The sequence below is a fragment of the Lygodium microphyllum genome, chromosome 19, assembly GCF_053477565.2.
Source record: "Lygodium microphyllum isolate KBCC chromosome 19, Lygodium_microphyllum_v1.1.10, whole genome shotgun sequence".
Classification (NCBI taxonomy): domain Eukaryota; kingdom Viridiplantae; phylum Streptophyta; class Polypodiopsida; order Schizaeales; family Lygodiaceae; genus Lygodium; species Lygodium microphyllum.
Window position 1 is genome coordinate 75,886,942 of NC_141153.1, and position 285,783 is coordinate 76,172,724.

Consider the following 285,783-nt stretch of genomic DNA (forward strand, 5'->3'; position numbering starts at 1 on the left):
GATATGGGGGTCAATGAATTTCATTCAAAACAAAAGATCAGAATGGAATGGTAACACACAATCTCTTTTCATAAAACATAAATCCATCATTATATGACAATGAATCAACATGAATGAAATTATTTTGAACTAATTTATTCCAATCAGAATGAAAAGTAATATCCTAGTGATATGTATCTTTCATAGCAATCAAAGAATCAAAAGATATGACAGAAATATTATGAATGGCAGGTCTTCTACTCAATGCATCAGCCACTACATTTTCTTTTCCAGGTTGGTATTGAATGATAGGATGAAAACTTTGAATAAAGGAAGCCCATTTGATATGTCAGTCAGAGATTTGGGGTTGGCTAAGTAAATGTCTAATACTTTGCTGATCGGTCTTTATCATAAATTCTGAACCCATTAAGTAGTGTTTCCACTGTCTTAATGCTTGTACAACTGCTAATAGTTCTTTATCATATGTGGAATATTTCAGCTCAGAGGGTTTCAGCTTACAACTAGAATATGCTATAGGATGGTTGTCTTGCATAAGTACGGCTCCTATTCCTGATCCACTAGCATCGGTCACTACTAGAAAGAATGGTCTATTAAAGTCAGGCAACTGTAGAACAGGGGCATTGGTTAATGCATGTTTCAGTAAGTCAAAGGATTTCTGTTGATTTTCGATCCATTGATAAACAATTCCTTTCTTCAGAAGTTTGGTTAATGGTAAAGCAAGTAATGAAAAATTACGTACAAACTTCCTACAGAAACTAGCAAGACCAAGGAATGAGCGTAACTCATGCACGTTTTTAGGAACATGCCAATTCAATATTGCATCAATTTTCTTAGGATCAACTTTAATTCCATCAGATGATACAATATGACCTAAATACTCAATTTCTGTCTTAAAGAATTCACTCTTTTCAGGATTTGCATACAGTTGATTTTCTTTCAATAATTGAAAAACCAATGACAAATGCTCATAATGTTCTTTCTCATTTTGACTAAACACCAAAATATCATCAAAGAAAACAATTACACAGTACTGATATTTCAAAAAGATACGGTTCATCATTCTACTAAAGGTAGCAGGTGCATTAGTCAATCCGAATGGCATGACTAAAAATTCGTAATGACCAAACTGTGTTCTGAATGCAGTCTTGAATATGTCAGATTTATCTAGTCTCACCTGATGATAACCAGACTTAAGGTCAATTTTACTAAATATAGAAGATCCTTGCAGTTTGTCCATAAGGTCATCAACTCTAGGAATAGGATACCTATTCTTTACAGTGATCTTATTTAAAGCTCGGTAGTCAATACACATACGATAAGTATTATTCTTTTTCTTGACTAACAATACAGGTGCACCGAATGGAGAACTGCTAGGTCGAATCAAACCTCTATTTAGTAATTCCTCAACTTGACTCTGGATTTCTTTTTGCTCTATCTGGTTGTGCCTATATGGTGCTTTGCAAGGTGGTTGTGTGCCAGGGATCAAATCTATCTTATGGTCTTCTGGACGTGAAGAAGGTAAACCTGGTGGTAGGTCTTCTGCAAAACAGTCCTTAAAATATGCAAGAAATTCCTTATGCCTAGGGTGCATATGATTTTCCTTTACTTGCAATTCATTCACCCAAATGAGATAGGATTTACTACTCTTGCATAATGCACGTTTAGCTTGAGTATGCGAAAGCAGTGGAAAAACATTAGATGCATGCATACCATATAATGTAATAGATTTTCCTTGAAAATTAATATTGATTGTGTGTGTGGAATAATCTATATCTAGATTATGCTGGTGTCGCCAAGGCATTCCTAAAATAATGTCACTCGACTGTAATGGAACAACTAAGAAATTTCTTCGTTCAGTGTATGAACCAATTTGAATCTCTAAGTCTTGCACTTCTTGTGTACCATTATACCTAGTGCCTAAAAATGCAGCTTTTATGCGATAATGCGTAGGTACAGTCTGTAATTTCAATTCCTTTACCAATTTTGCTGAAATAAAATCATGAGTACTACCGTCATCATGCAAAATAGTCTTTTCCTTTCCATGCACCAAACATTTCATAGTCAATAATGAATGTGGAGTAGGCATACCTGGTAAAGTATCGGAAGTAGTAGTAGTGTCGTCCTCATCTTCAGTGAAATCAGGCATATCCTCATGTTCGTCTTCGTCCATGGCTCCAAGATAGTTGATATGAGCTAGTGGCTTCTTTGAATGACAATTTGCTGCGAGATATCCAGAGTGGTGGCATTTATAGCATACTATTGGCTTGGCTTTGGTTACATTATTTGCAATGGCGGGAAGTCTAGGTACATTAGGATTTGGCTGTGGAATAGGCTTAGGATTTGGATTGACATTGGATGGTAATGCAGGTGGTTTAGCCAATTTCTTGCAGAAAGATGATGAAGAGAAACGACCTGGATTAAATCTTCTAAAATTGGAATTGAATTGTTTAGATCCATAATTACCATTGGCTTGGAATTGCTGTGGTCGTCTGTCTCTACCGCGTAGCTTATCTTCAGTGTCGTGAGCTAGTGAAATGGCATCTTCAAGAGTAGCAGGCTTGAACATGTTAACTTCAGCATAGTAATGTCCAAGAAGTCCAGACATATACTTCCGCTTATGTGTCGTCTCTGGTATGTCTTCAAGCATACGTAGCTGGAGGAGTGCATTCCAAAAACGCTCTGTATACTGAGGAATAGGCTCACGATCCCGTTGTTGAAGTAGATCCCATTGCTTGATAGCTTTCTCATGAAATTGCGGTGGAAGGAAATTCTGCATGAACTTCTTCTTGAAATCTTCCCAAGTAGCAGGACATTCTATGCTCTTGCATACTACAGTCCACCAAAGTGATGCTCTGTCTACCAAATGATTAGTAACACACTTGATTTTATCTTTTTCTAGATAAGTTTCCTCATGGAAATAGTCATCAAATTGACTAATGAATGCTAGAACAGTCTTTCCTTCTCGTATGCCATTGAAAGTACGAAATTTGAAACTTCGTTTACTTATCTTTGATTCCTTGCAAATGGTTTGAGCTTCAAGGGTGGCGTCGATGGTACGTCGAATCAAATCTTCAGCTTGAGGTTCTTCTTTGTCGGTAGACGCTCTTTGTAATTTTGCCAATTGCGCTTGCAATGCTTGCCTAGCCCTTCGTTCTTCTTCCAATTGCATCATGATTAAGTCCAGCTTTTGCTCCATTGTAGGCTCAGGTAGGTCGTCTTCAGCCATAAGATCATCAATATGTGGTTCCGTCATCCTGTAAAACTCAAAAGACCTTTCTCACTCAAAATCAGGTTAGCGGGATGAGTGTAGCTCAAATTCGGGGTTACAAGGCTTATGTGTTTTTGGGTATTTCTTTCTCAATCTTTAGAAAAACTGCGATTTTTCCTTCTTCGTATGCTGAAAATGCTTCAGCAAACCTGCGTATAGGTAGAATACCTTCCAACGAACAACTTTGCAGTTCAGAGTTTCTGCACAGGAACAGCCCTTCTAGGAGTTTTGAGCACAAGTCAGTTCTGACTCCAGTTGACTAGTCTGACTTGCAGAGTTGCAGACTTATGTGACTTGCAGAGTTGCAGACTTGCACAACTTAGCCGACTTAGTGCACTTGCAGAACTTGATCACAGATGATTTACAGAACTTGATTTCTGAGGCGCGGGACCTGGAGTTGTTGACTTGCAGAGTTGGAAGATAACTTGTTTGACTTGATTTGAGTAAGCTTAATGAATTAAGCTTAGTGGGGGGGGGGAACTTAATGAAGAAAACGGCGCAGTCGTGGGGGGGGGGCGTTTTTCCCAGGCGGCGAAAAACGCAGACAGCCCCTCTGATACCTCGATTTAAAAATTGAAGCTTTAAGCTTCAATACACTAAGCTTTGAAGCTTATTTAATTCTTGAAAGATATGAAGTTGAGACTTATCTCTCTGGTAAACCACGACTTGATGATGGAGATGAGGGAGTGGTCCTCCGCCTGTATTGCCTGGTCCTTCGCGATCTAATGATAGAAACAGGGGTTCTTGATCGCCAGAAGTCTGCCTGTATCGACGGTTCGCGACGAGATTGACTGTAGAGCCCGATCGTTCTAGGAGCTCGGCCTTCGCACGAGATGGATAGCGATTGGAAGCTCTTGATCTCAGCTCCGCTATGATACTACTGGTGCGCAGATCGGTCGCAGTATGCTCACGTAGTGAATCCCGGAAGGTCCCCAAGAACAATGAACTCTACCTTTTTGCACAAATTACAATGTAAAAAGCATGAACGACAAGAGCAAGAGACCAATTGGGTTCAATCTCCCCCCATGCCTTGTGTGAGCGCTTCACAAAGCATGTATTTTATGTATATTTCCATATTCATGCTCAATAATAGCCCAATTTACAAAAATATGACAAGCTTTTAGCTTTTGAGTTTGCTTTTACAAAAATAGGAGATAAAGCTAATGGACGGTGCCCATAGAGTCTGGCACGCCCAACACAATGTCCAAATAGAAATAACATATCCGTGCACATAGGCGCATACAAAATAATGATAAATAATCGATGCCTCAATAGACATAACAAAATATAGGCGTGGCGCCTATCAAAATATAATCCATAGGTCGAATACTCGCTAGACTCCAATGCTTTCCTCCGCCACTGCTGCTATCTCTACACATCAACTGAAGCATTCACAATCGTTAGTAAAATAATACAATTAAACCGACAAAAGTGAATACCTAGCAGTCTTCAGCTACATAAATAAATCAACTGGTTAGAAATAAATCCTAACCTTAATTTATTACGAGTGCGCACTCTAAACTCATAAATGTTTATTAATTTAATATGTATTTTGCGGAATCACCCGCTATGGAATCACCCATGTACACACTAAATTAATGAAACGCCCGAAAAGGACAGGCGTCCCCATCAACTTCTCGCACAAAGAATCCACTTTGTGTATGAGCCCCGGTCATCAAAGTTTACGGAATCCATCGTAAAACCTCACGGAATCCACCGTGGCACGGAATCCACCGTGAAATATACCTCCTGGCATCAAAAGCGCTAGTGCTTATTTTTATGGAAAATCAAACGGTGGTGGATGGCCGAGCTAGAAATTTTATAGAAGCAAAACGACGTCAGGAATCCAATGCAAGTCTCGGATCTCCATTCCGAGGTCGTTGGATCCCCCATTTAATCCCCACAAGGTTCGGGGTTGAAAAGCTGCTACTAGACCGGGAAGCTAGAAAGAGTGTAACGAGGCCCAACTTTGTAGATTTCAACGTCATGGAACCACCCGTCCACACGGATCTCAATTCTGACATCGTTTATCCCCTCAAAACTGAAAAAATCACTTTTGCCGAAAGTGTAAAACCAACAAGCCATGAACTAGATATTTGGTTTAAAGCTTGAAAGCTCTTAACAAAGAGCTTAATGCCAAGAAATGTAACGCCATTGGGGGGGGGGGAGGGGCGCTTTTTTTTTTGCGCCTCCCATCTTCTTGGCAATGATTGGCCATTTTCTGATCTACAGAGAGAGAGAGAATCCTCTTGGGCCTGAGATGCCTCTATTCTTTGCCCTCCATTGCCAGAATCTGATCAAGAATTGATGCACTAAGCAAAGAGATAAAAAAACCAGTATTTTTCTCTCATTCCTCTCTCTCCTACATAGAGGCACTTCATGTGGCAAGAATCAAGAAGAGAATCGGGAGATGGATGCTTGTCCGGGAGGCACCGGATTGTTCCAAGAGGCTAAGGGGGCTGAAGGCTGAAGATCTATACTAAAATCCATGGTTGGTTGGTCGATACAAAATCCCAATTAATTATTCAAGAAACCCGAAACACATAGAAAGGTGGTATGCTCTATTTTATGAAAGAATTTTGCTTGTTTTTTATCGTTTATGGTCTAAATGGTATGCATATGGGCTAAAATTTTATTTAAATATTTCTTGCATTATGTTTGAGGGCTACAATCACTGTTATGTAGAACCTGTATTGATTTACAATAATTATAAATTTTCAAAACTCGAAAAATCACTAATTTTGATGGAAATTGATAGTTTTCTTGATTTGGAGTGAAAAAAAATGAGTGGATATGTGATAAATGAGAGAAAATGTTGAGTTTTAGTTCAAATGATCAGTCATTAAAAAAAACCAAAAATACATATTTTCTATTAAAATAAATAGAAAAAATAGAGAAATAAAAAAATGAATTTTTTGTATTGAAAATAAATGCAAAAATAAGATTTATATATGTGAATGTTTGACGGGGCTGAAACACGAGGTTAAGCCTTAGTTTGGCCCTTGTCCTTGGTGTTAAAGTGCGTATTTATTGCTTTTACATACAAAAAATGACATAAAAGAACCTCTATACCTATGCACCGTAGTAAAATTTAAATGGTAAGGGGGAGGATGATGTTATATAATAATTTAAGCACTGAAATAATAAAAAGTTCGATTGTTCTCTTTATGCATAACATTTAGGATGCAGTTTATTTGAAAATAATGGATCTAGCAGTACAAGGTTTGCCTTGGTGCTAGGTTCCTACAACGAAGCATTGTATATTAGCAAAAATTCATTAAAAAGGCTGTTTTTGCACGACACATAGGCTGATTTCAAACCATAATTATTTGTGCACAGAATAAATCATACACTATTACATGAATCATACACATGATATCTATTCCTAGCATGCATAGCAACTGCTTGAAGTATAAACGACCCACGCTGGAGAGAGTAAGGCACCCAAGCTGTAGGTCTAGACAGTGGATCCAAGGGGACAAGTAAGCAAGGACTAGTACATTCCTAGAACGATATAATATTGGTACCAAGAGTGGAGCCTGTTTCGTATGTGTTATATGTGTTAGTGACGCATTGAGGGGCCAATCCCCAAGGTGTAGGAGAGTCGCATTGGGGCCGCGACAATCAATCAAGGGGTGTCTCCTATGTTATTCTACGTGGTGAATTACACCAAAATGTGTAGAGTCTCCCTCTGAGGAGTCTGAGAAGGTTAAGGGGTGGACTACAAAGCACGATACAAACACAAAATGTACGTATGATGGCAGGGCAATGTGTTGTGTAGACGCTTCTGACTGTGAGGTCGTGGGGTTGTCTTGTACATGTTAGAGGTCCGGCTAGTGCTATAGCCAGTGGCGGCCCATTTTAGGTCCCATTAGACTATTGGATCTCCTTATAAAAAGAAGACTATAACTATTGCTAAATACAAGCAGTCAGTCATTGATATCTCAATGGAGCTTTGAATATCCTTATACAAGAAAGGAATGACATCTCCTACTATCACATAATGTAAAGAAGGAATTAATATTTCTATATTACCATCTCTGTGTGTCCTAAACAAATTTGTAGATGTATGGCACATAAAAATAACACTTCCTAACATAGCAGGGACTAAAAGTGGAGGAACTATAACTAGAACACTTTCCACCATATACTTTAAGCGCTTCTCTAAAGAAGGAGGAGAATCATTATCTTTAAGAATGGGTTCAAGATCTTTTGTAGGAGGAGGAGGAATCATTGGAAGGTTTTTAAAAGATCATGGAATTTCCTTGGCACGGACAGAGTACGTTAAAAAAGCATACAAGTTGGACACATAGGTAACATTAGTCACAATACCCCTAGTAACCTTTATAAAATGTTAATCCATTTTTATATAAATGTACAAGCTCTAGTCAGTGTGACCACACCTTTAAGCACCATTTTAGAGACAACGAACAACTCCTTGGACATGTAATTAGAGGGAGTCTTGGAAGGCATAAACTTGTCACGAAGAAATTGACACAAGAGCTTCCAAAATTGATCAAAGATCATTACTACCAAGACACTTGAGGTGGTAATAACTTTCTTAAGATTCACGATGATACGAGTTTGTTTCTACAACACCTTGATAATGTTCTCATTAGCTAAGAGTTGATTAGCTGTTGGAAAAACTTCTTCACGATAAGGAAGAGACAAAGCCTTTCCCAAGCCTCTAAGCGTCATTGTAATAGTGGCATTTTAGATAAAACTACCCCTCTTGCTATAATAGAATAGGAACGTAATACATAAAGAGCAGGATCATCTAGAATTAGTAGCAATGAAAGAGCCACAAAGTTGGAAAGGCCGACCGTAATAATAAGGTCCAATTTTAACAATGGAGAATAGTCTCTACAGATCGGAGAAACATATTGGACAGATTAAGGTGCCATGTAAATGATAACAAAACTCACATCACACAAATAGAAAGAATGCCTACAAAATAGTGTAACAAAAATAGATAAGAGATTGAAAAAAGTATCAACTTGTACACAGGACCATTGACCATCCCAAACAAACCACATCATATATAAATTTATTACATGTGATTGAAAGCTTCATGATATGCAATATATATGCACCTTGATCCTTGTATCATCATGCAATAAAAAACAAAACACACATTGCATCCTTGACTACAATATCGTGACAAAAAAAATACTAAATAAAAACTAGACAAACCACAACACATGGATACCACTAAACCAACTGATCGTGTCAACAATTACGTTCGAGTAGACTATGGTACCCACACTCCCACATAGCGCGTTCATTAAATTAGATGATAGGTGTGCAGTGTGGATTGATTAAGATTTAATGTCAAGTGGATTCTAAGAATTATTAGAAATGGATGAAAATTTTTAAATTAGGTGATCAACCTTAGAAAAGAAAATTACAGTTCCTTAATTACCCATTATAACATTTATTAAATTGATCAATGCATTAAGCGTAACCCATGACTGTGATCCTGATTTTATAGGGTCTCTAAATGCAAATTCATTCTTAAAAATTATTGTATGTGGAGCACCTTTTGGCCAAGCTATGCCTGAGTGACAATTGGTTCAAATTAGAGAGTGTGTGTTTGACACATGAAGCGAGTGCCATGTAAATGGTGGATCTATTTTATTTTATTTTAATGGTGTGTTGGACATGAATGCACGTGAAAAAAGTAGTCAGCTTAGTTTATTTTAAGAACTGAATGTGATTTTTTGTACATGAAAAGAAACAAAAAGATTGATACCTACAGGGTGTGTGTACACACCCTAATCTAAATGCGCACTTTAAAAACTAATAGCCACAATCATGAAGAAAATCAAAATACAATCCAGCTAGTCTGAAAGCAAACAACATGAGGAAGAAGGAAAAAATACGGTATATATATTTCTTCGTAATTTATTTTTGCATTTTTATGAATTTTTAAAAATTTTGTTTTTGATTTTTTGGTTTGTTTATTGGGTTAAACCAAAACAATTGAAGAATCAATCAATAACAAAAGGTTTTGAATTTTTTGTGGAACTTTATGGATTTTTATAGATATTTTTCATTTATTTTGCTATTTTAATCATGTTTTCTAAATTTCATGGATTTTCAATGTAATTTACAAGTTTTAATTGGTTTTTTCAAAAAAATTAAAAAATAATCAAATTTTAACTTCTATTTTATGTTTCAAAATGGTAATAATTTATTTCTTTTTATTTTCTATTTTTATAATTTTTATAATTATTTTTTGTAATTTTGGTTTGTCGTTGTTGTATTCTTTAAAGGTTTGGAGAAATTTAAAGTGGCATGAAGGAGTGTAAAAAGGTCCACTACGCTACACTACATGGTACGCGAAAGTAGCTCAATGGTATGGACAAAACCCCATGCATGTCCTCACACATGAATAAGAATTAGAAAATTCCACACGCACATATGTAAAGTTTCGCATTCAACCCACAGTGGATAAAGGACACACATGAAATTATTTGCAATCCTATGGGTGAATAGCCCACAATCACGTAGAAAGAAGGTGGAGCAAGCACGGGCTTGTGTGGGAACGAGAGTAGTGGGGTGGGCAGATTTATTTTGTGGGTTTTGTTGTTGTTTGGGTATCAATCTTTTGGTGTGTTTTCGATGATGAGTCCACGAGGGGTGGGACAAGGGTTAAGGAGGGGGTAACGAGGATGAGTCCACGTTGGGGGAGGAGGAGTTTCTAGTGGGGAAGGTAATGGATGGTAGGGAGCATGGGGCATGGTGGGGACACGAAAATGCAAGACCATAGGTGAGGATGGTGGCTGGGGTCTAAAATGTTGGACTATAAACCCCCCCTTTTAAAAAATAATTTAATTGAATTTTTTAAAAATGTTATCTTCCCCCCAGTTTCTGCCGAACAAGTGGTGAGGGGAGAGAAGACAATGATGACACAAAGTGGAGGCGAGACAACGTCGAGAGGAAGAAAATGGCAGCGAGACGGAGAAGATGAAGTTGATGAAGACCACGTGGGTGAGTACCCCCTTGGGCATATCACCCTCGCCCAGTCCCTGCCGCCATGTGATGATGAGTGGTGGGAGGGGGAGACACCCCCACTCTACCTCCATGTCATAGTTCCCCCCCCCCCCCCCCCTCCAAATTGAAAGGAGAGGGACACATTACCTCTTGCCACTGTTGTTGTTGTGAGAGGGAGAGAGAGCCCTTTTTCTACCATGGGTTAGAGAGAGAGACGCCCCCTTGCTACTGGCCTGAGGCAAGAAGAAGAGAAGAGGAAGAAGAAGAAGAAGAGGGAGAGAGGAGGAGAAGAAGAAGTGAAGAGGAAGAGTAAGAGAGGAGGAGAAGAAGAGAAGGAGAAGAAGAAGAAGAGAGAGGGAGAGGAAGAGAGAGAGAGAGGAGAAGAAGAAGAGAAGAATAAGAAGAAGAGGCAGAGGGAGAGAGAGAGAGAGAGGAGAAGAATAAGAAGAAGAGGGAGAGAGAGAGAGGAGAAGAAGAGGAGGAGGAGAAGAGAAGAAGAAGAAGAGAGAGAGGAGAAGAAGAGAAGAAGAAGAAGAAGAGAGAGAGATAGGGAGAGGAAGAGAGAGGGAAAAGAAAGCTCCTCTTCTGGAAGGCTATTGTCCACTTTGAGATGCCTTTTCGTACCATGTACATAATAAAAGTCAACTACTTTTCCCCTTCTACCTCTCTGATGAATGTGCCTTGTACTACTTCTAGATACAAGTCAAACTCCTTCAAGGGAGTAACTTCTTCCTTTGATGCTTCACTAGAGTCATGTTTCTCTACTTTTAGCTGCAACTTTGTAGTAGATACTTCTATCTCTAATGGGAGTTGTGGAATGTTAGATATGATCAATGCCCCACCCTCATTAGGTTCCACCAATGATCCATGGTGCTCAAAGTTGTAAGGCCCCCATTATGAGGAGAAGCCAAATGTGAGCACGGACATTGGTTGAGTCTTGACTTGTATATTAGATGAGGTCTATGTGACCGGATGGCAAAAAGGTGACCATTGTGGGTCTAATCTTTGGGTTAGACGAAGTGGTTAAGCTGGTAGCAACTTGAGGCGCATTGCACCGAGTTGCGGGGTAAGGGAGTTAAAAGCGGCCCCTATTTTGGTTGACTAGTGGAGGCTCATATGGTAGGTCGGTCAGGCCGACCTAACGGCCTTCGCGAGCTATAAAAGCTAAACCCCTTCACAGCCATCTATCATTCATCTTTCACCCAGTCAGAGTTGTTGTTCCAGCTAGCCTTAAGCTCTTCACCTATCTTCTGTCTAGATTGCCATCTAAACTTCACACAGTGGAAGCACACGGGTGAACATAGCCATCTTTGTATCAGTTGTTTGGAGCTAAAGAATTTACCGATTCTCCTCTTATCTGTTGTGTACTCTCTATCTCTTTCTCAGATTCTGTTCACTGCGCCCTGTAATTTTTTACATGGTATCAGAGCCCAGGGGGCTCTAGAAATCGGAGAGTGTGCAAGAGGCAAAGGCTTCAACAGCAAAGAGAAACTATATTGACTTCTAGAAGCGGTTCTGGCGCATCAGGAAGCGGTACAGGAGGTGGTGGTGCTGTACCGGCTATTCAAACACTAAGGATTCATTCACCAACCTTCAGCGAAGGCAAGTTAGATGGTACAAACTACACCTTGTGGAAGTTCAAAATTACAATTATCCTTGATTCTTATGAGCTTCTAGAGACTGTACTGGGAGCTGACGCAGAACCACAGCCTACTCCCGACCCATCAAATTCTAGTGTGATGATTCCTCCGAATGCAGTTCTTCTATGAGCTTGGAAACGAAGGAATGTAGATGCATTGTGTGCCTTAGTTACAAGTTGTTCTGACAGTGTTCTGACTTTGACTCAGCATACAACCAAAGCGTCAGAGGCTTAGAATGTACTAAGGAGTCAGTATGAAACATGAAACCAAACAAGGATTCAAAACTTGGAGAATCAACTAGCAGTAGAGAAGTTTGCTGAAGGAGAGACGGTTGAAGCATTTATCACTCGGATTAAGAATTTGCGAGACCAAATGGCTGGCGCTGGGATACAAAAGACTAGCAAAGAGCTAGCTCGGAGGTGTCTTCGGATTTGTCCACAAAATTTTGATGGACTAGTAATTGCCCTTAATACTCAAGTGATACCTCAAGCTTTGACTTTTGTGGAGTTTTGTACATTATTGATGGAGGAGGACTTGAGACTGAAAGCCCGAGAAGGAAGCAACAATGGAGATGCTGCATTCTCTGCCAATGCAAAAGGCAAAGGTGGTTCCTCCACCAAAAATGATGGTGACAAAAAGAAGAAGGGTGGCAAGAAGAAGTTTCAAGGAGAGTGCTTCTACTGCAAGAAGAAATGACATGCAATTGCAGATTGTCATGTCAAGAAGGCAGATGAAAAGAATGGTACCCTTAAAAGTAAAGGGAAAGAGATAGCCAATACAGCTGTTGGAATTATTCATGGCGACCATTGAGGAAGTGTGCTCCTCGGCGCAAGAAGAATCTACCATTGACTCATGGGTGTTGGATAGTGGGGCCTCCCATCATATGATCAACAAGAAAGGTCTATACAGTTCTATGCAGCCTCTACAAGAATCCATCACTGTGACAGTTGGAAATGATGCTAAATGCCCTACTGCGGGCACAGGTACTATTTCTTTTGTTGTTGCAAATGGTAAAGTAAAAAAGATTTCAAATGTGTTGTATGTTCTCGAAATCAGGAGAAATTTGTTATCAATTGCTGCCATAACTGATCTTGGTCATGAAGTGAGGTTCAAGAAGACATGTGCAGAAATTCTTGATAGTGCTGGCACAATTGTTGGCAAAGGAGAAAGAAGGAACAACCTGTATGAGCTAAGTGCTCTTACAGCCACCGCTGGAGTGGGCACAAGTAAGCTTTGGCATGAAAGGTTTGGACACATCGGATTTGCAGTGTTGAAGGAGATGCAAAAGCAAGGTATGGTTGCTCACCTACCTACAATAACTGAATTGAAGGAACCATGTGAAGCTTGTATGATGGGCAAGCAACAAAGAAAGGCATTTCCACAACAAGAAAGCAAGAATAGAGCACAGGTTCCTCTAGAGTTGGTGCATGCTGACTTGTGTGGTAAGATGCCTACACAGGCCTTGCGGGGATCTTCTTATTTTATGTTGATTGTCGACGACTACAGTACGAAGATGTGGGTGTACTTCCTTCGTGATAAGGCTCAAGATTTTGGTAAGTTTAAAGAATGGCTAAAACTTGTTGAGAATGAAACATGGAAAAGTGTGAAGAAATTCAGAACAGATGGTGGTGGTGAGTTCAACTCAAAGGAGTTTGAAGACTTTTGCAAGAGCAAAGGGATCAAGCGTCAATTGACAACACCTCACACACCTCAGCAAAACGGTGTTGTGGAATGCAGGAATCACATCATTGTGGAGATGGCAAGATGCATGCTAAAGGGCAAGGGATCGCCTAACCATTTTTGGGCTGAAGCTGTTAATACTAAAGTCTACATTCTAAAACGGAGCTACACAAAGGCTCTCAAGGGAAAAACACCTCATGAGGCTTACACTGGTAAGAAACCATCTGTCTCACATTTCAAAATTTTTGGATGTAAATGTTATGCACATGTTCTAGATGAGAAGAGAAACAAGTTAAAACCACAAAGCAGAAAATGTATATTCTTGGGTTATAGTGATGAGCAGAATGCTTACAAATTATATGACCAAGAGGCAAAGAAGATCATCGCGAGCCATGATGTGGTGTTCAAGGAGGAGCTGCATACAGTGGAGGAGGAGAAGGCAAGTTCTTCCACTTTATCATCAAGCGAAGAAGTAGTCCACTATGAACCTGTCCCGAGAGCTATCCCTATCCTTAAGGAGGAGGAAGCATCATCTTCAGATGATGAGGAAAAAGTTCACCAACCTGACATTACCCCATCGGAAAAGCAATTGCCACACTGGGTGAAGCAGCTCTATGACCACAATAATCCTATGCCTGCATCTGTTGAGGAGAAGGCAGACGGACCAAGGAGGTCTCAAAGAATAGAGGAGCAAAGGAGGGCTTCTACTCACATAGTCAATATGGCCTTGATGGTTGAGATTATGAGAGAAGTAAAGGAGCCAATTGACTTAGAAGAAGCACTTGCAGATCCATCATGGAAGGCTGCTATCCAAGCGGAGTATGACAGCATAATGAAGAATGACACTTGGAAGCTAGTGGATCGACTAGCAAAGCGGAAGGTTATTGGCACCAAGTGGATCTAGAATGTAAAGTACAAGGCTGATGGTACCTTAGAAAAGTACAAAGCTAGACTGGTCGCCCAAGGATTTTCACAAGTTGAAGGGTTTGATTTTCAAGAGTCATTTGCCCCAACTGCCAGAATGACCACTATTCACACAGTACTTGTAGTGGATGCCCACAAGAAGTGGCCAGTGTACCAAATGGATGTTAAGTCAGCATTCTTAAATGGTGACCTCAAGGAGCAGGTGTACGTGGCTCAACCACCAAGAAGTGGCCAGTGTACCAAATGGATGTTAAGTCAACGTTCTTAAATGGTGTACGTGGCTCAGTGCACAAGAAGTGGCCAGTGTACCAAATGGATATTAAGTCAGCGTTCTTAAATGATGACCTCAAGGAGGAGGTGTACGTGGCTCAGCCACCAGGGTTTGAGCCCCCCCATTCTGAGAACAAAGTGTGTAAGCTAAAGAAGGCATTGTATGGGCTGAAACAAGCCCCCAGAGAATGGTACTAGTGGATAGATAAGTTCTTTTTAAACCTAAACTTCAAAAGATGTACCTCAGATGCTAACTTGTATGTTTACAGGGATGGTAAAAAGTCTGTAGTGATTATCCTATATGTGGACGACCTTCTTATTACAGGTGACTATGAAGATACGATCAACCAAACTCGAAAGGCTTTGAGTTCTGAGTTTGAAATGGCATACTTGGGCTTGCTGCACTATTGTTTGGGGATTGAAGTCTGGCAAGAGCCAAGAAATATCTTCATCTCTCAGAAGAAGTATATATGGGAGATCTTGAAGGCATTTGGCATGACCGAGTGCAAGGAGATAGCTACACCTATGGAGGTGAATGCAAAGTTATCCTCGAGGATACATCAACACTAGCAGACATTGGGAGGTATAGGAGGTTGGTCGGTAGTCTGATCTACTTGTGTAACACTAGACCAGATATCAGTTTTGTTGTTGGTGTTTTGAGCAAGTTCTCAAACAAACCTCATGAGAGTCATTGGAAGGCTGGGATGTGGGTGCTCAAATACTTGAAGGAAACTCTTGACTATGGTATCACATACAGTTTCAGAACTTCTCTTGTGGGGAACTATGACTCATATTGGGCAGGAGACAGTGATTCCAGGAAGTTAGTTTCTGGTTATTGTTTCTCTTTGGGTTTAGGAATTTTCTCTTGGATTAGTAAGAAGCAGCCAATAGTGGCATTGTCTTCTACCGAAGAAGAGTACAATGCAGCTTGTTTTGCTGCATGTGAAGCAGTATGGTTGAGAAGGATTCTATGGCATATGGGAGTGCAGAATGAAGAACCAAGTGTGCTGAGATGTGACAATCAGAGTTGCATCGCCATTGCCAAAAATCCAGTGTTTCATGCACGCACCAAACATATAGAGATCCATTATCACTATGTGCGTGATTTGATGGAGGATGGGATAGTGGAATTGTGGTCTATTGTCCAACAGAGGAGAATGGAGCATTGGGCCGAGGAGATAGTTCACCTATGGGTGGACATTGAGGGGGGGTGTTAGATATGATCAATGCCCCACCCTCATTAGGTGCCACCAATGATCCATGGTGCTCAAAGTTGTAAGGTCCCCATTATGAGGAGAAGCCAAATGTGAGCTCGGACATTGGTTGAGTCCTAACTTGTATATCAGATGAGGTCTATGTGATCGGATGGCAAAAAGGTGACCGTTGTGGGTCTAATCTTTGGTTTAGACGGAGTGGTTAAGCTAGTAGCAACTCGAGGCACATTGCATCGAGTTGCGGGCCCGATGGTAAAGGGAATATTCCCTGGTCGACTAGTGGAGACTCATATGGTAGGTCGGTCAGGCCAACCTAACGGCCTTCGCGGGCTATAAAAGCTAAATCCCTAGCCATCTATCATTCATCTTTCACCCAGTCAGAGTTGTTGTTCCAGCTAGCCTTAAGCTCTTCACCTATCTTCTGTCCAGATCGCCATCTAAGCTTCACACAGTGGAAGCGTACGGGTGGACAGAGCCATCTTTGTATCAGTTGTTTGGAGCTAAAGAATTTACTGATTCTCCTCTTATCTGTTGTGTACTCTCTATCTCTTTCTCAGATTCTGTTCGCTGCACCGTGTAAATTTTTACATGGAATACTCACTTCTTGACTTGAAGATTCATCTTCTGAGGATGCGTCTAAGAATATAATGTGATAGGAACCTTCTAAGGTTCTCGTATTCTATGGGGCTAGTATTCTTTGTCTCTTCCACTTTGTGTATATTCTCGATATACATTGTGGACCATCAACAAGCCCGAAAGGGACCACAGTCATTCCATCCAAGAGTAAGGAATCTTCATCCTTAGAAGCCTTGGTTATGTCCTCATGGACATACTCTTCGAATGGAAGGGATTCTTACTCTTCCTTGCTTTCATTAACTTCATCTTCAAATTCATTATTTTCCTCCTCAGGCTCTATCTTTGCTTCTTTTGTAGAGGCTCTGTAAGAGAAGAACACGCTCTCTATTTTTTCTTTTGCTTCTATCTCTGACTCTATTGTGGACATGTAATAGGGAGAGCAATACATCCATGTCTCTATCTCATTATAGTCATTCCTGGCTCCGACAAGAGGTATTCACCCATTGACAATGACGTGCCATCTTTCGAGAGATGACTTTCAATGCCCACTATTAGGGACTATGCTTCAAGTTTCTTTGGAAAATTTTTATTGATAGCATCTTCTTCAGTTGATATTCCATCTGCTCCTTTGTTGGAAGAGTCAAATGAGACTTTTATGGAGGTGGACCCATTTTCTTTTTGCAAACCATAGAGCTTCTACACCACTTTGTTGGATCCTCTACCTAGGATTAGGATTCCTTTAAACCAATCCATCGCTTCAAATAGCCATGGTCTTCCTAGAAATGGAGGGTAAGATGTTCCATAAGAGTTGGGCTTTACCACTAGGTATATCATCCAGTAGTGTCTTCTGGCAACAATGGTCTTGATGTAAGGAAGTATGCCTAAAGGCTTGATTTTACTCTGATCAGCGAGTCTCATGAGCCATTAATTAGGTTGCATGCCTTGCAAGCCTAGATCTTTCATTGTTACATCAGTCATGATTTTTAGTAAAGAGTATCCATCTATCAATGCACTTGTAATAAAATAGCCTTCTATCTAGACGCCAGTCCCTAGAGTGCCTAGATCATTTGCCACGTCTACTTCTTTCATAGGCTCTGGGACTTATTGTTTTTTGTAATAGTTGCAAGGTTGGCAATCCTAAGACCATGTCTTTTCATGAGAATGCTTTTGAATCTCTTTCTGCAACTAGGCAAGAGCATCAATGGCTTTCAAAATGTCAAATTAGGGCGGAAGGTATCCAAATTCTTTACCAAATCATACTCTTTTATGGGATCCATGAGCTTCTCTAAATGGCTAGGGAATGGGGTGATATTTACTTTCATTTTTCCTCTTTCTTAAAGCAAGAAATACATCACCACTTTGTCTATTATTAGAGGTACGTCCATCTCTTCTATCTCCTAGACCTTTGGTTTTGCATCCTAGACTATCTATGTATCCTTTTGTGGCATTGGACTATTCTACAATGTATTATATTGTATTGCACTTCTCTATGGCTCTATTGGGAGTTTGAACTTGACAGCTTTTGTAGGTGGAACATTCTCTTTTTGAATTGTTGGTTTTATTTTTTGGGCACACATAACTACAACTACTTCCAATTCTACTAGATTGGAGGCAAGCTTCTAATTCTTATGTTGGTTTTCTATGCCATTAGCCGTGACAAGGGCTAGGATCGGACAACCTTTAGCAGTATGGCTGTCTCCTTTGCATCAGCTATAGAGGGGCTTCTAATCCATGGATCTTTAAGGGTTTGGGCAATGTAGAAAGATGTGACCCTTTTCTCTACATCTATAGCATTCCACTTCTGATCTTTGTTCACCACTAAGTTGTCTTCCTTTGTAACTTTGGGCAAGGAACCTCCTTGGGCCAAAATTAAGACCAAAATCTCTGGGCTTTGGGATGATAGCTTGGGTTGCCATCTTACATTCTAGCATATTGAACCTTGCTTCCTCATCTCTCTTCCTTCTATCATGCATCTTCTTTAGAAAGTAGATGTCCTCTATATGGTTCTTTCTTAGGCAATAAGAACAAAAGGCTCCATGGATAATTGGCCTTTGGGTACATTTAGTGGCTAAATGTCTCGCTTGATGGAACTTTCCACACCAAGTATTTGGTAGCATCACATCTCTTCCTACTGTTGCAGTATTGGATATGCTAGCAGTATTTACTTTTAGTGTAGGCAATTATTCTATGATCACATCCATCAACTCTTTCTTGATGTTTGCAACTAAGTTGGATAGGTAATCCTTCAAATTTTCTCCTCTTGGAATACTTGAAGAAGGATTTTGGAGCATATCTGTAATCATCACATAGATTGGTTGGGTTGGATTTTGGCTATCCCTCATACTCTATCTCTCTCGCACATACTCTCTCTCTTATTGGAATTACAATGAATTACTCTCAATAACCCTCTCTTGGTCATGGATGCCTTTCCCAAGAGGTATGCCTCTAATATGAAGAGTCACCAAAACCACTACAGTGTGCCTTGTTGAGAGCTCGCTACTATCACTATCGCTGTAGTATTCACTTCAAGTCTTCTTCATGTATTTCTTTTGCTTCTTTGAGCTATTTCAAGCTTATATTATTTCTCTTCCAAGATTACAAAACATTCCCTAAGCTAAATATCCATCCATCTGTTGGGGGTAAAGGCGCCTCTACCTAGTCGCATGTGTATTACTACACTAACAGTATCTGCACTTGCATACTATTGCAAGAGGCACACGCCCATCACTGTCACTTAATTCTTTATTCTTTCAGTGACATTTGAATAAAGGGAAGTCTGGTCACACATTGTGACTGTTGGAGTTCCCACATTTGGAGTCTCTCTCTTTCTTGCTCCATCCACCATAGTTTTCACCTCCATGCTCTCTTGCTTGATCCTTCTCTCCTTTCAACTAGTATCAGAGCTTGGCTCTTCAAGGTCTTGAACATGCTGGGCACTCCTTGAGCATTCATTTGAATACCTACACTCTTTTCTTCACTCTTGGCAGCCATACCCACACCTTTTGAGCTTTCGGTCTGTCTCATCCTTCTTGCGCAAGCATTGGACCTTCTTGGGAAACCTCAAGGCATTCATCTATAGGTAATGGAGCTCTCATTCCACTCTTTATTTCAGTCCACAGGGTTTGAAGAACAAGGGAGCCATGGCTCAGTCCATGAATGTTTGCAACTGAGCTCTCTCTTTTCTATGCCTATTGAGACCTCTTGGGAAGCTTGTTTGGGAGGCATAGAAGCCTAACCATCAAGTAGTACCCATCTTCCTCAGCAACATCAAAAATGTGATTTTAGTAGGTTGCCCCATTTTCTCAGCTTGTGAAAAACATGGCCTTCATCTCTAGCACCTCTTCAGGCCATTGGCACTACACAAAGGTCTCACTTGAGGCATAGGAGCATGCTTCAACCATGGCATTGACATTTGGGTTTGATATGCTTCAGTCCAAGATTTTCATAATAGTCCATAGGCAGCCCCAAACATTGATACATTAGCATTTGATGTTTATGCTTGCTTGGTACTGGCTATTGATGTCATTTGGTACCCAAATCATGCCCAGATGTTATGGGAAGCCATGCATATGATATGCCATTGATTTGGTGCTGATTTTGGCCATGTTTATGCTAAGTTTGATAGTGAATTTATTGCTGTAATAGAGCAAGGCTAAAGCTATTTAACTCGGATTATGTTATGCCTATTGATCTCGGGTGCTTCCTAGGTACTTGTTATGACTATTTGGATGCAAATGGAGGTTGGCAAATTTTTTGGATTGTTTTGTATTTTGAGCCTCGTTTGAGCTCCGTATTGGTTGGCACTTACTTGACATTGGTATACACTTGCATGCTTTGTGATAGAGGTTATATCTATGGTCTATACATGACCCGTTGGTACATGCTTTGAAGCATATGTTAGTGATGCATGCTACCTACATTGTTTGAGCTTCTTTGCCACTTAGAGCTTCAGTTGGGCTCTTTTGGATGTTTCTTGGCTTGTCAAAGATTGACTTGGTTTCGTACATGATGTACTTGGATGCTATCAGATGCTTGACCGCTTATATGCTCTTGGTGCTCTCATGATGTACGGTCTTGGCTATAAAATGTCTTATGCATTTACATGCTATTTATGGGATTAGTTGCTCATTTTCCATCAAATTTTGTGCAAGTGGGAGCTTTATGCTTATGGTCTTGGATTTACCCAAAGCTTGCGGGTTATGCATTTGAGCTATTAGTTGAGATTTGAGATTGGGGTCTCTTACACATCCTTGACCATGATATTTGCTTGGTAGATGCTTCCACGTCCGCTCTTGGATGCTAATGAGTTAGTTTGATCCATCTTCATTGAGCATACATCTACCTTTGTCAGGTCTTGCCAGTGGTATGTACATCTTACTTATTACTCAGGGGTTGTATCGGTTGTATTAATGGACTCTCTTGACACATTTGGGTGTTTGGCTCATGTTCATTGGTTGTCATAGTGCCTCTATTATGCTCGCTTGGACTTGGCAGCACTGTTGTCATTGGATCTCTATTAGCTCATTGTTTGCTCTCATTTAATCACTGCTGACATTTATTATAGTAAGCTGTTTTATGCAAACTGTGATGTATTTGTGGAGCTTAATAATGTCATTTTGATGTACTTTTGGTACTATTTGGTAGACAACTGGTCATTCTAGCAGTTTCTCTTATTTTCAGCTTGTTTTGGTAGTGGTTTTGGTCTATTTATTGCTAATTACAACAAACTATTTTCTGCATAGTCTGCCTCATTTGACTCATTATGACTTGTCATCTCAAAGATACGGCTTTGTTTAGCATTGCCAAGTTGGATGGCACCAACTATGGCTATTGGAAATCTCAAATATTGTACGTTTTGGTGCGAAAATTGTAGATTAAGTCACTAAGAAACAAAGGTATTAAACCCGAGAATATGGATGATGATGTCTGGGCTGATTTAGATGCACTATCCAAGTCCACTATCATTTTATCACTCTATGAAGAGGTCCATAATAATGTTGTTGAAGATGAAGATCAGAGTGCATGGAATCTATGGGAAAAATTTTAGAAAGTTTATGCAAAGCAGAGCCCTACTTCATAGATGTATTGGCTTAAATAGTTGATGGGCCAATTTCATTCTATCATGAAGAATCTGCTTCAACAGGGTATTGAGTTTTAGGATAATCCGCATCCTTTGTTTTTGCTTGGCACTTTACCTAAGTCTTGGGATGTATTTCACACTATGATCTGTACCAACAAACTTGATGGGCTAAAATTGCAAGATGTAGAGAGTGCGCTTTTGACTGAAGAAATTAATAGGAAAAACAATGATGCTTCCCACAGTTCACATGCTTTATCAGTTAGAGGTGGAAAAAGTAGCAAGAAAGATAATGATCATCATGGGAAGAACTCTCAGAAGTCCCAATCTAAGTCATGTGGATGCAGCAAGTCCCGTGGACATAAGTCTAATCTTACATGAGCTTGGAGGATCAATTGAGTGGTATTGACTTCTTGATGCTGTCCCAGATGTCAGTTTCCCTTCAATGGCACCAATGGAATGAAAAGTGATGGTGCCTTCCATCTCCATTTCTCCTTCAAAGGTGTTGCCTTGAGGAGAACAACGCCTTCCATCTCTATCTCTCTCTTTCACAAATTTTGTACAATTCAATGTACAACTCACACTTTCTTTTCATCACTTGCTGAGACTGTTTTGATTTCGCTGTCGTTGAATCACATGTTGGAGTTTGGGAAACAATGCCTCTCTCTCTCTCTCTATTCCAGACATTTCGCCCATTTGATGGTGCCTTCATGGTTCTTCTCGTGCATCCTTATTTGCCCCAGCTGCTATTGGAGGTGCCATGTCCTCCTCCTCTCTACGCATGTCCTCAATAGGCTTCCCACAATCTATGGTGAAGGTAGGGAAAGAAAAAGTGCAAGAGAAATCCAATGATCACAGCATTATACTTGCAAAGTCTAACATAAAGATTGAGGAGATAAATGTCATGCAGCTTGAGGAGTCCGATAGTGACTACATCTTAGCAACCTCTTCATGTGATGCCTCTCAATTGACCAAGGCTTAGTCTATTCATGCACAGTATTGGATCTTGGATTTGGGTACGTCTTTTCATGTGACCCCCTACCATAAGTGGTTTCATACCTATCGCAGTGTATCTGGTATTGTGCACTTAGGTGATGATCGGTCTCTTGATATTGTTGGCATTGGTGATGTCACTCTACAGTTTCCCTCTAGTAGCACTTTTATTCTACATAATGTACATCATGTACCCACACTAACTAAAAGCCTTATGTCTATTGGGTAGCTTGATGATGGAGGTTATTATATATGCTTTGGTGATTCTGTATGGAAGATAACTCGTGGTAGGCTTGTTCTTGCAAGAGGTGCTAAGTTTGGCAGCCTCTATCCCTTGGTTGTATCTTGTACTATTGACCATGTTTTGTTAGTGGCTTCTATCCCACATGTATCTCTTTGGCATGCTCATCTCGGGTATATGTCACTTAAGGGAATGAAAATGCTTAGTGCTTTGCAGTATCTTCATTCTTTTGACTACTAACATTTTGACTTGTGTGATCATTGTTTATATGACATGCAAACTAGGAATTAGCATAAAAAGTATGGTATTCCACACATGGGTGAGCCTTTGGCTCTTGTGCATTCAGATGCATATGGACCCATGCCCTGTCAGTCATTAGGGGGTGTGAAGTGCTTTGTCACATTTATTAACGATTATTCACGTAAGGTTTGGGCTTATCCCATAAAGCAGAAATCTTATGTCTTGGTCGTCTTTTAACATTAGCTTACTTTAGCAAAGAATCAGTCTAGGAATAGGGAAATTCCCAAGGATTGATAATGGGGGTGAGTATATCTCACGTACCTTTGAGCAGTTTTGTTACGAGGGAGGTATTAAGCGTCAGTTGATCGCTCCTTACACTCCTCCCTAGAATGGTATGGCTGAGCATATGAATAGGACTATCCAGGAGAGGGTCTGCAGTATGCTTAGCCAAGTAGGCTTACCACAACATTTTTGGGGCTGAGGTAGTCTTTACTACCATGCATCTCATTAACACATCACCTTGTAGTGGTATTGACTTCGAGGTTGCAGAGGAGGTATGGATAGGAAAGCCTCCCTCATATTCCCATTTGTGTGTCTTTGGATGTGAGGCCTTTTTCCATGTGCCAAAGGATAAGCATAATAAGCTAGATCCTAAAAGTGTGAAATGTATTTTCTTGGCTATGGAGATGTAGGTGAGATGGGATATCATCTTTGGGATTTGCGGGTGCAAAAAGTGATCCACAGCCCCATGATGTTGTGTTCCATGAGGACAAAATGCATATGTATCCTGAGAAAGTTGTTGAGATATGTAGGGTTATCTTTCAGGAGGAGCTGCGTACTCTTGTACAACCAGCTGGACAGCCTGCAGCAAAAGTTGGTACTTATGGCTAGACATTAGACATGATGTTGGACAGGCAACACCGCCTGTAGTGAGGCGTTCTACTAGAGATAGACGCCCGCATGACTGCTTTGAGCCCTCTATGCACTATGTCTTGTTTACAGAAGTAGGAGAGCCTCTCACTTATGATGAGGCTATGCGCAAGGGTGACAACCACTCCTGGGAGAGGGCTATGTAGTCTGAGATAGACTCATTACATAAGAACCATACTTGGGATTCAGTTTCCTTGCCTAGTAGCAAGAAGGCTCTGCCATGTAAGTGGTGTACAAGTTGAAAAGTACCCCTGGATATCCCAAGCCAGCATACACCAAGGCCAGATTGATAGCAAAGGGTTTTAAGCAAGAGCATGGTGTTGACTATAATGAGGTCTTGTCTCCTATGGTTAAGATAATCACCATACGCTTAGTCTTGGCTTTAGCTACACAGCTTGAATTGGACTTGTATCAGTTGGATATCAAGACAACTTTCTTACATGGGGACTTGCGTGATGAGATTTACATGGAGTAGCCTAAGGGTTTTGCAAAGCTTGGCAGGGAACACCTGTGTGGATTGAGAAAAAGTCTTTATGGCTTGAAGTGGGCACCTAGGGAACGCTATCATAAGTTTGATGCATTTATGTAGTCACAGGGCTGCTACAGCCGTGGTGCTATGGATCTGTGCTTGTACACGAAGAAAGTGTGTGATGGATCTTTATTGATTTTGGTACTCTATGTGGATGACATGCTTTTGGTAGGGAAAGCTCATGATGAGATAGATGCTCTTAAGGCTCAACTCAACAAGAGTTTTGAGATGAAAGATCTGGGACAAGCCTCTCATATTCTTACTATGTGCATTATGTGTGATAGGCATCAAGGACTACTCTATCTATCTGAGAGAGAGTACATTAATAAAGTCCTTGAGCGCTTTCATATGCAGGATGTAAAACCCATTGGCTATCCATTGCCTTCTCATGTGAAGGTATAATAGGCCAATTGTCTACAGATAGATGAGTAGAGGGACGAGATGGCCAAGATTCCCTATGCATCCACAATGGGTAGCCTTATGTATGTCATGATAGCCATCTATCTAGATATTGCTTTTGCAGTTGATGTTGTGGCACGTTATATGGCTACACCTGGCAAGAGGCATTGGGATGTCATGAAGGGTATCATGAGGTACTTGAAGGGCACTACTAATATGTGCATATATTATGGCAGCCAGGATATAGGAGTCGTGGGATACATTGACTCTGACTATGCAGGACATGTAGATAGTAGAAAGTCCACCTCTGGCTATGTGTTCACTTTTGTTGGAGGTGCTATTTCATGGATGTCCAAGGTGCAAAAATACATGAACTTTCTAATTATAGAGATTAAGTATGTTGCAGCCACATTGAGGCTTGCAAGGAGGCCATTTGGTTGGTTCATTTGGTTGTTGACCTTGGTATTGTAGATGATATCCCTACACTGCATTTAGATTATATGAGTGCTATACAATTCGCCAAGAATCCAGACTTCCATGTGAGGACAAAATACATTGAGGTGAGATATCACTTCATTCGTGGGATCATTGATGAGGAAAAGTCTGTTGACCTTATCAAGATCTAAACTAATCAAAATCATACAGACTTGCTCACGAAAAGCCTCTTTATAGAGTGCTTTGCCTTCCTTAGGAAGTTGATGGGCGTTGGATGAGATTACGTCTTTCCTCATCCTCTTGTATCTATGTACATGTTGTACAGTCTTTTTTTGTTTTTTTTTTCTCACTTCTCACTGAGGAGAATTTACCTTTAAGTGGGATATTGTTGGAGGTAAAGGCACCTCCACCTAGCCACCCATGTATAACTACAAATAGTACCCACACCTACACATAGAATCCAAATGCAGTGTATAGCACACATAGAATCCAAATTCCAATTTGGTTGTTGACCTAGCCACCCGTGTATAACTACAAATAGTACCCAGTTCATTCTTTATTCTTTCAGTGACATTTGAATAAAGGAAAGGCCGGTCACATATTATGACTATTGGAGTTCCCACATTTGGAGTCCCTCTCTTTCTTGCTCTTGCTCCATCCACAATAGCTCTCACATCCATGCTCTCTTGCTCTATCCTTCTCTCCTTTTACTATCAAAATAGATACATAAGCAAACATAAGCTTGTAAAACAAATACAAAGGCTCTATAGAACACTATAGAGGGTCAATAAAAAGAATAAAAACCATATAGCTCAAACCAAAACTGCTTCAAACCATATAACACACTCTCAATCATTCCTCAAAATACTTATTCACAATCCCAACCTTACAAAAAAAAAGAAATTAGATCAAAATAGAACATATTAGAACTAATTAGACACATTACAGAACCTATCAAAACATCATATCTCAACCAAAAAACCATCATGAGCTTCTTAAACATACTCAATCCATCCCAACACATTCCAAAACACTTCCAAATAAACAAAAAGCAATCAATAAACCCTCAAAATTACCATTCAGCTCACAAAAATAACAAAAATTAGCCCAAAAACAAATCAATCTAGCTCTCAATATATTCCCATACTTAATCAGGGAGCATCCTCTCGACGCGACCTTGAAAAAGAAAGAATACTAAGCCCAAAAACTAGCTCAACATTGCTTAATCAAACATCGACTAATTAGCATCCCCACAAACAAAACTCAACCCCATCAATTGCCAAAATAACATGGATCTATAAAATAGATTCACAAAGGAAAACACCTTAAAATATAACCAATTCTTAGTTTTTCAAACTGTAACCAAACAAATTAGTAAAGGATATAAGAGGTTCTTCCAGTTCTTCACAAGTCTTCAAAACTTTAGCCAACTGCATAAATTAGCATCTTCAAATATTTTTCTTGCTTTCTCGAACCAAATCTCCAAATAGATACAAATCAAACACACCCACACACTAACACACAACACAAAAAAATCTGAATAACACCCCAACAAAGGAGAATTAAAAAAGAGAGAGTGCATTAAACACTCAATCCACCAATTACATCTAGAGAAAAATCATCAATGAAGATGTTCCCTTTTAAAGGCCTGATGATTTTGGAACTTATCCATATGAAGAGATCATCTACAAATCTCTTGGGAGGATTTTGGAAAAATTGCAAACAACATATCCTCTCCACAAGGACAAGATATCTCCTCGGAAGAAAAAGGGCATGAAAGTACAAGCTATCTGATTGACAAGATTAATATCCACATTGGCATTCAAGAATAACTTTGGGACCTACTTCTAATAATTATGAGAGTGTCAATGCATGTATGCTAAGTACCAAGCAAAATGAGTAGTCAATCTAATTGAAGGATCATTAGATTGATTATGAATCTAAGAAAGCTGTAAATAATTATGATAAGCTTGGATATGAGTTTGTCAATCCCCTGGAATTACATGCCAATTAATCTAAGATCCTATCAATGAAGTAGTTTGGCTTGAGCTTCTTTGTCTTTGTATCTTTGCATATAAAAAACAGAGTGGCTACTAACCAACTAAGAGGGGCTAGAAATGAAAGAAGTAGATGGAGAAAGTGAAACAAGTACCAAGGGGTTAAGTGATGGATAGGAAAAGTCATAAAAAAAAGAAAGAGTTAAAGATGGAGATTTTGGTAATTTTACTAAATCATATAAGAAAGGGGTAAGGAAATATGTTGGAAAACTGGAAAGGAGTGTGATAAATAGTGTAGGACAAGGAAGAATATGAGAGAAAACATGATCGACAATAAAGGGGAAAGGACTAAAAATAGGAATTTGAGGAGTATCTTGTGGTTGGAAAAGAAGAGGGGAAATAACATGAGGAGTTGTTTTAAGGATGGATAGATCGAAATCTAATCCGTGGGCCATCTATTGATAATAAGTAAGAGAAGACACTGATGGACCTAGAACAAAGCGATGATTATAGGTTTCAGAGAAAGAGGTATCAAAAGGAAATTGAGTAGAAATATGGGCTAAGAGATCCTACCCCAATTGGTTAGTAGTTTGTATTCATGCATGCTTTTAATTACCTCAAATTCAGTACCACAGACTCAATCATGGAATGCCAAGACACCTTAGGACATGTATTCACTTTGGAAGGATAGGCTTGAAAATTTTCATCCATCTATAACTCCAAATGTTTGACATAAAGAACAACTTGCAATATCACATCCCCCACATACCAAGACATATCCTCATCATTAGGAATCATGAGATCACCTCTAAGATACATATAAAATATCAACATTGTGTTTGGTGTATGACGACTAAATCCACAAAAATCATTCTTGCAACTTTTGCTAAAAGATTTGAAGACAAAAGCACTACCCCATCCATCCTTTGGAGGAAGCAAATCCATGGTGGATAGCTTCATGTAAAAAGCCAACTTCTATTACTCTAATAGTGTACACAGAAGGAATCATTTGGTGACATGTATTCTAGAAATTGCACAAAATAAGACCACAAAAGATCCATTCTAGACTAAGGTCTTTCCACTTTAGCTTGGAACACCAAACATAAAGTAGCTTAACATTGAAGGGAAGCCAAGGTCGTAGCTAACAAAGATGGCACTGATGGTATACTAGGACTTAGAGGAATGGAGCATAGCTGAGCCAACTATTCTTTTAATTCCTCAATCTTGGTGTTCTAGTGCTCAACAATACAATTGGATGATTGTATCTCCACTATTTGGGTAGCAATCAAAGCTTTAAGATCTTGGGTATCCTAAAAAAGATGGTACTTATCCTCATTGGCAGTAACTACTTGAGTTTTTGCTTTAGTCAATTGAGCTTGCAAAGAGGAGATTTTCTAGGATTTTATCAACTTAGTCTCGGACTCCATCTCAGCTGCTCAAAAGCTCATTCTCAGCACTTGTAATGATTTAAGCTCTATTGATCAAATCCATTTGTAAGTCTCAATTTCTTTGTAAAAGGATAGACACGGCCCGGGTGTTCTTGTGGTAAGGCCTCCTTCTAACATGACTAAACTGGAGTAGATAGCAAAGTTTAATGGTGAAGGCTTTTACGCTTCGGAGGAGAAAACCATGTACCATCTCATGAGGAAATACCTCTAGGATCTCTTTGAGGAAGATGATGCAGATAACAAGAAAGAAGACTCTAAAGAGGAAGATGCTGCAGAAAACCAGCCTAAAACAAAAACATGGAAGAAGATGAACAACAAATCTTTAGGTACTATTGTTTGGGGCCTATCAAATGATGTATTACACCACATCTTTGACATCAAGGATGCAAATAAGGCATGGGAAGAACTTGACAGGATCTTTGGTACACAAGCAAAGAACTCAAATGTAAAATTACTCATACAATTTTATAAGTTGGATGTAAAAGACAGTTCATCTATGACTGTACACATCAATAAGTTCAAGAGTCTTATAACTCAGCTAGCAACTCTTAAAAAGAATATTGATGAGAATAAGGCAATAGCAGTGCTACTTGCTAGTGTTAATCATCAACCATATGAGAACCTTGTTTCAACACTAAGTAATGTTCCTAATCTCTCACTCAAAGACATTGAGCACTCACTTCTTGATGGAGAAAGAAAATTTAAAAGCAAGGATGTAAAAGAAACCAGCTCAAGGGATAACCTCCTGTACACCAAGGATACTTATGCAACAAAAGGACGTGGTCGAGGGCAAGACTGGCCATGTAGACAATGAATGTTTCCACAATAAGAGAGCACAATAGGTGTAAGATGATCACCATCAAGGTCAGTTTATGAATGAAGGAGAAGAAGAAGAAGAAGAAGAAGATGCTTCTACCACCATCAAAAACTCTGATAGATTATTCTAAAGAAATTTTCATTGTATCTTTTCCATAGTGGATGTTTTCTTTCTCTTAATGGATTAGTATTGAAAAAACCCTTGCCAAAAAGGTAAAATTTCAAGCTTGACTTGATTAGGCTGTCCAAGAGCTAGTCTCCTAGGCTATGTTATCATGTGGGGGGGCAAAAGCTAGCAAGTGTAAGAATTCATCATTTAAGGGAGGTGTTGAAAAATAGGTCAAATGATGTATGCTGCATGATGAGAAGATTTGTATCCCACAAGCAAAGTGAGGAGAGTGGAGAAGTTGAAAAGCTGTAAAAGCATGTACTTGGTTCATCTTTCAATGCAATGCTATTGTACTTTGTACTTAGAGTCTTTGTTCCTATCCACTCAAGATTGTGTTTATGAGTCCAAGCTAATCTATCTTGAAACCTAATTCACTTGAGTGAAAGTTTATGTTGTCTAGTCATTAGTCTTCATGTCTCTTGCTTATGAGTTCAAGTCTCCATAGCTAAAATGTGTTCAAGATCCATGTTTCTCAACATGCATGAGCAGCACAGATATAAGAATCTTGAAAATCTTCTATAGCCTCCTAAATACAGTTGAGAGCTGGCCTAATCCATTGAAACTATCAAGACTATGCTTATTACAAATTTCTCTGACAAGCCTCTGAAAAGACAGCTTTGGAATTGCATTATTCAGAGCTTTCATTGCACTTTTAATCTCCTTTAGGCACCTAACATTTTGTGAGAACCTTCTTATTGACTTTGATTTCCTTGTAAGTTTGGAAGGCTTGGAGGACTGATGGATCTTTGAAGCAAGACCTTTAGGATCAACTTTCTGCTTCCTTGCAGTGGCCTTAGTTCTAGCCATCTGAAATATCCAAAAAAACAAATAATACAACCAAATTGGGAAAGATCTTCAAATCTCTCATATCATTTTATCTACAATCACTAAGTAGTAAACAAACACTAATTACATAGTCTAAATCCAATTTGAATAAAACAATGTAGGCACAAGACATATGAAATGCAAGGAGGCCTTTTGGACAAGAGAACCTAACACCCTCTCATGTTTCATATGTCACAAGAGAAACAATGTAGGCCTAAGTCATATATGAAACGTGAGGAGGCCTCACATGGACAAGAGAAACCAACACAAACTCATGTTTCTTATATATTCGATCAAAGAGAAACTTTCTCTCCAAGCAACATATGAAACACAAAATAGCTCTTGTCGATATGAAGAGCCATGACTAATCGCATTTCAAACATTCGGTATTTTTTGGGATCATTTGGTAAGAATTGTCAAGTGATTTAGAGCTCACTCATATTTGCCAAAAAGCTTACATTTCCGAGGATTTGGTGCGTATGCTGATGGGTGATGAAGCCTTCTTTAGTTGCCTTGCGTTGAAGAATAATTTTACATGTGATCAAGTTAGCGTTGTGTTGGTGTGGTTGAGTATAGAAAGAGCTTCATCTTTGAAAAAAATCTTTTTCCATTTAGAAATTGGGTTTATAAGGATGTCAGTTTACACGTGTGGATACTATAATGCATAGTTAATTTCACACGTGCGACGGGTAGATCATTTTTGCCTAAGAAGTTATGCAACATGTCACTTATTTTTTTGACATAATAGCACTTTTATGGCTCCACTTTTTAAAGGCTAAAGGTAGTTCTTAGCTTTTTTTTTCATTTTAAGTGCACCTCCTCCAAATTAGTACAATGTACTTTTTGAAAAAATGTGTGGTAACCATTGGTATATATATATGAACACTCAAGGTCGGGTTTTTGTTACCGTTTCTTTCACATATCTTGTCTTGTCTTTGATAAGCTATGTATCTTGTAAGCATCACAAGCCAAACCGGGTGTATTCTTACAAAAAACCATTTATTCTCGGTAGAGCAGGGACTACAAATATTAGGTATCACACTTTCCTTAATATTTTTTCTCTACAATCTTGAATTTTGAGACATTGAAGATGTTAGTTGGTTTAAGAGAAGAAAGATACATCAAGAACTTAAAAATTATATAAGGATTTTACTTTGTTTTTCTATCAATATTGGTCTTGTATACATGTTAAACGATGGGGTTCTGATGTTCTTGATGCATTGTTTTGTTTAAATTTTGTAGATGTATAAAACACAAATTCATCAAGTTTGTGTGAAACATGATTTTATGAACTGTGAAGTGGTCTAGATCATTGTTTTCGTATTTCATGAGTCGTGAATATACAACAAAGTTTGATCAATGAGACTTGGAATTTCATGCTTTCTCTGCTGAGTAAAAGGCAAATCCACTTCATTTATCTTGTATTTCTAAATATCTTACATAACAAACACATTAAATGTGTCAAAACACAAAAGCAGTACCTTGCAAGTTTTGACTAATTTTTTTTAGCAATCTTTCTTTAGTCTCCTAGATATGCGCAAATGTGGATTTGTATATTATGCCCCTTTTATTTTTCTAGATTTGGTTTTGTGAGTAATCAAGATGACTAAAAGGAAGTTGTTTTTAGAGGGAATGGAGGAGGAGGATCTAGAGAATACATGTGATGAAAAGTTGTTTGATTTTCTTCATGCAATTGGAAATTCATCTAGATTTATTTACATCAGAGATATGCTCAATGTTCTATTTGATTTCAAGAGCTCTTGAAGGATCTTGAAGATAAACTGAAGGATTTTAGGGGGTTTTATGATAGACATGTGGAAGGCCTAGAGATTGAGGGATTTGTCCATTATAGTGATGTAATGGAAGCTTTCAATGTTGCTAGAACAACTTTGCAAACAAGGTTTAGCCTTATTGATGAGGAATTCATGAAGTGGAAAGAAAATTGCAATTTTCATCAGAATCAATATCAATGTCTTCTTGAATAGAAGGATGTTGGATTTCTTGTATATCTTCAATATATGGATAGTTGTTCTACAAGAGAAGAAGATGAATGATATTGCATGCAAAGACAAAGAAGTTAAAGAGAACGGAAAAATGTTTCAAGAGAATATTGAGAACCAATTACTGCAAGGATTTGATAATGCTTTGTTTAAAAGTGAGAATATTACAAAAGTGGAAGAAAAGGAGATCGAGTTGAGTGTAGAGATTGAAACATGCCCTCTTGAATGTGTCCCAACATTTCCCAGTTATCTCATCAACAAAAAGAGATATGTATTTCTAAATGATATTCAATACCTTTTTTATCTTAGAGAAGATTATTGCTTGGCAATCCTTGCAACATGGGGTCAAAATGATAAGAATTTTATAGGTTATAAAGAGGAATTGCTAGCAACTCTTGATGTTGACGGAGAGAATTTTCAAGACATCTCTGTAGCCTTGCATTCTTGTATTAATTAGATCGTGGAATATGAAAAGGAGGGGATACCTATAAAGGAAGAGTACTTACAAATTCAGCAAAGACTTGGTATTGATAATATGGGGTATGAAGAGAAATTGAAGTCTCCATTAGAGGAGAAGCCAAAAATTTTGATAAATCTATATGATGATAGTCTTCTTGAAGAAGATGAGAATCCTAAGGTATGAAAAATAATTCTAAGATATCCATTGTGATTTATATTAGAGTATGTTATACATTATAAACAAATATTATTGGATATTTATCTACTGGCATCTTATACTATTGTGGCTTATTGTGGAGATAGAAATTGAAGATGAAGACAAATTTCTTGGAAAAGCCAAGGGCTCAAGGCCATTGAAGCTTGGCAAAAGTCAAGGCCTTGGTCATTATATTGGAAGCTTAAATAATCAAACAGATGCAATTTATCATAGCAGGTTTTCAAGCTCTCCAAGATTACATAATGGCTTTGAAAGCTATCTCCAAGATGATTGGATTCCAAGCTTTCAATAGAGGTTTAGACAAGATAATTTTGGTGGAGAAGGAAGAAGCTATAAGAGTTTTTGTCTTCATGTCTGCTAGTGGATACAGTGGATCTAGGGCAGGATACTTTGGAGTTCTTACCTCTTATTTGCTCTCACATGTAGGAGATGCCAAGAATTTGAAGCTCCTTCCAGGCTATAGAAAACAAGAGTTTCTGAAATGTAGAGGTCTCATCAAGTGGGATGAAACAAAAGATTCCTTTAGAGGACCTAGTGAATTCCCTGAAACTAAATCCTCTTCTATAATATGAAAGAAAAGTAGAACCCAGGAGAAAGAAGCTTGGCGGTGAGAGTTATGGCAGATAGAGAGCAAGAGAAAGAGAGAGAGAGAAACTCAAAGTGGGAACTCCAACAACCACAATGTGTGGCCGGGCCTTCCTTTATTCAAACTGTCACTAAAAGAATAAAGAATAAGTGACTATGATGGGCACCCACCACCTGCAATGTGTAGTAGCAACATGTATTGTCAGTGTAGTAAAGTTTAGTAATACACAGGCGGCTAGGCGAAGGCGCCTTTACCCCCAACAACCTCCCGCTTAAAGGCGAATCTGCCCCAGTGAGAGAGAAAAGAAAAAAAAAGACAGTACAACATATACACATGTACACCAGGATGAGAAAAAAGACGTCATCTCATCCAACGCCCATCAATCTCCTAAGGAAGGCAAAGCGCTATGTACTAAGACTCTTTGTGAGCAAGTGTACAGGATTATGCTCAGCCAGAATCTTGACAAGGTCAACAGACCTGTCCTCAACGACGTCGTGAATAAAGTGATACCTCATCTCAATATGTTTCGTCTTCATATGGAAGACCGGATTCTTGGTCAAGTGAATGGCACTCATAGATTCCAAATGTAGTGTAGGCAAAGCATTTGTCATACCAAGGTCTACAATCAAACAACCTAACCAGATAGCCTCCTTGCAAGCCTCTGTGGCTGCAATATACTCGGCCTCTGTAGTAGAAAGAGTCGTACACTTCTGCGCACTGGACATCCAAGGCTGGACATCCAAGAGATATCCCTTTCAGCATAAGTGAACACATAGCAAAAAATGGACTTCCTACTATCTACATATCCTACATAATCAGAGTCAGTGTACCCCACAATTCCTATATCCTGGCTACCATAACAAATACACATATATGTTGTGCCCTTCAGGTACCTCATGATACCCTTTACGACATCTCAATGTTTCTTGCCAGGTGTAGCCATATAACGTACCACAATCCCAACTACAAAAGCAATATCTCGACAGGTGGCTATCATGGCATACATAAGACTGCCCACGGTTGATGCATAGGGAATCTTGGCCATCTCGGCCCTCTGCTCATTCATCTATGGACAATCGGCCTGTAAAACCTTCACATCCTAGCAATAGGCTTAACATCCTGTATACGGAAGCGCTCAAGGACTTTATGAATGTACTTTCTCTATGATAAATAGAGTAGTCCCTGAGATCTGTCGCACGTAATACGCATACCAAGTATATGAGAGACATGTCCCAGATCTTTCATCTCAAATCTCTTCTTGAGCTGAGCCTTAAGAGCATCTAGCTCCTCATGAGCTGTCCCTACTAAAAGCATGTCATCCACATAGAGTACCAGAATCAGTAAAGAACCGTCACGGGCTTTCTTTGTGTACAAGCACAAATCCATAGTACTGCGGCTGTAGCCCTATGACTGTATGAATGCATCAAACTTATGGTACCGTTCCCTAGGTGCCTGGTTCAAGCCATATAGACTCTTCTTTAACTTGTACACTAGGTGTTTCCTACCAGGGTCTACAAAGCCCTTAGGTTGCTCCATGTAAATCTTATAATGCAAGTCTCCATGTAAAAAAGCTGTCTTGATATCCATCTTATACAAGTCCAGGTCAGGCTGTGCAACCAAAGCCAAGACTAAGTGTAGGATGGCCATCTTGACCACAGGAGAAAAGACTTCATCAAAGTCAACACCATGCTCCTGCTTAAAGCCCTTAGCAACCAATTGAGCCTTGTATGCCAGCTTGGGGTGTCCAGGGGTACTTTTCAGCTTGTACATCCACTTGCATGGCAAAGCCTTCTTACCCTTAGGCAAGGAAACCAAATTCCAAGTCTGATTCTTATGCAATGAGTCAAGCTCAGACTGAATAGCCCTCTCCCAAGAGTGACAATCGCCCCTATGCATAGCCTCATCATAAGTGAGAGACTCTCCTGCATCTGTAACCAGTACATAATCCATAGAGGGCGCATAACAGTCAGGATGTCATCTATCTCTAGTAGAACGCCTCAACCTAGGCTTTGCCTGACCAACATCCTGTCTAACATCATCATGTCTAACATTTGGGCCGTGGAGCGGGCTGTACGGGAGCAAGTGGCTCCTCCTGAAAGATAACTATGCATACCTCAACCACTTTCTCATGTTGCATATGCATTTTGCAGGTCTAGGAAAGATCGATCAAACATCTGCAAGGAAATCGTGATAGAGGTTGATGGGTCGTCTGATCCCTTATTTAGAACACCCATATTTGGAACAGAGATATCATCAGGGAAAGCTCATTTGGTGGAGCAAAGGATACAAGGTGATTGAGCAAGAAGGCGGGACATTCATTTGGAAAATCAAGGTCTTCTGCCATCACTGCCTACAAATTTTGACGAGCATCCCTGTCGAATTCAATGATGATGGAGGGATGGAGCCTACAGTCCACCCGTTGAATATGCTGAATTTCAATTACCATAATTACGAGTAGAGTTCAGGATGGCAGAATATGTAAACCCTTTATGGACGTACACCTTGTACTTTGATGGGGCGTCCAGGGGTCCATGCAAAAAAGGAAGCGTAGGAGTTGTCATCCGAGACCCCCGACGACGCATTGTCATGAAGTTAGCTGCTTATCTCGGGGCGAATTTTACTAATAATATGGCCGAATACAAAGCCCTGATCATGGGTTTGAATATTGCAAAAAAAGGGGGGTATCCGCCAGTTGTTGGTGAAAGGGGACTCTCAGTTGGTTTTAAATCAACTCAATGGGACGTACATGGTGCGGAACCCGATCCTTTGTATGTACCATCACACTGCCATAGCCCTGCTAGACGAATTCGATAGAGTGTCTTTTCAGCTGATTCCACGGAATTGGAATCAGTTTGCCGATTCATTGGCTAATCTTGCATATGAAGAGGACCTCTTCTTTAATTGTGGCCCTTGTCACGATATATCTATTGATGGTGATACAGGACCTGGTCGTTTGTGGGGTATGCTTTCTGAACATGCCCTCTTTGGCAGACGATGGTTGATTTGGGTGATGCAAAGGGTAAGCGAGACGCATCTACCTTTATTATCGGGGACCCATAGACTGATTAGACGACATGTGATGCGAACACCTCTTGCGATATACGCAGGGGGGATAGGTCATAATTTAATGCACCTAGTTTAGGGCTACGAGCCTTTGTTCCCCTGGGAATGGTATGCTTTGATGTCTATCATGGTTGTTTCCAGGTGGATGTTCTGCATAGTATTGGTTTATTTCATTAGGCCAAGAGGGCCGATTCAGTTTTGTAGCAAAGTCATGTCTGATTTCATTAGGCCAAGAGGGCCATTTTCCTGTCTAGTGCGGGTGCGTTTAATTGGGTTTTGTTGAGTGTTGTGCTGGACAGGTTTCGTGGTTCGTGGAATTTGGTGGAGCCTGGAGGAGCCTTTGCTGCGATGGAAGCTTCTTGTGGCCACTCCAGGTGATATTTCTCCTTTACGAGTACCTTTCTTTCCTGTTATATGTGTATTTGTACTTGTCGAGGGGATCTATTTTTTTTGGGGACCGGCAACCAAGGCATGAAGTCCCAGGTTTAGGCTAAGTATGTTTGAGGGAGGTCGGAGTAGTCATTGCCTCCTGTAAAGACATTGTTAGACATTGAAAGACCTGTTTTAGAAGGAAGCCCTAGTGGCTCTGTTCTGCTAGCCTGCTAGGCAGCCGTTCTAGGAGTTCCTGTTAGTAGTGAGGCAGTTAGAGAAGCCTGCTAGACGATAATAATAATGATGCCAAGAAATCCTGAATATCCCAAAAGATGAATATAAATGCAAAGGTGTGTAAAAAGGGGTTCTAACCCCTATCAAAGAAAAGAAATGAAATAAAAAAAATATAAGTAGTTGATCATTGCCTTGCGAAGGCCTGGTAGGTTCCTGGGGACGAGTCAGACCCGGGGCCGATACCTTGTCTTCCTAGGGGTGGCTTCTTGCTGGAAAAATAATATCAAAACAAGGAAGGTTGGAGCGAAAATAAAAGTGAGCGTTAGAAAAGGATTAAGTGTCGCCTTGCGAGGGCTTGGTAGGTCCTTGGGTGCCGAGACAGGTACCGAGACCGATGCCCTGTTCTCCTTGGGTCACTACGCTCAGCTCCCTCCTTTTTGCATGCCCAAGTATGTTCATCCAATACAAGCCCTAAAAGAAGACATGTACTGAAAGAAAATACTCTTTGATCAGGCTATAGGAGTCCTCGCCTTGTAGGAGCTCCTAGTTGTGTTGTCTTTAGTTGGTCAGTAGTTCAGACTACCACTTAGGGCAACCTCTTTGATAGGTTTTTTTAGTTTGGCCGTGTTGGAGCAGCTGGTTAGTGATTCACTTCGGATCTTCTGTTAAATGATGCTAGGCCTACTCCTTGTGGATGTCATGCCTTGGTTCTGTCTAGGGGTAGGGGGAGCATTGTGCTGAGTTTTATGATGATAATTGTTTTGTGTCAGTTTGATGCTTCTTTGGTTGTTTATGCGCAGATATGTTCATGGGTTCGACGGACTGAGTCGTCCTATCCCGTGGTCGCCAATGAAGGATGGATTTTAGGGCCCGGAACATGCCTAAAAATAGGAGAAAAATATGGAAATGCGGGGGAAAATGCTCAACCACGAAGGCGGCAGCTCGAGCGAGCACGATTTTAAGCGTCAAGTACTTGACGGGCGCCCGAACGACACTCCGAGAATTTTCATAATTTTTTCGTGCGCCCATGCCAGTCAGTGAAGCTGCAGGCCTGTCCGGAATGTTGAGACGAGCTCACAGAAATTTTCAGAACGCAGTTCGGAGTTCGCACGCGAGAGTTGGCCCGAAACCGGCCGGGGTGCCCAAGAGGGGGCCCAAAATTGAAATTTCAAAAGGTGCAAGAGGGGGGGGGTAACCTTTGGCACCCCCCCACAAAAAAAAATCGTGGATATGGAGGGGGGGCGGCGGCTGAAAACAGCCGCCGAAAAAAACGCGACCCCCCCCCCCCCAATCGATTGCAGGGCTTACACATAAGCCATAGCTACGAGCCTCCAGGCCGGATCAAGACATCATGCCGATCAAATCGCCGGTCTCCGCTCCCGCAATGGTGGACTGGTTGAAGAGAGAGAAAATCAGTCTTTCTCTCTCCTCTCTCTCTCTCCTCTTAGCCCCCGTTCGTGCTTGAAGGGATAGGATGGAGATGGACGGCCGGATGGATGCCGATTCTTGACGGGATGGAAGAGCAATGCAAAATCATTGTAGATTGCTGATTCCAAGCAGAATTCATGGCTGGAAATCAATCGTGGGACGTGCCAAATTTAATGGAAAAACCCGCAAGACACGGTAATAATTGTTTTTACAAAGAAAATGGTCTTTTGATGCAAATTTGGTTGATAAAAATGTGTTCATATGGATTGAGTTTTGAGTATGTCGTGCTTTGAGTTGGTTTCTAGCTGTTCATCATTTAAAAATCTGGAAAACATGTGTGGGATAGCAGAAAATAGGGAACCGAGACACGAAAAACCATAAAAATGAAGGAAAACAAGGGTTTTGGGCATATAAATGGGGAAAACCGTCGATACACATCAACTAATCTTTCAATTTTGTTGCAAATAAACTAAGGGCCACAGCCCACAAACTGGTTTTCATTTTCAGCAATTTAAAAAAATACAAGGAAATGAAGAAAATGGGGAAAAATGATAAAAACACCATGAAAAATAGGGGAAAAATACATTTGGGGCTACGAAAAATATAGAAAAATAGGATTTATGTTTGTTGATGTATAGCAAGGCTGGGGCATGAAGTTATGCTTCAGTTCAGCCTTGTTTATATGTTGTAGTGTGTGTTTCCTTCCTTTCTCCACATAAAATGATAAGGAAACCCTAAAAGAAATGAATATAATGATGCACTATCAACGGGGAAGGGTAGAGTTGTGGAAAAAATGGTTAAATGACGCTGAGCATGAGGAATAATTTGCTGATTTTATATGCATTGCATCTAGGACGGAATAATAATGATAAGAATTAAAACCTAGTAGCACGAAGATCACTTCGGTGCTAGGTGTTGCAGCGAAGCACAAAGCGGTTAGAAAGAAAAGCATGAAAGAGATGATTTGCACTTGCACGCTGCTGGTTTTTAAAATGTTTGAGCATTAGGCATCCACCTCTTTGCATGGTCATTTTTGAGGAAATTAAAAGTATCAGAGTTAGCTCCTGGATATGCATAGCAATTGTTTTCAGCAGGCCTGTGACCCACCGTTGAGAGTGTGAGGTTCCTATGCTGTAGGCCAGTCGTGGGATCATAAATGGGAAGTCAAGTAAGGACAATGGTACATTCCTGGATACGTTTATTTGGTACCTTGAGTGACGTTTGTGCGAAATGTCTAAATGTTGAGCGGCGCATCGAGGGGCCAATCCCCGAGGTGTAGGAGAGTCGCAGAGGGTTGACGGCATTCAGCCGTAGGAGGAACCCCATGTGCATGTGATTCGAGCCTTTTGGCTATGTGAAAGGGACTCTCTCTGAGGAGTAATATTGGGTTAGGATTAGTTGGACTACAACGTATTACAAACGCAATGTTTAGGAAGGCAGAGATTTTGATAGACGCTCCTGGCCGCGAGGCCGAGGGGTTGTCTTGCGCATAGTGACGAGGTCCGGCTAGTGCATGAGCCAGTGCCGGCCCGTTTTTAGGTCCAGCAGTGGTGCGTCTGCCGGGAGCTGCTTAAAAGTGGCGGTTCTCGAATCCTGGTTGTTTAAGGACCAACTAGCAGTTTATGCCAAAGGATACTGAGCTTGATCCGTTATTTATTGATAAGCATCGTCTAGCAGAAATCCAAAAGCAAGAAAGAGACGAAAGAGCTAGGCGACGTGCTGAAATTTTTAGGAGATATTCCCCTAAGCGTAGCGGTGCTGAACCCTTACGAGGGAGTGGATCTAGTGGTCTTAGGACCACAAGCAGTAAGTTAGGAGAAGGTGGAAGCTCTAGTGCTCCCCTTTCTTCTATAAGTCAGTCCACGTCAAGCGTAACCCCACCGTCCCCTATTCCTAGTACAAATCCAATCCGCGTCATGGCGCAGCCTATTGCAATTCCAGCAGGAACGACGGATTTGCCGGCTCTAGGTTACCCGCTACCCATTTTTAATGGGCTAGTTGAGGAAGATGCGGAACTCCACATTAGGGAGTTTCAAAAGCTGATGTTTAACTGTCGCATTCAAGAGGAAGGACATTTGATGATGTTCTTCAATATGACTCTCAAAGGAAGAGCCGCTATATGGTATCATGGTTTAGAAGCCGGAACCATATTGAACATTGATGCATTTTATGGAGCTTTTCGAAGGGAGTTTGCCCCTGAAAGGGGTGGGCAATATTGGTTGCGTGTACTCAACGTGACCCGCCAAGATCCACATGAGGATATTCGTGCTTATGCGAAGAAGATAAAAGAGGTCTTCCGTAAGTTGGACACCTCTATTCCTATCCCCGCAGCTGCCCAATTGCAATATTTTCTACATGGGTTGGACTTCAATATCCAATTGCAGTTGAGTAGTGTCCCCTTGGGGGATATAGACACTGCCATTACACGAGCACAAGAGGTGGAATCCCGACTACAAGCAGCTTATGCTTCTCGAGGCAATTCGAATATGGGTTTAGTATTGGGAAACAATATGGCGATAGCCAATGGCAGTAGTGGCCAAGGGATAGCGATGGCTAACCCTAATGGGAGAGGGAACATGATACAGAATGTCCCTCTATTACCAGCTCCCCCTAGCATGTCGATGCCGACGGGCAGCCAAATGGCTCCAAATGGTGGAGGCCAGGCGATCAATCCTAATACCATGCCTGTGACTCAACAACCTGTGCCTAATCGAATTGTTAGGCCGATGGAGCGACACGGTAATGACCAAGGCTATGAGTCGAGTTCTTCCAATGTTCTTGGCGAGGTTAAGGACATGATGAAGCATTATACCGACATGATTACGGAGCAGTATCGACAAATAGCTGTTGATGTCAACTTCCTTAAAAAACAACAAAATTTGATAGGAAGTAGATACCCGGAGGAGGGTGCACCGTCGAGGTTTAGTTGCAAATGGTGTGGCGGGCAGCACTATCCAAGAAATTGCCCAAATGTTAAGTGCGACATTTGTGGAAAATCCGGCCATTTAACAGCTACTTGCTGGAGTAAGATCAGTTCTCTCCAGCGTGGAAGTCGGCAACCAGGGCCTGTTAATCATCGTGCCCAAGGAAATGACCCCCAGCCAGAAAATGGGCCTAAACAAATACTTCAACGACCAAAGACTACAGTGGAAGAGCTACCAAGTGGTAGTGGGGTTAGTTTGATTGAGGATGTACGCGTTAATGATGCTGAAACCTCTAATCTACGAGCTGTCCTTACAAGAGGTAAAAAGGGTAGAGAAGCCGACATGGATAAGCCTGTCGACGGAAACCCTAAACAAGGCGACAAAGGAACGCAAGTTTTGGATCCTGCTCTAGAAGGGGGACATTTGAAGCCCGTAGAGAGTAAAGCCGATAAGGAAGCACCAAAGAAGAAGGTGAAAGTTAAGAAAGAGGCAATAAAGCCAGTTCAGCGACCTAAAGAGCGGATGATTTGGCGTGAAAAGCGAGCTCTATCGAACTATCATGAATTCGATTTGGCGGGCTCTCTTTGCGAAGTCAAGCCGGATGTGAACCTTTTGCAGCTTATTAAGCTTTCCCCAGGAGTACGCAAGGAATTTAGAAAGATCCTACGTACCGGGTATATCGTAGAACCTTTGGGTATTGCGCGAGTTGGTGATGACTGGTTTGAGCATGCTGAGAAGCATTGCCCAAGAGTTGCAGCCTATGTCGATGGGATATTAGTAGATTATGCCATTGTCGACACGGGATCATCTGTTAACATTATGAGTTCTGAACTGATGGAAAGGTTAGGTCTTGCGATTCAGAAAGATACCTCCACAATTCTCAGAATGGCAGATGATAGTTTGAGACAGCCGGAAGGCTGCATTACTAAGGTCCATGTCACTGTTGCAAATGTAGAATGCATGTTGGACTTTAGGGTGATTCGTTTTGCAGGGCGGCCAAGTTACCAAGTATTACTTGGACGACCTTGGATCTTGCAAGCGGATTGCCAAGTGGATATACCCGCCGGTCGATTGTTATTCGGCAGAGGTGCTCAGCGTGTGGTGGTTGATGCTTATCCTGAGTCCCCGCAGAGTGAGAGGGCTCCTCTATCTTCTACAGAATTGGAGACATTAGAAGATTCATCTGTTAGTGAGGCATCATCGAGTGATGAGTCCAAAGAGGGATCCACCACAGAGGACATCTATCAGATCACTTTGAACGAGCCGATAGAGGCCCAAGATCGTATAAGAGATGCAGATGTTATCGAGCTAGACCTTGGTACGCTTGATGATTCGCGGCCAATCAAATTAGGCTCTATGCTCAGCTCAGCAGAAAGGGAGGACTATGTGGCCTTGATCCAGGAATTCCGTGATATCTTTGCCTGGAGTTATGATGAGTTGAGAGGCATTCCTCCTAGTCTTGCTGTTCATACAATTCCGTTGAAAGAGGGCAGTCGTCCTGTACGGCAGAAAGTAAGGCGTATGCCTTTCGAATTGAGGGACGGGCTGTTTGAGGAGTTACAGAAGCTTCGAAGAGCGGGTTTGATTTTTCCTGTGCAACACACGGAATGGTGTTCGCCAGTTGTGATTAGAAAGAAGAAGAATAATCAGATCCGTTTATGTGTAGACTTTAGGGAGCTGAATAAGCAGACAGTTAAGGACTACTACCCATTGCCATTTATTGACCAGATTTTGGATCAATTAGCGGGTAGGGAGATATATTCGTTTATGGATTGCTTTGCAGGATACAACCAAATGGCAATTGCAGAAGAGGACAAGTTGAAAACAACTTTTATCACTGTATTTGGCACTTTTGCTTACCACGTGATGGCTTTTGGTTTATGCAATGCGCCTGGTTCGTGGCAACGAACAGCTGATAAGACATTCGGTGACATATCCCCTGAAGAGTTGAGGGTGTTTATTGATGACTTAGGGGCGGCCACCGTGAGAGAAAGGCAGTTGATCATTTTGAGAAAATGCTTTGAGCGCTGTAGACAATTTTGCATCGCCCTAAACCCACGGAAGTGTGCTTTTGGAGTACCTTATGGGCTATTGCTGGGTCATGTGGTCAGTTCGGTAGGAATTGCGACAGACCCTGAGAAGGTCAAGGTTATAGTTGCCATGGGTCCACCACGCACTCCGAAGGAGGTTCATAGCTTTCTGTCTTCGGTTGGTTACTACCGTAGATTCATTAACGCCTTAGCAGAAAGAACGTTGCCACTTACAAATTTATTGTCCTTTAGCTGTTCGTTTGTGTGGGGTGATCCTTGCAAGGTAGCATTCGAGGACGTGAAACAAGAGCTAGCAAGAGCGCCCGTTTTAAAAGCACCTAAAAGAGGTGAGGTGTTCTATATATTTTCAGCAGCCACCATGTATAGTATCAGCTGCTGTTTAGCCCAAATTTGGGAAGAGAAGTGGTACCACCCGATTGCTTTTGCTAGTCGGAAGCTGGGGGTATCCGAAATCAATTACACCTACATGGAGAAGCTGTGTCTAGCGATGGTCTTTGGGACCAAGAAATTCAGGCATTACATTCTCTATGAGAAAGTCGTACTTTATACGAAGGCGGAGGGACTTCGACTATTGATGAATAAGTTACAGCCGCCTGATCGTTTAGCGAAGTGGTTGATCACTTTGCAGGAATTTGATTATGAAATCAAGAGTAAGCCACCAAGGTTGCAAGGCATCGTGGAATGTCTAGTGGACTTTGGGGAGCCGAAAGAATCTGTGGCTGAAGGTAGTGACATGGAGATGATATTTAAAATAGATACGGCATCTATTCCCTCCTGGTATGCTGCAATAACGCATTATTTATCAACAGGAGAGGCGGGATCCGAACTATCTAAGGCTGAGAAAAGGAAAATTAAGCAGCAAGCGTTAAAGTTTGCCTTGATCGCAGGTACATTATATCGGCAAGGGGTTGATGATATCTATCGCCGATGTGTGACGCCTGATGAGGTGCCATTCATTTTGGAAGAGTGCCATGATTCTGCTTGCGGTGGCCATTTTGCTGGACGGCTTACAGCACAAAAGGCTTTAAGAGCAGGTTATTGGTGGCCTGCCATCTTCCAGGATGCGTTTGCGTATGTTAAGCGATGCGATATTTGCCAACGACATGATAGTCGAGAGAATAGGAAACGACCACTCAACCCTATTATGGCGATACTTCCATTTGAGAAGTGGGGAATAGATTTTGTGGGTCCTATTACTCCGTCGTCGACTACACAAAAGAGGTACATCATTGTAGCAACTGACTACTTCACAAAGTGGTCAGAAGCACGGGCAACAAGGAAAGATGATGCTAAAGAAACTGCTAGTTTCCTTTTAGAGCAGATAATATGCCGGTTTGGTCCACCGAAAGAATTAGTGTCGGACCGCGGAACTCATTTCCTGAATAAGGTGATTAAAGGTTTGACAGAGTTGTGGAACATCAAGCATAACAAGACAACCCCCTATAATCCGCAAGCCAATGGGCAAGTCGAAAGTACCAATAAGCAGCTTGTGGGCATCCTGTCCAAAACTGTGTCGGAAAAGAAACGGGATTGGGATAAAAAGTTATACGTGGCAGTGTGGGCCTATAATACGACTTTCAAACGAGCCACTGGCCATACCCCGTTCAAGTTAGTATATGGGGAGGAGTGTGTCTTGCCTTTAGAGATTGAGCTGCCGACTATTCGGTTTGCCATCAATCATTCTTTGAGCGATGAAGACGCTCTTTTTGAGCGTTTGACGACACTGGCACATTTAGATGAGCTTAAGTTGCAGAGCTTATTGCACCAAGAAGTGGCGAAGCGCCGAATGAAGAAGCTACACGACCTCAAAGCCAAGAAATACACCTTCAAGAAAGGACAGCTTGTTCTGTATTATGACGCACGACGTGAATTATTCCCAGGCAAGCTAGAACCCAAATGGGATGGGCCTTATAAGATCGTTAGGATAGGAAAGAATAAATCTACAGTGTTGTTAGCTGACCTTGAGGGGATAGAATTTAAAAATAAGGTTAATCTTAATAAGATTAAACCTTATTACGTCTGATTGCACTAATGCTATGACTGCCTTGCAGGTCTAGGAAAGATCGATCAAACATCTGCAAGGAAATCGTGATAGAGGTTGATGGGTCGTCTGATCCCTTATTTAGAACACCCATATTTGGAACAGAGATATCATCAGGGAAAGCTCATTTGGTGGAGCAAAGGATACAAGGTGATTGAGCAAGAAGGCGGGACATTCATTTGGAAAATCAAGGTCTTCTGCCATCACTGCCTACAAATTTTGACGAGCATCCCTGTCGAATTCAATGATGATGGAGGGATGGAGCCTACAGTCCACCCGTTGAATATGCTGAATTTCGATTACCATAATTACGAGTAGAGTTCAGGATGGCAGAATATGTAAACCCTTTATGGACGTACACCTTGTACTTTGATGGGGCGTCCAGGGGTCCATGCAAAAAAGGAAGCGTAGGAGTTGTCATCCGAGACCCCCGACGACGCATTGTCATGAAGTTAGCTGCTTATCTCGGGGCGAATTTTACTAATAATATGGCCGAATACAAAGCCCTGATCATGGGTTTGAATATTGCAAAAAAAGGGGGGTATCCGCCAGTTGTTGGTGAAAGGGGACTCTCAGTTGGTTTTAAATCAACTCAATGGGACGTACATGGTGCGGAACCCGATCCTTTGTATGTACCATCACACTGCCATAGCCCTGCTAGACGAATTCGATAGAGTGTCTTTTCAGCTGATTCCACGGAATTGGAATCAGTTTGCCGATTCATTGGCTAATCTTGCGTATGAAGAGGACCTCTTCTTTAATTGTGGCCCTTGTCACGATATATCTATTGATGGTGATACAAGACCTGGTCGTTTGTGGGGTATGCTTTCTGAACATGCCCTCTTTGGCAGACGATGGTTGATTTGGGTGATGCAAAGGGTAAGCGAGACGCATCTACCTTTATTATCGGGGACCCACAGACTGATTAGACGACATGTGATGCGAACACCTCTTGCGATATACGCAGGGGGGATAGGTCATAATTTAATGCACCTAGTTTAGGGCTACGAGCCTTTGTTCCCCTGGGAATGGTATGCTTTGATGTCTATCATGGTTGTTTCCAGGTGGATGTTCTGCATAGTATTGGTTTATTTCATTAGGCCAAGAGGGCCGATTCAGTTTTGTAGCAAAGTCATGTCTGATTTCATTAGGCCAAGAGGGCCATTTTCCTGTCTAGTGCGGGTGCGTTTAATTGGGTTTTGTTGAGTGTTGTGCTGGACAGGTTTCGTGGTTCGTGGAATTTGGTGGAGCCTGGAGGAGCCTTTGCTGCGATGGAAGCTTCTTGTGGCCACTCCAGGTGATATTTCTCCTTTACGAGTACCTTTCTTTCCTGTTATATGTGTATTTGTACTTGTCGAGGGGATCTATTTTTTTTGGGGACCGGCAACCAAGGCATGAAGTCCCAGGTTTAGGCTAAGTATGTTTGAGGGAGGTCGGAGTAGTCATTGCCTCCTGTAAAGACATTGTTAGACATTGAAAGACCTGTTTTAGAAGGAAGCCCTAGTGGCTCTGTTCTGCTAGCCTGCTAGGCAGCCGTTCTAGGAGTTCCTGTTAGTAGTGAGGCAGTTAGAGAAGCCTGCTAGACGATAATAATAATGATGCCAAGAAATCCTGAATATCCCAAAAGATGAATATAAATGCAAAGGTGTGTAAAAAGGGGTTCTAACCCCTATCAAAGAAAAGAAATGAAATAAAAAAAATATAAGTAGTTGATCATTGCCTTGCGAAGGCCTGGTAGGTTCCTGGGGACGAGTCAGACCCGGGGCCGATACCTTGTCTTCCTAGGGGTGGCTTCTTGCTGGAAAAATAATATCAAAACAAGGAAGGTTGGAGCGAAAATAAAAGTGAGCGTTAGAAAAGGATTAAGTGTCGCCTTGCGAGGGCTTGGTAGGTCCTTGGGTGCCGAGACAGGTACCGAGACCGATGCCCTGTTCTCCTTGGGTCACTACGCTCAGCTCCCTCCTTTTTGCATGCCCAAGTATGTTCATCCAATACAAGCCCTAAAAGAAGACATGTACTGAAAGAAAATACTCTTTGATCAGGCTATAGGAGTCCTCGCCTTGTAGGAGCTCCTAGTTGTGTTGTCTTTAGTTGGTCAGTAGTTCAGACTACCACTTAGGGCAACCTCTTTGATAGGTTTTTTTAGTTTGGCCGTGTTGGAGCAGCTGGTTAGTGATTCACTTCGGATCTTCTGTTAAATGATGCTAGGCCTACTCCTTGTGGATGTCATGCCTTGGTTCTGTCTAGGGGTAGGGGGAGCATTGTGCTGAGTTTTATGATGATAATTGTTTTGTGTCAGTTTGATGCTTCTTTGGTTGTTTATGCGCAGATATGTTCGTGGGTTCGACGGACTGAGTCGTCCTATCCCGTGGTCGCCAATGAAGGATGGATTTTAGGGCCCGGAACATGCCTAAAAATAGGAGAAAAATATGGAAATGCGGGGGAAAATGCTCAACCACGAAGGCGGCAGCTCGAGCGAGCACGATTTTAAGCGTCAAGTACTTGACGGGCGCCCGAACGACACTCCGAGAATTTTCATAATTTTTTCGTGCGCCCATGCCAGTCAGTGAAGCTGCAGGCCTGTCCGGAATGTTGAGACGAGCTCACAGAAATTTTCAGAACGCAGTTCGGAGTTCGCACGCGAGAGTTGGCCAGAAACCGGCCGGGGTGCCCAAGAGGGGGCCCAAAATTGAAATTTCAAAAGGTGCAAGGGGGGGGGGGGTGACCTTTGGCACCCCCCCACAAAAAAAAATCGTGGATATGGAGGGGGGGCGGCGGCTGAAAACAGCCGCCGAAAAAAACGCGACCCCCCCCCCCCCCCCAATCGATTGCAGGGCTTACACATAAGCCATAGCTACGAGCCTCCAGGCCGGATCAAGACATCATGCCGATCAAATCGCCGGTCTCCGCTCCCGCAATGGTGGACTGGTTGAAGAGAGAGAAAATCAGTCTTTCTCTCTCCTCTCTCTCTCTCCTCTTAGCCCCCGTTCGTGCTTGAAGGGATAGGATGGAGATGGACGGCCGGATGGATGCCGATTCTTGACGGGATGGAAGAGCAATGCAAAATCATTGTAGATTGCTGATTCCAAGCAGAATTCATGGCTGGAAATCAATCGTGGGACGTGCCAAATTTAATGGAAAAACCCGCAAGACACGGTAATAATTGTTTTTACAAAGAAAATGGTCTTTTGATGCAAATTTGGTTGATAAAAATGTGTTCATATGGATTGAGTTTTGAGTATGTCGTGCTTTGAGTTGGTTTCTAGCTGTTCATCATTTAAAAATCTGGAAAACATGTGTGGGATAGCAGAAAATAGGGAACCGAGACACGAAAAACCATAAAAATGAAGGAAAACAAGGGTTTTGGGCATATAAATGGGGAAAACCGTCGATACACATCAACTAATCTTTCAATTTTGTTGCAAATAAACTAAGGGCCACAGCCCACAAACTGGTTTTCATTTTCAGCAATTTAAAAAAATACAAGGAAATGAAGAAAATGGGGAAAAATGATAAAAACACCATGAAAAATAGGGGAAAAATACATTTGGGGCTACGAAAAATATAGAAAAATAGGATTTATGTTTGTTGATGTATAGCAAGGCTGGGGCATGAAGTTATGCTTCAGTTCAGCCTTGTTTATATGTTGTAGTGTGTGTTTCCTTCCTTTCTCCACATAAAATGATAAGGAAACCCTAAAAGAAATGAATATAATGATGCACTATCAACGGGGAAGGGTAGAGTTGTGGAAAAAATGGTTAAATGACGCTGAGCATGAGGAATAATTTGCTGATTTTATATGCATTGCATCTAGGACGGAATAATAATGATAAGAATTAAAACCTAGTAGCACGAAGATCACTTCGGTGCTAGGTGTTGCAGCGAAGCACAAAGCGGTTAGAAAGAAAAGCATGAAAGAGATGATTTGCACTTGCACGCTGCTGGTTTTTAAAATGTTTGAGCATTAGGCATCCACCTCTTTGCATGATCATTTTTGAGGAAATTAAAAGTATCAGAGTTAGCTCCTGGATATGCATAGCAATTGTTTTCAGCAGGCCTGTGACCCACCGTTGAGAGTGTGAGGTTCCTATGCTGTAGGCCAGTCGTGGGATCATAAATGGGAAGTCAAGTAAGGACAATGGTACATTCCTGGATACGTTTATTTGGTACCTTGAGTGACGTTTGTGCGAAATGTCTAAATGTTGAGCGGCGCATCGAGGGGCCAATCCCCGAGGTGTAGGAGAGTCGCAGAGGGTTGACGGCATTCAGCCGTAGGAGGAACCCCATGTGCATGTGATTCGAGCCTTTTGGCTATGTGAAAGGGACTCCCTCTGAGGAGTAATATTGGGTTAGGATTAGTTGGACTACAACGTATTACAAACGCAATGTTTAGGAAGGCAGAGATTTTGATAGACGCTCCTGGCCGCGAGGCCGAGGGGTTGTCTTGCGCATAGTGACGAGGTCCGGCTAGTGCATGAGCCAGTGCCGGCCCGTTTTTAGGTCCATCATACATACTCACCCCCATTATCTGACCTTAGGCATTTCAGCCTATTCCCATATTGGGTCTCTGCTAATGTAAGCCAACGTTGAAATGTGTCTAAGACATCGGATTTTCTCTTTATGGGATAACCCCAAGCCTTACGTGAGTAATCATCTATGAAAGTAACAAAATACTTTTTCCCACCTAGTGACTGATAGGGCATGGGCCCACATACATTTGAGTGCACAAGAGCCAAGGGCTTACCCATGCATTTCTTACCAGACTTTTTATATGTATTCCTAGTCTGCCAACCATACAAACAATGATCACAAGAATCAAAATGTGAAGAGTCAAAAGACAAAGCACGGAGCATTTTCATTCCTTTAAGGAACATATGTCTCAAACGAGCATGCGAAAGGGATACATGGGGGATAGAACCTACATACAAAACATGATTCAAGGTAGCTCCAAATACAAGTAAGGGATAGAGGCTGCCAGACTTGGCACCTCTTGCAAGCACAAGCCTGCCACGAGTAATCTTCCATGCAGAGTCTTCAAAAGACACAAAATACCCTACATCATCAAGCTGTCCAGCTAACATAAGGCTACGAGTTAACACAGGTACATGGAGTACATCATGCAAAACAAAAGAACTGCCAAAAGGAAACTGCAGCCTAACATCTCCAATGCCCATAATGTCAAGAGACTTGTTATCACCAAGACGCACAGAACTAGAGATGGTACGATAGGTATGAAACCAATCTCTACAGGGTGTCACATGAAATAACGCACCCGAATCCAAAATCCAGCACTACACATACATAGAATGTGTCTTAGAATCCTGTAAGGCATCACATGAAGAAGCTGCAAGTATGTAATCCTTATCTAAATCAGTGGCCTGCATGACATTAACCTCTTTTATCTTTTCACTGGACTTTGTAGGTACAATACTGCGCTCAGAAGACTTTTCCTACACTTTTTCTTTTCCCTTTTCCTTACGCTTATCATCGCGCATCTTATGACACTACGGCCTAATATGTCATGCTTTTTCACAATAATGATATGTAAGATCAAACTTCCATCCACGGGACTTACTGCGGCCACGTGACTTTGACCTAGACTTCTAAGAGTCCTTGCCCTTATGATCATTATCATGCATGCCATGTCTGCCACCTCTAATGGTCAATGCATATAAAGAGCGGGAAGCATCATTATTTTTCATGTTGATTTCTTCAATCAATAAAGCACTCTCAATATCTTTGATTTTCAGCCCATCAAGCTTGTTCTTGCATATGGCAGTATGGAAGACATCCCATGATTTAGGCAAGGTGCCAAGCAGAAACAACGAGTGCAAGTTTTCTTTGAACTCAATATCCTATGACAACAGATTCTTCATGATAGCATGAAATTGGCTCAAATGAGATGATAGGGATGTCCCCTCCTTCATGCGAAGGTCCATTAACTACTTCAGCTAATACATATGTGATGCAAGACTTTGTTGCGCATAAAGCTCTTGAATCTTCACCCATAAGTCCCATGCACTCTGATTCTCATCTTCAATAATATTATAATGGACCTCTTCTGAGAGTGACAAGATAATCGTAGACTTGCATAGCTCATTAACTTCCATCCAAACATCAATATCCATATCCTCGGATTTAGCACCCTTGAAATGCAATGGTTTAATTTGCAACTTCTACAACAAAACCTACAATATCTGGGACTTCCAATACCCATAGTTGGTACCATCCAACTTGGCAATGTTAAAGATAGCTATGCCTTTCAAATGACCAGCCATAGTATCCCAAATCAAAGCAAAAAATGCAAAATTGTAGGTTGCAGTAATTAGCAAAAAATGCACTAAAACCACTGTTAAAATTGGCTAAAAGAGTGGATATCACCAAGAAAACCACCTACCCACCAAAGATGACCAAGATAACATCAAACAGTAAGCATTATCCTCATACAAGTGCTCAAAATCTGTAGATTTTAGCTTGCTGGAATAAATGACAGCAGTATGTAAAACTGTCCAAAAGTGAAGCAATCACTGATACATATGTCACTGCAATTGCCAGGTAGCAAGATACATCCAACAATGAGTGCAAAAGGTACCAAGAATTGTCAAACCAATAACCTGTCATGCAAGATACATCTCATAGGTCTAGAAGTCATGCATGTAATAGGTCTTGAGGTAAGAGAAGAGACCAAGCACAAGCACAACTGATAGAGCAAGACGCTCAATGCATAACCATCTAAGATTTATACAAAACTGACAAACCTATGACAGAGATAGATGCCAGCCCCAATAGGCATATCAAATCAACCCACTACAGTCTAACTGTAGACATAAAGCTCTCAAGAGAGCAAATGCATGTAACTGTCCCACAAGCTCAAGCTCAAGTGTAAGTAAAACTCTGTGTACATCCAAATATGCCAAGAGGCTCCCACTGGAAGTAAAGTCAGATGCAAATAGAGCAAGAAACACTCAAATACATCGAGTACATAGCATCAAACATTCCAAATCCCAGTAGGGTATATTCGGAGCATAAATCCCAAGCTATCTCAAACCCATAAAGCATAAGCCTGAAAGCATTCAAATAGCATGTAGCTCACAATCAAATGTAATTTCTAGTAGGTCCAAAATGCTCAAATACATCCAAAAACAAAGCTCCAAGTGGCCGTCATGCATGGGCAAATCAAGTGGCAGCCATATTTGACCAAAGCATAAATGCAAGAGGCCTAAATGTCAAGTAGTGACAATAGACATAAACCGGTCCAAAGCATGCCAACTGAATTCAAATGCCAGTGAATGACAACCAAGGCGGAGCCTAATCCAAGATCAAAAGCATTCCGGAACAAAAAAAAAGGATCTGATAATCTCCAAATACATCGATATGATCATTCAAATCGTCGATAAGCACCCCGTATCAACCAATGCATACACCAAGTAAATGAGCTCCAGTCCACTGTATTACAACATCATATTCACTGTCAAATGAAGCTCAATCGGTGCCCAAATCTGCTCCAAATCAGTCCCAAAGCATAGACATTGCATCCCATAACATCCGGGCATCAATCGGCATCAAACGGGCAATGCCAAGAAACATCAAACATCAAATGTCAAGTATTGCCATGTTTTTGACAATCTTGGGACTGTGTATATAGTAATGGCTGAAGGTGGAAGCACTTGTATTGATCACCGAGAGCCAAGAACCAATGTCGGGGAGTCCAAAGATGATTGAGAAGCTTGCAAACAATGACGAGAAGCCGGGAAAAGAGCTGGAAATGCCAGAAATGGATCAGCCCACAACCCCCTAAAAATGCTCTACATTTTGTGCTTGCTGCTTCTGGGGGTTGGGGAGTTTTTAACAGTGCTATTGAGCACTTGGCAATGATCAAGGGTCTCCAATACAGCCCTGCAAGGTGCCGAATGAAGACTGAGAAGATCGGGGAGGAGGCGGGAGATCAAAACATACCTGCAAATGAAGATGCTATGGTTGCCATTAAAGCTTGAGTTGAAGCTCTTCAAATATGGGCTAAAGAGAATGTCAGGCAAGCTCCAATGTGTTTGCTCTGATACCAGTTGAAAGGGAAGTAGAACCCAGGAGGAAGAAGCTTGGTGGTGAGAGCTATGGCAGATGGAGAGCAAGAGTAAGAGAGAAAGAAACTCAAAGTGGGAACTCCAACAACCACAATGTGTGGCTGGGCCTTCCTTTATTCAAACTATTACCAAAAGAATAAAGAGTAAATGACTGTGACATACGCCCGCCACCTACAGTGTGCAATGGCAGGTACTGTCAGTGTAGTAAAGTGTAGTAAACATGGACGGCTAGGCGGAGGTACCTTTACCCCCAACACAATAGAGTTAGAGACTAAAACATGTTAACGATTTCTTGAAACCCATCTTTTTTCATCTTTGTCTAGTTTGTAACCATTTTCAATGTCCTTGATTTTGCACAAGAGTTTAAATATCCCTCTTTTCTTCTTTGGATAATAGTGGATATAGTCCTTGCCAAAGATGATGTATTACATGATGTGATTGTGTCTTTGAGCTTGAATTTGTGCCAAATTTATCTATAGAACCATTGAAAGACACTACAAGGATTTGAGCTGGTAGCGACGGCGATTAGCGACGGCAAGTATCGGCATCGCTATTCACATCGGTATTTGCATTGGTATTTTGTCGCTATTTGTGTCGCAAATACCGACGCAAATAGTGACGGTCCACAGGGAAAAAAGCGGACCAAAACCGAGCGCGGCTTTATTTCGCGTTTTCACGTTTTGTGTTTTGAGAGCGAGAGCGAGGGAGAGAGCGACCGTCGTGAGAGAAGGAGAGGAAAAAGACTTGTCATCGCCGCCGTTGTTCGCGAAGGAGAGGAAGAGCCTTCATCGCAAAGAGGAGCCGCCCCACACTCGCCATATCTCATCGCGGTCAGTCTCCCTCTCTCTTTATTTTGCTTGTTTAAGGTTTAAATCACTTTCTCTTTTGCTTGTTTAAGAGAGGAAATGAGAGAGAAAGAGAAAGAGAGGGAGAGGGAGAGGGAGAGGGAGAGAGAGGGAGAGAAAGAGAAAGAGAGGGAGAGGGAGAGGGAGAGGAAGGGGGAGGAAATGAGAGAGGGAGAGAAAAAGAAAGAGAGGGAGAGGGAGAGGGAGGGGAGAGGGAGAGGGAGAGGGAGAGGGAGAGGGAGAGGGAGAGGGAGGGAAAGTGCATTCTCTCTCTCCCTCGCCCTTTTGCTTGTTTAAGGCTTAAATCACTTTCTCTTTTGCTTGTTTAGGAGATGAAATAAGAGAGAAAGAGGGAGAGAGAGAGAGAGAGAGAGGGAGGGAGAGTGCATTCTCTCTCCCTCTCCCTTTTTCTTGTTTAAGGTTTAAATCACTTTCTTTTTTGCTTGTTTAGGAGAGGAAATGAGAGAGAGGGAGAGGGAGAGGGAGAGGGAGAGGGAGAGAGAGGGAGAGAAAGAGAGGGAGAGAGGGAGAGGGAGAGGGAGGGGGAGGAAATGAGAGAGGGAGAGAAAGAGAAAGAGAGGGAGAGGGAGAGAGAGGGAGAGTGTATTCTCTCTCCCTCTCCCTTTTACTTGTTTAATATTTAAATCACTTTCTTTTTTGCTTGTTTAGAAGAGGAAATGAGAGAGAAAGAGAGAGGGAGAGGGAGAGGGAGAGGGAGAGGGAGAGGGAGACAAAGAGAAAGAGAGGGAGAGGGAGAGGGAGGGGGAGGAAATGAGAGAGGGAGAGAAAGAGAAAGAGAAAGAGAAAGAGAAAGAGAGGGAGAGGGAGAGGGAGAGGGAGAGGGAGGGAGAGTGCATTCTCTCTCTCCCTCTCCCTTTTGCTTGTTTAAGGTTTAAATCACTTTCTTTTTTGCTTGTTTAGGAGAGGAAATGATAGAGAAAGAGAGAAAGAGAGGGAGAGGGAGAGGGAGAGGGAGAGAGAGGAAGAGAAAGAGAAAGAGAAAGAGAGGGAGAGGGAGAGGGAGAGGGAGAGGGAGGGGGAGGAAATGAGAGAGGGAGAGAAAGAGAAAGAGAAAGAGAGGGAGAGGGAGGGAGAGTGCATACACTTTATAAAGTCATACACTTTATAAAGTCTAATTAGGAGATTTAAGATGCACGATAATAGACTTATCGATAATGGTATGCATTGTCCTTTGCCATGGGCTACGTACATTGGTGACTCTTTAAGATGGCTTAAAATTTGTCATATCCTTCATAATGTCCAAGTAGGGGATCTAATTGTGATATGCATAATTCATTGTTTTTGTATTAACTTTATAGGCATAACAAATTAGAAATCATGCCAACTAGTCAACGGAAGGACTAAAAGAAAATGATACCCTAGCTAATGGTCATTATGGTACTTCATCAAAATGAACCTAAAAGTATTGCTATAGAAGAAGAATCCCTTAAATTGAGCATAGGATATTTTCTTCAAATGTTATGACTATGAGTAGAATTGATTGAAACAAATTTTATTACTATAGTTAATAAATTTCATAGATGGCATTAATTTTAATACATGGACCTAGGACAAAAAAACCACATTTCTAAGATGCTTTTTGTTGAGACTGATTTATTATTAGACTAAGAGATCCTCAATTATGCTCATAAATGGATTACTTATACTCAAAGCCCTCTAGTGCAGTTGTATAAGTAATCCTAGTAGAACCCCTCTAAGATACTCAAAGTACATAACCTAGAGACTGTAGCTAGGTATATAAGGTATAATGGTTGTACAAGAAGACACCTCAATAATTGACTTATCACCATTAAATCCCAAAGAAGAATCGTGTTCACGTCCCCTTCAACTCTATATTCACCTCGTGAAGAACTTCATTAATCATAGCATCCTTGTCACTAATCTTTTTGTTGCAATGATGAAGTAACATATTCATCACTTTTCCTTTTAGCATCTAAGGCATTATCCAATCTTTTAGTCGAGTCCAAACATTTAGTCTTCGACTCATGAACTTTATGAACCAATGCTTTTCTTTTTTTTACAATAACAAATAATTATCTACCGGAACAAACAAATCCTTGAGCATGGTATATGGCCGAGATATAACATCAATAATATTAATCATGCATTGTACTCGCAAGCTAATTGAAAACCATACACAATAAGATTGGATCTTGTTGGCAAATTTTCTATCCAGGGAGGTGATGTCTCATCCCAAGGGGGAGTGCACCCTTTGCGGCCAATTAGAAGAGTTCATGGGCGTGCAATGGATGGAGTGCAGGAGCCAATCCACCACTCGCAAGGCCAATCTATACCGTCAATGCCAGAGGAGACAGACAACCTTCCAGACCTACCTACAATCTTGGAGCCTGAGATGGAGGCAATGATCGATACATTGATTCCCATGGATGTCGAGACATCTGATCCGCTTAGAGAGGAAGCATCCATACCATTATATGATGGGTGCCGAGTATCTCGGTTGAAGTCATTGCTTGCACTCTTAAGTGTGCAAGAAAAATACGGGTAGAGCGATACGAGTGTGACCGAGTTATTCACGTACCTTGCACATAGGCTTCATGGAAAAAAAAAATTTGACACTATTATTACAAACATCTGTGCTTTTTCAAGGTGTTTTATGATTTTTTTCAGGTTATTGAAATATCATATATTACCACTTGCAAATACCATGCCTGAGTCTCGTGATGATGCATGACATGTTTTACGGAAGCTTGGCATGGACTACAATAACATCCATGCATGTATCAACGATTGCATACTGTTTCGAGAAGAATACGAGACTATGGAGACATGTCCAAAGTGTAGTGCTCACAGGTATCGACAGGACTTGCAAGGGAAAACCATCCCTCAAAAAGTTCTCAAACACTTTCCGCTCATCCCCCGCATAAACCACATGTTTCGTACGTCCAACATGGCAAGCTTGATAACGTGGCATGTGCAGAATAGATCCACGGATGGAGTTCAACGAATATCAGTGGATTCGCGCGCATGGAGCCACATTGACGCTACCTTCCCAGGCTTTGCGCGAGAGCCAAGGAATCTTCGGCTCGGTCTCGCAATGGATGGTGTGAATCCATTCGGTCTGCGCTCAACTTCTTACAGTGTGTGGCCTATAGTCCATGTCAATTACAACATCCCTCCATGGCTTTCTACGAAGAAAGAACATCTCATCCTTAGCTTGCTCGTCCTAGGCCGCTGCAAAGTAAAAAATATGGACGTGTATCTTCGTCCATTAGTCGATGAGCTTAAGATTTTGTGGGAGGAGGGGGTCACTGTGCAAGATATGAGCAAGCGCGATGGTCGGCGGTCAGCCAACATTTGAGCCATTCTCATGTGGACGATGCATGACTTTCCGGGATTGGGAGAGTGCTCAGGTGAGTAGGCCTCCGTTCTCGCTGGTAATATCTATATTTTATCTCATTCAATCACGTATTCACTAGGTCGTGGTGTCCTTACAGGCCTGGTTACCTCAGGTTATCATGCATGTCCATTGTGTGGGCCACAGTTAGACTCCCGAAGGTCACGAACCATGAAGAAGATGGTATATCAAGGACATGCCGCTTTCTTGCTGGAGGATCATGAACTCAGGGAAGGTTTCCTTGGACGACCTCCAACACGTATGAATGCCGCAAGCTGGTACGAGCTGAAAATGGTCAACCCGGAATCACATCCAAATGGAATGCGATGGTTCTCAATTTTCTACGAGTTGCCATATTGGATCCACTTACAGGTCAACCACTTGTTGGATCCCATGCATATTTTCAAGAATGTGGGTAGATTGCTATGGGACCACATCACAGGAAAGAGAAACACTATAGGGGCACGAATGGATTTGAAGGAGGTAGGTAAGATGGAGACGCTTGCGAGTGCTGATGGTCACGTGCAGCTTCCTCGTGCTCCTTGGGTTTTGTCCACTAAAGAAGAGCGTATTGTGAAGCAAGTAATCAAGTCTATCCGCACTCCGACGGGTATGATGCGTTCTCTCAGGTCCGCATTTTCTAAAGATGACCAATTGTCAGGGCTAAAATCCCATGATTTGCATAAGATATGTCAGGTTTATGCTACGAATGGATTATAATTAGCGTGGGCATTTTGCAATTTGAAAAGTGTCCATTATTCATAATGCTTTCTCATTTGTGGCAGTTTGTCCTACCGATCGCAATCGCAGGATGCCTTACTCCAGAAATTCATGGGGACATTTACAAGTTGTCGACTTTGGTGCAATGGATCTCACAGAAAGAGATTAAGACGTCCTCTATTGAATCCGTGAGGCGGGGAGCAGTGGAGACGGTCTGTCTCTTTGAGAAATACCTGCCCACTAGCATACTCACGATACAAATCCACCTTCTTGTGCACCTTGTGGACGAAGTGGAGATTGTTGGACCTGTCCATACGCGATGGATGTTCTTCCTGGAGTGCTTCATGAAAACCCTGAAAGGCTTTGTGCGACAACGAGCTCGGCCAGAAAGTAGCATGGCCGAAGGTTGGTTGGTGTCAGAGGCGTTAGTGCATATTTCACAATGGCTACCAATGGTGGAACCAGACAATGAAATGCTATGGACACTGAAGGACGATGATAGACTGACTGGAGATGTGGTGGTTGGAAATGGGGTAGAAAAAAGAATGGATGCCTCAATGGAAGAGAAGGTGAATCGCTTTTGTATGTTGCACCATGCCTCCATGGAGACATGGCTCGCCAAGTACCAGATTGCAAGGCAAGATCGAGAGGAAGCGCAAGCTGAATTCCGACATAGTACACGTCATCGACCGATTCGATATCCCAAAGGCATGGAGGAGATGCCACGGTTTATGTCAACATGATGGTTGCATGGAGCTTTGATCCCAACATCCAATGAAGGGACAGAGGTCTCAATGGAGGAGTGGGAATTCTTGAGGGGATGTAATCCAAAGGTGATGAGGGGTTTAAAATCTGTCGTATCTAAATTTTATATGCGACATCTAATTTGAGTGTTTCAATGTACATTACAAAATATATAGTGTAGCGTGGTCGCGCGGACGACATTTTCGCGTGGAACGTATTGACAAAATGCGATCCACAATGGACTGTGGTATCATGGCATTGTTCGAGCAAGAGAGCCGACGATGAGCAACGGATCCGAACATGGTTGTGGATGAGATGGAGTATTTTGGGAACTTGCAAAGTATTATTACGATGGATTACCGTAGCTTCTCCATGATACTATTCGATGTGCAATGGTTCAAAGTGGTACTTAGAGGAGTTGGAGCAACAGTTGACGAGGTCCATCGGGATTTCTCGAAATAGATTCCGGAAAAAATGGATGGATTTGCGCGACACCTTTGTGTTGCCAGCCCATTGTGAACAGGTGCATGGAGTCATTTGCTTGCTAATTGTAATATGACATGGTTTATGTCACAATGGTTTGAACTCGCTTTGTACGTGTTTGTGAACAGGTAATCTTCTATCCAAACCCCTGACAACCTCGATGGTGGTATGTTATACATTCAACTCCCCGAAGTGCGAGAGTATATAATCAAAGCGATGTTCCGAGCATAGATGAAGATAATATGCAAATAGAGAGGTCGATATTACAAGGGGTGGAGACCGTCAAAAGCTTGGAGCCAGCATCGGCTAACAATGATGGAAATACAGGAGTCTAAGATTTTTTTGAGAATGAGGCGGACTCATTCTTTTGTGGTGACATGTCTATCGACCTTCCAGTGTATGCGGAGTTGTGTCAAGAGATTAACATGGGACCATAGGATACTTCATACTTGGAGCATCCACTTACTCAATTCGTTGACCAATCTCTTATAAAGGTACATAAGATACGTATTTTAAGAGGGATTTTTTTAAAATGATTTATATTACTGTGCTTTGTATAATTTAAATTGATTATTCTAACACCATTTTTTATATGTGCAGGTGACATTTTCAGGATGAGTCGAGGGATGAGCGATGAGGAGTTGCAGAACATCTTCGCACGCATGTCTCCAGACCAACTCGCGAGATTCAGAGAGATGACAGACCAGGAGCTGTCTTGTTCTTCGTTAGGGCACTCTGCGGGATTTGCTTCAGCGCGATCGAATGCTTCGGCTTCAAGCAGACGATCTCGATGCTCACGACTTGGGCCAGAGAAAGGGACTGCATCGGGATCAGGGGGATGCTACTGTGGAGACACGGATGTGGTGTCTCTGTCTCATCGTTCAGCTGGAGCTGCGTCACCTCCAGGATTTCTCACACCTGTGGGGACGTCTACTCCAGTTACTTCAACTTTTGCGCAGTCGTCAGCAAAAGTGGCACCCCTTTGGGTGCCACTTTGAGAGAGGTTACCCCCATCGGTACACCGGATGTAGAGGGGTCTCTTGGATATGCCCAGGAGCATGGACGTAGATGGGAGAGGACCCATCTTAGGTAGACTCCTAGGGGTTATGGATATCTGGTCGATAGTAGGTCAGGAGCCATCATCATGAATGATGAGGGGAGGAGGATGATGGCTCGCATGAGAGAGTTGTGCCAACAAGTTTTTCGGCACGTCCTAGATCATTGGAAGAACATACCGGAGGGGAGCAAGGACTACATAGTAGCATCCTTGCACGAGGAGTTTTCGGTGCCAACCATAGTAGATAGATTCTCTACGGGCTGGATGATGGATTGCATGCATGCATACATGTCACATAGACGATCCGACGCACGCAAGGCAATCAAGAGTGGGGCTGCAAAGCCCGAGTGATTAGATGCAGACGACTGGCGCCGACTGAGGGAGGAGGCTACAGATTCTCCAGGACGTTGGAGTCAGCAGCGCGAGGCGGCGAGGGTACTACTCGAGGCCGGAGTGGTCCATCATCTTGGGAGTGACGGCCACATGACATATTTAGAGAACTTTGTAAGTTTTTCTTTTGTTTTGCTTGTTTGTTTTTTTGAAATATTCTTTGTACTGACAATCATATTTCTAACAGTTAGCATTTTGTTTTCTTTGCAGCACTCCATTACAAATCGCGATCCGCAAGGCCTTGAGACTCGATATACAGAGAGGCACGGTCTCAATGCATTGATCGACCGATTGTATAGACACGGTGGCCCTGAAAGTCAATCATCTTTCTTGTCTGTAGTTACCATGAGATATTTGAATGCATTATTGTATGGTGGATTGATGTGTTGTTTCTTTTTCTGCAGAATTCGTTCGATGCTCCTTTGTGGCGGGACGAGCTTTCGGAGGACGAGGATTTGTAGCTCGCCCTTGGATCCTTGGAGCTCACACACCTTTATTTTTTAGTCGCCTGATCTATGTAGACATTTTCTATGTATTAGTGATATCCTGTCATGATTGTACCAATCGCTTTTTATGCGATCATGTATTTATTTCATGTATCAGTTTCATGATTTCAGTATACATTCTTTTTGTTTGCAAGCGCTTTGTATACAATAGTGCAGAAACTATTTTGTATGGCTCTCATACAGCACAAGCTGCCCTGCCACAAAAAAAATTTTATCCCTGTTACCGTCGCTATTAGCGTCACAAATTTACTGCTCGCGTCGCTATTGCCGTCGCTATGCGCATCGCAAACTTACTGATTGCGTCGCTATTGGCGTCGCATTTGCGACGCTAATAGCGACACCAATTGCGACGTTTCTATGGCGTCATTAATAACGACGCTTTTTGTGACCACGGGGGTAAATTTTGTTGTTTGTATTTTCGTCGCTTTAAACGTCGGTATAAGGTCTATATCTTGTAGTGAGACCTCTAATAAATTGTTTTCTTTGTATCTTCCACCTATATGTCTTGTGTGTCTAAGGTATTTTGTTCTTGCTTGATAATGTGATTTTTCCATATCTTGGGTTGACCAAATAGATGGAGATCCATATTTCTTGATAAAATATGGAGCATGGTTATATAAAATATGTTGCATAGTTAACAAATTAAAAAAATCAATTAGAAAACCCTATATGAGTCATACATATTATATATGCAAACTTCTTACCATATAGTGAGTGAAGTATTGATTATCCTAAGCTTTTATCATTGCCTTTTTTAAAAGGTTCAATTGGTTTTTGAAGTCTTTGAGATCATCATCATTCCACTCCGTTTTATCTCAATAAAAGAATAATTTGTCTAGTGTTTTCAAAACATTGGCTTTTCTATTCCGAGCTTGTCCATTATCAGCATGATCCTTAATTGCATTATGTAGGCACTTCCACTAATTGTATCTAATAGTTGAGCCACCATTCCTAGAGTTTATCTTACCAAGTCTCCCATGAAAGTCTAGGAACCTTCTAGCCTTCACTCCACCAATAGATGACTTTTTGGAGACACAACTGCCATCCTTAAACTTTTAAAGATCTAGTTCAATAACAACAATACCACCATACAAACTAATTACAGATAAGACTTTTTCAATCGTTGTTATAGTATCTTTTCTAGCTAATAATGGTTTCAGCTTCCATGCAAATCCTATATTAATATGAACAAACTTTTCAATTATCCTACAAAGCACATGAAGTGTACAAATATGGGCATTCACTAAAGGAATATCTAGAATTGGCTTAAACTGTGGATCCTTGTTGTGTCTAGAGGGAGCTCTATTCCAATTACTTGAGTTCAACTCTATGGTTGGGAACATGTAATGTAGGCAAGGAGATCTAGAGTTGGCTCCCTTTGATACATTATACATACATTTAAGTGACTTTAAGTCACCATCTATGTGCCACTCAATCTTATAGTTTCCAAATCCTTCAACAAATAGCTCTTCTCCTGCTTGTTGTCTTTTAATAACATTAGCTATTGGTTTTTTATGAAAAACCCAATACAATATATCGAAATCCTCTGTATCTACTTCGAATGCTCCTAGCCACTAGATGTGTTTCGATTGAGTACTAAATGACATTGAGGGATTGTTATTATTTATTGCAAAGTGAAGGAAGTGGAAAACAAGGCATCAAGAGAAAAAGCGCAAGGCGAAAAAAAGAAAAAGGTGCCCTACAAGAGAGTGGGCCCGAAAGAAATCTAAAAGCATGGGAATAACCACCAAGAGTACAAGACACAACCATGGAAGCTACAAGAAGCCAACAACAAGAAGCCGCACCTTTAAATATAAAGGCGCAACTAAAACCTCTCTAAAAGAGTGCCACGCTCCCTCCTGTGCAATTTGTAACCATGAACAGGCGGTAGAACTAAGCTAGGAAGAGAGGAGGACAATGGAAAAAAAGGCCTAGGCCACGACTGGCCATGTAAAAAAAGGGGGATAAGGGGATGACTACCCAAAAGGGATTTAGGATTTTGTATATAAAGTTAAAAAAGTGAATGAGAGCTCATTCTTTGGGTGTGGCAAAGTAGACTCTTCTTCTTCTCTTATTCTCCTCTTTCTTACTTGTGAGTGCTTGAGAGAGGGAGTATGAGTGGATGAGGGAGTGAGTGTGTGAGGGTAAGGGATCTTGGAGGTGAAGGCCTCCACCATCTCCTCTCTTCTTCTTCTTCTTCTTCTTCTTCTTCTTCTTCTTCTTCTTCTTCTTCTTCTTCTTCTTCTCTCATCTCGCATGTGGCTATGAAGGATGGAGCTTGAAGGAAGAGGCTTGAGGATGCTTGAGCACGCACCACGAATCGTGGAGCTATTGGAGTGCTTGAGAGAGGAAGTAACTGAATCAAACATTAAGGTAAGCTCACTACACTTGTAGAGAGGGATAGCACATCAACTATGTGAGAGACAACCATTAGTGCTCGCTTGAAATGCTTGAATAATAAGTGGTACGTGGGTCTTGGCGGTTGAGCTCGAGCTTGCCTCTACATTTTGGTTCCATTGCAGGGACAAACGGATTCAAGTTTGAGCGCTTGCGTGCTTCAAATGGAGCATGGAAGTAAGGGTTTTATCCTTGAGCTAGAGGTTGAGATAGATAGGAGGTTTTGGGTCTTTAATACATACTACAAGTAAGTATTTTTTGTTTTTGATGATTAGTTAAGTAGGAGAAATCAATTTAGTACTTTGCTTTTTTTAAAAAAAATTGCAATTAGAATAGGATAGGAGGGAAAAATCAGAGTGGGAAGCTTAAGGTTCACTGCTGTAAAATAGTCCTGAACAGGGAAATAACAGGGAAAATATGGAAAAAAAAAGAGTGCTCAGATGTCTCGGAGTTGCAAGTGGGGTGATCGGGAAGGCTAAGGTGCTATCTAGCAAGGACAGCTAGAAACCGAACACACAACTCTATCTAGCGACCCATGGACAAAAGCGCTAGAGCTGCGTACACTTTGTTTTCTCACTTACTCTGATTTCCATCACCCGAAACACATTTAAGGAAAGTGAAGAGCATGGTTACGCATAGTGAACATAAAAGAATACACCCACACACACATGCAAAGAGTGAGGGGCAGTTGAGAATTAGTTGCAACTAACAAGGAATTTACTCTGATATAAAACCTTGAAGGTACCTACCAGTAGGAGGAGACTCAAGAACATAGAAGGGTGATTGAATCCTCAAAAGTAGGACCAAGCAAGAAATAGAGCTGAAAAGCCGGATGCAACAAGGACTGACACTATTGTGGAAGTGGATCTACCTAGCCTTATCAACTTGATTAACAACTTGGCAGAACAGGAAGCCTTGGACATGGAAGAGGCCAGCTCATGCCATAGAAGCAATGAATAACTTGACCTAGGGATTTTTTCTAAGGCCATCCAGTAGTTAGTGAAAAAATATGATGCTCAAACCTGGCTAGAACACCATAGTAGACAAGTAGAGGACATTATAGCAGACCTTGAGGAGAAGAGAAAGTTGGCATGCAAGGATCTGCAAGGCCTACTAGCCACATACAACCAGGATCAAAAACTAGGAGCTTACACTAGAGCATGGAAATGCGAGAGATCCTGAGAGCAAGCAAAAATCAGTCGAAGAGCAAGAGAGCGCTAAAAGAAGACCTCACACTGAGCGAGCTTTTGATGCAAAGCGGCTGCTAGATAACATGGAAGCAGAGCAAAGCGTTGTAGCATTAGCAACATCGCTACTAGTGGGATTAGGGGTTAACCAAGGCTCTAAGAGCCAATCAAAAATTCCTCTGGTGGCAAAACAGCTAGATAAATACCAAGCAAACAACAACCCGTGCAGCTTTGTCGAACAATTCGAGCAAGTCTGCGAGGCCAACAACCTCACTAATTCTATTTAATGCTCCCAAGATTTCAAATTGTACTTAGGCGACAAGGGTCGGACGTGGTATACAAGTTTGGATGCTGGAGAGCGTGCCAATTTCAATGGTTTGAAAAATCTATTCATTAAGAGATTTTTCAAACCTGGGTACTCCGATAAGCTACTAGTGTGACTCATGAACGTCAATTAGAGAGAGAAAGAGGATATGTAACCCATGAAGCCTCTTCAAGAGAATCCCTATGGGCGAGTGACAACTAAAAGAGTGGCATCCACGGTATTCATTAACGGAATACGAAGTGAAGAACTCTACATAGCCTTGGCCAGCAACTTGAGCTTATAGCGAGACGTACTAGCAAGGGTCTTTGAAGAAGCTAGTAGAGTGGACAACCAGCTCAAGCAAAGAGGCTCGGATCAAGAAGAATCCAGTGCCAGGAGTTTCGAGAGAGTCTCAATGTCGAGTGAGAGAGCAGACCCAGGTGCGCAGGACAAAGGGAAGGACATTGATCTGAGACAACAGCTAGCAGAGATTAGGATGGACATAGCCAAAACTGTAGGAGATGATGAGACAGCCGCACCCATACATTCAATGTGTGCATTGTGGCGGAAACCATTTGCCAACTGAGTGTCAGGACCCTAGGTCACGACCTTGTGCTAATTGTGGTAGGTTCGACCATGACACCATACCTCGGAGGCTCCCATACTCGCAACCTTACGGTCAACCCTACGTTGCGAACAAGCCACCGATATTCTTTGGAAGGGGAGCCCCATTGGCTCTCCCGGGACCTAACGATGCCAAGCCGTCCATTCGAAGGATGGAAATAAACCTTGCAGGTATTCCTAGACCACCTAACCCTACATGACGCTCTAGTCCACTATGTGGACGAGCCTAGCAGCGATGAGCCTTATGTAAACCCATACATATCATACGATGAGGAAGAAAACACAATACTTATGGACTATCGACCAATACTAGTGATTGTGTTAGGAAGATGGAGAGGCAGAGGCCTAGGAGCATAGACCTAAGAGCCAATCATGTGTTGGACTTGCGGTCACCCAGGACACATTTCTTCGCGCTGCCGCGAGAGGGAGCAAGCAAATAGAGATAAGGCTAACCTGAGATGTGCTGAGTATGGAATCACTCATCTCTTTGTTGATTGCCCTAGGTAGAGGCCATCATCCAGTTTGAAAAATGAGCCATCGGTTCCATTGGGGTTGTTCAGCGTCGAGACACTCGATGGGGAGGCCACACCTATCCCATTGCATGTCATGACCCATGCGCAGACAAAGCATGTCCGCATATCATTGCCAGGGCCTAGCAACCTTGATGCAACCTCAGTTGAAAAGAAGAGTCGATAATGAAAGAAGAAAAGACCAGACACTAAGGTCACCCTCAAAACCAAAAGTACCACAACACTACCTGCTAGAAGGAAATTCATTGACGTAGAGGAAGAAACGTTGGCTCCACGGATGGCTAAAAAGGAAAGTGCAAAGGTCCAGGGAGTATCCCAACTTGAAGTGCCAATTCAAAGCCATCAAGAAGGTGAAAGAATCGGTGAAGGAGGCCTAGGAGCAACTATAAGATGCTGAACCCATACTAGAAGACGAGATCAATGATCTCTCAAGCATAAGAATGCCAATCTCTCTCCCACAACCAAAATCAAGAAAGGTGAGGGCACCACAAGCAGGGCCGTCTCTAAACAAAGTCTAAATGCTCTGGGCCAGCAAACCAATCAGAGCCATTTGCCAAGAACCGCAGAATTAGGAGAGAGGCAAGCAGCTAGCAGCTTCCTCAATACACTGATGACCACCCCTATAACTCTAAGCTTAGGAGACCTGCTTAGGCAACATCCAATGCTATGGCTAGAGCTGAAACAATGGGTTGAAGAACCAAATGAGCCAATTACCACAGACTTGCCTGAGCACGATACAAAAACTCAAATACCAAGTCTGACGCTACATTCCATGCCTAAATCCTTGCACGTCAATGCCTTTTGGGAAGGCATAGAAATGCATACAGTCCTACCACAGTCTTAGCCCTGAGGGACATCACTAGAAAGGGGATTGAGAACATGAAGGCAGGAGTGAGTGTGCGAAGCCATACAATGATCCAAACTTGGGGTAATTCGTCGGTCGAAGCTACTAGATTCAACGTCACACTAGCTAACTGAATGAAGGTGAGACCATTTGGCGTGTTGAAAAATTGGTCACTAAGGATTGTAGGAATCCAATTCTCTGTCGACTTTATAGTCATGAAGGGAGTGGACTACGATATCCTGCTAGGCCGACCCTAGATGCACAATGCGAGTCGTAGAGGACTCGGGCAATGGTCTTATCTTCCTAGGAAATCAAACGAAGGCCATAAGAGTGGAGATGGACACATGGAAGACTACGCATGTCCACCTGAATTCCATATCCACCATGCTAAAGGGTGATGAACAAACTAGGGGATCCTATGGGGCCCTTACCAAGTATATCACGTGCCCTGAGAACGAGCAAGATTGGATGCATGTTCTTGCTACTATCGACCTACTGTTCTTAGATAGTGAGGAGTACGAGCAAGCCATCAAGGCAACTGGAAAACTCAAGGACATATCCTCAATGCTAGTCTACATGAGGACCGAAAACCTACGCAGAAGCCAAATCTCGTCATGTTCCAATATTGAATGTTGAAATGACTAGATTTTTTTGTTGATTTTTGTTGATTTTTAGGCCTGAATCGTTAAATTTTTATGGATTTTGAGTGATGATTGGTTTTTTTGGAAGTGTTTGAGAGTGTTTTAGATGATATTGATTATGTTCTAAAATCTCATTATGATTCTTAGTAGAAATATGAGGTTCTGTGATATTCTGATAAGTTTTGTTGAGGTTCTGATACCTTCTGTTTGGCTTATGTTTTGTTCTTATTTTCTTATATATAAAGCATGGATTGATGATTGATGAAGGTTGAGATATTTTGAAATCTTATTGAATAGTTTTTGATAGTTTGGAATTGTTTTAGTATGAGTTATGAGGTTCTGATGTTCTCTGATGACCTTTTGTTAACCCTCTGTAGACCTTTTGTAGAGCCTATGTTTCTGTTATGTTCTATTCTATAGATCTTCTGTATGTGTTCTATGATATGAGGATGTACTTTGGGAAAGTTTTCTAACTTTTGAAAATGATGAATCTAAGTTTAAAAGAGCTCAAGGAAGTAAAAGAAGTAGTTACTGAAGACTGAATAGAGGACTAAAGTGAAGTGATAGTAGTGAGTTATGAAGAGACACTGTAGTGGCTCTGGTGCCCTTTCATATCAGACATCCCTCTTAGGAGGTGCATCCACGACCTAAGAAGGATTATTGAGAGTGATTATTTAGTATTGTAGTGAGGAGATGATGTACTATTGATTGATTGAGAGAGAGAGAGAGAGAGAGAGAGAGAGAGAGAGAGAGAGTTAGAGATTGTCAATTCTATCAAAACAATGTATCTATCTATGAGAGATGAAGAGAAAACTATGAAAACAATGAAGATGAATACTATGTAATTATTTCCATTCAAAAATGGTGTATTCTTTTTTGTTTCTTATTCTATTTATGGATTCTATGAAGATGTTGAATATTATGGTTGATTCTATCAAATCCGTAGGAGATATCTACTATGATGTTGCAAGAAGATTTGTTCTTTTCCTTGTTGTGGTTCTCTAAAGAATGAAACGAAAGCTTATTGATGTTACAAGATAGATTTTCTTGCAGTAGAAACCCCTTTTCCTTGGTGTTCCTCTTGGGACTCCATGTTTTTTGTGCGCAGCTGGGGAAACTTGCCATCAACAAGCATCAGAAGAGGTTGAAAATAAAGAAAATGGCATTGCCAAGAAGAGGAGAATTCAATGGATGCTTGCAAAGTTCCTTCTTCCACTGAAGAGTTGGAGATTCTTATTGCCAACGCTACTTTCTACAAGAAGTTCATCCCACAATGGCGGAAACATATTACCATCATGATGCAAGCTCTGTGTGATGGACTATTTCCTCTTTCAGTTGAAGCAATGGAAACGTATATCTTGGTGGCAAATTGTTTGGGAACAAACTGAAGAGTAGAAATAGAGAGAATGACCATCCATGGAAGATTTAACATTCATTGAGAAGTTTCCAGACATCATCAAGTGGGAGATCATGAAGAAGCTTCAGGAGTCGTAGTCAGTGGAGATTCACAAAGAAAAGAAAGAAAAGATGTGAAATTTATTTATGGATGCTCAACAGCAAGACACGTGGAATGCTTGGTGTTTTGATAATCTTCTATTTGTCCAATTAGCAACCCATTGGAAGTTTGTAGACAGAGTGTTCTTTATAACATACACTATTGAAACCATCAGAAGCTGGGATTATTATGATGATGGTACAACAAGGATCCTAAGAAGAATGAGTTTTGATACTTTCAGAATGGAATATCTCCCCCTCTATAGTGGTTTGAAAGTTGAATTCAAAGATGTTGGCCAGAAGAAACCTCCAGAGACTGAAGTCCCCCTCTGATTCTCTTCTGATGAGTACAGACCAATTGGTTGGAGCCAACCCCCTGATGAATGACGTAATCAAGAGGCAAGTGCTAGAACAAGTCCAGAGATACGTGAGAAGAGAGAATGCAAGAATCAAGGTTGAGAAAGAGCTTGCACCAGAAGCCTCCTTTGATGCCTTAAAAGCACTCTTTACAGAAGTCCCCATGGCGACTCAAGGTCCCCTTTCTAGTCAGATCTCGCAATCACAAGCCTGCCATAAGTGATCTTCCATGTAGAGTCTCCAAAAGATACATGATAACCTGCATCATCAAGCTGTCCAGCTGACAGAAGAATGCGTGTCAAAGCAGGTACATGACATACATCCTGCATAACAAAACTGCCGTCAGAAGGAAACTGCAGTCTGTCACACCACCAATGCCCACAATATCAAGAGAGCTGTTATCACCCAAGCGCACAGAACCTGAAACAGTATGATATGAATGAAACCACTCTCCGCAAGGTGTCACATGAAAGGACGCACCTGTGTCCAAGAGCCAACACTGCATACATAGAGTGTATCTCTGTCATCTGCAAAGCACTAGAAGAAGCTGCAAGGATATAACTATCATCATCAACATCCTCAGGCTGCATAACATTGATCTCTTCAATTTTAACACTGGACTTTAAATGCACTATGCTGTGATCAAAAGACTTATCCTGCAATTTGTCTTTTCCCTTATCTTTGCGCCTTTCATTGCGTAGTTCGTGGCATTCTGGCCTAATATGGCCCTTTTTTCCACAATGGTGATAAGTAACATCTGTATTCCTGCCACAGGATTTGCTACGTAACTTCCCACAAGACTTGGACCGAGATTTCTGAGAATCCCGTCCACGGCCACTGCCACTACCATGCTTTCCATACCCATCATTCCTGCCTCTAACTGTCATAGCGTGCAACACACGAGAGGCATCCAAATTCTTACGATTAACCTCTTCCTACAGAAGAGCACTCTCAACATCAAATAATTTCAAGGTAGCAGTAGAGGCACATAATGCAGTGCGCAATACATCCCATGACTCATTAAGCGTACCAAGCAAGAAAAGAGGAGTGGCATCCTCTACAAAAGTGATGTCCTGCAAAGTCAAGTTCTTGAGTATAGCAAGGAACTGGCTTAAGTGAGCAGACATAGTCACATTCTCCTTCATGCGCAGATCCATAAGCTGTTTCAATCAATACATCTGACTCGCTGGACTTTTCTTATCATAGAGATTCTTGATTTTATCCCATAACTGCCATGCACTCTATTCTTCCTCAAATACATTGTAATGAACCTGTTCTGTGAGAGATAATACAACAGTGAACTTGCATAACTCATCAAGCTCAATCCATTCCTCATCTGGCATAGTTGCAGGCGGATGCCCACTCAACCTCAATGGTTTGATCTGTGATTTCTGCACCAACATCTCCCAAATCTGGCTCTTCCAATAAGAGTAATTCGTACCATCAAGCTTAGTAATGTTGAAAATAGCATGATCAGTTGACGAACTCGCCATAATGCAGGTTGGAAGACTATAGACAGTTCAAAACTGCTTGTTTACTGTAGAAAATGACCAAAAAATCACCAAAATCAAGAGAAAATGACGAGTAAAGTGTAACCAAAGCTATTGTCCACCAAGTAATAGTGAAAGTACATCATTTCAGAGTATTTGAGCATGAAAAATCCATGTCGGTCTAGAGCTATATGCTTGCTGTAATAAATTACAGCTAGGTACTGTGAGAGGCAATTGCTGACCAAATCACTGTACCAAGTCAATCAATGACAACCAAGACATGACCAGCCATAAACGGGCATAAATTAGTACCAAACAGTCATCAAGATCCTGAGCAAACACCCAAATATGTCACCAAAGCATCCGTCAGTGAGTAGGCATACCCCCTAGATAATAGGGCAAAGTATACATAACACTGGCAAGACTTGACACCAGTAGGTGTATGCTCACTAGAGTACAAAGCCCAAGCTCAAGTCAAAAGCAATTCCAAGATATCAGCGCATGAATCATGCAACATGTAAGTGTAAGAGATCCCAAAGTCTCAAGTATCTGCAAAATGCTCAAATAGCATAAACCTCTTGCTCAATATCGGTCAAGCATACAAGATGCTCCCACTGGCTCAAAAGGTGGATAAATGAGCTCAACAACTCAAGCAAACCAAGTCAAAGTACCAAAGACATGTAACCAAGACAATGCCTCAATAGCATCCAAGGTCGTAATGGAAAAGGCCAAGTCATAACGAAAAAATCCAAATCAATGTCCAACTGCTCAAGGGAATACTCAAATGAATGTCGAGACAAGCTCAAACAACTGCCATCCACAGCCAAAGCATAAAGCATTCACCAAGACATCATAACCCGTATTGGATAGCCTAGGCATAAATCATGTCATACATGAAATGCCAGTTGTAAAGAAGTGACAGTCAAACCTAAATCGAGCTCTAATCTCAGCTCAAAAGTATTTCGGAGCATAAACAAGACATGTGGCATAGTCTAAATACATCATGCCATCATACCGAGTAGCCGGGAGCACCCCGTGAACAATAGGCATAACCCAACTGTAGCATAAATAGCTTCAATCCTGAAGTTTTCAGCAGCATATAACCTCTGTAAACCAAGCAAATCAGTGCTCAATCCAAGCTCAAATCCATAGGCAAACCATAGGCATGCATTCCCGTATATGTAGGCACCAATAGGGCATAATTGGGCATCAAATGTCAAGACCTGTAAGCATAAAATTGAAGTAACAGATTGCTACCCTATTTTGGACACATTTGGGATTGTTCAAAACAGTCAATAGCTGAGCTAAATCAGCTCCAAATGCGTCTCACATAAAAGGCATAACATCCTGATCTGGTATCAATAGATATCAATAGAAGCATCACATAAGCCATAGGCATACAAATACATACTGTCTCAGACTTGAAATCTGTTGAAAAATATTCTGTTATCAGAATTTGGCAAATCAGACATCACCATTGCATCCGGAGCATGCCAAAACCCCAACTTAGACTCTTACCTTGCCTGAATTGGGTTCCGAATGCTCGAGATATGACAAAAAGAGTGATTTTTTGCCAGATTTTGAAACATACTCAAAAAAAACGTGAGCTGGCTGGGGGGGTCTACTGTCCCACATGTCAACAATGGGGGGCACAAATGGGGGCCAAAGAAGGCCTAAACCAAGCCTCAGCAAGCCTTGATAGGCTGAAAGCAAAATCCAGGTGAAGGAAGCTCCAAGAGGTGTGAGCTATGGCTGCCCACAACCTGTGAAAACCCTGTTTACCTAGACCTATGGATTGAGATAAATCTCTGAAATAATGAAGCAATACCTCAATATCAATGCCCTAATGGTACCTCAATAGGCCGGAAAGAAGCTCGAGAAGCCAGGGAGTGATGGGAGCTCAAGAGAATGAGCCATGGTTGCCGGGAAGAAGACCCAATGCGAGTAGGGAGTCAATGGGAAGCTGAGAATGCCACAAGCCAAGCTCAAGAGTTGGGAAGCAAAGCTCTGATACCAGTTGAAAGGTGAGAAGGATTGAAGCTTGCACTCGAGAGCTATGGCGGGAGAGCAAGAGCAAAAAAGAGAGAGACAAGAAATGGAAACTCCAACAGTCACAATGTGTGACCGGGCCTTCCTTTATTCAAACTGTCACTAAATGAATAAAGAATAAAGTGATGGTGATGGACGCTCACCACCTGCAGTGTGCAGTGGCGGTGACTGTCAGTGTAGTAATACACGGGCGGCTAGGCGGAGGCCCCTTTACCCTCAACAAAGGCTAAGAAGATAAGGAAGAAAATCGCGCTAAGAAAGTAGGAAGAGGAGAGGATAAAAAAAGAGAAGACAAACTTGCAAAAGGCTTGTAGGGAGTCCAAAAAGACCGAGAAGGAAAGAAGGAGAAAGCAAGAAAAGAAGGAAGAGGAGTTGAGAAAAAAGAAGGAGGAAGACATGGCCCTCGCCATGCGCAGGTCCATTGAGGAGCAGTCCATGCACAACGAGCCGGAACCTGCAAGCCCAATCAGAGACGAAGGGCTGAGCTCGAGCACCCATGCGCCAGAGTTCGTGCCACATGCAATGCAAGAAGACAAGGACAAGGCTTCAATCACCCCCATTCTCACTCTCCTAATGTCGGCCACTACCACCGCCATTTTCACTCCCAGTTCTACGACCTAGGTGGATGCCAACAACTTAATGGCTTAGGTCAAGTACTTCGTGAATAAAGAAATGGGCCAAGGAGTAGGAGAAGGAACCCCCACGATAGCAACCAAAAGGCTGGGTGCAACAGACACCGAGTTAAGGCAAGACCCTAAGAGGCAAAAGGTGGTAGGCTCCACAGCCTCAGTCCCCACAACAGAGAGGCCATCCAAAGAATACGACGAGTATATCAAGGAGCTCCTCTCTCAATTAGAGAAAGCCAAGGAGGAGAAACAAATCCCATTAGCAGAGCTCGAAGCCGAAAAAGGGGCCATGGCTGCATCCCAATTGGAGAAAGCATGCCAAATAGCCATGGCCCAAAGGGAAGTTCACGAGCTGAAGTAACATCTACAAGCTAAGGAAGAGATAGAAGTGAAATGGTAGGCGCGATTGAATGAAGAAACTGAGCCCATATGATGCCTACGATGGCACAATGAAGAGATTGTGGCATGCTACGAATATCTGCAAGCTGAAATTGAGAAAATCACTAAAGCCACAAAAGACCTGGAGGAGTTGAGGGAGGAAAGAGCTCGCATGTATGAAAAAGAGGTGGAGAAACTAATCCAAGAGGCTGCATAAGCACATGAAGAGCAGCAAAAGCTAAGGACAGAAATAGAAGATTAAGAACGAAAGTTGACAGTGCTAGCTCAGAGGCAGGGGAAAGCCTTGAAGTTATGAATAAGAGGGTAGAGGAATGGCCTAACCAGAATGAAAAAAGAGTGAAAGCCTTGGCACGTTGTCTCGCTCAAGTCGAAAAAGAAAAAATACTTGTTGAAAGCAAAGCGAAAGCTGCCCAAGTGAGCTTCCAAACCCAACAACGTGCCAACCTAGATACCCTATTAGACATCGCCCAGGCAGAGGAGAGAGAGTCCATAGAGGCAATGAAAAAGAAACTAGGAATGGCTCATAGAGCACTGAAAGCATGACTAAAGATACCGTCACAATCAAGTGGAGTTGGCCTAAGCCTAGAAGAGCAAAGCCATTATCTCCTATTGGCAAGACTAACCTCGTAGAAAGTGGACGCGAGAAAAGCCCTAGCCCAATTCACTAACGAATTCTCTTCATGCCTTGACCCCGCCTTTATTACTACTTGTAATTACCTTAGATTGCTTAGGATACTCCTTAGGCAAGACCCCATCCCGCAGGAGCGCAGCCTTCCAGTACTCCATTTTTATCCTAACGATATAGATAGTTGTGCGATGACTCAACTAAAGATGCGGGCTGCTCTATTACCTTCATTTTTCTTAGCTCTTCTAGAGGACATGAATTATAGCCGCTTCACCCACTGAAATCATCAATTCCTCTCCACCACCACCTCTAGGTCCGCCTAAGTCTCAAGGGGTATCTCCAAAGCTGCCAGTTTCTTAGCAAATCTATTAAGCCCCCTTCTCCACCTCACTGCGATGACAAAGACTAACTTTTGTCACAACTATGTAACTTGGACTATGTATGTATATATATATATATATATATATATATATATATATATATATATATATATATATATATATATATATATATATATATATATACATCACACATAAACATTGCAAGCCGCATATTGATCACAGTCATTGCACCTAGGGGTTCTCAAGCTGGGTGTGTCCGGTGGCCTCAATTGACCGGCTTCGTGCTTAACCCCCTAGCCCTTTGGATTCCCCACAACACTTGCTTAGGGCACATCAAGAGCAAGACATACCTAGGAAGGTAATTCTTTCCTAGGTTTAGATCCGTCACCCTAAGCCCCCTGCACCGCACCTCCCTTATGCACAAATTGGGTCCTCAAGTGTAGGACACCACCGAGAGCTTGCCCAAGGTTAGAGCCATCTCCCAGTTCCACTAGCACGGGCACCACACACTCCACGATAAGGCAAAAACACCCCCATGTAGTACACCTTTCTTTCCTTTCTAGGTACAAACAAAGGCCTGAACCACCATCTCCAGAGACCCCATCATCCATGCAATGCACTCCCCATCTTATGTGACATGTCACCATGCAGGCACAACAAAGCAAGGAGCGGACACAACAACCCCAGTCAAAAAGTGAATGAAGAAGCTCATTTGGAACAGCGCAAAAGAAGGTAGCCATGGAGGGCCAACCGACGGATTTGTCCAACTATATCTTCAATTTCAAAGGCATGAATCCCTCCAACACACCTTCCACTAGAGCTCATATAAGGGCCATTCAGAACCATAAATCCCTCCAACACCAAGGCTCATGTCCAACTCAAGGGCCTTTCAAAACCATAAATCCCTCCAACACTAGGGCTCATATCCAACTCAAGGGCCTTCTAGGACCATAAATCCCTCCAACAAACCTTTCAATAGGGCTCATATACAAACTCAAAAAGCTACATTGCTACCCCAACAACACTGTTCGACACACCACCCAACAGTGACATGGGACTAACACTCAACTAGGAGGGGGTTAATGTTCACTGCAAAGCAAAAGAAGCAAAAAATGAGGCATCAAGAGGAAAAGCACAAGGAAAAAATAAGGAAAATGTGCCCTAAAAAGGAGTGGGGCCCGGAAGAAATCTAAAAGCATGGGAACAACCACCAAGAGTACAAGGAGACACAACCATGGAAGTCCCAAGAAGCCAAACGCAAAAAAGCACACCTTTAAATATGAAGACATAACCAAAACCTATGTAAAAGAGCGGCAGGCTCCATCCTGTGCACATTGTAACCATGAACGGGCGATAGAACTAAGCTAGGAAGAGAGGAGAACAATGGGAAAAAGTGCCTAGAGACCATGACTGGCCATGTAAAACAAAGGGGAATAAGGGAATGACCACCCAAAAGAGATTTAGGGTTTTGTATATAAAGTTCAAAAAGTGAATGAGAGCTCATTCTTTGGGTGTGGCAAAGTGGAATCTTCTTCTTCTCTTATTCTCTTCTCTTGCTTACTTGTGAGTGCGGAAAGCAAGAAATTAGACCGTGCAAAATAGAATTATTTTGTTTATGAGAGGGAGCTATATGCAATAGTACATGCAATGAAGAAATGGAGGCACTATCTGTACGATGCCAAACTTTTGATTTTATTGGATCATGAAAGCATTAAGTGGCTTAATGATCAACCGGATTTACACCGGCGTAAAGCCAGATGGGCCGAACTCCTCCAAGAGTTCGACTATGAGATAAGATATAGAAAAGGAAAGTATAATATAGTAGCTGATGCACTCAGCAGAATGCCCATCATTAATTAATTGAGTTTTACTCAGTTCACTTCCAACTTGCTTGAATCTTTAAAAGGGAAATGCCGAGTTGATCCGGCATATTCCAACATATGGGAAGCAATAAAAAATAGGGATCCAAATGAAAGTGCTTCTACTGAGGAAGGAATATCTGAGGATGTTCAACAAGGAAATGGAGCATTAGGGGTTGCTCAAACCGGATTCAAGTGGAAGAATTTTACCATTGATAATGGTTATTTACTCTACAAGGGTAGGGTATGTGTCCCGAAAGATACAGAAATAAGGCGCCAGATACTCTTTGAGTGTCATGATACCCCTAGCGCGGGACATCCATGAGTTAATAAGACTTATAGTCTTATTAAAAGGCAGTTCTATTGGCCTGGAATGAATAAGGACATCCTTGACTATGTGGTCAAATGTAATAAATGCCAGGTTAATAAAGCTGAAAGATTGAAAATGGGAGGACTTCTCCATCCACTAGAGATTCCTTCGGGAAAATGGGAGAGCATCTCCATGGATTTTATTGTTGCTTTACCCAGAACACAGAGGGGGCACGACTCTATGTGGGTGATTGTGGATAGGTTAACCAAAATGGCTAGGTTCATTCCAACTTTAACTGATGTTAAAACACCAGAATTTGCTAGATTGTTCGTAGAGAACATATACCGATTGTATGGCCTTCCGGCAAATATAGTTTCTGATCGGGATAGGAAATTTGATAGTCAATTTTGGCGTGCGGTATTTAGGAAGTTGGATACTAAACTTAGCACGAGTACGGCGGATCATCCACAAACAGATGGGCAAACTGAAAGAGTTAACCAAATCCTTGAAGATATGCTTAGGGCATATGTAAGTAAAAGGCAAACTAATTGGAAAGAGTATTTACCGATAGCAGAGTTTGCATATAATAGTGCCAAGCACTCTTCCATTGGATATAGTCCATTTATGTTAATGTATGGATTTCAGCCCAGAGCTCCTTATGCAGTAGGACTGCATAAGGAAAAGGTTCAGGCAGCTAAAGATTTTTGGAGGATATGAATAGTATGTTAAAATTTTCTCAAGAAAATATTTAAAAAGCTCAAAATCAAGCTAGAGCATATGCAGATCCTCACCGAAGAGACATCTCCTTTGAAGAAGGAGAATTGGTCTATCTTAAAGTGCCTGAACAAACTAAAACTATGAAAAAGGGACAATGTCCAAAGCTTTCACCGAGGTATTGTGGTCCTTTCATAATACTTAAAAAGGTGGGAGAATTGGCTCACAAGCTCCAACTACGTGCTGGTAGTAAAATACATCCAGTTTTTCATGTAAGTAAATTAAGGAAGAAGCTGGGTGATTTGGATAATCTAATCTTAAATGATGACATTGAGGAGCTATTAAATGACCAATCTAATCCACATGAACCAGAAAGAATATTAAATGTTCATAATAGACAAACAAGGAATACTATTTATCAAGAATGTTTGGTTAAGTGAAAAGATTGTTCAGAAGAAAGCTCAACATGGGAGCGAGTAAGTACTTTAAAGAAAAGGTTTTCCAATTTACAGTTAGACCTTCCAAGTATCGTTTTCGAGGACGAAATCGATTCTTAAGGGGAAGGAAATGTTACATTATAAGGTAAATTAAGGGAAACATGCATGAGGATGACCGTCCGGGGTCTTGGGCGCCCGAATGGGGTTTAGGGGAGCCTAGAACCAAAGAGAGTCCAAGAATAGTAGGACTCACCAAGGTTTGACGGCTGGCAATCGGATCACGATGAGTCTGGCCAGCAATTAACTAGGTAAGGCTAGGAGGTGAAACGATCGCTCGTGCTCATTGGTATCGAATGACTTTTTCTCTGTTCTAGATTGTCTTCTCCAGAGCCTCCTGTCAAGGTCGTCGCCTGACACCCGATGTGAAGAAATTGTGCATCATCTCTAAACTAGTCATATTGAAGTGGTAAGCTCCCTACTATTGCGTTGATGCTTGCCATTGCGCCCCTGTAGAGACGATCAACCACTGAGACCCACGGACCGTTTATTGTTTTAAGCGTTCCAACCCAAGCACTAATGGCCATCTCTCACATAGCCGACGCGCCATCCATCTCTACAGGTATAGTGAGCTTACCTCCATGCCCGATCGAGTTACCTCCTCTCCCGAGCACTCCGCTAGCTCCACGATCCAAGTGCAAGCTTCAAGTGAGCTCCATCCTTAAGCTCCCCGCTACAAGCTCCATTGCCGCGAGCAAGACAAGAGAAGAGAAGAGAAGAGAAGAAGAGAGGAGAAGATGGAGAGCTTCTCCTCCCCGATCCCTCACCCTCACAAACTCACTCCCTCACACTCCCTCTCTCAAGCATAAGCTCAAGCAAACAAGAAGAAGAAGAAGAAGAAGAAGAAGAAGAAGAAGAAGAAGAATAGGAGAGCCACTTTTGGCCACACACAAGAATGAGCTTCTCATTCACTTTTCAACTTAATATACAAAGCCCTAAATCCCTTTTGGGCGGTCATCCCCTTATCCCTTTTTTACATGGCCGGCATCCTTTTTCCCATTGTCCTCCTAACTTCCTAGCTTCCTTCCTACCGCCCATCTACCTTTACAAATTGCACGGGTGAGAGCCCGGCACTCTTAAAACAAATCATGGTGCGCCCTGCGCCTTTTTATAAAAGTATTGACTTGCACTTTTTCTCGTGCGCATTTCTCCTTGATTTAGGACTTTTCTGCACTTTTTATGTTTCCAAATTCTTCTTAGCACGCCTTCATCTTCTATTTCACTTTTGCCTTGGCCTAATCTTCTGCTTTAGATTTTCTGGTTTTTTCACCTTGTTCGTTTGAGAATTAACATTGCCCCCTCCTAGATGAGTGCCAGTCCCATGGCACTCATCGTCGTAGGTAGCAGGCTTTCGCATGCACCAAAGACATGGGCGAAAGGGACATCTATGGTTTGCCTTGGAAGAGTTTTGGTGGTGGTGCGGATGAAGGTCGTTGGAGACACGTTATTGGCCTAGTTGGCTAGCAGTAGGGTTGTCGGAGTTGGTGATAGGGTTGTTCTTTGTTGGGAATTGCACTGAGGGCTAGCACATGTGTTGTTTTTTGGGGATTCTACATGTGACGATTCGTTGGTGGGCATGCATGATGATGATGAATAATAATTGAGAGTTGAGTGTTGATGAAGATCTTGACGACACTTTCGTTGGATTTTTCAATACTTGCAATTAAAAACCTCTCATATGTGGTCTCTCCTTGGGGGTAGTGCTAGTCTTCTTATCATACACAAGACGTAGTTTGATTAGTTTGGGAGACAGGTTGCAAGCTGAGAGTATTTTCCTGCACTTGAAGACCCAAACTGTGTATATATTGCGGTGCAAATATTATATGAGTGTACGTACATACTTAGATATTACGTAGTTAGAAGGCCGCTGGTCTGGTTCCTCGTAGCAATGGGTGGATGAAGCAAGGGTTCGATGGGGTGGGAAAATTGTCGCTGTTGAGGAGAAGTACACTTGAAGGCTTCTTGAGACATCATTTGTGATTTTGACAACACGATGTAGTATAATTGAGCTAATTGATGCCTTAGCTTTGGTAGTTGGTGGCTACTTGTAGTAGTTGAAGAGTACAATGTACTTTCCATATCCTTAGGCTGAGAGCTAAGGGTGGTGTCATGTCCCGCATTTTGGGCATTTGGAAGCTTAGATGAAGATAGAGATTGGGATTGAGCAACTGCACTTAACAACTGATGTTGTGGTTCTTGTGTCCATTTAGAGAAAGAGGGTGTAGGAGACTTGGGACTCCTAAGTGGCTTTGACACTGGCTAGACGATTTGCTCGTTGCTGTTAGATGATTCTACCATTTGCTTTGTTAAGCAATTAGCCTTACCATAAGCAATGTTGTGCCTATGATGCTCGTTATCCTCTTGGAAAATCAAAGGCTCCTTGGGCACTAATGGCTTTTGTGCACACTCGATGGATACATATGATATTCGCTTGTTAAGCACGCTAGGCTGAGAATCTACCCGTCGAATAGTCCCGTTTGATTTCTTGATTTTCGTGAGGGGCTCAATTACTCCAACCTTGTTGAGTAAAGACTTGGATTTTCGTCTAGATTTTCTCCTTCGCTTCTTTGCTTTTAACACAATCTGGCCTTCACCTAATAGAGATGATTTACCAAGAGACTTTGGTACCCAAATCCATCAATTACCTATGTAATACCCTTGAGCACGTAGCAATGCTTTGGATATCCATCGCGGCATTGTGCTTGCTCTCCATCGATGCCTTCGTCTGTGAGGCTTGGGTTTCTTTTGTGGTCTTCTACGATATTTATAAGTCCAAAGCTTGTCCTTGGCATTGTCTCCTGACCTTCTTGTTTCAAGCATGGCCTCTCTCACTGGTTCTCTCTGTTTGACATGCGCTTGTATCAACTCTTTCAACAAGTCCTTGCTCTCATTAGTAGGCTTGCTTGTTATATCAGCACCTTCCTTGCCTTTCCCTTGAGGTTCGATGAGGTCACCCTTGCTAAAGGTTGTGACTATCCTCACACCCGGTAGTGTCAAGTGTATCATCAGTGCTACATAATCAGTCTCACACTTGGTCGCCCTTTTGAAGGATCTTCCTAGGAGGGTTTCTTTTCCACAATTAGCACTATTTGGAGGAACATGGAAAAGGATCGGCAAGCTTTCCGTTTCAATAGTTACAAGGATTTTGCACTTCCCTATAAGTGCTTATGAGTGTCCTTCATAAGGACTAAGAGTTGCATTAGTCAGTGTGAGCTCTGGTTGGCCTAGTAGGGTCCATGCGTCATAGGTAAAGACATTAAAATCAGCTTCTTCATCAATGAGAGCATCGATAGTGTGCTATCTTTTTGCGGTGAGTTTGACCCTAAGATAAGCAAGCGGTACTATGTCTTCATCTTCTAGGTCTTGACTTATAATTTTAAGCCTTCTGACAAATGCCCTTGAGTCCCCAACTCCACGACCAGAAGTGGATTCTCCACTGATGTCTTGGATCATCTGTGCAGTGCTATTCAAGGTGCATCTATCGTCAAGACTGTCATATCTAGTCATCCTCGTTGTTGTAGCTTAATGTTGTTGCTTTTCACTTTGACTAGATGCAGTCCGAATGCAACACATACGTGTTTTTGCAGTGCAGCCTTTTTGCCCTTATTGGCTAGATTGGCCCATTGAGGTTCTAGGGTCTGTGTTTGTCTTTGTTTGAGTATGGGCTTTTGGTTGCTCTTTTGCAAATGAGAATCCATACTCATATAGAGCCATTACTACACTAGGATCTAATTCGGAGGACCTATCATGGCACGCCTTTTCTCTCCAACTTACTTGGGGGAGGTGCGAAGAGGATAGAGCCCCCTCTACGAGGGTCCGGGGGGAGCAGTCCCCCCCGGCCTGCAGGGCCGTTAATACCATATGCAATTTGAAGGACCGTTCGTAGCCAAATTTTGAGCTACTTGCTCTAGATTTCGGCCCAATGATAGATCTATGATGTGCTTTCGGCTTTATGTGGTCTCTAGATCAATTTCAAGGTCTACAAGTTAAAAATTTGACAAAATCCAAATTTGACCCAGCAGGTCCAAATTGCAGGGGCCAATGCCCGATTCGGCCCGCCCGAGGCCAAGGACCGAGTTAGGTGGACCGAATGCAAGCAGTTCGAAGGGTGAATTCGGTCAGTCTGAGGGCCAAGTGGACCCAAGGCCGAATACAAGACGACAGGCCGAGGGCCGATTCTGGGACTCGACCCAGAATCGCCGTCACTCGAACGGGCCGAGCGCGATGCTTTTTTCGTCGAACTCCACAGAATTCGTCACGCTGAGCGATCAAGGCCTTCCTACTGGTCGAGCACCTCCGAATCCAAGCTACTCATGCAGGGGAAGGTATGGAATTACTTGTGGTGGGCAAAGAACTCCTCAATGGCAGGTCCACACAATGAAGCTCTCTCTTCCTCTCTCTAGCTCTCTTAAAACCCTGCAATGCAAAATGTGGTCTTCCTTGCCACTCCTGGCCTCTTATCACCCCACCCAGGCCTATACTCACCTCAATCTTGCTCCCCTCACCAATATTTAACCCAAATTTTTATTTTTTCCCCTTCTTTTCCCTGTTTCACGTTGTTATACAGCAACAGAAAACCCTACTGCGAGCTTCAATGTTTTGCTCCTATCCTTCCTAAATGCAAGAAAAAATCTCAAGGGAAATATCTACACTACTCCAACATGCTTTTCCGAGTCCAAAAACCAAAAACCTACTTGCTAAGGAGATCGAATACCTCTTCAAACTCCCTCACTACCTATCTACTTCAAGCACCGGTTCGGAGAAAACCCTACTTTGACGCTCGATTCGAAGCACTCAAGGCTTGAATCCGTGTGTCCGACAATGGAACCAAAATGTAGAGGCGATCAACCGCCAAGACCCACTGACCGCTTATTGTTTCAAGTGTTCCAATCCAAGCACTAATAGCCACACCTCACATAGCCAACACGCCATCCATCTCTATGGGTGTAGTGAGTTTACCTCCATGCCCGATTGAGTTACCTCCTCTCCTGAGCACTCCAGTAGCTCCACGATCTAAGTGCAAGCTTCAAGCGAGCTCCATCCTCAAGCTCCCCGCTTCAAGCTCCATTGCCACGAGCAAGACAAGAGAAGAAAATAGAAGAGAAAAAGAGAGGAGAAGATGGAGAGCTTCTTCTCCCCGGTCCCTCACCCTCACACACTCACTCCCTCACACTCTCACACTCCCTCTCTCAAGCACAAGCTCAAGCAGGCAAGAACAAGAAGAATAATAATAATAGGAGAGCCACTTTTGGCCACACACAAGAATGAGCTTCTCATTCACTTTTCAACTTTATATACAAAGCCCTAAATCCCTTTTGGGTGGTCATCCCTTATCCCCTTTTTTACATGGTCAGCACCCTTTTTCCCATTGTCCTATTATCTTCCTAGCTTCCTTCCTACCGTCCATCTACCTTTACAAATTGCACCCAGCACTCCTAAAACAAATCATGGTGCGCCCTGTACTTTTTTTACAAAAGTATTGACTTGCACTTTTTCTCGTGTACCTTCCTACCGCCCATCTACCTTTACAAATTGGACCCGACACTTAAAACAAATCATGATGCGCCCTGTGCTTTTTTTACAAAAGTATTGACTTGCATTTTTTCTCGTGTGCCTTTCTATTTGATTTAGGACTTTTTTGCACTTCTTATATTTCCAAATTCTTCTTAGCGCGCCTTCGTCTTCTGTTTCACTTTTGCCTTGGCCTTGTCTTCTACTTTAGATTTTCCCATTTTTCCACCTTGTTCATTTGAGGGTTAACAGCCCCCACGTCTTGTCGCACCATCCCGCCTCCCCCCCCCCCCTTGGTCGCCATCGCATCTCCCTCCTCTTGCCCACCATCGCACCTCCCTCCTCCAACCTGCCCATCATCGCACCTTCCCCCCCTCCCTCCATCACGCTGTGCTCCATCTCCCTCCTAACGCGCTCCCCCCCCCTTCCCGCCAACTTCTTCTCTTCACGCTCCCCTTCCCCCCCCCCTCGAACTTGCTTGCTGCCAAACAACCTCCTCCCATCCAGGCAACCTCATTCTCACGCCTTCCCCTCTCCCACACTAGCCTCACCTCCCTTGTCTTGCGGCCCCATCCAGCAAGTCCCTCCACCCGCATGTTCCCGTAGGGAGCCAGCTATCCGTGGAGTCCAGCACCTTCCCCACAGCCAAAAAACAGCAAAACCCCCTGTTTCCTCCACTTGCAGCAACACTCCCCCCTCTGGCATCATAGCAAAGTGATTGGTAGATTCTCAGTAGGGACGCACAATGGAAACCTCTGGTCAGACGCTGATGCATTCTGCAAGTGCCCCCCAGTCAAACACCTTGAGTGTCATCCTCTGAGGAACACCTCTTAGCCGTCCGTGCCACAGAGCTAGAGCTAAAAGAAACATCGATCTTTGGTCAAGTCGTAGGACACTCCCTATCCAGGGCTAGCTTCGGGATTGGCTTCACTCCACACTACGCATCGGCACAGTGCAGATCATGGAGGCGATTCTCACGGGTCAAGAAATCTTCATGGTACAACTCACCTCAATAAACGCAACACGTGAGCTACTGGCTAGCTCACCTTATGCTTCCACAAAGGGGGTCATCTACATGGTTTTCTAGTACAGTGGCTTCACAATGGAGGCATTCATGCTCCACAACATATTTCTTAGACATCCAGTCACCCTACTCTTCCCCCGACTGATGAGAGAGTATCGCCAGTTAGTGGAGGACTTTGGATGGCTCTTTGGCACTATCCTTCCCGCCTCTTTCGCAGACGTAGTGACAGCCGCACAAGTCCCAAAGGTACGGATGGCAGTAAAAGAGACAAAGAATATACCACAGTTTCTAGAGATTAAGACAGGCGGACACTCTTTTAAGCAACACGTTATTGTGACTAGGCAGCCAGGGCAGTGCCTGCGTTGCCATGACTTTGAGCATCAAACAACAGATTACACACACTTCGGAGCCAAGGTGGCTTCGCCGGTAGGTCCACAGGTGGACACGGACAGCTTTACACGGGTCCAAAGACGACAGAGAGGGAGACTACAAGGAGAGCCGCAGTCAACCCCTCAGACGCAGCCATGACAGCAAGGAGCAAGAGGGCGAGTGTCGCCCCCGCGGCAAAGCACCACGCAGCGCACCCCTCCTCGTCTCAACCGACAAGACCACATGCCTCCACATCCACCTCCCACGGAGGCGTCACAGACCACCTCACTCGAGGGCCCACATCCCCCATACCCTCCCCCTCCCCCTCCCCACCACCCCCTGCTAATAATCGCCACCCAGTACAGGTGAACCCCCTCCCCACAGGAGGTGAGGAGCCACATACGCTAACATCCTCCACGCACCAAGCAATCTAGTCCCACCCCTCCCCACACAGCCACCACCTCATTCGTCCATACTGCTCATCACACTTTCTTGAGAGAGGCGCAGCTACTACCACAGGAGTTTTTTCACAGTGGTTTGTGGTCTTACCTGAGATTTGCGGAGCGCGAAAAGACATTAATTGGTGGGCTAAGGCCGAGGTCCCACATCTAAGCATTATCTTTCGAGCCCTTCCACAGTGAAGAGCTCCGATGGATGTGATCGAGTGGCCCCTAGCACAAGTGGCCCATTTCTACCAGTGTACAGAGTCACACCTCTCACCTAATAGATGCCCTGGTGGTACCATCAAGCACATCCATCACCCCCATGGTCCGCGCGAGGGCTACCATGGGGAAATGGAGTTCACCGTCCAGGCCTACAGCAGAGCATATCCGCATGACCCATGGCTCTTCTTCTTCATCAGCAGCTTCCATACCGAACATATGCCTATTCGGTCAGTCACAGGTTTCCCTATGAATATACATCTTGCATCCTAGAATGTGAATAGCCTCCACTATAGTGGAGCGCGTGGTTCTAGGAAGTTGATTGTTCGACAAGAGCTACAACCTGCCCTTGCTGGACGGATTGACATCTTACTTTTGCAAGAGCACAAGCTCACTCCCGCCCAAGCCCAACAGGTAGGAAAGGTACTCCCACGCAGTTCACATACTTACTAAGAGCACACCATCGGTGCCCACGGCAAGAGTGGAGACGTATGCACCTCTATTGGCCCAAGCCTCACCGCCCATGTACAAGACCATGGGACGATTGTGGCAGGGAAGGTTTTATGGATCAAATTGGATATTGAGGACTCGTGCCTTGGAGTCCTCAATGACTATGCCCCTACTGATGTTAGGGCACGCAACAGGTTCTAGATGGAGATTGCAGCAGGACTCCCAGAGGTGGACTCCTAGATTGTTGGAGGAGACTTCAACAACCTGGAGGCTTTAGAGGACCAACAAGGATGAGGCAAAAACTACCAGAGCATGGATAGGGAGGAGTAGGAGGCATGGGAGATCTTCCTACTGGCAGTAGGAGCACGCATTGCTTGGAGAGACCCAACTTTCCATAGGAGGGAGAGGTCACTGGACTTCTCTTGGGGATACAGACGGCTAGGCGCAGTTTTGTTGCAGCAGCTGGACAGGTTTTATGTGGGAGAGTGAGAATGTTGTCGCTAAGGCCAGGTAGGGTAGTTGGTTGGTACCACTTTGTCTGATCACTGCCCGGTTCTCCTGACACTTGATACCCCAGCCTCTGCCCTAGACACATGATCCAAATCCCTGACTCGATCTACAGAAAGAGAAGGTGAAGAGACAAATTGACCAAATTTGGACTAGGGAGTGGAGCAAGAGGGACTGGATCGTAGAGGAGGTTACGGAGGTCCTAACCGAGTCGAGCAGTATCTACCAGGAGGCAGCCCTATAGGGCAGGCAGCAAAGCTGAGAGGAGGAGAGAGCACTCCGACGGGACCTAGCAGCCACGCAAAGACTACTACAAGAGGCACCAAGGGATCCCATCCTTCACGCACAGGAGGTGCGCTCACGAGAAGCCCTCGTTGGCCTAGAGGACAAGCGCTCGGAGTTCTCATTCCGCACCTCAATAGCCTTTTGGGCGTGGAAGGGGGACACGATGTGCAAGGAGTTTTTCCAAGCACATCATCCCCGTACCTTAGGAGAGCAAATACGTAACCTTTGGGATTAGTATGGGAGGATTCGCTCTAGCCCAGATGAGGTGATGGAGATTGCCACCGACTACTAGAGACGCCTTTTTTAGTAGGAGACAACCTCAGCCACAGGACAATGATGTAGACAACAGGTCTAGGATCACATCCCGTCCCTCCTCAACACAGAGGAGATGGGACGCTCCCTCCTAGACCCCTTCACAGAGAAGGAATTGGAGGCGGCTTTCCATACACAGGACGGGCAGAAATGCCCAGGAGAGGATGGCCTTTCTAAGGCCTTCTTCACTACCTACTCGGAGGTGATGAAGAACTCCTTACTGTTGGCCATCCAGGAGATTTTCAGCTCAGGATGGATGCCAAGGAGTCTATCGCCATGTCTTATCAGTATCCTCCCCAAAGGGGAAGATCGGTTGGAGCTATCCCAGTGGAGACCAATCACCCTCTTGTCAGTGGCCTTAAGGACACTGGCAAAGATTATTGGTAGACTACTCCCCCTTGTGCTTCCAGACATCATTCAGGACACACATACAGGCTTTGTCCAGAATAGGAGCATTCTAGACAGTCTTCACCTTCTTTGAGGCGACAGAGTAGGCCCAGCACAGTGGTCAAGGATTGGCGGTACTACTCCTGGATTTCGAGAAAGCCTATGATAAGGTTGACTGGGACTTCTTAGAGGGCACCATTCTGAGGTTGAGCTTCCCCCAAGCATGGATCCGCGGAGTCTTTGCACTTTACAGATCAGCTACCAACAAGGTTCTCATAGGTGACAAGCGAGGGAAGGAGTTTTGGCTGGAGAGATCGGTCCAAGGCAGGGCTGCCCTCTAGCCCCGTATCTGTTCCTACTCTTTGCAGAGGCGATGTGTCACTTCCTCAGGTCACATGTGAGCAGGTTACGTAGCCTCCGACTTCCAATGAGAGAGGAGATGGAGCTGTTAGACTCGGAGTATACAGATGATACACCACTCTACATAGAGGATGATGAGTTGATGTTGGAGAGAGTGAGACTAGCTCTCGAGGTATTTTACACTACAACGGAAGTGAAAATCAACTGGCGAAAGTCGCTTGGTTTCCTTACGGACCCGAACTCTAGCACAGAGTGCTGCGTCTACTTGGGATTTAGATGGGTGTGCAGAGGGCAAACCATCCGTTACCTAGGGCTCCAAGTGGGACTCGACATCACTCCTGCCCAACAATTTCTTTCAATCCTCGACTCTATTTAGAGGAAGTTGACCTACTGGAGCAGGCCAAGCCCTAGTGGTTAACCAAGTCTTCCTAGCGACGTCTTGCTACATCGCCTCGTGTTGGTGCTTCTCCTCGTCCTGTGTAGTTCACCTTCACTGCCTAGTATGGAATTTCCTCTGGGCTGAATCTTACGATTCCAGAGACTCCCAGGCCAAGGTGGCGAGGGCAACCATCATCCAACAGAGAGAGGGCTTGGGATAATAGACCCAGAGTATCATAGTCTGGCCCTTTTGGGCAAGCTAGTAGTCTGCGGTCTCACACCAGGAGGGTCTCCAGGAGTGTAGACCGAGACTTGGCGGTGATTGGAGGCTGTCCTTGAGATGGATCTTTACGACGGCCCACATCATGTCCCCATCCTCCTTCCTACGCAGCCTACTTTGTGTTCCTACGCAGCCTACTTTGTGTGTGGTAGGGCCTCCGTAAGGCCCTAATTTAGAGTCCCCCCAAGATACTAGGAGGAGATAGACCGCCAGCCAGTGATCTAGAACCCCGAGGTCAAAGATCGGGATGGGTTACAGATTGGCGAGCGCCCCCAAATCCAATGGGCTGGTCTGGGCTGGCTCATGCCATCAGGACATGGCGAGAGATGTACAAGATGGTGGACCAGGAGGTGTTGCAGCAGGCATCAGGTTGCCAAAGAGGAGTTGAGTTGAGGAGAAGGGAGATTGACGCAACAATACCTAAAGAGTGGCTTGACCCCCCGATACGAGAGCTGATAGAGCCCGATGAGGTATGGATTGCTAGGTTTTTACCAACACGTATTCCCCTACAAGTGGCAGGTAGAGTGGGCGGTGCAAGGGGGGGGCGTTTGGTCCTTGACAGAGGGCAATAAGATGAGGAGATAGTTGTCCTTCCATGGAGGAGAATTTGGGTGGTTGGCCTTCAAGGGAAGACATGGCGGCTGGACCCTTACATGTATTCCCCTACAAGTGGCAGGTAGAGTGGGCAGTGCAAGAGGGGGGGCGTTTGGTCCTTGACAGAGGGCAACAAGATGAGGAGATAGTTGTCCTTCCATGGAGGAGAATTTGGGTGGTTGGCCTTCAAGGAAAGACATGGCAGTTGGACCCTTACATGTTCTGGGAGGAGTTCCGGGAGTGGCGCCTTTGGATATGGGAGGACAGGCCACTTAATGAGCTGGAGTGGGACCCGAGAGAGTGGCTATGGCTGGCCATTGCAGTCACCAAGCCACCAAGGTTCCTGGAGTATACAACCAAGATTGGCAGACATGTACTAATGCAGGAGGACATGGACTCGACGTTGTCGCGTAGCAGGTACTAGCCGCGGAGCACAACATCACGGATGCTTTCCGGTGGACTTTCTAGCGCCGCCTATGAGACAACTGGAGGCTGAGAAGGGTATCGTATTTCTTATGGTTGTTGGCACATGGAGGCCTGGCGGTGGGGAGTTGGTTAGCCCAGATGCAGAAGGATGGAGATTGTAAACGTTGCATACAACTGTTTTTGGAAACTCCAAAGCATTGCCTTTGGTCGTGTGAGGTGGCGCAGCTTGTGTGGAGAGGAGCATCCTCCATTCTTCGTTGTATAGCACCCAACCTTGGATGTATCTCATGGGGAGCTTTCTACTGACAGGCAGTTAGCCAAGGCCATCACCTTCTATATGAGGCTGGGATGCAAGACACAATCTTCATTATTAAGGTTGGGTCATGCATAGTGGTCCGCTTGGAGGCTCAATCCATCTGCAAGGTACTAGAGCCCACAGCAGACCGCTCTAAGGTATAGAAGATCGTAGGGAGTCTTACTGGATGGCACATCTGGAAAGCGCGGTGTCATGAAGTTTTTGGCGGGGAGAGACTTTCAGTACATGCGACTTTGACAAAGCTCTGGACCTCCATCATCCACTCCCTCCGCGGCCGATGGAACCAGGTGCACGGCAAGTCTCGTGCTCGTCAAGAGCTCCGTTTTCATTTCATGCACACTTGGGGTGGCCACGATCTGTTCTTCATGACGCAGGCAAGCAGCCCCAAATGGCAATACACCCCCCCTCCATAGCTTATTGTCCCCATCCCGCCTAGACCGCCCTGAGAGACTTGTATACTTAATATATCTGTGACTGCATCAGTTGCAGCTAGTCTGTTGAGCATGAGCACTTCTTTGTATTCAGGTCTTTTCTGAAGTAATATAACTAGCCACACTTTACTTGCAAAAAAAAGTCATATTGAAGTAGTAAGCAATAGAAAAGAATGGACGCCTTGCTATGAATTGTGGCAACACAATCAAATCACACCTAATGTCACTTCACACTACAGCCCTAATCTTTCAACCACTCATTATGCAAAAGAAAATAATGCTGCACAAACAAAAGTCATGGGTCTTATCGTCTAAAATAGAGAAATGAGTCATCTTCCAAATGTCAATATGAGAAAGTACTATAGTGACTATAAAGTACTTTTAAGTACTTTTACAAAAGGCTTACTCAATATGAGAAAATACTGCAGTGACTATAAAGTACTTTTACAAAAACCACTTGTGGCAAGCAGAATAAAAGTACTTTCTACAATACATTTGTTATTCTCATATATCTATGATTGCTTATAATAGTCCATTGTTGTTATAGACTTATCTTGTGTCAAAGCTTGCTCCCCCATCACATGGTATCAAAGCATATCATTTCTTGACATGATGTCAGAGCTCCTAGGTTGAAAGGGCCTAGTTTGAGCAAACTTGAGTGAGAGATACATTCTCCATTTATCACAATATCACTTATTTGTAGCTGAAAATGGCACCAAGCCCACACAATCTTCACTCAGAGGGACCTGAAAAGCTCAATGGCGCTAATTATGCAACATGTAAGGTGAAGATGGAGTCCCTACTATCCTTCCAAGAATGTTGATAGATGGTTTCCATGGAGAGACCAAGTGCAAAAAGTGATACTCAAGAGGAATCGGACAAATGGGACAAGAAGGCCATGTTTGCAATCCACATGATGAAGCTAAGTGTAAAGGATAATATGCTTAGCCATCTAATGGATGTTAAGACTCCCAAGAAACGATAAGGATGCTTGGAAATTGGTAATAGATTTCTTTGAAAGTGGTGACAAATTCCTTAGAAAGTGGTTCTGCAGACTACTTGAAACCTCTTTCAAGTGTTCTCAAATCCACTTGAAAGTGCTTCAAAGTGCTTTGCTAAGTACTTTAAGGTGATACAAAAGGCTTGTTCAATATGAGAAATTACTTTACAATACCTGTATAGTACTCTTACAAAAACCACTTGAACCACTTGGCAAGTAAAATAAAAGTACTTTCTACAATACATTTGTTATTCTCATATATTTGTGATTGCTCATTTTAGTCGATTGTTGTTAAACTCTTGTCTTGTGTCAAAGCTTGCTCTCCCATCCCATGGTATCAAAGCATACCATCAACTTTCACATTGTATCAAAGCATACCATTTCTTGGCATGATATTGGAGCTCCTAGGTTGAAAGTGTCTATTTTGAGATCTTGAGTGAGAGATATAATCTCCATTTATCACAATATCAGTTGTTTGCAGCTAAAAATTGCATCAAGTCTACACAAACTTAGCTTGGAGGGAGCTGAAAAGCTGAATAGCACTAATTATGCAACATGAAAAGTGAAGATGGAGTCCCTACTATTCTTCCAAGAATGTTGGGAGATGGTTTCCATGGAGAGACCAACTGCAAAAAGTCATACTCGAGAAGTTGGACAAATGGGACAAGAAGGCCATATTTGCAATCCACATGATGAAGCTAAGTGTAAAGGATAACATACTTAGCATCTAATGGATGTGAAGAACCCCGAGAAATAATGGGACATATTGAAGAACATATGTGACTCTAAGAGCACCTCAAGGCAAGTGGCTTTGAGAGCTGAACTAAGCAACACTAGGAGGAACCAAGGAGAGGATGCTACAAGCTTCATCAAGAGGGTGAAGGATCTACATCAACAACCAGTGGCTGTTGGAGACAAAATCATAAACAATGACCTCTCTATAAACATCATTAATGAATTGAGAGATGGATATGAGGGCTTGCTCCAAGGCCTCATTATTTGGAGGGAGAAGCCATCCCTTGATGATATAGAACAAATCTTTAGAGATGAAGATCGAAGGAAAGCAGCCATGAGGACCATACATGATGTAGGAAGAGGAGCACCTCCAAACAACAATGACAGAGCTCTCTTTACATCAAGAAGAAGAGGAAGAGCCAACAAACAAAGAGGATGAAGTGAGTGATGCGCTGCGGAGATGCAATGTCCGGCGATGAAATGTCAGGTAAAGAGCAAACACGTGAGCAACAGCAGCGAGTGAGAGCGAGAGATGCAAGATGTTCTTGGGTACAATTGGAGTGTACACCACTTTAGGTTTTTAGATAGATATATATGAAAGTACAAGTGTGCTAAGGGTGCGTTCACACCCGTGCACATATAAAAGGCACGATGGCCCTTTATTCCCAACAACCTCCCACCTAAAGGCAATGTGCCTTAAGAGGAGAAAAGAATCAGCTAAGTCTAAGTATGTACAAAGCTGAAATACATATATCTATCCAACTCCCATCATCTGTCGGCAATGAGCAAACCGCTCTGCTGGAAGACCCTTCGTGAGAAGATCTGCAGGATTATCATCTGTATGCACTTTGACAAGCTCAATGCTCTTACTGTCAAGTACATCTCTGATGAAGTGATACTTCACCTGTATGTGCTTCGTCTTTGCATGAAAGACGGGATTCCGTGCTAGCATGATAGCACTCTGACTATCACAATGAAGAACGGGTAACTCTGTAATGCCAAGATCTCCCACCAGACGTGAAAGCCATAAAGCCTCCTTGCATGCCTCAGTAGCAGCCACATACTCTGCCTCTGTAGTAGACAATGCAACACACTTCTGTAGCCTGGAGATCCAAGAGACTGCTCCTCCTGTGAAGGTAAACACATACCCAGAAGTGGACTTTCTACAGTCCGCATGACCAGTATAGTCTGCATCCGTAAAGCCAACGACAGATGCCTTCTGCTTTCCAAAGCAGATGCACAAATCACTTGTGCCTTTGAGGTATCTCATAATACCGTTCACTGCTTTCCAATGCTTTTTGCCAGGGTTTGCCATATATCTGCTAACCACTCCCACTGCAAAGGCAATGTCAGGACGTGTAGCAACCATAGCATACATCAAGCTGCCAACAGCTGAAGCATATGGAATCTTGGCCATTTCAGCCTTCTCATCATCAGATGTAGGGCTGTCCTCTGCACTGAGTTTCACATATGGAGGCAATGGAACACCAATTGGTTTCCCCCCCTCCATATTGAAACGCTGCAAAACCTTAGAGACATACTCCTGTTGAGATAGAAAGAGTAATCCTTTGGACCTATCTCTGAGTATTCGCATGCCAAGAATGTGATTTGCATCACCAAGATCCTTCATGTCAAAGCTGTCATGAAGACTTTGCTTCAACGAATCCAAGGCATGAGTATCCCTGCCAGCAATCAGCATGTCATCAACATACAGAACCAAGATAATCAGGCTGCCATCTGCGGCCTTCTTGGTGTACAAGCAGTGATCCACTTGACTTCTTTGAAAACCTTGAGACTGCATAAATGTATCAAACTTATGATACCATTCTCTTGATGCTTGCTTCAGCCCATACAAACTCCGTTTGAGCTTACATACCATCTTCTCTTTGCCTTTAGCCACAAACCCTTCAGGCTGCTGCATATATATGTCTTCATGCAGATCACCATGTAAAAATGCAGTCTTTACATCCATCTGTATGAGCTCCATATCTTCAGCTGCAACCAAGCCCAAAATGGTTCTCAATGTAGTCATTTTGACTACATGAGAGAAGATCTCATCAAAATCAACTCCATGTTCCTGCTTGTACCCCTTAGCAACCAATCTGGCTTTGTACTTTGGCGAGGAACCAGAAGTGACCTTCATCTTATAAACCCATTTGCATGGAAGCGTTTTCTGCCCTTTAGGCAACTGCACCAAGTCCCAAGTGCCGTTTTTCTCAAGAGTTTCCATCTCTGACATCATGGCTTTATACCATTTCTTGCTGTCCTGCCTGTCCATTGCTTCCTTGAAGCATGACGGCTCACCACAGCCAGTGATCATGACATAATCAGCCACATTATTTGCACCAGGAACGAATCTGTCGGGCTGTCTAGTAGCCCTAGACGATCTCCTAACCCAATGATCATTGTTTGCTGGCTGTTCAGCCTGCATATTATCATTTATAGCTTGCTGTCCTGGCATTTCAGCCTGCAAATCAACATTAACAGCTTGCTGTCCTGGCTGTTCCTGCACATTTAGTGGCTCATCATTATGGGCAATGGCTGGTTGATCATTTCCAGCATCATTTTCTGCATTCGCAGGTTCATTTACAGCAGGTATTTGCTGCTGTACAGCGGGCACATTTTGCTGTCCAAAAGGTACTTCTTCCCGGAATACAACCCTACGAACCTCCTCAGTCTTTTCGGGCTGTTTATGCATGCGACCTTCCCGGAAGATAACATCATTGCTGCGCACTGATTTCCTTTTCACGGGATCCCACAATCTATACCCCATTTCACCCTCGTCACCATATCCTAGGAATATGCATTTACAGGACTTTGGCTCAAGTTTGCTGCGGTCTTCCTTACGAATGTGCACAAAAGCCTCGCAGCCAAACACTCGTAAATGAGCATAAGAAGGTGGCTTGCCCGACCACGCTTCCTGAGGGACTCCCCCCCCCCAAAGACATGTTTGGTGACCGATTGATCAAGTGAACGGCTGTCATAACAGCCTCTGCCCAAAAACCATGGGGTAATGCAGCATGAGACAGCATAGTACGGACTTTATCCTGTATAGTCCTGTTCATACGCTCTGCAACTCCATTCTGGGGTGGATTATGAGGGGCAGTGAGCTCCCTTTTTATCCCTTTGCTGTCACAAAATGCCTGAAAGGCCTTGGACACATATTCCCCACCATTGTCAGAGCGAAGACACTTAAGTGTCTTATCAGTCTGATTTTCAACCAATGCCAAGAAGTTTTTAAACTTGTCAAGTACTTCATCCTTGCTACGAATGGGGTAAACCCATACCTTCCGTGTAGCATCATCGACAAAGGTGACAAAGTACTTCTTCCCCCCCAAAGACAATCCTGGCATCTGACATACATCTGAATGTACTAACTCTAGAGGTGAAGATTTCAAAGAAAGAGATTTCTTATGAGATGTCTGCGCATGCTTACCATAGACACAATGATCACAATGCTCAAAATCAGCATAACGGAGACAAGGCAAGTACCCCAAACGAGAAAGAACTTTCACTCCTGTTTGACTCATGTGTCCTAACCGGCCATGCCACAAAGAAACACTTGGCTGCTCGGTTACTGCGACAACATGGTCACGCACACTAGATACATGAAGAGGATACAGAGTATCACTCTTTGAACCCCTGGCAATGACTCTAGATCCTGTACTGATCTTCCATTTTCCATTGCCAAATGTGGTATGATAACCATCATCATCTAGCTGCCCAGTACTGATTAAGCTCTTCTTGAGCTCAGGTACATGACGAACATTCTGAAGAGTAAAGACAGAACCATGCTGAAACTGAAGCTGCACACTGCCAATGCCTGCAATATCACATGCTGAGTTGTCCCCGAGATGAACAACACCATGTCGACCGCCTGTATAATCGGAAAACCAATCTCTGTAAGGGGTGACATGAAAGGAGGCACCCGAATCTAAAATCCAGGTATGCATGTCATCAGCCGAATCGGCAACCAATGCATGGGCATCAAAACATGAAGACACGAAGAGTACATCGTTCCCACTGTCACTGTCCTGAGTGACTACATTCACCTCTTCGATCTTGACGCTGCTCTTCTTGGGCTGGCTCTCTTTCTTCTCTTCCTTGCTGTCCTCTGTCTTCTTGCCTTTCCCTTTCTCTTTCTTCCACTTGTAACAGTCACGTTTAAAGTGACCCTTCTTGCCACAGTGGTGGCATTCCACATTCTTGCCGCAAGACATGCTGCGACCCTTGCCATCAGATTTTCCCTTCTGCTGTGATCTGGATCTGCCCCTGGTATGCAAGGCACTAGACGACTTACTTGATGCATTATTTTGCCTATTTATCTCTTCCATAAGCAAAGAGCTTTCCACGTCAGAATACATAAGCATAGCATTCGAGTTACTCAAGGCAGTCCTGAATGTATCCCAACTCTCTGGTAGAGTGCAAAGCAGAAAGGTAGCTTTAAACTCGTCATCAATGACAAACTTCAAAGCAACCAGCTGGCTGAAAATTGAGTTGAATTCACTCAGATGATTTGACATAGCAGTTCCTTCTTTCATCCGCAAATCCATAAGCTTTTTTAGCCAATACACCTTACTAGCTGCACTCTTCTGAGCATACAATTCCTCCAGTCTAGTCCAAATGGCATAGGCAGTGTCCAAACCCTCTATGTTAAACAGCAGAGCATCAGAGACAGATAGCTCAATGGTCGAGCGTGCAAGCTCGTTCAACTCATCCCAGTCATCTTGTTCCACATCTGCGGGCTTTACCCCTTTGGCCTTGATCGGCTTAGCCTGCTTCTTCTGCAACAGGATATTGTAGCATTGCTTTTGCCACACTGCAAAATTATGTGCACCCTCAAGTTTCTTGATGTGCATAAGATGGCTGCTATCGCTGCTGCCAGCCATGATTTTCAGTCCAAAATATGACCACAAATTCAGCAAATGCAGGCCCAAACTGTCAAACAAGTGACCAAGGTACAAACAAGTACCAACCAGCAATAATTACCAGTTAAAAGCAGAAATTTCAGATCTGCAAATCAATTTTCAGAAGCACCAAATGTTGTGCTACAGCACTCCACAACTGATGACAGCTGTTCCAAGGACAAATACATCACATTACATGAGAAGTCCCAAATTTTAGCTGCAATTTCTGCTGTACATGCACCCACGGGCATAAAATTTGACCCGCACGGTCAAAAGCCCCAAAGTTTTGTGCTCAAAACATCAACCATACATCTGCACTGTCTCTGACATGCATAGAGTAGACCAATTTTGCCAAAATGAAGCAATTTCAGCAAAACCCCCAAATTTTTCAAGTGTCGGGCGTCCAAATTGCATGAAATTAAACCCGCATGTACATAAAATGACCAATTTGCGCACAAATTTTGCTCAAACAGCAAAAGCCCCAAATTGCACGGGGTCCAATGTGCATCAATGTCAAGAAATTGGGTCAATTTCAGCCCAATTTTAACATGTACATGAAAAGCTCCAAATTTCGGAGGCAAAATGTCACAAATTCCTGCAATTTCTGAGACAGAATCTCACTGTGTGTCTTGCTCGTGTCAAATCCGGACAAATCCCCAAATTTGTGGCTCAAATCTGCCCAAAACACAGAACTGTGCTTACACGCGCGAACTCCCGTCAGTGGGCAAAGGGGGCAGCTTGCAGTAAACCTTTGAAAATTAAAAAAATTTTGCAAGAGAAATTTGACGAAAACTGTCCCGTAACGTGACGACTGCTGCGTTTTGACCTGCCGCCAGCGTTTTGACCTGCCGCCAGCTGCACGTGGCCTGGAAAGTCACGAACTGACCTGGCGTGACCTGCGTGACCAGCGCCTGTGCAAAACACGTCACTTCTGACCTGCGCCTGAGCTGCATGCTGCCTGGAACTGCACGCCTGACTGCACACTGTCCAAGAACAGTGACGAGCTGACCAGAAAATGACTGACTGACCTGCACGCAACCTGGGAAATGTCGCCTGGCTGAAAAACGTGACCTGTGGACTGCGAGAAGCATGAACACCTTAACCGAAGCTCTGCACGGACTGCGAGAAGCGCGAACACCTTAGTCGAAGCTCTGATACCAGTTTGAAGTGAGTGATGCGCTGCGGAGATGCAATGTCCGGCGATGAAATGTCAGGTAAAGAGCAAACACGTGAGCAACAGCAGCGAGTGAGAGCGAGAGATGCAAGATGTTCTTGGGTACAATTGGAGTGTGTACCACTTTAGGTTTTTAGATAGATATATATGAAAGTACAAGTGTGCTAAGGGTGCGTTCACACCCGTGCACATATAAAAGGCACGATGGCCCTTTATTCCCAACAGAGGAAGAGGAAGACATCAGCCCAACAACAATCAAGGTCAGCAACCTTATGAAAGTAATCCATCATTTTATGGTAGAGAAAGTCCTTCCTCAAGAGGTAGAGGAAGAGGAAGAGGTAGAAGCAACTTTTATTCCATGCAATGTTTTAAATGCTCAAGGTATGGGCATCTTGTTAAGGAATGCAGGAGCAACGAAGCTGATTGGAAAGGAAAATCAGCCAACTACATGTATGGAGAAGATGGAGAAGGAAGCTCGCAATGCTTCCAAGATAATACTTCGTTGTTATCTCCCAACATTCTTGGAACAATAGTAGGGACTCCATCTTCACCTTTCATGTTGCATAATTAGTGCTATTTAGCTTTTCAGCTCTCTCGAAGTGAAATTTGTGTAGGCTTGGTGCTATTTTCAGCTGCAATAATGTGATATTGTGATAAATGAAAATTGTATTTGTCACTCAAGATCCCAAAACTAGGCACTGTCAACCTACGAGCTCTGATATCATGTCAAGAAATGGTATGCTCTGGTACCATGTGAAAATTGTTGGTATGCTTTGATACTATGTGATGGGGGAGCAAGCTTTGACACAAAACATGTAATATTTCCACGCAATAAAAATTAGTTGGTTAGTTCGAAAGTTAGTCAGTCAATTAACAAGTTAGTAAGTTTACCAACTAAAGACTAACTAATGTTAATAATTAATGATTTTATTTAAAATATATACATATTTTTTTAAAAACGAGTCATAAATCCGATAATTTTCTCGGATTGACAAGGACCGTAGCCACCCTTCACGGAAGTTACAATGTGAACGAGACTTATGAGCCATATTAATCACTAGTATTAATGTGTATAGTTTGGATGGTCCAAAAATATTAGATTTTTGGATTAAAAACTAGTATATTTTAGATATTATCCTAAAAAGATAGAACTAGATGTCATTTAAAAGAAAAGACAAGTGATATTTTAGTCAGTTTTGGAGATTTTATAAAAAGAAAAATGATAAAGAGAGATTGACAAAATCTCGTGCGCCATTATCGCAATCTACAAGCAGTAGACAACACTTTGAACAGGGAGAGAAAGAATGAGTGATCTGAAAGCTTTTTAACCAAGTGTCTCGGCATTTTATCCCCCTTTTGGAGCCAATGGAACCATCAGATTTATGAGTTAAGCATCAGATCACTGAGTTTTCCAAGAGTCCCTCCACCAAGAACTCTTGTTCTCAGCTACATCCCCTCCTCTCTAATTCATTATAAATATGAGGCATGGGGAGGCACAAGAGAGCATAAGGAGTCCTCGAGAGGCTGCAAGAGAGAGGTAGAGAGAAGGATAGAGAGAAGGATACCCCTCCAAGGGATTGTGAGAGAGCTTGAGAGAGAGAGAGAGAGAGAGAGAGAGAGAGAGAAGAGTTACCTCAAGAGGCTGCACAATTCTCTCTATCTAGATCCTCAACTTAACCATCTTCTCTTACGCTCTCCCATCTCGAATCTATTCCGCCTTCTTAATCTCTTGAGTCTACTTGCGGACGAGAGCCTCCAAGCGAAGAATGTCGCATACGGATGGCAATCCTACAACCAGCAACGAAGCTTCGGGCGAAGACATCACTGTCAATCTAACAACAGTTCCGATCGTAAGTAATGTATTTCTAAATTGATAGATGCTTGCTTTGATTCTCGCATGAGATACATTAGGCTCCATACTATGATATACGAGAATAGGTCATGGGAAGGGATATGCCTCTTCTCACATATTCGAAAGATGGAGTTTGCAAAATGCATGTATCAAGGAAAGTTAATTACACTTAGTTGCGTATAGCTTATTCGTTGATAGAGCAATCGATCAGGGATTATGAATAGCATAATCGTAAAAAGAATAACATTAGAAATTGTACATACAAGTATTAAGTAAATTTTGCTTGGAATCACTCTTTGATCCCAAGGGGGAGAGTGAATATGAGATGAAATTATTATCGCGTTTATTCTTGTATTGTTTGGGAAAAATGCAATTAGTTTTATTGGTTGACTGAACAACATCCTAAATGTTTTTTTTACAATCAACTGATCCTTGTATTGTGATTTGGATAAATATTCCAAGTCCTTGTGTTCGATGGTAAATGCATGGCACTACGTCTGTAATGACAAGTTTCCATGGAAAATAAAGGAATCTTTTCTAAAAGATGATATTACGACTGATTGCCTTAATTATGCTTGATTGTTAATTGGATTAATTAAGCAATGATATTTTGCACGAGTAAATCATCTCCAAGATCGCACCGTGGATTACCCTGAGAGGACACTGCTCGATTCATGGACCGAAGGTCGAGTGGTGAAAAGGCCAACCACGGAAGTTGCGTCTCTCTCCTAGGTTGCTTGGGGTCAATGGAGCTTTGGATACCCCTTGCCTAGACCAAAACGGAATTGTAGACTGCGTGAGCCCAACGTCTGGCGGCGTTGGAAGATTCTATTCTAGATAAAGGATGGAAATTTTGGTGCCATGTGATTTGGACCGGGTACTTCTATTGGACAGAAGGGATACATAATTCTCCTGTATGGACAGAAGACAGATTAACTTGAAGATAAGTTAAGGAACTTGTTTCTCAAAAGGACTACTTATTTTGTTTTTGTGTCTGTGCTGCAAATCACGCGAACGAACCTTGTGCCCTAAAAGACTTAATTAATGAAGTTGATTTTAAATGTCGCGCATAAATGTAGTAGGACCTAATTAGAAAACTAAAGCTATCAAGGGAAGCGGATGGACGAAATCCCCAACAGGTCCATCCTACAAGACAGGATGGTCCCAGAGAACTGAGAGGCTTCTCACAAGGATTTATCGCCATTCGACTTAAGGTATTCTTAAGTTAGAACCCGATTCATGCCGTTTTAGGGAACCGGAATGGGACTGTACCCTTCGGACAGAGAGGTTGAGCGCGCATCCCTCTCGTTTCCCATTCTCTTTGAACCAAGTGCGGTATGGATTTGCTTCGGATTGGGTATCTCTACATAAAGTAGAATGTCCAAAACCCAACGCTAGAATGCTGTTAGGAGACCTTGGCCCTAGGAACCCAGATTTCAGGGCGATCCTAGTGGGTTCGGCCGCGGACAATCTGTTGCGAGGCGGACTCGAGAAAACCCAGGCAACAAACCCCGTGCTATTCCATGGGAGTGTTAGGCGGCGTCGCTTAGACTCGTCTTCCGATGGACCACTAAAAGCGTGCTGTGACAGCCGATAGGTGGGCACATTACAAAACAAGAGTATAACAACAATGGACTAATACGAGCAATCACAGACATATGAGAACAACAAATGTATGGTAGAAAATACTTTTATTCCCCTTGAAAATTGGTTACAAATTTCTTGAAAAGTGGTTCAGATTGCTTAGAAAGTGGTTTCTACACACCACTTGGTAGATAACCAGATCCACTTGAAAGTGGATTGGAGTGCTTTGCTAAGTACTCTAAGGTGATACAAAAGGCTTGCTCAATATGAGAAAGTACTACAGTGACTGTAAAATACTTTTAAGTACTTTTACAAAAACCACTTGGCAAGCAAAATAAAAGTACTTTCTACAATACATTTTTTAATTCTCATATGTCTATGATTGCTCATATTAGTCCCTTGTTATACTCTTGTCTTGTATTGAAGCTTGCTCCCCCATCAAATGGTATCAAAGCATACCATCAATTTTCAAAAAGACACCCCACTCAAATATTGAAACAGGCTACTATCACGGCATGCCTCAATGGCGCTTGTGGGGTTGACAATCAATTGAGGAGTAGAAATGTTGCCAAGGCTTTGGGGCTACACTGATGGAATGTCATTGCCACCAATTCCCAGCTTCATCATGATGGCAAAAATGGTTTATTTCCCTTGGAGGTCTGTCACCGTCAAGTGCATCAAATAAGCAGCATCACAAGCAAAATCAAGGAAATTGTATTTGAGTTTTGGTCAGTCAGACCAAAAGATGTAGTGAGAAAAAGGATAGACATGAGTGCCCATGTCATGCAACGATTGCATCTACTGGATTTCCCTCAGGTATGACATCTCAATGAAGCACATGCTTTTCTATATGAACTACTGCTTTCATCTAGGCTGCTAGTGCTGAAGTGAATTTCAAAGTGCATTACAACGCCTCAACATGCTTGATTAGTGCTGTCAAGTGCATGTCAGTCATTCACAATGCATCAAAGTGCTTCTAACTGCTTGGCAATGCTTGGAAGTGATTGGTAGTGCTTATAAAAGCTAGGAAGTGCTTGGTAATCCTTGGAAGTGATTGGGCGTACTTGACAATCCTCCCTAGAGCTTGGAAGTGCTTGACAACATGCCGAAACTGCTTAACTGAGCTTGATAGTGCTTGCAATGTGGTAGAAAAGGTGCTTGGATGTACTAGAACGTGCTTGAAATTTGTTATTGATGACAAAATTGCTGTAATTGAAGTGCTTGGCAGTGCCTGACACTACTTGCTTGGTAGCACTTCCAAGTAATTAGCAGTGCTTGGTGTTGCTTGGCAGTGCTTCATAGTGCTTGGTAGTGCCTCAGACTGCTTGGCAGTGCTTCCAAGTGATTAGAAGTGCCTGGTAGTGCTTGCAGTTCCTCCTAGTGCTTGGCAATGCTTGGAAATGCTGTTAATGACGTTCTCTGAAGTGCATTTAGTATGTACATGTGAAGAGGTTGTACCGATTCTAAATGCATTGTTTTGTGTCTCAGAGGGACTTTTAAATGCAGTTCCAGGCACCACATCCTAATATAAAGATCAGCCTCAGATGCTTTGAGAGTCTGAAGCCATACTTTGTGCCAAAGCTGAGGGACCACAATACTTGCCTCAGACTGCTTGGTAATGCACAGTGCTTCCAAGTGCTTGGCAATGCTTGGCAGTGCTTCACTGTGCTTTCAAGTGCTTGGCAATGCTTGGCGGTGCTTCCAAGTGTTTGGCATGGCTTGGCAGTGCTTAATGTTGCTTGAAAGTGCTTGGAAGAGCTTGGACGAGACTCTTCATCAGATGCATTAGGCCTAAACATATTCTTGAACTTAAATGAAGAAGGCAGTTGCACCTTCTTTCAAGCCATCTACATTAAATAACATAATTCGATATTAGAATACTAATCGTTATAGAAACTCCTCTTTTTTTTTTGAAAAGTACACTCCATTCAGATAAAAGATAACCCCAAAGCAAGACATTAAAGTAACATCTATGTAGTACCATTCTTGAGTAAAAGCTTCATTTACATTAATTAACTCTACCAAGAAAGAGAGACAACCTTTGCATTGAAATAAGAATCTGTGAGGTTTAACTTTCATGAATATCTCAAGGGGCTACATGTTAGTGATTTGGTCATCCCCTGGAAAGGCATTCATCAGAGATGGGTTGTGTACATGCATTTCCTATCAGACACACGTTTGAGAGCAGTTTTGTCAGAGTTGTGTGTCGTCATCAGGCTGGTTGTGCCACGTGGCAGTGTTTACAGCCATCACATTTATGGCAGGAGTGCCACATGGCAGCACTGGGCAGATTCACTTGTGCTGGAGCAGTCGGTGCATTTATTGCACATGCCACATGTCATTTTCAGGCAGTCGGCCTGATTTCTGCCCAGTCAGCCATCATTTATGGGCCGATCTGATGCTGATTTATGGGCTATATATTCCAGCCCACCACACATACTTTGACACAGATCTGATTGCAGATTTCAGGGTTGAGATCATGCAGATTGCAGCAGACTTCAAGGTGAACAGCAGGGTGACATCATCAAGGTGGAGATACACAAAAATATGCATTGCGCCCATGTACATATCTGCATTCTTTATTCAGCATTCATCATTTGCAGATCTTCAGTGTTCTCTTTTTTTTCATGAAGATAATTGAATTAAGTAGTAAATATTTACATCAGACCATCAGGTCAGCATTCTCTCTGTATCTCATACTTTCTCTTATTTTCTGTTACATCAGACCATCAGGTTATCAGAGAAACTCTCTCTCTCTCTCTCTCTCTCTCTCTCTCTCTCTCTCTCTCTGTGTTTACATTCTGTTGCATCAAACCATCAGGTCCTCAAAGAAAGTGACGAAAGACTATTAGGACTATGTCACAAAGAGAAAATCACACTGCTGGTGTCGAGCAAACAATGGCCAGCCAGTGGGCAGCAATGTCAGGAAGAACCAGGTCAGCTGATATCATAGAAGAAATCTGCCATGGCACTAAACCTCAAATACAAGCCACATGACCATGGATGCCCGAGACCAAATCAAAAAGAAAGGTATTCCGAGTTCGCCAAATATGCCACAAGGCAGTCCATCTAAGGAACTGGAACACACAGGAATAATCAAAATGTAAAGAAGGCACGGAGGGCAGCTTTCCCATAATCCATGACCGGGCTGTTATCCAGAGCCGAGTCGCCGAGAGTCAAACGCGAGAAATAAAACACCAGATCTATCGCGCTACTGGACAAGAGGCAAAAAGACAAAGCAATGTTTCATCACATGTAATGCAAAATATACAACGACCAGCAGAGATCTTTCGGGCACGCAGCACCTCTCTAGTTGGAAGACCACCAATCAGCAGTCTCCACAAGAAGATTTTCCCCTGATAGGAAACCTTAGACTTCCAAAGCTGAAGGAATCTTTCCTACCACTTCTTTTTGCCGTCCCTAATATGCCATAATTTATTCACCTTTGTAGTGACCCATCTCTTGGCCTCCACCGTCTGATGGTATATCTAGTTAGCAGACCTCTTCTCAAAATCATCCAGAATCACAAACTTCCAGTCACACCATGGATACAATGGCTGCAACACTGGTAAAGGAGAGAACCTCTGAAGTGTGATCTATATGGATGACCAGATATCACAATATCCACGGGGTACCCGAAAGTGTTGATGAATACGCCAAAAAGAGTAAAGACGGGACTGCCCAGGAATAACACCATCAAAAAATGTCTGCAACCCCAAACGAGCCATCCGATCAAACTTGAGTCTATGCAAATCTTTGTCCGGCCAATCCAACAACCTGGAGGAGGCTAAGACCTCTCCTTGCAATGAATTCGCCTCCTTGTGAATCTCAAGAGGGCGCCAAACTGAAAAACGTAAGATCTCCTGCCAAGATGCAATCTAATGAGAAAGAAGAAAAGACTAGGTGGTCTTAATTGGCCTCGAGGAGTTGAGCACATACCACTAGGAGGCACAAATAACCGTATTACCATGAGAGATGCCAATCTTTTCAATGAAAAATTTTGCAATGTTCGACCAAGGATGGCTCTGTACACATAATGCCTGCAAAAGGGCCAACCTTAAGGCTTTCATATGCAAATTAACATCCAATAGGGCTGCTCCTTCCATTCGTTTAGGCATAGTCACATGCTACCACGAAATCCAAACCTGACCCAACCAATTCCCCTTCTATTTCCACAATGTAAACCTAATAGGCTGAACAAGTTCCAAAAGGGACTTCTTAGTCTAGGGAAGGAGTGGCAAAAAGAACGATATCGTACTGATCATAATACTTTGAGCAACTTTCAGTCTGACATGTAAAGGCTAGCCTTGAGATTTCCAGTACATGAACCTTTCATGAATCCAAGAGGCCATCCAATCCAGTAAGGCCCGGGGTGCTACCTCCAACCCAATAGGATATCCCAAGTGTCTCGTTATATTTCCCTTTGGGATCACAATTCCATGCCAGCCCAAGGCCTGCAGATCAGACTTCATCCAAGAGAGAAGTATAGATTTCTGTGTATTAATATGAAGACCAGATGCCAAAGCAAAAAGATTCCATGCCACCATTGCCCAATTAACATTAGTGCGATCAGCCTTAAGGAACATAAAAGAATCGTCTACCAAAGATCGACCCACAAGTTGAGTACCACTGGGAAGAGTCAAGCCAACTATCTCACCTTGATCAGCCAACTTGTCCAACAATGAGAGCATCGGGTGAGTGACCAAAGCAAACAGCAAAGGGCTGACAAGGTAGCCTTGCCTAAGAGATCGAGATAAGGCAATTTCTCCTCCATTAAGAGCAAACGAGCTACAGCTCCCTGACCAATAGTGTCAACAAGAGAAACCATGCGAGGGCCAAATCCCATTGTAGACAATAATTGCCGCAAAAAAGGCCAGCTAACATGATCAAATGCCTTCTCAATATCAAGCTAAAGCATTACTACTTGTTGTCCTGAAGCTTTAGCATAGTCAATTTCTAGTTGAACATTCAAGATGTTATGCATGATATTCCGTACCTTTAATGAAACCATATTGACGTGGATGAACCAGGTGCGGAAAAACTTTCTGCAATCTGTTCACAATGATTTTGGAGAAGATTTTATATAACGAACCCATAACGGAAATAGGTATCCATTGTTTCAAAGAGGTGGGGAAGGGAACCTTGGGCAACAACTGAATGACAGCAATCTTCGAGTCGAATGGCATGGTACCAAAGTTCCACACTTGCTGGCACACGCGAGTCAATGGGTCTTTAAGCTAGTGCACATTAGCTAAAAACAGCTCATTAGGAAGCCCATCCCAGCCAAGGCTTTTCCTTCGAGGTAGATGGGATAGCACTTCTTCCACTTCATCTTCTGAAATATCTACCTCCATTAAGTCCACCCATTCTGGTTTGACCTGGTTGCTTACCAACTCGCAAATATAGCGGCGAGCAGAGAGGACAACATCAGAAGAATTCTCTTGCGGACCCAACAAGGACTTATAAAAGTCGACACACATACGAATGATGGAGGCCGGATCCGTCACCATAACACCATGTTTATCCATTAAGCGCATAATATTGTCCCTAGCATATTTTTGGTGCAGGCGAGCAAAGAATTGATGGGATTGGCAGTTATTATCGTATAAAGCTTCTGCTTTGGCCAACAATTTGTATTTTGCATATTCCTGTTCTTGAAGAGAATGAGCCCTGCCTTTCAACCATTCAATGCATGTGATCAATTCATCATTAGAATCCCCTAATTGACTTAAAGACAAGGAGTGGACTAATAAAGATTGGGCATTTTGCAATTCAGCTCGTAAAGAGGAAGCCTGCTAAATACCATACTGATTGGATAATTGTCGAGCATTGTCCCTAAAAACAGCCCATGCATCCCTCCCTCCAGATAGGACCTTCAAGCTAAAGGAAGCGATCAGTTGCTGAACATATTCCAAAAACCGATTCTGCTGCAGAAAAGATTGATTAAAACGGAGTGGCAACCCGAGTAAGAAGAGCCTTAAATACACGAACAGATCTATGGGTCATTTCCAAGACCAAAGGGTAGTGATCTGATAAGACATGCTGTCGTTCCACCCACATGTCAATAACTGCAGGAAGAAAGGAATCACTCTGACAAATATATATCCGATCCAGTCTGGCCCAGGTGTTAGTATGTTGCAAAGATCGATAGGTATAACCAAATTGTGATGGATACATCCAAGACCACATGTCTTACTTCAAAGATCCAACTGCAAGGGCATCCCAAGCCTGTCGCTCAAGACCATCCATAACTGAGTGCAGAGAAGTAGCCTAATCCTCAAATAGACATGAATTAAAGTTGCCCATAACAAAACCTTGGCGAGCCATGGAAAGGCAGTGCAGGTCATCATAAAGTTAACGACGCTCGCCCACCAACCACAAAACCTCTCCCTCATAAAGTATCTCCAAAATTACAAATCGACCTCGAGGGTCTTGAGAAACCAACGATGGCTGCTGCAAACAAGATTTGACAGCCAACATAACTCCAGATTTATATGGAGCTCAACCACTGAAAAAAACAACATAATCCTTATAAACATAGGAGGATCCAGCCAAAGCATGCTGTTTATGATCCACCGCACAAAATACATCCCACTTTCCAGCAAACACAACTTTCCATAACCAATACTGCTTGCTATGCGAAGAGATACCTTTCACATTCCACAAAGCAATTCTCATAATAAATCGGAAATGAGAAAACTATCAAACCACTGCTTTTCCTTTTCCTTTTACATCTACAACTTTGGCTGCCTGGAATCTTTCCATCTCGCTTCAGATTACATCTATAAGGTCTGCCCTTTGCAAACCAGCAATCGGAGCACGAGAAGAAAACTCTTGTTGTTGTGAACGAAAAACATCCCTAGGCACAAGCCTCCCCTGCATATCAAAGCGCAAAGCAGAATTGGAATTCCTTTTATCATCCCTGATCGGAGCACGTGAAGATTAAGGGTTCACGTAAAACCCCCTACCTCTACGTTGAAAGGTCTGAGTGATAGGGTGTGGCAATGGGTGGGCAAGAGCCGAACGAGAAGCTTGTCATACATTACGTCTAACCACTGATACCCAAGAATCTTCCCAAGAAGACACATTCCGATCAACCGGAAGGGAATTATGCTCAAGGCCCACTTGAGGAACCTCCTTTTTACTCTCTCTCTCTCTCTGTGTGTTCACTCTATCTCTCAATTTTGGTCATACGCTTCTACACCGCTACAATCTGACATGGTATCAAAGCAGCAAAGGACTATGACTAAGTGAGAACCTAGCTGAAGATGGGATTTCGTCGTGACACAAGGCTGTGTTTCAACATTCAAGGGTGAGCGGGAGGGCTACGCATTGGAACAAGGCTGAGGTGAGCGTGAGTGTGAGGGAAAAAACAAAGTCAGCTGCTGATTTTTGTTGTTCAAGGAGGAAGGCTGCATTTTGAGCCTTCAATTGCAAAATTTACATTTTCGTCACGTTCAGCAAGTGAAGGAGTAGAACAAGCAGAGAAGAGCCCTAGCACGTTGCATTTTCACAGTTAGAGGGGGCTGCTTTTGTGTTTCTGCAAGCATTTAAGGAGAAGATGTCTTCTAAGGACGATATGGAGTTTCAAGCAATTATGGATCGGAAGGTGCCCATCCTATAGGCTCTTCCATCAGATCAAAATCTTGATGGTAAAAACTACCACATCTAGCATGTTATGATGCTTAGAGACAAGTGTGAAGTGGCTTCAAAGAAACAGGTATTTTTGGGCTATAGCTTGAAATCCCAAGGCTACGTTAAGTGGGATGTCTATACGATTCGAGACGTTCTGTTCATGGAGGTTCTAGCTTCAGAGGGGGGTAAGGAGTATCCTATACTTGGAGATCCCAAAGATAGTTGGACACCAGAGACTGTTCCCTTGGAGCCAATGCCTCTTGGAGATGCTTCTTCTTCGGATGAGGATCCTACTTCACTGCCTACTACTCCGCTTAAGCCACCACCGATGGATGTACTAGAGACTTCGGTAAATGGAGCATGACGTAGAGTGATCTGGCCTCCTTCTCACTAGGCACGCGATACACTCCGCAATGCAAGGATTGAGGGGGTCCTTGAGAAGTGGTAGCCACGTTCTCAGAGGAACTAGGGACATTCCACCGAGCTTGTTTGTTCTAACTATTATCTGATGACCCATCTTATGCAAGATAGAGAGCCCACCTCCGTGCAGGAGGCTTCGCAGTCTAATCATTGGCCGAAAGCGATAGAGCACGAGTTGGAGGATATTGAGAGGAATGACACTTGGTACCTTGTGCCCCGTCCCCCTCATAAGAAGGTTATTGGCATCAAATGGGTCTTCAAGACCAAGTACCACAGTGATGGCACTCTAGAGCAGTAAGAAGCAGCCCACAGTTGCCCTCTCTTTGACTGAGGCCAAGTATCGGGCCGCGTCTTCTACCACATGCGAGACAATGTGGTTTCAGAGGTTGTTGGAGGAGCTTGGCTATCCTGAGACAAGTCTTGCTACTCTTCAATGTGGCAATGAGAGTTGCATTGCCTTGGCACAGAACCCCATGTTCCATGCTACAACGAAGCATATAGAAATACAGTACCATTTCATTCAGGAGAAGCTTCTGGATGAGACCATTGATATGGTGTATTACAAGAGGCAAGATAATCTTGCAGACTTGTTTAACGAAGGTGCTTCCTCACACTTTACTTCAATAGCATTCCAAATCCCTCATCCTCATGCCGCATCCAGGACCTAAGTGGGGGTGTTAGCGATTTGGTCATCTTCTGGACAGGCCATCAAAGATGGGCTATGTACATGCATTTCCTGTCAGACAATCATTCGAGGGCAGTTTTGTCAGAGTTGTGTGTCCTGATTAGGCTTGTTGTGCCACACGGCAGTGTTTACAACCATCACATTTATGGCAGGAGTGCCATGTGGCAGGCTGCAGCACTGGGCAGATTCGCTTGTGGTGGAGCAGTCGTTGCATTTATTGCACATGCCATGTGTCATTTTCAGGCAGACGGCCTGATTTCTACCCAATCAGCCATCATTTATGGGCCGACCTAACACTGATTTATGGGCTATATATTCCAGCCCACCACACACACTTTGACACAAATCTGATCGCAGATTTCAGGGTTGAGATTGTGCAGATTGCAGCAGACTTGAAGGTGTACAGCAGGGGAACATCATCGAGGTGGAGATATACAGACATACGCATTGCACCCGTGTACATATCTGCATTCTTTATTCAGCATTCATCATTTGCAGATCTTTTGTGTTCTTCTGTCTCTTTCTTTCTCTCTCTTCTCTCTATCTTGACTCTATCTCTCAATTTTGGTCATATGCTTCTGCACTGCTGCACTCTGACCCTACATTCTTTTCCATCAAAACATCCTAGAGCTCAACCATTTACCCCTTTGAACAAACACGAACAAACAACCAAGAACATGTACTCTCAAGTGAAAATCGTCTTCCAAAATACTAACAGCATGTACTTTCAAGTGAAAACTCAGAACATATAAACCTGAACTGGCATCAGTAAATTTGGACTGACAGTAGCTCCTTTCTACTATCAGTTCAGTGCAAATCTGACAGAAGCAAATCTGCTTTAAATTAGTGGCCTCCCCCATTTATGTTTACTAACTCCTTTCTTAAGGATTAGACATTTAGTCAGAGGTTGAAAGAAAAGTGGATTGAAAGTACTACTGGCATAGCAGATACCTTTGGGAGAATAAAGGCACATATTGCAGTAATCACTGAAAACCCCAAGCAACATGGTCATGCTTGAGCTAAAGCTAGGAGAAGAGATTTTGATTTGGCCAAATGTTAAGCATCCATGTTGGCTATCCTTACTTGCTACCCTCATGATAAGCATATGGTCAGGGTGCTGCAAGGAATTGAGGATTTCATTAAGGAGGAGGAGGAGAGGAGAATTACTGCTGTACAGACACAATTAAAAGGGGGATATTATCTAGAGAGCGATACCCTGTTGCCAAGCTTCTTCGAAGTCACTAGCCACGAACACTAGAGAGAGAGAGGGGAGACCATTTACCTATGGACTATTTTGTATTTGAGAGTTCACATATGCCCCATGGAGGATCCTGCATTCCAGCTGCCATTTTGTCACATAGTCCTCTTGCTGCTCGCATTCTTGAGATTTGGTCTCCTCCAAGCAGGCATGAAATGACTAAACAAAGCACCTGCAGTATAATTTATTTTTCATTTGAACTGACAATAGATCCTACAGGCTACCATGATAATAGACTAGCAGTATAATAAACGTGGAATAATGTAATGAACCTGGAATGGACTGACAGTATGTCATCTGAACTGATAGGAGCAGATCCTAATGTAATGATAAATCGACAGTATAATGAGCTTGGAACTACCAGTATATACTATCTCCTGCATGTACATTCACAGTCATGTACCAGGGGTACACTCATTTTCTGGAGTGAGAAACTACACCAAGGGTCAACCATCTACTCTGTTTGCCTCTTTCTGCCAATCAAAACCTCCAGTGATGCCTACAGTGATCTAATTGAATCTTATCACATACAATCTAGTAGAATCATCAGCACAAACTACTTCATTGTGATCTCCAGCTTCAACAAGATTACCTTACTCTGCAGTAGGTCCAGCTTCAACAAGATGCCCATAATGTACCCAAAGACCAACGAAGGATTTAAACAATCTAACAAGCTGATGGCAAACAGATCTGCACAAGTATTAAATACAGCAACATCCAAAGAAAACAATGCATCCCAAATATGGTAGGAAGCATTGAGAAGCAGTGAAATCATGAGATATCTTAAGGGCACAAAGGATTTGTGCATCTGTTTTGCAACTATCGTTGACTTTGCAAATGCAGACTATGTTGGTCATGCTGACTGCAGGAAGTCTGTATGTATCCACCTTCACAAGGGGAGCAATTTCTTGGATCTCCAAAGTACAGAAGTGAGTTGCATTGTCGACTACAAAGACAGAGTATGTGATTGCCACTGAGGCATGTAAGGAGACTTTATGGCTTTCACGTCTGGTAGGGAGACACTTGTCCTCCATTGCGATAGCCTGAGTGCTATCATGCTAGCACGGAATTATGTCTTTCATGCAAAGACGAAGCACATCCAAGTGAAGTATTACTTTATCGAGGATGTACTCGACAACAAAATCATTAAGCTTATCAAGGTATATGCAGATAATAATCTTACAAATCTTCTCATGAAGGGTCTTCCAACAGAGCAGCTTACTCATTGCCAACATATGATGGGAGTTAGATAGTATATGTACTTCAGCTTTGTACATACTTTTACTTAGCTGATTCTTTTCTCAACCTTAAGACACACTACCTTTAGGTGGGGAGGCTGTTGGGAATAAAGGGCCACCGTACCTTTTATGTCTGCTCAGGTATAAACACACCCTTAGCACTTGTACTTTACATATAAATATCACAAAAACCTAAAAGGGGTACAACTCATTGTACCCACACATCATGCATCTCATTCTCTCTCTCTCTCTACTGCTACTCACTCTTTCTCTCTTTCTCTTTGCCATTGCTATTGCTGGATATCAAACCTTCACTATGCATCGGCCACCACACCTCATCAAGTATGATCACAAAATAAGCTGAAAGATTTTCATCAACAAGTGCCTCTCTCAAGAGCATACCATCTACAGACTACCATCTACTTTATTACTACCTCAGGTATTGTACAATGCTCAAACCTAATGGCATATCCTACCTCCTCCCCTAGTCTGCAACCAAACTCTTCTCCTTTCATGCGTCTCATCAAGCATGATCACAAAATAAGCTGAAAGATTTTCATCAACAAGTGCCTCTCTCAAGAGAATACCATCTGCCATGTACTTTATTCCTGTCTCAAGTCCTGTACAATCCTCAAACCTGATGGCATATCCTACCTCCTCCCCTATTTTGCAACCAAACTCTTCAGCTACTTTCTTGGCAACAGACATTGCTGCAACTCTTTGAGGTTGGGTGCAGCCAAATTTTCCTCTGGTGGTGTACCCTGCTTCCACAAGGTACTGTGTGACCTATGTTGTCTTAGCTGAACCTGTCTCCCCAATCACCACTAGCATCTGATTGTCCTGAACTGCTTTGATCAGTTCATCCTTTAACTTATATATGGGGAGATTCTGTCTTTGTTTCTAAATTCAAAGCTTTGATCTCTGACCAAAAGTGGGTGCCTTTCCAAACACATCCTTCTTCCACTCAAGCATATCATAAGCAGAAAGGCCAACACCACAAAGCTCCTATGCCAAATGCCTCTCTCCTATCTCTGGCATTGGATCCTCCCAAGGTCAATTCAAATCTTCAGGGATGGATCACCATCTGGGTCATAGTTGGGATGATCCCTCACATCCAAAACCCCAAATACGATGAGCTGTGTAGCCTCCCATCTCTCTAGAGGGCTCATCCTTTTTAATGGGCATCAAGAAGAATAGTTATCATCTTCTTCCTGTTTTCATTATACCTGAGAGGCCCTTCCTAGTAGAAGGAAGCTGATTGGAACTAGAAGAATTTGCCTCTTCATCCAAACTGCTCCCAAAAAGCTAAGTTTCTTCCCAGTCATAGAATCAACCTTTACCCAAACTTCTTGATCTCTTCTGACCACATCTCTTGCATCAGCCTCTTGGTTTTCACAGTATGCCTTTACCATTGCAGCCCAAGATATCGAATCACAAGAATGTATCTTGTCCCTCACTTCCCATCCTTCCTTCAAAGAGAAATTCAATGTTTCAGCATTGGCAGACACTCCCTGCCCTTGCATCTGTTCAAAGCATTTATCAGCTCGTTATGCACTCCAGAAAAGTCAGAAGCATACATTGCCAGCAACATAAAAAGCAGGGTATGCAATCCACACAAGCATGTAGCCTCTGCTTGCTTCAGGACAGTGGACCTCTCCAAATGCAGCTTGGCCAATTCTTTGGAGAATGGATGGCTCTTTAAACAGCCATTTACATGCTGCCTGAGCCTATCCTGCCTACTTTGTTGTGGAAGAGATTCTATGCGGACAATTTGGTGCTTATGGTTGCTGCACATTGCAGCCTCCAGTGTTTGCGATGAACAAAGGGGCTATTCCCGTGAGATCAAAATCAATGGCCAATGGTATTCATAAGCAACAGGCATACAGATTAGGCTGAGGTTCTCATACCTTCCTTTTACATTGGCATTCCATGACTTGGCAAACACCTCTTTTGCCCCACAAAATGGTGAGAGGTCATAACGGCCAATACATTTTGGGCATGCTTTCCTTTGACCCAACACATTGCTCTAAGCAGGGTGTCAAAAAATGCCATGTCTATCAGGCACTGATCGCTAAGGAGCATAGACTTGAAAGAAGGCAGAAATTCAAGTATTTCCCCTTCAACAGTAAAGAAACGCATCTCTGTTTTCTTCTTTTTCCTTCTTGAGTGTGTTTTCTTACCTGGCTCAGGTTGCTTGAGAATGGTGATGGTCACGTCAGATATGCATAAAGTCCTCTTTTGAAGTAGGACAAGTTTCAGGCCAGTATGCACACCCTCGCTTGCAAGCATTCACATCTGCTCTATAGTCAATTCAGGCTCTAAGAGCACTTTAGCAAGCATTGATTCTTGTGTTGAAGTAATCACCCCAAGTACACAATGTGGTTTTGGTATCTGTGTTAATGCATACTCATTATGATCATCAGCATTTGCTCTTTTGTGTTCCTCTCATCAACATGATCATCAGAATTTTGCACTTTATTGTTCCCTTGTTCATCTGCCTGCTCATCAGCACTGTGCTTTTCATCAGCCTGTTCATCGGCCTGCTCCACCTGTTCATTGGCCTGCTCCATTTGTTCATCAACTTGGTCATGGGCCTACTCCACCTGTTTATCAACCTGTTCATTGGCCTGCTCTCATCAGCCTGTTCATCAACCTGCTCCACCTGATCATAAGCATGTTCATCAGTCTGCTCATTGGCCTGCACAACATGATCATGGCCATCTTTTTTAGCAATTTCATATTTCTGCTCATTCATCTGCTCGGGTGATTTGTTCACATGCTTGTTGAGCTAGCATAAGCATTACATGCTAATTTAGCCACTTAAATAGCTCCAAAAATGCTTAATTAATGAAAACCCTAAATTCGTGTGCACTTGGAGAGAGTTTTAAAATAGTGCACAATACAAGGTCCTAAAACTTTCTATAAATAGGCATGCTGCCCTCCATTTAGTTTCAATCTCGTTTTTACAAGTTTCAAGCCCTCTAGCTTCGCTGTCCACAAGCCATTTGCAGAGGGCATCTCATCCAAAGCTGCCCATTGCCATCTACATCGGTCTAGCGTCTATTTCCAGCCTCCACCCTACTATTCTCTTACTTTCCAGACATTGCCTTGTTGATCCAGCCACATAGTTGCTGCATTTGCCAACTGGCAACCCAACCCCTCTTCACATTTGGTGACTACTTTTGGACTATTTTTTGCTGGCTAGTGACTATCGCCCTGCTGTTTTTGTTGTCGCCTGGCTCGGAGGACCACATCAACATTTGCATTTTCAGTTTTCTATTGTCACCTAGTTTTTCTCTCCTCAAGTACTTGCATTTCCGATCTTTCTCTCTCCTCACTGTGGGTCTACATACATCAAATCCAGCTTCCATAGCTACATTTGCTGGTGTTCAAATCTCGAAGGCTGCATTTGCTACGTTTCGGGATCCATCAAGAGTACGACACACTCTCCCGCTTAGCACCTCTCCCTGAGTCCTCAAGACGTAAGAATTTGGGGTACAATTTTCATTCTTGCATGGTTTGTTTGCCACATGAGCATTGTATATTCAGTATTTAGTCTTTCATTCATGTTCCACTATGTTCATTGTCTCTGAGTTACCCTAATCCTAACTATGTTCTATTGAGTTTATGCTTTGTTGTACACTTTCATTCATATTTCTGCGATAGGGTATTTCTTCACATGGTATCAAAGCAAGGTTCTCCCCCACGAAACCTTAGCCTTTGATCTGAAAGCCCTTTGTAAGAAGCAAAAACAACAAGGGGGCAAGGTGACTTCAAACACATCTTCACCGCATCATCATGATGCTCCTAGGCCTAGCACATCGAGACACGCAACGAAGTGGCCTTCACAGAGCTTGCCCCTCCATCCAACATGGCCGGAGAGACTTGAGACTACGATTGGAGTCCACAATAAAGGTCTGCCATCAGCAAGTACATAGCAGCATCCTCTGCATTCACCTGCATAATTTGCTAAAAGCATCTTTGACCCAATTCTATATCACCATGGGTTTCACAAGCACCAAGCACAGCCCTCAAAATCTCTTATGATGGGTAGCTCAGCATACCTTCAACTAATTTTTCTACCTCATGCACATATCCTGATCTTCCAAGAAGATCAACCATACGGTCATCTACCAAGGGATGGGCAGGATTGTTTGGAGACATATTGCCTGATTATCTCAAAGTAATTTTAAGTGTAGGAATTGTATTCATGACCCATGAGTTTATGAGGAGTAGCAAACTCATACTAAGAATGAAACCTCCCCCCACAACATATAATATGTCATACTAAGGATGAAATCTCCCCCTACAATGAACTCATAAACCCCATTATGGACCCCTTTCTTGTGTCTTACACCCCTCTTCCCAAACATTTGCATCAGCATAGATAATGGACATGACCTACATTAGATTCCAATTGCAAGACTTGATTGAAGCGGCATCTTCCCAGCTCCAAATTGCTATACTCTCATGCAACCAAAAAGCAATGATGTCCATCTAAGCCTCATGAGGTAATAGACATGAACCTGATAGAAGATTGGACGCAGCAGAGAAAAGAAAATCGCAAATCTGAACTGACATCATTCAATTTGGACTCACAGCAGATCCTTTCTACTGTCAGTTCAGTTCAAATCTGAGGAGCAAATCTGAACTATAGACACTCATAGATTCAATCTGAACTGCAGACACTTATACCAAGCATACACTTATATAGGTTCATTTCACATAGAGATCCAATCAATGTGATTTGCTTATGGCTATTTGGTTCAACCCCTCCAATTACATCCTCTCAAAGAGTCAAATGGAGTTGCATCCATCTGCTGCATATGCTCCTGGACTAACAGTAGAAATGAAGTGACTATAGCAAAACCTCAATCTTGGAGTTATAGCAAGTCCTGAACTGACAACAAATCTTTATATTGCTGATCTATGACCTCAACCTCACCATCACTTACAACCATGGTGTGTTGAACTAAAAAATGCACTACATGCTGATTAGCCACTTAAAAGCCCTAAAACATACTTATTTTATGTGAAACCCCTAAAATGGGGTGTTGTTTGAGAGAGTTAAGTGGGAGAGAATCGAGAACCCAAAGTTTCTATAAATAGGCAGCCTACCCTCCACTCTCTCAATCTCATTTTTGCAGTTTGTTGGTGCTACACCTTTGTTGCCCGCACCCCATTCACGTGGACATCTCAAACGAAACTACCCCAACCTTGTGCCCACCATCCACTAGCACCCATTTTACTGCCTCCACCTTGTTGTGCAGTCACCAACTGATCCAATCTATCTCCAAGGCTGCATTTGCTGATTGGCAACATCATCCTCAGCTTGGCGACACCATCCTCAGCTTGGCAACCTCTCTCTGCTTGGCAACCTTCTCTCTCTGCTTGGCGACATCCTTGTGGCTGCATTTGACATCCTAGAGGCTCTCCTTGATTTAGGTGACACTATTCCCAGCTACGTTTGCACTCTCTTCTACCACATGTCTTCCCATTGACAACTGAAGCTTGTGTTTGCATCCTTCTGCTGCCGCCCAGGCTGATCTCCATCTCCAAGTACTTGCATTTGCTGCATATTCTCTCTCCTCACTACCTAGTTGCATCAAATCCAGCTTCCATAGCTGTGTTTGTTCAGAGCCTGTTTTGTTGTGTTTTGGGATCTGTTCGGAGTACGACACACTCTCCACCTCATTATCTTTGCCTCAATCTTTGATACACGATAGCTCAAGGTTTGATATTGATTCCATACACAATTTGTTTGTTGCATGAGCATCGCATATTCAGCAGTCATTCACATTAGTATTCATTGTGTTCATTGTATCTGAGTTACCCTAACCCTATCTATGTTGTATGTTGGAGAGGCCTAGGACTTTGATCAAAAAGCTCATCACAAAAGTAGGAACAATAGAAGGGCAAATGACTTTGAACACTTCATCATTCCTTCACTCTCTTGAGCCAAATCCATTCACAAACGAATAGAAGTGGACCTCACAGCTTGCTCCAAACGCTTCCAACATGGCCGGCAAAACATTGGACCCCCATGGAGTCTGAAACCGGTCTATGACTCACATAAAGCAGTAGTTCCTTCAATTAACACCTGTCTTTACACACACACACATAAGCAGAGACCTCACTCCCTCGCTCAACACCAGATTGGCCCCGAAGACCGGCGCCCCTCTCGATATTTCTTTATCAATTAAAAGATGGAAAATGACAAACATGATAATGTTCCAAAATACATAACTTGTGAACAGTTGGTTTTCATCTCTTCTAAGTAAATCCCAGCTGCATACGAACAGTACAGCATGTCCAGATCAACATTCCTTTTAGGAAAGCATTTTCTGTGACCAAAACTCAATGATTCCTATGTAGGATTGCAGTCTGCAGATCTCTGAATTCACTATTCTTATTGTCCAGCATGTCCAAAGTCCACTATTCTTACTGTCCAACACATTGTTCTTACTGTCCTTACTGTTCTTACTGTTCAGCATGTGCAGAATTCACTGTTCTTACTGTTCAGCATGTGACCAAAACTCAATGTCTTGCACCATCTCCAATGGCTAAGCACACAGTCCCAAACCATTGGCATTCTATTCTTCAGTGCCCATTCAATATGGAACTGGTCCTAAGGCTCAGACAAACCATTAGTCCAATTTGTCCCAATAGCTGACTCTTCTGGCCATGCAAAGATCCCAGCTTATTCCAAGAGAACTCCGGGGATAAGAAGCAACAAAAACAAAAGAATATATATATATATATATATATATATATATATATATATATATATATATATATATATATATATATATATATATATATATATATATATATATATATATATAAGTAAATAAGAAAAGCAACTGTAAAAAGTATCACCACCTGGTGACAGAGTCCATAGACTATACAAGATTACACGAGCCGAATATAATCTCATCCTTATGCATCAAGCTCAACAACGGCTTGAAGGTAAGAATGAGTCTTTCCCTTTAGCTTCGATGCACCGAACTAGTGATTTTGCAAGAAGGACGGAAGATCCACGAGGGACTCGCCATCCTATTATGGAGCCAAGCATGGAGTACAAACCATTCATTACATCTACACACACCATACACTTCGCTACCCCTTTTACCTATGCCATACACATCATCATCATTTACTCCTACGCCAAGTATGTAGTTTGAAACTTCAATCTTTTGCTTCTACTTTCTCTTTTCTGCAACATATTTAAGATTCTCATGATGATGAAGGAAACATTCAAAGAAACTTTTGGTTTATGAGTAATGAAGAAGATAGATATTACTTCATAAACTCTAAGAGTGGTGAGAATTACAGAAGATCACTTCCACCCTCTATAAGTTTTTCCCCTTCTTTCATTCCTTCAATTTCTTACATCTCAAGGTCATTTTGAAGTAGGTGAATCATCTCATTCTTTTCGATTTAATACATTTAGTGGACAAAAGGAACGCATATCATTTCCCATTACCACACCTATCACAAATCCTTTTGGGCTCCCACACATATCCCACCCTCATATTCCGTTGCACCATCCTTTCTACTTGCATTAAGTGCACCACATGTTCCATCCCACACCACACTAGGGGATTCCTCACATTTAGGCACAACCTTTAGAACCTCTCCTTACACCTTTCCAAGTAGTATACCCATGATGGAGGCTAGACCTCACACACACACACACACACTTTCAGGCTATCCCTTTAGGAGTACATCCCAAGCATACCCAAGTGTAGCCCCGTTGTTACCGCAATTTGTCTCCATGGCATTAGCTAATGGACGAACTGATCATTCTTCTTTTTCCCAGCCAACATTAAGACAAGGCTTACGTATCACGGTGCCTCCATCGCCATCGATACCCTATGGAACCTTTCATATTCTAGTGCCTTCGCATCAATCAGGACCCACTGGACACCTATAGTCTACTTCTACCTACCCACCTCCTCATCCGCCTTCTTATTTTCCACTACCACCTCCATCTTATCCACCTTCCTATCCCCCTCCAACTATCCATTTATCCTCGTCAGCCAAGCATGCGTTTACTAACAAAACTCGTTTTAACAAGTCAAATTTGATGAGGCAGATATTGGATTTCCGAGGTTTGTGGGAACCAGTTCTCAAACAAAAACCCCCGCCTCTAACCCCCACTGGTTTTCTTATAAGGTTATTTGCTCTTGGAAGAGCCAAAATGACATAGCCATAGTCGAGTTGATACAAGGACTCCTTCCTGACTTCCATTCTCAACTCCAACACTTTGACCTTGCCTCTAAGCATTGGGCTCACTTATTGACCGCTATGCAGCGTGGGATCGGACCCATCGCATCAACTTAGACCATGAGTTGCAAAACTTCAAAATTTTTAACTAGAATGACCTTATGGTCAAGTTGGCTGAACATTGGCGCCTTCTCGCCAAGTTCTCCCCACCATTGTAGTTCCTAAGTCCCCTACTGATTACCAAGTCACTTTCTTCTTAAACAAGCTACCAAGGAGATACTTAAACTTGTGCAGCAAGTGATCTTACAACCAAACATGTCCACGTTCTATGAACTTAATTGTTAGCTATTGCATTACACTTAGTTGTTCGATCAGTTTCATGGAGCATCTCTTGACCCCCCTCCACAATCGAGACAACAAGGTAGACCCATTGCTTACATGGTAGTTAACTCCTTTGCTTCCTCTACACCTGAGAAGTTGTCAAAAGTAAATGCTCATCCTATTGTTTTGGACTTCAATTATCCATATGCACTTGTTGCCTCCCTTGAGCACAAACTTGACAAGTCTCCTTCTCTTTCTGAGTTACCCTCTCCTTCAAGTATGCAACTAGAAGCACTTGAGTTTACTTTCTCTAGAGACCCTCCGCTCTAGTAGATTGTGGAGCCTTCCTCGAATTCAATCTTCAATGTTATTGACCATGATCCATGTACCCCTCTCACCTACACATTAGTCGATCCTTGTAGGGCACGCTCTAGTTTGTTTTCTCTCTTCTATTGCACATTTCTCCTCTTACTTTCTTACATTCTTGGTGTGTCTATCTTTTAGTAATGGGAGTCCTATCACATTTATACATTGCATCCCCTTGCACTTTGCATTGAAGTTGAGATTGGCATTTACTTCTACGGAATCTACTGCTTTGTAGGGGACAAAGACTTGGATCATTCAGTGCTCTTTTTTATGGTTGCACCTTTTGATGGATCATCTTCCCCAAGACCAATCATTGCCTTTCCCAAGGCAACCTTGGAGGCTATTCATTTCACAATTTTTCAGCTGGACATGTACTCACTCTTCTTCTTTGGGTACTTCTCCTTTCCCCCACATCGACATCGACATCTTGGGAAGAGAGGGGATGCTTACTTCTCCTTTCACCGTCCCACCCCAAAAGCAACCAAGGCATCAGACAAAAGGTATACGTCGGTTGCCTAGTGGCCTATCAAGACTACAAAGGCAATGGTTATCTTACCAAGGCAATTCAAGTGATCATTGCAAAGAGGCCATGGCATCGGAAAGGGTTCACGTCGGCTGCCCAGTGGCCTACCAAGTCCTGCAAAGATAGATAGAACCACAAAGAACCTTCTTTTTTAAGATAATGAATAAATATTATATATGGGCAGCGGCTGATTAAGTATCAGATGCCTAAAAGATAAAGAGAGTTTTTTCATGAAATAAGCAAAACTATCCGTTATACTACTAGGCAAGAAGGATCATCTAAGTATGTGAAGCAATATATGGTGGGTATGTGGAGAACGCAAAAAAGATACGGTAAGCTAGAAAAATAAGCAAAGTAAGCAAGCAAGGATAGAGAACTGCCTTTGGAGATTGCCATGGGAATGCCATAAATATGATGGATCCAAAGTCGACCACTCCAAGTGACCAAAAAGAGATAAATGCGCACAATTGAATGATTGTATAAACAGAATCCAAGCCCTATTTTGAATCTGAGAGAAGGTATTGAGCTAAAAAATGCATTACATGTTGATTAGCCACTTAAAGAGCCCCAAAACATGCTTATTTTTCTAAAACACTATTCGAGAGAGTTAAGTGGCAAAGAATCGAGAACCCAAACTTTCTATAAATAGGTAGCTTTCCCTCCACTCTCTCAATCTCGTTTTTTGCAATTTGTTGGTGCTAGAGCTTTACTGCCCACACCCTGTTTGTGAGGACGTCTCAAATGAAGCTGCCCCACATTGTGCCTATCTACTAGTGCATGTTTTTCTTCCCCCATCTTGTTGTGCAGTCACTAACTGATCCAATCCATCACTAAGGCTGCATTTGCTGATTGGCGACATCATACTCAGCCTGGCGACCTCTCTTTGCCTAGCGATATCCTTGTGGCTGCATTTGACATCTTGGAGGCTCTCACTGATCTAGGCAACACTGTTCCCCATTGCATTTGCACTCTCTTCTGCTACCTATCTTCCCACTTACACCTAGAGCTTGTATTTGCATCCTTGTGCTCCCACTGAGGCTGATCTTCACCTCCAGGTACTTGCATTTTCTGCATACTCTCTCTCCTCACTACCAGGCTACATCAAATCCAGCTTCCATAGTTGCATTTGCTGGTGTTCGAACCTCGGAGGCTGCCTTGCTACATTTTGGAACCCATTCAAAGTATGATACACTCCTTATTATCTTTGCCTCAGTCTTTGAGACAAGAGAGTTCGAGATTCAATATTCATTTCATGCATAGTTTGTTTGCTATATGAGCATCGATTATTCAACAATCATTCACCTCAATATTCATCACTATGTTCATTGTCTCTGAGTTACCCTAAACCTATTTGTGTTCTATATTGTTAGTTTATGCTTTGTCATACACTTGGTTTTGTGCTTTCTATATTTAGAGCATTTCTTCACACAGTGTGCTTATTTGAAGTGAAGGAGACTGGAGAGGATCTCTAAGTACCTATGGTACCCTCACTATAAATGTAGTAGGGCACCACATCCTGGACCTCTAGTATGCTATCATTAAGCAACTAGCTATTATCAACTGCAAGGGGTACCATCTTCTTAGTAGCCACGGCATCCTTTACTATCAATATTAGATATCAGGGAATCATGGACTTCTAGTATGCCATCATCAAGCAACTATATCAATGTTGTATCCTAACTCATGAAAGCAAACATTTCTACTACATTGATGAAGGATTTGTTTACATCTCTACTTTCTATTGTACCTTGTAATACAATAGACCTTTCTACTATTAGTGGAGGTCCTTTCTTATATCAATGCTATTGTCTAGTTAAACAAAACATTAAATCTACTATAGCAATATAAGAAAGGATCTACTGTAATCCTAGATAGTATACCCCTGGTAATCTTGGGCATTGAGTAGCCCCTTGGCCTTGAAGATTAGTATTATACAAATGCATGCCTATGATCCAAGGCTTGCCATTCCAAAAGTGCAACTAGTATTACATTCTCATTCAAAATCAAACAAGCTCATCTAAAACAAACCTACTAGTCATAAAGCCTATGTAATCATTTGAATGATACATGGCATTCATCTTCTTAAGCTACTTGCAACAACCCCAGATGCTACTTGGGTCTTGTAGTCGTCCCAAACGCTAACTTTAAGGTTCTAAATATTTGCAATGATCCCAAATGCTGCCTACAATCATCCAATACATTGACTTCAATTCTAAGTATCTAGAGTGATCCTAGATGCTGCCTTAAGTGAACCAAGATATTGCAGCTTACGTGTGGTGATTCTAGATGCTGAAGCTTGACTTTAATACTAGATGCCAAACTTTGAACAAGAGAGCTGACAAATACAATGGATTCTCCTACCAAATTTGCTGTTGAGTATACTAGGAGAAAGTTCGATATTGAGTATACTAAGATCTTATAATGATAATACATGTGTTGATCTTCATCGTGTGTGCATGATAGAAGCATCAGATAGCACAATAATAATGATCCTCATCTTGAGGTCTTAAATTTTAAGTTAACTAGCTACTTCAATCTAGAAAAGATCAATAATATGTAAGCTATGTAACAAGCATTCTTATTCTTCATGTACCCTGCACTTAGTGTGCTGCAAAAAACTATATCTTTGTTGAACATCATGTTAAGGATTCAATGAACTTCTCCTAGGTTCTCACATCTTATAAACATGTCAATCAGAGAATGAGTCATTAAAGCATGTACATGCAATCCAATTTAGACACATTGAATTAAATTGTTGCTCAAAAAAGTTCCACTAGAAATACCTCTAAGTAATTAGCTGAAGTTTGTGAACTGAACAATGAAATGAAGTTTGAAATTGAAATCACTCCAATCCCAATCTTGAAGGATGGTTCAAGAAGTTGAATTCTTTTGCAAGATGTTTCCAAACTATTGTTGCAAGTTGCTCACCCTAAATGTAAATATATTTCTTATAATCCCAATCTAAAAGGACAGATGAAAAAGGTGAGTTTTTTTTTTAGTTTTTTTTTTTTTTTTACAAAACCTTTTCAAACTATTTAGCAAAGACTAGTATACCCCACTAAAATGTATTTAAAAATGTATTTGCAATCCTAATCTTGAAGTACATGTGAAGAAGGTTAATATTTTCTATAAAACGTTTTAAAGATAGAAGATATACTCCCCTCTCAAAAATGTATCTGACAAATATATTTCCAATCCTAATCTTGAAGTACAAGTGAAAGAGGTTAATATTTTTTATAAGACGTTTTGAAAATAGGAGATATACTCCCCTCTCAAAAAAAAAAAAAAATCACCACACATGTGTTTCATGATTAATGTTTGCCATGGACTATGGTCCATATGCTATACCACTACACTTGAGACCTGCATCCTTCCCTTGTATGACACGGTGCTTCAATGCCCCATCCCTTGGTCCCTCTTCCTTCCGTCCCACCACCATTCTCCAAGGCTCCCATCCCTCCCTCAATTTGGCAAATAATTTGCTAAGACGTAACGATAGTGGTCATTAGTGTTGGAGATAATTACCCTTTCTTTCTCTACTAATTTTGCCCAAATTTTAATTTTTGAAGTCATATTTTCGCATAAATGCAAAATTTCACCAAAAAACATTTTGATAAGGAGAGAACACCATCCAACATTCAGTAATACAAAGTGGCAAGCTATTGCCTATCATCATTGACACCACAAATTTACTAGCATATAATTTATCAATGTTAGAAGACAAGTGTCATGGTCTCCTCACACTTGTTATTTATGTCACATCCAACTTAGTATGTGGATAGTAAAGTAAAGAAAAACTGTGTAGATACACATAATTCAAGTCTACTAAGTACTACTCAATGCAAACAAGATTATATAACAACAGTGTATTTATACGCTCAAGGCTATCAACCATACGACTATACAATTTACCTATAAAGCTCCTCGTGCATAGTTGAACGAAAACATACAAAAGCATAGCAAAAAATTGCAACACACGGAAGTCAACAACAAGACTATACAATCAAAGTGCAATTGAAATATCATGATTGTCCCATCATCATACATAGTTCAAACAAAAACATACATAAGCATAGGTGATAATTGTAGTTACAACAGTATAAACAAGAAAGACAGGCTATTTGCATCAACACAAGGAAATCTCAAATAAGACCATTTTTACTATATCAATCTATATCCCACTTTCAATATTTCTGCTTAGCCATAGAAAAAAAATCAAATTATCGTATTTATAAACCAGAATTTTCCATTGATTTGAATAACCTATCTTGGCTTGCGGCTTGTCCAAGTAAACTTCTTGTTCGATCGTGATGATTCTAGACCTAGCTAGTGGTTTTCAAAAACCCACAGTCGAATCAAGATTTTAAACACAACACCTACAAGACATAGATCCTACAAAAACTAGCATGCTCATACCAATTCTTATCAACAAGAAGAGTGTTGTAAAGCATATACATAGTAAAGAATTATGCTATTGAAAAGGTAAGACATTTTAACAAGGGGGGCATACAAGCTATGTTGCACCAAGATGATCTGTACATGTAGAATGGTATGAAGATCGTACCAATTTGTATTAACCTCAAAAGATTATAACAACAAGTATCAACATAGGATAAATCATAGTAACAACCAAGCTATGTTATTACTTTCAATTACTTCTTATTATATTGATCAATCAAAACTAACAATTCCCAAGATATAAGAATTCTACTAAGGTACTTCAAAGATTCACAAGCTGTCTTCATAATTTTACCTAGCAGTAGAAAAATTTATGTTAACTAGTCCTATCTCCATAATCTAGGCAATTATGGTAAGCAATTGCTATTCTTCAACATATTCATGATTATCACATGTCAAAATACAACACCAAGGCCTAATACAAATATAGAAATAATTGTTTTGATTTCTGTTAACCCCGGTGCAAAGACTACGCAAAGAAAGTAAAGAAAATTAAAAAGACGTAGGAAAAGCAGAAAAAGGCGGCCTAATGGAAAAACATGAGGAAAAAAGCCAAAAGTACAAAAAGTAAACTCAAAAGTCCAAGGCAAACGCAAAAGGGAAAAGGTGCATTTTAAATATAAAAGCGTACCCTAAATCCTTGTAAAAGAGTGTCAGGCTCCCTCCTATACAATCTGTAAATATAGGTGGACATGGATGAAGGAACAATGTAAATAGAAAGGGAATAGGAAAAGAGGATCTAGGCTAAAATGGCCGATCACGTAAAAAAGGGATGGGCACCCAAGAGAAGTAGGACATGTATAAAAAGGCAAAAAGTGAATGAAGAAGATTATTCTTGTGTGTGGCCAAAAACTAGCTCTACTCTTCTTCTTTTTGCTTATGCTTGTGCTTGAGAGAGAGTATGAGGGAGTGAGAAAGTAAGTGTATAAGGGTGAGAAACAGTGGTGGAGAAACTCTGTATCTCTTCTCTCTTCTTATTTTCTTCTTTTCTCTTCTCTTATCTCCCGCGCGGCAATGGAGCTTGGAGCTTAAGAATCGAACCTTGCTGAAGCTTGCACCTTGGATCGTGGAGCTACCGGAGAGCTTGAGGAAGGAGATAACTCAATTGGGCATAAAGGTAAGCTCACTAGACTCGTAGGTGTGAGAGCTTGAGGAAGAAGGTAACTCAATTGGGCATAAAGGTAAGCTCATTAGACTCGTAGGTGTGAGAGTACGCACAGCTATATGAGAGATAGCCATTGCACTAGGCTTGAAACGCTCAAAACAATAGCTGGTCCATGGGTCTTGGCGGTTGAGCGAGAACTACCACATTTTGGTTCCGTTGCCGAGACCAACGGATTCAAGCTTTGAATGCTTGCACACTCCAAATTGAGCATTGGTGTAGAGTTTGCCCTGAACCGGTGCTTGAGATAGGTAGGAAGTGAGTCTGAAGGCATTCGATCTCTTTCATAAGTACGTTTTCTGGTTTTTTTAGGTTTAGGCAAGTAGGTTGAATCAACTTAAGTGATTCGTTGTAATTTGGATACATATAGGTAGGGAAAACACAGGAAAAACAGAGAAACAAATAGTAGGGTTACTACTGTAAACAGGGTGAAACATGAAGAAAAAGGGGTTTCAATACATTGAGAGAGGAAAGAGAGAAGAAGAGGAATGGAAGACTGAAGAACAAAGGGTTAAGAGACAAAGAGAGCAAAGGGGAGCTCATTTCTGCATTCAAAGTTTGAGAGAGAGAGAGAAAGAGAGAGAGAGAACTGGACAGATTGTTGCAGGGCAATAGGGAGGCAAGGATCGATTCGTCCAACCGAACGCATTTGCGGGCTATAAGTGAGTTGGTTTGATTGTTAACTCTTTATTCTTTGATCGTGGAGCTTGCAAGAGGCTGCGAGGAAGCATAGTGAGCATTGCGCCGAATTTTCACCAGGTTAGCGACCGTTTTCGCCGCCAAGTTCGCGACCACGCAATTAGATCGTCCGATCAAACAAACCTTGACCAATCCAAAATTAGACGGCCTTGACCGTCCGATTTGGACGAATTGGACTCAAACAAACCAAAATCGAACACCAAATTCTAGAAATCAAACCAAAACCCTGCAAATCGGACAAGATAACCGAACATCAATTTCTGGAAAATTCTAGACTTTCCAGACCTTATAAGAGCCAAGCCCTAGCTGCAGGACACCCCAATAGATCCCCAAGTGAGTGAAAAGGACAATAGAGTCGATTGGACTCAAGACTTGAGACCCGAGAGTCCAAGAGCGACTTTGGTCACTAACCATATCACAATAGAGGCCCAAACTAACAACCTGAACCCGCTATCTTTCAGACCATGCATCAATCATGTAGCAGGGACCTAGAATGGACCACTACGAGTGGCTACCACTTGTAAGAGAGAGCTAGCATTAGCTGAAATTAATCGAAGGGACTGTGATCTGCATTGATTAAACTCACACACTTCATCACATAACCACTGGAAGTGTAGAAGGAAATATAGAACACCTAATTTGGCACAAGTCCACTCCACTACTCATATGTCCAGTTCATTAACATTGCAAGCTGGTTTGTATAACAAGGAACACACTAATGGAGCCTAAGTAAGAAACGAACCCACTAATATGAGCAAACCTCGAGAAGTTGGATATACTCCAACAACCAAACCCTGAAGCGTACAATTGCAAATCGACACGATTCAAGACACAGCTTTACCCAATCTTATCAATCTGATCAACACCTTAGTTGCTCCAGAAACTGTCGACATGTTGGGATCTAATATCACCCCTGTAGACGACAAGCCTAACTTGGAAGAATTCCCAATTGACATTCAGCAAATAGTAAACCAATACGACCTGCAAACCAAAATGGTGTATCATGGTAAACTAGTCGAGGAGATCATAGCCGATCTCGGGGAACAGAGAAGGTTAGCAAGAAAAGTGCTACAAAGCATAGCCGCCTACAACCAAGAGCAGCGAGCTCAAAAATTGAGACAAGACAGAAATGCGCAAGGTCCTGCACGTCTTAGCTTTCGCCAATAGAACCAAGACAGGACCAAATGCTAAGAGGGAGAGAGTGCTAGAGGTTGATCTTATGCTAAGCGAGCTTCTCATGAAGCGACTCTTAGACAATATAGCTGTGGAGCAGAGCCGAGCAACCCTAGCAACTACATTGGTAGCAAGACTAGAAATCACACCAAACTCTTAGAGCCAAAATAAAATACCTACGGTTGCTAAGAAACTCGACAAGTATCAACCTGGCAATGACCCCTACAGCTTCATGGAGTAGTTCGAGTAAGTATGCGAGGCAAGCTGTCTCAAGGACCTTGCTCAACGAGCACAAGCTTTCGGACTTTGCCTAGGAGACAAAGAGCGGACATGGTTTACTGGCCTAGACAATGCCAAACGGAAAGAGTCTCTTCATCAAGAGGTTCTCCAAAATAGGATACTCCAACAACCTCATCATCACATTGATGAATGTCAGCCAAAAGGATTGGATGAGCCGAAGCCCCACACCATTTCAACTACTTTTGAAGAGTATAATCCCACCATCAATACCACTCTGCATGATGGCTAGCAGTCGACCAACACCTATCCCCTTCCATGTCCAATCTAAGAAACTTAACCTCCAAGGGATTCTTAAATACTTGACTAGAGAGCTAGCTAGTAACCTAGCTATCAATCTCAAACCTCTCAAGAACCTCATAGATGAGCCGAAGTGGCAATGGATCAAAGTGCATGACTTGAACCTATTGTACAAATTGGGCACTAATCATGGATGAGAAGAACGTTGAGAGCAAAAGCCTAAGAGATGAGAAGCAGTCAGAGTACGATGATTAGGATGACGAGTACGAAGACTTCTATTCTATGAATAAGGAAAGTGAGGAAGAGGCCAATACAATAGAATACGATACAAATGGCCGAGTGATCGAACAAATACGAGTAGACTGCAAGTCATGGAAAGCCAACATCTTTAGGATTAAAAGAGGAGTCATTGGGACAGAACACGACCGTACTTGGTTGGACCACCTAGACGTAATGGACTATGAGCAAGCTAGATTAGTTCGACCGAGTACCACACCACTCTTTAGAACTGAATCGGTCTCAAAGTTGCAACCATCGGAGGAAACTCCTTCTAGCAAGGGTTGTGAGTTTAACTCTGAATTGGAAGTGAGCTCCAAGAACGATCCAAAGATACCCCGATCTCAAAGGGGTCACAAGCCGAAGAGCAAAGGAAACCCCGAGATCTACCAAAACGCTTCACGAAGTTCAAAAAGGGTAACAGAGTGGTGATTTTGATGGAAGCTAAGAGGCAAGGACAAGCAAGCGAACCAATAGAGGGGCTCGTTAAGATCAAGGAAGCCAACTTAGCACGGAAAGGCCCGTATTCATAGCCGAGAACCTAACTGAAAAAGAGAAGGCTAATATTGTCGCTCTCCTATGAGAGTATATAGATGTGTTTGCTTGGAACTAAAAGAAGTAGATCCGAGGGTCATGACTCATAACATCCCCATGACTCCTGATGCAACGCCAATTAAGCAACGACCATACCCAATGAATTAGAAGCATACACACACAGTTAAGGAGGATATAGATAAGCTATTAAAGGCCGGATTTATCTATGAGATTAAGCACACGCACTGGATGTACTTATAATGATTGTCCTAAAGAAAAATAGGAAGATTCGAGTGTATATAAATTATTAAAATGTCAATGCTACAACGAAGAGGGACAACCATCCATTACCCTACACGAAGCACGTGCTCAAAAGAGTAGCGAGAAAGGAAGTCTATAGTTTCCGGAACAGATTCTCAAGCTACAACCAGGTGCAAGTACACCCTGATGACAGATATAAGATAGCATTTGTGACCAAATGGGGCCAATTCGCCTACATAGTCATGCCATTTGGGCTAACAAACACACCAGCTACCTTTCAGCGGCTCATGTGCACCATCTTCAAAGACATGTTTAGACGAGAATTGGAGGTATTTGTTGAAGATCTATGTGTCCACTCCAGTTGGAGGGAACACCTAGATAAACTTCACGCAATCTTTGAGCGGTATAGGCTATATAACCTTTTCTTGAATCCCCTAAAGTGCCAGTTCTGGGTAAAACATGGATGTATCCTAGGACACATGGTGTCTAAGAACGGCATTGCCACTGACTTCTCCAAAGTCAAGGTCGTTGTCGATTTACCACCACCCACGAACTATAAGGGAGTTCAATGCTTCCTGGGACACACAAGGTACTATCAGCAAGTCGTCCTAAATATGCATTGATTGCTAGACCCCTTCACAAATTGCTATAATATTTGAGTGAACCAAGGAATGCCAACGTGCTTACAAGGAATTGAAGAAGGCTCTTACGATCGCACCGATCCTACGAGCCCCAGATTGAAGCATAAAATTCCACGTGCACATTGATCTATCAAAGATTGTCATGGAAGTTGTTTTGTGCCAACCTGATGAGTATAACCTTGATTATCTTGTGAGCTTTGCTAGCAGACAACTCACAGATACGGAGATGAATTACTCCTGAATTACTCTACGACAGAGAGGGAAGGCCTAGCTATGGTGTTCGCTATGAAGAAGTTCCGTCATTGTCTTTTAGCTACGCCCTTTACCTTCTTCGTTGACCATCAGGTTTTACTTTATTTGGTCAACAAACCTTGCACTACAAGACGCATAGCTAGATGGTTACTTCTGCTACTAGAGTTTGACTTCTCCGAAGTTGTATGCAGGGGTAAATAGTACTACATGGCAGACCATATGTCCCGCATACCCACAAGAGAAGCTACTGACCAGGGCATTATAGACGACCTACCAGATGCACACCTTTTTAGCATGTCCAATGAGAGAGACTTGTTCAATGCCAATTTAGCACCATACTGAGCCGATGACACGGTCCAAATCCTAGAGTATGGATTGCCTAAGAGACCCATAGAGAAGGCTAGGCTAAAGCGCCTTATCCTCAAGGGCTAACCCTATTTGTTAATAGCCGGTCAGCTTTATAGACTAAAACAGGATGGATTATTACGAAGATGCGTGTGTGAGCATGAGATGCACGATGTACTTGTTGAAGTGCATAGTGAAATTGTTGGAGGACACTTCAATGGAGAGACTATAACATGCAAGGTGCTGCAATCTCAACTATGGTGGCCTATCCTATTCCGCAATGTAGCTAAGTTCGTGAAGCATTGCAACAAGTGCCAGAGAACCAAAGTCCCCATCCGGATGGACAAGATGGAGTTAACCTCGATAATAGCACGTCAACCCTTTGAAATGTGGAGAATTGACTTCATTGGGCTGATTAGTCTTGCAGCGCAGTACTCACAGGCGAAGTATATGATTATGGCTACAGATTATCTCACAAAATGGACTGAAGCTCAAGCCACTAGAAAGAATGATGCTAGAACTACGGCTAAGTTTCTTTGGGAGTATGTGATCTCGTGATTTGGCTACCCCATCGAACTAATTAGTGACCAAGGCACACACTTTATTAATGAAGTGATTGCCCATTTGCTATCCATCTTCTTGATCATCCATAGGAAATCCTCACCATATTACCCTCAAGCTAACTGTTAAGAAAAATCCACGAATAAGATCCTAGTAAATGTCCTAACTAAGATAGTCTCCACCTTGTGCAGTGACTGGGACAATAAGCTCATGGAGGCAGTACTATGGGCCTAAAAGACAGCTTACAAGACGGCCGTAGGGCAGATACCATTCAAGCTAACCTATGGAACTGAAGCGATCCTACCAATGGAGCTCTTCATTCCAAGCTTACGAATGGCAATACAAAAGAGATGGGATGGCAAGGAAGTATGGGCGAAACGTCTGGTGAAGTTAGAATGCCTCTCTGAAACCCGACTCGTGAAAACTCGTGCTAATTTGCAAAAAGGCAAGATGCAAGAGCTAGTTTGACAAAGCATGTCAAACAATGGGACTTTCAGCAGGGTGACCTAGTGCTTCTGTACTCCATGAAGGGCCATAAGTAAAAGATGAAGTTCAAGGGATTGGGACCTTTCAAGGTCCGCAACATTAGTCGAACCAGCAATGTAGAGCTCAAGACTCTAGAGGGGGAGAGCATAGGCTTCTTTAATGGCAATCGCCTCAAGAAGCATGTCAAACAATGGGACTTTCAGCAGGGTGACCTAGTGCTTCTGTACTCCATGAAGGGCCATAAGTAAAAGATGAAGTTCAAAGGATTGGGACCTTTCAAGGTCCGCAACATTAGTCGAACCAGCAATGTAGAGCTCAAGACTCTAGAGGGGGAGAGCATAGGCTTCTTTAATGGCAATCGCCTCAAGAAGTACTACCCTCCACCCCACCCATTGCACCAGCCTCCAATGCTAGACCCACCTGTGAATGTAAGAGTAGCCACCATCACTGAGATAGAGGACGAGGACGAGGAAGCAGTGGCATCTACATACTTGTGCATAACAGGGCCACAAGACATATACCTTTGATGCACTCATTGACGAGGGAGCTAACTTTAATATCCTTATGCACGTAGCACGATCATTCAACCCTCATTGGTCAACCCCAATTGCAACCTACTGCCGCAAAACTTAGCCCATTTGGGAGGCAATCTTATTCACTACTAGAAAAATGCAAGGTAGCAGTCTCTATCGAGACTGAAAGCCTAACAATGATCTTCTACGTGGTACCTAACACCAAAGCCACTGGTAAGGAATTACTGCTAGGACATGCATTCAAGAAACAAACACACTACAATATTGACTACAACTCACAGCACATTTACCTTACCATTGGCAATGTTCAGATAATGACGGCTTTTAGCAAGGGCAGCATGGCTCCATCTAAGACTACAGCACCACCAATAGAGCAACTTACTGCCAAGCCTAACCAGCAAACGTACTCAAAGCCACTCAAATGGGTGCCCAAATGACAATCGTAGTCGCCTAGAAGCCAATCCACACAAACTCATGATCCCAAAAGCCCTAGGTCTAGGAGACAAAGCTGGTGCTATAGGAGCCAACAAACGATCAACAAGCCACAATGGGTGCCTAAAGCCCTATTACACGCTCAAGGCTACTACGAAGACAACACTTGGATTTGGTTGCCGAAGTCCACGAGTGGCATGCATATCCCTCAGCCACCACCTTCCAACCCACCTCCACGAGACTGTGAGCCAGCTAGGTATGAGAAACGAACTGACCCAAAAGGAACAAAACCCAACAAGTCTCAACAAATCTATCTACCAAAACCGTGGTCCACTATATCCGAACCGACTCAACATAACACTTCTACTGTTCCAACGACTCCACAAGCAAAGAGCAGATCAACTAAGCTGTAAGACCAATCCATCGCACAAGTGGCCAACAGACACTCCACAGAATAGTCCATGAGACAGGCATCAGTAGTTAATTTATCCAACCCAACCAAACCCCAACCTCTCACACGACTTAGACCCTCTTATAAGCAAAGATCCATCCTACCTTTACCATGTTTGCTAAAAGCTACAAACAGTTGGATTTAGGCCTCCTCAACGAGCCATTAGCAACCAAAGTACACTCCTCGCCATGCACTTGGAAGGAATATGAGTTCATGTTTCTCAAGATTCCCAAGGTGGCCAAGGACTTGATTGCCAATGAGATTTCTCAAGAGCAAGCTCTCAAACAGTGGTTGCTCACCTCCTATAGATTCCCAAGGTGACCGAGGACTTGATTGCCAACGAGATTTCTCGAGAGAAAGCTCTCAAACAACGGTTGCTCACCTCCTATAGCAAGCGCAAATGTCAAAGTCTCTACAACAACCCAAGAACTAGAAGAGTTGAAACGGTTAGCTGACTCTAACTCTTCCTTTCTGCGAAAATGATATACTCTTCGTCTCCAATGGGAACAAGAGGACTGCCAAATTATGACCAATGTTGAGCAAAGACACGCAATCAAAACCTCTAAGTACGATCCGACCTACATGGCTCCTACCTCGTTTAGAGTATTAGCCATCATGTGCAATCAACCTTACATGTTATGGCCCATCCCTATTTGGATTGACTCCTCACTTAGAAGGAACTATATGTCACTAGCAAGATGCACTCTGGCAACTTTCTAACCAGACTTTCTAACCGATGTCTTGACCTATATTACACACATAGGCGTTAGGCCTCAAAGCATGAACCATCATGTCCAATTAGAGTATAACTCACAGTTCTATGCTTGGCTCATGAAGAAATAAACCACACCAAGCAGGTGCTTCACGCCCTTAACCCTTCACCCTCCAATCCTAGGAAGGATTTTCATCATTCCTGGAGGGGGTAAGGTAGAAAAAAAAACACGACTTGAACTTTTGAACTTCAAACCAAACTTCAAAAGCAAAAAAGAACAAATAAAGGAAACTTATACTTGAAGAAAATATTTTCTAAAATTCGTACTTGGAATGTGTGGATTGCTTGAAGTACAAAATGTTTCTATTCCTTACTGGAACATCGCACCATTCCATAGTGTTTATTCTTAAACTTTTTCCTTTTTTGCAAAAGGCACTCTCAAATGAGCTAATTGTAAGCTGTTGTGCCATAACAAGAACTCAAGATGGCAGGACAACTTCTGTTCTCAGAGGAAGAGCACAACAAGTACCAATTGGCCACTAAAACACAAGTCTACAATAACCAACTAAAGTACCATAACATCAGCCATTTGGGGGAGCTAGTGAACAAGGAAGACGGGTAAGACAAATATTCAAAAGTGCAATCTCCATAGATACGTAGAGAACGTTGGCCAGAAGATTGACCATGGCAGGTGCACATAGTTCCTAAGAACTTTTAACACAAGAAAGAACAATGGGACACTAACCATTAGGAAGGAATGCTCACCCAAAAGGATAGAAGTCGTGCTTAGCCCTGAAATAGTGAAAAAGGCTGTAGGGTTGGCAAACACATAGGGAAAGAGACCGAAGAGAGACATTTATGGCATGTTGAAGATGCTAAAGACAAAGGTGTACACCAATGATGGGATCAGTCTAGCAAACATCCCTGTCCCCGTCATACAATCGCAGGCCAAGATGGTGCATGCCATGTTCTCTAGTCATCGATACAACACCCTCATGGCTCGGATCCCAGTGCCGATGCTTGAAAGTATTGTAGTAGGGGCCCTAGATGAAATAAATCTGAATGCCTACGTCCACAAGACGATTGAATCATCAACTAAGGCATTTTGCTCAAGCCAACGACCTGCAGGAGGTGAGTCATTGACCACCACAACTGAGTTGGACCGAAAAATGCCCGCATCGAAAGGGTCCATGATAGGGTTTGAAGAAATGCTGATGGCCATTATCCAAGAAGCCATGGGAGAGATGGAAAGGGAAGTAGGGAAAACTCCAGAGAGATTTCCTATTCAAGAGCAGCACCTCTCTCTAATCCCAAAAAGCCCATCAACATCTCCAAAAGCAAGAAAGGTGGGAGACGAAGAAGCATGCAAGCCACAAAAAGAGAAGGCAGAGCAAGTTGCAAGAAAAAAGGGAGCTCAACTCCAAGCACAACAGCAATAAGAGAAGTCCAATGAAAGGACCATTAGTGAGCAAGGCGAGGAGGGTTCAGTCCCATTGAGCCAGGGGGAGCATAAGAAAGTCATGCTGAAAATCCCGAGCAAGAATAGGAAAATCATACTAGGAGAGGACAAAGCCCTAGCAACCATGCAAAAGAAGCAGGAAGAAGAGAAGGAATGCCTGCGGAAGACAAAAGAAGAAACCCAAAGGACGGAGAAAGAACGAAGAAAGAAGCGACAAGAGGAGGAGGAAAGACTAAGGAGAGAAGAGAATGAGCAGATGGCTCTCGCCATCAGACTGTCAGTCTAGCAACCCTCCTACGCAGAAGATCTGGCCACGAGGAGTCTAGATGACACACTTGGAACCAACTCCACAACGGCAGAAGCGGCTAGAGGACCCATAGAGTAAGGAAGGCCCCATCGGAACAGCCCCCGCCCGCCATAGTTGCTACCACCACCCAAAAAACCACGGATGCAATAGTAAACCAAAGCAACGTGATGGCTTGGGTACAATACCTAGTCAACACGGTGTAGCAGTTTGGTCCAGTACCCAATGGAGGAGCCCCAATACCATGAACGAAGAGGCCTGCCCTGCTGTGGACGCTGAATCCAGAAAAGATCCAAAGAAGGCCAGAGTGAAAGCCTCAACTATGTCCATATCCTCAGCCATGTCAAGATCAGCGTAGTATGCTAAGTATGTCCAAGCACTACTAGGCAAGCTCAAAAGAGTAAAAAAAGAGAGGAAGGCAGTAGTAGCAGAGTTGGAAATTGAAAGAGAAACATTCTCAGCCTACCAACTCAAAAAAACACGCCAAATAGCCACCCAACAAAGGCAAATAAGCGACTTGAGAAAGGAGTTGGAAGCCAAACAGGTACTAGAAGGGAAAACGAAGGAGAAGGTTGCAAAAGAGCCCCATGAAGAGGAAAGATGAAAGTAGGAAACGCTGGAGGAGGACTTTTCGGTCCTCTTCAGCAGAATGAGCAAATGCAAGAATACCTCGACCAACTGAAGAAGATCGGAGACGAGCTCACTGAGGAGCTTGAAAGGGTTAGGACCCGGGCCTACGCAGAGTATAGAAGGGAAAAACAACAAAAGAAATAACTGCTTAAGAAACTACATGAGGCTAAGGCACAAAGAGGTGAAGTGTCACCCAAAAAGCTGCCAGAGGTGAAAACCCAACTTTAAAAGGCCCTCTTAGAGCGAGAACAACTGGCAGAGCAACTGAACCGCCTCAAACAATAGAAAGAGAAAATGCTCGAAATTTGAAAGAGCAAGAACAGATGGTCATGATGTTGCTCAATGCCAAAATCAGGGCATAGAGAGGATGAGCAAAAAGGCTAAGGCTAGGGAGGAAAAGACCGCTAGAAGGCTTAGAGACCTTGCTGAACGCCTTGCCTTGGCAAAAAACGACCAAATCATGGCGTTGGTAAGGGCGGAAACGATGGAGACAAGTCTTGAGGTCCAACAGCAAGCCTTCCTAAACACGGTCTTGCATGTGACCCGAGCCAAGGGCGAGGATACGATAGAAGGGATGCAGAGGAATCTAGAACTTACAAGACAAGCCCTAGGATACGGCCTCCATGAAAGAGTACCAAAAGAGAGCACTAGCCTAAGCACGGACCAACAACGATAATACCTGAGGCAAGCTGGGTTCTCGACGAAGGAGCTGGAAGAATCAGGGTTTGGAGAGCCAAAACAACAAGCTCAACTATCCATTGTAGTTCCAACTGAACCGCTAAGAGAAGAGGGGCTAGACTTCGAACAAGGCCAAGACGAAGAAGCAGCTATCAATTCCTGCATTTAGATTAAAAAAGATGGCCGCACTCTTGCCTTCTTTTTGCATGGCCATCCTAGAATATATGAATGATAGCCACTTCACCAGGTGCAGCCACCCTTTCCTATCAATGATACCTCTGAATGTACATGTTAACATAAGGGCTACTTGCAAAGTAGACCCTTCCTTACCAAGTCCCTTAAGCCCCCTCATAGTGTAGCTCTTGAAGAGCATAGGGATGATGTCTAGCGTGCTCTCTCCCCATGTATTAAGTGTAAAAAAAAAGGGGGGGGGGGGGGGGGGGGGGGTTGTTGGGGGGGAAAAGAAAAGAAAAAAGGTAAAGAAAAGACAAAGACGAAGCACAAGAAAAGAAAGTAATGGGATTCTCATATGCCATTAGAGTGTCACAGATACTACACCTAGGGACAATTATATCCCTAGCCCCTTCCCCCACTTCACATACTTAAGGCATATCAAGAGCAGGATACACCTAGGGAGCTCCCACACACCTAGAGTTAGACCTGTCTATCTAAGTCGCGCCCACAACACCTCCCCCTGTACACGAACTGGGTCCTCAAGTGTGGGACAACACCACGGGCTTGCCTAACTCCCAATTTCATTGGCATGGACATCATGCACTACACGGTGAGATAGACACACCCCCAAGTAATGCACTTTCTTTTCCTCTTTCAAATACACTCAACAACCCGCGATCAACCACTGATATCGGAGGCTCCCATTACCCACCCAATTTATCCTCGGTCTCTGACAACCTCTCATCTGTTTTGTTATGCTTCTTCTCCGCAATCAATCTCCCTAAAGCCCCATCATCGATCCACATGGAAAACCTTCAATCACCCGAACCCACACCAACAAGTGCCATGGGATTGACACTCCTCTAGGAGGGGGATAATGTTAACCCCGGTGCAAAGAAAGTGCAAAGAAAGTAAAGAAAATTAAAAAGTCATAGGACAAAGTGGAAAAATGCAAGCCAACGGAAAAATAGGAGAAAAAGAGCCAAAAGTGCAAGAAGCAAACTCAAAATTCCAAGGCAAGCGCAAAAGGAAAAAGGCACATTTTAAATATAAAAGCGCACCCTAAATCTTTGTAAAAGAGCGCTAGGCTCCCTCCTATGCAATTTCTTGTTGGGAATAAAGGCCTCGTGCCTTTAAATGTGCTCAGGTGTGAATACACCCTTAGCACTTGTACTTGTTAGTGATATCACATCCCTGACCGTACAGTACGGCAAACTGGTCGGACTGACCAGTCGGACTGCCACGTGGCAGTCCGACCTATACTGGTCAGTCGGCTGCATTTAATGCAGCCGACCTGTCTATTCTGGGTGATTTCATGCTGGCTATTTATAGCCGACATTCTGCAATCTTCCACACTTCTGATCGCAGGTTTCAAGCTGGAGATTCGTGCAGATTACAGTTCTGTTCGCAGGTTACAGGCTGGAGATCGTGCAGACTGCAGCGGACTTCGAGGTGAACAGCAGGTTGCATCGTCGAGGTGGAGACACACAATCCCGCGCACTGCGCCCGTATACATATCTACATATCTTTGTATACAGCACACTTTATACAGCAGATCTTCATCTTCCACTGTCTCTTTCTCTCTCTCTTCTCTCTGCGTTCTCTCTCTCTCAGTCTTGGTCCCACGCTTCCGCATCGCTGCACTCTGACATGGTATCAGAGCAGTGAAGAAGGGCTGACTGAGTGAAGAACCTACTTGAAGAGGAGATTCCATCGCAACACAAGGCTGCGTTTCCAGCGTTCGAGGGCAAGCGGGAGGGTTGCGCATCGGAACAAGGCTGAAGCGAGCGTGGGCGCGCGGGGAAGGAGTCCAGTTGGTGGATTTGCTGCTGTTTACTGCTGTTTGAAGAGGAGGAAGGCTGAGTTTTCAGCTTTCAAGTGCAGGTTTTGCTTTTTCATCGCCTCCGGCGGGTGAAGAAGGTTCGGGACGCGAAAGAAAGAGCCCTAGCAGGCTGCGTTTTCACAGTCAGAGGGGGCTGCTTTTGCGTTTGTGAAGGCATTACAAGTGAAGATGTCTACAGAGATTGACTTGGAGTTCCAGACGATCATGGATCGGAAGGTGCCTGTCTTACCAGCTCTTTCCGCAGATCAAAAGCTCGATGGCGACAATTACTGCATCTTGCGCAGGATGATGTTGGCCATCCTTGAGTCTTACGATTTGGCGGAGCTTGTACAGGAGGAGATCGACCGGCCCTCGGTGAGAGATAAGTCCAAACTCTCTTCCGATGCTCGTGCGGAGTTGGCCAAGGCACAGTCTCACTGGGACAAACTGAATGCCCGGATTCGTTCTTTTCTTTTTCTGTCTTGTACTACAGCCGTGATAGCCCATATCGAGCACTTGATGGTGGCTCGGGAGATATGGCTGGAGCTTGACTAGATGTATAACCGGATGACCCTTATGAAGTGGGTTTCTTTGGAGGTGCAGATGCGGACCTTGTCCGTGAACAAGTCTTCTTCGTTGCGGGAGCACATCAACAAGCTTAGACAGCTTCAGATGTAGGTTCAGAATGCGGGGAAGCCGATTTCCTCCGAAGACATTGCGATCACACTTTTGTCCCAGTTGCCGCCACGATTCGGTGCTTTCTACTCCGCCCTTATTGCTTCGGGGCGAGAGTCTACTCTTCGGTGGGAAGAGCTGGTTCCTATGGTCTTGGACCAAGAGAAACAACTGAAGGGATAGCATGCTTCCAAGTCGGAAGCCTTGACAGGTCAAGCCTCTCAGAAGAAGGGGAAGGACCAAAAGAAGAAGAAGAAGGACAACAAGTCAAAGAATGACAAGGAAAAAGAATCCACATGCCATATTTGTGGTAAGACCGGCCATTGGAAGAAGGATTGCCTCGACAAAGACAAGAAGGACACCAACAAGAAGGACTCGAAGGATTCTAGAGCGGTAGCTGCACCCTCATCAGCTGCGTTTCTTCATCTAGCAGTCATTGAGGACTCTACACCGAAGGCTTCTGATGCTACAATGACAGCTCCCCAAGCTCGAGAGTGGATCGTTGACAGTGGTGCCTCCCGACACATGACTCCTTCATCCGTTGGTGTTGCCCAGTTGCGACCTTCGCGTGGGCAGATTCTCATCGGAGATAGCTCTTCGGTGTCTATTACAGGACGGGGTGAAATGCAGCTTATTCCAGATGGACGTGGTGGTACCCATACCTCAGAGGTCTTGCATGTGCTAGGTTTAGGGTATCATCTACTTTCGGTTCATAAGATTTGTTCACTTGGACTTTTGGAGTTTGACAGTGATTCGATGCGAGTCCTTGATCGTGGGTCAAGAAAGGTTCTCTCATCAGGATATGAGGAGAATGGCATCTACAAATTGACGTCTTCTACCGCTCTTCCTACTCTTCTTCTTACCTCTCAGACACAGTCAGAGCTATGGCATGCTCGGTTTGGTCACCTCAACTATGATTATCTTCGGAGGGCGTCACGTGGACAGCTTGTTCGAGGGTTTCCGAACATAGTGGTGAGCTAGCAGCCATGCGTCTCTTGCATTCGTGGGAAGCAGCATAGGGATGCGATTCCCAACAAAGCTTCGCGGCGGTCTACTTCACCGATGGAGCTTGTATCTACGGATCTGTGTGGCCCTATGAGGAATGAGTCCTTGAAAGGGAGCTCGTACTTCATGTTGATCGTAGATGACTACAGCAGGATGACTTGGACCTATTTCTTGGAGTTGAAGTCGGAGGCTTTCTCCCACTTCAAGGATTGGCTTCTCTTTGAGGAGAACCGATCAGGCCGGCAATTGAAGACCTTGCGATCCGACAAGGGTGGTGAATTTGTTTCTAATGAGTTTGCTCGTTTTTGTGCAGATAAAGGCATTCACCAGGAGTTTGCTAACACCAACACTCCTCAAGAAAATGGCATTCTTGAAAGGAAGAACCGAAGTGTGATCGAGATGGCGCACACCATGATGGAGCACCGACAGACACCTCAGTTTCTGTGGACCGAGGCTGTGGCTACTGCAGTCCACATCCTTAACGGATTCCCACTTCGGCCGTTGATGGGATGACACCTTTTGAGGCTTACTTTGGGACTAAGCCCGATGTTTCTTGTTTTAGGGTTTTTGGGTGTGATGCCTATGTTCACATTCCCAAGACTCATCGTGATAAATTTGAAGCGGCTTCCCGAAGACAGGTGTTTGTTGGCTACAGCTCTCAGTCCCAAGGCTTTCGCTTGTATGATCCCGTAAAGCGGGATGTGTACACCAGTGTGCGGTTCGTGGAGGTTCTGGCCATAGCAACGGGTGAGGAGCATCCCATTCTTGGAGATCCAGGGGAGAGTTGGGCTCCCGAGACAGTTCCTTTGGAGCCAGCACCTTTTGATTCCGATTCTGTTTCCGATACAGAGTCTACTGTTCCACCGGTCACCCCCGAGGAGTTACCACCGGTGGATCTCCCAGAGTCTTCAGCTGATGGAGAGAGACGAGGAGCGGTCCGGCCTCCTCCTCATTGGGCCCGTGACACACTCCAAGATTTAGGGATCGAGGGGGTCCCTGAGGAGTGGGGACTGCAGGATGGTCCGCCGTGGTCACAGAGGCACCAGGCACATTCTATGGAGCTTGTTTGCTCTAACTATTGTTTGATGACCCGTGTTATGCAGGATCGAGAGCCCACCTCCGTGAAGGAGGCTTTACAATCCGCACCATGGAAGAAAGTTATGGAAGCCGAGTTGGAGGCTATTGAGAGGAATGGCACTCGGTATCTCGTGCCTTGTCCCTCGAATAAGAAGGTGATTGGCGTCAAATGGGTCTTCAAGACCAAGTACTTTAGCGATGGTTCTTTGGACAAGCACAAGGCTTGCCTTGTTGCTAAAGGTTTTGCACAGCGCCCCGGATTGATTGTCATGATACTTTTGCCCCCACTGCTCGTATGGCGACTATTCGAGCTGTTCTTGCCTTGGCTGGCCATAGGCGATGGCCTGTCTACCAATTAGATATGAAGTCGGCCTTCCTTAATGGTGATTTGAAGGAGGAGATCTATGTAGAGCAGCCTCCTGGCTTTGGATCTTCAGATGGGCAAGTCTACAGGTTAAAGAAGGCCTTGTATAGCCTCAAGCAGGCTCCGCATGCATGGAACGAGAAGATTGATTCGTTCCTTCAGTCACAGTTGGGCTATCGGCGTTCCAAGGCCGATCCGCAACTTTATGTACACACTTCCAAGGCTGGTTGTGTGCTTTTTGTGTTGTATGTTGACGATTCGATTGTCACAGGTGATCATGCACAGTAGGTCAAAGAGACGAAGGCAGCTTTACATTAGGCGTTCGAGATGACGGACTTGGGTCTACTCCACTTCTTTTTGGGCCATGAGATTTATCAATCCCAGAGGAGAATTTTCATCTCTCAGCAGAGATATGTACAGGAGCTCTTGGTTTCTTTTGCGATGGAGGATTATCGGACCATTTCTACTCCTATGGATCCGAATTGGAAGGCCACTTCACATTCAGATTCTCCCTTGGCAGATGCTTCCCGCCACCGTCAGTTGATTGGATCATTGATTTGGCTCCTCAACACTCGTGTTGATCTTTGTTTTGTTGTTGGTCTCTTGGCGGGGTTCATGAGTGAACCTCAAACGGTACATTGGCAGGCTGCCCAGAGGATACTTCGGTATTTGAGGGGGACATCTGACTTAGGGATTCATTATCCAGCAGGCACAGGTGGTTCAGATCTTGTACTTGCAGGTTGGAGCGACTCGGATTGGGCTGGTGATGTGGACCACAGGCGGTCTACTACAGGCTACTGTTTTACCTTGGGTGCAGGTGTTATCTCATGGAGTAGCAAGAAGCAGCCCATGGTAGCCCTTTCGTCTACTGAGGCGGAGTATCGGGCCGCGTCTTCCACCACATGTGAGGCTGTGTGGCTTCGGAGATTGTTGGAGGAGCTTGGCTGCCCCCAGACTCGTCCTACTTTGCTGCAATGCGACAATGAGAGTTGCCTTGCCTTGGCACGGAATCCTATTTTCCATGCCCAGACGAAGCACATAGAGATCCAGTACCACTTCATCCGAGAGAAGCTTCTGGATGAGACCATAGCTGTGGAGTACTGCAAGACGGAGGACAATCTTGCAGATTTGTTTACGAAGGCGCTTCCCCAGGCCCTACTTCGGAGACATGCCAGATCCCTCAGGCTTCTGCCCCGTCCAAGCTCTGAGAGGGGGTGTTAGCGATATCAGATCCCTGGCCGTACAGTACGGCAGACTGGTTGGACTGACCAGTCGGACTACCACGTGGCAGTCCGACCTGTACTGGTCAGTCGGCTACTGCATTTAATGCAGCCGACCTATCTATTCTGGGCGATTTCATGCTGGCTATTTATAGCCGACATTCTGCAGTCTTCCACACTTCTGATCGCAGGTTTCAGGCTGGAGATTCGTGCAGATTACAGTTCTGTTCGCAGGTTACAGGCTGGAGATCGTGCAGACTGCAGCGGACTTCGAGGTGAACAGCAGGTTGCATCGTCGAGGTGGAGACACGCAGTCCCGTGCACTGCGCCCGTGTACATATCTACATATCTTTGTATACAACACACTTTATACAGCAGATCTTCATCTTCCACTGTCTCTTTCTCTCTCTCTCCTCTCTGCGTTCTCTCTCTCTCAGTCTTGGTCCCACGCTTCCGCATCACTGCACTCTAACAGTACTTACACATATATATCTATCTAAAAACCTAAAGGTACACACTCGTCATTATACCTAAAAACATGTTCACTCTCTACTCTGCTCTATCTTACTCTCTGTCTCTCACTGCGCGTAACGACTAACTGTCTCGATCTTCGTGCCTAACCCGTCACTACAAACCGGTATCAAAGCTAGCAAGAGACAGTTCAAGTGTTACAGGAGTCCCGGGTGGACTCAACGAGTAGCAGTTGATAGTCGATAGGTGCATGGGAGTCACAGGCAGGCTCTTGTGCAGGAGAGGCAGTCGACAAGAGTAAAGGGCAGTCGACTAGTTCGGGTTGCCGACTAGCGACGTTAGCGGACAAGAGCCACGCGACTAACGGGAGACTTCATGACTGCGCTGACAACTATCATGGCGACGACCAGTGGTGCGCTAGCCAACGTCTGCATTACACGCGACTAACGGGCGCTTGTTTTGCGCGACGGGATTGCAACGACGTGTTGACCGACGGGACCTGCGTGGCGCAAACAGGCAGTGTTAGCCTTGGCGGGTCAACGGGCCTGTCATCCAACCTTTTTTCCCTTCAAATTCTTTTTTGAAATTCCTCTTGGCCTAGAAATTTACGGCTTTTCCCAGATTTGGGGAATGTGATGCAGGACAAGCAAATTTGTCTCACAAATTGCAAGAATTTGTGAAATCTTGCATCCGACATTTGGGGCTTTTCATGTACATGCACAAATTGGGCTGAAATTTACCCAATTTCTTGACATTGATGCACATTGGACCCAGTGCAATTTGGGGCTTCTACTATTTGGGCAAAATCTATGCAGCATTTGGTCATTTTATGTACATGTAGGTTGAATTCCACCCAATTTGGACATCAACACTTCGTAAAATTTGGGGGTTTTGCTGAAATTGCTCTATTTTGGCAAAATTGGCCTATCCTATGCATGATAGAAAAAATGCAGATGTGTGGTTGATGCTTTGAGCACAAAATTTTGGGGCTTTTGACCGTTCCTGTCAAATTTTGTGCCCATGGGTACATGTACAACAGAAATTGCAGCTAATATCTAGGATTTCTCATGTAAGGTGATGCATATGCCCTTGGAACAACTGTAATCAATTGTGGAATGCTGTAGCACATGGTTTGGTGCTTTTGAAATTTTAATTACAGGTCTAAAATCTGTGCTTCAATGTGGTTATTTATTGCTGGTTGGTACTTCTTTGTAACTTGGTCACTTGGGTGATAGTTTTGAGCCTGCATTTGCTGTTTTTTTGTCACATTTGGGCTGAAAATCATGGCTGGCAGCAATGACAGCAGTAATCTGATGCACATAAAAAAGCTTGAAGGAGCACATAACTTTGCAGTTTGGCAAAAACAGTGCTACAATATCCTGTTGCAAAAGAAGCAGGCAAAGCCGATCAAAACACAAGGGGCAAAGCCCGCATATATGGAACAAGACAATTGGAATGAGTTAAATGAGCTTGCACGCTCAACCATAGAGCTATCAATTTCTGATGCCTTGCTGTTCAGCATTCAAGGTTTAGATTCTGCATATGCTATATGGACTAGACTGGAAGAACTGTATGCACAGAAGAGTGCTGCAAGCAAAGTGTATAAGCTGAAAAAGCTTATGGATTTGTGTATGAAAGAGGGTATAGCAATGTCTACTCACTTGAGTGAGTTTAACTCCATTTTCAGCTAGCTGGTTGCCTTGAAGTTCATGATTGATGAGGAATTTAAGGCTACTTTCTTGCTTTGCACTCTACCACAGAGTTGGGATACATTCATGACTACTATGAGCAATTCTAATGTGATCCTTTTGTATGCTAATGTCGAGAGTGCTCTACTTATGGAAGAAATAAATCGACAAAACAATGCATCCAGTAAGTCTTCCAATGCTTTGCATACTAGGGGCAGATCACAGCAAAAGGGCAAATATGATAGCAAGGGAGGCATTAAATCACGTGGCAAAGATGTTGAATGTCATCATTGTGGCAAGAAGGGTCACTTTAAACGTGATTGCTACAAATGGAAGAAAGAAAGGAAAAGGCAAGAAGATAGATGATAGCAAGGAAGAGAAGAAGGGCAGTCGGCCTAAGAAGAGCAGTGTAAAAATTGAAGAGGTGAATGTAGTCACTCATGACAGTGATAGTGGGAGTGACGTACTCTTTGTCTCTTCACACTTTGGTGCACATGCTTTACTTGCAGATACAGATGATGACATGCATACCTGGATTCTCGATTCAGGGGCTTCCTTTCATGTCACCCCTCATCGTGAGTGGTTCTCTGCCTATACAAGGGGTCGACATGGTGTTGTCCATCTTGGGGACAACTATGCATATGAGATTGCAGGTATTGGTAGTGTACAGTTACAGTTTCAGCATGGCTCTGTCTTTACACTTCAGCATGTATGGCATGTACCTCAGCTCAAGAAGAGCTTGATTAGCACAAAGCAGCTAGATGATGATGGTTTTCATACCACCTTTAGTAATGAAAAATGGAAGATCTGTAAGGGATCAAGAGTGATTGCCAGAGGTTGCAAGAGTGATACTTTGTATCCACTTCATGTATCTAGTGTGCATGACCATGTTGTTGCCGTGACTGAGCAGCCAAGTGTTTCTTTGTGGCATGGCCGGTTGGGACACATGAGTCAAACAAGAATGAAAGTGCTTTTTCGTTTGGGTTACTTGCCTTGTCTTCGTTATGCCGATTTTGAGCACTGTGATCATTGTATTTATGGCAAACATGCAAAGACATCCCATAAAAAGCCTCTTTCTTTGAAATCTTCTCCTCTAGAGTTGGTACATTCGGATGTATATCAAATACCAGGATTATCTTTAGAGGGAAAGAAATATTTTGTCACCTTTGTCAATGATGCTACACGAAAGGTATGAATTTACCCTATTTGTAGCAAGGATGAAGTGCTTGACAAGTTTTAAAAATTCTTGGCATTGGCTGAAAATCAGACAGATAAAACACTTCAGTGTCTTTGCTCTAATAATGGGTGGGAATATGTGTCCAAGGCCTTTCAGGGATTTTATGATAGCAAAGGGATAAAGAGGAAGCTCACTGCTCCTCATAATCCACCCCAAAATGGAGTTGCAGAGCGTATGAATCGGACCATACAAGATAAGGTCCGTACGATGCTCTCTCATGCTGCACTACCCCATGGTTTTTGGGCAGAGGCTATTATGATAGCCGTTCACTTAATTAATCGGTCACCAAACAGGTCTTTGGGGAGGGGGAGGGGGGAGAGTTCCCCAAGAAGCGTAGTCGAGCAAGCCACCTTCAGATACTCATCTGAAAGTGTTTGGCTGCGAGGCTTTTGTGCACATTCCTAAAGAAAAATGCAGCAAACTTGAGCCAAAGTCCTATAAATGCATTTTCCTAGGATATGGTGACGAGGGTGAAATGGAGTATAAATTATGGGATCCCAAGAAAAGAAAATACTACGTAGCAATGACGTTATCTTCCGGGAAGATCACATGCACAAACAGCCCGAAAAGACTGAGGAGATCCGTAGGGTTGTATTCCAGGAAAAAATACCTTTTGGACAACAAAATGTGCCCGCTGTACAGCAGCAAATACCTGCTGTAAATGAACCTGTAAATGCAGGAAATGATACTGGAAATTATCACCCAGCTATTGCCCATGATAATGAGCCACTACATGTGCAGGAACAGCTAGGATAGCAAGCTGTTAATACTGATTTGTAGGCTGAAATGCTAGGACAGCATGCTGAAAATGGAAATTTGCAGGAACAGCCAACAAACAATGACCATTGGATTAGGAGATCATCTAGGGCTACTAGACCACCTGACAAATTTGTTCCTGGTAAAAACAATGTGGCTGATTATGTCATGTTGACAGACTATGGTGAACCGTCTTGCTTCAAGGAAGCAATGGACAGATAGGACAGCAAGAAATGGTATAAAGCCATGTTGTCAGAGATGGAATCTCTTGAGAAAAATGGCACTTGGGACTTGGTGTAGTTGCCTAAGGGGCAGAAAACACTTCCATGCAAATGGGTTTACAAGATAAAGGTCACTTCTTGTTCCTCACCAAAGTACAAAGTAACATTGGTTGCAAAGAGGTACAAGCAGGAGCATGGAATTGACTTTGATGAGATTTTCTCTCCTGTAGTCAAGATGACTACATTGAGAACCATTTTGGGCTTCGTTGCAGTTGTATCACAACTCTATAGAAACACAATTTGTATCCTTTTTCATTAATTTGTCTATATAATGATTTATTAAATTTGTTTCCTTTGCACTAATTAGATATAAAGAAAAGTGCATTGGAACTGGCCACTGATGAGTGGTCACAGGTTATGGTGGACCCACGCGGTGGGTTAGAGAAAAGATAGTTCGCACTTCCACCTATATGGCCAATTGGGCGCCTCTGACCAGAACTCACGCATATCAGGGTTAGACTCGCACACAGAAAGGATTGATGCCTTGAAGTGTGGGCTAGCTCCGCCAGAACAGACAGTTACAATCAACAAGATGGCATGATCATGAAATGCTTGTACAATGTGCATGTGTGGGCTGAAAGCTTAAAATGCACATTTCTTTGCATAGGAAAGTCACATGAAGATTCTGATACCGTTTTTGCAATGTACACGGAAAAAGCTTTCATATGACACCCATATTGGGGGGGTCCCTAAATTTTAAGAGGTCCCTAAATTTTAGGAGCCTCGAATTAGCCTAAAAATGCTAGTCCTAAAACATAGGGATGACATTCTAAAAATAGTAAATTCTGTACCCTGACTGTGCTTACTAAATTTGGTTGTTTCTATTCTTGACAGTATTCAGCCCAAAAAGGAAGACCATAGAGAAGAGACAAGTGTCAAGACACTTGTCACACAAGTTTCCAAGTGTCCCACCACTTGTCACATCTCATGACATGTGGCTGGACACTTGCCTTGTGCTACTCCACTTTCCCCTTTTGTACTCGCTCTTCTCTCTCCTATAAATAAGAGCTCGTTTTTCTTCATTCAGCATCATTTTTCTTTGTTGTAAACTCATGTACAGCACCCACAGATAGCCAAAAACTGGCCCCATCCATCCCCATCATCATCCCCCACTTCTCCATTATCAAATTCCTCCATATTCCCTCTTCTATCACTGCTGTTTTACAGGACAGCAAGCCTGTAAATTCATTACAGCACCTCCTTCTCGAGCTTTTTCTTCCATTTTAGCAACAAGAAGCAAGCCCTATCCATGTACTGCTGATCAACGATGAAGAAAGGCTGATTTTCCCTCTTTCTTCTCTCATACTGTAAAGAAATCAGTTCTTATCATTGTATAATAGATATTGCATGTGTGTTTGTACATCTTTGCATGATCTTGTGAGAGTGAGAATTACTTCTCCTCACTCTCAGGTTGATTGTAACTGAGCTCTTCCCTAAGGAACTTGGGTTGAGCAAAAATACATTCCTTCGAGGGGGGAGGGGGGATTGTCCATCTTCAACCCTCAATCTTGTCTCCATTACTTTTACATTTTCATGGTTGTAATTTTGTGAGTAATTTTCATTTTCAGCTTTAAGTGTTCATTCTCTTTTATATTAAATCTCGAAAACAAGCGAATATCATAATTGTTAAGCATACTACGTTGTTCAGGGCGTTTACAAGTTGAGGATATGGAGCTTATACAGATGGATGTAAAGACTGCATTTTTACATGGTGATCTGCATGAGGACATATATATGCAGCAGCCTAAAGGTTTTGTTAAACAAGGGAAAGAAAAGATGATATGTAAACTCAAAAGGAGTTTGTATGGGCTGAAACAAGCACCAAGAGAATGGTATCATAAGTTTGATACATTCATGCAGTCCCAAGGCTTTCATAGAAGTCAAGTGGATCACTGCTTGTACACCAAGAAGGTAGCAGATGGCAGCCTGATTATCTTGGTTTTGTATGTTGATGACATGCTGATTGCTAGCAGGGATACTCATTCCTTGGATTCATTGAAGCACAGTCTTCATGGCAGCTTTGACATGAAGGATCTTGGTGATGCAAATCACATTCTTGACATGCGAATACTCAAAGATAGGTCAACAGGCTTACTCTATCTATCTCAGTAGGAGTATATCTCCAAGGTTTTGCAACGTTTCAATATGGAGGGGGGGAAAACAATTGAAGTTCCATTGCCTCCATATGTGAAACTCAGTGTAGAGGATAGCCCTACATCTAATGATGAGAAGGCTGAAATGGCCAAGATACCATATGCTTCAACTGTTGGCAGTTTGATGTATGCTATGGTTGCTACACGTCCTGACGTTGCCTTTTCAGTGGGAGTGGTTAACAGATACATGGCAACCCCTGGCAAGAAGCATTGGGATACAGCGAAAGGTATTATGAGATACCTCAAAGGCACAAAGGAGTTGTGCATCTGCTTTGGAAAGCAAAAGGCATCTATTGTTGGCTTTATGGATACAGACTATGCTGGTCATGCGGATTGCAAAAAGTCCACTTCTGGGTATGCGTTAACTTTCACAGGAGGAGCACTCTCTTGGATCTCCACGATACAAAAGTATGTTGCATTGTCTATTATAGAGACAGAGTATGTGGCTGCCACTAAGGCATGCAAGGAGGCTTTATGGCTTTCACGTCTCGTGGGAGAGCTTGGCATCACAGAGTTACCTCTTCTACATTGTGATAGTCAGAGTGCTATCATGCTAGCACGGAATCATGTCTTTCATGCAAAGACAAAGCACATACATGTGAAGTACCACTTCATTAGAGATGTACTTGACAGTAAGAGCATTGAGCTTGTCAAAGTGCATACAGATGATAATCCTGTAGACCTTCTCACGAAGGGTCTTCCAGCGGAGCGGTTTGCTCATTGCCGACAAATGATGGGAGTTGGATAGATATATGTATTTCAGGAGTTGGATAGATATATGTATTTCAGCTTTGTACATACCTAGACTTAGATGATTCTGTTTTCCTCTTAAGGTACATTTCCTTTAGGTGGGAGGTTGTTGGCAATAAAGGCCTCGTGTCTTTAAATATGCTGGAGTGTGAACACACCCTTAGCACTTGTACGTACACATATATATCTATCTAAAAACCTAAAGGTACACACTCATCATTGTACCTAAGGCATGTTCACTCTCTACTCTGCTCTATCTCACTCTCTCTGTCTCTCATTGCATGTAATGATTGACTGTCTCGATCTTCATGCCCAACCCGTCACTACATTTGTAAATATAGGCGGGCATGAGGAAGGAACAATGTAAATAGGAAGAGAATAAGAAAATAGGACAACCTAGGCTAAAATAGCCGGTCATGTAAAAAAGAAATGGGCGCCTAAGAGGAATAGGGCATGTATAGAAAGATAAAAAGTAAATGAAGAATATCATTCTTGTGTGTAGCCAAAAACTAGCTCTCATTTTCTTCTTTTTCTTGTTATTGCTTGTGCTTGTGCTTGAGAGGGGAAGTGTGAGGGAGTGAGTGTGTAAGGGTGAGAGACTATGGTGGAGAAGCTCTCCATCTCTTCCTCTCTTCTTATTCCCTTCTTTTCTCTTCTCTTGTCTCGCATGTGGCAATGGAGGTTGGAGCTTGGAGCTTGAGGATCGAGCTTGCTTGAGCTTACATGAAACGCTTGAAATAATAAGCGATCCATGGGTCTTAGCGGCGGTTGAGCGAGAGCTCCCACGATTTCATTCTCTCCTTGCAATTTGAACAAGGAGCAAGTTTCCAATTTTTTTCCTTTAGAGTTTGTCAAATATTAGTATGCACACATAATCCTCAGTGAATCACGAATGTAAAACAGTACTGACGAAAACCTGTAGTTTGATGCTTAGCATCCATATCAATACAAAATTTCATTAGTTTAAAAACATGCCATTGTTGCATAACAGTAAGGAACCAACCAACAATATCATAATAATAGATAAAAGCATGCCATCGTTGCCTTACAGTAAGGAATTGACCAATAGCATCACAAAAGTAGATAGAAGCATGCCATCATTGCATAACAATAAGGAACCAACTACCAACAGCATCACAATACTAGATAAAACCATGCCATCATTGCCTTATAGTAAAAAACCAACCAACAACATCACAACACTCCATAAAAGCATGCCATCATTACATAATAGTAAGAAACCAACCAACAACATCACAACAATAGATAATTAATGTGCTAAGTAGAAAGTCAAACCTACCCAAAAAAGGTGCACTTCAATATAGAGCAGTTAGTCTCCATCCCCCGCAAGCAACTTCATCTTATGTATACCTCTTGTTTGCCATGTTTCACACCTCCAAATATAACAACACAACTTAAACGAAGCATCTTAACCAAGTACTATAAGGATGATGAGAAAATTCAAAATACGAAAGTACTAAAAAGAGAAAAATAGCAACCAAGGGAATTTACTTAAGCATTCCTTATAGTCAAACGCAAATACACAATTGTGACATGCCCTCAAATTGTGCATAGCCACCATCATAAAGATGACTAATCAAGCTGAATCAACTACATCAGTTGATACAATGGGGTTATATGGCTCCATAGACCCCTCCGGTGTTGCTCAAAAATATTATCCACTCAAAAGGTTATAGTAATATTGCCCCTCCAGAGCCATCCAATAAGTGGAAAATACGTAGCACAATTCCCATCCGGCTGGTTTCTCAATGTCCTTGATAATCCGGAAAAGAAAACATTTAGTCAATCCCTTTACCAAGGGTCTCAATGATTGAAGACATCTGAGCTCATTAAAATGCCCGATAATATCAACCAAAATAAATCGCATCAACCCTAAATCTTTCAATGGTAGGATATGATTAAGAAGAAACATGTTTCAATTGGGCTTGAAGCAACTGCAACCCATCTTTGGCTCTTCTTCAAGCTTAACATGCTTTCAAAGATATCAATATTGTCATTGCAAAGGTTTTTAAATACACTAAGATAGCATCCAACAGGTTGCATGTAAGCAAAGAGTGCCATTATTTTTAGGATTACAATGTTCATCACAATGTTATACAACTTCTGTGACTTTTTCACCTCAAAGCTCAGGGTCGAGGGAAGAGGGGACAAAATTTGAATACCAAGAACCTCAAAAAAATAGGCTTACACTAGCACAATTGGATCATAGATAGTTTGGTTATAGTATAGCCACCAAAGTGTGTGTAGGTGAGTCTATCCAAATGGTTTTCAGCCCATGGTCCCCTACATGCCACAAGTGGTTCTAAGGTTAGTAGATCTAGTGGTAATATCACTTACAATTCCATCTAATATACACAAGTAAGAGCATTTGAGGCTGCAGGTTGCCAACTCTCTCTTTAGCACAAGGAGAGTATACAAATCTAGATAATCTCTCTCTAATTTATCCAACCAAGCCTTGATTTGAAAAAGTCCAACAAAAGATGAAGTAAGCAATGCTTTGAGGTCATATACCTGCTTCTCAAGCTCAATTTCTTGCACTTTTGGTTGTATTAAAATCTCTCCACTAGTTGAGATTCGGTGCCTTACTCATATCCTCGAAGCCAAAAGAGTTTTATGGCTTGTAGCTCTCTTCTCAAGAGCTCTCTGCACAATACTCATTGGTAAGGAATTAATTTTAGTTGTTCTAAACTCCAAAGTCCGTGTTCCACCTGGGGTGTATTCTATAGGGATATCCTCTAAGCTTTTTGCAAATGATACGATTGGAAATGAAGCAAAGAATAGAATAAAATTTTACGGAGGAGACAGAGAAGAGGTTGAGATAGCTTCCATAGCGAAGAGGTCTACACACAGTTGAAGAAAAAAAATGTATGTTTATCTTCTTACTAAGGAAGTATTGAACCTTCTTTTACTTTGGATCTTAAAGCAAGGAAAAGTTTAAGTGCTTTTTACCTTGGATCTTGAAAGGAAAGTTTAGGTGAACATAGTCTTTTCAAAATTTCAAGATATGTGCTCTCTCAAAAAGTATTAAACCTATTTTGCCCTTGGATCTTGAATCCAAGGCAAAATTTAGGTCAATATAGTAGTCTTTTGCTTTTGATGGAATATTTTTTTATTCTTTACCACTTGATAATTATTAAGCAGCAACTTTAACAAACTATAGAAATACGCAAGATCGTATAAAAGTTTAATTGCCTTGAGATTCCTAAGGAATTTCTCGCTTTCTTCTCAAGTGTTTGTCTTTCTCATGTGCCCACCTCATGTCTCCATTCAAACATCATCCCCCAACATTATAGCCCATATCATAATCGATAACACACCCTCCTCGATCACATTCCATTGGCCACCCATTTTGCCGCATCAAAGGACGTGCAAAGGAAGAGTCATGCGCATGTATACACACACACACAAGGATCACACGTGTATATATTTATATCTAATACGTATACATACACACACACACACACACATACACGAGAAAGTAAGATACTCTGATCTCTTCTTTGGTGCAGAAGATAGAAAGCTCGAGAGCGGATAGTTTATGGAGCAAGAAAAAAGAGAAGAGGAGGGAGGGAGGGACATGCTTGTAGATAGATGAGAGAGAGAGAGAGAGAGAGAGAGAGAAAAGAATCTCTAGTGATTCTTGCTAATGAACCATTAAGCACAAGCAACAGCATATTCTAGAAAGAACCACTTGGTAGAGAATTATTAGCGCATTCTTTTGCATGATCCTTTGACCTCAACTCCATCATGAAATTCCATATAGGTGGAATGATAATATGCATGGGCGTGGCCCTTTTGTGCAAGTTGTATGGACATTTTCCAACAAGAGAGTGAGTATAACAAAGGCTTCTAGCAAGTAATGAGCTTGCTAGAAAGGCATTTCGTGAGAGTTGAAGCAGGCATGCACTCTACAGATATTAACATAGCATCTCTCTCCCTCTCTCTCTCTCCCCTAAACACTATTCAATTTCCTTTTTGTATTGTTACAGCCCGTGGTCATAGCTAAACCAACCTATAGACTACTTGGCAAGATAATGACAGCTCCACACCCACTACTGCATGGAGGCTACCTCACAGAGAGGATACACACTCATAACGTTTGGGAGTAATTCTAGAGCTCTTTCGCAAGCCCAATCTGCTTTCCAACACACACACACACACACACACACACACACACACACACACGCAAGCTTATCTACTTTCCTATCAAACCACGGATCAAAACACGGGGAAAGTTTTAATTGGATGCTCAACAAACACTAGATAAGACTTGAATGAGCTTGCATGCATGAAATGTGATGCTTGAAGTGATTGAAAGTGTTATTGAGCATGTGATAGTAGGCAAAATGCTTATTTGGAGAGTGAAGAATGACTCTTTGAGCTTGTGACAAGGTTTTGGAGCATATAGGAGAGTAGATAACCGTGTGTGTGTATGTTGAAAAGCACGTTGGGCTTGCGAAAGAGCTCTAGAATCACTCTAAAGGTTATGAGTGCATTCCTTCTCTATGAGGTAGCCTCCATGCAGTAGTCGGGTATACAATCGCTAGTGTAGAACCAAACTTGGATTGCCATTATCTTGCCAGGTAGTCCATAGGATCGTTTAGCTACGACCGCAGTAGTCTCGTAACAGTACGAAAAGAAAATTGAATAGTGTTTATGGGTGAGAGAGAGAGAGGGAGAGAGATGCTATGCTAACATCTATAGAATGCATGCCCTACTTCAACTCTCACGAAATGCATTTTTAGCAAGCTCTTTACTTGCTAGAAACCTTCATCATACTCACTCTCTTTATCGGAAACTATCCACACAACTTGTGCAAAAGGGCTACACCCAAGCATATCATCATTCCACCCATGTAGAATTTCATGGAGCTAAGATCAAAGGATCATGCATAAGAATAAGCTAATAATTCGATACCAAGTGGTTCTTTCTAGAATGTGTTGTTGTTTGTGCTTAGTGATTCATTAGCATGCATACAATTTCAAGAGCCTCAAATGAAGCTCTAGCTCTTCAACACTTTGGTCACACCAACACTTATGTATGGGGCTTCCATATGGGGATCAAGCCTCTACCACACAAGAAGAGCCACACAGGATTAGCAACTACCTAGGGGAGAGGAGATATATAAGGGGTGGAGTAGATGGAGAGACCCCTAGTACTCATGATCCCGGGCTATAAAAGGAAGACCCCTCTAATGCCATCGTCAATCTATCTTTCACCCAGTTAGAGTTTTTTTCAACTACCCTAAGCTCTTCGCCTATTATCTGTCTGGATCGCCATCTAAGATTCACAGTGAAAGCGCATGGGTGGACAGAGCTATCTTTGTATCAATTCATTTGAAATTAAAGCAATCTCTGTTCTTCACATATTTGTTGTATGTACTCTACTCCTTAGATTATGTCCGCTATGCCATGTAATTTCTACACAATGTAAAATCTACATGTAGCAAGGAAAAATAAGCTGTCTATCACGAAACTAGGTGAGTTACCCTATTTGTCCCCCCAAATGTGACCAAAACGTTTTGAGGCCGAAATGTTTCTGTTTCAGGCAACTATGGCTAAAGAAGAGATCAAAGTATTTATGTGTGTGTGTGTGTGTGTGTGTGTGTGTATAAGATATATATACATACATGTATGCATTCTTTTGTATGTATGTGTATATGCATATGCATGCACACGACTCTTCCTTTCCATCCTTTGTGATGGGGCAAAATGGGTAGCAAATGGAACCTGATTGAGAAGCGTGTATTATTGATATAATGTTGGGGAATGATACGTGAATGGATGCATGAGACAGACGCATGGATAGATGCATGAGTAAGACAAGATAGGAGAGGGAAACAAACACTTAAGAAGGAAGTAAGAGATTCCTTAGAAATTTCAAGGCTACTGAACTTTTTTAAGATCTTGCGTATTTCTATAGTTTTTCCAACTTACTGCTTAGTAATTACCAAGTGGTAAAAAATAAAAATATTTTCTATCCAAAGCAAAAGACTACTACATTTATCTAAGCTTTGCCTTGGCTTCAAGATCCGACGGAAAAGTAGGTTTAATACTTTCTTGGCAAGCACGTACCTTGGAATTTTAAAAAAACTACGTTTATCCAGACTTTACTTTCAAGATCCACAGAAAAAAGCACCTAAATGTTTCATTGCTTCAAAATCCAAAGTAAAAAAAGTTCAATACTTTCCCTGCAAGAAGATACACTTACATTTTCTTTCTTCAACTCTGTGCCTACCTCTTTGCCATGGAAGCTGTCTCAACTCCTTCTCCGCCTCCTCCATTAGATTCTATTCTATTCTTTGCTTCCTATCGTATCGTACCATCTGTAAAAAGCTTGGAGGATATCCCTACAAGAGACACCCCATGTGGAACATGGACTATAGAGTTTAGAACAAGTGAAATTGATTCTTTATCAATAGGTGATGCACAAAGAGCTCTTGAGAACAAAGCTATAAGCCATAAAACTCTTTTGGCTTCCAGGATATAAGCAAGGCACTGAATCTCAACCAATGGAGAGATTATAAAGCGACCAAAAGTACAACAAACTAAGCTTAAGAAGAAGGTACACAACCTCAAAGTACTACTCACTTCATCTTTTGTTGAACTTTCCCAAATCAAGGCTCTCGATTGAACAAATTGGAGGTAGCTAATCCAGATTTGTATACTCCCCTTGCTCTGAACAAAGAGTTGGCAGCCCACCAACCTCGTATACTCTTGCTGTTAGCAAAGTATGTCAGCTCATATGTGAGTCTGAGCATGTATTATGGGTGGGCACACTATGTAGACATTTTAGGCATTTTTATTGTGTAGCATTTTATACTTTATGGCATTTATTGGTGCCAGTCGACCAGCATTAAATGCTGACCGACCTTACATATTTTATGACATTATTAATGCCTATATATTCTAGACTCCTCCTCCTAAGTCAATCGATTCACCACCTGGAGGTCCCGTGGAGAGAGGTGCCGGTGCCCACCCAGCCGGTGACTCACTGTTGTATGTGACAGTCTCATGTCTGATATATGGATTCCATTTCCCGAGCATACATCTGAGTTCTCATCTGTATTGTGTTCTTTCTTTCCCTTTCTCTTTTGTCTTGTGTTTCAACAGTTAATTACAACATATGTTTACGCTTCCATTGCTGCTCCACTTCTGACATGGTATCAAATTTCAAGATTTGTGCTCATGCTGTGTTTTCTTGCTGATTTTAGGACTATTTTTACCCTTGTTGATCAGGTGACTACTGCTCCATACAGGCAATCTGTTTTACTTGCATTTTCTGCAGATTTTCCATCAACTGCTGTCTACCGCCCCTCTGTTGCTTGTGTTTTCAGTTTTCCGACTCTTGCTACTTTCAGCCTATTTGTGGCAATATTCAGCCTGCATTTTCTGCAGATTTTCCATCAACTGCTGTCTACCGCCCCTCTGTTGCTTGTGTTTTCAGTTTTCCGACTCTTGCAACTTTCAGCCTATTTGTGGCAATATTCAGCCTGCATTTTGGCGTTCCTAACTCCTTCCTGGCTGGGCGACTGTAACTTCAAGCTGTCTTTGCTGTTTTTGGCAGTTTTTTGACCGATTTCTTGATTTTTTGCAGTAGCTTTTGTCTTCTTTTGGTCAGATTTTGGGTTATATTGTACATGAACTCTTGTTTTTTGCAGTCTGTGCTCATGTTTTATCTGTGTTCCCTCTCCAAATACCTTCCTTTCTCTACTTCTCTTCTGAATCCTCTACAAATGGCTCCTTCAACCATGAGGAAGCAGTGCTTACATGGAATTCGGATGATGCCCGTGCTTACTCGGCCTTACTTTGGTGTATTTCCAAAGAAGTCCTACCGGCGGTCACCTCCTACAGGACAGCTTTAGACGTATGGTCGAAGTTGCAATTGATGTACAAGGCTCCTTTCATCATGAAGGCCGTTACTCTCTATGGCCAGCTCTAGCAACTAAAGTTTGAAACCAAAGATATGATCCAATCATTCCTCCTTCGAGTTACCCAGATCCAGGACCAGCTTCGGACTATGCAGTCTGCCCTATCAGAGGCACATCTTGTTGGTGCAGTACTCTACAAGCTTCCTCAGGAGTTTGATGGAGTGGCAAATGCTTTACGGGCGCAGACATCTACAACTCATGTCAATTTTCTTCATATGTCCTCGATGTTGCTTGAGCATGAGGCGACTTTGCGACTACAAGGGCGGCTTCCGTCACATTATGGAGGTTCAGGTGAGGCTCTTACAACTTCAAAGAGGGGTTCGAAGACAAAGAAGTCAAAGGCCCAGTGTTACCACTGTGGCAAGAAGGGCCATTTGTAGGACTACAAAGAGTTAGTGGCTTCCAGAAAGAAAAAGAAGCAGAAGATAAAGCGGGATGCAGACTCCTCCAACGAGTCATCATTTGCCTTAGATTCCGACTCCGATCCTCCAGCCTAGGCAAAGTCCAAGGCGCAGAAGGGATCCTCTTCTTCATATCGTGGGAAGGGCTTGGTGGCCCCTTCCTCAGCTACTTTCTAGTGGTGGTGATGAAATCATCCCTCATGACTCTCCAGTGCCAGAGAGGGAGTGTGAGAGGGTGGTGAGATGGAGCAGTCGCACCTCATCTATAGTTCTTACACATACACAGAATCCAAAGAGGGACGTCCTTGACACATCAACCAAAGTCTAGCAAGTTTAAATCCTGGAGCTTGGATTAACATCCAGGTTCATGATGGGATGGTTACTTAATAGAGAGCAGGTGGCTTTCGTCAGGAGCTTACATGAGAGGACACTTTGACGCTCTGGCCAAAGAAGGGGAATCCATGGTCATTTATGCGCTGTGGCATTGGTGACAAGATGCTATATCAGCGGCATTGTTGACAAACATTAAGAGCTACTACGATCTTCTCTATCTTCAGGAGAGCTGGTATGATCGATATCGACATCAGGTTCTCTCCAAGGCACCTTGGTGGTGGCTTAACCACCCATTGCCTCAATATCCATGGGTCTACTCGGTGGTTCTCTATTGTATGGACTCTAATGAGTCCTTTATTATTGTACCATTGTATTGTATCAAATCACCCATGATCTGAGAGAGGATGTTAGCAGAGTATGTCAGCTCATGTGTGAGTCTGAGCATGTATTATGGGCGGGCACATTATGTAGATATTTTAGGTATTTTTTTGTGTAGCATTTCATGCTTTATGGTATTTATTGTTGCCAGTCAAGTAGTATTAAATGTTGGCCGACCTGACATATTTTATGGCATTATTCATGCCTATATATTCTAGGCTCCTCCTCCTCAGTCAGTCAATTTACCACCTAAAGGTCCTGTGGAGAGAGGAGCCGGTGCCGGTGCCAGTGCCAGTGCGCATGCAACCAATGACTCACTGTTGTATGTGACAGTCTCGTGTCTGATATATGGACTCCATTTCCTAAGCATACATCTGTGTTCTCATCTATATTGTGTTCTTTCTTTCCCTTTCTCTTTTGTCTTGTGTTTCAACAATTTATTACAACATGTGTTTACACTTCCATTGCTGCTCCACTTCTGACACTTGCTTGTATACATTAGATGGAATTATGAGTGATATTACTAGCAGAGCTACTGACCTTGAACCACTTGTGGCACCTAGGGGACCGTCGACTAAAGAACCTTTGGATAGACTCACCTGCACAAACTTTTGGTGGCTATACTACAACCAAGCCATTACAATCAAATCATTTATGATACAACTATGCCACTGCAACCTATTTTTCTGAGGTTCATGGTATTCAGATTCTGTCCCCTCCTCCCTTGACCTTGAGCTTTGAGGTGAAAAAGTCGTAGAAGTTGTACAACATCACGGTGAACATTGCAATCCCAAAAGTGATGGTACCCATTGAAGACAAAGTCTTTGCTTATATGCAACGTGCTGAAGTTTTTAGTCTTCACACTATAATTAGATGTTATTTCAGCATACTTAAGAACCTTTGCAATGACAATATTCATATGTTTGAAAGGATGTTAAGCTTCAAAAAGAGCAAAAGATGAGTTGCAGTTGGTCCAAACCCAATTGCAAATGTATTTCTTCTTGATCATACCCTACAAATAAAAGATTTTGAGTTGATGAAGTTCGTTTTTATTAATATTGTTGAACATCTTGATGAGCTCGAATGTCTTGAGCCTTCAAGGCCCCTGGTAAAGGCATTAACTAAATGTTTTTTGCCTCAAGTTATCAAGAACATTGAGAAACCAGCCAGATGGGAATTGTGCTACGCATTTCCCACCTATTGGATGGCTCCAAAGAAGAAATACTACTACAACCATTTGAGTAGACAATATTTTCGAGCAACACTGATGGAATCTATGGAGCCGTAGAATCCCATTGTATCAACAGATATAGTTGATTCAGCTTGATTAATCATCTTCACCATGGTAAATGTGCATGATTTGAGGGCATACCGTAGTTGTGTGTTTGCACTTAACTATAAGAAATGCTTTGGTAAATTTCCTTGGCTGTTTTTTTTTTCTCTTTCTAGTACTTTCATGTTTTGAATCTGCTACTCATCCCTGTAGTACTTAGTTGAGCTGCTTCGCTCAAATTGTGTTGTCATATTTGGAGTTGTGGAATTCGGCAAACAAGAGGTATACATAAGATGAAGTTGCTAGTAGGGGATGGAGACTAGTTGCTCTATATTGAAGTGCATCGTTTTTGGGTAGGCCTGACAACCTACTTAGCAAATCAATTATCTACTGTTGTGATATTATTAATTGATTCCTTATTGTTATGTAACGATGGTATGCTTTTATCTACCGTTGTGATATTGTTGGTTGGTTTCTTATTGTAAGATAACGATGGTATGGTTTTATCTATTGTTGTGATGCTATTGGTTGGTTTCTTATTGTTATGCAACGATGGCATGCTTTTATCTATTGTTGTGATCTCGTTGGTTGGTTCCTTACTGTTATGCAATGATGGCATACATCTAAACTGGTTAAATTCTGTAATGCTATGGATGTTAAGGACCAAACTAGAGGTTTACGTTAATATTGTTTTGCATCCATGATTCACTGAGGATTATGTGTACATGATAATATCTGGTAAACTCTGGAAAAAAAATTTTGAAAACTTGCTCGTTCAAATTGCAAGGAGAAAATGAACTCAAGACAAGATTTTTAGTATTCGTGTCAGGCCTTAGTGTTGTACATTGGCATGTGGTAATCACGAATATGTTGAAGAATGTCCAGCACTAATTTGTAACTACTTAGATTATGCTAGTAGGACTAGTTAACACAAATTTTTCTCCTGCTAGATGAAATTATCAAGACATAGCTTGTGAATCTCTGAAGTACCTTAGTAAAATCCTTACATCTTGAAAATTGTCAGTTTTGATTCATCATAACTTAATTGTTACTATGATTTATCCTATGGTAATACTTACTATTATAATCTGTCAAGGTTCATACAAAGTGGTACAACATTCGTACCATTCTACACGCATATATCGTTTTGGTGCAAAAGACCTTATGTATTCCACTTGTTAAAATAGTCTATCTTTTCAAGAGTATAATTCTTTACTATTTACATGCTTTATAACACTCTTCTCGTTGATAAGAACTGGCATGAGCCTATTGGTTTTTGTAGGACCTATGCCTCGTAAGTACTATGTTTCAAATCCTGGCTAGGTTGTGGATTTTTTAAAATTAAATGACACTATCATATGTCATGAACATTAGCTAGGTCCAAAATCATTGCGATCGAGCTAGAAGTTTACTTGGGCAAGCTGCAAGCCAAGATGGATTCTTCAAATCAATGAAAAATTCTGCTTTGAACTAAACACGATATTCTGATTTTTTTTCTATGTTGAACAAAAACATTGAAAGTGGGATATATGTTGATATAGTAAAAATGGTCTTATTTGAGATTTTCTTGTACCGATGCAAATAGCCTGTCTTTCTTGTTTATCCTACTATAACTACAATAATCACCTATATTTTTGTATGTTTTTATCTGAACTATGCATGATGGGACAGCCATGATCTTTCAACTGCACTTTGGTTGTATAGTCTTATCACTGACTTCCGTGTGTTGCAATTTTTTACTATGCTTTTGTATATTTTCGTCTAGCACTACACGAGCTTATAGGTAGATTGTATAGTCGTACAATTGACAACCTTGAACTTATAACTACACTATGATCATATAGTCTTGTTGACTACCATATGCTACACTTTTCTCTATGGATGAGATATAGACTTTTCTTGGATCTATCAAAGGTGAGTAGTACCTATACAAATCTACGTCAAGCAATGCCTAAAACATCTGCACTGAATCTTATTTGTTAAAGAATTATTAAAACTTACAAATAGTAAGAATTATGGATTAACATATTCTTATGGTGATTTAATGCTTGGGCTGCTCAAATAAACCAATAATAATAATAAAGAAAATTTCCTCATATGTTAGACAACTTATTTATGATAGAAATTCAATCACTACTCTAAATCGATCAATCATAATATTGTTCTAGTAGAAATTAGCCTGCCCTAGAAGACTATACATGAAGTCTAGCCCTTTTAGTACCACCATACTCAAACATATAAAGGTGTCAAAACTCAATTGGAGGTAATAATCTAGACTTAACACGATTACGAAGAAGTTACGTCTTTTGGACTAGTAACTAAGGTTATATATGAAACTTTAGCAAGTGGATATAGGCTGATCTGCTAACCATTTATGTTTGATTGGCAAGCTCTCTCAAGCTTGTGGTCTGTTCCATAACACAAAATGCTAGTAGACTAATTTAGAGCTTTCTAGTGTGTATAGTTGTGTTGGTAACCATTCATCATTAGCCAGAAAGTTCTATTGCGCTTATAATCTATTCCATCCATTGTCTATAGTAGGACATGACATGTTGGTAGAGCATTTGGAGTATTTGTAGTTGTCATGCTTATGGTTGAGTATATGTTGTTAACTTAACTCTTTTTGCCTATGACATTTATACTCAATTGTAACAGTCTCTTTTCACTGAGGTTCATTTTTTTTAGAAGTGGTATACTTAGCAAGCTTGAATTACATGTACTTGCACTATTTTTCTTTACTTACTATCCACATAGTAAACTAGATGTGTCATTAATAACAAGTGTGGGGAAACCATGAGGCCTACCTTCTAACCTTGATAAATTATGTGCTAGCAAATGTGTGATGCTGATGTTGACAAGTAACAACTTCCCACTTTGTGCTAGCGAATGTTGGATGGTATCCTTAATAGTACAAAAAAATGTAAAATTTTGCATTTAGGCAAAAATATGACTTCAAAAATTGAAATTTAGGTAAAATTACTAGAAAAAGAAAGTATAATTATCACCAAGACTACTGACTACTATCATTATGTCTTACCAATTATATATATTTGCCAAGCTGACAAGGATGGGAGGGTAGGGCCGAGAAGTGGTAGTGGGGTGAAAGAAAGGGAGACCAAGGGATGGGGCATTGAAGCACCACGCCATATAGGGCAAGGATAGAGGTCTCAAGTGTAGTGATGTATCATCATCCATGGCAAACATTAACCATGAAGCACATGTATGGTGAGCATTCTGTGTTTTTTTTATTCATAGAGGGGAGGGACGGGAGGGGAGGGGAGGGGGGAGGGGGGAGGGAGGCAAGGAGAGAGAGGTAAGGGAAAGTCGGTCGAGGGAGCATATCTCCTTTTTTTAAAACGTTTTACAGAAAATATTAGTCTCCTTCATTTATACTTTTAAGATTAGAATTGCAAATATATTTGTCAAATACATTTTGGGTGGGCATATTTCCAACATCTGCTAAAGAGCTCGGAAAGGTTTTGAAAAAACAAAAACTCATCTCCTTCATCTATCCTTTTAGATTGGGATTGTAATAAGTATACTTACATTTTTTGTGGGCAGCTTGCAACAATAGTTTGGAAACATCTTGCAAAAGAATTCAACCCCTTTAGCTATCCTTCAAAATTAGGATTGCAGCGATTTCAATTTCAAACTCCATCTCATTATTCAATCCAAAGACTTTAGCTGATTACTCAAAGGTACTACTAGGATATTTTTTAACAATAATTTAATTCAATATATCTAAATTGGATTGCATGTAGATGCTTCAATGACTAAGTCTCTGATTGACTTGTTTACAAATGTGAGAACCTAGAAGAAATTCACCGAATACTTCATGATGTTCAACAAAGATATAGTTTCTTCCAATACACTAACTGCAAGATACACCTAGAATAAGAATGCTTATTATAGGGCTTACATATTATTGATTTTTTCTAGATTGAAGTAATTAGTCAACTTCAGATTTAAGACCTTAAGATAATGATTATTATTATTGTGTTATCTGATGCTTCTGTCATCATACACATAAGATGAAGACCAACACATGTATTATCATTATAAGATCTGAGCATACTCAATATCAAACTCTCTCTTAGTATACTCAATAGCAAATTTGGTAGAAGAATTCATTGCATTTGTATCAACTCTCTTGTTTAAGAATCAAAGTTTGGCATCTAATATCAAAGTCAACCTTTAACATCTAGAATCACCACAAGTAGGTTGCACTATTTGGATTCACTATAGGCAACATCTAGGATCACTCTAGGTATTTAGAATTGAAGTCAATATATGGGATCATTGCAAGCAACATCTGGTATCATTGCAAGTATTTGGGACCTTAAAGTTAGCATTTGGCATAACTACAAGGCCCAAGTAGAATTTGGGATCATTATATAGGGTTACTAAGTAGCATAAGAAATATGAATGCCATGCATCATTCAAATGATAGCATAGGCTCTATGACTATAGGTTTATTTCAAATGAGCAAGTTTGATTTTGAATAAAAATACAATACTTTTTAACACTTTTGGAACGGCAAGCCTTGGATCATAGGCATGCATTTGCATAATGCTAGTCTTCAAGGCCAAGGGATTACTCAATACCCAAGTTTACCAAGGGTGTACTATTTAGAATTACAGTAGGTCATTTCTTGTACTACAATAGTAGATTTAATGCGTTGATCAGCTAGGCTATAGCATTGATATTAGAAAGGATTTGCACTAACAATAGAAAGATTTGTTATATTATAAGTCACAATAGAAAGAAGAGATGTAAGCAAGTCCTTCATCAATGCACTAGAAAGGTTTGCTTTGATGAGCTAGGATACAACATTGATGTAACTGCTTGATGATGACATATTGGAGGCCCATGATTCCCAAGTAGCCAGCATTGATAGTAAAGGATGCCCTAGCTACTGAGAAGATGGTACCCCTCACAAGTGATGATAGCTAGCAGCTTGATGATAGCATACTAGAGGTCCAGGATATGGTGCCCTAGTAGGCAACATTCACAATGAGGATACCCACCAGTACTTAGAAGAGATCGTCTCCAATCTCCCTTACTTTAAATAAGCACACCATGTGAAAAAATGCTCTAAACACAAAACCAATTGTACAACAAAGCACAAACTTATAACACATCACACAAATAGGGTTATGGTAACTCAGAGACAACGAACATAGTGAATACTGAAGTAAATCAATACAGAATATACAATGCTCATGCAACAAACAAATTGTACATGGAAGGAATACTAAACCTCGAACTCTCATGTCTCAAAGACCGAGGCAGAGATAATGAGCTAGAGAGTATGCCATACTCTGAACGGATCCCAAGACACAACAAGGTAGCCTCCCAGGCTCGAACACTAGCAAACGCAATTGTGGAAGATGGATCTAATACAGCTAGGCAACGAGGAAAGAGAATATGCAGCAAACGCAAGTACCTCGAGGTGGAGATCAGCATGGGCGGCAACAAAAGGATGCAAACACAAGCTCTAGGTATCAGTGGAAAGACAAGTGGCAGCAAAGAGAGAAGGTCGCTAGGCTAAGGATGGTGTTGCCAATCAGCAAATGCATAAGCTAGATCAATTGGTGATTGCACAGCAAGGTGGAGGCAGCAAAACACATGCCAATGTATGGGTACAAGGTTGGGACAACTTCATCTGAGATATCCTCTGCAAACAAGGTGTGGGCAGCAAAGCTTTAGCAGCAGCAAACTGCAAACACAAGATTGAGAGAGTGGAGGGAAGAATACCTATTTATAGAAAATTTGGATTCTCAATCCTCTCCCACTTAACTCTCTCAAACCATCTTTTAGGGTTTTTACATAAAATAAGTATGTTTGGGGGCCGTTTAAGTGGCTAATCAACATGTAATTCATTTTTTAGCTCAACACCCCCTCTCAAACCCAAAATAGGGCTAGAAAAGTAGTCTAGCCTAAATTTTATTTTTATCCCAAGGCATCCCACCCCAAAGCAACCAAGGCATCAAACAAAAGATACACGTTGGCTGCCCACTTGTCTACCAAGAATATGGAGGCAATGGTTATCTTACCAAGGGAGTTCAAGTGGTCACCCCAAAGAGTCGAGGGCATCAAACAAAGAGTGCACGTCGACTGCCCGACGGCCTACCACATCCTACAAAGCTAGATAGAACCACAAATAACCTTCTTCTTTTTTCCAAATAATGAATAAATAATATATAGATATCAGCCAATCAAGTATCAAATAGCCAAAAGATTTTTCTGAAGAGAGTTTTAAACCCAAGTCCTTCACAAAACAAGCAAAACTAGCTCTCACACTACTAGGTAAGTGCCTAAAGATTCATCTAAGTATGTAAAGCAATATATAGTGGGTATATGGAGAAGCCCGAAAAAAAAACAATAAGCTAGAAAGACAAGTAAAGCAAGCAAGCAAGCATAGAGAAATTATTTACTTGCCCAACCGCCCTTGTACAGTCATGTCATCCTAGCAGTGCAGATGAAAATACAATGTTCAAAATATACAATAAAGACAATGTCTGAATAAAAAACTGTAAGCATCACCACTCTCACGATCAAGAGAATAAGGTGCCCCCTCTCCAAGTGAAAGGGAAAGTAAAGAGGCTTCCCCTTCTCACTATCAAATAGTGAAATGAGAAGTAAGCATCCCCTCTCTCCCCAAGATGTCGATGTCGGTGGGAAAAAGGAGAAGCACCCAAAGAAGAAGCGTGTGCATACATGTCTAGCTGAAAACCTGTGAAATGAATGACCTTCAAGGTTATCTCAAAAAAGGCAATGACTGGTCCATGCTCCACCAAAAGGTGCAACCGTGAAAAGGAGTACCGAACTATCCAAGTCTTTCCTTCGAGCAAAGCAATAAATCCTAAAGAAGTAAATGTCAACTTGTAAAGAGAAGCAAAAACAACTACATAAGGTCATAAAATATCCAAACTTCAACTTCAATGCAAAGTACAAGGGGGTGCAACATACAAATGTGATAGGACTCCTACTACCAAAAGATAGGTACACTAAGAATCTAGGAAAGTAAACGAAAAAATATGCAACAGAAAAGAGAAGACAAACTAGAGCGTGTCCTACAAGGATCGAGTGACGTGTAGGTGGGAGGGGTACACGGATCATGGTCAATAGCATTGAAGACTAAATTGCAAGCAGGCTCCACATTCTGTTGGTGGACCGCAAGGTCTCTAGAGAAAGTAAACTCAAGTGCTTCTAGCTACACACTCAAAGGAGAGGGCAACTCAGAACGAGAAGGGGACTTGTCAAGTCTGTCCTCAAGGGAAACAACAAGTGCCCAAAGATAACTAAAGTCCAAAACACTAGAATGGATAGACATTTCTAACAACTCCTTAGATGTTGGGGGGGCAAAGGAGTCAACTACCATGTGAGCAATTGGTCTACCCTACCATCTCGGCTATGTAGGGGGGTCAGGAGAGCCCTCACCTGATATGCTTGAAAAGGGAGTCTTGGGCGAACTGCCTTTAGCCTTTAAACGGCGCTCATTATCAAAGTGACCAACCTTTTGACAACATTGACAATACCTACTTTTCTTTGGTACATTCTGCCATCCAAGTTTAAGATTTAACTAGAAAGTTTTTTACGACTCACTAGCTTGTTTTTTATTTGGATTTTGACTTGAAGTTTGAGTTTGCTTATCCTTCCCTTACTGCCCCTTCTAAGAAGATGTAACAAAGGCTCCCTCTGTAGACGATGCTCTAGCTCTATGAAACTGATCAGACAACCAAGCGTAACACGATAGTTGACACTCAAATTCAAAGAACATGGGCATGTCTAGCTATGAGATCACTTGTTGCACAAAGTCAAAGTACTTCCCTGGTAACTTGTTTAAGAACAACTTGACTTAGTCATCAAGAGACTTAACAGCCCTAGTAGCGGAGAACTCGGTGACAAGACTCTAATATTTTAAGAACAATCACCAAGGTGCAACAACACGACAAAAAGAAACAGGTATGCCAACAATGCAGCAGACATGACTAGCTTCCACCACCACCTTTCTCTCGCTACTAACCCTCTTGCGCAATCACTCACGTTGATCACAGGCCTCAACAGCACCATCTACATCAACACTGGACACCCACGAGAGATTCTCCAGGGATGAACAATCAATAGACAACTTACAAGGGGGAGTTGTGCAATCGTTTGTGGCACGTTTGCCAAAAAAAAGCACACGTGGACCTATCAGAGGTGAAGCACGACGGGCTCCATAGCCAAGAGCTCCAAGCTTCCGTGGCTTGTGGGCACACTATTGTATGAGCATTGAGTTAAGTGATGAGCATTTCTCCTCTCTCGCAAGCTCTCCATTGATTCTCTCCCTTTCTTGTGTGCGTAGGTGTATGCGTGTGACATGTTTGTGCATGCATGTGTGTGCATCTGAGAGAGGTGATCTCTCCATTGTTGCATGTATTGCATTGTGTGTGAGTAGACTGTGTCGATTAGCTTGTGTAGACAAGTGTGTGCACAGCAGTGGCACACCTCCAAGCACTAGCTGGGTTACATTCTGTAACGTTTTAACGTAAAATTAAAACGAAAAGGAAAAAAGAAATCAAAAACGGCCGCCAATGTCACCTTCAGCACTGTCGTCATCACGTCTGTTGTGCGATGTATCTTGAAAGCAGCGCAATCATCCATCACAACGCGATCCTCAGCAAAGATCGTGTGAAAGGCAGGAGTAATCTCCAAACTCGATTTACAAACGAACAGCTTGCACGCGTTAAGAAAACCTCCCCTTGGCTTAAGTCTATATAAAGCCTTAGGGGGATAATTAGTTAGGGAAGGCGCTGACCGTTTATCCTAAGGCGCCGCCATGAGAGAGAGAGAGGAATTGGGCCATAGATGGAGAGATAGAAAGAGAGTTAGAGAAGAGATATTGGGGTTCAAGGAGAGGGAAATAGAGAGAGGAAGAAGAGTAGGGATGGAAAGAAGAAGAGAAGGGTAGTGGGAGGGTACAAGGGAGGAGAGAGAGAGAGAGAGAGGGAGAATTAAATGAAAAGGGAGAATAAGAGGTAGAGGGAGAAAGGGCAAGGAAGAAAGAAGAAGAAGGAGAGGAGGAAGTTAGGAAGCTAAACATGGATCGTAAGGGTTGACCACCAGGCATGGAGATACCCTAGCTTAAGTACTTCAATGTTCTCTTCGCCTAGAATTACCTACCCGGCGCAATTCACTACCTCCATTCATCATCCTACTCTTATCACATCACCCATAAGAGCATCCACCTATGGAATTATGCAACCAAAATCGTCCAAAGACTCCACCCAAATTTTTCATTACTCTAAGCCAAACTCCCCAATCTCTTAAACTCCTTCACAGTTTTCCGTATGTGTTCTTTTGCTTATACAGTTTCTGGCTCGAAGTTCAAGTCTAACAAAGACCGCCAAGGAGGAATTGAGAAAATGTTGACAACAATGGCCCAAAAATGGCAGAGAGCTAGAGCGGGACAAGCACATATGAACAAAGTCCCATCCACACCAACTTCTACTCAGGTGCAATTGAATAGATTTAAAGTAATAAAATGATTCATTGAGTGATAGACTAGTTTATACCTAGTTGGATATTATTAGTACTTGCGACAATGAAGGGAAACGAACAATAACTATCTTTGACTATCTCCAAATTATCAAACATTTAGGAGGGAGTTACAACTTATAACGTCTTAGAATATGGAAATAAATTGTCCATTAGAAACTAATCATGATTTTTCCTTAAAGAACAAAATTACTAGAAGTAAAGATAGATGCCTTGCTCTTGCATATCAAAGTGTTGCATGCTAACACATTATATCATCTAGGAGAAAAGCTTTGACCTTTGAAAAGTATGAAGGAAGTTGAGAAGTATCGCAGCCTAAATACTAGGGGGGACTATTATGTATTGCTCTTTATGATTGCACATTAGAGAAAATAAGTCATGGATTGTATCTTCTCTCATGGGATATCCAAATGAAAATGTTTTGATTTTTGATGAAATGTTTATGATATGCTTGTTTCTCGGAAATGAGATGGTTTCCTAATTGAGAATAGGCTGGTTGCCTTGCTTGTGGATTTTGAAAAGTGAAATTGTGCCCACTTGGGCAAATTCTTAGATGCACCCTAGGTCTCTCCCAAGGCTAGTGGCACAGCCCTTCCCCAAGGGGATGGATTTGTCCACAACGAGTGCAACGTTAGGCTAGGAGGTGACAAGGATACCGAGGGGGCTCTTGCTATAAATTCCTTGGGCGTTGAGGACCAATCTAACCCCTATGAGTCAAGGATAGTCCTCTCATAAGGCCTTGATGCTAGATAAGGGCAGATTTATGGATTATGTGCAAGCACAAGAATCCATGTACCTTGGATATGAGTCCCAATATAAGGGGCACAATGCCTGCACTGCATTGCACCTTGGACAAGGTGTGAATAAATATATTGCTTGCAACTATTTACAAAAGACTAATTAAGATTGTATTTGTGACAATGCCTACTTTATGTGAAGGAATATCATTTTAAAAGGAAATTAAGGAAGATGGTTGCCATGTGTCGAACTGAATCGTGCTAGGAATAATTAGCAAACTAAAGAAAACCTTAGGGGAAAGTGAGTGGCTAGATTCCTATTATTAGATTCTCGGTGAGTACTTGCCAAAGGCAAGCTGGTCTTGATTTGTCAAGAGGCTTCCATCACAATTTAAGCGTTAGTTTAGGAAATCTAGGAAGAGCCAAACATTGACCGTCCCAGCACATCATCAAATAGAACCCAACTAGTGTTGTTTTAGTGAATCAGAGTTGAGACTTTACCTTGTAGGTAGAGGAGTTGATGCACATCGCTTCCCCCTTGTTTTCACTCTCTTTGAACTAAGTACGCCAATGGTTTGCTTTGATCTAAGGGATGATAGCAATGTTGTCACCTTAGAATGGATGCTAAATAGTTGATAGGAGACCTTAGTATTTAAATTAGGTTCATGTTTCAAGTCAATCCTTGTGGCATTGAGGCATAGCTTCCCTTATGGGGTAGACTCAAGTAGCTCAAGATTACGAATGTCTGGTTATTTGAATGAGTTCCAAATGATAGTAATCTTGATTACTTCTTGATGGGATATAGAAATACATTATATCAACATTCATTTAGGTAGGCATGTTACACATTCACTCTCTTGTTTTAGTTTAGGTTGTTGAAGGAGTATGGATGGCTTCACTCATGCTATTTGCACAATTGTCTCTTTTCTCTTTCTATGTTTATGCTACATAGAATCCATAAGGGACACCACTCTTCAAGGACCTTGACCTTGACCAAGATGCCAAATCTTCCCCAAACAACTATCATTTTGATAGCAAGTACTTAATAAGAATGTGTCAAAAAATTAGGAGCACATGTGATCATAGTGTGGCTGTATTTGATGGCACATGATCCCTCATGTGCAATGATCTCGATTCTTTTTTCCCTTCTAATGGCCCCATAGGTTCAGCCTTGGTGCGTGAAAACTTTCCCTTCTTTTTCATAGTAATTAAAAAGTCCTTGATATGCTTGATGTGATCAATAAAGCCTCATTGAATCTTCATATGGTGTGCTAGCCTCGAAGCTACTCTAGAGATACTCCTCTTGATTATACCAAAGTTGCATGCATACAGACCCCTCTAGATACCAAATCTCCAGTTTGGTGAGGTTTTTAGGCCATTCTCAAAGAAGAACCTACAATATGATATAAGAATCACATGGTCATTCTAGGAAGCCATAACTTGTATTTCATCAATAAAGGCATATAGACAAACAACACACAGTACATGCAGCCTTTAATGTGCAAAAGTAGTAAGACTCTATGCATACACAACATTCATTCTAGATCACATGAGAAAGAATCAACCTATCGTAGATTATTCTCTATCAATTTTCAAACAAATTAACTCAATTAGTTAAGCAATGTTGCGTGCAATGCTTTTCCTTTGTAGGAAGGCAATCCCAAGTTCAAATGCATGGGCTCGTAGCTTCTTTAAAAGAGTGAGGGAGACACGATAGATCAAAACACAAGGAAAATCTTTAGTTGGGTGCTCAACAAACACTAGATAAGACTTGAACTAGCTTGCAAGCATGAAATGTGATGCTTGGAGTGATTGAAAGTGTTCTTGAGTTTGTAAGAGTGGATAGAATGCTTGCTTGGAGAGTGAAGAATAGCTCTTTGTGTTTATGATAAGGTTTTGAAGTAGATAAGCTTTTGTGTGTGTTGTGCAAAGTGGGTTGGGCTTGTGAAAGAGCTCTAGAATCACCCCCAAAGGTTATGAGTGGATTTCCTCTTTGTGAGGTAGCCTCCATGCACTAGCTGGGTGTAGAATCATGGGTCTTGAGCCAGATTGCCATTGCCTTGTCAAGTAGTCCATAGGCTCATTTAGTTATGACCACAGTAACCTTATTGAATAGTGTTCATGGGTGAGAGAGAGAGAGAGGGAGAGAGATGCTATGCTAACTATACTCTTTTGTCAGAAAGTGTCCACACAACTTGTGCAAAAGGGCAACACCCAAGCATATCATTGTTCTACCAATGTGAAATTTCATGATGGAGCTGAGGTCAAAGTATCATACACAAGAATGCACTAATAATTTGCTACAAGTGGTTCTTTCTAGAACGTGTTGTTGTTTGTGCTTCATGATTCATATGCAAGAATCACCAGATCTCTCTCTCTCTCTCTCTCTCTCTCTCTCTCTCTCTCTCTCTCTCTCTCTCTCTCTCTCTCTCTCTCTCTCTCTCTCTCTCTCTCTCTCTCTCTCTCTCTCTCTCTCTCTCTCTCTCTCTCTCTCTCTCTCTCCCCCCTACAAGCACTGTCTCCCCATCTCTCTCTTTCTTGCTCTATAAACTATTCGCTCTCAAGATTTCTCTCTAATGCACCAAAGAAGGTATTAGAGTATCTCATTTTGCGCGCGCGCACGTGTCTGTGTTATACATACATACATGTGTGGGTGCATCCATATGTTTGTGTGTGTTGCGTGCTTGCACATGATTCTTCCTTTGCATATCCCTTGATGGGACCAAATGGGTGGTAAACAGGACCTGATTGAGGAGGGTGTGTTATCCATTATGTTGTTGGCTATAACATTGGCAGCGGTAGATGATGGATGAATGAAGGCATGAGGTGAGTGCATGGGTAGGTGCATGAGTAGGACAATAATAGGAGAGGGGGACAAATACTTGAGAAGGAAGCAAGAGATTCCTTAGGAATCTCAAAGCAATTGAACTTTTTAAAGATCTTACGAGTTTCTATAGTTTGTCAAACTGGCTGCTTAATAATTACCAAGTGGTAAAGAATAGAAATGTTTTCCATCAAAAGAAAAAGACTACTATATTTACCTAAACTCTGCCTTGGCTTCAAGATCCAAGGGAAAAGTAGGTTTAATACTTTCTTGGTGAGAAGATACCTTGAAATTTTGAAAAGACTATGGAGTTGTTCCCGGAGGGGTTTTCTCTAAAAACTAAAAACCCCCCAAAGGCCACATGGGGGGGTTGTTTTCAATTTTCAAAGAAAACAAGGGGTTTCTATCAAAATACCCTAGCAGTGATGATCTTATGAAAAGCCCCTTTCCTTTTTGAGGTAGACACATCTGATCCAATGGCTGATGGATGGTCCCAAAAAAGGGGGTACATTTTGTTGTATCTGAGATGAGTGTTGGGCTTTGGACATCAAAATGACAAAATAGATGTTGTTTAGAAGCTTCAAACAAGTCGTAACATATGTAGCATGAACATGAAGCACATGAAGAAGATGAAGAAGGGGCGAGTGAAAGAGTTGAGTGGAGGCATGCATGAGGGGATCAAATCATAAAGGAATTTCCACCAGCGATGATGGATGGCCCATTCTAGATGGATTACTTGTAGTAGCCTTTGTATATCAAATGATGATATTCAAGGTCTTTGGTTGTTTTTAAAGACACAAGTACAACATTTATTCTAATTGACATCTCTTCATTGTCCTTCCTAAACCTTAAACTCTTGCTTCACTTGTTTGCAAACTCTACATAGTTGTGTTCTGACCTTGTACCTCTAACAAACATTGCTCCAATTGGTTTCCAAAACAATATCTACCTCAGCCCTAATTTCATTCAATAATATGTTTGTATTTTCTCTTCTAATTGCTCGATCTCAAGTGCTCCAATTCCCCAAGTCCACTCAATTTGAGAGAGTTTAGCATTCGAGAGCTCCAATTCCCAAATGAGTTTGTATTCAAACACCTTTCCCTACAAAGATTGAGGTATGTTTCTCATTGATGATATCATTGACCTATGTGAGAGTTAACAGAAGGTGCCATGGAGAATGTGGAAGGCCATGTTTGCAATCCCAAAAGTGATGGCACCTCTCTGAGGACAAAGTCTTTACTTACATGCAATCTTTGTACTCTGATTGGATGTTATCTCAACATATTTAAGAACCTTCACAACAATGATAGTCTTCATACGTTTGAAAGGATGTTAAGCTTTGAGAAGAGTGGAAGATGGCACTTCAAGCCCAATCGAAAACATATTCTTCTTGATCATAACCTACCATTGAAAGATTTGGAGCTAATGTGCTCTATTTTGGTTGACATCATTGGGCATCTTGATGAGCTCAAATGTCTTCAGCCTTTGAGGAACTTAGTGAAGAGATTGGTTGAATGTTTCTTTCCTATGTTATCAAGGATATTGAGAAACTAGGCAAATGGGAGTTGTGCTATGCATTTCTCATCTCTTGGATGGCTTTAGAGGGGGAATATTACTACAACCATATGAGTGGACAATATTTTTGAGCAACACCAAAGGGGTTTATGGAGGCTTAAAATCCAGTTGTATCAGCTAATGTAGTTGATTCATCTTAATCAATCGTCTTCATCATGCTAGATGTGCATGATTTGAGGGCATGCATTAGTTTTGTGTTTACGTTTGACTATAAGGAATGCTTAAGTAAGTTCCCTTGGCCACTATTTCTCTCTTTCTAATACTTTTTTGTTTTGAATCTACTCATCATCCCTATAGTACTTGGTTGAGTTGCTTCGTTCATATTGTATTGTCATGTTTGGAGTTGTGGAATTTGGCAAACAAGAGGTATTCACAAGATGAAGTTCCTAGTGGGGGGTGGAGACCAACTACTCTATATTGAAGTGCATCTTCTTCGAGACTAGCCTTACTCTATTTTGAAGTGTATCTTCTTTGAGTAGGCTTGACTATCTACTTGGCATATCAATTATCTATTGTTGTGATTTTGTTGGTTGATTCCTAATTGTTATGCAACAATGGCATACATTTATCTATTGTTGTGATGTTGTCGGTTGGTTTCTTATTGTAAGGCAATGATGGCATGTTTTTATCTAATGTTATGATACTATTGGTTGGTTTCTTACTATTATGCAATGATGATATGCTTTTATCTACTATTGTGGTGCTATTGGTCGGTACTTTACTATAAGGATGGCGTGCTCGTATCTATTGTTGTGGTATTGTTGGTTGGTTCCTTACTATTGTGCAATGATGGCATGATTCTAAACTGGTGTGTGGAGACCAAAAATGGGCTCGACATTGGCTTTAGGTCTCTAGTTGCACCTCTTGAACTCAACTGAACAACCCCACAGCCTACCAGGAGCATATAAACAATATGAGTTGATTTATCAAAATAATGTGTTTGTAGATACTATCTCCAGATTTTAGTCCAACATGATGCCCTTTTTGATTCCAAGCAAAAGGAGTACCCAAACATATTGGTGGCTAGCACCTTGTAACAAAATGAGGGGAGAACCCCCTAGCCTATCATTGTGGCCCCACTATGGCTTTCCTACACCCCATGGATTAGCCCCAGGATGTGCCATTTCAACAAAAAACACACATGAAACATAGCCCTCTCTTTTAATAAAACGTTTCAGGAGATAATATAATCCTTACCACATTAGTCTCTAAAGGAGATAATAACACTAGACCTACAACTCATGGAACCATGTATGAAAAGGCGGATGTAAGGTGAATGACATGCGTGCTCAAACAAATAAACTTATAAATCAATCAGTGTGGATGTGCTTAAACAACCCTTTCATGATGTCACTCTAGCGCATTGCTTCGTTGCTAACTCGTGCTACTGCCCTTTTTAAGACTTAAATCAAACGAACCCAATATGCTAGAATATGCATAAAATCAGAATTCAAAAGATACTCAACTCTCCCACAATCCCCTTCCCCCTACCATTTAAGATTTTGCATTCAATGGGTAAGTTAAAATGATATTTCATGTAAAAAATTTTATATAAAAAGTGATAAGCATGTACTAAAACATACAAGTGGGGATAAACTGAGGCTAATCCTTATGCTTTACCTCGGTTATATGTGCACAAACATAATTCTATTTTTTAATAAATTTTCAAACATAAGAACTATTTTTTTTATTTCCTTTATCAAAATCGTATTTTTGAGTATTTTTTCTTATTTTACTTGTATAAAATGAGATATTTTCTGATTGTTATGTTTCAAGAAATTAATCCACACTCAAATCCATCATCACATTTGGTTTTATCCCATATGAAAATGATTTGAAACCTCGAAACCAAGAAAAACATCAAAATTTCACTTAAAATACGTATTAATAACTCACACACACAAACAAGGATTCTGCATTTTATGCTTTACATTTTTCAAACACATCACAACCAAGCCTCAAACAAATTTTTATGGCATATGAACAAGATTTGCACCATCAATTATAAAAACAAATCTGAATTTCTACTAGAAAGAGGCTTATCACAATTTTTCAGGTTTCGGGTCTCAAGAATTGTTTTTTTGGATAGCCACTGGACCCACCATTGATCTCTAAACAATATTGGTCAAATCATCTCTTTTCAGCATCAATATTATCTCATATCAATCCGGTTCAAGCCAGACAACTGATCTTCATCCTGATCTTCATCCTGATCTTCTCCAAAGAATACCCGCACGAACATCCCTTGATAGGAGAGAGAGAGAGGAGAGAGAAATACTGAAATTCAATCTTCATGATCAGGCCACAATCTTCAGATTTGAGATGAGCGATATGAAGTGCAAAAATCAAGAAGTAGATTGGTCAAATCAGAGTATCGGCTTACTTTGAGCCCCTCTCCATTTTTCATCACAACGTGCAAGAGGATGCACCATTTTTTCTCACGTAGCTGACCCCCCCCCCCCCCCCCCACCCCCCGAAAAAATTTTGGGGCCTAAGCTCCCAAGGGTCATCATCCTTTACAAATAAAGTCTCTTTTACATTTCCTTTTGGTCAGTCGTGCCGCCCGGCTTTGGCTATTACATGCGTCCGACGACCGAATTGCGAACTAATAAATTACCATGTCCGTCTTGGAGTCCCACGCTACCTAAAACTTGTTTCATCTCATTTTGACACATGTAACAATTATTAAAAGTCCGAGACCACTGCAAGATCCATCTTTTGAAGTGATTTTAAATCTTGCCTTCCACGACCACTTAAAATTGTCGAATCCGCATCCACTACTTTCATTAGGCTTTAATTTTCGCTTCAAATTGACAAAATTTGGTACATTTCAAACTCTTCTCGAGTTGTAAAATTGTACTCTCATTAGCAACCACAGAATAGGGCGACTCAACCCGTCAAATCCATGAATTGATATGCACATTAATGAACCATAAAGAGCATCAAGCTGCTACAAGGAAAATACACAACAAACACGAATATAGCTCTTGTCCTACCCCCCTAACAAAACCAAGGCATGAAGATCCATAAGGGATAGACTAAGCATAATAATTTGACAAAGATCCAGAGCTAGTCGCTAACCAACTACCCCAACATAGACCAGCGAAAAAGAACTATCAAAGGAGTCATCCTAAGTGGTGGTTTGACTTGCCTGCCTAACCTAGGACAATTGGACTAGGAACTCCTATTGGGCGAGGACTCCTATAGCCTAGTCTTTTATTTTCATATATTTTTTTATGTACCATTTTGTTACACTTTAGGACTTAATACTTGAGCGTGTAAAAAGAAGGAAAGTGAGCATATTATGATCCAAGGAGAACATGGCATCGGTCTCAGGTCTTAGCACAGTACCCAAGAACCTACCAAGCTCTCGCGAGGCAGCACTAGATCCTTTTCACCTTTCACTCACTTTTATTTTGTCTCCAACCATCCCTTTTTTTTTTCGACTAAATGTCACTCTAGGAAGACAAGGCATTGGCCCTAGGTTCTAACTCAACCCCAAGAACCTACCAAGCCTTCGCAAGGCAATGATCATCTACATTTGGAATTTTTCTTTCTTGTATTTTCTTTTCTTTTTTCAAGGTTTAGAACCTCTTTTTACACACCTTTGTATTCTAGGTTTTCATTGTTGCATCTCTTTCTTTTATGTGGCACACTTATCTATCTATGTCACAATTAATAGAAGCAACTAGAAACAAGTGCCTAGCAGGCTAGCAAGACAGGGTCACTAAGAACTACTCTCAAAAATAGCTCTTAGAGTGGCTAACAATGTCTTTATAGGAACAAGTGCCTAGCATGCTAGCAAGACAGGGTCACTAAGGACTACTCTAAAAAATAGCTCTTAGAGTGCATGATAATGTCTTTATAGGAGGCAGACAACTACTCAGAACTTCCTCAAATATATCGAACCAAACTCTGGGACTTCATGCCTTGAGTTTGCCGGTCCCTAAAAGAAAAAAATTCCCCCCACACACACACACACACACACACACACACACACACACACACACACACACACACACACACACACACACACACACACACACACACACACACACACACACACACACACACACACACACACATATATATATATATATATATATATAGCACAAAGGGAAAATAGAGAGAAGCATACCCTCCAAGAGATTGTGAGAGAGCTCTTGAGAGAGAGAGAGAGAGAGAGAGAGAGAGAGAGAGAGAGAGAGAGAGAGAGAGAGAGAGAGAGAGAGAGAGAGAGAGAGAGAGAGAGAGAGAGACCCCGAGAGGTTGCACAATTCCCTCTATCTCGATCCTCGACTTAACCATCTTCTCTTACGCTCTCCCATCTTGAATCTATTCCACCTTCTTAATCTCTTGATTCTACTTGCAGACAATGGCCCCCAAACGAAGAATGTCATGTACAGATGACAATCCCATAACCAACAATGAAGCTTCAGACGAAGGCATCATTGTCAATCCAATTGCGTTAGCGGTAGTAAGTAATGTATTTCTAAATTGATAGATGCTTATTTTGATTCCTGTATGAGATATGTTAGGCCCCATACTATGATGCACAAGTATAGATAATTTCATCTCACATATTTGTAAGACGGAGCTTGCAAAGTGCATATATCAAGGTAAGTTAATTGCACCTAGTTGCATGTGGCTTATTCGTTGATAGAGCAATTACAATGAAGAATTGGTCAATGGTTATGAATGACATAATCATGACATTAAAAATTGTGCATACAAGCGTTAAGTAAATTTTATATAGAATAGATCGTCGATCCCAAGGGGGAGAGCAGATATACGATGGAAATGTTATCGTGACTATTCTTGCATTGTTTGGGAAGAATGCAATTGGTTTTGTTGGTTGATTAAACAACATCCTAAATGCTTTTACATTCAATTGGTTGTTAGTTGTTGTTTGGATGATTATTCGAAGTGCTTGTGATTTATGCTAAATGCATGGCAAGGATGTGTGATGACAAGTCGCACTGGGAATAAAGGAATGTTTTCTTGGAAAATGACATTAGGGCTGAATGCCTTGTTTGTGCTTGATTCTTAAAGGATTTAATTAAGGAAGGATATTTTGCAGGGGTGGATCACCTCCATGATCGCACCGCAAATTAACCCATAGAGGGTATTACTCGATTCATGGGCCGAAGGTCGAGTGGTGAAAAGGCCAACCACGGGAATGATGTTTCGCTCCTAGATAGCTTGCGGGTCAGTTGGAGCTCTGGACACCCCTTGCTAGGTCTAGAATGGAGTTGAAGACCTCCGTGGCCCCCAACATCTGGGTATGTTGGGAGATCCTATTCTAGATAAAGGATTGAATTTGTGATGCCATGTGAATTGGACCAGTTACTTTTGCAAGGCAGAAGGGATACTTTTGTTGGACAGAAGGGATACATAATTTCTCTTGTATGGGCGGGAGACAAAGATTAACTTGAAGATAAGTTAAGGAAATTGTTTGAACTTGTTTGTCAATAGATTTCTTGCTCTGTTTTCGTGTCTGTGCTATAAGTTATATGAACGAACCATGTTCCCTAAAAGGCTTAATTAATGAAGCTGACTTTAAGTGTCATACATAAATGTGGTAGGACCTAATTAGAAAACTAAAGCTATTAAGGGAAGTGGGTGGGCGAAACCCCCAACGGGTCCCGTCCTACGGTAGGGTGATCCTAGAAAGCTAGGAGGCTTCTCACAAGGTTTATCTTCTTCGACCTTAGAAATTGTTAGGATAGAACCTCGATTCATGCTGTTTTAGGGGACTGGAATGGGACTATGCCCTACAGGTAGAGAGGTTGAGGAGTGCATCCCTCTCGTTTTCCATTCTCTTTGAACCAAGTGCAGCATGGGTTTGCTTCGGATTGGGTATCTCTCCGTAAAGTAGGATGTCCAATACCCGATGCTAGAATGCTATCAGGAGACCTTGACAACTAGGAACCCGAATTTCAAGTTGATCCTAGTGGGTTTGGCCGTGAACGTTTTGTTGCGAGGCGGATTCAGAAAACCCTAGGCAACAAAACTCGGAACATTCCATGGGAGTACCGAGCAGCGACGCTTAGATTCGTTTCTCGATAGACTACTAAAAGCGTGCCTGGACAGCCGATGGACGGGCACCGTACAGTTCGTATTAGAGCCAAACTTCGTAATGACGCGTGATTGATTAATGTATGGTTCATAGGCATATCTTAAACAAAATAATCTAAGTGGTATGGCTTGATTGTTAGGCACCTCCTGCACCCATAAATGCTGACATGCAAGAGAAGAAATTTCTTCTCAAGCAATTTAAGGCACCCGAGTTTAAAGAATAGACGTCACAGCTGAGGCGGAGATATGCATTGAGTTGATGGATGTTTATTTCTCTGCGTCGGAAACTGCTTCTACCAATCAAGCAATGATAGCCAATAGTTGACCAGGCTTGGTTATGGTGGAAGCAATGGTGCAAGGATTAAGGTATTTTTGAAGCCACTGTCACTTGGGCTCAGCTGAAAGATGTTGTATGCAGACAATACCTTCCGGCAATCTACCAGACTTTGAGGATGAATGAATTTTTCAAGCTCGAAGATGAAGGCGCACCAAGAAAAATATGGAAACACAAGAAGAAAAAGTGCAAGTCAATACTTTTGTAAAAGAGCGCAAGCGCATCATGATTTAATTCAAAGAGCGCCGGGCTCTCACCCGTGCAATTTGTAAAGGTAGATGGCGATTGGAAGGAAGCTAGGAAGATAGTGTTCGGGGTAAAGGCACCTCCGCCTAGCCGCCCGTGTATTACTATACTGACAGCCACCGCCACTGTACACTGCAGGTGGCGGGCGCCCATGACGGTCACTTTATTCTTTATTCTTTTAGTGACATTTTGAATAAAGGAAGGCCCGGTCACACATTGTGACTGTTGGAGTTCCCATTTCTTGTCTCTCTCTTTCTTGCTCTTGCTCTCCCGCCATAGCTCTCGAGTGCAAGCTTCGATCCTTCTCTCCTTTCAACTGGTATCAGAGCACGGCTTCTCGACTCTTGAGCTTGGCTCGTGGCATTCTCAACTTCCCATCGGCTCCCTACTCGCATTGGGTCTCCTTCTCGGCAGCCATAGCTCATTCTCTTGAGCTCTCGTCACTTTTCGGCTTCCCGAGCTTCTTCCCGGCCTATTGAGGCACCATCAGGGCATTGACATTGAGGTATTGATTCATTATTTTAGAGATTTATCTCAGTCCATAGGTCTAGGTAAACAGGGTTTTCACAGGTTGTGGGTAGCCATAGCTCACACCTCTTGGAGCTTCCTTCACCTGGATCTTACTTCCAGCTTATCAAGGCTTGCTGATGTTGAGATATCGAGCTCCACTCGTGATACGCCAGGGTGACCGTTGTGTATTTATGTCACCGACTTGTCAGTTGCAGATGCGGTTGGTACACCGCCCATAAATAATAGCTAGACGACAGCTATCCTTATCTACTCTAGTTCGTGGCTCAGTTAGTATGCCACCTTAGTTAGTTGTCTTTGGTTTGAGACCCATATATAGGGTTCTTCTATTTCTTTGTACGAGAGTTCTTTTGGCTTACACAACTAAGAAGAGGAAAACTGTTTTCAGCCTCCACCCTTGTGTGTATTCCCCCATTGTGCAAGCAAGAAAGCTACAAGTGAGACTCCTTCCTTCTCTCCCACAATCTTGACATGGTATCAGAGCCTTGTTCGTGGTAAGGAGCTCAAGAAAGCAAGCCAAGCTCGCAGTGGTCTCGTAAGAGGAGCAGTGTTGCTTTCATTTTCTGTTTTGGGAGCAGATCTCTGCAGGTAGCACAGCCGGAAATTGCAGGAGTGCATTGTCTCAGGTTGAGACGCCCTTCGCGGTGAAGCAAGAGGGCAGTATATGCTGCGGGACGAGGGCTTTAGCCCTCGAGGGCTAAAGGGCTTTAGCCCTCGGTGACCCTGTTTTTTTGATTTGAGGCCATTTCGGGGCCTGTTTTGGAGGCGGAAGTTTTCTGCATACTCTCAGGAAAAGACCCTGTTTTATGCTGTGCGACCACTGTTCTACAGGTCGGTGAAAAGTTATTGTAGAAATTGCATCGTATGCTTGTGCGCAGAGACATTGGGAGTTTCAGAATCATCCTTGGTTTCTGTTTATGCAAAATCGTCACTAGGAAGTAACTGTGTGGTCAAATACCACTTTCGCCAGTTTTGCAGATTTGCCCTTGTGAGGGTGAAGCTGAGTTTTTGCAGTGACAGAATTTTTCGCAGTGTTCTGTAATGGCGTCTGATTCTCTTTCACAGATTGTAACTGAAAAGCTTGACAAGAACAACTTCCAGGCATGGAAGTTTAGAATGACGAATTTCCTTATGGGAAAAGGATATTGGGAATTTGTTGCAGGAAATGAAGAAGAACCAGTTCTTCCTGATGTTTCCAATCAACAGCAAATGAGGCATTCAAAGCATGGCATGAGAGAGCCAGGAAAGTTATGTACTGGCTGTCTATCAGCATTTCAGACTCTATGATTGTGCATATTCAAGATGCAAGTATGCCAAAGGAGGCATGGGATACTCTGTCAAAGATGTATAGCACAAATACACAAGCCAGGAAAATGCAGCTCAAGCAAGAGTTGCACAATGTGCAAAGAGAAAATATGAGCATCAATGACTACCACATGAAGGTGAAGAAGATTGCAGATGCACTTGCTTCCATTGGGTCGCCAGTGGAAGATGATGATTTAGTTTCTGTGACCTTGAATGGTCTAGGAAAGGATTATGCACAGTTTCGGACATCCATTTCAGTTCGTGAAAGATTTCCTGATTTTGAGGAGTTGATTGCTCTTCTAATTTCTGAGGAGCAGAGAAATGGTGGTGCATCTTCTTCAGGAGGAACTTCAAAAGAAACTGTCTTCTACTCAAATGCTGGAAGAGGTAGAGGCAGAGGTAGAGGAGGCCGATTTGGAGGCCGTGGTAGAAATCAGAATATGCAGCAAACTTAAGAAAACCAGTCCTATGGAGGAGGACGTGGTAACTCTAGAGGCAGGGGGAGCCAAAGAGGTCGTGGTGGATGGCAAAGAGGCCAAAATGCAAACAGTAATGTTGAATGCTACTATTGTGGTAAAATGGGTCATATGGCTAAAGACTGCTATAAAAAGCAGAATGACATCATGAATGGAAAACTGCAACAAGGAAATTATGCATCTTCTAGTAGACAGGGTGATGACAGAAATGAGCATTTGTTTATGGTGCAGTACATGAACAATTCTGTGACAAGTGCAGAAGAAAGCAACGATGTGTGGTATGTTGACTCAGGTGCATCAAACCACATGACAGGTCATGCAGAATGGATGGAGGATGCAAGGAAAATGGAAAAACCAGGATTTGTGGAGACTGGTGATGATACTGCACATCCGATTGTGCAGATTGGAAAAATTCCTTTGTCTATGCAGGATGGGAAAAAGAAATACCTGTCTGATGTATTTCATGTCCCGAATATCACCAAGAATCTGGTTTCTGTTGGTCAAATGGTTGAACAGGGCTTGCAGGTCAGATTTAATCCTCATGGATGCTTTGTTGAGGATATGAAAAATAAAGGTCGCTTGATAGCAAAAGGAAAGAAGAAGGGCAGAATGTTTACGTTGGATGCAGACATGTCTGAATTGAGTGCAGCAATGTTTGCACATGGGACCGGTGTAGTTGCAGATATTGATATCTGGCATAAACGCATTGGTCATGTTAATGTACAGTGACTTAAATCAATGCAGGCCCAAAATATTATTGCAGGATTGCCTAGATTCAAGGTTGCAGAAATGCATAAGGTATGTGAAGCCTGTCAGTTTGGAAAACAGGCAAGGAAACTATTTCCTAGACATGTTCAAGAGAGTAAGAAGCCATTGGAATTAATCCACTCTGATGTGTGGACTACTAAAGCTGTATCTCTTGGAGGCTGTCATTATTTTGTTACTTTTATTGATGACTATAGCAGAAAAGTTTGGGTGTATTTTATGAAAAAGAAAAGTGAAGTTTTTGGGCATTTCAAAACTCTTAAAGCTATGGTTGAAAAAGAAACAGGCCTGCAAATAAAATGCCTAAGGTCAGATGGAGGGGGAGAGTACCTCTCAAATGAGTTTGCAAGGTTCTTGCAGGAGCATGGCATAAAGCAGCAATATTCATGCAGTCATACCCCACAGCAAAATGGAATTGCAGAAAGAAAAAACAGACATATTGGAGAGGTGTCTCGTGCCATGCTCAATGAAAAAGACCTGCCAGATTTTTATTGGGCTGAAGCAGTTGCTACAGCAGTCTACATAATGAACAGGACTCCCACTGCAGCAATACATGGAATGACTCCAGAGGAGAGGTATACTGGTAGGAAACAAGATATTTCTCATTTGAAAATTTTTGGTTGCATTGCCTATGTACATGTGCCAGATGAGTTGAGATCCAAGTTGCATCCAAAAGCTGAGAAGTGCATCTTTATTGGTTACTCTCTGCAGCAAAAAGGGTATAGATGCTATAACCCTTCTACTCGTAAGTTTACAGTGACCAGAGATGTTGTTTTTGATGAGATGAGTAGCTGGTATAAACCAGTAAATGTGATTGATGATGTAGATGCACAAAATGGTAATGCTGCACAGAATTCACAGCAGTAGTCACAAAATATTAGTGGACCTGGAGCGTCCTCTAGCAGTGGTTCACATTCTTCGCCATGGACAGGCAGATTGAGATCAGGAGAATCTTCTCAAAGTAATGCAGATAGTGGTATGCAGGTATCACGAAAAGGAAAAGAGAAGGTTGATCAGTCCATGTTTGATGTGAATGCAGGTCACTCTTATATGGATGGTGAATCCAGTGGCTCAGAACAGAGCATTAATGATGAGTTGGGTATTCCTTCTATTGTTACACCTGGAGTAAGGAAGACCAGGGATGTTTTGAGAGCACCTGGGAGTGAACCCACTTTGCGCAGGTCTACCAGAGTTAGGTATCCTGTGGATAGGCTGAAATATGATGGATTTACAGCCATTCACTATGCATATATGGTCAAGGTGATACAGGAACCAGAACCCACTTCTTTTGAGCAAGCCATGGGAAAAGAAAAATGGGAGAAAGCCATGGATGAAGAAATGGATGCCTTGGAAGCAAATGCTACATGGGAATTGGTACCTTTGCCTAAAGGTAAGAATCCAATTGGCTGTAAGTGGGTTTATAAGGTGAAGCACAATGCAGATGGTTCTGTGAACAGATACAAGGCAAGATTAGTAGTCAAGGGGTATGCACAAACATATAGGATTGACTATGAAGAAACATTCAGTCCGGTTGCAAGGATGGCAACTGTAAGAGCAGTCATTGCTATGGCTGCATCAAAGGGATGGTCTTTACATCAGATGGATGTAAAGAACGCCTTCTTGCATGGTGACTTGCAAGAAGAGGTCTATATGGAGCAGCCACCAGGTTATGTGCATGATGTTCATCCTAAGTTTGTTTGCAGGTTGAAGAAAGCCTTGTATGGCTTGAAGCAAGCACCTAGAGCATGGTCTGACAAGATAGGACAGTATCTTGTCACTATTGGCTTTCAGATTTCCAAGGCAGATTTCTCACTTTATGTGAGAAAAACAGAAAAAGGTATTATGCTACTTGTCATTTATGTTGATGATTTGATTATGACAGGTGACAGTGATGAAGATATCCTTCATGTGAAAATGCTATTGAAGCAGAAGTTTGAGATGAAGGATTTGGGAGAGCTGCGTTATTTCTTGGGCATTGAGGTGATTAGATCACCAAGTGGGATACAGCTCTTGCAGAGGCAGTATGGATTGGACATGCTGTCCAAATATGGGATGACAGGCTGTAAGCCTATTTCAGTTCCTTTGGAGCAGAATGTGAAGCTGAGTGCAGATGCAGGTGAGCTTTTGGAAGACCCTACTATGTACAGACGCATAGTAGGAAGCTTGATTTATATGACTATTACCAGGCCAGATTTGAGCTATGCTGTTGGATTGGTAAGTCAGTTTATGCAGGCTCCAAGGAAATCGCATTTGAATGCGGCTAGACGCATACTCAGGTATGTGAAGTCCACATTGCAGTATGGACTATTTTATGAGACTGGGGTTCAGATACAGTTGCATGGATACACTGATGCTGATTGGGCTGGTAGCATTTCTGATAGACGATCTACCAGTGGATATGTGTTCTCTTTTGGGAGTGCTGCAGTCACTTGGAGCAGCAAGAAACAACCTACAGTTGCCTTGTCGAGCACAGAGGCCGAGTACAGGGGTGCAGCAATGGCTGCATGTGAGGTAGCTTGGTTGCATAAGCTACTTTATGATATGCATCAGCTTACAGATGGGCCAGTTGTCATTTATTGTGACAACATGAGTAGTATACACTTGGCAAATAACCCAGTCTATCATGCTAGAACAAACACATTGAGGTGCATTATCACTATGTGCGAGAGAGGGTTTTACTAGGTCTTATTGATCTAGTTTATGTCAGCACAGAGGATCAGGTAGCTGACATATTTACGAAGGCATTGGGCGCAGAGAAGCTGCGCAAGTTCAGAGACCTGCTTGGTGTGCAGGAATTGGGATTGAGCTCGAGGGAGAGTGTTCAGATATCGAGCTCCACTCTGATACGCCAGGGTGACCGTTGTGTATTTATGTCACCGACTTGTCAGTTGCAGATGCGGTTGGTACACCGCCCATAAATAATAGCTAGACGACAGCTATCCTTATCTACTCTAGTTCGTGGCTCAGTTAGTATGCCACCTTAGTTAGTTGTCTTTGGTTTGAGACCCATATATAGGGTTCTTCTATTTCTTTGTACGAGAGTTCTTTTGGCTTACACAACTAAGAAGAGGAAAATTGTTTTCAGCCTCCACCCTTGTGTGTATTCCCCCATTGTGCAAGCAAGAAAGCTACAAGTGAGACTCCTTCCTTCTCTCCCACAATCTTGACAGCTGAGGCTTGGTGTAGGCCTTCTTTGGCCCCCATTTGTGCCCCCTTTGGGCCCCATTGTTGACACATGGGACAGCAGACCCCCCATCCAGCTCACGTTTTTTTTGCGCATGTTTCAAAATCTGGCCCAAAAATCACTCTTTTTGTCATATCTCGGGCATTCGGAACCCGATTCAGGCAAGATAAGAGTCTAACTTAGGGTTTTGGCACGCTCCGAATGCAATCGTGATGTCAGATTTGCCAAATTCTGATGACAGAATATTCTGCAACAGATTTCAGGTCTGAGACAGCATGTATTTGTATGCCTATGGCTTATGTGATGCTTCTACCGATGTCTATAGATACTGGATCACTTTTGGATGTTATGCCTCTTATGTGAGACATGTGAGATGCATTTGGAGTTGATTTAGCTCAGCCATTGAATGTTTTGAATAATCTCAGATTTGTCCAAAACAGGGCAGCCACCTGTTACTTCAATTTTATGCTTACAGGTCTTGGCATCTGATGCCCGATTATGCCTGGTTGGTGCCTATACATACAGGAATGCATGCCTATAGTTTGCCTATGGATTTGAGCTTGGATTGAGCACTGATTTTCTCAGTTTACAGAGGTTATACACTGTTGAAAACTTCAGGGCTGAAGCTATTTATGCTACAGTTGAGTTATGTCTATTGGTCACGGGGTGCTCCCGGCTACTCGGTATGATGTCATGATGTATTTGGACTATGCCACATGTCTTGTTTATGCTCCGGAATGCTTTTGAGCTGAGATTAGAGTTTAATTTGGGTTTGATTGTCACTTCTTTTCAGCTGGCATTTCATCTATGACATGGCTTATGCCTAGACTACCTAGTATGGGTTATGATGTCTTGGTGAATGCTTTATGCTTTGGATATGGAGGGCAGTTGTTTGAGCTCGTCTCAACATTCATTTGAGTATTCCCTTGAGCAATTGGACATTGACTTGGATTTTTCCATTACGACTTGGCTTTTTCCATTACGACCTCGGATGCTATTGAGGCATTGTCTTGGTTACTTGTCTTTGGTACTTTGACTTGGTTTGCTTGAGCTGTTGAGCTCGTTTATCTGCCTTTTGTGCCAGTGGGAGCATCTTGTATGCTCGACCGACATTGAGCAGGAAGTTTATGCTATTTTGAGCATTTTGCAGATACTTGAGCCTTTGGGATCTCTTACACTTAAATGTTGCATGGTTCATGCACTGATATCTTGGAGTTGCTTTTGACCTGAGCTTGGGCTCTGCCCTCTTGTGAGCATACACCTACTGGTGTCAGGTCTTGCCAGTGTTCTGTATACTTTGCCCTATTGTCCAGGGGGTATGCCTACTCAACTGACATATGTTTTGGTGATATGTTTGGGTGTTTGCTCAGGGTCTTGATGACTGTTTGGTGCTGATTTATGCCCGTTTATGGTTGGTCATGTATTGGCTGTCATTTCTTGACTTGGTGCAATGACTTAATCAACAATTGCTTCTCACAGTACCCTGCTATCATTTATTATAGCAAGCATATAACTCCGAATTGACATGGATTTCTCATGCTGAAATATTCTGAAATGATGTACTTTCACTAGTACTTGGTGCGTAGCAGCTTTGGCTACACTTTTCTCGCAATTTTCTCTCGATTTTGGTGATTTTTTTGTCATATTCTGCAGTAAACAGCAAGCAATTTTGAACTGTCTACAGTCTTCCAGCCTGCATTATGGCGAGTTCGTCCACTGATCATGCTATTTTCAACATCATTAAGCTTGATGGTACGAATTACTCTTATTGGAAGAGCCAGATTTGACAGGTGTTGGTACAGAAATCGCAGATCAAACCATTGAGGTTGAGTGGGCATCTGCCTACAACTATGCCAGATGAGGAATGGCTTGAGCTTGATGAGTTATGCAAGTCCACTATTGTATTATCTCTCACAGAACAGGTTCATTACAATGTATTTAAGGAAGAATAGAGTGCATGGCAGTTGTGGGATAAAATCAAGAATCTCTATGACAAGAAAAGTCCAATGAGTCAAATGTATGGCTGAAGCAGCTTATGGATTTGCGCATGAAGGAGAATGTGACTATGTCTGCTCACTTGAGCCAGTTCCATGCTATAATCAAGAACTTGACTTCGGAGGACATCACTTTTGCAGAGGATGTCACTCCTCTTTTCTTGCTTGGTACTCTTAATGAGTCATGGGACGTATTCCGCACTGCATTATGTGCCTCTACTGCTACCTTGAAATTATCTGATATTGAGAGTGCTCTTCTGCAGGAAGAGGTTAACCGTAAGAATTTGGATGCCTCTCGTGTGTCGCATGCTATGACAGTTAGAGGCAGGAATGATAGATATGGAAAGCATGGCAGTGGCAGTGGCCGTGGATGGAATTCTCAGAAATCTCGGTCCAAGTTTGGTGGGAAGTCACGTAGCAAATGACGTGGCAGGAATGCAAATGTTACTTGTCACCATTGTGGGAAAAAGGGCCATATTAGGCCACAATGCCATGAATTGCGCAATGAAAGGCGCAAAGATAAGGGGAAAGACAAAGTGCAAGATAAGTCTTCTGATCGCAGCATAGTGCTTGCAAAGTCCAGTGTTAAAATTAAAGAGATCAATGTTATGCAGCTTGAGGATGTTGATGATGATGTTTATATCCTTGCAGCTCCTTCTAGTGCTTCGCATATGATAGAGATACACTCTATATATGCAATGTGTTGGCTCTTGGACTCAGGTGCATCCTTTCATGTGACATCTTGCCAAGAGTGGTTTCATTCATATTGTACTATTTCAGGTTCTGTGCGTTTGGGTGATGACAACTCTCTTGATATTGTGGGCATTGGTGATGTTAGGTTGCAGTTTCCACTGGCAGCAGTTTTGTTATGTAGGATGTACGTCATGTACCTGCTTTGACACGTAGTCTCCTGTCAGATGGACAGCTTGATGATGCAGGTTATCATGTATCTTTTGGAGACTCTACATGGAAGATCACTCGTGGCAAACTTGTGATTGAGAGGTGTGCCAAGGCTGGCAGCCTCTATCCCTTGATTGTATCCGCTTCTTTCCTTGATCATGTTTTGTCTGTGGATTCTATCCCACATGTATCTCTTTGGCATGCCCGTTTGGGCCATATGTCTTTGAAGGGAATGAAAATGCTTTCTGGTTTGCAGTACTTACCACCCCTTGATTATGCATGTTTTGATTCATGTGGGCATTGTCTTTATGGCAGGCAGACTAGGTCTACGCATAAGAAGTCTGGTAGGCCACGCATGAGTGAGCCCTTGGCATTGGTACATTCGGATGTCTGTGGGCCCATGCCTTGTCAGTGTATGGGTGGTGCAAAGTATTTTGTTACTTTCATAGATGATTTTTTACGAAAAGTTTGGGCTTATCCCATTAAGTTGAAATATGATGTGTTGGATGTGTTTCAGAGATGGCTTGCATTGGTTGAGAACCAGTCTGGGTATAGGCTAAAATGCCTAAGGACAGATAATGGGGGTGAGTATGTCTCACGTGCTTTTGAGCACTTATGTGATGAGAGGGGTATTAATCGTCAGTTGACCACCCCCTACACCCCCCCTAGAATGGTTTGGCTGAGCGGATGAATAGAACCATCCAGGAGCGTGTACACAGTATGCTTAGCCATGCAGGCCTACCATAGAGCTTTTGGGCTGAGGCAGTTAGTACAGCTGTGCATGTCATAGACAGATCACCTTCTAGTGGTTTGGATTTCTAGGTTGCAAAGGAGATATGGACTGGAAAACCTTCCTCTTATGTGCATCTCCGTGTCTTTGGATGTGAGGCATTTTGCCATGTGCCTAAGGTCAAGAGAAGTAAGTTGGATCCTAAGAGTGTCAAATGCATTTTCCTTGGTTATGGGGATGCATGTGAGATGGGTTACCGTCTCTGGGATCCACAGGCGTGGAAAATCATCCGCAGTCATGATGTAGTCTTCCATGAAGACAAGATGCATAGGCAGCCTGAGCGAGTTGTTGAGATTTGTAGGGTCATATTTCAGGAGAAACCGAGAGCTCCCGCACAGCTAGTTGGACAATCTATAGTTGCAGCAGATGCTCATGGTCAGGGTGTTGGACAGGCAGCTCGGTAGGCATCAGAGCCTGCCATGAGACGGTCTACTAGAGACAAACGTCCACCTGATAGATTTCAACCCTCGATGCATTATGTCTTGGTTACAGATGCAGGAGAGCCTTTCACTTATGATGAGGCTATGCGCAGGGATGACAGTCACTCTTGGGAGAGGGCTGTGCAGTCTGAGATAGACTCCTTGCATAAGAATGACACTTGGGATTTGGTTTCCTTGCCTACAGGCAAGAAGGCTTTGCCATGAAAGTGGGTGTACAAGCTGAAAAGTACCCCTGGATATCCCAAGCTAGCATACAAGGCTAGATTGGTAGCAAAGGGTTTTAAGCAGGAGCATGGTGTGGACTTTGATGAGGTCTTTTTTCCTGTGGTTAAGATAACCACCCTACGCTTAGTCTTGGCTTTGGTTGCTCAGCTTGACTTGGATTTATACGAGATGGATGTCAAGACGGCTTTCTTACATGGGGACTTGCATGATGAGATTTATATGGAGCAGCCTAAGGGCTTTGCAGAACCTAGTAGGAGCACCTAGTGTGCAAATTGAAGAAAAGCCTTTATGGCTTGAAGCAAGCACCTAGAGAGTGGTATCATAAGTTTGATGCCTTTATGCAGTCACAAGGCTACAGCAGGAGTGCTAGGGATCCGTGTCTTTACACGAAGAAAGCCCGTGATGGTTCTTTATTGATTTTGGTACTCTATGTGGATGATATGCTGATATAGCAGGGAAAGCTCATGATGAGCTAGATGCTCTTAAGGCTCAGCTCAAGAAGAGCTTTGAGATGAAAGATCTAGGACATGCCTCTCATATACTTGGTATGCATATTAGACGCGACAGGAATCAAGGACTTCTCTACTTGTCACAGAGGGACTAGATTCATAAAGTCCTTGAGCACTTCCACATGCAGGATGTAAAGCCTATTGGCTATCCATTGCCTTCTTATGTGAAGGTATCACAGGCTAATTGTCCGCAGACAGATGAGCAGACAGCCGAGATAGCCAAGATTCCCTATGCATCTGTAGTGGGCAGTCTTGTGTATGCCATAATAGCCACTCGTCCAGATATTGCCTTTGCAGTTGGTGTTGTGGCACACTATATGGCTACACCTGGCAAGAAGCATTGGGATGCCGTGAAGGGTATCATGAGGTACCTGAAGGGCACTGCAGATATGTGCATATGCTATGGTAGCCAGGATACAAGAGTCGTGGGGTACACTGACTCTGATTATGTAGGACATGTAGATAGTAGGATGTCCACTTCCGGCTATGTATTCACCTATGCTAGAGGTGCTATTTCTTGGATGTCCAGGGTGCAAAAATGCATGGTCCTTTCTACTACAGAGGCTGAGTATGTTGTAGCCATTGAGGCTTGCAAGGAGGCCATTTGGTTGGGTCGTTTGGTTGCTGACCTTGGTATTGATGCTACCTCTACACTGCATTCGGATTCTATGAGTGCTATTCAGTTAGCCAAAAATCCGATCTTCCATACGAAGACGAAACACATTGAGGTGAGGTATTACTTCATACGTGGGGTCGTTGAGGACAAGTCTGTTGATCTTGTCAAGATCTTAACTGACCAGAATCCTATAGATTTGCTTACGAAAAGCCTCTCTACAGAGCGCTTTGCCTTTCTCAGGAGGTTGATGGGCGTGGGATGAGATGATGTCTTTCCTCATCCTGTTGTACATGTGTACATGTTGTACTGCCTTTTTTCTTTTTCTTTTGACTCCTCACTAGGGAAGATTTGCCTTTAAGTGGGAGGTTATTGGGGGTAAAGGCACCTTTGCCTAGCCGTGTGTATTACTACACTGATAGTCATCGCCACTGCACACTGCAGGTGGCGGGCGCCCGTCAGCGTCACTTTATTCTTTATTCTTTTAGTGACAGTTTGAATAAAGGAAGGCCCGGTCACACATTGTGACTGTTGGAGTTTCCATTTCTTATCTCTCTCTTTCTTGCTCTTGCTCTCCTGCCATAGCTCTCGAGTGCAAGCTTCGATCCTTCTCTCCTTTCAGATAGGAGGACAATGGGAAAAAGGGCCTAGGCCACGACCGGCCATGTAGAAAATGGGATAAGGGGATGACCGCCCAAAAGGGATTTAGGGTTTTGTATATAAAGTTGAAAAGTGAATGAGAAGCTCATTCTTGTGTGTGACAAAAAGGATCTCTCTTCTTCTTCTTCTTCTTCTTCTTCTTCTTCTTGCTTGCTTGCTTGAGCTTGTGCTTGAGAGAGGGAGTGTGAGGGAGTGAGTGTGTGAGGGTGAGGGACCGGGGAGGAGAAGCTATGTATCTTCTCCTCTCTTCTTCTCTTCTCATCTCTTCTCTTGCCTTTCTCGCAGCAATGGAGCTTGGAGCATGGAGCTTGAGGATGGAGCTTGCTTGAAGCTCGCACTTGGATCATGGAGCTACCGGAGTGCACGGGAGAGGAGGTAACTCGATCGGCATGGAGGTAAGCTCACTGCTATGTGAGAGGTAGCCATTACTGCTCGGCTTGGAACGCTTGAAACAATAAGCGGTCCGTGGGTCTTGTTGGTTGAGCAAAAGCTCCCACAAGTTGCATAACCTTTAAAACCAAATCTTTTAATAGGGTATCTAACACTGCTAGACCTGCATGCCACTAGATCACTCAATGGAGCTTTTACATTACCATGTGCTCTCTCTGTACACCTAGTGTCTTGACGGAAGGAATACCAAGCTCATCATCCAAACTCTCAAAACCATTGGAATCTCCATAAAATCCCAAATGACTAGTAGATGCATCATTACCATCCGAGACTTTCTTCTTCCCTTTGTCTTTACTTGCAACTCTTGTAGATGCACCTGAAGATGTGAGACTACTTTTTAGTCTCCTAGACCAAGGGTTTAATTGTAGATGTAGTACTAGATGATGTTTTTGGTCCACTAAGACTCTATGATTCTTACTTTTCTTTCTGCACATAACTATCATAATCATCATCATCATTCAATGCATCACCACTAAATGTATACCAATTGCTCATCTCATAAAAAATAACATCCCTGCTTACTATGAACTCACTTATAACAAGGTTATAACATTCATACCCTTTCTATTCTAAAGAGTATCCATCCAATGAAATTATATTTTTTGACCTTTGAATCAAGCTTCTTTTATAGCTCATCTGGCACATGAACATATGCAATACAACCAAACACTTTCAAGTGTGACACATCACACTTCTTGCTTGTAAAGAATTCTCTCGAGGTCATCCCATGAATTGCAGTTATGTTCATAATATAGACAAGGGTATGAACAGTCTTAGACCAAAAATATCTTGGCATATTCTTTTTAACCATCAATGCTTGTGCAACTTCTGCAAAAGTATGAACAACTTCAGATAAAAAATATTTGGTATATTCTTTTCAGCCATCAATGCTTGTGCAACTTCTACAATATACCTATTTTTCATTTTTGCAATCCCATTTTGCTGTTGGATATACTTTCAAGTAAACTATCTCTTTATCCTATGAGACCTCAAGAAGTCATTGAACTCATTAGAGAGGTACTCTCCCCTCCATTTGATCTCAAACACTTAACTTTCAAGCATGTTTCTATATCAATAATAGCCTTAAAATTTTTAAAGTGCTCAAATACATCACTCTTTTCCTTCATGAAATATTCCTATAGCTTTCTCGAAGATTCATCAATAAACATGACAAAATATTTGCTGCTACTACCAAGAGATATGTTCTGTGTAGGCCCCCAAACATCTATATTCACAACATCAAGTATATTTCTGCTCACATCTCTATCATGCAAAAAATGTTGTCTTCCCTGTTTACAAAACTAACATGTTTCACACACTTTTTGAAATTCTATAACTCTAAAAGCAGGCAACCTTGTAACCCTTTGGAGATTGCATTAATTTTAGCCTTTGCATATTTGCATATCCAATATATTTATGCTATATTTTAATATTTGTAACCACTCCTATTTCTTTAGTATATATAGCAATATTTATAGCATGAATTATGTGTGAAATCGGGTGGCATAAATCATCACCCATTTACACATAACCTAGATTTTGTAAATCTTGCATCTCTCCAAACCATTAGATGTACTTGAATCAATATATCATACGTCATCATGTGTCTCCTTTCTTATAATAATATTCATTGTATATTGCATAACAAACAAATACTCATCTTTATCTTCATTTTGTCGTGAACGTGATGCATAGTTTTTTTACTACTACAGATATCATCCTTCTTAGCATAACAATGGGCTATATGATTTGTTTTGCCACAATAATGACAAACAATACCAGAATTTTTAAAACCTCTATTTGTTATCCATCTCTTCCTCTAAAGCTTCCCCTGCCTTTAAAGTTTCCACGGCCTCTTGAAACCTAAATTTCACCAAACCAATAATTCAATCTATTTTGCTAGTTATCACCAGCATGTCCCATACCACGACCTCTTAAAGATGATCTACCACATTTCCTGGCTGGCCCTCTCGGTAAACTAAGAGCTTTCCTAAGAAAGAATAAACACCGCACTTGATGGACCATTAGAAACCAGAAAGCTTGACTTGCGTCACTTTAGAATCTGCTAATACTAATGAGCCGCTAGTAATAGATTTGACTAGAAAAACTCAAGTCGATCCTCGTGGGAGCGGCCAGAGTTTCCACTACGGAGTAGATTCAAGCTAGCCTAGTTAGAAAACTTCGAGGGTTTTATCAAAATCTTGGACGACGCTTCCTACGACATCTCTTGATGGGCTACTAAGAATGTACCACCAAGGGTGGCACATTACAGTTTGTATCAGAGCACACGTTGATGTAGGACACGATGCAAGTAAATAAAACTAGCTATATTTACATAATAAAATATTATTCCCTTAAATAGTGAAATCTTCTCTTGATTGATATATGTTCTTGATTTCTGGTAGAAAGACGAACCTTGGGAACAATTCTTGATTTTCTAAGTTATGTTTCGAGGTCATAACTAACACAAGCTCTCTTGTTTTGGGTTGTGTGCTTATGCAAGAAGGACATGCAGTAGCCTATGCTTCAAGAAATTTAAAGATCCCACGAAAGAAACTATGCCACACATGATCTAGAATTACTTGTTGTAATTCATGCCTTTAAATTATGGAGACATTACCTGCTTAGGAATAGGTTTTCTCTAGTCACTGATCATAAGAGCCTAATGTGTATTTTTACTCACAGGCAGATCTCAATATGAGACAATGCTGATGGATTGAGACCTTGTGAGAGTAGCATTTAAAAACCCGTGAAGTGCCGAAAAGGAGCACACTAATGCAAATTTTATGTGGGAATTCAAAGTCAATGGAAGAGGAACATGAGGATTTGAAAATTTTAAGAGACTGAGGAATACATAAATGCAAACTTCGGCCATTGCGGTGGTTGCAGAGTTTTCATAAGTTTTTCGATGGTCGGATTAAAGAAAGATAGCTTCTTTGCCATTCGGGATGTCAAGCAGGATGTGTAGGATTTTTATGATTTAGAATTGATTAACAGATGGAAGAACTGTGAGTGGCCAGACATTACCAAGGTCAAACTTGACAAAAGGGCATGGCCTTTAGGGGGCCCAAAGGCCCTAATTTTTTTGTTTGGGGGCCCGTTTAAAAAAACAACATGATCAAACGCCCCCCTCACGACGACGTTTTGGATGGAGGAGGGGCGGGGGGTTAAGAGCAACCCACCCAACAGATCAATCCCAGCAATTTCCTATTTTTTCTACTCTCCATCACCACCTTTTGTGTGCAAAATGGCTGCCTGATGGAGAAGCAGAATGAGTCTTTTTTTCTCCTCTCTCCTCTTGCTACCTGTTCACATGTATGATTCTATGGGAGAAGGGGGGTGGGATTTGATGAAAGATGCTAATGGAATGATGGTGCTAGAGCAAAGGAGATCATAGATCAGGCTGTGAGAGAGCATCGGTGGCCTCCCAACCATGAAATACACATCTCCAAAAATGTGATTTTATGCGTAAGTAGTAGATTTCTTTGTTTTATGATAGATATTTGATGAAATTGTTTGGAAATGGTTGCATTTGGTTCTTAATGCTGAAATCCATCAGAAATATTGATGAAAACCAAAAAATTTAGTCATATAATAATTTATACTAAAACATGCAAAATCCACAATTATGTAGTTTTCATAGAAATGATAAAATTTGAAAATTTTGTTGTGATTTTGGGATTCATGTGGATTAGAAATGAATAAAATTAATTCTTAGTGATTGTGATTATTCCCAACCCATAAATCAGAAATATCAAAATTTTTATCTAAATAAATGAGGATAAATAGTGAAAAAATGAGAAAAATTAGGTTTTTGCATTAGAAAATTAAGAAAAAATATGCTTTATGTTCGTGGATGTATGACATGATTGGGACATGAGGGATAAGCCTAAGTTCAATCTTGTCTCTATGTTAAAGTATAGTTTTTGCCGCTTTTACAAGAAAAACACATGAAAAAATATCTTCTACACCTATCAACCCATGCATAACCTAACGGTAGGGAGAAGGAGGGGTTTTGAGGGTGAGTAATGGCTGATAAGGTTCTAAATTTTGATCTTTTGCTGATGCATGGCACATAATATGTTTATGGTTTAAGTTCGGTGCTGACCCTTGGTAATGCATCATTACATGTATATTAAAATCATTGAAAGAAATGTCTTTGCGCCTCATAATGCTGATTTCTATATGATAAAATGATTGAGCACTATGGGTCATACACAGTCGCATTGCACGGAACTCATGGTGTCATTCATGGATGCATTGCAATTGTATTCAAGCATATGACCTACATTGAGTATGTGAGATACCTAAGCTGTAGGTTTAGACGACCGGTTTTCTTGGGGACTATTTAGTGAGGAAAAAATATATATCTCCTAGAATGTTTGAAAACAAAAGTGGAATTTGTGATGTACGTGCTATTTGTGTTAGCCGCCCATCAAGGGGATAATCCTCGAGGTGTAGGAGAGCCACAATGGGGCTGCGACATTCAGGTGAGGGGTGCATCCTTCTGTTTGTGTTTACGAGGTATTTTACACTGATACATGTATAGGTCTCCCTTTGAGGAGTGTGGGGAAGGTTAAAAATACAAAACAAACGTGATATTTACAATAGAAGTTAGACCAGTGTGTCCCTTAGACTCTCCTGGTCGCGAGACCGAGGGGGTGTGTTGTTCTTTGAGGATAGAGAGGCCTGGCTAGTGCTTTAGAGCCAGTGTCAGGCCTGTTTTAGGTCTCGACACCTTGCAACAATTTGACTTTGAAATCAAGTATAGACTAGGGAAGGAGAATGTGATTGCAGATGCCCTAAGTCGTAAATCATTCCTTAATGCTCTAATCTTAGAAGAACCCTCTAGGGTGGAAACTCTTGCCACAATGATTTCAATGCCCAGTAACCCTCTCATAGAAATGCCTAAAGAAGAGGCAGTGAGGGATCCAAGCTATCAAAACTTGTTAAGAGAAATTTTTGTCAAGGATTCAAATCCAAAACTCAAGACTAAGTATTAGGATTTTTCCATAAGCAAAGAACTTTCCTATTACAGGACAAGACTATGTATTCCTACAAGTCAGGAACTCAAAAGGAAAATACTCTGGGAAGCTCACAATTCCCCATTTTTAGGCCATCTTGGTTATGCTAAGACTCTTAATACAATCAGAAGAAGCTTCTATTAGGAAAGACTCAAGGGTGATGTACTCAAGTATGTAATGAAATGCCTAAACTGCTAATAAATTAAGGCCGAGTGTGTCAAGTTGCCAGGAAAGCTCTAGCCACTTGACATCCCTCAAATGAAATGGGAGTATATTAGCATGAACTTCATAGTTGGATTACCCCCACCAGTACAAGGAGGATATAACTCCATAATGGTAGTCATTGATATGCTAACAAAAGTTACACACCTTATTCTTGTAAAAACCAAATACAAGGCTTCTGATATTGCCACGCTTTTCATTAAGGAAATTTTTAGATTACATGGATTACCCCAAAGAATCATGAGTGACTGCGATTCTCTCTTCACCTCAAACTTTTGGAAGAGTTTGTTCGAAGCTCTAGGAACCCAGCTCTGCTTTAGTACTACTTACCATCCCTAAACCGATGGTCAAACAGAGCGGGTCAACCAAGTTATGGATGACATACTGAGAGCTTATTGTAATAGGAAACTCAAATGGTGGATCCAATACCTACCCTTAGTTGAATTTGCCTACAATGCATCATATCATCAAAGTATTCAAATGACTTCTTTTCAGGCACTATATGGGCAAGATTGTCTTACACCATTAAATTTTTCAGATCCTACCCTACAGGTAGAAGCATCTAGATGTTGGAAGAAATGGATCAGCAAAAGTGAAAGCTATAAGGCAAGATATTCAAACCGCCAAGGATCGACAGAAGGCATTTGCCGATCAACGAAGGTAAGAATGCATCTTCAAAGAAGGTGACATGGTTTTCTTATGAGTTTACCCAAAGAAAAGTTCCTTATCTTTGGGGGAATTCAAGAAGCTAAGTCCCAGGTATTATGGGCCATATAAGGTGCTAAGGTGTCTAGGACCAAATGCCTACATGCTACAACTCCCTAATAACTTGAAAGTACATAATGTATTTCACGTTAGTCTATTGAAAGCACATGTTCCTAACCCAGACCATGTACTAAACAACCAACAAATTGTAATGCCCAGTCAAGGGATCCTCGAACTCCAACCAGAAGAGATACTTGACATGCAGAAGAAGACGCTAAGAAGAAAAAACCTTAGAGAATATCTCGTCCAGTGGAAAGACTAACTTGAAGAGGATTCCACTTGGATTGACCATGAATCACCATGTAACTAATATCCCTAGTTTCATTCGAGACGAGGACATCTCGATTCCTCTAAGGGGGAGAGGATGTGATATCCAGACTTAATTTTCTTTGTGACTTCTCGCAAAAATGAACTTTAAGAACCCTAAATCATTAACTAGAGAGGATATCGAGTAAAATGACACGAGGATCGCAACCGATAGAGACTGTAGCCATCCATCACGAAAGTTACCGCATGAACATGAGTTATGGGCCACAAGTCAAAATTGATCAATCACATTTAAAACTTAGCAAGGCAAGTAAGTCACAAAAGCTTAAGCTTTAAATCTTAAATCTTTATAAAGAAAATAGAAGGAAGAGAAGAAGATGACGATGATCTGGACATCCCCACCCCTTTTTTTGGGGAAAAAAATGGCATAATCCTCCCCCAATCTTGGCATCTTTGATCCTAAACTAAAAAGCCTGAATTCACCATCAGTAATTCAACAATTAACTCCAACAACCTCCCCCTTTTTTCAGTTCAATGAGAGGCTTGGGATGAAGCAAGGTCATCTGAGAGCCAGGCGAATCAATCATGGCATCTCTCGTAGCCTCTCTGGACCTCAAAGATTAAATTGCCAGCATCAGATTGCATCTTGGAAGCTTCGGATTGCTGATTTCACCAAGATCCCTTCCATAAAGAGCTCTTCTTCTTAGCCACAACCCTTCATATCCAATTTAGCTATAAATACAAGGCATGGGAAGCTGTTGAGGGTAGTTTGAGAGCAAGAGGGGAGAGGCCCTTCTCAGGATTATAGAGCAAGGGAGAGTGGGGCAAAAGAAGTGTGAGCATGGGAATTTTTCATCGATAAGACAAGGAGGATACTCCGTGAGCTCTCAAATTCAATTCCTCCATCCCTTCTATTAAGACTCTTCTTGATTTCTTGATATTCTTGGTGCCTTCTCCCCGCTCTCCCTTGTCAATCAAAATTCCGTCAATCTAATTACCCCAAGCTCCTTTGCCAGATTTCCCTTTTTGTGATCTCGCGATTAAAGACCATGGCCCCAAAGAAGAAAGTTACGAAGGTTGCGGAGGCTAGATCTACCAATAATGCTATGGACACAATTACTACAAACAGAATGGTAAGTACAAGGATTACCAATGAAGTTGTGAATACCATCAACCAAACACCCGTCATGAATCTTCAAGTACTATTTTTTTAAATAAAAACAACTAGGAGGCCTTCATCCCATGGATGGGCAATAAAAGCTGCATTCATGAAGTAAGATTTTATGAAATTCCTACATATAATCTTCTTAAAATAATTCTTAACTGCAAATTCCAAGGGGTAACTTGGGTTTGTACAAGACGAACCTATGCATGTACAAGGAAGATACTGTGTTCCTAAAAGACTTAATACTTTTGATATTTGTGTTGATCGAATGAAATCTCTGTTGGGTAATCACGAATGCTAATCCTTGGTATATAAGAGACCTTGAGATGCGATTGCCAAATGATACTGTTTGTAATTAAACTAACCAAGATTTTTTTTAAATTGCTGGCAAAGACCCACGAAAGGGAGTTATCCTCATGTATGAAATTCTTGCTTAAATTTAGTCCAAACTAATCCCCAAGAAAGAGGAAATCCACGAAGACTATTGGAAGGTATTGCCACTTATGCTAATTCATATCAAAGTTATTTTGCCACTTATGCTAATTTGTCTCGAAGTTACTTTGCCGCTTAGGCTAATTTTTCTCGATATTATTTTTTGGAAAGAAAAGATTGTCTTGGAAATAAACTTGCCAAAAGTTTAAGTATAATGCATTTGAAATAAAGATGTTTGTGATTGCAAGCTAGGTACTAATCTTTTCTAAAATCATCAGGCTAAAAGATGGATGATTGAGTATAAATCACCGACTGAGGCAATATTCCGGTGAGCATAGAACACTGACTGAGGTAGTGTTCCTAATGGTGCTAGACCCCCCCAAGACGCTGCGGCATGCATAAAACCTACTCCAAGGGATTTTTTTTTCTTTTGTTTCGTGTTAGTAAGAATGGACTAATCATGACGCAAAAAGTCTTGTCATAGAGAACTCTAGTCGCCAAAAGGAGGTGAGGATACCAGGGGGCTCTGGTCACAAACACCAACTACCCTTTGATTTCCAGAATGTGTCCTTGAAGTTCCAATACTAGTTGGGAAACAGAACTTTGAGGGAATAATACGTCGAACAGAAAACATTGTAAAAGTCGTTTTTCTGAAAGGAACTATTAAGAAGGAATTGCCTTACTCTTTTTTTGTGTCGTGCATTAAAGGCTTGTAATGAATTTATATTAGGAGATAATTCAAGGAAGTTGTTTTCATATGTTGAACCTAAAGTGGTAGGTAATTAGGTAACTAAAACTACTCTCTTGAGGGAAGGGAGAGGATGGACCTAGATCTATGGCTGGGTGGTCTCGGTAAGCTGAGAGCTTTCCTAAGAAGGAATAAAAATTGCACTTGATGGACCATTAGAAACCAGAAATCTTGACTTGTGTAACTTTGGAATCTATTAATACTAATTAGCCTTTGACAAAAAAAACTCAAGTTGAAAACTTAGGTCGATCCTTGTGGGAGCGATCGGAGCTTCCACACTACGGAGTAGACTTAAGTGAGCCTAGTTTGCAAACTTAGAGGGTTTTATCAAATCCCTGGACGGTGCTTCCTAGGACATCTCTTGATGGGCTACTAAGAATGTACCGCCCGACACATTACACTATCTTTGAACTAGTTTTTCATCTTATTGGAGCTAATGACAAGTCATGTACTACAACTCTTTTCTATCTCTAAACAAGTGTTTTATTTTATATGTCACTCCTGGGGGATCCACCTATAAGAAATCATCTATATAGCATTTTTTCAAATGATATTAAGAAATATCCTTTCTTTACATGCTATAAGGCCTTACAATGACCCCTTTTACTTTACTAAATTTATGATTTTTTTTCAAATAACACATTTTGTAAATATAATCCTGTACTAAATTTTACTAAATATAACACCATTTCTTTTGAAGTCACGTGATATCTTACATTGTTCTATAAGGTGGACTCCCCCTGGGATGTCACTCTTCTGTTTTTGAACTAGTTTTTCATTGGAGCTAGATATAAGTGATGTGCCATAAGTCATAGGTGGTTACTAGCACTAAGATTGCAATGCTACCACTTACAAGAGGCATGTGACTAGTAATTCACCACCAAGTTTAGAAGTGCTACATTACCAATCATAGATTTTGTGCCTCACTTATAATCACTTAAGATTACTTCTCTACACAATGTGTTACCACTTATAATGTGCAAGTGGTCATTACCACTTACACATTGTGCATTATCATTTGTAAGTTATCCCCTCTATGACTTGTAATTGGAACACTACCCCTTGAAAATGGAGCGCTACCATTCATAAGTGATGTGCCATCCCTTCAAAGTGGTTTTCTACCACTTGCAACTCCTCCTATAAACTTTAAAAGAGTTCTCTTACCACTTGCAAGTGGTCACCCACCACTTGGAACTAGTTCTGTATCACTTGATTACTATTGCTCACCTACCACTTGCAAGTGGTGCACTATCACTTGCAACTAGTCCCTCTCACCTATAGATGGTACACTCTAGCTCCCAAGTGCTCTCATTGAACTTGTTATGGAGCATTATCACTTCTAGGTGGTGAGCTACCATTCCCAAGTGGTCTACTTCACCATACAAGTAGTCTCCCACCACTTAAAAAGTGGTATATAAACTTTCAGCTAGTATGCTATCACTTATAAAAGCTTTATGCCCACTATGCAATTGTCTTTTAGCACTCACATGCTATGAGCCACCATTTGAAAGTGGTCCACTACCACTTATAACTAGTGAACTACCACTTATAAGTGGTGTAATACCATTTGCAATTGGTCCCCTACCACTTACAAGTGGTATGCTATAGCTCCCATATGTTCTTATAGAACTTTAATTGGAGAAAAAGCCCTTCTAGGGGTTGATCCACCATTTGCAAGTGGCTTTCTTCATCTTACTTGCGGTCCCCTATCATCTAAAAGTGGTGTAGAGAACTTTTAAGTGGTATCCTATCACTTGCAAAAGAAAGCTAATCATTTTAGGTGCCTTGCTACCACTTACAAAAGATTTATGCTCACTGTGCAAGTGTCTTTTCCAGTTACACATGGTGCACCACCATTTGAAAGTGGTCCCCTACAAATTGTAACCAAAGTCCCACCACACTGATAGGTAGTTCACCACAATTCTTAAGTGCTTTATAATTTTCCAAGTGGTCTTCCATCACTTCAAGCTGGTCCATCTCACTTCCAAGTGGTTTGCTTATGCTAACAAAAGGTTTGTCACCACAAAACAATAGTAACCCACTTGTAAACATTTTTTGGCTAAAGTCCCATGCTTACAGGTCACCTATTTATGCTCATCATTTGTGTGTGGAGGCAAATCCTTTGTTTGTGGGCCACCACTTTTAAGTTTTGTAGTACCATGAAAAAGCAAACACAATGGATAACTTACGAGTTAAAAGTGGTGAATCAACATCATCAAGTGATGACCACCAAGTCCAAGTGGTGGCAAACTATCTCTAGTGGTTGCTTCTCACCTAAAGTCTACTACCATTAACAAAAGGTTTGTCACTACTAAAAAATAGTATCAAATTGTAAATATTTTTTGGCTAAACTCTCGTGCTTGTGGGTCACTTGTTTATACTTAGCACTTGTTTATGGAGGTGGATCCCTTATTTGTGGCCACCACTTTCACTTTTTATGCTACCTGTAATATCTCCGCACAATAAAAGTTAGTTGGTTGGTTCGTAAGTTAGTTAGTCAAATTAATAAGTTAGTAAGATTACTAACTAAAGGCTAACTAAGGTAAAAACTAACTAACATTAATTATTGATAATTTTTATTTAATTTAAAATATTTTATTTAGAAAAATCAAGAGTCGTAAAATTCGATATTTTTCTCGAATTGGCAAAGACTGTAGCTACCCTTCACGTAAATTACAACGTGAACGAGACTTATGAGTCATATTAATCACTAAGTTCATGTGTATAGTTTGGAAGGTCCAAAAATATTAGACTTTGGGCAAAGCTAGTATATTTTAGATATTTTAGATATTATCCTTTAAAAAAAGATATGGAGATTTTTAGAACTGGATGTCATTTAAAAGAAAAGACAAGTGATATTTTAGTTAGTTTGAAGATTTTATAAAAAGAAAAATAAAGAAAAGTGACTGGCGAAATCGCGCGCGCCGCGATCGCAGTTTACAGGCAGTAGACAGCACTTCGAACAGAGAAAAGAAGAAAGAGTGAACTGAGAGCTTTCTAACCAAGTGTCTTGGAGTTTTACCCCCCTTTCGGAGCCAATGGAACCATCAGATTTATGATCTGAGCATCAGATCACTGATCTTTCCAAGATCCCCCTCCATAAAGAGCTCTACTTCTCAACCACAAGCCCTCTTCTCTAATTCACTATAAATATGAGGCATGGGAGAGGCATAAGAAGCATAAGGAGACCCCGAGAGGCTGCAAGAGAGAGGTAGAGAGAAGGATACCCCTCCAAGAGATTGTGAGGAAGAGCTTGAAAGAGAGCTTGAGAGAGAGAGAGAGAGAGAAGAGTCACCTCGAGAGGCTGCAAGGAAGAGAATTAGCTCAATTCCCTCTATCTCGATCCTCGACTTAACCATCTTCTCTTACGCTCTTTCATCTTGAATCTATTCTACCTTCTTAATCTCTTGAGTCTACCTGCGGACGATGGCCTCCAAGCAAAGAATGTCGCGTGCGGATGACAATCCTGCAACCAGCAACAAGGCTTCGAGCAAAGGCATCACCATCAATCCAACTGCGGTTCCGGTTGTAAGTAATGTATTTTCAATTTGATAGATGCTTGCTTTGATTCTTGTATGAGATACGTTAGGCCTCATACTATTGCACGAGTATAGGTCATGGGAAAAGATAAATTTCATCTCGCTTACTTGGAAGATGGAGTTTGTGAAGTGCATATATCAAGGGAAGATAATTGCACCTAGTTACATATGACTTATTTGCTAGTAGAGCAACTACAAAGAAGAATCAGTCAAGCGTTGTGAATGGCATAGTCGTCAAAAGAACGACATTAAAAGATTGGGATATAAGTGCTAGATTAAAGTATAGTCAAGGGTTATAACTAGCCTGATTGCTAAAAGAATATGACGTTAAGAATCATGAATAGAGAAGTACTAGTTTAAAGTTTAGATACTTCAAAAGTACTTAGCCTAAGAGCCTAGGAGTCTAATTACTTGAGATCATCTCACACTTATCTTATCAAGTATTTATATGTTATGCCTATAACATATTTGATATATGAGGATAAATTTCTATTTGCCTCATGACTTGACTAAGAGCTAGTACAAGAAATTGATCATAAGGGTTAAAACTAGGATGTCTTGAGATCCGTTGGATAAGGATGACTTTTGCCAATCCAAATTCAGGGTTGGGTTATCAATCAAGGTAAGTGACCTATAGAACTTACATCATGAATAGTGTTTGAACCCTTAACATATGCCCTAGCCGAAGGAAGGAAGTGTTAAGAACATGTTTGCATGGTATTGCTCTTAGATCCCAAGGGAGGGAGCAAATATACGATGGAAATGTTATATCGTCTATTCTTGCATTGTTTGGAAAGAATGCAATTGGTTTTGTTGATTGATCGAACAACATCCTAAATGTTTTTACATTCAATTGGTTGTTAGTTATTGTTTGGATGATTATTCCAAGTGCTTGTGATTTATGGCAAATGCATGGCAAGGGTCTGTGATGACAAGTCGCCATGGGAATAAAGGAATGTTTTCTTAGAAAATGTTATTAGGCTGAATGCCTTGTTTGTGCTTGATTCTTAAAGGATTTAATTAAGGAAGGATATATTGTACGGGTGGATCACCTCCATGGTCGCACCGCGTATTAACCCTAAAGGGCACTGCTCGATTCACGGGCCGAAGGTCGAGTGGTGAAAAGGCCAACCACGGGAATGATGTTTCGCTCCTAGACAGCTTGTGGGTCAGTTGGAGCTCTGGACACCCCTTGCTAGGTCAAGAATGGAGTTGAAGACCTCCGTGGCCCCCAACATCTGGGCATGTTGGGAGATCCTATTCTAGATAAAGGATTGAGTTTTGGTGCCATGTGAATTGGACCAGTTACTTCTGCAGGGCAGAAGGGATACTTCTGTTGGACAGAAGCGAAACATAATTTCTCTTGTATGGGCGGGAGACAAAGATTAACTTGAAGATAAGTTAAGGAACTTGTTTGATCTTGTTTGTCAATAGATTGCTTTGCTCTGTTTTCGTGTCTGTGCTATAATTTACGCGAACGAACCTTGTTCCCTAAAAGGCTTAATTAATGAAGCTGATTTTAAGTGTCACACATAAATGTGGTAGGACCTAATTAGAAAACTAAAGCTATTAAGGGAAGCGGGTGGGCGGAACCCCCGACGGGTCCGTCCTATGGCAGGGTGGTCCCAGAGAACTGGGAGGCTTCTCACAAGTTTTTATCGTCATCCGACCTTTAGGTATTGATAGGTTAGAACCCGATTCATGCCGTTTTAGGGGACCGGAATGGGACTAGGCCCTATGGGTAGAGAGGTTGAGCAACGCATCCCTCTCGTTTCCCATTCTCTTTGAACCAAGTGCGGCATAGATCTGCTTCGGGTCGGGTATCTCTGCGTAAAGTAGGATGTCCAATACCCGACGCTAGAATGCTGACAGGAGACCTTGACAACTAGGAACCCAAATTTCAGGTCGATCCTAGTGGGTTCGGTCGTGAACGTTCCGTTGCGAGGCGGATTCGGGAAACCCTAGGCGACAAAACTCGGAACATTCCCTGGGAGTGCCGGGCAGCGACGCCTAGATTTGTTTCTCGATAGACCGCTAAAAGAGTGCCTGGAAAGCCGATGGGCGGGCACCTCACACTACCATAGACAAGCAAGCACACTGGGCAACCTACAAGTTAAAAGTGGTGAATCAACATTGTCAAGTGATGGTCACCAAAGTCCAAGTGGTGACAAACCACTCTCTAGTGGTTGTTGCTTTGGACTTACAAGTGGCAGTTCACCACTATCTAAGTGATTTATGACTGTCCAAGTGGTCTTCTACCACTTCATGGTGGCCCATATCACTTACAAGAGGTCTACTACCACTAACAAAAGGTTTGTCGCCACTAACCAATAGTAAGACACTTGTAAATAGTCATTGACTGAACTTTTGTGCTTGCAAGTCACCATTTTATGCTCACCATGTGTTTGTGGAGACAGATCCTTTGTTTGTGGCTACCACTTTCACTTTTTGTGCTACCACAAACAAGCAAGCATAATGTGTAACTTATAAGTTAAAAGTGGTGAATCAACACTGCCAAGTGATGTCCATCAAGTCCAAGTGGTGGAAAGTCACTCTCTAGTATGGTTATTTTTCACTTATAAGTGGCAGCCATCTCTCAAAAATTGGTTGCTTTTCACTTACGAGTGGTGGGGTAAGTCACAATATTTAGTCATGGTTCACATCTTCCTAACGATTGGTTGCTCAGCACTTTGCAGTGCAACCACTGGAAAGTCTTTTCTTTTTCACTAAAGAGTGGGTTCCTACAACTTGCATATGCTCAGTCATACTATTCTACTCAGTTCTCTCATGTCTTTGTACTGAATGGTGAGCACTTTCATGTGGTTAAATTGCCACTTCAAAACAAAAATAGAACACCATTGTGAAGTGGTCATTATGACATTGAAAATTGGTATTTAGCATTGAAATGTGCTTTCTCTTAAGCACCCCACCAATCTCAAGTGTTCACAGACCACTGTTTTTGAACATTACCCCTACCATTTCCCAACCTTTTGGAAGCGTTGCCCACCTCTTTATGCTATCAACATCACTTTTAAGTATTGTGATATGCTTTTAATGTTACTTCATCATTCTCTTATGGTGCGGAACCGCTCAATAGTGGTATTGTTGTACCTTTTAGTGGTGCCTCCATACTTTTTATGTTGTCTTAGTTTACAATAACACTAACTTCTTTTAGTTAAATTGACTATTGTTAATTTGATTGCTAATAAAACAGTACTTGTATATTGCAAGGCAAAGTAAAAAAATATCTAGATTTCTCAATGTTGTTTTGAATCCCTTTTATCGTTCTTTGTCAGGATATTGAGGGATCACTACACGTCTTGTTGTATTGTGCATATATATATGATTTTCCTTAAAGAAGCTATAAGTCACATGTGGACTCAATGTTTTGATCTTCATGGTTCTTGATGCACATGCAACTGTATGGTTTTCAACAATGAATGTCTTGCATCTAAGAAGACAAGTAATAGTAATGATGGAGTGGTCAACAATGGATGTCTTTCATCCAAGAACACAAGTAATAGTATCACTTCATGTTGGGAGTCTATCCTCTATCGTGTTGCTTTTTGATCATAGTTTCCATCATCACTAATGCTTAATGGGAACATGTAATACATGTGGTGTGAGTCAAATTCAGTTCTATCTAGAAGAAGATCTCAAGTAGAGTAAGGAAGTACCTATCAAGGTCTTTCAAAATATAGCAAGTACTTGTGGATCAAGAATAGCAATGTAAAGGACATTGTCTTGAAGAAAATGCTACATATAGAACTTTTGTGAGTGTACCAAGACCACTTGAAGAAGTATATCATTCATAGTTTTGTATTCATGTGGTAAGCACAATAGTTTAAGGACAACATTTCTTTGTTTCCACATGAGATCGTGGTCTCTATTGTAGACCTTGCAAAGAACCACTCCTTCAAGGAGCAAAATAAGATCCAATCAATGCATTGGTACACTAAGCAGTTCACTATTTTTGTCATGATTACTTATTTTTTATTGTATTGGGTGCAATAAAGAAGATTGGGCACTTTTTTGTCTCAGATGATAAAGAATATGGCACCTTTTTGTATAGCATGCTTTTCTCTTACATGCTCAATGATTGAGAAATCAAGGGCTCAACTTTACTAAACACAAGGTTTGGGTAGATGGTATAGTTTCACAATTTAAAGCAAAGCAATTGTTTTACTTGGTTGCTAGATATTGGGGTCTTACTAGCATGGAAGTGACTTGAAACTTTTTTTACTTAGGACATGGGAAGACAGAACATGATAAGGCTAGGATAGTCATCAAAGGGACTAACTCATAAGCAATTGAAGCAAAATAGTGTATGCTTGACTTGTGCTAATAAAGTTGTTGCTTTCTTGAGAATGCACCTTAGTACATGAGCAATTGCTATGTATGACAAGCAAAAGAGGGAAGGTAGCAAGGTATTCTAGGAGGTCAAGCTTAACAATGTCAACGATCCCAACAATGGGATTGCAAACCATTGAAGGGCTCAAGAGCAATGCACTACGTGAATGGGTATTCTAAGACTAACAGTTGTGCATTGCGAACAAAATGGTTGTCATGCTTTTGTTTTCTTTGCGAGAGTAGGCAAGTAGAACGTCTATCAGAAATGCTACCAGCCCAATCAGCATCAGTGTATCCATGCAACTGTATCTGAACCCCAGTCTCATAAAATAGTCCATACTGCAATGTGGACTTCACATACCTGAGTATGCGTCTAGCCGCACCCAAATGCGATTTCCTTGGAGCCTGCATAAACTGACTTACCAATCCAACAGCATAGCTCAAATCTGGCCTGGTAATAGTCATATAAATCAAGCTTCCTACTATGCGTCTGTACATAGTAGGGTCTTCCAAAAGCTCACCTGCATCTGCGCTCAGCTTCACATTCTGCTCCAAAGGAACTGAAATAGGCTTACAGCCTGTCATCCCATATTTGGACAGCATGTCCAATCCATACTGCCTCTGCAAGAGCTGTATCCCACTAGGTGATCTAATCACCTCAATGCCCAAGAAATAACGCAGCTCTCCCAAATCCTTCATCTCAAACTTCTGCTTCAATAGCATTTTCACATGAAGGATATCTTCATCACTGTCACCTGTCATAATCAAATCATCAACATAAATGACAAGTAGCATAATACCTTTCTCTGTTTTTCTCACATAAAGTGAGAAATCTGCCTTGGAAATCTGAAAGCCAATAGTGACAAGATACTGTCCTATCTTGTCAGACCATGCTCTAGGTGCTTGCTTCAAGCCATACAAGGCTTTCTTCAACCTGCAAACAAACTCAGGATGAACATCATGCACATAACCTGGTGGCTGCTCCATATAGACCTCTTCTTGCAAGTCACCATGCAAGAAGGCATTCTTTACATCCATCTGATGTAAAGACCATTCCTTTGATGCAGCCATAGCAATGACTGCTCTTACGGTTGCCATCCTTGCAACCGGACTGAATGTTTCTTCATAGTCAATGCCATATGTTTGTGCATACCCCTTGACTACTAATCTTGCCTTGTATCTGTTCACAGAACCATCTGCATTGTGCTTCACCTTATAAACCCACTTACAACCAATTGGATTCTTACCTTTAGGCAAAGGTACCAATTCCCATGTAGCATTTGCTTCCAAGGCATCCATTTCTTCATCCATGGCTTTCTCCCATTTTTCTTTTCCCATGGCTTGCTCAAAAGAAGTGGGTTCTGGTTCCTGTATCACTTTGACCATATATGCATAGTGAATGGCTGTAAATCCATCATATTTCAGCCTATCCACAGGATACCTAACTCTGGTTGACCTGCGCAAAGTAGGTTTACTCCCAGGTGCTCTCAAAACATCCCTGGTCTTCCTTACTCCAGGTGTAACAATAGAAGGAATACCCAACTCATCATCAATGCTCTATTCTGAGCCACTGGATTCACCATCCACATAAGAATGACCTGCATTCACATCAAACATGGGCTGATCTACCTTCTCTTTTCCTTTTCGTGACACCTGCATACCACTATTTGCACTGCCTTGAGAAGATTCTCCTGATCTCAATCTGCCTGTCCATGGCGAAGAATGTGAACCACTGCTAGAAGACGCTCCATGTCCACTAATATCTTGTGACTGCTGCTGAGAATTCTGTGCAACATTACCATTTTGTGCATCTACATTATCAATCACATTTACTGGTTTATACCAGCTACTCATCTCATCAAAAACAACATCTCTGGTCACTGTAAACTTACGAGTAGAAGGGTTATAGCATCTATACCCTTTTTGCTGCAGAGAGTAACCAATAAAGATGCACTTCTCAGCTTTTGGATGCAACTTGGATCTCAACTCATCTGGCACATGTACATAGGCAATGCAACCAAAAATTTTCAAATGAGAAATATCTGGTTTCCTACCAGTATACCTCTCCTCTGGAGTTATCCCATGTATTGCTGCAGTGGGAGTCCTGTTCATTATATAGACTGCTGTAGCAACTGCTTCAGCCCAATAAAAATCTGGCAAGTCTTTTTCATTGAGCATGGCACGAGATACCTCTCCAATATGCCTGTTTTTTCTTTCTGCAATTCCATTTTGCTGTGGGGTATGACTGCATGAATATTGCTGCTTTATGCCATGCTCCTGCAAGAACCTTGCAAACTCATTTGAGAGGTACTCTCCCCCTCCATCTGACCTTAGGCATTTTATTTGCAGGCCTGTTTCTTTTTCAACCATAGCTTTAAGAGTTTTAAAATGCCCAAAAACTTCACTTTTCTTTTTCATAAAATACACCCTAACTTTTCTGCTATAGTCATCAATAAAAGTGACAAAATAATGACAGCCTCCAAGAGATGCAGCTTTAGTAGTCCACACATCAGAGTGGATTAATTCCAATGGCTTTTTACTCTCTTGAACATGTCTAGGAAATGGTTTCCTTGCCTGTTTTCCAAACTGACAGGCTTCACATACCTTATGCATTTCTGCAACCTTGAATTTTGGCAATCCTGCAACAATATTTTGGGCCTGCATTGATTTAAGTTGCTGTACATTAACATGACCAATGCGTTTATGCCAGATATCAATATCTGCAACTACACCGGTCCCATGTGCAAACATTGCTGCACTCAATTCAGACATGTCTGCATCCAACGTAAACATTCTGCCCTTCTTCTTTCCTTTTGCTATCAAGCGACCTTTATTTTTCATATCCTCAACAAAGCATCCATGAGGATTAAATCTGACCTGCAAGCCCTGCTCAACCATTTGACCAACAGAAACCAGATTCTTGGTGATATTCGGGACATGAAATACATCGGACAGGTATTTCTTTTTCCCATCCTGCGTAGACAAGGGAATTTTTCCAATCTGCACAATAGGATGTGCAGTATCATCACCAGTCTCCACAAATCCTGGTTTTTCCATTTTCCTTGCATCCTCCATCCATTCTGCATGACCTGTCATGTGGTTTGATGCACCTGAGTCAACATACGATACATCATTGCTTTCTTCTGCGCTTGTCACAGAATTGTTCATGTGCTGCACCATGAACAAATGCTCATTTCTGTCATCACCCTGTCTACTAGAAGATGCATAATTCCCTTGTTGCAGTTTTCCATTCATGATGTCATTCTGCTTTTTATAGCAGTCTTTAGCCATATGACCCATTTTACCACAGTAGTAGCATTCAACATTACTGTTTGCATTTTGACCTCTTTGCCATCCACCACGACCTCTTTGGCTCCCCCTGCCTCTAGAGTTACCACGTCCTCCTCCATAGGACTGGTTTTCTTGAGTTTGCTGCATATTCTGATTTCTACCACGGCCTCCAAAGCGGCCTCCTCTACCTCTGCCTCTATCTCTTCCATCATTTGAGTAGAAGACATGTTCTTTTGAAGTTCCTCCTGAAGAAGATGCACCACCATTTCTTTGCTCCTCAGAAATTAGAAGAGCAATCAACTCCTCAAAATCAGGAAATCTTTCACGAACTGAGATGGATGTCCGAAACTGTGCATAATCCTTTCCTAGACCATTCAAGGTCACAGAAACTAAATCATCATCTTCCACTGGCGACCCAATGGAAGCAAGTGCATCTGCAATCTTCTTCACCTTCATGTGGTAGTCATTGATGCTCATATTTTCTCTTTGCACATTATGCAACTCTTGCTTGAGCTGCATTTTCCTGGCTTGAGTATTTGTGCTATACATTTTTGACAAAGTATCCCATGCCTCCTTTGGCGTACTTGCATCCTGAATATGCACAATCATAGAGTCTGAAATACTGATAGACAGCCAGTACATAACTTTCCTGGCTCTCTCATGCCATGCTTTAAATGCCTACATTTGCTGTTGATTGGGAACATCAGGAAGAACTGGTTCTTCTTCATTTCCTGCAACAAATTCCCAATATCCTTTTCCCATAAGGAAATTCGTCATTCTAAACTTCCATGCTTGGAAGTTGTTCTTGTCAAGCTTTTCAGTGATAATCTGTGAGAGAGAATCAGATGCCATTACAGAATACTGCAAAAAATTCTGTCACTGCAAAAAACACAGCTTCACCCTCACAAGGGTAAATCTGCAAAACTGGCGAAAGTGGTATTTGACCACACAATCACTTCCTAGTGACGATTTTGCATCAACAGGCAACATGGATGATTCTGTAACTCCCAATGTCTCTGCACACAAGCATACGATGCAATCTCTGTGGTAACTTTTCACCGACCTGTAGAACAGTGGTCGCACAGCATAAAATAGGGCCTTTTCCTGAGTGCGTGCAGAAAACTTTCGCCTTCAAAACAGGCCCCGAAATGGCCTCAAATAAAAAAAACAGGGTCGCCAAGGGCTAAAGCCCTATCCCACAGCATATACTGCCCTCTTGCTTCACCGCGAAGGGCGTCTCAACCTGAGACAATGCACTCTTGCAATTTTCGACTGTGCTACCTGCAGAGATCTGCTCCCAAAACAGAAAATGAAAGCAACACTGCTCCTCTTACCAGAACACCGCGAGCTTGGCTTGCTTTCTTGAGCTCCTTACCACGAACAAGGCTCTGATACCATGTTAAGATTGTGGGAGAGAAGGAAGGAGTCTCACTTGTAGCTTTCTTGCTTGCACAATGGGGGAATACATACAAAGGTGGAGGCTGAAAACTGTTTTTCTCTTCTTAGTTGTGTAAGCCAAAAGAACTCTCATACAAAGAAATAGAAGAACCCTATATATGGGTCTCAAACCAAACTCAACTAACTAAGGTGGCATACTAACTGATCCACGAACTAGAGTAGATAAGGATAGCTATCATGTAGCTATTATTCATGGGCGGTGTACCAACCGCATCTGCAACTAACACGTCGGTGACATAAATGCACAACGGTCACCCTGGCATATCACGAGTGGAGCTCGATATCTCAACACTAAATGCTAGCTCAAGAATCTTCAAGCCTCCTTCATCGAGCTCCATCCACCATAGCTACACACGCTCAAGAAAAGAGAAGAGAAGAGAAGAGAAGAAGAGAAGAGGACATGGTGGAGAGCTTCACTCTCTTGATCCCTCACTCCCATACACTCACTCCCTCACACTCTCATACTTCCTCTCTCAAGAGCACACACACAAGCAAGGTGAAGAGAAGAAGAGAGGACTCTTGTTAGCCACACACCAAAGAATGAGCTTTCATTCACTTTTTAAACTTTATATACAAGACTTAAAATCCCATGGGCACTCATTCCTTTTTACATGACCGGCCGTTGTGGCAAGGCCCTTTTTCCTATTTTTCTCTTCTTCCCTCATGCTTTAATCCTACACTCGTCTATTCTTTTACAAATGGCACAAGAGGGAGCTTGGCACTCTTTTACAAGAGTTTTTAGAGTTTTTTGAGGCATCTTCCATTTAAAACTGCACTTTTTTCCGTAGCTTAGCTTTAGGGGTAGCCTTTGTGCCTTTGCTCTTTTTTTATCATTTTTCTGCTCTTTGCTTCATATTTCCACCATCTCAAATTGAGGTTAACATTACCCCCCTCCAAGACGAGTGCCAATCCCATGGCACTTCGAGCTCATTGTTGTGGAAGGGTGGGCTCTGGGCAATTGGCTAGTAGGGTGATAATAGGGCCACATGTGGACTTCATTGATTGGGAAGCTTTGGTAATGATTTGGATGGAGAACCCAAGTTATGTTGAGTGGATGATGGGGGGCCTTCAAAGTTGGTGGTTTGCAACATCTTGTTGTACCTGAAAGGAGAAAGTGCTCTACCTAAGGGGAGTGTCTACCTCACTGTGTAGTGCTCTGTGCTCGTGCTGGTGGAACGGGGAGCTGGGTCTAACCACAGGCAATTCGGGTGATGCCCCACACTTGAGGACCCAGTTTATACGAAGGGAGGTGCGATGTGTGTAGCCTAGGGTGATAGGTTAACCATAGGCGAGTGTTACCTCCCTAGGTATGTCCTGCCCTTGAGATGCCCTAAGCATGAAGTGGGAAGTCAAAAAGGGCTAGGGGGTTAGGAACGGAGCTGACCGACTGAGACCACCGGACGTTCCTAACTTGAGGACCCCTAGGTGCAGTGACTATGAGCTATGTGCCGCGAATTGTGTTTGGACGTGTTGTGTGCTCCTTTCATTGTTATTTGTTTGCTGTCTTTATGTTTAGCCTTCTCTTTTCTTTTATTTGCTTTTCTTTTCTTTTCTTCTTTTTTTTTGCTTGCTGATTTACATGATTCGAGCAGTAGCTAATTGCTAATTATCATCATCAGAATGTGGTGGGGAAGGGGATTTAATGGAGCGATTCAACAATTTCTAACTTTGTATGTAACCCTTAAGGTTCAAGCAGACATGGAAAGAGGTGGTGGAGAGGAATGGGTGGTTACAGCGAGTGAATTGGCTGTCACTAATATACTCAAGAATAGCTAGGCAGAAGGAAGATAGAAGGCTAGCTCACATCATTAGGTAGGTCATTACACAGCTATCTATGGTGTTAGGATAAAAAAAGAGTGGGGGGAGACCACGTTCTGCCAGGGTGGGATCCTACTTAAGTAAGATTTTTAATAGCATAAGGTAGTTACATATGGTAATGAAGGTGGAATCAGGATAGGAGGAGAAGTCAACAATGAAGCGGGTCATGGTAGCACCTAGGCTATCCGAGGTGAAAGTGAGGGCTTGTGCTAAGGTAGTAGTATAGGGGTTATATATGATGGGAAAGTCATAGCGACCATGGATGTTTGTATCAAAATCTACTCCTACCCTACGAGGATACGCCATGAAGGTGGGGTTGTTTCTCTCAAAGGGGAGGGTATTACAAAAAGCCATCTAGGAGAACACATTGTCGTCGCAAATGCGTTTCTGCCAAAGTGGCTGTTACTCATATCCAGGCACAGACCGAGGCACTTCAAAAACCTTATTTTTCCAATACTCTGCATCCTTGGTGCCCCAGAGGGTGGGATTATTCTCTCTTTCTTCCAACCATTGTTATCCTAGCTGGCTTCCAATGCCAATCACCTCTTCCACTACTTTGAGGGGAAGGACTTTGCGTAGGCCGTTGGGGAGGAGGAAGCTAAAGTTAAAAGGTTGTTTCTCTTTTTCTTTTCTCTCTAAGACTACGAGTTCTGCATGGAAGCTGGCCGGTAGGTCACCTGGGCATGGTGAAAGAGGTGCAGATAGCTGTGCCATAGGTTTGGCCCTCAATCTCTATCTGGCTTCTTCCACCATTTTCTTTCTCTTTTCCCTCAGGGCGGTTTTTCTTTCCGCGGATGTGTTTATTGACTGTTGTTGTTCTTTAGAGTGGGGTGAAGGGGATTGTGGGATCACTTCTTCTTTGAATTTGCCCATGTCAAATTACAGTTCAGCTTCACCCCTTTGGCGATCTTCTTGATGTACCTCCTTTACAAACCCCAGTGCATTAATCTCCTGGGGGGTTAGTCCGGCCAACAACAAGTACTTGCATTGTTCATCAAGGCTCAACCCAACTGCAATAGATTGTGGTGGCATGTGTAGTCCTACTTGCAAAGCTTTGTGTGCTATGCTCAACTTCTTCTTTACCACCTCAAGGGGCTCCCCTTCCTCCGTGTAAGTGAGCCAGGCGATGCGCTAAGATCTTCACTCTTCGTTCATTTTGGCATGCCCACTCTTCGGCTCTCTTTTTTATCTCCTCCATACTTTCTCCTTGTCTTTCTACCAGGGCCAAGAGTCTCTGCTCCTGGTCTTCCAATTCCCTACTCATTCTTTGCTGCTCTTTTCTTTCAAGGCTCAAATTTTTTGTCATGGTTTCCATCTCTTTGTGGTGTTGCTCCTCTTCTTTCTTCCTTTCTTCTTCCCTTACAAAAAACTCTTCCATGACTCATTCGATCCGATCTGTTTTTGCTGCCAAATCCTCATGTTGTATGATTAAAAGTTTATATTCTCTCTACATTTTCACTAGCTCTTGATTTTCATCTTCGAGCCGTTGCTACCAGCTTTCCTCCTTGTCATCTTTGGTCTTTAATTCTTGTTTTAGATCAAAGATCTTCTTTTGTTGCATATCTATTCGCTTTGGCTGCTTAGTCTATAGTCTTGTGCATGTAGTTGTTCTAGTCTACCTCATCCAAGGTGTGAGGTGCCACATTCTCCAGCACAAGCACACTAATTTGGTGCATGAGGGAGTTATAGTGTTGGCTAGAGAAGAGGAAGTGCACCAATTTTGCCTGCATGCGGGTCTCAGCATTAGGGATATCCTGTATTCTGATGCTATCATTTGTCAAAACATCCTCTCTCTTCATCTTTAGCATAACATACACATCTCTCTTATGTTTCTTCTTCACCTTAGGTTCCAATCCCAGTGCCTTCTCCACCAAGGCCTGGTTTAATGGCACCTACACTTGTTTAGCATTCTCCCCTCTCCCCACAATCACCATTCCACATTCTTGATTAGGATTATACGTTCTTAGAAATTCCACACACTTTGTGTGGTCAGGCCCTTGTACAAACTTCTCTAGGTACTTCGAGAGGTTACATTGTTCCACCACTCTCCTTACAGCCTCTTCCTCGACTACCATCTCCTCGAGGTTGTGGATACTGCATAATTTTAGTTGATTATAAGCACGGTTTTCTAAGTTGATGCCATACTATATCCTCTCCTCCTCTGTGAAAGGGAGTTAGTGAGCACGATCTTGCTATGACATCTTTTGTTCCTGTCATGAACCGTGATTCCCATTAGTGCTTTCAAAGCAATTGTTTACTAAAAATAAAGACTTCATGTTTGTTGAATGAAATTACAGGGGCCGAGTGGTGGATTCGGATGGGCCAAGAGCCGGGCCGAGAGCTGAATAGGAACAGTGGCCAAATTTGCAGCTTGGGTGGCCAGATGGTCATGGCCGAGGGTCAAGTCAGGTTAGTGGGCTAAGTCGATCGTTTGGACGGCGGGCTGAGACGCGAGGGTCGAGGACTGAATTTAAAGATGTTGATCGAGTTTTCCATTGGTACAGGCCGAATTGGCCAAATGCAAGAGGACCGAGGGCCGATTTTGGGACTCTACCCAGAACCAAGCCATTTGGACGGTCTGAGTTGTTGCATGCGATGATGGCAACACCGAGGATGATTTCATTAAATCCAGCAATCCAAGAAATCACAAGAAAACCAAAATACTTACTTGTATCAAATATAAAAAAACCCAAACTTTCTACCTATCTCAAGCTCCGTTTCGAGGATGAATCCCTCACTTTGATGCTTGATATGAGATGCACAAGTGCTCAAGCTTGAATCCGTTGGTCTCGACAATGGAACCAAAATGTGAAGGGTTGCTCATACTCAATCGCCAAGACCCATGGACTTCTTATTGTTTCAGGCATTTCAAGCAAGCTCTAATGGCTATCTCTCACGTAGTCGACGCGTCTTCAAACCTACGAGTGTAGTGAGCTTACCTCAATGCCAGAATAAGTTGCCTCCTCCCTCACACACACCAGTAGCTCCATGATCCTAGATGCTAGCTAAGGCATCCTCAAGCCTCCTCCATCAAGCTCCATCCACCATAGCCGTGCATACGTGAGAAAAGAGAAGAGAAGATAAGAGAAGAAGAGAAGAGAAGATTGTGGAGAGCTTCACCCTCTTGATCCCTCACTCCCATACACTCATTCCCTCACACTCTCACACACTCTCTCTCAAGAGCACACATACAAGCAAGGTGAAGAGAAGAAAAGAGGACTCTTGTTAGCCACATACCAAAGAATGAGCTTCCATTCACTTTTTGAACTTTATACACAAGCCCTAAAATCCCATGGGCACCCATCCCTTTTTACATGACTGGCCATTGTGGCAAGGTTCTTTTTCCTATTTTCCTCTTCTTGCCTCATGCCTTAAGCCTATAGCCATCTAGAGGGAGCCTCGAGCTCTTTTACAAGAGTTTTTAGAGTCTTTTGAGGCACCTTCCATTTAAAACTGTGCTTTTTGCCTTAGCTTAGCTTTAGGGGCGACCTCTGCACCTTTGCTCTTTTTCTGTCTCTTTTCTGCTCTTTGCTTCATATTTCCGTCATCTCGAATTGAAGTTAATATATACAATTCACCATTATGTACTTCATGAGCTTTGCTCTTATATATCAAATATGCTCACTTATATAGCAATCCCTTGTGAACTGTCATACATTTATAAGAAAATATTTTTAGTTCAATGTTCTTTTTTACAATGGACTATATTATTATCATCAATGGACTATTTTGCAATAAACCTCTATCTTAAATTTTAGTATGTTTCACATTACCTTTATAAGTTTATCATCATTGAGATAAATAAATTGAACCAACCTTCTGGCATTTACAATTACTCTAGCCATAAGAGTAACTATCATCCCGATGAGGATATTGCAATCAACAATATAAAGTAAAACTATGAAACTTGTTTATGGTAGTTTTTAATAATAAATTTTCTTAGTATGTTTCAACCATATTAATCAAGACCTTACCGTAACTTGTCTATATTGCATTGTTGCAAGTAAGTCAGAAGGAATGGGAGGCCTTTTCTCTAGCACTTCAATCAATCTTTTTACAACTCTGTACAAAAAATGCAATAAAATTTAGAGTTATTACAAAAGAAATATCAAAATATTTAGAGTACTTGCAACAAAAAGATCAAAATATCAAGAAGACCCTAGATTATATAACTTACAACTTGACATTTCTATGGCTTCCTTTTATAGAATTGATGAGAAAACATTGTCTCTCCACACAGTCTATTCCAATTAGGCTTCAATGATAATTGAAAACAAAAATATTTCAATAATCTAGCAAAACAAGATCTAATAAAATCTAACAAAATATCAAATTACTTACTTTTCACTGTATGAAATTAGAAGAAGCTCCAAAGTTTCAAAGTAAATTGAATTGAACCAATGGTCAAATGCACTTGCATCAAGCTCACTCCTCATATAGTATGAGATAGATGGATCAAGAACCTCATTCTTTTGTTGTATATCAAAGGGAAGCTCATGCATTACACACCTAGCAAAGGAATGGAGGTAGTAAGCATCAACATGAAAGTCTATTGCTAGAAAAATATAATGAGTAAAAACAAATTTTGGTATACTATACCTCATCCTAGCAAGAAGAATAGATTCATTTACTTCTCTCACTTTATTCTTGAGAATTTGAACACAATTAGAGTCCAAAAATACCATATCAAATCTTTTGTTAATATCATCAGGTAAAAAGCAACAAACATTGAAGCCCTTAGGGTCAGCCCTTTCAAGAGGGTAGGTAACTCCTTTTCAAAAGATGGGAGTTGTTCTGCTTTCTTTTCTTATTCCTTCTTTCTTTTATACTCTCTTCATTTATCTGCATGCTCTTTTGTGGCCTTTTCCTCTTTCTCATGTTATCTTGTTTCATTTTCATGTGTGACATCTTTAACCTTAAGACATGGATCATTTTTCTTCTTTCTATATGGAGACACATTTAAAATATTGAAAGCCTTTACATCAGAAAAAGAGGGATTGGCTCAAGGACCTTTGAAAACCTGTATCTCAATCTCCTGATAATTATCATGTCTTTATCCATAAGTGTAAGCCTATGTGCATTGTTGGAAAATAGGTCAAATGATGTATGATGCACGATGAGGAGAGTTGTATCCCATAAGCAAAGTGAGGAGAGTGGAGAAGCTGAAAAGCTATAAAAGCATATACTTGGTTCATCTTTCAATGCAATGATATTGTACTTTGTACTTAGAGTCTATGTTCCCATCCACTCAAGGTTGTGTTTATGAGTCCGAGCTAATCTATCTTGGAACCTAATTCACTTGAGTGAAAGTCTGTGTCTAGTCATTAGTCATCATGTCTCTTGCTTATGAGTTTAAGCCTCCATAACTAAACTCCATAGCTAAACTGTGTTCAAGTTCCATGTTTCTCAACATGGTATCAGAGCCATGGTGAGCTCAATTTAGCTCTTTTTCCTATTTCTCCAACTTCTCACAGCTCAGCTCTCTAGGTCAGGACAAGTGGGTGAGCTTATCTCTCACTTCATCTACACTTCCTATCTGTTGGTCTGCCATAGCCTGCCAAACCCTATCATCTTTGAGCTCTTGAAACTCTCAAAGTAAGCATCATCTCTTCAGGGTCTCTTTTAGGCATATCTCAAGGATCTTAGGGCACAGCCTTCTATCATAAAAATCCTTAACATTGGTCACTCTCATGGTTGACATTGAAGAAATTGTACCTCATTGTCTTAGGTTGTGCCTATCATGGTCGTACACGTTGTCAGCACAGATCTCGTCGAAATCAGTCCTACCATCTTAGGGCTTTTGAAATCTAGTATATGAGCCTTCTCTCCATCAAATATTTTGTCAGTTGATTGCGTATACGTGTTACTATAAACAAAATAATAGTCTAGTACAGAAACCCTAATACAAGGCAGCCATAGCTTGTGTAGTTCAAGCTCATCTTACACTTAAGTCTCTCACTTCCTCCAACTAATTCAAGTTGTTCCCACTCTGATCTGAGTTCTAGCTCAACAAGGAGATTCAACATCAATAGTATCTCTTGATACTCAATCAATGTCTCTTGGCACTTTTGTATTTAGCTCACTCATAAACAAGCTATTCACTGATTTTACCTCAGCTGCTCAAAATTTCATTCTCAGCACTTGTAATGATTTAAGCTCTATTGATCAAATCCATTTGTAAGTCTCAATTTCTTTGTAAAAGGATAGACACGGCCCGGGTGTTCTTGTGGTAAGGCCTCCTTCTAACATGACTGAACTGGAGTAGATAGCAAAGTTTAATGGTGAAGGCTTTCACGCTTGGGAGGAGAAAACCATGTACCATCTCATGAGGAAATACCTCTAGGATCTCTTTGAGGAAGATGATGCAGATAACAAGAAAGAAGACTCTAAAGAGGAAGATGCTGCAGAAAACCAGCCTAAAACAAAAACATGGAAGAAGATGAACAACAAAGCTTTAGGTACTATTGCTTGGGGCCTATCAAATGATGTATTACACCACATCTTTGACATCAAGGATGCAAATAAGGCATGGGAAGTACTTGACAGGATCTTTGGTACACAAGCAAAGAACTCAAATGTAAAATTACTCATACAATTTTATAAGTGGGATGTAAAAGACAGTTCATCTATGACTGTACACATCAATAAGTTCAAGAGTCTTATAACTCAGCTAGCAACTCTTAAAAAGAATATTGATGAGAATGAGGCAATAGCAGTGCTACTTGCTAGTGTTAATCATCAACCATATGAGAACCTTGTTTCAACACTAAGTAATGTTCCTAATCTCTCACTCAAAGACATTGAACACTCACTTCTTGATGGAGAAAGAAAATTTAAAAGCAAGGATGTAAAGAAACTAGCTCAAGGGATAACCTCCTGTACACTGGCCATGTAGACAGTGAATGTTTCCACAAGAAGAGAGCACAATAGGTGTAAGATGATCACCATCAAGGTCAGTTTATGAATGAAGGAGAAGAAGAAGAAGATGCTTCTACCACCATCAAAAACTCTGATAGATTATTCTAAAGAAATTTTCATTGTATCTTTTCCATAGTGGATGTTTTCTTTCTCTTAAAGGATTAGTATTGAAAAAACCCTTGCCAAAAAGGTAAAATTTCAAGCTTGACTTGATTAGGCTGTCCAAGAGCTAGTCTCCTAGGCTATGTTATCATGTGGGGGGGCAAAAGATAGCAAGTGTAAGAATTCATCATTTAAGGGAGGTGTTGAAAAATAGGTCAAATGATGTATACTGCATGATGAGAAGAGTTGTATCCCACAAGCAAAGTGAGGAGAGTGGAGAAGTTGAAAAGCTATAAAAGCATGTACTTGGTTCATCTTTCAATGCAATGCTATTGTACTTTGTACTTAGAGTCTTTGTTCCTATCCACTCAAGATTGTGTTTATGAGTCCAAGCTAATCTATCTTGGAACCTAATTCACTTGAGTGAAAGTCTGTGTTGTCTAGTCATTAGTCTTCATGTCTCTTGCTTATGAGTTCAAGTCTCCATAGCTAAACTGTGTTCAAGATCCATGTTTCTCAACATGCATGAGCAGCACAGATATAAGAATCTTGGAAAAACTCAATATGAAAATCTTCTATAGCCTCCTAAATACAATTGAGAGCTGGCCTAGTCCATTGAAACTATCAAGACTATGCTTGTTACAAATTTCTCTGACAAGCCTCTGAAAAGACAGCTTTGGAATTGTATTATTTAGAGCCTTCATTGCGCTTTTAATCTCCTTTAGGCACCTAACATTTTGTGAGAACCTTCTTATTGACTTTGATTTCCTTGTAAGTTTGGAAGGCTTGGAGGATTGATGGATCTTTGAAGCAAGACCTTTAGGATCAACTTTCTGCTTCCTTGCAGTGGCCTTAGTTCTAACCATTTGAAATATCCAAAAAAATAAATAATACAACCAAATTAGGAAAGATCTTCAAATCTCTCATATCATTTTATATACAATCACTAAGTAGTAAACAAACACTAATTACATAGTCTAAATCCAATTTGAATAAAACAATGTAGGCACAAGACATATGAAACGCAAGGAGGCCTTTTGGACAAGAGAACCTAACACCCTCTCATGTTTCATATGTCACAAGAGAAACAATGTAGGCCTAAGTCGTATATGAAATGTGAGGAGGCCTCACATGGACAAGAGAAACCAACACAAACTCATGTTTCTTACATATTCGATCAAAGAGAAACTTTCTCTCCAAGCAACATATGAAACACAAAATAGCTCTTGTCGATGTGAAGAGCCATGACTAATCGCATTTCAAACATTCGGTATTTTTTGGGATCATTTGGTAAGAATTGTCAAGTGATTTAGAGCTCACTCATATTTGTCAAAAAGCTTACATTTTCGAGGATTTGGTGTGTATGCTGATGGGTGATGAAGCCTTCTTTAGTTGCCTTGCGTTGAAGAATAATTTTACATGTGATCAAGTTAGCGTTGTGTTGGTGTGGTTGAGTATAGAAAGAGCTTCGTCTTTGAAAAAACTCTTTTTCCGTTTAGAAATTGGGTTTATAAGGATGTCAGTTTACATGTGTGGATGCTATAATGCATAGTTAATTTCACACATGCAACGGGTAGATCATTTTTGCTTAAGAAGTTGTGCAACATGTCACTTATTTTTTTGACATAATAGCACTTTTATGGCTCCACTTTTTAAAGGCTAAAGGTAGTTCTTAGCTTTTTTTTCATTTTAAGTGCACCTCCTCCAAATTAGTACAATGTACTTTTTGAAAAAATGTGTGGTAACCATTGGTATATATATATGTACACTCAAGGTCGGGTTTTTGTTACCGTTTCTTTCACATATCTTGTCTTGTCTTTGATAAGCTATGTATCTTGTAAGCATCACAAGCCAAACCGGATGTATTCTTATAAAAAACCATTTATTCTCGGTAGAGCAGGGACTACAAATATTAGGTATCACACTTTCCTTAATATTTTTTCTCTACAATCTTGCATTTTGAGGCATTGAAGATGTTAGTTGGTTTAAGAGAAGAAAGATACATCAAGAACTTACAAATTATATAAGGATTTTACTTTGTTTTTCTATCAATATTGGTCTTGTATACATGTTAAACGATGGGGTTCTGATGTTCTTGATGCATTGTTTTGTTCAAATTTTATAGATGTATAAAACACAAATTCATCAAGTTTGTGTGAAACATGATTTTATGAACTGTGAAGTGGTCTAGATCATTGTTTTCGTATTTCATGAGTCGTGAATATACAACAAAGTTTGATCAATGAGACTTGGAATTTCATGCTTTCTCTGCTGAATAAAAGGTAAATCCACTTCATTTATCTTGTATTTCTAAATATCTTACATAACAAACACATTAAATGTGTCAAAATACAAAAGCAGTACCTTGCAAGTTTTGACTAATTTTTTTTAGCAATCTTTCTTTAGTCTCCTAGATATGAGCAAATGTGGATTTGTATATTATGCCCCTTTTTTTTTTGTAGATTTGGTTTTGTGAGTAATCAAGATGACTAAAAGGAAGTTGTTTTTAGAGGGAATGGAGGAGGAGGATCTAGAGAATACATGTGATGAAAAGTTGTTTGATTTTCTTCATGCAATTGGAAATTCATCTAGATTTATTTACATCAGAGATGTGCTCAATGTTCTATTTGATTTCAAGAGCTCTTGAAGGATCTTGAAGATAAACTAAAGGATTTTAGGGGGTTTTATGATAGACATGTGGAAGGCCTAGATATTGAGGGATTTGTCCATTATAGTGATGTAATGGAAGCTTTCAATGTTGCTAGAACAACTTTCCAAACAAGGTTTAGCCTTATTGATGAGGAATTCATGAAGTGGAAAGCAAATTGTCATTTTCATCAGAATCAACATCAATGTCTTCTTAAATAGAAGGGTGTTGGATTTCTTGTATATCTTCAATATATGGATAGTTGTTCTACAAGAGAAGAATATGAATGATATTGCATGCAAAGACAAAGAAGTTAAAGAGAAGGGAAAAATGTTTCAAGAGAATATTGAGAACCAATTACTGCAAGGATTTGATAATGCTTTGTTTAAAAGTGAGAATATTACAAAAGTGGAAGAAAAGGAGATCGAGTTGAGTGTAGAGATTGAAACGTGCCCTCTTGAATGTGTCCCAACATTTCCCAGTTATCTCATCAACAAAAAGAGATATGTATTGCTAAATGATATTCAATGCCTTTTTTATCTTAGAGAAGATTAGTGCTTGGCAATCCTTACAACATGGGGTCAAAATGATAAGAATTTTATAGGTTATAAAGAGGAATTGCTAGCAACTCTTGATGTTGACGGAGAGAATTTTCAAGACATCTCTGTAGCCTTGCATTCTTGTATTAATTAGATCGTGGAATATGAAAAGGGGGGGATACATACAAAGGAAGAGTACTTACAAATTCAACAAAGACTTGGTATTGATAATATGGGGTATGAAGAGAAATTGAAGTCTCCATTAGAGGAGAAACCAAAAAGTTTGATAAATCTATATGATGATAGTCTTCTTGAAGAAGATGAGAATCCTAAGGTATGAAAGATAATTCTAAGATATCCATTGTGATTTATATTAGAGTATGTTATACATTATAAACAAATATTATTGGATATTTATCTACTGACATATTATACTATTGTGGCTTATTGTGGAGATAGAAATTGAAGATGAAGACAAATTTCTTGGAAAAGCTAAGGACTCAAGGTCATTGAAGCTTGGCAAAAGTCAAGGCCTTGGTCATTATATTGGAAGCTTAAATAATCAAATAGATGCAATTTATCATAGCAGGTTTTCAAGCTCTCCAAGATTACATAATGGCTTTGAAAGCTATCTCCAAGATGATTGGATTCCAAGCTTTCAATAGAGGTTTAGACAAGATAATTTTGGTGGAGAAGGAAGAAGCTATAAGAGTTTTTGTCTTCATGCTTGCTGGTGGATACAGTGGATCTAGGGCAGGATACTTTGGAGTTCTTACCTCTTATTTGCTCTCACATGTAGGAGATGCCAATAATTTTAAGCTTCTTCCAGGCTATAGAAAACAAGAGTTTCTGAAATGTAGAGGTCTCATCAAGTGGGATGAAACAAAAGATTCCTTTAGAGGACCTAGTGAATTCCCTGAAACTAAATCCTCTTCTACAATATGAAAGGAAAGTAGAACCCAGGAGAAAGAAGCTTGGCAGTGAGAGTTATGGCAGATGGAGGGCAAGAGAAAGAGAGAGAGAGAAACTCAAAGTGGGAACTCCAACAACCACAATGTGTGGCCGGGCCTTCCTCTTTATTTGGACAAAAGCAAACACAAAATCCAAAGCATGCTAATTGTAAATTGGCCTATTTTTTAGCTTGGAGATGAATAAATTTATAAATACATGCCTTGTGAACCGCTCACACAAGGCATGGGGAGAGATTGTATCGAATTTGTTTTTTTTAATCTCATGTCATGCAAAACCTTCTTCTTACTTTATGAGTTTTAGTAGAGTTCTTTATTCAAACTGCCACTAAAAGAATAAAGAATAAGTGACTATGATGGGCACCCACCACCTAGCAACATGTATTGTCAGTGTAGTAAAGTGTAGTAATACACGGGCGGCTAGACGAAGGCGACTTTACCCCCAACAACCTCCCACTTAAAGGCGAATCTACCCCAGTGAGAGAGAAAAGAAAAAAAAAGATAGTACAACAGGATGAGGAAAAAGACGTCATCTCATCCAACGCCCATCAATCTCCTGAGGAAGGCAAAGCGCTCTGTAGTGAGACTCTTTGTGAGCAAGTGTACAGGATTCTGCTAAGTCAGAATCTTAACAAAGTCAACAGACCTGTCCTAAACGACATCGTGAATAAAGTGATACCTCATCTCAATATGTTTCGTCTTCACATGGAAGACCGGATTCTTGGTCAACTGAATGGCACTCATAGATTCCAAATGTAGTGTAGACAAAGCATTTGTCATAAAAAGGTCTACAATCAAACAGCCTAACCAGATAGCCTCCTTGCAAGCCTCTGTGGCTACAATATACTCGGCCTCTGTAGTAGAAAGAGTCGTACACTTCTGCGCGCTGGACATCCAAGAGATAGCCCCTCCAGCATAAGTGAACACATAGCCAGAAATGGACTTCCTACTATCTGCATATCCTACATAATCAGAGTCAGTGTACCCCACAATTCCTATATCCTGGCTACCATAACAAATACGCATATCTGTTGTGCCCTTCAGGTACCTCATGATACCCTTTACGACATCCCAATGTTTCTTGCCAGGTGTAGCCATATAACGTACCACAATCCCAACTGCGAAAGCAATATCTCGACAGGTGGCTATCATGGCATACATAAGATTGCCCACGGTTGATGCATAGGGAATCTTGGCCATCTCGGCCCTCTGCTCATCCATCTATGGACAATCGGCCTGTAAAACCTTTACATCCTGCCAATAGGCTTAACATCCTGTATACGGAAGTGTTCAAGGACTTTATGAATGTACTTTCTCTATGATAAATAGAGTAATCCCTAAGATCTGTCACGCGTAATGCGCATACCAAGTATATGAGAGGCATGTCCCAGATCTTTCATCTCAAATCTCTTCTTGAGCTGAGCCTTAAGAGCATTTAGCTCCTCATGAGCTGTCCCTACTAAAAGCATGTCATCCACATAGAGTACCAAAATCAGTAAAGAACCGTCACGGGATTTCTTTGTGTACAAGCACAAATCCATAGTACTGCGGCTGTAGCCCTATGACTGTATGAATGCATCAAACTTATGGTACCATTCCCTAGGTGCCTGGTTCAAGCCATATAGACTCTTCTTTAACTTGTGCACTAGGTGTTTCCTACCAGGGTCTACAAAGCCCTTAGGTTGCTCCATGTAAATCTTATAATGCAAGTCCCCATGTAAAAAAGCTGTCTTGATATCCATCTTGTACAAGTCCAGGTCAAGCTGTGCAACCAAAGCCAAGACTAAGTGTAGGATGGCCATCTTGACCACAGGAGAAAAGACTTCATCAAAGTCAACACCATGCTCCTGCTTAAAGCCCTTAGCAACCAATCAAGCCTTGTATGCCGGCTTGGGGTGTCCAGGGGTACTTTTCAGCTTGTACATCCACTTGCATGGCAAAGCCTTCTTACCCTTAGGCAAGGAAACCAAATTCCAAGTTTGATTCTTATGCAATGAGTCAAGCTCAGACTGAATAGCCCTCTCCCAAGAGTGACAATCGCCCCTGTGCATAGCCTCATCATAAGTGAGAGACTCTCCTGCATCTGTAACCAGTACATAATCCATAGAGGGTGCATAACAGTCAGGAGGTCATCTATCTCTAGTAGAACGCCTCAACCTAGGCTTTGCTGCCTGACCAACATCCTGTCTAACATCATCATGTCTAACATTTGGGCCGTGGAGCGGGCTGTATGGGAGCAAGTGGCTCCTCCTGAAAGATAACTATGCATACCTCAACCACTTTCTCATGTTGCATATGCATTTTGTCCTCATGAAATATAACATCATGGCTGCGGATCACTTTTCGCGCCTGCAGATCCCATAGCTGGTAACCCATCTCTCCTGCATCTCCATAGCCGATGAAAATGCATTTAACACTTTTAGGATCTAGCTTGTTGTGTTTGTCCTTGGGCACATGGCAGAATGCCTCATATCGAAAGACACGCAAATGATCATAAGAGGGGGGACTTGCTTGCCCATATCTCCTTTGCAACCTGAAAGTCAATGCCACTGCTAGGTGACCTGTTAATGAGATGCACTGCAATAGTAACTACCTTGGCCCAAAAGTGATGCAGTAATCCAGCCTGGCTAAGCATGCTAGAGGCTCTTTCTTGAATGGTTCTATTCATGTGTTCAGCCATACCATTTTGGGGAGGGATGTAAGGGGCGGTCAACTGACGCTTAATACCCTACTCATCACAAAACTGCTCAAAAGCACGTGATACATACTCACCCCCATTATCTGACCTTAGGCATTTCAGCCTATTCCCATACTGGGTCTCTACTAATGTAAGCCAATGTTGAAATGTGTCTAAGACATCGAATTTTCTCTTTATGGGATAACCCCAAGCCTTACATGAGTAATCATATACTTTTTCCCACCTAGTGACTGATAGGGCATGGGCCCACATACATCTGAGTGCACAAGAGCCAAGGGCTTACCCATGCATTTCTTACTAGACTTTTTATGCGTATTCCTAGTCTGCCTGCCATACAAACAATGATCACAAGAATCAAAATGTGAAGAGTCAAAAGATGAAAGATACTACAAAGCACGGAGCATTTTCATTCCTTTAAGGAACATATGTCCCAAATGAGCATGCGAAAGGGATACATGGGGGATAGAACCTACATACAAAACATGATTCAAGGTAGCTCCAAATACAAGTAAGGGATAGAGGCTGCTAGACTTGGCACCTCTTGCAAGCACAAGCTTGCCACGAGTAATCTTCCATGCAGAGTCTTCAAAAGACACAAAATACCCTGCATCATCAAGCTGTCCAGCTGACATAAGGCTACGAGTTAACACAGGTACATGGTGTACATCATGCAAAACAAAAGAACCGCCAAAAGGAAACTGCAGCCTAACATCTCCAATGCCCATAATGTCAAGAGACTTGTTATCACCAAGACGCACAGAACTAGAGATGGTATGATAGGTATGAAACCAATCTCTACAGGGTGTCACATGAAATGACGCACCCGAATCCAAAATCTAGCACTACACATACATAGAATGTGTCTTAGAATCCTGTAAGGCATCACATGAATAAGCTGCAAGTATGTAATCCTCGTCTAAAGCAGTGGCCTGCATGACATTAACCTCTTTTATCTTTTCACTGGACTTTGTAGGTACAATACTGCACTCAAAAGACTTTTCCTGCACTTTCTCTTTTCTCTTTTCCTTACGCTTATCATCACGCATCTTATGACACTACGGCCTAATATGTCATGCTTTTCCACAATAATGATATGTAAGATCAAACTTCCATCCACGGGACTTACTGCGGCCATGTGACTTTGACCTAGACTTCTAAGAGTCCTTGCCCTTATGATCATTATCATGCATGCCATGTCTGCCACCTCTAATGGTCAATGCATATGAAGAGCAGGAAGCATCATTATTTTTCCTATTGATTTCTTCAATCAATAAAGCACTCTCAATATCTTTGATTTTCAGCCCATCAAGCTTGTTCATGTATATGGCAGTATGGAAGACATCCCATGATTTAGGCAAGGTGCCAAGCAGAAACAACGAGTGCAAGTTTTCTTTGAACTCAATATCCTATGACAACAGATTCTTCATGATAGCATGAAACTGGCTCAAATGAGATGATAGGGATGTCCCCTCCTTCATGCGAAAGTCCATTAACTGTTTCAGCCAATACATTTGTGATGCAAGACTTTGTTGCGTATAAAGCTCTTGAATCTTCACCCATAAGTCCCATGCACTCTGATTCTCATCTTCAATAATATTATGATGGACCTCTTCTGAGAGTGACAAGATAATGGTAGACTTGCATAGCTCATTAACTTCCATCCAAACATCAATATCTATATCCTCGGATTTAGCACCCTTGAAATGCAATGGTTTAATTTGCAACTTCTACACCAAAACCTATAATATCTGGGACTTCCAATACCCATAGTTGGTACCATCCAACTTGGCAATGTTAAAGAGAGCTATGCCTTTCAGATGACCAACCATAGTGTCCCAAATCAAAGCAAAAAATGCAAAATTGTAGGTTACAGTAATTAGCAAAAAATGAACTAAAACCATTGTTAAAATTGGCTGAAAGAGTGGATATCACCAAGAGAACTACCTACCCACCAAAGATGACCAAGATAACATCAAATAGTAAGCATTATCCTCATACAAGTGCTCAAAATCTGCAGATTTTAGCTTGCTGGAATAAATGACAGCAGTATGTAAAACTGTCTAAAAGTGAAGCAATCACTGATACATATGTCACTGCAATTGCCAAGTAGCAAGATACATCCAACAATGAGTGCAAAAGGTACCAAGAATTGTCAAACTAATAACCTGTCATGCAAGATACATCTCATAGGTCTAGAAGTCATGCATGTAATAGGTCTTGAGATAAGAGAAGAGACCAAGCACAAGCACAACTGATAGAGCAAGAAGATCAATGCATAACCATCCAAGATTTATACAAAACTGACAAAATCTCTTTTGCTTGTTTAGGAGATGAAATAAGAGAGAAAGAGGGGGAGAGAGAGAGAGGGAGAGGGAGAGGGAGAGGGAGGAAGAGTGCATTCTCTCTCTCCCTCTCCCTTTTGCTTATTTAAGGTTTAAATCACTTTCTTTTTTGCTTATTTAGAAAAGGAAATGAGAGAGAAAGAGAGGGAGAGGGAGAGGGAGAGAGAGGGAGAGAAAGAGAAAGAGAGGGAGAGGGAGGGGGAGGAAATGAGAGAGGGAGAGAAAGAGAAAGAGAGGGAGAGGGAGAGGAAGGGAGAGTGCATTCTCTCTCTCCCTCTCCCTTTTACTTGTTTAATGTTTAAATCACTTTCTTTTTTGATTGTTTAGGAGAGGAAATGAGAGTGAAAGAGAGAGAGAGAGGGAGAGGAAGAGGGAGAGGGAGAGGGAGAGAGAGGGAGAGAGAGAAAGAGAGGGAGAGGGAGAGGGAGAGTGAGGGGGAGGAAATGAGAGAGGGAGAGAAAGAGAAAGAGAGGGAGAGGGAGAGGGAGAGGGAGAGGGAGAGGGAGGGAGAGTGCATTCTCTCTCTCCGTCTCCCTTTTGCTTGTTTAAGGTTTAAATCACTTTCTTTTTTGCTTGTTTAGGAGAGGAAATGAGAGAGAAAGAGAGAAAGAGAGGGAGAGGGAGAGGGAGAGAGAGGGAGAGAAAGAGAAAGAGAGGGAGAGGGAGAGGGAGAGGGAGGGGGAGGAAATGAGAGAGGGAGAGAAAGAGAAAGAGAAAGAGAGGGAGAGGGAGGGAGAGTGCATACACTTTATAAAGTCATACACTTTATAAAGTCTAATTACGAGATTTAAGATGCACGATAATAGACTTATCGATAATGGTATGCAATGTGCTTTGCCATGGGCCACGTACATTGGTGACTCTTTAAGATGGATTAAAATTGGTCATATCCTTCATAATGTCCAAGTAGGGGATCTAATTGTGATATGCATAATTAATTATTTTTGTATTAAATTTATAGGCATAACAAATTAGAAATCATGCCAACTAGTCAACGGAAGGACTAAAAGAAAATGATACCCTAGCTAATGGTCATTATGGTACTTCATCAAAATGAACCCAAAAGTATTGCTATAGAAGAAGAATCCCTTAAATTGAGCATAGGATATTTTCTTCAAATGTTATGACTATGAGTAGAATTGATTGAAACAAATTTTATTACTATAGTTGATAAATTTCATAGATGGCATTAATTTTAATACATGGACCTAGGACAAAAAAACCACATTTCTAAGATGCTTTTTGTTGAGACTGATTTATTATTAGACTAAGAGATCCTCAATGATGCTCATAAATGGATTACTTATACTCAAAGCCCTCTAGTGCAGTTGTATAAGTAATCCTAGTAGAGCCCCTCTAAGATACTCAAAGTACATAACCTAGAGACCGTAGCTAGGTATATAAGATATAATGGTTGTACAAGAAGACACCTCAATAATTGACTTATCACCATTAAATCCCAAAGAAGAATCGTGTTCACGTCCCCTTCCACTCTATATTCACCTCGTGAAGAACTTCATTAATCATAGCATCCTTGTCACTAATCTTTTTGTTGCAATGATGAAGTAACATATTCATCACTTTTTCTTTTAGCATCTAAGGCATTATCCAATCTTTTAGTCAAGTCCAAACATTTAGTCTTTGACTCATGAACCTTATGAACCAATGCTTTTCTTTTTTTTACAATAACGAATAATTATCTACCGGGACAAACAAATCCTTGAGCATGGTATATGGCCGAGATATAACATCAATAAATCTCTCAACAACTATGTCCAATGCATTCTTTACATGGCTCAGTAAAGCATTTCTTATATCTTGAAGTTTAGATTTCAACACCATGGATGCATCAATATCAACCTCAATGTTTTACAAAATTTGCTTCTCAAGCTCTTGCAGAGGCTAAAACCTCTCAAGCAAGAGCTTATGGTCAACTTGCAACTTGACATACATCTCCATAAAGCTATCCATTTGAGCCTCGTTTGTTGTAATGTAGATAAGATGGAAAACGAAGAATGTATTATTGTTCAAGATCGCGAGGTGTATCTTAATCAGCGTGTTCCATGTCCTTGCTCTCAATGCAAGTTGGCAATTAGACGAATAAGCCGATTGTCTATAGAACACGTACGACGATTTGGCGAGTTTCAATCTGAGATCATTGATCAGGTGATTGCGGATTTTCAGCAAACGGTAATTTGAAGTTAATATTAATCATGCATTGTACTCGCAAGCTAATTGGAAACCATACACAATAAGATTGGGTCTTGTTGGCAAATTTTCTATCCAGGGAGGTGATGTCTCGTCCCAAGGGAGAGTGCACCCTTTGCGGCCAATTAGAAGATTTCGTGGGCGTGCGATGGATGGAGTGCAAGAGCCAATCCACCACTCGCAAGGCCAATCTATACCGTCAATGCTAGAGGAGACAGACAACCTTCCAGACCTACCTACAATCTTGGAGCCTGAGATGGAGGCAATGATCGATGCATTGATTCCCATGGATGTCGAGACATCTAATCCGCTTAGAGAGGAAGCATCCATACCATTATATGATGGGTGCCGAGTATCTCGGTTGAAGACATTGCTTGCACTCTTAAGTGTGCAAGCAAAATACGGGTGCAGCGATACGAGTGTGACCGAGTTATTCAAGTACATTGTACATAGGCTTCATTGATTATTATTTTTTGACACTATTATTACAAACATCTGTGCTTTTTTAAGGTGTTTTATGATTTTTTTCAGGTTATTAAAATATCATATATTACCACCTACAAATACCATGCCTGAGTCTCGTGATGATGCACGACATGTTTTACAGAAGCTTGGCATGGACTACAATAACATCCATGCATGTATCAATGATTGCATACTATTTCGAGAAGAATACGAGACTATGGAGACATGTCCAAAGTGTGGTGCTCACAGGTATCGACAGGACTTGCAAGGGCAAACCATTCCTCAAAAAGTTCTCAGACACTTTTCGCTCATCCCCCGCATAAACCACATGTTTCGTACGTCTGGCATGGCAAGCTTGACAACGTGGCATGTGCAGAATAGGTCCACGGATGGAGTTCAACGAATATCAGCGGATTCGCACGCATGGAGCCACATTGACTCTACCTTCCCAGGCTTTGCGTGAGAGCCAAGGAATCTTCGGCTGGTCTCATAATGGATGGTGTGAACCCATTCGGTCTACGCTCAACTTCTTACAGTATGTGGCCTATAGTCCTTGTCAACTACAATATCCCTCCATAGCTTTCTACGAAGAAAGGACATCTCATCCTTAGCTTGCTCGTCCCAGGCCACTACAAAGTAAAAAATATGGACGTGTATCTTCGTCCATTAGTCGATGAGCTTAAGATTTTGTGGGAGGAGGGGGTCACTGTGCAAGATATGGGCAGGCGCAATGGTTTGCGGTCAGCCAACATTCGAGCCATTCTCATGTGGACGATGCATGACTTTCCGGGATTGGGAGAGTGCTCAGGTAAGCAGGCCTCCGTTCTCGCTGGTAATATCTATATTTTATCTCATTCAATCAAGTATTCACTAGGTCGTGGTGTCCTTACAGGTCTGGTTACCTCAGGTTATCATGCATGTCCATTGTGTGGGCCACAGTTAGACTCCCGAAGGTCACGAACCATGAAGAAGTTGGTATATCAAGGACACGCCGCTTTCTTGCCGGAGGATCATGAACTCAAGGAAGGTTTCCTTGGACGACCTCCAACACGTATGAACGCCGCAAGCTGGTACGAGCTGAAAATGGTCAACCCGGAATCACATCCAAATGGAATGCGACGGTTCTCAGTTTTCTACGAGTTGCCATATTGGACCCACTTACAGGTCAACCACTTGTTGGATCCCATGCATATTTTCAAGAATGTGGGCAGCTTGTTATGGGACCACATCACAGGAAAGAGAGACACTATAGGGGCACGAATGGATTTGAAGGAGGTAGGTAAGATGGAGGCGCTTTGGCTGCAATCAAGTGCTGATGGTCACGTGCAGCTTCCTTGTGCTCCTTGGGTTTTGTCCACTAAAGAAGAACGCATTGTGAAGCAAGTAATCAAGTCTATCCGCACTCCGACGGGTATGATGCGTTCTCTCAAGTCCGCATTTTCTAAAGATGACCAATTGTCGGGGCTAAAATCCCATGATTGGCATAAGATATGTCAGGTTTGTGCTACGAATGGATTGTAATTAGCGTGGGCATTTTGCAATTTGAAAAGTGGCCATTATTCATAATGCTTTCTCATTTGTGGCAGTTTGTCCTACCGATCGCGATCGCAGGATGCCTTACTCCAGAAATTCGCGGGGCCATTTACAAGTTGTCGACTTTGCTGCAATGGATCTCACAGAAAGAGATTAAGACGTCCTCTATTAAATCCGCGAGGCGAGGAGCAGTGGAGACAGTCTGTCTCTTTGAGAAATACCTGCCCACTAGCATACTCACGATACAAATCCACCTTCTTGTGCATCTTGTGGACAAAGTGGAGATTGTTGGACCTGTCCATATGCGATGGATGTTCTTCTTGGAGTGCTTCATGAAAACCCTGAAAGTCTTTGTGCGACAACGAGCTCGGTCAGAAGGTAGCATGGCCGAAGGTTGGTTGGTGTCAGAGGCGTTAGTGCATATTTCACAATGGCTACCAACGGTGAAACCAGACAATGAAATGCTATGGACGCTGAAGGACGATGATAGACTAACTGGAGATGTGGTGGTTGGAAATGGGGTAGAAAAAAGAATGGATGCCTCAATGGAAGAGAAGGTGAATCGCTTTTGTATGTTGCACTATGCCTCCATGGAGACGTGGCTCGCCAAGTACCAGATTACAAGGCAAGATCGAGAGGAAGCGCGAGCTAAATTCCGACGTAGTATGCGTCATCGACCGATTCGATATCCCGAAGGCATGGAGGAGATGCCGCGATTTATGTCAACACGATGGTTGCATGGTGCCTTGACCGCAGCATCCAGCGAAGGGACAGAGGTCTCAATGGAGGAGTGGGAATTCTCGAGGGAATGTAGTCCAAAGGTGATGAGGGGTTTAGAATCTGTCGTATCTAAATTTTATATGCGACATCTAATTTGAGTGTTTCAATGTACAATACAAAATATATAGTGCAGCGTGGTCGCGCGGACGACATTTTTGCGTGGAGCATATTGACAAAATGCGCTCCACAATGGACTGTGGTGTCATGGCAAGGTTCGAGCAAGAGAGCCGACGACAAGCAACGGATCCAAACATGGTTGTGGATGAGATGGAGTATTTTGAGAACTTGCAAAGTATTATTACGGTGGATTACCGTAGCTTCTCCATGATACTATTCGATGTGCAGTGGTTCAAAGTGGTACTTGGAGAAGCTGGAGCAATAGTTCGACGAGGTCCATCGGGATTTCTCGAAATAGATTCCGAAAAAAAATGGACGGATTTGCGTGACACCTTTGTGTTGCCGGCCCATTGTGAACAGGTGCATGGAGTCATTTGCTTGCTAATTGTAATATGACATGGTTTATGTCACAATGGTTTGAACTCGCTTTGTACGTGTTTGTGAACAGGTAATCTTCTATCCAAACCCCCGACAACCTCGATGGTGGTATGTTATACCTTCAACTCCCCGAAGTGCGAGAGTATATGATCAAAGCGATATTCCGAGCATAGATGAAGATAATATGCAAATAGAGGGGTCGATATTACAAGGGGTGGAGGCCGTCGAAAGCTTGGAGCCTGCATCGGCTAACAATGATGGAAATACAGGAGTCCAAGAATTTTTTGAGAACGAGGCGGACTCATTCTTTTGTGGTGACATGTCTATCGACCTTCCAGTGTATGCGGAGTTGTGTCAGGAGATTAACATGGGACCATAGGATACTTCATACTTGGAGCATCCACTTACTCAATTCGTTGACCAATCCCTTATAAAGGTACATAAGATATGCATTTTAAGAGGGATTTTTTTAAAATGATTTATATTACTGTGCTTTGTATAATTTAAATTGATTATTCTAACACCATTTTTTATCTGTGCAGGTGACATTTTCAGGATGAGTCGAGAGATGAGTGATGAGGAGTTGCAGGACGTCTTCGCACGTATGTCTTCAGACCAGCTCGTGAGATTCAGAGAGATGATAGACCAGGAGCTATCTTATTCTTCGTCAGGGCGCTCTGTTGGATCTGCTTCAGCGAGATCGGATGCTTCGGCTTCGAGCAGACGATCTCGACGCTCATGACTTGGGCCAGAGGGAGGGACTGCATCGGAAGCAGGGGGATGCTGCTGTGGAGACACGGATGTGGTGTCTCCATCTCGTCGTTCAGTTGGAGCTGCGTCACCTCCAGGATTTGTCACACCTGTGGGGATGTCTACTCCAGTTACTCCGGCTTTTGCGCAGCCATCAGCAGGTGCCACCCCTTTGGGTGCCACTCCGAGAGAGGTTACCCCCGTCGGTACACCGGATGTAGAGGGATCTCCTGGATATGTCGAGGAGCGTGGATGCAGATGGGAGAGGACCCATCTTAGGCAGACTCCTAGGGATTATGGATATCTGGTCGATAGTAGGTCAGGAGCCATCATCATGAATGATGAGGGGAGAAGGGTGATGGCTCGCATGAGAGAGTTGTGCCAACAAGTTTTTCGGCACAACGTCCTGGATCATTAGAAGAACATACCGGAGGGGAGTAAGGACTACATCGTAGCATCCTTGCACGAGGAGTTTTTGGTGCTAGCCACAGTAGATAGATTCTCTACGGACTGGATGATGGATTGCATGCATGCATACATGTCACATAGACGATCCAACGCATGCAAGGCAATCAAGAATGGGGCTGCAAAGCCCGAGTGGTTAGATGCAGACGACTGGCGCCGACTGAGGGAGGAGACTACAGATTCTCTAGGACGTTGGAGTCAGCAGCACGAGGCGGCGAGGACACGACTTGAGGCCGGAGTGGTCCATCATCTTGGGAGTAGCGGCCACAGGACATATTTGGAGGACTTTGTAAGTTTTTCTTTTGTTTTGCTTGTTTGTTTTTTTGAAATATTCTTTGTACTGACAATCATGTTTCTAACAGTTAGCATTTTGTTTTCTTTGCAGCACTCCATTACAAATCGCGATCCGCAAGGCCTTGAGACTCGATATGCAGAGAGGCACGGTCTCAATGCATTGATCGACCGATTGTATAGACACGGCGAACTTGTAAGTCACTTATCTTTCTTGTCCGTAGTTACCATGAGATATTTGAATGCATTATTGTATGGTGGATTGATGTGTTGTTTCTTTTTCTACAGAATCCGTTCGATGCTCCTTTGCGGCGGGACGAGCTTTCGGGGGATGAGGATTTGTAGCTCGCCCTTGGATCCTTGGAGCTCACACACCTTTATTTTTTAGTCGCCTGATCTATGTAGACATTTTCTATGTATTAGTGATATCCTGTCATGATTGTACCAATCGCTTTTTATGCGATCATGCATTTATTTCATGTATCAGTTTTATGATTTCAGTATACATTCTTTTTGTTTGCAAGCGCTTTGTATACAGTAGTGCAAAAACTATTTTGTATGGCTCTCATACAGCACATAGTGCTATATGTAGCAGGGTAGCTTGCTACCCTACCACAAAAAAAAAATTATCCCTGTTACCATCGCTATTAGCGTCGCAAATTTACTGCTCACGTCGCTATTGCCGTCGCTATGCGCATCGCAAACTTACTGGTTGCGTCACTATTGGCGTGTAGTGAGACCTCTAATAAATTGTTTTCTTTGTATCTTCCACCTCTATGTCTTATGTGTCTAAGGTATTTTGTTCTTGCTTGATGATGTGATTTTTCCATATCTTGGGTTGACCAAATAGATGGAGATCCATATTTCTTGATAAAATATAGAGCATGGTTGTATAAAATATGTTGCATAGTTAACAAATTAAAAAAATCAATTAGAAAACCCTATATGAGTCATACATATTATATATGCAAACTTCTTACCATATAGTGAGTGAAGTATTGATTATCCCAAGCTTCTATCATTGCCTTTTTTAAAAGGTTCAATTGGTTTTTGAAGTCTTTGAGATCATCATCATTCCACTCCATTTTATCTCAATAAAAGAATAATTTGTCTAGTGTTTTCAAAACATTGGCTTTTCTATTCCGAGCTTGTCCATTATCAGCATGATCCTTAATTGCATTATGTAGGCACTTCCACTAATTATATCTAATAGTTGAGCCACCATTCCTAGAGTTTATCTTACCAAGTCTCCCATGAAAGTCTAGGAACCTTCTAGCCTTCACTCTACCAATAGATGACTTTTTGGAGACACAATTGCCATCCTTAAACTTTTAAAGATCTAGTTCAATAACAACAATACCACCATACAAACTAATTACAGATAAGACTTTTTCAATCTTTGTTATAGCATCTTTTCTAGCTAATAATGGCTTCAGCTTCCATGCAAATCCTATATTAATATGAACAAACTTTTCAATTATCCTACAAAGCACATGAAGTGTACAAATATGGGCATTCACTAAAGGAATATCTAGAATTGGCTTAAACTGTGGATCCTTGTTGTGTCTAGAGGGAGCTCTATTCCAATTAGTTGAGTTCAACTCTATGGTTAGGAACATGCAATATAGCCAAGGAGATCTAGAGTTGGCTCCCTTTGATACATTATACATACATTTAAGTGACTTTAAGTCACCATCTATGTGCCACTCAATCTTATAGTTCCCAAATCCTTCAACAAATAGCTCTTCTCTTGCTTGTTGTCTTTTAATAACATTAGCTATTGGTTTTTGATGAAAAACCCAATACAATATATCGAAATCCTCTGTATCTACTTTGAATGCTCCTAGCCACTAGATGTGTTTCGATTGAGTAGTAAATGACATTGAGGGATTGTTATTATTTATTGCAAAGTGAAGGAAGTGAAAAACAAGGCATCAAGAGAAAAAGCGCAAGGTGAAAAAAAGAAAAAGGCGCCCTACAAGAGAGTGGTCCCGAAAGAAATCTAAAAGCATGGGAATAACCACCAAGAGTACAAGACACAACCATGGAAGCTGCAAGAAGCCAACAACAAGAAGGCGCACCTTTAAATATAAAGGCACAACTAAAACCTCTCTAAAAGAGTGCCACGCTCCCTCCTGTGCAATTTGTAACCATGAACAGGCAGTAGGACTAAGCTAGGAAGAGAGGAGGACAATGGAAAAAAAGGCCTAGGCCACGACTGGCCATGTAAGAAAAGGGGGATAAGGGGATGATTGCCCAAAAGGGATTTAGGATTTTGTATATAAAGTTAAAAAAGTGAATGAGAGCTCATTCTTTGGGTGTGGCAAAGTAGACTCTTCTTCTTCTCTTATTCTCTTCTCTTACTTCTGAGTGCTTGAGGGAAGGAGTATGAGTGGATGAGGGAGTGAGTGTGTGAGGGTGAGGGATCTTGGAGATGAAGGCCTCCACCATCTCCTCTCTTCTTCTTCTTATTCTTATTCTTCTCTTCTCTTCTCTCATCTTGCATGTGGCTATGAAGGATGGAGCTTGGAGGAAGAGGCTTGAGGATGCTTGAGCACGCACCACAAATCGTGGAGCTATCGGAGTGCTTGAGAGAGGAAGTAACTGAATCAAACATTAAGGTAAGCTCACTACACTCGTAGAGAGGGATAGCACATCAACTATGTGAGAGACAACCATTAGTGCTCGCTTGAAATGCTTGAATAATAAGTGGTACGTGGGTCTTGGTGGTTGAGCTCGAGCTCGCCTCTACATTTTGGTTCCATTGCAGGGACAAACGGATTCAAGTTTGAGCGCTTGCATGCTTCAAATGGAGCATGGAAGTAAGGGTTTTATCCTTGAACTAGAGCTTGAGATAGATAGGAAGTTTTGGGTCTTTAATCCATACTACAAGTATTTTTTGTTTTTGATGATTAGTTAAGTAGGAGAAATCATTTCAGTGCTTTGATGGAGAAGGTGCAATAATAGATCACATGTAGAAAAGTGGCTATGCCACTCTTTAGAACCAATTTTTTAGGGGATTCATAGTAAGGTGGAGACTCAAAAAAAGAGATCCAAGGTGCCACCAATGCAAGTCATTATGATTCCTCACAAGATGCTCTCTCACATGGTGACAACTTTGTTGTCCCTTCTAAAGTGAATCATGAGGAGAGCGACTAACTTGTACATTAAAAAGTGTATTGTAGCCAAGGATCTTACAACTTAAGAGCAAATTCATGCATGGGACAACAAGATAGAGACTCAAACTTTTATGGTGACATGTCATTGGTATAAATCTCTACAACCAAACTTGTACAAGTTGTAGGATAATAAGCAAATAGCTTTCATAGGCCCCCACTTGATAAGGGCAATAAAGTTTCCTGTGGAACCTATAATGGTCAATGGCATAGCCAAACTGTTTGAATTATCCAATGAAGTTTATGTGGCTATATATAATAGCACGTCCTTTGCATTGTAAGCCAAGTTTGTGTTTTGAAAATCATGAGGTAATACATAATAGCATGCCATGCAAGTTTTCAAGATTTGTAACATTAGTTGACCTATTAACATTAAGTTTCATTGACCTTTTTACTACTACAAAGTGATGCACCACTTTAAAGGGGTGCATCACCATGTTATAATGGTGTACAACTTTTAGTGAACCACAAGCTTGTAAAATTTACCCTCAAATTTAAAGCCTAAACCTTACAAGAGTCTTTGTAACATTCAGTTTAACAGCTACTAGTACTGCACCATCTAAGATTTGTGTTGGACCACTGAAAAATGGTCTCGCACCACCAAAAAGTTGCACTAAATCACTGAAAAATGGAGTTGCACCATTCAATGGATGAAATCTTTGTAAGACTTACTCTCAATTTAAGAGCCTTAAACTTACTCTTCACTTTGCAACATTCAATCTAGCAACTAATGGTACTACACTATCCAAGATTTGTCTTGGACAACTAAAAAGTGATTTTGTATAATGAAAAAGTGGTATTGAATCATTGAAATTGGTTTTTCACAACTATAAAGTGGTTCAAAATCATTGTAAATTGGTCATGCATCACTAAAAAGTGGTGCAATGATACAACTTTTCAGTGGATATTGTATCAATTCAAAGAGTTAACGAATACAAACTACTTTTAGAATGCCATCACACCACTCAAAAGTGGTGCTAAACTACCCGACAATGACTCTAAATATTTAGTTTTTAAAGAACTTGGAATAGTGGAGTACCATTTAGTTTAGCAAGTAATGGTGCAGCACCATGTAGAGCTCAACATCTCAAGACTTTCCCTTGAGCTTTGCATGAGCTTGTGAACTCCAAGCATAGTCCTAAAGTGTTGAAGCTTCTCAAGTCCCAAGGCCTTGGTGAAAATGCTTGATCCTCTGTGGTGTTGAACCAAGTCAATATCACCTACTAGAACTTGCTACCAAATGAAATGGTAATGGACCTCTATGTGTTTGGTCCACACATGATACACTGGGTTCCTAGCTAATTGAATGCTACAAATGTTATCACAATAGATGATAACATTTTTATCCAATTGCATCCCCAAATCACCAAGTATCTTGTGTAATTAAGCTACCTCACATGTTGCAATTGAAACACCTCTATACTCTACTTAAATACTGGACAAGGCAAATGTCAACTGTTTCTTGTTGCTCCAAGAATAACAACAACACTCCCAAAGAAAACCAAAAAACCATTGGTAGATCTCTTGTTTGAAATACTACTAGCCCAATTTGCATCTGTGTAACCATGCAAATCCAATGGTACACCTATACTGTAGAATAAGGCATAGTCCAATGTGGACTTGACATAGCACAATATGTGCCTCACTGTATCCAAATGTGACTTTTGTGGAAGCTATATAAACTCTCTCTAAACCAACTACATTTAGGTCTTAGTAATTGCCAAATATATAAGGTCGTCCAAAATTTTCCAATACATAGTGACATTTTCAATCAAGTTACCCTCATGTATAGTAAGCCGAGCATTAACATCTAAAGATATAGAAATAGGCTTGCAATTAGCCATACCATACTTCTTCGACATACCTAATGCATATTATCTCTCTGTGACAACCATACACCCTCTAGAGTCATGATTATCTCTATGTTAAGAAAATAGCGTAGCTCTCCCAAATCCTTCACATCAAATTCAACCTTTGAGAAGACCCTTTACATTGTCAATGTCTATCTCAGTATCACCCATAATGATCAAATCATCCACATATATAGCAATGACCACAATACTTACATCACTCTTACGTACATAGAGTGAGTGATCAACATGTGATCTACAAAATCCAATGTTGACATGGTATTTTGTAATCCTATCATGCCATGCCCTAGGTGCTTGCTTGAGCCCATACAAGGCCTTATGAAGTATGCATACATAATTTGGATGATTCTCATTCACATAACCAGGTGGCTCCTCCATGTAAACTTCCTCTTGCAACTCTCCTTGTAAGAAGGCATTCTTAACATCCATTTGATATATCATCCAAACCTTTGATGCTACCATTGCTATGATAGCCCTGATAGTGGCCATTTTAGCCATTGGAGCAAAGGTCTCCTCATAATCAATACCATGAGTTTGTGCATACCCTTTGGCAACAACCAGTTGTGCCTTATAAAACTCAATAGATCCATTTGACTTATGGTTGACCTTGTAAACCCATTTGCATCCAATAGCTTTCTTCCCTTCATGTAAGGGAACTAACTCCTATGTGTCATTATCTATAAGTGTAGCCATTTCTTCATCCATAGCATAATCCCAATACCCATTATCCATTGTATCCTCAAAACAATCCTACACAACCTTAGCTATGTATGCATAGTGATGAGCTACATAGCTATCATATATCAATTGTTGCATTGGCTTTCTCCTACGTGGACTTGGATCACTACCAGATACTTTAACATTCTCTTGTATTCCATATACAATGTCTTTTAATAGATGGAATCCCAAACTCTGATAGCCTCCGACTTTGTCACCAAAAAGGCTAAAAGATTTGGGGCTCTACATTGATAAATCTTTCACTTTATCCAAAATCTTTGTGCTATTGCATCTAAGTTGTACTTCATTGATGTATATATTTTTAGGATTGTAAATGCTTGGCTTGGAGCTCTAAAAGCCATTACATATGTCTTCTATGTTTAAAAACCTTAGGTAACTTGTCCAAAAATGCATGCAACACATAAGGCCTTCAACCTTTGCTTTTGTATGGTCAAATATTTGATTTAATAAAGGTTCAAAAGGGTGTGATTGGGATTCTTGGAAAAAAGTGGTTGAGAAGGTTGGAGCATGGAAGATTGTGGTTTCTCTTTAACTTTCCTCTTCCTTCTTTCTTAAACTCTCTTTATCCATCCTTCTTCTTGCTCTACCTTTGTGTAGCAACTATGGGTTCTTGGTGTGTGAGCTTGAAAGAGGAGCCACTTGATCTTGTTTCTTGATCAGTGTGGGTGTGTCTTGGGTCTTTTGTGTGTGTACATTTTCAGTGCAAGAGAGGTATGCTTGTAGGTTTCATGGTGAGGAGTAAAGCTCCAAGCATATAGAACCCCACACATTAGAATGTATCGATTCAAGAGGCTTCTTGCAAGATTCTTCCTCTCATGTATCATGTGCACCCGAGCTTGGCGGTACGTTCTTAGTAGTCCATCAAGAGATGTCCTAGGAAGCGTCGTTTGGGATTCTTATGAAAATCCTTGGAGTTTGTTAACTAAGCTCGCTTGAGTCTATAGAGTAGTGGAAGTTTTGGCCATTCCCACAAGGATCGACCTAAGTCTTTCTGGTCAAATCTATTATTAACAGTTGATTAGTATTAGCGATTTGAGATTCCATTCCCTTTAGGAAATTGCTGACTGAGACGGACTTATGTTGTATTGGGTTTTAAGAGAATGGGAGAAGTACGACACTTTAATCCCTTTTGCTCGGGGTTCTAAATGATGCGAGTTAGGCTTCTTGGTCTCTAATGATCCATTAAAAATGCAATTTTTATTCCTTCTTAGGAAAGCTCTCGGCTTACCAGACCACCCAACCATAGATCTGGATCTGTCGGGGGTCCATCCTCCCGCTTCCCTCAAGAGATGTTTTTAAGTACCTAATTACCTACCACTTTAGGTTCAACATATAAAAACAGCTTCTCTGAATTATCTCTTGATACAAATTTGTTATACACCTTTAATTCACGACACGAAAGAGTGAAGCAATTATTTTTTAATAGTTCCTTTTTAAAAAATGACTTTTTACAATGTTTTCTGTTTGAAGGTATTATTCTCTCCAAGTTCTATTCCCCAACTAGTATTGGAACTTCTAGGACATATGTTGGAAATCGAAGGGTAGTTGGCAATTCATAAGTGCCTAAGGAGTTTATGACCAGAGTTCCCTGATATCCTCACCTCCTTCTACCAACTAGAGTTCCCTACGACAAGACCTTTTGCGTCATGATTGGTCTATACTCACTAATGCAAAACAAAAGGAAAAACCCCTTGGAGTAGGTTTTATTCATGCTGGCCTTGGGGAGGTCTAGTGCCATTAAGAATACTGCCACACTCCGCGTTCTGTACTCGCTGGAATACTACCTCAGTTGGCGATCTGTACTACTTAGTCACCTATCTTTTAGCCTAATGATTTTAGGAAAGATCAATACCTAACTTACAATCACAAACATCTTATTTTGAATGCATTACTTTTAACAAATTTATTTCCAAAATAAATCCTTTCTTTTCATAAATAATAACATCAAGGCAAAATTAGGTTAAGTGAAAAAGTTAGTGTAAGTGGCAATACCTTAATAGTCTTCCCAAATTTTCCCTTCCTTGGGATCTAGTTGGATTGGATCTAAAAAATAATTTTATTCTTGAGAATAACCTCTTTGGAGTTTCATGGGTCCTTGCCCTCAATAAAAGAAAATCTTGGTTAGTTTAATTACGAACAATATTCTTTAGCAAATTTATCTCAAGGTCTCTTATATATTGAGGGTTAGCATCCATGATTACCCATCATAGGTTTCATTTGATCAACACCAATAAAAAATATTAAATCTTTTAGGGACACAGTACCTTCCTTGTACTTAGGGCTTCTCATCCGATTGGAGCTATCATATATTTACAATCAAATCTAATTACTGCAAGCACAATCAATCTTTCCTGTGCAATGGTCAATGTGTGCACAAATAAAAAAGAAACAAGAGCAAGTGTTTTTAGCATAGGAAGTAGCCCCACCCAAATCTAGGGTTTCTATTTTAAGGTCCCACCTTATTCTAAAACTTCTTACTTGTAACTCTTTTTCGGGATTCATAATTTATTTCACGAATCTGATTAACTATGGGAAGTCTATTTTATCCTTATGATTTTTTTTAAAAAAAATTTCGCCCTAAAAGATAATATGGCCATTTATGCCTATGGCAGGCAATTCATGCACTTCCCTGCCCTAACCCGTGCTTAGTAGGATTTCAAATGCTTTTTTAGGTCTGATTAGACTTTAGAATTTGTATCGACAAATTCTTATCAATGTCCAACAAGTCCTATAGACTTTTGATATTTATTTAATTTCCTGATACGGATAGTTTTAGGTTTGTTAAGTATTTCATAGTTGTTTTCGCTTTAACATTCTTGATATTTTAGATTAGGCTTTCTCATTGATTCATACGTGGGTCAACTCATGATATTGATGCTCTTGCTAATATAATCATTAATATTAACATTACGTGTGTTTTCAGTAAGAAAATAATTTTTATTTTATTCTACTCATATTCTATGGTTTAATTGACGATGTCTCACCATTTGCCAAACTTTCAACGTTATCTAGAAATATCAATTTTCATTTAGCTATATCCTATGTGCAATGCTGATTGTTTTTCTAAATATTTTATTCTAGGCAATGAAAAATCATAAGTGTAATTTTTTTTCATCTTTCAAACATCGAATTATATTTCCATGCACCTAAGTTATGCGCATCTAGTATATATTTTCTTATACAATGTTTTGTTGATTTAATGTATTGATTATTTCATGATATTATCTAAATGATTTTCCATAAATTGCTATAAAATTCATATGCACCTATTTATCATTAGCAAAATGAAATAGAGAAAAAAAAAATTAGGAGAAAATTATAAAATATTTCCTTTTCTAATAATATCTATCATTTTTTCATTATTATGATCATATGCATCTTTAATTAAATATAGATAGATATCACAAAATAAACCATAATTAAAATATTTTCTAAATGATAAGTATATAATCCTTTTCCAAGTGAAAGATTCTTTTCATTGAATAGTTAATTATTATATTTCTTAGGTTATTTTTCTAAGCGGTAGTCCATATGTATTTTCATTAGAATGCATTTATAATTGTTTAAAGTCAAATAAGGTAATAAGCTTATAAAATACTAAATTTTTTCAAATCAACGAGATATTACCTCTCTCAAGTTTGCTGTGACGGGGGTCTTGCCAATTCCTACCGCGTTATTTTCTCCATCGGTCGTGTTCCTTGCTTCCCTTGCTTCAAATGTGATTTTTGAATTTCTGTGACCTCACAGAGCCATTGGATGTCAGGTGAAATTGACGTGCTAGTTCAAGGAGAGTTGGTGGTTGTCCTGAAAAATTTCGCCAACCTTTTGCCTAGCGATATGGTCATATGGGATGAAGGCGTAGCAGGGGGTGGAGAAAATGAAAATGAGGTAGAATTTTAGTAAGAGGGGATCAAAATGGCCTCTGCCCCTAACATTTGAGAAGGCCTATCTCTCTCCCACACTCTCTCACTCTCCAATTTTCACAATGTGATGGCCTATATATATGTATGTATGTATGTATGTATGTATATATATATATATATATATATATATATATATATATATATTTTCTCTCTCTCTCTCTCTCTCTCTCTCTCTCTCTCTCTCTCGACATGAAGGGAGAGAGGGTATTTCTCTCTTTCAAGCCTCAAAGCTTCCATGGATAAGGAAAGTAGAGAAATTTTGCTAGCATCGGGATATCTTCATTCTTGCTTTTTTGTGAAGGAGAGGGGGTGTATGTATAGGCATGAGGGGGAGTATGTAGTTCACTGCATTTGTCTACTTGTCAAGAGCTGATTGAGCTTGATTAAATATTCATTTTGATTGCTTGTTGGATTGTGGCATGGGGATGATTATTTAATGCTTTCTCTCTCTCTAGGTGTAAAAAACGTCATGTATTTTTGGCCTAGCTACTTCATGACTTATCTAGTATATAAAGTCACGTCATATTATTTCATAGTTAACTTACTCAATATCATGTTGGTTCTTGTGCGTTCTTCGTTTATTGATTGAGGCTTTTGCAAATTGTCTTGCGGTTTATGAAATCAATGTGATCCTCGATGAATTAAATGGATTCGAGAATGACAAATCAAATATAATGTGGGAAAAATTATATGATCAAGCCATCATAATATTATTTATGAGGCGTCTTTGCTTTTTGTTGGCTGGGAACATTGAGGCATCTTCTCATGTCGAATTGCAGAATTCATTTAATGCGAGACTCGATATCAAAAAAATTACCTGCGGTCACTTATGTGATAGCTCGACAAGTAATTTTTAAAATGCGTCAAGCCCAAATTTATTTCTTGATATAAAGCACTGTGGCAGGAATATTACATCCTCTCCTCCTTAGAGGAATCGAGATGTTCTAATCTTGAAAAGAATTTGAGAAACTGTTTTTCTAAAGCTATCTCTTCTATCTAGGTGGCATCCTCCTTTGGATAGTCTTTCCATTGGATAAGATACTCTATAATGGTTCTGTTTCTCAGAGATTTCTCTTTTACATCTAGAATCTTATAAAGTTGGAGTTCAAGGACTCCTTGACTGGGCATTACAATTTGTTGGTTATCAAGAATATGATCTTGATTTGCCACATAACCTTTTAGAAGACTAACGTGAAATACATTGTGGAAATTCACATGATCACGAAGTTGTAGTTTGTAGGCATTAGTTTCTAGGCATTTGAGAACCTTCTATGGTCCACAATACCTTGGACTCAACTTTTTGAACTTTCCAACAACAAAGAAATCTTCTTTGGGTGTACACAGATGAAAACCATGTCTCCCTCTTGGAAGATACGCTCTTGGCGTCCTAGATCAACATAAGCTTTCTGGTGGTCTTTGGTAGCTTGGATGTCTTGTTTGATAGTTTTGATGACCTGATCATCCATGTCTTCTAGAATTTTCTTAGAAGCCTCAACCTTTAGGGTTGGATCAGAGAAATTCAATGGCATCAAACAACCTTGCCCACACAATGCTTGAAATGGAGTCATTTGAATACTCTGGTGATATAATGCATTGTAGGAAAATTCTACTAAGGGCAAATAATGTATCCACCTTGTCAGTTCTTTGGAATAGTAAGCTCTAAGTATATCTTCAATGACCTGATTAACCCACTCTGTTTGATCATCACTTTGGTGATGGTAAGCTATGCTAAAGCAAAGATGGGTTCCAAGTACTTCAAATAGGCTTCTCTAGAAATGTGATGTAAATAGAGAGTCACAATCACTAATGATTCATTTAGGCAATCCATGAAGCTGTGCAATATTTGAAGCTTTGTAGTTGGTCTTGACTGGGATAAGATGAGACGTTTCATTTGTGGAATGTCAAGTGGCTGGAGCTTGCATGGCATTTTGACACGTTTAGCTTTCACCCGCTGGCAACTTAGGCATTTAGTAACATATCTGAGTACATCATGCTTCAATATTTCCCAGTGGTAACTTTTCCTGACTGCATTAAGAGTCTTTGCATAGCCAAGGTGTCTTGAGAACAGGGAGTCATGGGCTTCCCATAATATCTTCTTTTTCAGCACTTGACTGAGAGGAATGTAGAGCCTTGTCCTGAAATAGACAAGTCCATCATCCACAATGAAATTTTGGCATTTGACTTTGAGCTTAGGATCAGTGTCCTTAACTAGGATTTCTCTAAGCATTAGCTGATACTTAGGATCCTTGTCTGCCTCTTCTTTGGCTAGCTCAATGACTAGATTGCTAGGCATTGATATCACGGTAGCTAAAGTCTCTTCTTTAGATGGCTCTTCCATGATAAGTGCATTTAGAAAAGCTTTACAACTTAATGCATCAGCAATCACATTTGTCTTCCAGGTCTGAACTTGATTTCAAAATCAAAATTTCGCAAGAATTCAATCCATCGATGCTGCCTCATGTTGAGGTTTGGTTGAGTAAAGATCCATTTGAGAATTTTTTGGTCAGTGACCAAAGTAAACTTACTTCCAAGTAGATAGTGTGACCACAATTTGAGAGCATGGATCACAATTAGCAGCTCAAGATCATGGGTGGCGTAATTCCTGTCATGGATTTTTAGCTTGAGGAATAGACTATCGAATGACCTTGCTGCATAAGCACACAACCAAGTGCAAGAGAACTTACGTCTATTATGACCTCAAAATCTTAACTTAGGTAAGGTAGCTTTAAAATGGGTGTTGTTACCAAACTTTTCTCGAGTTGCTCAAAACTGGCTTGTTGCTCAATGGGCGTCCTCAGAATAGTAGTTTACTTTTCCAACAAATTAGTGAGAGGTGAAGCTATTAGGGAGTAATTTTTGATGAAAATTCTATACCATCTAGTCAGCCCTAAAAAACTTCTCACTTCCTTAATTGTCATTGGTGGTTGTCACTCTTGAACATCTCTAACTTTGGCTAGGTCTACAAAGATTCCTTCAGCAAATACTATGAATTCGAGATATTCCATCTGTCTTTTGAAAAATGCACACTTCTTTTTCTTCGCATAGAGCTTGTGCATCCTCATTGTGTCTAGCACAATGCGCAATTGTAGCTCATGGTCTTTGTCTCTCTTGGAGTATGTTAGGATGTCATTAAAGAAGACGGACAAACTCATTAAAATAAGGTTAAAAAATGTCATGCATTAATGTGTTAAATGTAGCAAGGGCATTAGCTAGACCAAAAGACATTACAATAAATTCAAAATGACCATATTTGGTATTGAAGGTAGTTTTGGGGACATCTTCTTCCTTGATCCTTATTTGGTAATAACCAGATCGGAGATCAAACTTGGAAAAGATTTTTGCCCCTTGCAGTTTATCAAGTAGCTCCTTGGGATTGGATGCTTATTCTTGATTGTTACTTCGTTTAGTCCTTGGTAATCAATGCAAAGGCAAAGAGTTCCGTCCTTTTCTTTTGGGTTAGTAATGGGGGCCCCCATGGTGAATTACTGGGTCTGATGTATCCTTGATCTAGTAATTTCTTGAGTTGCTCTTTTAGCTCAATTGCTTCAGGGATATATATTTTATACGAACTCTTGGCGATTGAAGTGGGTCCCGGTTCAAGTCTTGATCTCATGATCGACTTCTCTTTAACGTGCTAATTCAGTCATCTCTTCTGGGAAGATGTCATGATATTCCTTTAGCCAATATGGCTCTCTCTTGTCTTGATTATTTTGCTCAACCTTATTTAATTTTATGAGATACACATGTAATCCTTTTCTTAACCCTTTTATTATGCAAGATGATTTGGCTAATTGAACCTTGGGTTTTCCTACCTCACCTTGGGTCGTCACTTTTTCTCCCTTTAGGTTTTGAAAAGTCACCTGCACTCAATATGTGCGTCATTGGGGATTAGTCAGCCCATACCCAATAGACATTTGTAGGCCCCTAAATTCATAATCCTAAATCCCATTTTAAGAGATTGCTTCCCAGGCTAAATGTCACTTTGCAAGTTTGCTGAGTAGACATGATTTATTTTCCTTTGGCAAGTTCCACAAGCAACCTAGATGTAGGTATTGTGTCTATACCTAATTTCTTGGCACACTTTGGTGACATGAATGAGTGTGTGCTTCCAAAATCAATCAGAATTTTAAAGGACTTACCTTGATATTTTGATGGTGTTTGAATCCTCAGAAACTGGCGATTTGGGCCTTTCTTATGGAGAGTGGCATGAACTGATGCCCTCTCCACACCCACTTCCATAGTTGGGTTCCCCTCTTCTTCAAGCTATTTAAGAATTACAGCAGATGCTTTTCCTTTTGCAATTAAGCTTAGTTTTGACCTCTCTACTATCCTTGGCGAGGAATTTGGCCAAGCTTTGGGCACTGTCTTTTAAAGTGTCATGGCTCATTATAGTGGAAACACCTAGGTACTCCTGAATTACTTCCTGTATGTATGAAGTTTCTCACTGCATTTGTTTTGGCCCTCTTTCTTTGACCAGGCAGATGTTGACCTTGGGCTCGCTTAAGATAGCCCCGTAAAGTCCCTTTATTTTGATTCTAGAGCTTATTATTCCTTGGCTTTAACTGAATCTCCTGAACAAGAGGTGCTGTGCGAATCAAATCATCTTGCAGATCAGCTGGGCGCATAGATTCAAGGCATGTGACAGCTTGATGAGTAATTTTTAAAATGCATCAAGCCCAAATTCATTTCTTGATATGAAGTGCTATGGCGGGAATGCTACATAGCCTGTTAGTTTCCATCACCCATCGTGAATGTCGCCCAGTCTTCAACTTGATGTTGGAACCTCACACAAGCCTAATGCTAACCCCCATCAGGACCAGGTGGAGTAGAGCCCTAAATACCAAATCCTCAAAAAAGAGGATCATATGGATCAAGACATTACCAAGCTAGTACTAGAGCACAATTGATTGCCCCAAGGAAGCCACCCCCTGCTCCCCCAAGAAGACCACCTCTGCCACTAGCCTCTCCACCAAACTTGCCCTCTTCAATTATTAGGGAGGATATAAGTGCCACTATAAGGAGAAACCTTCACAAGACAATAAGAGCTCGGTCCCACTTTGATGAAACTCACAAGTCCGGACATCACCTCCTCTGTTGCCATCCCATCTTCCACAACTCTTTCCCAACAACTCATTCTTATCCCTTTGGAGTTTAGTTGGGAAATGGTGTATCGTTCCATTCATTTATAGGGACTAGAATCCAAGTGAGTGGAGAATTTTCTTAATAGTGAATGCCTTGGGGCCACATCAATCTTTGATCGTCACCTCAACCTATAAAGTTATTTGTTGGCTTTTGTGTATGCGCGCGCGCGCGCACACACACACACACACACACACACACACACACACACACACACACACACACACACACACACACACACACACACACACACACACACACACACACACACACACACACACACACACACACACACACACACACACACACACACACACACACACACACACAGGGAGGGAGGGAGGGAGGGAGGGAGGGAGGGAGCGGGAGAGGGAGAGGGAGAGGGAGAGGGAGAGGGAGAGGGAGAGGGAGAGGGAGAGGGAGAGGGAGAGGGATGTGCATATTAACGCTTTGAAATTCATTGTGGGGCCAATTTTGTGCCAACTTGGCAAGCACTATCTCAACTATCCAGTGAGCTTTGCTAGTAGACAACTCACTAAGACCCGAGATGAACTACTCGACAACACAAAGATAAGGTCTAACCATGGTATTTGCCGTGAAGAAATTTCAAAATTATTTATTAGCCACGCCTTTCACTTTCTTTGTGGACCATCAAGTCTTGTTGTATTTAGTAAACAAACCTTGTGCTATAGCTCGATGGCTCCTTCTGCTTTTAGAATTTGACTTCTCTGTGGTTGTACAAAAGGGAAAGCGGCACTAGATGGCCGACCACATGTCACACATCCCCACGAGAGAGGCTGCTAGATGAGGCATCACCAATGAGTTGCCAAATACACACTTGTTTAACCTATCTAGAGAGAGAGATTTATTTCGAGCCGACTTGACGCTATATTGGACAGATGACATAGTCCAAGTGCTTGAGCATAGACTACCTGAACGACCAATAGAGAAAATCTGACTTAGGCAAATTATCCTCAAAATCCAACCCTATCAGTTGATAATAGGTCAGCTATATAGGCTAGGGAAATATGGATTGTTGCGTAGATGCATATGCGAGCATGAGATACATGATGCGCTCTCAGAAGTGCACATTGGAATTACTGGAGGACACTTTAGTGGAGATACAATAGCCCGCTCGCAAGGTGCTACAATCACAACTGTGGTGGCCCATGCTTTCTTGCGATGCAACACGATTCTTTAAGCACTGTGATAAGTGTCAACAAACAAAGGTCCCGATTAGCAAGGATCAGATGGAGCTAACCCAATAATTGCATGATAACCCTTCAAAAAATGGGGAATCAACTTCATAGGACCCATTAGTCCTGCGGCACAATACTCGCAAGCCAAGTACATCACTATGGTCACTAACTATCTAACCAAATGGGCAGAAGCAAGAGCTACGTGAAAGAATGACGCTAGAATGATTGCCAAGTTCTGTATGGGAGTAGGTAATCTCACGATTCGGCTGCCCCATCGAACTGGTTAGCGACTAGGCACACACTTCATTAATGAAGTGATTGCACATCTTCTATCCACCTTTCTAATTATCCATCAACAATCCTCGCCATACTACCCTCAAGCAAACAGCTAGGCAGAATCCACAAATAAAATTCTAGTTAATGTCCTAACCAAGGTAGTCTCCGCTTCGCGCAGTGACTGGGATAACAAGTTGATGGCAACCTTGTGGGCTTATTGCACAGCCTATAAAACGACTGTAGGAGAGACACCTTTTAGGTTGATCTATGGAAATGAAGCAATTCTACCTGTAGAGTTTTTCATTCTTAGCCTGAGGATCACACTTCACGAATGATGAGAAGGGAAGGAGGCATGGACGGAACATCTAGTTGAACTCAAATGCCTCTCAAAAACTCAACTTCTAGCTACCCATGTGCTCATATGCGAGAAAGCACGACACAAAAGCTGCTTTGACAAGCATGTCAAGCAACGTGACTTTGAATAGGGAGATTTAGTGCCCTTGTACTCTATTAATGGGGGGCATAAATAGAAAATGAAGTTTAAAGGTCTAAGGACTTTCAAGGTTCGTGCCATCAGTCGAATTGGTAATGTCGAACTCGAGACTCTGGAAGGCAAGGGCATAGACTTCTTCAATGGAAATCACATCAAGAAGTACTACCCTCCCACACATCCTCCACATGAACCACGAATGTTAGAACCCCTTGTCAAGGTACGAGTAGCCACAATCACGAAGATTGACGATGAAAATGAGGAAGCTGTAGAACCTGCTTACCTCTGCATCACGATCGCTGCCATATAGACATGCACTTTCAATGCCTTGATCGATGAGGGAGTAGACTTCAATGTCTTAACCCATGATCATTGGACCCACATTGGCAAACCACAATTACAGCCCAGTACTACCAAACTAAGCCCATATGGAGGCCGATCATACGCACTCCTAGGAAAGTGCAGGGTCGTAGTTTCTATCCAGTCTGAGAGCATACTAATGATCTTTTACGTGTTGCCAAACACTAAAGATGTAGGCACGGAATCATTGCTAGGTCAAACCTTTAAAAAGAAAGATCACTGCAATGTCAATTATGAGTCGCAGCATATCCACCTAGCCATCGACAATGTCTGCATAGTCGTAGCTTTCAGCAAGGGTTGCGTGACTCCTACGAGATCAGCAAAGCCACCGGTAGAAACGCTTGCAACCAAGTGTAATCCCTACAAGATGGGCCTTTGGAAGAGTGGATTGCAAGTGCTAAAACTGATCTTGCACTTGTATAATATGATGCAGAAAAGACTAGATAGTCCGAGGGGGGTTGTGACTTGTTACAACCTGCCAAGCCTCTACACCAACAACCCGCTAAGTTCAAACCCAATGCCCATGAACCCCAGTTTAGATGGGTACTTAAACATCAGAGCCTACCACAGAGGAGCAATCTGCCACGCCTTTGCAAGGCTAAGAATACAACCTCAAAACCTAGGAGACTAAGACAAAGCTACAGACAACAATGTACATTCAAGGCGCAATGGGTTTCTAAGACCCTATTGCAAGCGCAAGGCTATTATGAGGGTAATGCCTGGATATGGATCCCTAAGGCTAAAACAGCCAAAGGCGCCGATCAAATGCTGCCCTCACGCTTAACCATACCCAACCATACAACGTGTCAAGGCCTAAATCCGCATAAGCCTCAAGACACCAAGCCCATAGTCTCACAACTGATTATGCCCATGAAGACCAACCAAGTCTATCGGCCCAAATCTCAACCTACTACTCCCAAAATAGTACCACATAACTCTACCAAGACATAGGAAGCTGCTTTTGCAAGTAGCAGCGCCTTGTTTGCAATCCAGTCCCAGTGTTGTGCAAGGGACCCAACCACAATCTCAAGAACAACCAAACCCGCAACCATCTGCCTGCCAAACTCTCTAGTTCTGTCAAACCCCAACCACTCGTCGTAGGCCTTAGACCCTCCTATGAGCGGAAATCATTCTTGACACTGGCCCACAGATCTAGTCGAAGACACAGGGGATGACATGATTGCTTGTCTTAGATGCTTAGATGCCACATTCATGTCGCTTGCTCTGAGCTATGACTGTTTGGACTTGGACATGGACCTATTGTAAGAGCCCTTAGCAACCGAAGTTCATACAATGCCTTGTTCATGGGACACATTCAAATTTGCATTTGTCAAAGCATCCCACTCAGCTGACAGAGTTGCTCAGCACTGAGATATCTAGATAGCAAGCCATCAAATAGTGTCTCATTATGTCATACGATAAGCGAGCTACTTTTTCTATCACTGACCAAGAAATCGAGGAGTTGAAATAACTTGCTGAACCGAATCCCCATTCTTATGGAACTAGTATGCTCTTCGATTGCAATAGGAACTCAAAGGATGCTAAATAATGACCAATGCTAAGTAGCAATGCGCAATCAAGACATCGAAGTATGACCCAACTTATGTTTCTCCAACTTCGTATAGGGTGTTAGCAACTATTTGTGGCCGATCCATGGAAAAGCACATCAAAGGAAACCCTTACCTTGATCACCTCTCCTAATCGAGGAAGAGTTACATATTGCTAGCCATACTGATTCCGATGGCTTCCTAACAAATGTCCTTACTTACATCACACACGTAGATAGCTGACCCTTCAATCTAGACTGCAAAGCTTAGTTGGAGTGGTACAATCCAGACTTCTATGCTTGGCTCATGCAAAAGTAAACACTCCACCCATGTCCTAAATGCCCTTGGCCCACTAGCCTTTAATCCTAGGAAGGATTCTTCTCAAATCTAGAAGCGGAGGGGGCAAGGTCAGTCAAATTGGAACCAATCAAAATCAAGCAAATGCATAAACACATAAGAAAAAACACACCGCTATGAAAACCTTGGTCTACACTTAAACGCAGAAAGGAAAGAAACATGTTAACTTGCGATTGAGGAAAAATGTCACATAAATTTTGAAATAAAGGGTGAAAAGTCTAAAATGAAAGTTTATGTTGGAGCTTAAATGTTTTCATTCAACAAACATGAAGTCTTTCTTTTCAGCAAATAATTGTTTTGGAAGCACTAAAGGGAATGATGGTTCATGACAGGAACGAAAGATGTCGCAGCAAGATCGTGCTCATCGACTCCCTTTCACGGAGGAGGAGAGGACGCAGTATGGCATCAGCTTAGAAAATCGTGCTTATAATCAACTGAAATTCCGCAGTATCCACAACCTCGAGAAGGTGGTAGCCAAGGAGAAGGCTGCAAGGAGAGAGGTGGAACAGTGTAACCTCTTGAAGTACCTAGAGAAGTTTGCACAGGATCCTGATCACACAAAGTGTGTGGAATTTCTAAGAACATACAACCCCGATCAAGAATGCGGAACGATGATTGTGGGAAGAGGGGAGAATGCTAAACAGGTGCATCTGCCATTGAACGAGGCCTTGGTGGAGAAGGCACTGGGATTGGAACCTATGTTGGAGAAGAAACATAAGAGAGATGTGTATGCTATGCTAAAGATGAAGAGGGAGGATGTTTTGACAAACAACGGCATCAACATACAGGATATCCCTGATGCTAAGGCCTGTATGCATGCAAAATTGGTGCACTCACTCTTCTCCAGCCAGAGCTATAACTCCCTCATGCACTGAATCAGTGTGCCTGTGCTAGAGAATGTGGTGATCCACACCTTGGATGAGGTAGAGTGGAACGGCTACTTGCGCAAGAATATAGGCCAGGCAACCAAAGGACTAGCCCTGGGCAGCAAACAGGCAGGCGGAGAGTCCCCAGCCTCTAAAAGTACCAAGAGGAAGAGGTCTTCCTCAAAAGCCTCATTCATCAAATATAGAAGTGTGCTAACAACCATCATCTAGGAGGGTGTAAGATGTTGAGATATTTGCAATCACACCTATTTCAGTCCCTTTGTAAGGAGCAGTGAGGGCTCACGACCAGAATCCCATATGTGCAGAAGGAGAAAGTACCACCACTCAATTCCTATAAAGCATTGTACTTGCACTCTTTTTCTAATGCAATGATAGTACTCTTTTCTTTCCAGTAAAGTGTCTTGTCACTATCAATACAAAAGATTGTGTTTATGAGTCCAAGTCTCAATCTTGGAACCTAATTCACTTGTGTGACAATTTGTCTTTGTCAGGATAAATGTCTTCATGAGTTTCTTCTTTCTCTTTCAACCTCCATAGCTTCCGCATCTGCCATGCTCTAGATCCCGCATATTTTAACATGGTATCAGAGCTCACCTAAGCATATCTTAGCATGGTTCAGATCTCCTTTCACTCCTCTCAACTTCTCTTCATGAGTGCATAACCCAAATTTCTCACTTGAATCTCACAGTCACCTTGTGGCAACCATAGTCAGATAAGACCTGCTACACTTGGAGCTTTCATATCTCATCATAGAGCTCATATCTTTGGAAGCTTTCTTCTAGAGAGGTGTGCCTTTGCTCATGGAGAGGATTCCTATCACATGACACCTTGGCATTGGCCACTCCAAAGCCCAGCATTGAAGAAATTCGTGGTCACTGCCTAGAATGCGCCTACTACTATTCGTATGGCTATCATCGTCAGTACAGCAGCTCGCAATGTCGACGATAGCCATACGAATGCCTACTGCCGTTCGTATGGCTATCATCGTCAGTACAACAGCTCGCAATGTCAACAACCACCATAGGGCATTGATAATTCTTGAAGTAAGCATCATTCTCGTATAAATTTTTTTCAAAATTATCGAGTATAGCTCTTGCAATGTCAAAAAAACCAAGCTGCCCCCAAAAACCAAAACTATGACTCCATAGCCAAACTTCACCAAGCTCAAAAATCTCATCATTTTCTCTCTCCTGCCACCTAGAACAACCAACAATGACTCAGATTTGAAGGTCCCAGCATCAAATCAAGAACGGGAAGATTCGGATCTGACATAACTTGAAGGATTTTTCAAATTTGGAAGACTCAAGGAAGAAACATAGTGTCCATTAACACTCATTTAGTGCTCTTAGCACTTGTGTCTTTTGACACATCTCAACCAACTCTTCTATTGCTTAAATCTGATAATTTTAAAACTAATTTGCTACTATTCCTACAAGTCTAACATGGGCAAAGACTCTTCAACTACCTCTTTCAAAGGAGTCGGGTTTCATACTTGGCAAACCCGCATCAAACTCATCCTGATGAAGAAGGGCCTCTGGGCCATTACCACCAAAAAAGAAAAGAAGCCTCGTGATGTCGACCTTGCTGTCACTTGGCAATTAACTTTAGCAATGGGAAAATATTTTTATTTGAAATTTTTTCAATAAATCAAGCGAGAAACAATTTGAGTATCAAACTCTAATATTAACGCTATATGAATTTTGTAAAATTTAACTTGGGAATTATTGAAAATTTCCCAGAATCTCGCACCCACAGTAATTCCAGATGAAGCCCAAGAGAAATGAATCTTTTAAGGTAAGTCAAACCTCTTGAATTCAACGGGAGAGGCAAGAATGTGGAAGTTGATGCAGAAATTTGGCTCAAATCCATGGAAGATTATTTTACTGCTACGAGAACTGTCCTAGCCACAACCAAGCCATGATAGCTAAGCCAAAATTAATTGGCGAAGCCCAACTCTGGTGGAAGCAATGGTGCCGAGATCAAGGTGTCTCTGAAAATACCATTACTTGGGATTTGTTGAAAGAAGCTGTAAGAGGAAGATATTTATCTCCAGCTTATTGCACCCAGAAGATGAATGAGTTCTTTAATTTGAAGCAAATGGCATTGACCTTGGAGGCATATTGCTCCAAGTTTGTTTCACATCTTAAATATGCATCCTCCATGAATACTACTCAACAAGTGTCCAAATTCTACAATGGACTAAATTCTTCTCTGATGAATACTCGTTTGGAATCAATGTGCCCAACAGGCTGTTGAGATGACAAGCTCAACACATGCGGACATTGATGATGGACCACCTGGTTAGATGGGTCCACACGTCTAGACTTAGCACGTTGATGGTCATTATGACTCTCACATGGCCACTGACTCATTACTTATTATATTCAGGTTGTTACACCTATTTACAGCTGGCATAGTTATAGCGCTAGTCGACTAGTGTAGTCGGTTATGCATTGTTTGACTTAGTAGGCCACTTTCCTTTATGTTGTATCTTATCTATACTTTGTGTACATTGTAAAGTGTGTGGAAGAAGAAGAAGAAACCAGAAAGAAAACGTTTTGGCCTCCATCTCTCTTCTTGTCTCTTGAGTGAGCTTCTCCTTGAGCATTCTGTGTGTGTTTGGCGCAGCATCTTGAGCAAGTCCCCCCACCACGCAATTCTTGACATAGACCTCCAAGATGCTTTGATTTGAGCTACTCTTATTGTATGAGAAGTACAATCAAAACCTAAAAATAATAAGTTCTAGAGCTACAATAAATAGAACAAAGGAGGATTCAAAGGACAAGCAAAAAGAACCCAATGTCAATTTCACCAAGGTCAAAAGTAAAAGGCAAAATCCAATTCGGTTGAAAATTTTGTTTCTACCTAGGGAAACAAGGATAGTCTTAGGTGCTCACTGTAATGAGCTAGGACATTTTAGGATAGATTGTCCAAAGCTTGGTGGAAACCATTGCCAAGGCCAATTTTGAGGTCAAGGCTGACAGAGCTGCCCACCAAGGCCATGGTCAAGTAGCTATGGCCAGAGGAAGAATGTCATATATTATCCTTAAAGAGATTAATAAGGAGAAAGACCCTACTATGGAAGAAGATATTGAAAAAGTAACTATTCATGGTGCATTCCACAAGAAGGGTCCAAGTCATAAATATTCGATAATACAGACACTAGCTAGTCACTGAGGTAAATCATTTAAAGTTTTGATTGACTATGGAAGTACACACTCATTTATTTCACCCTAGTGTGCTAAGAAGTTAGGAATAGATACACTAAATGTATCAAAACTACTTGTGGAATTAGAAAATGGAAAGGAAGCACTTTCTACATAACAAACTGTCAAGGTAGAGTTTGACCTAGGAGGGAACCTTTCAAGTATAAAGTTCAGAGTAATGAACTTAGGAGCTTTTGAATGTTTACTAGGAATGGATTGGTTGATTCCCAATGATGCTCATATCCATTGTGGAAAAGGTCAAGTCACATTTTAGGATTTGAACGGTGAAATAGCAACTACACAAGGTGAAATAGAGAAACCTAAAGTTCAATTAGCAAAAGCTTCTCAAATTGTGAAAGGCCCGAAGAAAGGATTACTTTCTTACTTGATCAACCTTAACAAGGTAAATCAAGATGATCAGACAAGAAGAAGAACCATCCTGGTTAAAAGAATACATTGACATATTTCCTGAAGAGCTAATTGAGTTACCTCTGGAAAGAGAAGTCAATCATGAGATCAAACTTGTTCCAAGAGCTACTCTAGTGGAAAAAAGACCTTACAAAATGTATATTCCTGAAGCCATCAAACTAAAAGAGCAACTCAAACAACTGCTTAAACAAGTGTATATTCGGCTAAGTAGTTCACCATGGGGATCCCCAGTATTATTCCAAAAGAAGAAAGATGGAACTCTCCGTCTTTGTATCGACTACCGAGAACTAAAATAGATAACAGTAAATAATAAGTACCGGATCCCAAGGATAGATGATGATCTTCTTGATCGTCTACAAGGAGAAATGATTTTTTCTAAGATTGATCTTTGGTTAGGATATTATCATATCAAAATGAAGAATAAAGATATTCCTAAAATCTCATTCAACACAAGCTACAGCCATTTTGAATTTATATGATGTCATTTGGGTTGACAAATGCTACCTTCAATAGGTTAATACAAGACATTTTCAGACCTCATCTTGATGATTTTATTCTTGTATTCTTTGATGACGTCCTAACTTATTCTAAGGAGGAAGAAGATCATGAACCACATCTTCATATTGTCCTAGAGACAATGAAAACACACAAGTTGTATGCCAAGAAGAAGAAGTGTGCCTTCTTCAAAAGGAAGATTGAATACTTGGGATTCATAGTGTCTGCTAAAGGTATATCAGTAGATCCTGCCAAGGTCAAAGATGTTCAAGATTGGCTACCCCCAACCACTATGAAGGAAGTGAGAAGTTTTCTAGGTCTAATAGGATGGTATAGGATATTCATTAGAAACTATGCGCAAATTGCAACACCTCTTACAGACCTACTCAAAAAGCAAGTTGCTATTATCTAGACGCCAATCGAAAAATCTAGCTTTGAGCAACTAGAGCATAGTTTGATAACTGCTCCTATCTTAAGGCTACTTGACTTAAGCAAGGAATTTGAAGTTGTCATAGATGCCATCTCTCTTGCATTGGAATGCATACTAATGCATGAAGGTCATCATGTAGCTTACTCTTTGAGAAAGTTGAAACCCCATGAAAAGAGATATGCTACTCTTCACGACATGGAGTTGTTAGCTATGATTTACACTCTCAAATTATGGAGACATTACTTGCTTAGATATAAGTTTTCCTTAGTTACAGGTCATAAAAATCTTAAGTGGATTTTTACTCAGCTTGATCTTAATATGAGGCAACAACGGTGGATCAAAATTTTGCAGGACTATGACCTTGAAATTAAGTTCAGACCTGGTAAACAAAATGTAGTAGCAGATGTCATGAGTCGTGTAAAGCCTTTCTTAATGCCCTTATCGTTGAAGAACCATCTAGGGTAGAAACGTTGGCTATAATGGTATCAATGCCAACTAATCCTATTTTTGAGTTGACTAAGGATGAAGCAAATAAGGACCTAGACTATCAACAATTATTTTGGGAAGTTTAGAATAAGGAACAAGATCCCATATTCGAGACTAAGTATCAAGAATTCTCTACAGATGAAGATGGACTTGTTTATTTCAGAATGAGACTATGCATTCCTTCAAGTCAAACTCTAAAGAGAAGAATACTTTGGGAAGCACATGACTCTCCTTTTTTAGGACACCCGAGGTATGCAAAAATTCTTAACGCTGTCAGGAAAAGCTATTACTAGCAAAGACTCAAGGGTGATGTACTTAAGTATGCCACTGAGAATGTTTAAATTACCAAATGCTAAAATTTGAACATGTCAACTATCACTTGACATTCCCCAGATGAAATGGAAATTTATTACCATGGACTTTGGAGTTGGGTTACCTTCTGTGCAATGAGGATATAACTCAATAATGGTGATAGTAGACATGCTAACAAAGGTTGCTCATCTTATTCCAACAAAAACTAGTTACAAAGCTTCAGATATTGCAAGAATTTTTGTAAAAGAGATTTTTAGGTTACATGGGTTACTAAAAGGATCATTAGTGATTGTGATTCTCTTTCCACATCACATTTCTGGAAGAGTTTATTTGAAGCCATTGGAACCCAACTTTGTTTTAGTATCACTGCTTATCATCCACGAACTAATGGGCAGACAGAACAAGCTAACCACGTGATTGAGGATATTCTAAGTGCATATTGCATAGCAACGAACCTAAAAGGTGGATTCAATATGTATCCTTAGTGGAATTTGCTTATAATGCCTCCTATCATCAAAGTAGTTAGATGACTCCATTTTAGGCACATATGGTCAAGATTGTCGTATGCCACTTAATTTTTTTGATCCTATTCTAAGGGTAGAAGCTTTGAGAAAAACGTTAGAAGAAATGGATGATCAAATCAAGATTATCAGACAAGATTTTCAAGCTGCCAAGGACCAACAAAAGGCATATGCTGATCTGAAAAGGCAAGAATGAATCTTCAAAGAAGGAGACATAATCTTCGTCTGTGTCCATCCAAAGAAGAGTTGTTTGTCTTTAGGAGAATTTAAGAAGCCAAGTCCAATATATGATGGAACCTGTAAGGTTCTCAAGTGCTTAGGACCAAGCACTTACAAGATATAACTCCCTAAGAATCTAAAAATCCACAATGTATTTCATGTTAGCTTATTACAAGCATTCATGGCTAACCCTAACCATATCCTTGATGATCAAAAAGTTGTAATACCTACCCAAGGAATCCTTGAGCTACAACCTCACAAAGTAACTGACATAAGGGAGAGAAAATTGAGGAGTAGAATCCTTAGAGAATATCTTTTCCAGTGGAAGGATTATCTTGAAGAAGATGCAAGGGAAAAGTAAGGTTCCATTATTTCTCTGATTGATAAAGTATTTTCCCATTGCTAAAGTTAAACTAGAATTTTAGAGGTTCCAAGGGAAAAGTAAGGTTCCATTATTTCTCTGATTGATAAAGTATCAATCAATTCTTATTACAACGGATGTACGAGGTAATCAAATGGGAATAAATACATTATTCAGATAGCTCATAGGTTCATCTTTTTTTTTTAAGGATTCCCTACTACAATATAAGCATGACACTCTAATACATCCTTTATGAAGTAACTTGGGTTCTAAGAGTTGATATCTAGGAATCTATATTTTTTAGGGAGATCAGGAAATCCATCCTTTTCGTGGTTGCGGTGGCCAGATCGACCTATGACTTTTATTCTATCAAGCTAGAAGGAACTTTTTAACTTCCTCATAGATATACGGGTTTAGTTTGATCTTCTTTCCCCTAGTATACAGGGTTGAGTTTACACTGCTTCACAAAATAGATAGATCTTGACAACTTTAAGATCTTCCATCCATTTCACCCTTTTCAGATTATTCTGAAGATAAGCTAGACGGCTTGCATTGATATAGCAGTATCCTCTATTAATTATCCATCGTCTTTCATGATATAGAGCCGAGGGGTTGTACAATTGATCTAATATCTGCATCGACTTATTCCTCTAGGCAAGACTGGATGAATGCATAGCTAACATAAACATCACTCGGAAGATCAAGAATCATTTCTAAGATTCATTACTCTGCCATAATTCAAAAACATACATTATTAAAGATAAGAAAACATTGCCTAGGCTTTTTTTATAATCAAAAAAAATTTATTAAGCTTGTGTCATATTCTATACTAACGTGTGCTCTGATACCAACTCTGAGGTGTCTGTCAGGATCAATCCAAGGTGCACCTTTTAGTAGTCTATCACTAGGTTTTCCAAATGACGCTGCACGATGCTCCCTTGGAGTATCACGGGGTTTGTCACTTAGGCCCTAATGATTCCACATCACAATGGAAGAGTTCCAACCAAACCCACTAGGATCAACCTGAATTTTCGAGTTCCTAAAATCAGTCGAGTCTCCTAACATCCAACTAGTGTCAATAATTTCAAGTTCCCACTTCCTACAGGATTACTCGAACTGAAGCGGACTTGCCATTGCACTTGGTTAAAAGAGAATGGGAGACGAAGAGGAGTGCGGTACACCAACCCTCCTGCCCAACCATAAGGTAAAATCCCATTCCAACCCCCTAAAACAATGCAAGTCGACTCTACCTAGTGACTAGTTTGTCAATTTATCGTCTTCTTGTTTCTATCGTCGACTTAGAAAAAGCTCCTAGCTAATCAGGACCACCCTACAATTGGACAAACCCATCAGAGCTCACGTCCACCTGCTTTCCTTTCATGATGGTATCATCTTTAGTTTCTTTAATTACCTACACCACATTTATTGAAACATATACAACCAGCTTCCTTAATAGTCAATTGAATCACACGTTCCTTCACATAATTTATCAATTCAAATAACCCTTGAATAAAAATAAATTCCTTTATTATATTGGAATTTTATTACAATTTCCATCTTTTCACTCCTGTGGAAGATATAGAGAATTCCACGAGGGTATTCTACCCACCAAGATTCCTCACTTCTAACTAGTATTAGGGTTCCAAGATCCCATCCTGGCTCATGAAGGAGCTCATCAAATTCTAGGAGTAATGTAGAATTTACGGCCAGAGTCGCCCATGGTATCCACATTTCCTACTGTTCAAGACTATCCCTACGGACATGCCTTTCCACTACGAAACCGGTCTAAGCCTCTCGAAGCGATAATCATGACCCCCTTGGAGTAGGATTCCGCAACTAGCTTGGGGGTAGCCTAGCGCGATCTTTCCTTCTATCCTATTTGTCAATGTTCTTAATCAGAGATCTAGATTCTAGTAAACACTAACAATCCTTTCAAACAATGGCAATCACACCATCGTGCAATTCACAGCTTCACATAGTCAAGGTAGATCCTTAACCTAAGGTAACCTTACATTCCAACAAGGATTCTCCTCCCCATAAAGAAGTTTTGAGTATAATTCTATCAACTTTGTTAAGAAAGACATGAATTTCCCATTTAGGGCTAACTTACCCAACATAAGTGAATTTCCTTTAGTTGGTACTCAGAAAAATATTGTGACACTAATTTAACAAGGTGATTTATAAGACCTTTCAATAGGGACTTTTACTTTTTAAGTGTTAATCAACTCTTAACCATTGTCACGTTTGGCAATAAATATATTGAGTTATTTTACTGATCTCTTGTGCACATAAAGTCATTTACTCATTTCATGTAATAACCTCCTGCAACTATTTCCATCATGATTCTACGAATTATAGTCTTGATTAATGTAACTACAAATAATACATAACAGTTAACCATTTATGCGTATATCAATACACTCTAGATGATATTGTTATTTCATGTAAGTGTAAATATGAAAGCTAATATTTTTTGTACTTAATTTTTATATGGATGCTATCCATGTAATCTAATGAGTAGTTCTTGTACCATTAAATGCAAAAGCTAACATTCTATGTAAAATTTTGGCAAAAACCTTATTATTTTATGTGGCGATATAAAAACAATAGCCTATTTCTGAGTTGTGAACAACTTGGTTTGGTACAACAACATTGGGAATTTCATCTTTGCTTGCACTTACGTTCGCCACACTTGATGTTCCGTTGGTAGTGGGCAAGTCGTCCGGCAACCTCAGGCACTCCCATTTCTCTGGCAATAGCCATTCTTTGACTGGTTGTGGTGGATCTCATGGTCTTTCCACCTCCTTGCTTTGGAGCCATTGTTCGCAAGCGGGTTTGAGAGATAGAGAAGGTGGAATGAATTTAGGATGGGAGAGCGTGAGAAACGATTGCCGAGATGAAGACCGAGTCAGGGGGAGGTTGAGTTAATTCTTTTCCTCTCTAACCCTCTCTCACAGCCTCTCAGGATCTTCTTCCCTCTCTCTCTCTCTCTCTCTCTACTTCCCTCTGGGAGCCTCTCATGATCTTCTTGTGCCTCCCCTAACTGAGTAGAGGGAATTTCTTTATATAGGCAGAAGGGAGTGCATGTTGCCTCTCCCTTCCCCTCTCTTTTTGCCCTCTTTGTGTAAAGATAGCTCCTCCACTCAGAGTGGGGAGCTTCTTTCTCTCTTTCTTTTTTATTTTATTAGTTTATTTTTATTAGTGAAGAAAAGGGGAAAGTCATGAGGCTGGTCGATGCCTATTTTTTAGGTAGAGGATATTTTTATGGTAAAGAAGATAATGATGACGAAGATGATGATGATGATTATGACAACAACAAAGAAGATGATGATGATGATGATGATGATGATTAGGGGGGTACCCTTTATAGCGGCGGTCTTCAATTTGACGGGCCCGCCTTTGTTAATTTATAACATTAGTTTTTTTAATGTTTTTTTCATTAAGGTTATATAGTTTTACTTTAGTTAGTAACCTTATTTAATTGTTGACTTACTAACTATTAACCTTACTACTGTATAAGCTAACTAAGTAACTAGCTCATAATAACTAACCTTACTAACTTATAGACTAACTAACTTTACTAACTTATAAATTGACCAACTAACTTTACTACTAAATTTTATTTGTACGGAAATATTACATATGGTTAGTTAGGTTTCTAAGTTCATCATGCATATAGTGTACTTGTCAATGACTCCAACAATGGTCACCCCCCCACACTTGACGATGAAAGTGTGTCTACATAAATTGAAACTTAGTCCTTAAGCTCTAAGAAAGCGTTTTAAGATAAAACAAGAATGCAAAACTTACAATGAGATGGGAAGTGGTGTTGCATGGAAGGCACAAAGTTAAGATCTTCCATAGCATATACATGTTGGAATTTTGCAAATCACTTTTTATCTTAGATTTTGAACTCAAGAATTCTTCCTTTCCAATGGAAGTTCATGTTTTCTCTTTTATATATCTTGATCAAGTAAGAAATAATAAGGCCAAAGTCTAGGAGACATTGGATACAATGTTCTTGTATTGTGATAAAACACTTGGTCCAAGGAGGAGCTCCTGGCCTTCAAGAAGACCCTTAAAAAATGTAGAACCTCCATGAAGGATGCACGGGGAGTGAATAATCTCACATACTATATGATAAGAAACTTCATATTTGGTTTTTATGCCTTGAACTTATTGTTTAGCTCTTAACTTACCCCATCTCTTTTTTTACGAACAAAATATTATTTATAATCATGGTCCTTGGTTCGTGAGATAGTATGGGGAGTTTATCAATTTTGTCTACCTAAGGAATGGAGAAGTCTCATAACTAAGCAAGGACCAAATACTCCACACATATAAGACACACTGGTGATGCACACAAAAGGCCAATAGCCTACTCAAAGTTTTTCATTGGTTTTGTAGATTAATTTGGTACATAACAAGATCAAAAGAAGCAAAGAGGATATGCCAAAACATGGACATATCTCTTCCATTACAAAGATCAAAATAAAAGAGACAAGAAGCATACAATAACTCATGTGTGAATGAAAATTTTTTACAATGGCTGGCTATAGATAGAGATAAGGCTAGTGATGGGGCTTAAAGAGCTGATAATCAAAGCTTTTCATGGGGCTATGTGGGCTCAAAGAGAATAATTTTATCTTCTTTGCCAGCATTTTATTGTATTCATCATGCTCATCCTTCGAGGTTGGTAGTTGTATAAGTGGTGTTTACACTATTGGAGACAGTGGCTCTATAGGAATCCTTCCTTTCATCCACCAAAAAATTTATTCTTTCCGGTAAGGATTTAAATTGTGTAGATTTTGGACCCCTACTGTAATGGCATGAGCAATATATGATATGCAATAAGGGGCCCTTAAAGATCGGCATCCATATCTAATTCCAAACACTCATAGAGCAAATTTGTGAACCCTAAACCCTTTCTAAGCAATCTCTAGTGGTGCAAGGTATACATGTACAGTCAATGGTCCTTCCATGGAGTTAATAAGTGATACACTTTTAGTTACATTTCTAACCCCAAGGTCCCATTTGTAACTTTTCGAATATTAATGAAAGGGGCACATTTTAAGGATTCTCTCCCTTTTTTGAGGGGAGAGGGGCTTAAAAGATTTCTTTAAAGAGTATAAGAAATCTTCTAGTGCAAAGTAACCGTCAAGTGTATCAAATAAGTAGCATCATAAGCAAATTCAAGGAAATTGTGTTTCAATTTTGGTTAGTCAGACACATCTCTCCAAACAAAAAAGATGCAATGAGAAAAAGGAGAGGCACGAGTGCCCTTGTCATGCAACCATTGCATCTACTAGATTTGCCTAAGGTATAACATCTCAATGAAGCACATACTTTGCAATATCAACTACTACTTTCATCTAGGCTACTAGTGTTGAAGTGGATTTCAAAGTGAATTACAATGCCTCAAGGTGCTCGAATTGTGTTGTCCAGTGCATGCAAATCATTCACAATGCATCAAAGTGCTTCTAACTACTTGGCAATGCTTTGGAAACAATTCGTAGTGCTTACAAGTTCTTATGAGTGCTTAACAATGCTTGGAAAAGCTTGGAAGTGCTTGGCAATGCTTGGAAGTGATTGGTAGTGCTTAGTGTTCTTGGCAGTGCTTGACAATGTGCCAAACTCCTTAACTGAGTTTGATAGTGCTTGCAATGTGGTAGACAAGGTGCTTGGATGCACTAGAAAGTGCTTGAAATTTGTTATTGATGACAAAATTGTTGTGATTGAAGTGCTTTACAATGCTTGGAAGTGCTTCATAGCACTTGACAATGCTTGGCAGTGCCTTATACTTCTTGCTTGGCAAAAATTCCAACTAATTAGCAGTGCTTGGTGTTTTTTGGGAGTGCTTCATAGTTCTTGGTAATGCTTGGTAGTGCCTTAGACTACTTGGCAATGCTTGGAAGTGATTAGATGTGCTTGGCTTTGCTTGCCAATGCATCACAATGCTTGGTAGTGCCTCCTAGTGCTTGGTGGTGCTTGGCGATTCTTGAAAATTCTTTGAAGTGTTGTTAATGGTGTTCTTTGAAGAAGTGCTTGTAGTCTATACATGTAAATTGATTGTATCGATTCTAAATGCATTCGTTTGTGTCTCAAAATGACTTTTATATGCAATTCTAAGTGCCTCATTCTTATGTAAAGATTAGCCTCATATGCTTTGAGAGTCTAAAGCCGTAGTTTGTGCACAAGTTGGAGGACCACAATACTTGCCTGAGATTGCTTGGAAATGCTTGGTAGGGCTTCCAAGTGCTTGGGAGTGCTTCATAGTGCTTTCATGTGCTTAGCAATGTGCTTGCCAGTGCCTCAAAGTATTTAGCATGGCTTGATAGTGCCTAATGTTGCTTGGAAGTTCTTGGAAGAGCTTGATAGTGCCTCATAGTTCTTGGAAACACGTAGAAGTGCCTGACATTCCTTCATAGTGCTTTCCAATGCATCATAGTGGTTGGAAGTGTTTGGCAATGCTTAGAAGGGCTTGATAGTGTGTGGTAATGCTTGGAAGTGCTTCATAGTGCTTGGAAATACTTGGGAAATCTTGAAAGTTCTTTGAAGTGTGTTGTTAGATGCTTAAGTAGGGTTGAAAGTGTGTTCATATTAGTTGTGAGTACTTAGTGGTGCCTAACAGTGCCTAGCAGTGCTTGGTAGTGCGTCACAATGCTTAACAATACCTTCTAGTGCACTTAGCAATGCTTGGTAATTCTTCAAAGTGCTATTAATGATGTTCTTCGAAGTGCTTTTAGTATGTACATGTAAAGTGGCCGTACCAATTCTAAGTGTGTTTTTTTGTGTCTCAGATGGAATTTTATATGTAGTTCCAGGTGCCACATCCTAATATAAAGGCCAACCTCAAACGCCCTAAGAGTCTAAAGCTATACTTTATGTGCAAGTTAAGGGACCACATTACTTGCTATTGCGAATACCACATGTAGCTTGTGTACTTCAGAGAAGCCTTCAATCAAATGCATTAGGGAATATATAAACATCATGGCCACACATGCAGTTGTGTCTATGGAATTTCTTGTTTTCATCATGGAGATTTTCTATGCATGGTATCCAATGCAACATTCCGAAGCTTAACAAGCCTCTAGGAGTCTATATTGTGTCCCAAACCCATTGGCTTTGATTTTCATAAGCAAGAAATGACTTTTGGGTACATGTGAGCAATGTGGCATTGACAAGCTCAAGCTGTGCCCAAGTGAAGAGTGCGATGATATCTCTGTAGTGATGGTTAAGGTTTTTGCCGATGTAGATATGCAGAAGATGGACAAGGAAGGCCAAATCAAGAACAAAAATGGTTTTGTGCTTCGGCAGGTAAGCCCCAAGAGTTTCACTTCCATGTTTTAAAACAAACTAACCACTTTTATCAAACATAATTACAAGTATAGATGGCAAACTTAGCAATTCAAGGATTGTTTAGAGAACTTTCCCCACGATGTAGCAGTGTCTATACTAGATTTCATAGAGAACTACTCCTTCAAGGTGCACAAAACGACATTCAATCAATGCATTGGTATTTGTCTCAAGTCACAATTCTGGTGCACATCACATATGCATGTTTAATGCATGGTAACATTTGGAAGACGACGCATTTCTACATTTCAGATGATAAGACCCATGACACTTTGTGCAACACTGTTTTCTTTGGCACAACGCGAGTGGTTTTACTAGGTGTACTTTGATGGTGCTACTACATCTCAAAGCAAGGAGTCCATCTCATTTTTGTTGCCTAGTACTTCAATATGATCAGTTTTGAGATGATGCATAATTTATTTGCATTGGGCCACAGCAAGGGAGAACATGATGGGGATGGTAGCACAATGATCAAAAGAGCTCTAACTCATAAGCAATTGAAACAAGATGGATGGGTGCTTACACAACACACTCACAAATTGTAGAAAGAAGTCATATCTAAGCTTGTTGAGCTCGTTTCTTTGTAGTCATTTGGGTCATATCCCAAGTGCTTGGTAAAGCACTTAAGCAACTTGTCAAGCACTTGCCAAGTAATTTAAGTGGTTCTATGAAAGTACCCAAAAGAACTTTACAATCATAATGGTACTTGTTTAGATTGAGCAAGTCTTTTATATTAGCTTAGAGTACTTATCAAAGCACATTCAAGTAGAACTTGGAACACTTAAAAGCAATTTTGTAGTAGTTTGCTAAGTGGTTTAAAGAACCGCGCTGTACATTAGTTTGTAACCACTTTCTAGGAGTCAAGGAAATGGTATGCTTTGACTCATACACTCATGTTTCTCATATATTTTGTATGGTTTTATTGTGATTGGCTAGCTATAGAGAAGACCATTAGCCAAGCTTGAGTGGGATTGGGCTGAGTGTTGTGGCGAAAATCCTTTGCTTCTTTCCTTTAGCAATCACCTTGCAGTGATTCTTCGGATCCAAAATGAGGCATTGTTTGCCATTAAACTCAACTTTGAGGCTTTTCTCTACCATAGATCCAACTAAATGTAGGTTCTTGTTGGTAAGTGATGGTACCAAGAGGACATTTCCAAGAGTCTTATTAATCTTGAAAGCATTGTGAGCTTCCTCCTCCATCTTCTCCATACATGTAGTTGGCTAATTTTCCTTCCCAATAAACTTTGTTGTCTTGCAATCCTAAGCAAGAGGCCCATACCTTGAGCATTTAAAACATTGCATGGAATAGAAGTTGCTTCTACCTCTTCCTCTTCTTAGAGCCCCAAGTGGAACACCAAGAGAATTGGAAAACTACTACAAGAAAATCTATCTTGTCTAACTAGCAAGCATGTAATTTATACTCTAGAAACCACAAGAAGGATAAATAACACCACAAACAAGGGAACTTTGTGCACAACATCATATAATAAATCTCCCATGTATATATCATAACAAAAATTCAACATATTCTTCATAAAAACCATCAAAGAACCAAAGGAACACAAAGAAATTCTCAAATTGGAATGGAATTCATCACATAGTATTCATATTTCATAGTCTTCATAGTCTTTCTCTTAATTTCTCACATATAGATGCAATGTTTCTTCATAAAAATTATCTATCTCTCTTACACACGCTCTCTCTCACATGATCTGACTCAATAGTACATGAGAATAACAAAGAAGCACACTCAAGAATCATCTATTGGTAGTTGATACACCTCTCAAGGCGTATTTTTGATATGAAGGGTTACCAGAGACACTATAGTAACCTCTCAAGGGTCACTACTATCACTATCACTTCAATCCTCACTTCAAGACCTCAGTGGCTACTTTCTTCACTTCTTTGAACTTTTTTGAGCTAATATTATTCCATTTTCAAGATTTTAAAATCCCTCAAGCTAAACATCCATAAAATAGAACAATCACACGAGCATATATAGAAGACAAGAGAAGATCCATAGAAGCTCAACAGAAGCTCAATAAGAAGTACAAAAAACCATTCCGCTTAAATTAAAACCAATCCAAACCATTAAAAACCATCCAACTCACTCCCAATCATTCTCTAAAGTACTCATCCAAAATCATAACCTCTCAAATAGAAAGAAAACAAATCAAAACATAAGCAAAACACGCCTACTATCAGAACCAAATAACACATCATAATCTTCAATTGAAGGTTGCAAAATTGGATGAAAAAGGACAAGAGAAAAGAGGGCAGGCAGCAGTCCCTAAGCCAAGAAAAAGATGTACGTGGTGTGATAGTTTGCAGCATGAGAGAAAGGATTGTGCTACCTATTAGGAGGCCTTGGCACAACAACTCATTTTTTTGAAAAGATGGCAAGATCCATGCACAAGAAATGGGATTACCTCTTGCTTTGAATTTTGGAAAGGGAGATATGCAGAAGTTGTTGGAAGACTTGGCAGTTCGAAATGCTTATGCGGTGGTACATGGTTCTAATTTTGGTCTACAGTTGGATAGAATGCATGATGAACTAATGGTTGGGGTCCAAAGGCTAAAATATGGACACATGTTTTACATGCAGCTGAAAAGAGAAAAGTCACTGATAGTGAAATGTCTCATGCAGGGCAAGGCATTTGTGGCATAACTAATTGGGAATCACCGATAGATGTATATTCAGTGTATGCATATTTAGCAAAGGTACAAAAGAGGGATGTACTTGTGAAAGAAAAATGAAAAAGAGATGAAGATATTGCAGGGACATCTAAAATAATGACAAGAAGAAGTGTGGATCAGCCTAAAGCTGCAAATCAGCCACCTCTCGAGCATGTTATGGAAGAGGTCAGGAGTAAAAACAGAACAACAAACAAGAGGGAAAAAAAAGAGCAAGTAGCCAGGATATAAGTTGTAGTCTGACATTGAGACAACCACAAATCTTAAGAAGATTCTTGAAGAACAAATCCTAAACAATTACGTGGATTCTATGCTTCCTTATCTTGTAGTGTCTTCTTTTATTTTTCTCCTAAAATTAACTAATACTTCTAATTTGAACAAGTTCATGTATCAAATCATCACTTGTGCAAAGAATTCAATCAAGTATAAACAATGAAATAACTTATCTTCCTTGTTGTTGCTACACATCCATAGCTCTGATACCATGTTGAGAGAGAGAGAGAGAGTACGAGAGAGATACACATGACATGCTCCCAAAGAATGATTCATATTGATGTAGAGTTAGTATATATAGGTGAGACCCAAGTCAAGTGAGAGATGATATATATAGTTGTAACATAGCCAACATCCGCATAAAATAGTCTCTCTCAGTAGGCAAAAAAAACCCTTCTGGACCAACTTTCAATTCTTGTAATGTTTCAGATGTAAACCAATGACCTATATCTTTAGGATCTCGTAAGCTTGGCTGCCTTGATACTTTTTCATACATGAGCTTTTAAAACCTACTCAACCCATTCCAACACACTCCAAAACGCTTTCAAACCATCCAAAAACTAATCAATAAACCACAAAATCGATCAAAAATCACCCAAAATCCAATTAAAAATAGCTAAAAATACAATCATTTCAACACTCAATATATCTTTACACTTAGCTAAGGGAGCATCCTTATGTGACCTTGGAAAAAGAATAATAAAAACTCTAAACAATTTATCGCTCCAATCATCAGCTTCAATCCATCAGCTCTAATTTCATCTAAGCCACAAATTAACTTGAGTCTGAACAAATATATGAAAGGAAAACCATAACCCAATATTAACCAATCTTTTAACTTAGCAAAATAAATAATTCAAGACACTATTAAAGGATATAATGGCTTTTCTTTCTCATCTGCATTAAATCCATAGCTTTATCTTCAATTAGCATCTAGCTTTGATCATCTTCAACTCCAACTTCATCTCCTCATGATGAGGATAACTCACATGCACATACACAATCCACATAAATAAAACATCCACAAAACATTGAACTCACATTCACTAGAAAATGTAGTTTGAATGGCATATGCCCTCCAAAAATGGAGAGAAAAAATTAGTTTTTTCATTAAAATTCAAGATACATGAGAAAGATAATCCACTTGCTTATGAGGATGAAGATATTTCTTTTTAAATTGCATACTAAGCTTCAATATCTCCAATGATCTACTCTCATCCATAAAATAGATAGGAAAATTCTAAAGAAATTAGAGACATCACATCCTTAAAGCTTGAACAAAAATAGTATATGGATTGATAAGAAAAGGAGAGATAGACTTCCTTGTATATAGGTGTGACTATTGATACATAAAGCTAAATACCAACAAAAGTGAGTAGCCAATCTCACATAAATATCTTCAGAGAGCATATGTCTAAACAAACTAAAGATAGGAATGTGAAAACGCATACAAAGTCTCCCATGATCCTAAAATAATAGGCCAATTAAAAACTAGTACAGTTAAAGAATCCTATAAAGTCCATTGCTAGATGATGGAGTATATCAGTGTCAAATCCACTGGTGTCCATAAGTGATGGTGGAGGAAGGTTTATATAACCAGAAGGTTGAGGTAAGGTAATTAATATCCAAAAATGGAGAGGGGAATATGATAAATCATAGAAAATTGAAAATATTAAGTGATAGGGATGTTGAAAAAGGAGAGAAAGAAAATAAGAAAATATGAAGAGATTCGATGGAAAAAGTAGATGGAATATGTTGAGCAACAAGAGGAATAGGCATAACAGTAGGTTCAGTGATAAATGGGCAAGGGGTAAATATAGGGATATGAGGAGATAATGCAGGGTAAAAAGTAAGCATAGGAATGGAATCAAGATTAGTGTTAAGAAGAAAGATATAAATAGGAACGTGTTGAGCAATCTTCTGATAAGAAAGAAGATCAATTGGACCAATTGAACAAAAGATCAATAGGTAAAGGCTTAAAAGAAAATGCATGTAAATAAATGATGTTATGTAATACAAGAAAGAACTTGTGAGTGTAAGAGTTGGATATCATATTTAAAAAATGTACTCTGTTGTCAACAGTGAACCAGCATGTCCTCCTCTAAAGGTGGATACCGAGCATATCCTTTACACCATGAAGTCTTCTAGACATAGGTCTACAATTCATCTGAAAGGATAAGCTCCATTGAATGAACATACATGGCTGCTTCTAGAATAACATCTTAATTGATATCCTCCTCATCACGAATCTATAAATCTCCTATGATATACATGAAGGACAATAACCGTATCTCGTGGAAAAATAGGTCATCAATAGCACGATCAAATACTGATTTTAGTATATCCACAAACCAAAGAATATGCCACCCCTCTTCTAGTGTTTCCAAGTCAATAATGCTAAGAGACATATATAGGGAAAACTTACAATGTTGGTATTTAAGCTAAAAGGTAAAGGAATGCGATACAAGAACAGCAAAGCAATGAAAGTCTTGATGCAAATAATCAATACATTGATAAATACAATCCACCTTAGTAGAAAAAGCATAACTTAATTATTTGGCTTGTTGCTTTAGGCTTTCCAACTCCTCTATGAAAGATTGAACAAAAGAGCCTACATGAGCAGGGGGAGGAATAGAGAGTTCACTTACTTTATATTTTAACTCCTCAATTATCTTTTGTTGTACTGTAACAATTTCATTGAAATGCTACAACTCACCCTCACAAGTAGCCAACTTAGAAGCTAAAGCCACCATCTCAGAGAAGGTAGAATCGCACTCATGTGCCAAGGAGGCTTGAATATCTTTAGTAGCAACTAACTTATTTGTCATCAAAGCAATGGTTTCTTTTTGTCCTTCAATTTGTAGCTTTGGTCATCTCATTGTGAATATCACTAAGAGTGGCTTTAATGTTAAATCCTCTAAAGCTTTACTCAATTGACTAGTAAAGGAATCTAGCTTTTCATGTAAAGATGTATAAACTCATGTATACAGAGCTTGGAGAGAATAATACATTGTTGTTTCTAGTGTTGCCTGGATATTAGACACCATCTAGGAAAGCATGGGCCCAAAAACTATTGTTTCAAAAAATGGCAGAGTTTGAGGATCAAGTTTCGTAGCTCATTGTGTTGCAAGTAGATTGATACAAGAAAGGAATGTAGGAAGGAAACTAGTAGAAATAGTAGACAAAAGAGCATGTATGGAACAAGGATGAGGATCATGAACAGAATAGAAAGGAGTCTATAGGTGAGAGCATTTGCTACTAGTCACCCTGGTAGGAGGTTCATCTTCCTCATCAAAACTTTCTTGCATTACAGGAGGGGAAGGAACTATAGGTGGACGTTGCACAGGAGTACCATCAAAATGAGGAACAAGAATGCCACCATGGAAAGGTCTAAAAGTAATCACCTCTAGAAGAAGGATGGCCCCATAAGAAACATTACTAAGACGTCCTTTTTGAACTTCTTGAAAATGTTGATCCATCTTTGTCAATGCCAAATCCTAGAGAAATTGACAAAATTGCTTCTAGATAGGAAAGGGGATACTAGCCACTAATATCCCTGAATTGGTAATGACTTTATTGGCCACCAAAGGGGGTGGAAGTCTCTCTCAAAAGAAAAGAAACAATCTCCTCACTTGATAATAACAGATGTTGGCCACTAGGAACAAGAGAAGTAGAAAGGGATAAAAATAGAACTTCATTGATGTTCGTAGAAGATAAACAGAAGCTACGACCATACACCAAGATGGAATGCTTTCTATAAGATTTTAGAAAGGAATAAATAATAGAGTTAGTATCCACAAGGGGAAATGTGATAGCAACAAAATAATGGAGACCAACTCAATGAATACAATCTACATTCAGCAACAAGGCACACAAAAGCGAGAAAACAATAAAGGGAATTCTTGCAAAACCAACACAATGACTACAACTAAGAGAAAATAATGAAATAACACAAACCAATAGGAGTAGATCAGATCAACCCCCAAACAATCCACAACCTACGTAAGAAAAATTCAACATGACCTAACATACACATGCGACCAATAGCTTCATGATATGCAACATAGCAACATACAGGCACTTGAAAACCCTGTAGTCAGGCATACAAAAGAAAATCAAAGATCAGGCATACTACAACCCTAACACTAACAAGTGACCAAATACAAAGGACAACAAACTCATAATGGGACCATAAATTGACAAAAGAAAAGATAGGGACTAATAAGGCCAACACGGATCAA

At 41.4% G+C, this 285,783-nt stretch overlaps 1 protein-coding gene across 7 annotated transcripts; it reads right to left on the reverse strand.

Moving 5' to 3' along the window:
* Positions 1-25,560: 25,560 nt before the first annotated feature.
* LOC148020048 (uncharacterized) lies at positions 25,561-173,284 on the reverse strand. 7 transcript variants are annotated; one of them, XM_087700884.1, is made up of 4 exons: positions 172,928-173,276; positions 167,146-167,242; positions 113,096-113,243; positions 25,561-26,122 (listed from the first exon to the last, which is right to left on the reverse strand). In XM_087700884.1, the coding sequence occupies exons 1-3, from the start codon at positions 172,988-172,990 to the stop codon at positions 113,167-113,169; spliced, it is 237 nt and encodes a 78-aa protein (XP_087557010.1). In that variant the 5' UTR covers positions 172,991-173,276; the 3' UTR covers positions 25,561-26,122; positions 113,096-113,166. The 7 variants fall into 7 exon arrangements, 5 of the variants coding, with proteins under 5 accessions (XP_087557010.1, XP_087557009.1, XP_087557008.1 ...); XM_087700883.1 differs by lacking the exon at positions 25,561-26,122 and adding an exon at positions 26,732-26,842 and having other exon boundaries at positions 172,928-173,275; XM_087700882.1 differs by lacking the exon at positions 25,561-26,122 and adding an exon at positions 105,077-105,786 and having other exon boundaries at positions 172,928-173,278.
* Between the last annotated feature and the right edge of the window lie 112,499 nt (positions 173,285-285,783).

What these genes read in the sequence shown, in the direction of transcription:
- LOC148020048 (XM_087700881.1), bottom strand. Translation starts at nt 172,990, where the DNA reads ATGGATGATTGCGCTGCTTTCAAGATACATCGCACAACAGACGTGATG. An exon ending in TGATGACGACAGTGCTGAAG is followed by an intron (nt 167,243 to 172,927) that starts GTGACATTGGCG and finishes TGTACTATTAAG; the next exon opens with GATACCATCCAACATTCGCT. An exon ending in TAATTTATCAAGGTTAGAAG is followed by an intron (nt 105,644 to 167,145) that starts GTAGGCCTCATG and finishes TAAAGAATGCAG; the next exon opens with ATATGTACATGGGCGCAATG.